Below are 269,225 nucleotides of genomic sequence, written 5' to 3' on the forward strand. Positions count from 1 at the left end.
TTGTGATTGGTAGATTATTTCTTTGTTGTAACAATGCTTCTTGGCAATAAATCTTATACCGTTGGAAAGCTTGTTTATTTCCCTTTTAAATGGTGCCACATTTGTAAGGAACATGCATTTGTGGGATGAGCAGCAGAGCTGAGTATGTGGGTTGCGCCCATGAAAAATCTGCCAAATCTTCTCTGCCAATGCCAAACAGCTTATTCTGCCATTAACTCTTGTTCGGTGTTGTTTGGTGGATTGGATGATTGAAGTCTGAAGAAACAAGACATATTGGCAATTTAACAATTTATTCATTTAATAAACAGGAGCCTCAGTAGCGTGTGGAAGAACCATACACAGCCACAACAGCCTGGCACCTCCTCCTCATGCCGGTCACCAGCCTGGTCACACACTGTTGTGGGATGGCATCCTATTCTTCAACCAGCATTTGTCGCAAGTCAGCCAACGTGGTTGTGTTGGTCACTCTGGCACGAACAGCACGCCCAAGCTGATCCCACACGTGTTCAATGGGGTTGAGGTCAGGACTGCTGGCAGGCCATTCCATCCTCTCCACTCCCAAATTCTGGAGGTAGTCTCTGAGAAACTCTGCTCTGTGGGGGCGAGCAATGTCACCAGCTTGAAGTTGCCCAATCGCATGGGCCCTATCCAGATCAGTCAAACGTGGCATGCCGATTCTTGGAGCAGACACCTACTGACCACTGTAGCAGGGCCCATGCTCACAGATGCTGCCAATCAGGTGCCAATCAGGCACCTGATTGTCAGCACCTGGGGGTACCAGAAGCTCAAAACAAGAGTCAATAGCAACAGCAGAATAAGCTGTTTGGCATTGGCAGAGAACATTTGGCAGATTTTTCATGGGCGTAACCCATATACTCAGCTCTGCTGCTCATCCCACAAATGCATGTTCCTTACAAATGTGGCACCATTTAAAAGGGAAATAAACAGGCTTTCCAACGGTATAAGATTTATTGCCAAGAAGCATTGTTACAACAAAGAAATAATCTACCAAACACAAATTTCCTTACTTTTTGTGCTATGTTTATATACATATACATATATATATATATACTATATATATACATAGTTACTCCAGCATTGTGTGAATAAAAAGAATTTCATTCTGTTTCGGGACAAATGACAATAATAACTCTTGACAAAATCTAACTATATATATATATAGTTAGATTTTGTCAAGAGTTATTATTATCATTTGTCCCGAAACAGAACAATGAAATTCTTTTTATTCACAAAATGCTGGAGTAACTCAGCAGGTCAGGCAGCATCTCAGGAGAGAAGGAATGGGTGACGTTTTGGGTCGAGACCCTTCTTCAGACTGATGTCAGGGGGGCGGGACAAAGGAAGGATATAGGTGGAGATAGGAAGATAGAGGGAGATCTGGGAAGGTGGAGGGGAAGGGAGGGACAGAGGAACTATCTAAAGTTGGAGAAGTCGATGTTCATACCGCTGGGCTACAAGCTGCCCAAGCGAAATATGAGGTGCTGTTCCTCCAATTTCCGGTGGGCCTCACTATGGCACTGGAAGAGGCCCATGACAGAAAGGTCAGACAGGGAATGGGAGGGGGAGTTGAAGTGCTCAGCCACCGGGAGATCAGGTTGGTGAAGGCGGACTGAGCGCAGGTGTTGAGCGAAGCGATCGCCGAGCCTGCGTTTGGTTTTGCCGATGTAAATAAGTTGACATCTGGAGCAGCGGATGCAATAGATGAGGTTGGAGGAGGTGCAGGTGAACCTCTGTCTCACCTGGAAAGACTGTTTGGGTCCTTGGATGGAGTTGAGGGGGGAGGTAAAGGGACAGGTGTTGCATCTCGTGCGGTTGCAGGGGAAAGTGCCCGGGGATGGGGTGGTTTGGGTAGGAAGGGACGAGTGGACCAGGGAGTTACGGAGGGAACGGTCTCTGCGGAACGCAGAGAGGGGAGGGGATGGGAAGATGTGGCCAGTGGGGGGGTCCCGCTGGCTGGCTGACTTCTCCAACTTTAGATAGTTCCTCTGTCCCTCTCTTCCCCTCCCCCTTTCCCAGATCTCCCTCTATCTTCCTGTCTCCACCTATATCCTTCCTTTGTCCCGCCCCCCTGACATCAGTCTGAAGAAGGGTCTCGACCCGAAACGTCACCCATTCCTTCTCTCCTGAGATGCTGCCTGACCTGCTGAGTTACTCCAGCACTTTGTGAATAAATACCTTCGCATTCTGAAGAAGGGTCTCCACCCGAAGGGTCTCCACCTATTCCTTTTCTCCATAGATGCTGTCTGACCAGCTGAGTTACTCCAGCTTTTTGTGTTAGCAGGTCAGGGAGTGTATGGGGGAAAATAAACAGGTAACATTTCAAACTGAAGACTCATCAGAACCCTTGACAATCTCCTTATTCACAAAATGCTGGAGTAACTCAGCAGGTCAGGCAGCATCTCGGGAGAGAAGGAAAGGGTGATGTTTCGGGTCGAGACCCTTCTTCAGACTGACAATCGCCTTGACAATCTCCACCCTTCTACTCACACAAAGTTTTCCACTGTGCCTCGATACAAGTGATAATAAACTAAACCATTCTGTCACACCCTCTACAACTTAAACATTTTGGATTTTTTAAATTTTTTGTCAGTTCAGATGAAAGGTCAGCACTTTTTAAAGTGCTGGAATAACTCAGCAGCTCTGAAGGGTCCGGACCCAAAGTGTCATCTATACATGTTCTCCTGGAATGCTGCTTGACTTGCTGAGTTACTCCAGCACTTTGTGTCCTTAAAACAAAATATTGAATCCTCCTTGGCTAGCCTTAATAATAATATATTCCTTTATTCGTCCCACACCGGGGAAATTTAGTGTTACAGCAGCAAAGTGGATCATTCGTTATAAATAAAAGTAAAGACAAGGATAAATTGTCGTTGGTTTTCTGTGTGTTCTTAGCTGTTATTGTTGATTCGTCTGCTGGGAGCAGTGCTGGTTGTGCAGTCTCACAGCAGCGGGAAGGAAGGACCTCCTATATCTCTCCTTCACGCACTTGGGGTGGAGGAGTTTGTCACTGAAGGAGCTACTCAGTGCAGTGACAGTGAGTTGAACACAGCAACTCCTGTGGCATGCTTCCCCTGACTTCGGCTAGGCCATCAGTAAACCAGTAGGTGTCATCTCATCCCTCCCTGAGCACATCTGGATATTTAGTTCAGTTTAGTATATTGTACAGTGAAAACCTTTTGTTGCGTTCTATCCAGTCAGCAGAAAGACAATACATGATTCCAAATGGTCCATTTACAGTGTATAGATACATAAGAGTGATACAGTGTGGAAACAGGCCCTTCGGCCCAACTGACCCACACCGGCCAACATGTCCCAGCTGCACTAGTCCCACCTGCCTGCGCTTGGTCTAAATCCCTCCAAACCTGTCCTATCCCTCCAAACCTGTACCTGTGTTTCTTAAAAATTGGGATAGTCCCAGCTTCAACTACCTCCTCTGGCAACTTGTTCCATACACCCACCCCACCACCCTATGTATGAAAAAGTTACCCCTCAGATTCCTATTAAATCTTTTCCTCTTCACCTTGAACCTATGTCCTCTGGTCCTCGATTTCCCTTCGATAAGACTCGATAAGGGAATAACTTTTAGCGCAAGGTAACGGCAGCAAAGTCCGATCAAGGATAGTCCGAGGGTCACCAATGAGGTAGATAGTTCAGCACTGCTCTCTGGTTGTGGTGGGATGATTCAGTTGCCTGATAATGGCTGGGAAGAAACTGTCCCTGAATCTGGAGATTGTGCGTTTTCACACTTCTGTCCCTTTTGCCTGGTGGTAGAGGGTAGTGGGAGAGACCAGGGTGAGACTGGTCCTTGATTATGCTGGTGGCCTTGTGCAGGCAGCATGTGTAAGTAGTCAAGGGAAGGGAAGTTCGTTTGTGTGATGGTCTGGGCTGCATCCACAATTCTCTGCAATTTCTTAAGGTCTTGGTTGGAGGTGTTCCCAAACCAAAGCTTTCTATGGGGCATCTGTAGAAGTTGGTGAGAGTTGTTGGGAACATGCCAAACTTCCTAAGCCTTCTCAGGAAGTAGAGGTGTTGGTGTGCTTTCTTGGCCATTGCTTTGATATGGGTGGTCCAGAAAAGACACTCTTCCAGAGCCAATGCCACACAAAACCTCTGACAATTGGCTCAGACAGACTGCTCAACAGTTGGTGCCTGGACCTATGAATGGCATCTTGGCCAGGCCCAGAAGACTGAGGAGATGAACACATGATTGATTCACCCCCATCCACACTAGGTGCCCAAAGGCTAGGAGAGGCTGAACTGCAAGCACCAGCTGAAAGTCCCCCTTCAAATATCCAAGGGCTGCAACCCCACACACAGATAAACACCGTACTGCATCTCCCCCAGGCCACGGAAATAGTCTAAAGGTCTTGACCCAAAACGTCATCTACAACAGACTGACCGCGGGAGAAGACGGCAGGGGAAGAGAAAAGACATTCTGGCCTTCCATCACAGTGAGGAGGTGACTGGAGGAGACTCACTGTGATGGATCTTTCTCTTTTTTGTTTTGTGTTGGTTTGTGATTGTGTGTGTATTGCTTATTTTTTATTGCTCTTGGACTGTGGGTGTCTGAATTTCGTCCAATAGACTTGTTTTTTTGGATGACAATAAAGGCTATTCTGATTCTGATTCGTGTTCTCCAAAGACACCGCCTGACCTGTTGAGTTACTCCAGCAATTTGTCCTATTGTGTACTAACCAGCGTCTGCAGTTCTTTATTTCTATCAGAAATAGCAGCTGGCCTGCAGAGTCCACCAAGCCAGTTTTTAAATTATTTTATTTTTAGATTTAGAGATACAGCGTGGAAACAGGCCCTTCGGCCCATCGAGTCCGCGCCGCCCAGCGATCCCCGCACATTAACACTATCCTACACACACTAGGGACAATTTTTACATTTTACCCAGTCAATTAACCTACAAACCTGTACGCCCGTAGTCAGGATCGAACCTGAGTCTCCGGCGCTGCATTCGCTGTAAGGCAGCAACTCTACCGCTGCGCCACCGTGCCTTGAGGGTGTGTGAAGGGATGGTGCATACAAACGTTTTAACATAATACTGAAAGAACCACACACCACTGAAGGATGACGAGAATTGGTTTTAATTTCAGTTTATTACATCCATCCCGAGAACATTAGCAGAAGCATCTCAAAAGCTTTGACCGTAGACATTCTTGTTTAATACAAAGTGCTTGCTGAGGCAGCAACTCCCAATGGCTTCAGCACTCAATATCATCCACCCAAGGTTTCCACAGCTGATACCCAACATGTCTGTTGCTACTCCCTCCAGATCAGATTCCCACTATCTCAATCAGGGCATGCACTTCCCAGAATAAGGTAGTTCAATCACAGACCTGCTAGCATGCCAACCAAGTCCTGTTCCCAGCCGTGATCAGCGTCAGAATGTCCATCCGCCCAGGTGCAAGTTGTCCTCCATCGTGCAGATAGAGGTACAGCGCAGAAACAGGCCCTTCGGCCCACCGAGTCCGCGCCGACCAGCGATCACCCGGTACACTAGCACTATCCTACACACGAGGGACAATTTACAACCGAAGCCAATTGGCCGACAAACCTGCACGTCTTTGGAGTGTGGGAGGAAACCGGAGCACCCGGGGAAAACCCACGCAGTCACGGGGAGAGCGTACAAACTCGGTACAGACAGCACCCGTGGTCAGGATCAAACCCGGGTCTCTGCCGCTGTAAGGCAGCAACTTACCGTCGCGCCACCGTGCGGAGTTTCACACAATGCAGAGAACGGCCCGCTCGGGCGAGGGATCAGAAGCAACCGACAGTCACAGGGTGCGGTCTCGTGCTGTGGGATGCTGACAGGCAGTGCTGTGGTTGTGTATGAGCGTGGCTCCTTGGGCAGAGCTCCCATCAGACGGTCGTGGAGCCAAGCCTCACCGCCAGAGGCGAAGCACCTCTTTCACAAACCCTAAATGCATGTCAGGCTTCCGGTTTGGGATTATCTAAGGGTTTATTAATCCTATAAAGAAAATTGCCATCCTGGTCATAAAACTCGTGGTCTCTCTGGACAACGATGATGTGATTTTCCTGCCCTCTGGCAGCGGGTTCCTCCAATTCCGGGTCCATTTTTCCAGCGGACGCAAGCTGCTCATCGCTGGACGTGCCAGCGAGTTCACTGCCCTGTCCCCTCCCTTTGCCAGTGGCTTCCTTCCTCCTGGCGCTGGCCTTCCCAACCCCACCCTGGTCGGCCAGCTCGACGCATATTCTCTGCTGGATTGGCTTGGACCTTCCCACCTCCTTCTCCCTGGCTCTGCTCTGAGGGAGAGCGGGAAGTGCGTCTGGCCCCTGAGATAGTCTGGCCAGAGGCACCTGATCCGCAACCAGTTTGGAGTCGGCTGGGGCAGAGCGGCGTGGTAAACCGGTGGCCGGTTGCTTCGCTCGGGGAGAGAGAGTCGGGCTCAGTGCTGCCGCCTTCGAATCTTGTTTCACCCTCCTCGCCGGCGAAGGGACGAACCGACTCCGCAGAACTTTCCGGATGACGTCCTCGCTCACCGAAAACCCCTCGGCCAGCTGTGACAGGCTCCACTCCTCCGGAGACTGTGCCTTCAAAAACCTGCAACACATCAGCAAGCCGTATCAGCACCGAACACGGGGAGAGAGGGAGCAGACCGTCGAACTAAATATCCTCGGATCACACCGGCACTTGGTATTTAGTGGGAAGGAGAAGATGGACAAATAAAGTAGCCCTCTAGCATGTAGGGAAAGTAGCAGGCCCGCCTGAACCTACCTGATCGCCGAGATGCTAAACACTTTCATTCCCCTTCCCATTCCCACACTGACCTTTCTGTCCCAGGTCTCATCCATTGTCACAGTGAGACGAAACACAAATTGGAGGAACACCCCCTCATAGTTTGCTTGGACAGCTTAGCTTACAACCGAGTGGTATAAAGTGTAAGAAAATAACTGCAGATGCTGGTGCAAATCGAAGGTATTTATTCACAAAATGCTGGAGTAACTCAGCAGGTCAGGCAGCATCTCAGGAGAGAAGGAATGGGTGACGTTTCGGGTCGAGGACCTTCAAAAGGGGTGATGTTTCGGGTCAAGGCCCTTCTTCAGTCTGAAGAAGGGTCTCGACCCGAAACGTCACCTATTCCTTCTCTCCCGAGATGCTGCCTGACCTGCTGAGTTACTCCAGCATTTTGTGAATAAATACCGAGTGGTATGAATATTGATTTCTCTAACTTCAAGCAACCCCAGCATTCCCTCTCTCTCTATCCCTCCCCACTCCCACCCAAGTTGCACCAGCTTCTCATTTTCACCCAACAATGGCCTGTTTCCTTTAACATCGTTCCTTTTTTGCATATCTTTCATTCATTGTTCTTTATCTCTCTACATCATCTTCTGTATCTCTAGTTTCCCTTTCCTGTGACTTTCAGTCTGAAGATGGGTCTCGACCCGAAACCTCACCCATTCCTTCTCTCCACAGATGCTGCCTGACCCGCTGTGTTACGACAGAATTTTGTGTCTATCTTCGGTCCAAACACCCGGGATCGATCCTGACTCAGGCACTGTCTGTGTGGAGTTTGCACGTTCGTCATGTGACCACATGGGTCTCCCTGAGTGCTCTGGTTTCCAGCACCCCCTTCCTTCCCCACCCCACCCCACTGACTCCATTTACATTTCACACATGATATGTTAGTCAACTCAAGTTAAGTCAATTTTATTTGTATAGCACATTTAAACCCAACCCACGTTGACCAAAGTGCTGTACATCAGTGCAGGTACTAAAAAAGAACATACAATAGCACACAAACCTAACAGCACATACATAAACAGTTCACAGCGCCCCCTCAGAGGGCCTCAAACGCTAGGGAATAGAAGTAGGTTTTGAGCCTGGACTTAAAGGAGTCGAGGGAGGGGGCAGTTCTGATGGGGAGAGGGATGGGGAAAGGAACGATGGGGAGAGGGATGTGCAAAAGCGCGGTCACCCCTGAGCTTAAGCCTAGACCGCGGGATAGTCAGTAGCCCCAAGTCGGCCGACCTGAGGGGCCTGGTGTTTGAGTGGTGGGTTAGAAGATTTTTGATATAGAGGGGGACATATGTTGCATCCCGATAGGACTCCAATCCCGATCAGATGCTTTCTGCGGTGCGTCTGTGTGACGTTTACCTGATTTGCTGCAGGGCCTCTGTAGTTAGAGTTCTCGGAGGAGCTCCGCCACTCTCAAACTCCGCCTGAATTTTTCGGTATTTAATGGCTCTCCACTTTCTCTTCTCAGCCCTGCAGGTTGAGGGGAGATACTGAGCATGATCCTTCCAAAATTCCACTTGTCAAAAAAACATATTTTACATGTGGTACAAACTAATCATGTATCATTGCAAACATTGTTTAAACTTTTTTTTCATCTGAGTGACGCTTCAGAGCAGACTATTTGGTTCGGTTAATAGAGTCATAGAGTGATACTGTGTGGAAACAGGCCCTTCGGCCCAACTTGCCCACGCCGGCCAACATGTCCCAGCTATACTAGTCACACCTGCCCGCGTTTGGCCTATATCCCTCCAAACCTATGCTATCCGTGTACCTGTCTGCTTCTTAAATGTTGGGATAGTCCCTGCCACAACTACCTCCTCTGGCAGCTTGTTCAATACACCCACCACCCTTTGTGTGAGAAAGTTACTCCTCAGATTACTCTTAAATTGTTTCCCCTTCACCTTAAACCTATGTCCTCTAGTCCTCGATTCCCCTACTCTGGGCAAGAGACTGTGCATCTTCCCGATCTATTCCCCTCGTGATTTTATACACCTCTACACAATCACCCATCATCCTCTTGTGCTACAAGGAATAGAATCCCAGCCTACTCAACCTCTCCCTACACTTCTCACACCCTCAAGACCTGGCAACATCCTCGTAAATCTTCTCTGTGCCTTTGTCTGAAGAAGGGCCTTGACATGAAACGTCACCCATTCCTGTATAGAGAATTTTGATTTCTCTAATTTCAAGTAACCTTTGCATTTCCTCTCCCTCCATCCCTTCCCCACCCTGCTAGTTTCACTGTTTATATCCCTTTGTTATCATCTCCTCCACAGCCAACAATGGACCATTGTGGGCTCCGTGACCATCACTCTGATTAGTTCTGCACCTTTTCATACCTCTAGTTTCCCTCTCCCCCGATTCTCGGTCTGAAGAAGGGTCTCGACCTGAAGCATCTACAGTTCTTTGTTTCTACACAATTAAAATTGTAAGACGTATCCCTTTTCACCAGAGATACTGCCTGACCCGCTGAGTTACTCTGGCCTTTTGTGTCATGAACTAACTATCTGGTTCACTCTTGTCCTGAAAGGTTGAGGGGGGGGGGGGGGGGGTGTAAATCAGCAACTATTAATCAATGTCCCCATCTGACTCCAGCCCATCAGCAGCGTAGCTGAATCTTAATTGTGTAGAAACAATGAACTGTAGATGCTAGTTTACGCAAAAGGACGTAATGTGCTGGAGAAACTCAGCGTGGTCACGCAGCATCTCTGGAGAACATGGATCGGTGACATTTCAGGGACCCTTCTTCAGACTGATTTTAGAGGGGAGAGAGCAGAGGCAGGACAAAGTGTGGCAGGTAAATATGCCTTCAGTTCAGGGACATTTAAGGAAGGCCAATAAATGCGAACAACATCCACATGGATAAAAAAGGTCTCAGATCCCAACAAACTATCTAGAACAGATAGTTAAATAATTCAATAATTATTTAAATAATTCAACTTATTGCTGGTTTCCTGCAGAATTGACATCAAAACATAACTGGAAGTATTTCCCTGTAAGCACATGTTGGGAGTTTTAACAGCATCAAAACATTCGGACCCAGTTTATTTGGCCATAAGGGGTTTAAGAATAAGGGGTAGGCCATTTAGAACGGAGATGAGAAAAAACCTTTTCAATCAGAGAGTTGTGAATCTGTGGAATTCTCTGCCTCAGAGGGCAGTGGAGGCCAATTCTCTGAACGCTTTCAAGAGAGAGCTGGATAGAGCTCTTAAGGATAGCGGAGTCAGGGGGATTTATTCACAAAATGCTGGAGTAACTCAGCAGGTCAGGCAGCATCTCGGGAGAGAAGGAATGGGTGACGTTTCGGGTCGAGACCCTTCTTCAGAAGTCAGGGGGTATGGGGAGAAGGCAGGAACGGGGTACTGATTGAGAATGATCAGCCATGATCACATTGAATGGCGTGCTGGCTTGAAGGGCCGAATGGCCTCCTCCTGCACCTGTTGTCAATTGTCATCTGGGTCAGCATGGACGAGACGGGCCGAAGGGCCTGTTTCAAATCTGTAGGGCACTGAAACACCAGGATTAATAACTTAGCATCGTTTTGGTTAATTATACAGGTTAGTTAGTTGATGCACAATTTAGTGAGTCACTAAGTGTAGGCACTGCGGATGCTGGTTTACACGGGAGACACACAATGCTGGAGAAACTCAGCGGGACGGGCAGCATCTCTGGAGAGACGGAGTGGGTGAGAAGGGAGCTGTTCTGAGCTGTGCTTGGCTGTGCTGAGCCTGGCTGGACTGGGCTGAGCTGTGCTGGGCTGGGCCGAGCCGGGCTGGGCTGAGCCTGGCTGGGCTGAACCGGGCTGAGTTGAACCTGGCTGGGCTGAGCTGTCTGGGCTGAACCGGGCTGAGCTGTCTGGGCTGAACCTGGCTGAGCTGAGCTGAACCGGGCTGAGCTGAGCTGAACCGGGCTGGGCTGAACCGGGCTGAGCTGTCTGGGCTGAACCGGGCTGAGCTGAGCTGAGCTGTCTGGGCTGAACCGGGCTGAGCTGAGCTGAACCGGGCTGAGCTGAGCTGAGCTGTCTGGGCTGAACCGGGCTGAGCTGAGCTGAACCGGGCTGGGCTGAGCTGAACCGGGCTGAGCTGAGCTGAACCGGGCTGGGCTGAGCTGAACCGGGCTGAGCTGAGCTGAACCGGGCTGAGCTGAGCTGAACCGGGCTGAGCTGTGCTGGGCTGAACCGGGCTGGGCTGTGCTACTCTACTCCAGTCCAGCATCGTGTGTGCGGGTCTCCGGTGTGAACCAGCGACTGCAGGCAGGTCCTCCCCGCACACCTGATTAACTCCTCCAGTTGCTGCCGCTCGCCGGGCTCGGCCGCTTCTTCCCCGTCGTTGAACGCCCTGCTCGGCGGGGAGCCCCACCACCACCGGCCGGGGTCGGGGATGCCCTGGGCCCGGGGTCTCGGAGCGGCGGCGGCCGCCCCCAGGCCTCGGTGCACGGCAGCCCGCACCCACATCAGTCCCCCGGTCCCCCGGTCCCAAACCCGCCGCCGCCCCCACTGCAGCCAAGCCCAGCACAATGGTTCCGCTCTTCAACTGGTCCCCGTCTCTCGCTGCCTGAGCTCCCTTAGTTCATGCACAAAATGCTGGAGTAACTCAGCAGGTCAGGAGAGAAGGAATGGGTGACGTTTCGGGTCGAGACCCTTCTTCAGACTGATGTCAGGGGGGGCGGGACAAAGGAAGGATATAGGTGGAGACAGGAAGCTTCATGTGAACATGTACCCTGGGAAGAGGAAGAGGAAGAGGAAGAGGAAGAGAAGGAGGAAGAGGAAGAGGAAGAGGAAGAGAAGGAGGAAGAGGAAGAGGAAGAGGAAGAGGAAGAGAAGGAGGAAGAGGAAGAGGAAGAGGAAGGAGGAAGAGGAAGAGAAGGAGGAAGAGGAGGAGGAAGAGGAAGAGGAAGAGAAGGAGGAAGAGGAAGAGGAAGAGAAGGAGGAAGAGGAAGAGGAAGAGGAAGAGAGGGACAGAGGAACTATCTAAAGTTGGAGAAGTCAATGTTCATACCACTGGGCTGCAAACTGCCCAGGCGAAATATGAGGTGCTGTTCCTCCAATTTGCGGTGGGCCTCACTATGGCACTGGAGGAGGCCCATGACAGAAAGGTCTGACTGGGAGTGGGAGGGGGAGTTGAAGTGCTCAGCCACCGGGAGATCAGGTTTTTCACAAAATGCTGGAGTAACTCAGCAGGTCAGGCAGCATGAACCTTAGTTCATGTGTAGGCGGGACCTGCACACGCTGGTTTACACCGAAGTTAGGCACAAAATGCTGGAGTAACTCAGCGGGACGGGCAGCATCTATGGAGAGAAGGAATGGGGCGAGATCCTTCTTCAGATTAGTCAGATGAAACGAAAGGAAAACGAGAGATCTAGACGGTGATGTAGAGAGATCATTCATTGTTCTTTGTCTCTCTACATCTATATACTAAAACTCTCGTTTGTTATCTTGTTTGTGACTGAACTTCAGCCAAAACGGTGCACGATAGCGTGACAGTTTTAGGCCCACCTTACTCACCATTGTCACTTTAGTGATAATGCAAGTACTTTTATTGAAATCGGTCTTATATTTTTAAAGTTATTCACATTTTAAAGTTTAAAAGGAGGGGTGGGGGAAGGGGGGAGGGGGAGGGGGGGTTGAGGAGAGAGGGGGAGGACAGGGTGCTGCACCAATGCAGGAGAGGTTTGGGCCTAACTTTGTCTAGTCATCATCTATATTTCTTGTTTCCCTTTCCCCTGACTTGTCTGAAGAAGGGTCTCGACCCGAAACGTCACCCATCCCTTCTCTCCAGAGATGCTGCCTGACCTGCTGAGTTACTCCAGCATTTTGTGCCTAACTTGAGCTTGTTCATTGCTGCTCCTTTATCCCGTCTGGGCTGTTACCTCCACCTTTCCTTGGTCATCGGTGCCAGCTCTGATTTGTTCTGTACCTTTTCATACCTCGAGTTTCTCTCTTCCCCTGACTCTCAGCCTGAAGAAGGGTCTCGACCAAAAACATCACCTATTCACCTCACCTATTCCTTTTCTCCAGAGATACTGTCTTTATTTCACTTGGGCAGCTTGCAACCCAGTGATATGAATATTGATTTCTCTAACTTCAAGTAACCCGTGCAACCTTCTCTCTCCATCCCCTCCCCCACTCGTAATAGCTTCAGTTGTTTTGTTGAGTCTCATTGTCTGTAACTCATTCTCACCTAGCACACAGCTAACAAGAGCCTGTCTCATTTATCATCGTTACTTTTCTTCCACATCTTTCATTCATTTGTTCTATATATCTCTGTATCACCATTTATATTTCTTGTTTCCCATCCCCTGACTCTCGGTCTGAAGAAGGGTCTCAACCCAAAATGTCACCTATTCCTTTTCTCCATAGATGAATGAATGAATGAATGAATAAGTTTATTGGCCAAGTATGCATATACAAGGAATGTTGACTGACCCGCTGAGTTACTCCAGCCTTTTATGTCTGTCTATGCTGTCTGACCTGCAGTTCCTCTAGTTTTTTGTGTCCATCTTCAGTTTAAACCAACATCTGCAGTTCATGCCGACACATCGCCTATCCATGTTCTCCAGAGATGTTGCCTGTCCCGCTGAGTTCTTCCAGCACTTTGTGTTTTGCTCAATTCCTCCTTCTGCAGTTTCTTGTACCTTCAGACCAGTTCATTATCATATACATCAGGGTGCAACAAAACTCCTTGTTCACATGAAGCTCATCAAGTAAATATATAATGCATAAGAAGGGTCTGAAGAAGGGTCTCGACCCGAAACGTCACCCATTCCTTCTCTCCCGAGATGCTGCCTGACCTGCTGAGTTACTCCAGCATTTTGTGAATAAATATATAATGTATGTAGGAATGATTCATACCATAACAAGTGCAAAACAGAATGCTGCAATGGAGTGGGGCAGCGGTAAAGCTGCTGCCTCACAGCGCCGGAGACCCAAGTTCGATTCTGACTACGGGTGCTGTCTGTGCATAGTTTGCACGTTCTCCCTGTTACTGCGTGGGTTTCCTCCGGGTGTTCCGGTTTCCTCCCACATTCCAAAGACGTGCAGTGGTTAATTTGGCTCTGTAAATTTCCCCTTGTGTGTAGGATGTGAATGCTTGGATAACATGGAACTAGTATGAATAGGTGATCAATGGTCAGCTTAGGCTTTAAGTGGGCCGAAGGGCCTTTTTCGCCGCTGTATCTTTATACTATGGCACAATCTGAAAAAGAAAATGCAATAGTGAAATAATTGAATGTAGATTAAAAGTATTTGCCATCTTCTCCAGGAAGCAGGTGTGCAGGAGGTGATTAGTTCAGGGATCTGATAGCCACAGGCAGGCTTTTTCTGTGATGGTACATGCCAGTACTGGCACCTCCGGAAAGTTAAATGTTTTCAAATACACAGGACGTGATGTTAAAATCCAAAGTGCCAATTCTTAACTTGCTCCCGGTGGTGATGGAAGGCCTAAGCATTCACCTATGCTTTTTATGCAATGTGATATTCGGGCACCAGCAGTGGAGGCCATCAACAAAATCGCCTGGCCAGGCCAATCCCAGAACAACAGGCCTTTATGGCCAAAATAAAACTAACATTTGAACAATTCTGAACGCGAGGGGTACAAGATGGTGCCAGGAACATGGCAACTCTTGAGTACTACCTCAAAGTAATCTATTATCATATATATACAGCCGGAAACAGGCCTTTTCAGCCCTCCAAGTCCGTGCCGCCCAGTGATCCCCGCACATTAACATTATCCTACACCCACTAGGGACAATTTTTACATTTACCCAGCCAATTAACCTACATACCTGTACGTCTTTGGAGTGTGGGAGGAAACCGAAGATCTCGGAGAAAACTCACGCAGGTCACGGGGAGAACGTACAAACTCCTTACAGTGCAGCACCCGTAGTCAGGATCGAACCTGAGTCTCCGGCGCTGCATTCGCTGTAAAGCAGCAACTCTACCGCTGCGCTACCGTGCCGCCCTTACACTTTTGCTCTTAAGTACAAATGTGCCTATGTATTGCAAGATTTGTACTGAAATTTATGCACAACAGTAATGTCACTGGTACATGTGACAATATAGTACCATTGAAAACTGGTCATGGGAGTCAAGTCAATGTCTTGAGGAATAAAAGAGGAATGTAGGAATACATTTATGAGGGAAATCAGAAGGCCAAAAAGGGGACGAGAGATAGCTTTGTCAGGGAAGGTAAAGAAAAATCCAAAGAGTAGCCACACATATATTCAGGTCAAAAGACTAAACAGGGAGAGAATAGGGCCCGTTAGGGCTCGATGAGATCACCAATGCGTGCAGCCACAGAACATGGGAAAGCTGTTAAAGGAATATTTCTCATCTGTATTTATTGTGGAGAAAGACATTGATGCTAAGGAACCTGGACAAGAGAGTTCACAGCACAGAAGAGGAGGTACTGAAGGTCTTATACTAATTGACCAAGTAGATATCAAGGTACATAAGCCTAATGAAGGGTCTCAACCGCAGCTATTTACAATGTACATCAATGACTTGGATGAAGGGATTAAAAGTACCATTAGCAAATTTGCAGATGATACAAAGCTGGGTGGTAGTGTGAACTGTGAGGAAGACCGCTGCGCTGGTCAAGAAGGCACAGCAACGACTGTTCTACCTAAGAACACTGAAGAAGTCTGGTCTACCCCAACAGCTGCTGACGACATTCTACCGCTGCACTATAGAGAGCATCCTAACACATGGCATCCCTGTGTGGTACCTCAGCTGCACGGAAGCAGAGAGGAGAGCTCTTCAGCGGGTAGTCCATGGAGCTCAGAGGACCATCGGAACACAGCTACCAGCCTTGGAGGGCATCTACAACACACGTTGCCTCAGAAAAGCCACCAGCATCCACAAAGCCAATAGACAATAGACAATAGGTGCAGGAGTAGGCCATTCAGCCCTTCGAGCCAGCACCGCCATTCAATGCGATCATGGCTGATCACTCTCAATCAGTACCCCGTTCCTGCCTTCTCCCCATACCCCCTCACTCCGCTATCCTCAAGAGCTCTATCCAGCTCTCTCTTGAAAGCATCCAACGAACTGGCCTCCACTGCCTTCTGAGGCAGAGAATTCCACACCTTCACCACTCTCTGACTGAAAAAGTTCTTCCTCATCTCCGTTCTAAATGGCCTACCCCTTATTCTTAAACTGTGGCCCCTTGTTCTGGACTCTTCACACCCCTGCAACAGTCTGTTCGAACTTCTACCATCGGGCAGACGATACAAGGCCTTCTACGCCCGCACCTCCAGACTCAGGAACAGCTTCATCCCCAGGGCCTTAGCTGCTCTGAAACGGTCCTGCAGAGCTGGATGGTCACATCGCACAGAGAACCGGCACAGACCTACTTGCACTTTATTCTGTTTTAAAACTGTTCAAATTTGTTTCATTGGGTTGTTTAAATTAATACTGACTAGCTAATTAAATTATTGCATCGTATGAGAGGCGCATTCCCAATCTCGTTGTACCCCTGTACAATGACAATAAAGATATATTGTATTGTATTGTATGAGGTTGCAGGGTGACTTGGACAGGTTGTGTGAGTGGGCGGATGCATGGCAGATGCAGTTTAATGTGGATAAGTGTGAGGTTATCCACTTTGGTGGTAAGAATAAGAAGGCAGATTATTATCTGAATGGTGTCAAGTTAGGAAAAGGGGAAGTACAACGAGATCTGGGTGCATCAGTCACTGAAAGGAAGCATGCAGGTACAGCAGGCAGTGAAGAAAGCCAATGGAATGTTGGCCTTCATAACAAGAGTTGAGTATAGGAGCAAAGAGGTCCTTCTGCAGTTGTACAGGGCCCTAGTGAGACCGTACCTGGAGTACTGTGTGCAGTTTTGGTCTCCAAATTTGAGGAAGGATATTCTTGCTATTGAGGGTGTGCAGCATAGGTTTACTAGGTTAATTCCTGGAATGGCGGGACTGTCATATGTTGAAAGACTGGAGCGGCTAGGCTTGTATACACTGGAATTTAGAAGGATGAGAGGGGATCTTATCGAAACATACAAGATTATTAAGGGGTTGGACACGTTAGAGGCAGGAAACATGTTCCCAATGTTGGGGGAGTCCAGAACCAGGGGCCACAGTTTAAGAATAAGGGGTAGGCCATTTAGAACGGAGATGAGGTCAAATGTTTTCAGTCAGAGAGTTGTGAATCTGTGGAATTCTCTGCCTCAGAAGGCAGTGGAGGGCAATTCTCTGAATGCATTCAAGAGAGAGCTAGATAGAGCACTTAAGGATAGTGGAGTCGGGGGGTATGGGGAGAAGGCAGGAACGGGGTACTGATTGAGAATGATCAGCCATGATCACATTGAATGGCGGTGCTGGCTCGAAGGGCTGAATGGCCTACTCCTGCACCTATTGTCTATTGTCTAACCCGAAACGTCACCCATTCCTTTTCTCCAGAGATGCTGCCTGGCCCACTGAGCTATTGCAGCTTTGTGTGTCTATCTTCAAGGTAAATAAATCCAGAGCAGTCCTGAACGACCATCAGACTATCTTGGATCGGATTTTACTGGCTTTACCTGGCACTAAACGTTATTCCCTTATCATGTATCTGTGACACTGCAAACGGCTCAATTGTAATCATGTATTGTCTTTCCACTGGCTGGTCAGCATGCAACAAAAGCTTTTCACTGTACCTCGATGCACGTGACAATAAACTAAACAAAATTGCGGGGCTGTTGGCAGAGATGTTTGTATCATCGACACCCATGGTAGTGTAAGGGCTAACATTACGAATGCAGCTATGTGGGTTTTATTGCAGGAGTGTAAAAGCTCCAGCTCGGATTATTCCTGGGGCATCCTGTTGTCAGCATGGAAGCGCGGTTTATGGCTAATCCATCTTCTGATATCAGCAACCGGCCTCAAAGCTTTGAAGTGTTAAGAAGAACATCTTGCCATATGGACTGCCCTTTGCTCCCAAGAAAGAAGAAGTCACGATGGACACGACGGAGACGGAGGTCCCGAAAGACACATAAAGATTTATAGGACATTGTAAACTTGCCATATAAGGCTGTGATGGAAAAATACTGGCACATGTATTTAGGGTATAAAAGGTGTGTAAATGTAAGCTTTCAGAGAGAGAGACTACACTAGCTTCCTGAGCGTTTCTGAACGCTCCGGTATCTAGGCTCTCTCCCACCTGGGTGTGTAGAATAAAGAGGTTAAACGATTTTGGTTGTCTGACTATTCTGTTAATAGGTCACGAACTACAACAGTAGAGGTGCTGGATGACAAGAGCAGGGCTGATGTTGTGCCTCTATTTAAGAAAGGCTGCAATGAGTACTCCTGCACTTCTACTCCAAAGTCTGCAGATGGGATACATTGATGTGCATTGGAGGAAGACCAGAGCTGTTCAACTAATCAGACAGAAACAATATGGATAATTATTCAAAGCTGTGAGAATTCTCATCACTGAGTAGGTGCGTCATCATTTGACATTATCTCATTATATTTTTGAGACCTGCAATGACTCAGTGATGAGAATTCTTCCAGCTTTAAATAATTATCCATATTGGAATACCAGTTTTTAACAGTGTCCCTTGCCTGTTACGTCCTCCTCCAAAGGCCAAAAAATACACCAAATGAATTTGATATATTTCTGTGTTGATGCGTCATCGTTTGACATTATCTCATTTTATTTTTGAGATCCGCAATGACTCAGTGACGAGAATTGCAGGTGCTGGTTTAATCAGTAGACGGACACAAAATGCTGGAGTAACTCAGCGGGCCAGGCAGCATCTCTGGAGTGAAGGGATGGGTGACGTTTCGGGTCGGGACACTTCTTCAGACTGAAGGTCACGGGAAAGGGAAACGAGAGATATAGACGATGATGAGGAGAGAAGCAGAACAAATGAATGAAAGATGTGCAAAAACAGGCCATTGTTAGCTGTGTGCTAGGTGAGAACGAGAAGCTGGTGTGACTTGGGTGGGGGAGGGATGGAGAGAGAGGGAATGCAAGTTAGATCAATCAATATTCAACCCCTGGGTTGTAAGCTACCCAAGCGAAATATGAGATACTGTTCCTCCAATTACTCCAAAAACTGGTCTATTTGTAACATAGGAAATGTGGCCAGCAATTTGCACACAAGCCTCACAAACACCAATGCGATAAAGTTGGGATTTCGACTGTTATATTAGTCCCAGGACACCAAGAGTTTATTTTCTTTCAACAGCACAATGTTTCTGAGCCGATGGGTTCATCTAAAGCCTCATCTGAAGGATAGTCCCACCATCGATGTGACCTTCCCTCAGCAGCCTAGTGATCCAGGCTCACTCTCTGCTCATCTTTAAGGTGGGACTTGAACTCGCTGGATCAGAGACGAGAATTCCACCCACCGACTCATGGCTGATGCTGTGATGGATCTTTCAATAACTTGCTTTAATTATCCATGAGAAAATCAATTACAACATCCCCTGGTTGATAAAAAATTAAGGTTACAGCGCTGTAATCATAAGGTCATAAGGAATACGAGTAGAATTAGGCCATTCGGCCCATCCAGTCGACTCCGCCATTCAAACATGGCCGACCTGTCTCTCCCTCCTAACCCCATTCTCCTGCCTTGTCCCCATAACCTCTGACACCTGTACTAATCAAGAAATACAATGATGGACAGGACACACAAGGGGTGTGGGCTACTTCAGTGAGTGGACTAATTAGCCTCTCAAGACTTTTTGCTGTTTAATTCAAATATGATAGTATGCATTTGAACACCATTTATAAACACAAAATGCTGGAGTAACTCAATGGGTCAGGCATCATTTCTGACCTGACCCGCTGAATTGCTCCAGCATTTAAAATCTATCTTCGGTATAAAACACCATCTGCAGTTCCTTCCGAAATATTTAAAAGGCCATTTAACTGCCTTGATTCCATAACTTTGCAAACCTTGTTTTTATCTCTTGTTTAAGATATTGTTTACAGTGCACTATGTCGACATATTCTGTTGTGCTGCTGCAAGTAAGAATTTAATTGTTCTATCCGGGTCATATGACAATACAATACTTTTGATCTCTGCCTGTATTGATGGATGGGTAGCCTAAATCAGAATGTCAAACTTTGTCAATTTTAACACTTGCCTTGAAGCATGTAGCTTCAGGCTACATTCAATCAACTGCCCGTCTACTCACACACACCTCGATCCGTGACCATATCACCCCCGTCCTTTATAAACTCCACTGGCTCCCCATCCCCCAGAGAATCCAGTACAAAATCCTCCTCATAACCTACAAAGCCCTCCATAACCTGGCCCCATCCTACCTGACCGACCTCCTCCACAGGCACACTCCCACCTGCACCCTCCGCTCTGCCGCTGCCAATCTCCTATCCCCCCACATCCGGACTAAACTCAGATCCTGGGGGGACAGGGCTTTCTCCATCGCTGCTCCCACCCTATGGAACTCACTACCCCAAACCGTTAGAGACTCCTCCACACTCACCACATTCAAAACATCGCTGAAGTCTCACCTGTTCAGTACTGCCTTCAACCACTGAAGGTCACCTCACCTTCTGTCTCCTTTCTCTGTTCATTTATTTATTTACTTATTTATCTATTTATTCACTTCCCTATGTTCTCAAAATCTCTGTAAAGCGTCTTTGAGTATATGAAAAGCGCTATATAAATAAAATGTATTATTATTATTATTATTAAACACAAGCGAGATTTAAACTGCAATCTTCTGCCGTTTGAATGATTTTTCTATATTGATCACAGCATGGCCTGAGGGGCAGATAGATGGACATCGTGACCACTCACTGCGGTCCTCAGTGTTTCTGTCACCAGGCATCTTAATAGGCATGCCAATTTTGCCAGGGGATCAGCCAACAGCAAAAAGATCTCTCTCATGACCTCACACTTTTTGTCTTTTCATCTCTGGCTTTTATCCAACCATCTGCCTATCATACCAGCCCCCCACCTGCATCCACCTATCACTCACCAGGTATTGTCCTGCCCCCACCTCTCATCCAGTTTTTTCCTCTCCCACCGTGATCAGTCTGAAGAAGGGTCCTGACCGGAAACGTCACCTGTCCATGTTCTCCAGAGATGCTGCCTGACCCGGTTAGTTACTCTGGTGTTTAGTTTAGTTTAGAGATACAGCGCGGAAACAGGCCCTTCGGCCCACCGGGTCCGCGCCGACCAGCGATCCCCGCACATTAACACTATCCTAAACCCACTAGGGACAATTTTTACATTTACACCAAGCCAATTAACCTACAAACCTGCACGTCTTTGGAGTGTGGGAGGAAACCGAAGATCTCGGATAAAACCCACGCAGGTCACAGGGAGAACGTACAAACTCGTACAGACAGCACCTGTAGTCGGGATGGAACCCGGGCCTCCGGCGCTGCATTCGCTGTGGGGCTGCAACTCTACCGCTGCGCCACCGTGTTGTTACTGGGTTACTGGTGAGTCTGTGGAATTCTCTGCCACAGAAGGTAGTTACGGCCAGTTCATTGGCTATATTTAAGAGGGAGTTGGATGTGGCCCTTGTGGCTAAAGGGATCAGGGGGTATGGAGAGAAGGCAGGTACTGGATACTGAGTTGGATGATCAGCCATGATCATATTGAATGGCGGTGCAGGCTCGAATGGCCTCCTCCTGCACCTATTTTCTATGTTTCCAGTTACTCTTCTGTTGTTTTAATTTGGCAAAATGAAAGTACTTTATTTAGACTCCAATTAAAAAACATACCATTTTTTATTGATTTGGCTTACTCTGTTAAACATTTAGAAAAGCATTTATAGATTTTGTTCAGCAAATAGACAAACTGTGCACCCTCCCCACCCGCCCCGCGCTGTTGAGTGCCCTCCCAGTCAGACCCTCCAACAGCTTCCAACAGGACATCTTGTCTGTTCTCTTCTCTGTCCGTGCTCAGATCCCAGGGCACTTTTTCTCACCCCACCCTGAAGAGTAGGAACTTTAAATGGCAAAAACTTCATCAGGCAACGAAACCGTTCTCAGAGTTGCAGTGGAAAGGAAATCCAGCAGCGATCTTTGCCTCGGGATCAATTCAGTCGTCTGACAGGGAAGAATGGGTGAAAGTTGTTACAATCTCAAAAAGTCATTCGTTTTTAGATTTTAGATTTAGATTTTTAGATACAGCGCAGAAACAGGCCCTTCGGCCCACCGGGTCCGAGCCGCCCAGCGATCCCCACACATTAACACTATCCTACACCTACTAGGGACAATTATTTTTTTACATTTGCCCAGCCAATTAACGTACAAACCTGTACGTCTTTGGAGTGTGGGAGGAAACCGAAGATCTCGGAGAAAACCCACGCAGGTCACGGGGAGAACGTACAAACTCCGTACAGTACAGCACCCGTAGTCAGGATCGAACCTGAGTCTCCGGCGCTGCATTCACTGTAAGGCAGCAACTCTACCGCTGCGCCACGGTGACCGCCCTCCAAACAGTTATACTTTGCTACCCTCCTCCCCTACAAACAATTTACAGAAACCAATTAACCTACAAACCTGCACGTCTTTGGAATTTGGGAAGAAACAGGAACACCCGGAGAAAACCCACGTGGTCACAGGGAGAACATACAAACTTCGTTTAGATAGCACCTGTGCTCAGGATCGAACTCGGGTGCGATCCGGTATATATTGATTGAGAAAAGTTTCCTGTAATCACTTAACGAATTCCACCCTAATGAAGCCCATTGCATTACGGCAGTCCCAGTCAAAGGTAAAACCCCCATTATGAACAACATATTCTTGCACTTCAACTCCCCCTCCCATTCCCAGTCTGACCTTTCTGTCATGGGCCTCCTCCAGTGCCATAGTGAGGCCCACCGGAAATTGGAGGAACAGCACCTCATATTTCGCTTGGGCAGCTTGCAGCCCAGCGGTATGAACATTGACTTCTCCAACTTTAGATAGTTCCTCTGTTCCTCTCTTCCCCTCCCCCTTCCCAGTTCTCCCTCTATCTTCCTGTCTCCACCTATATCCTTCCTTTGTCCCGCCCCCCTGACATCAGTCTGAAGAAGGGTCTCGACCCGAGTCGTCACCCATTCCTTCTCTCCCGAGATGCTGCCTGACCTGCTGAGTTACTCCAGCATTTTGTGAATAAATACCTTCGATTTGTACCAGCATCTGCAGTTATTTTCTTACACCATAAATATCAGAGTTGGAAGACTAAACCTTTCCACGTGCAGCACTCTCGCTGAAAGTGCTTTAAGATTTACCTGCTGATGTCAGACTGGAACAAGCTCAGGAAGTTTGTGCGTCTCGTTAAGTGTGCCCGCTGGTTCATGGGGGCTCGGGCTGAGATCACCGTGAGTCCGTGGCTTGAAGGGTTGATGGTGTTGATCTTCATGTTCCACACATTGGTACTGTTGCTTGTGCCATTCATGCGCATCCCACTGCCCTGGCTCGTTCCCCGCTGGTCTTTTGATTGCAGAAACGAGGTTTCTGTACAGAAGCACACTGTAATCATGGACTCCTCTCACCCCACAACCCCATTGCCTCCATCTTGGACTCTGTACTTCCCAGGATCTGGCTGCACTCCAGTCTCAGGATATTAGTACATTTTATATTACTTATATACTTATCACAAAAACAGGCAGTACTTTGTTTAGTTTAGAGATATAGCATGGAAACAGGCCTTTCAGCCCACCTAGTCCATGCCGACCATCAATGTTATCCCACTTACAAATTCCCGACACACTAGGGACAATTTACAGAGGCCAATCAACCTACAAACCCGCACGTCTCTGGGGTGTTGGAGGAAACCCATACAGTCACAGGGACAACATGCAAACTCCGCACAGGCACAAAGTGCTGGAGTAACTCATCGGGTCAGGCAGCATCTCTGGAGAACATGGATAGGTGACGTTTAGGGTCAGGCTTGAGAATCAGTCTGAAGAAGGCTCCCGAACTGAAACATCACCCATCCATGTTCTCCAGGGATGTTGCCTCACCCGCGGAGTTACTCCAGAACTTTGTCTCTTTTTTTGTAAATGAGCATCTGCAATTCCTTGTGTCTTGGATCTTATCGAAACGTATACGATTATTAAGGGGTTGAACATGTTAGAGGCAGGAAACATGTTCCCAATGTTGGGGGAGTCCAGAACTAAAAAAGTTTTTCCTCATCTCTGTTCTAAATGGCCTACCCCTTATTCTTAAACTGTGGCCCCTGGGCCACAGTTTAAGAATAAGGGGTAGGCCATTTAGAACAGAGATGAGGAAAAACTTTTTTAGTCAGAGAGTTGTGAATCTGTGGAATTCTCTGCCTCAGAGGGCAGTGGAGGCCAATTCTCTGAATACATTCAAGAGAGAGCTGGATAGAGCTCTTAAGGATAGCGGAGTCAGGGGGTATGGGGAGAAGGCAGGAACGGGGTACTGATTGAGAATGATCAGCCATGATCACATTGAATGGCGGTGCGTACAGGCTCGAAGGGCCGAATGGCCTCCTCCTGCACCTATTGTCTAATGTGTCTACTTCTTTGGAGGAGGCAGTTGGAACTGTGTAGCTCCAGAAACATGCTTTTTCACCTCAATAATGCTGATAATGAGGGATGCATTTCAGACCAGAGATACTGCATTATTTGTGTTCAAAGTTATTAATAATGAAACCCAGATTTTTAAAGTACTGGATCATTATCACACTTCATCTATCAGATATAATTACTGCATTTAAGAGAGATTTAGACAGATACTTACATAGGCATGGCAGAGAGGGCTACAGCCAAACAGGATTAGTGTAGATGGGTAAAAAGTTTGGCGCAGGTGTGGTTGGCGGAAGGACCCATTTCTAAGCTGCACGATGCTGTGACTATCACTCTGGAGATTGCTGCATTATAAGCTTCCGAGAACATGGGGCAAAGGTTGGTTGCAATAAAACTGTGGCTTGGGGGAAGTAGGGTACAGAAAGTCACACGGGCTCTTTCCAGTTTGGTAATTTCTTCAAATAAATGAATAAGTTCTAAAATGTCAGATGGCATCATAACAAGATACAGGACGGTAGAAAAGTTGGGCAGGCGAGGGGGGGGGGGGGGGGGGGGAGTAAGATTCACAATTAGAGTGGTTAGTCCTTCCAACTCAATAATTGAGGTGAAGAGTGGGACCAACTAGCACAAGGGTGAACTTTGGAGCATGGGATGGTGTTAGTGGACAGTGGAAGAGAGGAGGTAAAAGGACAGGAGTTGCACATCCTGCAGTTTAGTTTAGTTTAGAGATACAGCGCGGAAACAGGCCCTTCGGCCCACCGAGTCCGTGCCGACCAGCGATCCATAAGTTCATAAGTGATAGGAGTAGAATTAGGCCATTCAGCCCATCAAGTCTACTCCGCCATTCAATCATGGCTGATCTATCTCTCCCTCCTAACCCTATTCTCCTGCTTTTTCCCCATAACCCCTTTGCAGCTGCCCTGACAAGGGGTACCCAGCTGCAATGCAGGGTTCCCAACAGCATAGGCAGTCAAAGAGGACTTTCTTGCTCTTCCTGACCTCTCCCTAGTTTTCCCCCTGCATTGGTACACTTTACAGGGAAGGTTTCTGCGTTATCCTCCCATTCCAAGATCATTCCTTGTCAACACTTGCCAGGAGCTGGAACAATGATGTTCATAGATACAAAATGCTGGAGTAACTCAGCGGGGGCAGGCAGCATCTCTGGATAGAAGGAATGGGTGACGTTTCGGGTCGAGACCCTTCTTCAGTCTGACCCTTCAGTCTGAAGAAGGGTCTCAACCCGAAAAGTCACCCATCCCCTCCATCCAGAGAAGCTGCCCGTCCCGCTGAGTTACTCCAGCATTTTGTGTCTATCTTCGGTTTAAACAGCGTCTGCAGTTCCTTCCGACACAATGATGGTTGTATTGTGTGGTGAGCTCCCTTAAGGGCCACTTGAAGTCAGAGCTGAGAGGAAGGGAACAACTGAGGTGGGAAATTGAACCCAAACACCCACTGTCCATTAACAAAAAAATTAACATTACACAAAGGAGCCTGTTAGTGTTTCCTTGGAACTGCAGCTGTGGGTTTTGCAATTTTAATGTTTTTAAAACAACATTTGAAAAACCATGCAGATGAGTTGTGGGACTTTGAATCCTGTCATTTTTACCTACGTTTGGATTGCAAATAACTTTTGAAGGTGCACAGCAAGGTAGGAAGGCTGTTGAGAAAATATAAAGGATCCTTTGTGGAAAAAAATAGGCAACACAAAAATAAAGGGTAATGCGAAACGTGGGCACAGTGGCACGGCAGTGGAGTTGCTGACTCACAGCACCAGAATCCCTGGTTTAATCCCGACTACGGGGTGCTGTTTGTACGTTCTCCCTGTGACCGCGTGGGTTTTCATTGGGGCGTTCCGGTTTCCTCTCACATCCCAATAGGTTTGAAGAAGGGCCTCGACTTGAAACGTCACCAATTCCTTCGCTCCAGAGATGCTGTCTGTCCCACTGAGTTACTCCAGCTTTATGTGTCTATCTCCCAATAAGTGCAGGTTTGTAGGTTAGTTGGCTTCTGTAAATTGCCCCTAGTGTGTCGGGTGCGAAAGTGGGATAGCATGGAACTGGTGTGCGATGATCCCTGTACACTATCCTACACACTAGGGACCATTTACAATTTTACCAAGTCAATTAGCCTGCAAACCTGTACGTCTTTAGAATGTGGGAGGAAACCAGAGATCTCGGAGGAAACCCACGCGATCACGGAGAGAACGTACAAACTCTGTGTAGACAGCGCCCGTAATCAGGATCGAACCCGGGTCTGTGGCGAAGCCAGGAAGGTGGCAGGAACCGCAAACAAGGATCCATTGAATGTGGAGGTCGGTGGGGGGGAAGCCAGCACCAGGGAAACTCCATCCTTGCATTGTCCAAGAAAAGAGGGCGATGGGTAGATCAGATGCGGTCAAGGGCTCTGTTAACAATGGGGACTGGAAACCAGGAATTGGGAGGGTGGAAGAGTCATTGAAATAGGCATGGTGGGACAAAGTCCAATGATGGAAGGCATGATAGTCCACAGACCTGTACTGGATTTGCTAAGGTCCTGTCCGACTATTGATTGATTTTTATTTGAGCTAACTAAACGGGTTAACAAGGCTGGGGGTTTAATGTAGTCTAAATGGATTTTAGTGAGGCTTTTGACGAGTCTCCAAATGGCAGGCAAGTCGAGAAGGTAATTGCTAATGGGTTCGAGGGGGGTGGGGGGCTGTGGCAAATGGATGCGAATCTGGCTCAGTGACAATGATAATGGCTGATGGTTGTGGATGAAAGCCTCTTGTCAGAGGCGTTCCTCAGTACTTGGACCCTCCACTTATAACATCTATTAAAAGTAGGGTCCATCTGAGGAAGGGTCTCGATCTGAAACGCCACCCATCCTTTTTCTCCAGAGATGCTGCCTTACCCGCTGAGTTTCTCCAGCAATTTGTGTCCATCTAAGGTCATTGTAATCCAGTTTGGAACTCGCTGCCTGACAAGTGAGAGAGGCAGAAACCTTTACCACACTTGGGTATGTATACGTGCGGGGACCAGACCCAGGGTTACTGACCAAGCACTGGGACGTAACTGTCAAAAATATATTGCAAAGCTTCAAGAAGACTGGAGCGACTAGGCTTGTATACACTCGAATTTAGAAGGATGAGAGGAGATCTTATCGAAACGTATAGGATTATTAAGGGGTTGGACACGTTAGAGGCAGGAAACATGTTCCCAATGTCGGGGGAGTCCAGAACAAGGGGCCACAGTTTAAGAATAAGGGGTAGGCCATTTAGAACTGAGATGAGGAAAAACTTTTTCAGTCAGAGAGTTGTGAATCTGTGGAATTCTCTGCCTCAGAAGGCAGTGGAGGCCAATTCTCTGAATGCATTCAAGAGAGAGCGAGATAGAGCTCTTTAGGATAGCGGAGTCAGGGGGTATGGGGAGAAGGCAGGAACGGGGTACTGATTGAGAATGATCAGCCATGATCACATTGAATGGTGGTGCTGGCTCGAGGGGCTGAATGGCCTCCTCCTGCACCTATTGTCTATTGTCTAAGACTGAAAGGGATAGGGATGGGTAGAGTGCTTAAAATGTTTAAAGTCCTCTTCATGTGTTATAATAATTCTGTGCTTTAAAGAGAGTTGAAACTATACACATGTACCTGACGCTTATCGCACGCAGTCTGATTCTGTTCTCTGTTGTAAAAGGACAAATGGCAATCGTAAAACAATAAAATAAGGTCGAAAGGGTGACGGGACATTTGCTTATCTGTAATGAGGTGGATTTTGGCTGTGTTTACTTTTCTGTGTTTTCTGGAGGCGCATGGTCTATAAGTGATATAAGACATTTGGAAGAAAAAAAAGTCCTAAAGTGCTTGCTACAGTAAACCACACATCAAAGGGAAATTCTGCATATAAGGAGTAGATAAATCTTTGATCGTTGAACAATCTGCTAGATTGTTCTCAGTGAACACTGTATTTGATGCCCTTAATAAAGTCTGGATTGCTTTGCCCGAGCTTGTGTGCTTAAAGTTTTCTTTAACAGTGACAATAGGCTGAGGAGCTCTCTTCTGGCTAGTATGGAGATGATGGGCTGAATGGACTGTGGTAAATTTCCTATGCAGCAATCTGACATGAAAACGGGTCAAGGGCACCACTTTCTCACCGGGAATGAGCTTGGCACTCACTGAGCGAGGATAGGCTGAAACCGCGTTGAGCCGTAACTCCGAGGAGCCAGCAGTCCCCATTGTGAGGGTGTCTAATGATGCTGGCAATTGATTCCCGCCCATCCACGACAGGCTCCTGCGGGCGGGGAAGCGGCTGTGGCAGCGGTTGAGCGGCACTCCGTGTCCAGGGTTGGAGTTGGCCTTCTGGCCGAGGTTGCCGGAAGCCTGGCTGCCGGGTGCGAGCAGCGTCGACCAGTTCAGGGACGAGCTGTTGAGGCCTCCCAGCTCCGTGGTGCTGTTCCTCCCCATTGAGGCGTAGGAGCCAAAGTACGCCAACTCGTCCAACACCTGCTTGTGCCGGTACGTGTTGGGGTAAATCAAAGACTGAAATATGAAAGAAGCACGCAGGATGAGCAACGGCAGCAAACACACAGCTTGCTTACAAACTCAATCAAATCAGATCAAAACGATCTGTGTGCCATTTACAACCTCTTCCATGCTTTGCTTTGATTTAGGGTTGTACAGCACGGAAACAGGCCCTTTGGTCCAACTCCTCCATGCAAGCAAGATGCTCCATCTAAACTAGTCCCACTTACTTGCGTTTAGCCCATATCCCATTAACCTTTACTATCCATGTACCTGTCATGGGCCTCCTCCAGTGCCATAGTGAGTCCCACCGGAAATTGGAGGAACAGCACCTCATATTTCGCCTGGGCAGTATGCAGCCCAGCGGTATGAACATCGACTTCTCCAACTTTAGATAGTTCCTCTGTCCCTCTCTTCCCCTCCTCCTTCCCAGATCTCACTCTATCTTCCTGTCTCCAACTATATCCTTCCTTTGTCCCGCCCCCCTGACATCAGTCTGAAGAAGGGTCCCGACCCGAAACGTCACCCATTCCTTCTCTCCCGAGATGCTGCCTGACCTGCTGAGTTACTCCAGCATTTTGTGAATAAATACCTTCGATTTGTACCAGCATCTGCAGTTATTTTCTTATATTCTTCCATCCATTTATATTTTTCTCATTGTGAGGGTGCCGATTCAATTTGGTCAATAGTTTCCAGCCTCTGGTACCCACCTATTGTTGCGCTAACATCAACCAACTTTAGAAAGTGCAGGTAAGGCTTTACTAAACAGGCAATTAGAATCAACCTGAAGTGCTTCACTTGTTAACTAAACCAAGTTCAGGATAGCAGTTTTTCTTCCCTGAAGGAAGCAAATACATTGGCTTCAATGTCACTAAATTAGTTAATTACTCAAAATTAAATTACCTAGCCTTAATTCATATTGATGCCTCCAATCCTTAGGCCTGACCTCTGGTTACTACTACAGTAATGCCGCCATTTTACCACTGTGCTTATCGCTGCACAGAGTCCAGCAGTAGATTAAACACCTAGCTCTGCACAATATATTGTACCTTGAAAAAAACACAAGATTGCCGACCGGAAAAGTCACAGTTTATTACTTTTTCACCGTGATTAATCAACGTTCAAAATAAAAAAGGACAGCAATCTTCATGTATTTCGATTCAGCTCACTGTGTCAAGCAAGTAGCAGCAAGAAGAATGGGAACAGCAACTGGACAGATACTACCAGTGCCGGTATCTGCCACCCTACTGCAGGTCAGACCCAACTAAAGGCAGAAGGAACTACAGATGCTGGTTTAAACCGAAGACAGACACAAAAAGCTGGAGTAAATCAGTGGGTCAGGCAGCATCTCTGGAGAGAAGGAATGGGTGACTTTTCGGGTCATAGAGTCATGGATTGATACAGTGTGGAAACAGGCCCTTCAGCCCAACTTGCCCACACCGGCCAACATGTCCCAGCTACACTATTCCCACCTGCCTGCGTTCGGTCCATATCCCTCCAAACTTATCCTGTCCATGTACCTGTCTAACTGTTTCTTAAACGTTGGGATAGTCCCAACCTCAACTACCTCCTCTGGCAGCTTATTCCATACACCCACCACCCTTTGTGTGAAAAAGTTACCCCTCAAATTCCTATTAAATCTTTTTCCCTTCACCTTGAACCTATGTCCTCTGGTCCTCGATTCCCCTACTCTGGGCAAGAGATTCTATGCATCTACTCAATTTATGCCTCTCATGATCTTATACACCTCTATAAGATCACCCCTCATCCTCCTGCGCTCCAAGGAACAGAGACCCAGCCTGCTCAACCTCTCCCTATAGATTCTTCAGGCTGAAGAAGGGTCTCGACCCGAAAAGTCACCCATTCATTCTCTCCAGAGATGCTGCCTGACCCGCTCAGTTACTCCACCATTCACGCCGATCATCGATCAGCCTTCCACACTAGTTCTATATTATCCCACTTTCGCATCCACTTCCCGACACACTGAGGCCAATTTACAGAGGCCAACTAATCTATACATCTGGCACATCTTTGGGATGTGAGAAGAAACCAGAGTACCTGGAGGAAACCCACACGGTCAAGACAAGTCAAGTTTATTTGTATAGCACATTTATAAACAACCCACATTGACCAAAGTGCTGTACATCAGTTCAGGTACTAAGAAACGAACATACAATGGCACACAAACATAACAGCACATACATAAACAGTTCACAGCGCACCCTCAGGGGGCCTCAAATGCTAGGGAGTAGAAATAGGTTTTGAGCCTGGACTTAAAGGAGTCGATGGAGGGGGCAGTTCTGATGGGGAGAGGGATGCTGTTCCACAGTCTCGGAGCTGCAACCGCAAAAGCGCGGTCACCCCTGAGCTTAAGCCTAGACCGCGGGATAGTCAGTAGCCCCAAGTCGGCCGACCTGAGGGACCTGGAGATAGAGTGGTGGGTTAGAAGATTTTTGATATGGGGGGGGTGGGGGCAAGCCCGTTTAGGGCTTTGTATGTGAATAGGGGAGAACGTGTCATGGGGAGAACGTGTAAACTCCACACAGACAGCACCCGAAGTCAGGATCGAACTCTGGCACTGTGAGGCAGCAGCTCAACCGCTGCACCACTGTGCTGCCCAGCAGCTCTACCAGCTGTGCCACTGTTCATTACCCATTGATCTGTTGAACCTGTTACTGTCACACCTCTGGCATTTCTTTGTCATAAGATTCTGTAGATTACTCGGCAAAGACTTAGATTGAACAAATTGTGTAGAAAATGTGGATTTTGAGGAAGATAGGGTTTGGATTTATCCATCCTGGAAATTGACTCTCTTAACAAGGTCGGTATAATACAATGCAGCTCACAGTCATCACAGACCCAGGTTACGTATCAGCTTCAGCTATCTACACTGTTTATGCACTAATGTTGGCAATCAAACTCAGAGCCTGGTGTGAGGGATCCGAGTTAAATGCCCCGTGGAGTTTGGAATTAAAACTCAGTGAAGGGAGGACTTTAAACGAGCATCAAACCCGTGTTATTTTTGATCAGCTGCTAACACTAGAATGCTATCTGTACATAGTTGTATCTGTGCACTGCCGATGGCTCGATTGTAATCATGTATAGTCCTTCTGCTGAGTGCTTAGCACGCAACAAAAGCTTTTCACTGTACCTCGGTAGACGGGCAGATATGATGGTGTCATTGAAGAGACTTCTGGATAGGCATATGGATATGCAGGGAATGGATTGTGTGCAGGTGGATAAGAGATGGCCTTGACATTACATTCGGCACAGGCATGGTGGGCCGAAGGGCCTGTTCCTCTGCTGTGCTGTTCTAAGTTCTACATAGACAAGTCAAGTTCAATCTAGGCACCAATGGTGAATACAAGCACTTAAAAGAAACATAGAAACATAGAAAATAGGTGCAGGAGTAGGCTATTCGGCCCTTCGAGCCTGCACCGCCATTCAATATGATCATGGCTGATCATCCAACTCAGTATCCTGTACCTGCCTTCTCTCCATACCCCCTGATCCCTTTAGCCACATCTAACTCCCTCTTAAATATAGCCAATGAACTGGCCTCAACTACCTTCTGTGGCAGAGAAAAGAGAAATATGCACGCCTTCAATCCCAAAACGGATGGGACCACACACTAGTTCGGCCGGGTGGGAATTTGCAAGGACAGGAAGGCAGCGCAACATTAAAAAATTACCCGCTAACTCTGCCGCCTGGTGTAACTCACTTTGTTCTGGTTAGGAGCAGTTTGAACACCGCCGCTCACGCCCGGAGTGTTTTGCAACACACGATAAACTTGCTCAATGACACCCAGAGCCCGGAGGAGGTTCTCCCGCTGCAGGAGGCCGCTGAGGCGCTGCAACTCCTCCTCGTCAATAATGTCCAGTGGCTTCATGATGTCCGCTCCCTCCTGCAAGAAAACATGCAAGGACAAAAGAGAACATTTTTGATTACCAAAAAGGTGCAGCAATCCGCCAGGTTCGTGAATTCATTCAGAGAGAAGGGCATCACTGACCTGCGTACTTACCACAGCTCATGAATGGATCAAGAGATACCAGCACAAGTGGGCCCAGTCAGTCCCTCAAGCCTGCTCTGCCATTCAACAAGATCACGGGTCGTCTTCTACCCTCAGTGCCATTTTCCTGTCCCTCGCTTCTTCCAATATCCATGACCTATCGTCCTCAGTTCTGAATGCAACCAGTCACCAAGTCTCCACAGAGAATTCAAAAGATTCACCACCTTCCACATGAAGACATTACTGCACCCCTTTCCTTATCAGGCAACTGAACCATCCTACCAACAACAGGAGGGGAATCATGAGCCACTATCCACCTCATTGGAGACCCTCGGACCATCTTTGTCCGAACTTTACTGGTTTTATCTTGCACAAAACGTTATTCACATTATTCCCTTTATCATGTATCTGTATACTGTGGATGGCTCGACTGTAATCATGTAGTATCTTTCCGCAGACTGGTTAGCACGCTACAAAAGTTTTTCACTGAACGTGACAATAGACTAAACGCAACTCAACATATTTTCAGACTCTGACTTCTCTACCAGGGGAAACAAACTCCTCACATTGATCACAGGAACTCTCGGGCAACCGCCAAGCCACTGGTATGAACGTCGATTTCTACTCATTTCAATTAACCCCTGCATTCCCTCTGGTCCCTCCTCCCTCGCCCTAATCGTGCGACTAGTTCCATTGTTTGCATCCTTGTAACCCTTCGTTGTCACCTCTTTCCCAGCCAACAACAGACCATTGTGGGCTCCACCCTTACTTGGTCATCTGTTGCCGGCCCTTTGCTTTGTTCTGGCCTTTTCTTCCCTCCAGTTTCTTTGCCTCTACTGTCAGTCTGAAGAAAGGTCCCAACCCAAAAACATCACCCATCTTTTTTCTCCAGAGATGCTGCCTGACTCGCTGAGTTACTCCAGCACTTTGCAAGGAATTTTAAACATGAGGCAGGAATTGTTTTAAGCGACAGAGAGCACAGAGCTCTTAAAGAGGTGTACAAAATCATGAGCGGAATAGATCGGGTAGACGCACAGAGTCTCTTGCCCAGAGTAGGGGAATGGAGGACCAGAGGACATAGGTTCAAGGAGAAGGGGAAAAGATTTAATAGGAATCTGAGGGGTAACCTTTTCACACAAAGGGTGGTGCTTGTATGGAACAAGCTGCCAGAGGAGGTGGTTGAGGCTGGGACTATCCCAACGTTTAAGAAACAGTTAGACAGGTACATGGATAGGACAGGTTTGGAAGGATATGGACCAAATGCCGGCAGGTGGGACTAATGCAGCTGGGACTTGTTGGCCGGTGTGGGCAAGTTGGGCCGAAGGGCCTGTTTCCACACTGTATGACTAGGACTCTAAAGGTTGGGGACAATGGGTAAGTGGAAGCTACTGTGAACAGAATGTGGGAATAAGAAGCTGAGGTTTGACAAATCAAGGGAGGCAGAGTGGTAGTGCTATTGCCTTACAGCACCAGGGACCCGGGTTCAATCCTGACCAAGGATGTTGTCTGTACAAATTTTGCACTTTCTCCCCATGACTGCATGGGTTTTCTCTGGGTGTTCTGGTTTCCTCCCACATTCCAAATATGTGAAGGTTTGCAGGTTAATTGGCTTCTGTAAATTGGCCCTAGTGTGTAGGATAGAAGTAGTGTATGGGCGATCATTGGTCAGTGCGGGCTAAGTGGGCCGAAGGGCCTGTTGCCACACTGTATTTCTAAAACTAAACTAAACACCAACAAGAGAAGGGCAAAATGGTGACACATCTAATGGTGACACATCTAATGGTGACACAAAATGGTGACACATCTAATGGTGACACAAAATGGTGACACATCTAATGGTGACACAAAATGGTGACACATCTAATGGTGACACAAAATGGTGACACATCTAATCAGGACAAGATCCAGTGACCGCAATCACCTCCTGACAAACTTAGAGAAGGGTCCCGATCTGAAATGTCCTGTTCATTGTCTCCACAGATGCTGCCTCACACCCACTGAGTTCCTCCAACACTTTGTGTTTGCTGTGGAAGGCTAACCCTCCCTCACTAAAAAAAACAGGTTCATAGATCAGAATAATAGACGATTATTAAAATTGACTAGTGAAGCTGAAAGGCCGGTTACAATGAGCAACAGATACAAGTTATAAAGGTAGGGATTACTTACTGTGGCTAATCTTCCTCTTTCCCCTGAGGGTGTTAAATCATGGTAACCCTTTAATATATCTTCCCCTCTGTATCTTCCCCTTTGCTCTATCTACTGAACTTGAATTTCACTTCATTGCATTCATGTGTTATATTATCTGATCTGTTTGGGTAAGATGCAAAACAAACTTTTTTCACTGTTCTTTGGTACACATGACAAAAGTAAACATCAACCTGTCATTAAGCAGTGTTACAAAAAAGCTGGAGTAACTCAGCCGGACTGGCAGCATCTCTGGAGAGAAGGAATGGGTGATGTTTCGGGTCGAGACCCTTCTTCAGACTGGTCACCCCACAGAGATGTTGCCTGTCCTGCTGAGTTACTCCAGCTTTTGGTGTCTATCTCGGGGTTTAAACCAGCATTTGCAGCCCCTTCCTGCACATTAAGTCGTGTCAATTCTACAACCTGCCATCTTAGAATTATAATCTTTCCTATCCAGACAAGGAACAAACTGACTTTGCCCTCCTTAGCCAAGGGATATCAAACTGCTTTTTTCTCTGTCACTATCACACAGATTGCAATCAATTCAGACATGAAACACGACTGACAACACCAACATGTCTGTTCAGTGTGTCAAACTTCGCTTATAGAATGAAGTTTACCCTCCAAGTTGACTGTGATCACCATCTCTGTAAGAAATTCATTCCATTTTACACATTTTCATCCACAAATTGTTACAGCAACTCAAAGTATCCCAGTCAAGGCAGGGCTTGTCACTCTGATGGCCTCCCATCTTTTATTTCCACATTCACCATCAGTTTAGATCATTCTTGTGCTGAAAATAACAAGAGCTTGTGCTGAAAAATACAATAGCAACTTAGGAAAATTCGGAAGGGCACAAAGTCCTGGAGTAACTCAGCGAGTCCGACAGCATCTCTGGAGAAGATAGATAGGCAACGTTTTCGGGTCGGGACCCTTCTTCAGACTGATTGTAGCGAGGGAAGAAAGCTAGGAGAGCGAGGACTGGAGTCTGAAGAAGGGTCCTCACCCAAAACCTCACCTATCCATGTTCTCCAGAGGTGCTGCCAGACCCACTGAGTTACTCCAGCACTCTGTGAAACCTCACCTATCCATGTTCTCCAGAGGTGCTGCCTGACCCACTGAGTTACTTTGTGTTCCTTTGTGCAGAGAACCAGAATCTGTAGTTCCTTGTTTCTACAGATGAAAATTTGAAACGAGAGATATTTCACTCTGAGGAAGATGTTGCTCAGAGATCATAAAATCTCCATTCGTTATTAACCGGCCTTTTGCTGAGGTGTATTTCTGCACATCATAAATGTCTCAATAACAAATTGGCAGCAAAATGTAAACTCTCTGCATCCTCACTTGTTAAGGTGCAGCACGTGAAAGTTGTGATCAGTGTCGTACAAAGCATCAGGCCAGTGTTGGCATCAAAATCAGACCATGACCATGGAACATCACTGGCCATGCGATCTGAAGAGAAATGCCTTAGCTTAATACTGTACGCCTTCTGCTGAGACCGACTTCTGACCCATATTGACTGACCTGCTCAGAGTTGTTCTGCTTTTAATCCTAATATCCAGGTGCTTTGTACAGGAAACAGAACATAGTACCAACGATAGGCACAAAAAGTTGGAGTAACTCAGCAGGACAGGCAGCATCTATGGATGGTACGTAGGTTAATTGGCTGGGTAAATGTAAAAATTGTCCCTAGTGGGTGTAGGATAGTGTTAATGTACGGGGATCACTGGGCGGCACGGACTTGGTGGGCCGAAAAGGCCTGTTTCCGGCTGTATATATATGATATGATATGATAGAAGGAATGGGTGAACTTTCGGGTCGACACCCTTCTCAAATGTCACCCATTCCATCTCTCCAGAGATGCTGCCTGTCCCGCTGAGTTACTCCAGTTTTTTGTGTCTATCTGCAGTTCCTTCTTACACAGTACCAACGAAGCTAGTCTCCTAATTATTATTGAACAAAAGTGCTTAAATGACAATCAACTAGGACACAAAGTGCTGGAGTAACTCAGCGGGTCAGGCAGCATCTCTGGAGAACATGGATAGCTGACCTCACAGGTCGGGGCACTTCCTCAGACCCTTCTTGATCTAGGGTATCCTGACAAGGCACCACAATATCAAAGTGTTGCTGATGTTTTGGTCAATGTGATACAAATTACAAGAACTAATAACTCATTGTATTCGTTTGCGAACGTCTTTATTACGAAGGGCGTGGAGCAGATGCATCTAAATTAATCAGACTTGAGAGAGATCTTGAAAGGTCAGTCGGCAGAGGTGAATGGGATGAGAACGTATTGGCAATTGTTCTGTGACCTACAACAAAATTAAAAAGGTGTCATTTAACATCTTTCACTGGAGAAATCGATTTTCCTGATGTTTCTTTTAAGGAGTCTTTCAGCGGTTATTTTACTCAAAATGAGAGAGATCAATGAACAAGAGATTCCCATTCCAAGCACATTTGACCGCCACAATGTCAAGCGTACAGTTAGGCATTGAACCAGATTTTATCATTTATCCCTTCTGGCGTCAGCAGGTAAATTGTCCCAACTCCAGCCATGTAATACAGTCCAATTCAGGACCAAATCAGAACTTGCCTTGACAATGCTCGTCCGTTTAATGCAAGATCCTTCCTAATTATGGAGAAGATAATCTTGGCTGGATTTGAAAAGCAGTTGGAACTGAATATCTCAAGCACAAGGCACTGCAAGTCATTACTGGTGTAATTAAAAGACTACATATTGATCAAGGTCATCAATATCATCTTTGCTTAATCCTTTGTACAATCCATTGGCCAGTTTCATCCTTATTTACTTTCAAACATAATGGTGAAACATTATTAGATCATAAGACATAGGAGCAGAATTAAACCATTCAACCCATTGAATCTGTTCCACTATTCAATCATGGCTGATCTATTTTTCCCTCTCAACCTCTTTCTCCCCGTAACCTTTGATACTCTTACTAATCAAGTCCTTACTAAATGTCGTTGGTAGGCCTTCCAATTCCAAGAGCAGCAGCTTGTGAGAGGAAAGCAGCTTTCCTTCCACGGCTGTGCTCAGCTTGAACACTTGTATGCACTGAGTCCTCACTCAGTCCTCCCTGCATTGGCTCTGCCCCCTGCTTCCTTCTGCTGTGTCTTGTATCTACAGACTAACCTCTCTGGCTGGTTGTTTCAGCCAGGCAGAGTAACAGGGGCAAAGTTAATGCTAGGAATCGCAGAGTGGGTGCTGCAAGTTCGTACAGGATCTGCGTGCCAAGTAGGGTTTATAGGAACAAGGGCCAAGAGGCTGGCATCAGCAGATGGCAGCGTTGACAACATAGCTTGAAGTTGTGAAGAATATTGCAAGTGGCTGTAAGCATCATGTATAAACTCTGCAGGTCTTTGTTGACCCTTGTACCTTTCCTGGCCACTAACTTGCAGGACCTTGTCGTCCACTTGGGGATGTTTCCACAAGGGGAACTCCTGTAATTTTGGGCATTTCCTCAGAGCTAATGCGCTGCTTTCTTCTGCAAAAGTTAGAGGATGGTTGTTGAGAAGAGAAGCAGAGATATGCAAGATATGCATCGAGTGGATGGAATGAGAAATGGAGCAGGGAGGAAGAAGGATGTATGTTGAGCCGTGTGTAAGTGTGAAAGAATTCTGAAGCCATAAAATGAAACCAGCTCAAGAGTTTGGTGTATAAAAAGACCGACTAATGTGGCTTCTGACGTTGGGAATCCAAAGATAAGGAACTCTTGAGAGACAGAGATGCAGCAGTCAGAAGCATTAAACCTTTGTTTTATCAGTAGGGGTGAAATAATTCACGGTATTATTTGAAGTAAAATCCAATTGTCCAGAAAATCTGTTAATTCAGAACCACCAAATTCCCAAGACTGTTGGATTGCCAGAATTTTACAATATCCCAGAATGCATATCCTTTATCACAAGTTTCAGAATAGAAAATATTAAAAATGTCAGGTTAATTAGTTAAAAGCAGAAATATAATACTACTCCTTAACGGTAAATGAAACGAGTTCCAGACATTAATGACAGTCGGATTCTGGGAACACCTTCAACCATTCACAAGTTTGTGGACTTGACTACTTGCTCTAACCTCAGCAAGAATAGAAACCTCAGAAGCTCTGGCGTGTGCATGTTTCATGCATTCCACTAATACCTGCGAATGAATATAGTTGTAACACTATAATTAACAGTATTGAGTTACCTTCCTCAATAATATTAGCTTATTTTGTGCATTGTAGTCACCAATGAGAAGCATGGCATTTCCCCTTCCCATGATACAAACGGTTGTCTCCTGATGCTGATCTACCTTAACAAAATGCCGGAGTAACTCAGCAGGTCAGGCAGCATCTCAGGAGAGAAGGAATGGGCAACGTTTCGGGTCGAGACCCTTCTTCAGACCCGAAACGTCTCCCATTCCTTCTCTCCTGAGATGCTGCCTGGCCTGCTGAGTTACTCCAGCATTTTGTGAATAAATACCTTCGATTTATACCAGCATCTGCAGTTATTTTCTTATACTACCTTATTTCTTACCTCTGTTAATAGCTGCTTAATGACTCATCTTCACTGTTTTATCCTGCGCTAGCAAGCCCATTACTCAATGAATTTAAAATGGCAGATTAATATAGACCCTTCAAGATGGCGGCGGGCATTGGAAAGGAGCGATGGCAGTGAGCAGTTGGGGGCTCACCTCCTGCTGCAGGAGGTGCCCCAGGGCATGGAGGCTGATCAATAGCCCGGAAACAATAGCCCTTTGGCCCATTCAGTCCGCGCTGACCAGCGATCCCCGCACACTAACACTATCTGACATACCAAGGACAATTTACAATTTTACCAAGCCATTTAGCCTACAAATCTGTACGTCTATGGAGTGTGAGAGAAAACCGGAGCACCCGGGGGAAACCCACGCAGGTCACGGGGAGAACGCACAAACTCCACACAGACAGCACCCCCGTAGTCAGGATAAAGCCCGCGTCTCTGGCCTTGTAAGACAGCAACTCTACCGCTGCGCCACCGTGCCACTGAAGGTGAAGGACCAACACGTTCACAGGCCGATGGCGAAGCATCGTAGAGGTCGATTTGGCGGAATGGGCCGCTGGCCCCGAAGCAGCTTGGAGCTCCATTAGATCCGGCGCTGCTCCAAGTGGATAAGCACTCGGAATGAACAGAGCAGCGGAAGAGCACATCAACACATCGTCTGGCCAAGCCAACCCCTGCAACTCCAGCGCAGTGCCGCCCACAGGATAAAGGGCCTATGCGGCCAAGTTAAGACTCTAACATTTTTTTAAAAATTTCAGATTGAAGGGTAAATAGTGCCTAAATCACGGTGACTCATGTGTACTGACTCAGTGCGGTCTACTGTCTTACACTCTCTACCTAGTATGATTGTGCCTAATGTATGGTAGGATTGGCACTGAACTGTGAGCAAAAAAGAATTTCACTGTACTTTGGTACACGTGGCAACAAAGTACAATTGCAAAGATATATATCTCAAAGCCTCTGTAGAGCTATTCGTACAGTTTTGGTCTCCTAATCATCGCGTACAGTTTTGGTCTCCTAATCTGAGGAAAGACATTCTTGCCATAGAGGGTGTACAGAGAAGGTTCACCAGATTGATTCCTGGGATGGCAGGACTTTCATATGAAGAAAGACTGGGTAGACTCGGCTTGTACTCGCTGGAATTTAGAAGATTGAGGGGGGATCTTATAGAAACTTACAAAATTCTTAAGGGGTTGGACAGGCTAGATGCAGGAAGATTGTTCCCGATGTTGGGGAAGTCCAGAACAAGGGGTCACAGTTTAAGGATAAGGGGGAAGTCTTTTAGGGCCGAGATGAGAATGTTTTTTTTCACACAGAGAGTGGTGAATCTGTGGAATTCTCTGCCACAGAAGGTAGTTGAGGCCAGTTCATTGGCTATATTTAAGAGGGGGTTAGATGTGGCCCTTGTGGCTAAAGGGATCAGGGGGTATGGAGAGAAGGCAGGTACGGGATACTGAGTTGGATGATCAGCCATGATCGTATTGAATGGCGGTGCGTACAGGCTCGAAGGGCCGAATGGCCTACTCCTGCACCTGTTTTCTATGTTTCTATGTTTCTATTCCATTCGTAACCCTGTATATTCATTCTGGCGCGATCAACAAATATATTCCTGCTTGAGGCCAAGTTCTAGGAATAAAAATGGCAATGGCTCTTCACCCATTGCTGAAGGACCATGGCCCAGGGTCTAGTCTTGTGGAACAACAGCTTTCTCTCTGCCTCGACTTGATCCAGAGACGTATCAGAAATGCCAGAGGACTTCTTTTTCAAGGTTTGGTGGGTTGCTTTATTATGGGGACCTGGGAGTTACTGATTCAGGGTCAGAGTCATACTCCAGAGACACAGGCCATTGGGCCCACTGTGTCCATCCTGATTAGGAACAGCACCTCATATTTCGCTTGGGCAGCTTAAAACCCAGCGGTATGAAGATTGACATCTCTAATTTCAAGTAATCCTTGCATTCCCTCTCGCTCACCCATCCTAGACATCCTGCTAGTTTTACTGTTCGTATCCCCTCGTTATCACCTCTTCCACAATGGACCAATGTGGGCTCTTTGATCATCGGTGCTGGCTCTGATCCCTTTTCATATCTCTAGTTTCCCGATCCCCTGACTCTCAGTCTGAAGAAGGGTCTCGACCTGAAACATCACCTGTTCCTTTTCTCCAGAGATGCTGCCCGACCCGCTGAGCTACTCCAGATTTTTGTGTCTCTCTTTATTGTACATATCTATACTAGTCCCTGCACATAGTCCATGCCAAGGTGTCTATATGACCCACCATCCTCATCTTTGGACACCCTGTGCGTAGGGGAGAGGGTAGGGCCGAAGATGTCCTTGTTGGGTTGCTCCTGGGCCTGGCCAAGCTGGCCATCCGCGACTCACGGCGCCAGGCGGAAGAGGGCTCTGCCCGAGCCAGCTGCCTGCCCCTTTTCCGGGGTTACGTCCGCGTCCGTGCCCGAGCCAGCTGCCTGCCCCTTTTCCGGGGTTACGTCCGCGCCCGGGTGGTGTTGGAGAGGGACTACGGGCACCCTGGGGGATTTCCGGGACCGCTGGGCACCGCGGGGGATTGGATGTATCCTGGATGGGGATTGTAATATAATTGTATAATAGTTTCAATTGGTATATTTGTTTGTATAATATTCTGGTGGTGGGTTCTGTTTTGGTTTTATTGTATTGTATATATTATTTTAATATTTGAATAAATATTTTTGATTTTTTTAAAAAGGTGCCTAAAAGGTGCCTAAACCTAAAAGCTGCAGAAACCCTCATCCACACCTTCATCACCTCCCGTCTGGACTACTGCAACAGCCTCCTCTATGGCGCACCCTCAAAAATCATCAATAAACTTCAATACATTCAAAACTCCGCTGCCCGTCTACTCACACACACCTCGATCCGTGACCATATCACCCCCGTCCTTTATAAACTCCACTGGCTCCCCATCCCCCAGAGAATCCAGTACAAAATCCTCCTCATAACCTACAAAGCCCTCCATAACCTGGCCCCATCCTACCTGACCGACCTCCTCCACAGGCACACTCCCACCTGCACCCTCCGCTCTGCCGCTGCCAATCTCCTATCCCCCCACATCCGGACCAAACTCAGATCCTGGGGGGACAGGGCTTTCTCCATCGCTGCTCCCACCCTATGGAACTCACTACCCCAAACCGTTAGAGACTCCTCCACACTCACCACATTCAAAACATCGCTGAAGTCTCACCTGTTCAGTACTGCCTTCAACCACTGAAGGTCACCTCACCTTCTGTCTCCTTTCTCTGTTCATTTATTTATTTACTTATTTATCTATTTATTCATTTCCCTATGTTCTCAAAATCTCTGTAAAGCGTCTTTGAGTATATGAAAAGCGCTATATAAATAAAATGCATTATTATTATTATTATTATTATATGCATGCTTCACCATTTATCTACCTGTGCTGCCAATTTCAGGGATCTATGGATTGGACATTCCTTGGCAATTCAATTTATTGTCTAGATGCTTCTTAAATGTTTGAGTCTCTTTCTCCACTACTTCCTCCAGCAGCACGCTCCAGATTCCAGCTGCTCTTTAACAACGTTTCCCCTCAGATTCCCTCTAAACCTCCTATCTACCACTTGATACCCATGACCTCTTGTTTTAAGCATCCCCAACAAAGGAAAAAGATTCTTATCGAAGATAGGTACAAAGTGCTGGGGTAACTCAACTGGGTTAGGCATCATTATCTGGTGAAAAAGGATGGGTAATGTTTCGGGTCGAGACCCTTCTTCAGACGTACGATTCTTATCGTTAGATCTGCCTATCCTTCTTATAATTTTGTATAACTCCCTCTGGTCACCCCTCAGCCTCCATTCCAGGGAACACAAACTCAGCCCATCTAATCTTTTCTTGTCACGGAAATGCTCCAATCCAAGCAACATACCACATCCTACCTACAAGGTGGCAGCCTAAACAGCACGTGATACTTCAAGTGCGGCTAAACGATATCTCAATGGTTTATGAAATTGTAACATGATGTCCCCGCTCTCATATTCTATGCTATGATGACTCTATGGCTATCCAATCCACCTCACGATCACAATCATAATCATACTTTATTAGCTAAGAATGTTTTGCAACATACGAGGAACTCCATTTGCCATACAGTCATAACAATAAAAAGCAACAGGACAAACAAGATACATGAACATCCACCACAGTGACTCCTCCACATTCCTCACTGTGATGGAGGGCGAAAAAAAGTTCAATCTCTCCCTTCTTTGTCCTCCAGCGGTCGGGGGCCTCGAGCCTTCCTTTGACGGGACGATCTTGACTCCCGTAGCCGGCGGTGGGCCTTCCTCGTCGGGGCGATCAAGCTCCTGCATCTCAGCCCCCCACCCCCCCGTGCCGGGCGATCTACCCCGGGTCAGGGCTTGTCGAACCTCGTGCAGCTTGGAGCTCCCGACCGGTCTCAACCCGAGACTGCGAGCTCCTTGATGTTAAAGCCCGCAGGCCGCGGTTGGAGTGTCGATCCCAGGCAAGGAATCGCACGCTCAGATGGTAAGCCCATGCCCCGCGGGGGCTCAAAGTCAGTTCCAGTCAAGGCCTCCAGCAAGCTCCATGATGTTAGGCCGCAGTGACCTATCTGCCCTTTCAGGGATCTATGGACTTAAACCCTAGGCCCCTCTGCTCATCAACACTCACTAGGGTAGCACCATTTACCATGTACATCCCACCCTTATTTGACCTTCCAAAATGCATCATTTCATAATTGTCAGGGTTAAATTCCATCTGCCATTGCTCAACTTTCAAACTGACCAATATCTTGCCGGATCTCAGGACAATCCTCTTCCCCATCTGCAACGTCACAAATTTCCGTGTCATCTGCAAACCTGCTCATCATACTGCCTCCTACATTCATATCCAAGTCGTCAATGTGCAATCGCATACATCAAGGGTTTCATCTCCGGAGAACATTTCTGAGAATGGTCCACGATTCCTGCTTGGTCTCAGTCATTCCCCATGGCAAGTATGTTCAGAAGGTACATTTTTGATTTCCAAACTCCATTAATTTCTACATTTCACAGATGGCACATTTAATAAAGCGGTTCACCCAGAAAGAAATATCCAAGGTTAATGCACAGAACTCATCCACACCAAGAGATTAAATCAATACTTAAAACACTATCAGATCAGTTCACCTGTTGGATGCACAGCTATGGGGCAATGAAGAATCAGCAGTAATTTCTGGGAATAGTACCTCTTTCTTTAGGGCGAAACAGTTGTACTTCTTGTAGACTCGTTCCAGTGCAGAGGGCTCGGCCCCTGACTCCCCATGCAGGTGGGCATCCTTCGGTTCCTTCACCTTTTTCCCCTTTACCAGCTCCTTCGGTTCATTCTTCTGTCGAATCTCCTCCAGTTGGTGCCTGATCAGAAAGAACCCACATAGGAGATTAGCGGGCAAAATTAGGGCACATGGTATTGGGGGTAGGGTACTGACATGGATAGAAAATTGGTTGACAGACAGAAAGCAAAGAGTGGGGATAAATGGGCCCCTTTCGGAATGGCAGGCAGTGACCAGTGGGGTACCGCAAGGTTCGGTGCTGGGACCCCAGCTATTTACGATATACATTAATGACTTAGACGAAGGGATTAAAAGTACCATTAGCAAATTTGCAGATGATACTAAGTTGGGGGGTAGTGTGAATTGTGAGGAAGATGCAATAAGGCTGCAGGGTGACTTGGACAGGTTGTGTGAGTGGGCGGATACATGGCAGATGCAGTTTAATGTAGATAAGTGTGAGGTTATTCACTTTGGAAGTAAGAATAGAAAGGCAGATTATTATCTGAATGGTGTCAAGTTAGGAGGAGGGGGAGTTCAACGAGATCTGGGTGTCCTAGTGCATCAGTCAATGAAAGGAAGCATGCAGGTTCAGCAGGCAGTGAAGAAAGCCAATGGAATGTTGGCCTTCGTAACAAGAGGAGTTGAGTATAGGAGCAAAGAGGTCCTTCTACAGTTGTACCGGGCCCTGGTGAGACCGCACCTGGAGTACTGTGTGCAGTTTTGGTCTCCAAATTTGAGGAAGGATGTTCTTGCTATGGAGGGCGTGCAGCGTAGGTTCACTAGGTTAATTCCCGGAATGGCGGGACTGTCGTATGTTGAAAGGCTGGAGCGATTGGGCTTGTATACACTGGAATTTAGAAGGATGAGGGGGGATCTTATTGAAACATATAAGATAATTAGGGGATTGGACACATTAGAGGCAGATAACATGTTCCCAATGTTGGGGGAGTCCAGAACAAGGGGCCACAGTTTGAGAATAAGGGGTAGGCCATTTAGAACGGAGATGAGGAAGAACTTTTTCAGTCAGAGGGTGGTGAAGGTGTGGAATTCTCTGCCTCAGAAGGCAGTGGAGGCCAGTTCGTTGGATGCTTTCAAGAGAGAGCTGGATAGAGCTCTTAAGGATAGCGGAGTGAGGGGGTATGGGGAGAAGGCAGGAACGGGGTACTGATTGAGAGTGATCAGCCATGATCGCATTGAATGGCGGTGCTGGCTCGAAGGGCTGAATGGCCTACTCCTGCACCTATTGTCTATTGTCTATTGTCTAACCCGATAACTAGTCAATCAACGTGCACCCAACACACTCTGCTGAAGAAGGGCCTCGACCCGAAACGTCTTAGGGGGATTCCAGAACCAGGGTTCACAGTTTAAGGATAACGGGTCGGCCATTTAGGACTGAGATGAGAAAAAACTTCTTCACCCAGAGTTGTGAATCTGTGGAATTCTCTGCCACAGAAGACAGCAGATGTTTTCAAGAGAGAGTTAGATTTAGCTCTTAGTGCTAAAGGAATCAAGAGATATGGGGAAAAAGCAGGAACGGGGTACTGATTTTAGATGATCAGATATGATGACATTGAATGGCAGTGCTGGCTCGAAGGGCCGAATGGCCTACTCCTGCACCTATTTTCTATGTTTCTATGTTTCTAAGTGTAATTACAGTTTTAGGTTGTACTTCAACAATAGTTGAATACAAATGAAAAATACTGTTATCTCCAAACAAGGACTTGGACCTCACAACTTCCAGCTCGATCAACATGTAAAAAAAATATGCCACCTACTCCCAAACCTACTCGCTGGAGTTTGGAAAGATGAGGGGGGGAACTCATTGAAACTTACCGAACAGTGAAAGGCCTGGATAGAGTGGATGTGGGAGAGGATGATTCCACTAGTGGGAGAGTCTAGGACTAGCAGGTACAGCCTCAAAATAAAAGAACATACCTTTAGAATGGAGATAAGGAGGAATTTCTTTAGTCAGAGGGTGGTGAATCTGTGGAAGTTATTGCCAAAGACGGCAGTGGAGGCCAAGTCATTGGGTATTTTCAAACCGAAAATTGAGAGGAGATCTTATCGAAATGTATAAGATTGTTAAGGGGTTGGACACGTTAGAGGCAGGAAACATGTTCCCAAGGTTGGGGGAGTCCAGAACAAGGGGCCACAGTTTAAGAATAAGGGGTAGGCCATTTAGAACTGAGATGAGGAAAAACTCTCAGTCAGAGAATTGAATATCTGTGGAATTCTCTGCCTTAGAAGGCAGTGGAGGCCAATTCTCTGAATGTATTCAAGAGAGAGCTAGATAGAGCTCTTAAGGATAACAGAGTCAGGGGGTATGGGGAGAAGGCAGGAACGGGGTACTGATTGAGAATGATCAGCCATGATCACATTGAATGGCGGTGCTGGCTCGAAGGGCCGAATGGCCTCCTCCTGCACCTATTGTCTATTGTCTATTGACAGATACTTGATTAGTAAGGGTATCAAGGGTTATGGGGAGAAGGCAGGAGAATGGGATTGAGAGGGAAAGATAGATCAAGCATGATTGAATGGCGGCTTAGACTTGATGGGCTGAAAGGACTACTTCTGCTCCTATGACTTATGAACTTATGAAATGGTTTTCCTGCCGACAGTTCATACCTGGCACATTCTTCTCTCGCTCTGGAAGCGACCGTCTCCTGAAAAAGCGATCCGCTTTGTTTAAAGAAGTTATCGTATTTCTCGGAGTCAGGCCATGGGTAAATCAAGTGGAAGCCTCCAAGGTGTTCCTTCTCGTACTTCTCCACCTGCTGGAGCCAAGCCGACTGGTAGTTCTCGTACTGCTCCCGTCTGTGGGGGTAACGGAAGCCAAATCAGGAGCTGGGACAAAACACCTCACTCACTCACTTCCTCAAGAATTAGAGTCATAGCATCACAGAGTGATACAGTGTGGAAACAGTATTTATTCACAAAATGCTGGAGTAACTCAGCAGGTCAGGCAGCATCTCAGGAGAGAAGGAATGGGTAACGTTTCAGGTCGAGACCCTTCTTCAGTCTGAAGAAGGGTCTCGACCCGAAACGTCACCCATTCCTTCTCTCTTGAGATGCTGCCTGACCTGCTGAGTTACTCCAACATTTTGTGAATAAATACCTTCGATTTGTACCAGCATCTCCAGTTATTTTCTTATACACAGTGTGGAAACAGGACCTTCATGCCCAACTTGCCCACACCGGCCAACAATGTCCCTGCTACACTAGTCCCACCTGCCTTCGCTTGGTCCATACCCCTCCAAACTTGTCCTATACACGTACCTGTCTGTTTCTTAAACAGTGAGTCTGAAGAAGGGTTTCGACACCAATTCCTTCTCTGCAGAGATGATGCCTGTCCCGCTGAGCCACTCCAGCTCTTTGTGTCTATTAACTGTTCCGTAAACGCTGGGATAGTCCCAGCCTCAACTACCTCATCTGGCATTTTGTTCCGTATACCCACCACCCTCTGTGTGAGATATTCTGAGATATTTCTACAGTTGTACAGTGTCACAGCTCAGAAATGGGCCTTTCGGCTCACCATATCCATGCCGACCTTCGTGGCCATCTATTTGTCCTCATTAAAACCTACCCCCCCCCCCCCCCCCCCCCTCACGTTGAAGATCTTCATAGATGCAACAGTTTAAAACAACTTTAGAGATGCAGCACAAAAATAGGGCCTTCGCCCCACTGAGTCAGCGCCGACCAGCGTTCACCCAGTACACTAGCACGATCCTACACATTAGGGACAACTTCCAGAAGCCAATTACCAGAAGCCTGTACGTCTTTGGAGTGTTGGGAAAACCGGAACACTCGCAGAAAACCCACGTGGTCACAGGGAGAACGTACAAACTCCGTACAGACAGCACGCGATGGTCGGGATCGAACCGGCTCCCTGACATTGAAAGGCAGCAACTCTACCGCTGTGCCACCAACTGATAACATTGCCCACATGGACAGGTCACAGGATAAGCAGTTGCACAAAGTAAAGTTAATTAACAGCAGAATCGAATACTTCCTCGACCGTGATGACTAGAATTACACACAAGTGTGGCCTAAACACTGCTTTGTGAAGTTTCAACATAGCATCCTGAGTTTTATGTTCTGTGCCCTGCCCTATGAAGGCAAGCATGCCAACCGCCTTCACTGCCCTATCCGTTCGAGGTACCACTTTCAGCAAACTAGGGACTTGGAAACTCGGGTCTCTCAACCATTGGCTTTAACCCGAGGCCTTGAAGGGAGCTGGGAATGAGCAAGAGTGCGGACTTTTATATCGCGTGCCACGGGACTACAATATCTCTACCTGAATTCACGGGTCGTGTGACGCTGCCACAGACGTTCCTGCACCCTGCGCCTCTCCTCCTCATTCACCTTTTGCTTGTCACTTGCTCCAAGGTTTATCAGACAAATGGTATCGTACAGTAGATTGTCCTTCACCTCTCTGTCCAGCCTGGAGTCTGTGGTGAAGCTGGGGGAATGGTTCACCTGGAGGGCAGAATGCAGGCATGGCATTGGTACCAAATTAAAGGGAAACTCCAATTGCCCTCAAAGCTTGCGTGCTAAGATGCAAGTATCTCACGGCTTCTAATCACTATCTTTTGGACAACTCAAAAATTCCACCCACGGCTTTTTTGGCACTTCTATGCTGACCCTCCACCATTGCTTCCCAACGTTTTGCCGATAAGATGTCGGACAGCCAGAGATATCATCTCCCTCTTAAAACCTGTTCTCAGGGCTCAATCCCTCCCATTGGTCCCTAAACTATAGGGGCCTTGAGAGTAAGCGTAAGGAACTGTAGATGCTGGAACCTTGAGCAAAAAATATAGCATGCTGGAGTAAATCTGAAGGTCACGACCCAAAACATTGCCTATCCACATTCTCCAGAGCAGTCTGAAGAAGGGTCTCGACCTGAAACTTTGCCTGTCCACGTTCTCCAAAGCAGTCTGAAGAAGGGTCCCAACCCAAAGCTTTGTCTATCCAGGGTCTCCAGAGCAGTCTGAAGAAGGGTCCCAACCCCAAGCTTTGTCTATGCATGTTCTCCAAGGATCCTCAGTGTCAGCTAGACTCAGTGGGAAGCTGAAGTCTCCCACCTGAGAGGCAGAAGGCTGTGGGGTGAGGTATTCCTTCAGAAACAGATGCACTTGATCCAGACGGTCCCTGCAGTACAGAGGTATTACTATCCCGTTGACAGTCAGGGGCGTTTCAGCAAGGTGGTTTGTGCACACATTGGCACAGTTCCACTGTTACTGCAAGCCAATGGAATCTCACCCAGATTCCTGAGCCAACACAGGTGTTGCAGCGGTAGAGTTGCTGCCTTACAGCCCTTGCAGCGCCGAAGCGCGGGGTACTGATTGAGAATGATCAGCCATGATCACATTGAATGTCGGTGCTGGCTCGAAGGGCCGAATGGCCTCCTCCTGCACCTATTGTCTATTGTCTACGGGTGCTGTTTGTACGGAGTTTGTACGTTCTCCCCGTGACCGCCTGGGTTTTCTCCGAGATCTTCGGTTTCCTCCCACAATCCAAAGATGTACAGGTATGTAAGTAAATTGGCTTGGTATAAGTGTAAATTGTCCCTAGTGTGTATAGGGTAGTGTTAATGTGCGGGGATCGCTGGTCGGTGTGGACTCGGTGGGCCGAAGAGCCTGTTTCCGCGCTGTATCCCTAAACTAAACTAAACTAAGATAATGTCAAAACAGATACAATGGTCATGCACATCATTACCACCGCTCCCTGTGGACTCTGGTGTCAAAGACTTTCCTTGTCGTTTAACCCACCTCCAAGAGCCATGGTTTCAAATTACGATCCATCAGAATATCGAATCCTAGTATCTCAAAGCAGGCACAGCCACAGAGATGGTTGGAGAAACAAGTCCTGTAATTGTGCTTCAAGATCGGGTAGGCAGAGATTAGCGTTTTAACAATGACGTCCTCGATGTCCGTCCACACTTTTGGCACGTCGTGTCCGTGTTCTGCCAACCATTTGTTCAGTGAGGACAGTTTTCTGCACGATACAGAACACAGCATGGGTGAACTAATACAAGGATGGATCAAGAGTGCATTAATTTTAACTTGGAGACTCAAGGAATTGCAGATTCTGGTTTACCAAAAAACACAGCGGGTCAGGCAGCATCTTGGGACAACATGGATGGACGATGTTTGGGGTTGGGAGCCTCTTTCAGACTGGAAAAGAGCTGGGTGTGAGACAAAGCTTGGTGAGTGAAAGCTTTGTCCTTCCTTCACCTATTTTCCAGCTTTCTTTCACCTACGACAATCAGTCTGAAGAAGGGTCCCGACTCGAAATGTCACCTACTGTATCCATGTCCTTCAGAGATGCTGCCTGAACTGCTGAGTTACTCCAGCACTTTGTGTTTTTCCTTCATTTTATCTTGTGCATCACGGATCCATGGGTATACTTTTGATATAGTTGGAAAATAGATTGGAAAGACTGGGCTTGTATTCATTGGAGTTTAGAAGGATGAGAGGGGATCTTATAGAGACGTATAAATTTATAAAAAAGGACTAGACAAGCTAGATGCAGGAAAAATGTTCCCAATGTTGGGGGAGTCCAGAACCAGGGGACACAGTCTAATGAATAAAGGGGAGGTCATTTAAACCTGAGGTGAGAAAAAAACCTTTTCACCCAGAGAGTTGTGAATTTGTGGAATTCTCTGCCACAGAGGGCAGTGGAGGCCAATTCACTGGATGAATTTAAAAGAGAGTTGGATAGAGCTCTAGGGGCTAGTGGAATCAAGGGATATGGGGAGAAGGCAGGCACGGGTTACTGATTGTAGATGATCAGCCATGATCACAATGAATGGCAGTGCTGGCTCGAAGGGCCAAATGGCCTCCTCCTGCACCTATTTTCTATGTTTCTATGTTTACATGTGTGACGAGAAGTGTGAATTCAGTTGAAAGTAGTGAAATTTCAATTCTACCCTGATTTAATCGGCTGAAAGACTACAAAGTCTGTTCTCGTTGCAAAATACTTTCAAAATCTTATAATTGCTCAATGAGACGCTCCCAGTTGAAAATGAGGAGGCTTCATTATTGAAATAATGTTACTCCTATTAAAACAATAATACATGGTATTCTGCACCATCAGCACAATTGGCTTCATGCCTTGAAGATGCCAGCTGAAAATGGGACAATATCATCAGGTTTAAACCAAAACTGCAAGCTCCTTTCACATTACTAGAGCGTTGTGCTGTGGTGCTGAAGAGTTCGGGTCAAATAGCTCCCCTTGCAGAGCTACCCAATGCCACATATATCCCACAACAACTTGTCCAGCTACTGTAACCAGTCATTGACACATCTTTGCGTAGGAAGGAATTGCAAATGCGGGTTTAAACTGAAGTTTGACAGAAAAAGCTGGAGTAACTCAGTGGGTCAGACAGCATCTCTGGAGAAAAGGAATAGGTGACATTTCGGGTCAAGATCCTTCTTCAGACGTAGAGTCAGGGGAAAGTGGAACGAGAGATATCGACAGCACATGGAACAAATGAATGAAAGATATGCAAAAAGCAACAATATTCAAGGAAAGGTAGAGCCCACAATGGTCCATTGTTGGCTGTGGGGTAGGTGATAACGTTATACTGACAGTGAAACGCAACAGGACGACAATGAAACTAGTACAATGACTAGGGTGGGAAACGGGGAGGGGGGGGGATCCGGGAGAGAGGGGAGATGCAAACATCTTCTCTATGGTGACAGAGAGGCACAAGAGACTACAGATGCTGGAATCATTGGCAAAACACAAAGTGCTGGAGGAACTCAGCGGGTCAGGTGGAGTGAATGGACAGACGACGATTCGGGTTGGAGCCTTTCTTCAGACTCCTTTCTGATGTTGCATACTGATTAGTTTAGTTTAGTTTAGAGATACAGCGCGGAAACAAGGCCCTTCGGCCCACCGAGTCCGCGCCGACCAGCGATCCCCGCATATTACTATCCTTCACGCAATAGGGACAATTTACATTTACCAAGCCAATTTACCTACAAACCTGCACGTCTTTGGAGTGTGGGAGAAACCAAAGATCTTGGAGAAAACCCACGCAGGTCATGGGGAGAAGGTACAAACTCTGTACAGACAGCACCCGTAGTCAGGATCAAACCCGGGTCTCTGGCGCTGCAAGCACTGGATGGCAGCAACTCTACCGCTGCACTACCGTGCCGTCCCCGGTTGGACAATGGATTTCAGTATTTCCCTTCCCAGCCCATTTAGCTACCTTTTGCTGCTGCTGTCTCCGTCTCTGACGAAGTTCTTGCTGTGCTTGTTGATGGCATAGTTTGTCAAGTGCATGCAGATGTCATCCTGTCAGCAACAAATAAAAATGCATCATTGATTCGGGAGAACGGCGTCACGAGCTCCCTCATTGCATTCATCCCTCACTCACTTTGTAACCCCCGCCTGACCATTAACCCTTCATGATCTCCGCAAACCCCAAGTTCCAGTCACCATCACATCCCACATCTTTGCCATTGGCGACTTTAGAGATAAAGTGGAAACAGGCCCTTTGGCCCACTGGGTTCATGCCGACCAGCGATCCTTTTGTAAACTAACACTATCCTACACACCAGGACAATTTACAGAAGCTAATTAACCTGTTGTAAGTCTTTGGGTGTTGGAGGAAACCAGAGCGCCTGGAGAAACCCATGGGGGTCACAGGGATAATGTACAACCCCAAACAGATAGCCCCCGGAGTCCGGATTGAACCCGAGTCTCTGGCGCTGTAAGGCAGCAACTCTACCTCTGTGCCACTGTACCGCCCCTGGGTCTCCAATTATATTGGTCCCAAACACGTTATGACCAATTTTGGGCAAGAACTTAAGCTTTGATGTAATACAATATTGTACAAGCAGAAATCAAAAGTTACCAAATTGCTGTTGGAGGGCTCATTGTACTTGCTTGTTGCAAACCTTGCCAGACCTTCATTGTAAATATAAATCCGAAAGGGGTCACAGGATGTCACCAAGACGTAGACTCGGAGATCAAATTTGAAACCATCTATGAGGAAAGGCTGTGAAAGGAACAATGATTACTTTGTCAAACAGGTTTTTTAGATTTTTTTAGATTTAGAGATACAGCGCGGAAACAGGCCCTTCGGCCCACCTAGTCCGCGCCGCCCAGCGATCTAATGGAGAGTATCAAATATCAATCACCTTCACAGCAAATAACTTGCTCAGTTTATAGACAATAGACAATAGACAATAGGTGCAGGAGTAGGCCATTCAGCCCTTCGAGCCAGCACCGCCATTCAATGCGATCATGGCTGATCACTATCAATCAGTACCCCGTTCCTGCTTTCTCCCCATACCCCCTCACTCCGCTATCCTTAAGAGCTCTATCCAGCTCTCTCTTGAAAGCATCCAACGAACTGGCCTCCACTGCCTTCTGAGGCAGAGAATTCCACACCTTCACCACCCTCTGACTGAAAAAGTTCTTCCTCATCTCCGTTCTAAATGGCCTACCCCTTATTCTCAAACTGTGGCCCCTTGTTCTGGACTCCCCCAACATTGGGAACATGTTATCTGCCTCTAATGTGTCCAATCCCCTAATTATCTTATATGTTTCAATAAGATCCCCCCTCATCCTTCTAAATTCCAGTGTATACAAGCCCAATCGCTCCAGCCTTTCAACATACGACAGTCCCGCCATTCCGGGAATTAATCTAGTGAACCTACGCTGCACGCCCTCCATAGCAAGAATATCCTTCCTCAAATTTGGAGACCAAAACTGCACACAGTACTCCAGGTGCGGTCTCACCAGGGCCCGGTACAACTGTAGAAGGACCTCTTTGCTCCTATACTCAACTCCTCTTGTTACGAAGGCCAACATTCCATTGGCTTTCTTCACTGCCTGCTGAACCTGCATGCTTCCTTTCATTGACTGATGCACTAGGACACCCAGATCTCGTTGAACTCCCCCTCCTCCTAACTTGACACCATTCAGATAATAATCTGCCTTTCTATTCTTACTTCCAAAGTGAATAACCTCACACTTATCTACATTAAACTGCATCTGCCATGTATCCGCCCACTCACACAACCTGTCCAGGTCACCCTGCAGCCTTATTGCATCTTCCTCACAATTCACACTCCCCCCCAACTTAGTATCATCTGCAAATTTGCTAATGGTACTTTTAATCCCTTCGTCTAAGTCATTAATGTATATCGTAAATAGCTGGGGTCCCAGCACCGAACCTTGCGGTACCCCACTGGTCACTGCCTGCCATTCCGAAAGGGACCCATTTATCCCCACTCTTTGCTTTCTGTCTGTTAACCAATTTTCTATCCATGTCAGTACCCTACCCCCAATACCATGTGCCCTAATTTTGCCCACTAATCTCCTATGTGGGACCTTGTCGAAGGCTTTCTGAAAGTCGAGGTACACCACATCCACTGACTCTCCCTTGTCAATTTTCCTAGTTACATCCTCAAAAAATTCCAGTAGATTTGTCAAGCATGATTTCCCCTTCGTAAATCCATGCTGACTCGGAACGATCCCGTTACTGCTATCCAAATGCTCAGCAATTTCGTCTTTTATAATTGACTCCAGCATTTTCCCCACCACTGATGTCAGACTAACTGGTCTATAATTACCCGTTTTCTCTCTCCCTCCTTTCTTAAAAAGTGGGATAACATTTGCTATTCTCCAATCCACAGGAACTGATCCTGAATCTATAGAACATTGAAAAATGATCTCCAATGCTTCCACTATTTCTAGAGCCACCTCCTTAAGTACTCTGGGATGCAGACCATTAGAGATATAGCATGCCCTTCGGCCCACCGGGTCCATGCTGACCATTCATCGCCCATTCACACTAGTTCTATGTTATCCCACTTTCTCATCCACTTCCTGCCTTAACCATATTTCCTGCCTTCTAACTGTACAAAGGTTCAGTAGCGGTGGCCTTTCATTGTCATGTTTAGATAACCCAGTGACTAAGCACTGATAGAGGAGAGTTGAGAACACTCAAACTTAAATCATAGACCAGGGAGTTAAGGTCAAAATGTCAGACTGTTGCCTCACCAGTATATGTGACAACTCCCCCAGTTTAGACACCCGATGTTCATGAGGGGAACTTTACAAAATCAATTGGGAGAAACTTTACCTTCATTCCCTCTCTAATTGAACATTGCAGTAATGGTGCAACTGAGTAGCTTGCAAAGAGCATGTGGAGTCAACACATGGGATGTACCTGGAATCACACACAAGGTGGCCAGGAAAAAGAGGGCAGACTGCCTCCTCTGAAGGACATTAATGAACAACATGTGTTTTAATGGCAATAGCTTTCATGGTCATCTTTATTAAGAGTGGTTAATATTGTCCCACTCCAAAGTCCAGGTTATTAGCTGAATTTAAACCCCACATCTGTAATGGTGGGATCTGAACTCTGGATTACTACTCTGGTCATTCAACCATAATCGCCTAATGAAGTTACTAAGTATAAAAAACAGGAGGGGTCATGACTTGGAATCAACCCTGGCAGATGACATATGGATCCATATTGCTTATCTCTAGTTTCCCTCTCCACTGACTCTGTCAGAAGAAGGGTCTCGACCCGAAATGTCACCTATTCCTATTCTCCAGAGATGCTGCCTGTCCCGCTGAGTTACTCCAGCATTTTGTCTCTATCTTTGCTATGGATCCCTGCAGCCGCAGTGCAGATTTAGCTAAACATGGCCATAAAGGCACCTCAGTGCTGGTGGAAAGCACGAGAGTGGTCAAAGTTTAGCTTAGTTTTAGTTTAGAGATACAGGGTGGAAACAGGCCCTTCGGCTCACCGAGTCCGCACCGACCAGTGATCCCCGCACATTAACACCATCCTACACACACCGGGGACAATTTACACGTACACCAAACCAATTAACCTACATTCCTGTACGTCTTTGGAGTGTGGGAGGAAACCGAAGATCTCGCAGAAAACCCACGCAGGTCACGGGGAGAACGTACAAACTCTATACAGACAGCACCTGTAATCGGGATCGAACCTGGGTCTCCGGCGCTGCAAGCACAGTAAGGCAGTAACTCTACCACTGCGCCACTGTGGCTGCCCGTGAGATTGGACAGAATTAGGTTTGGATGTGATGACTATCAGAGAAGAATTGCCTCCCTGGTCCAGGCCTACACTGAACGACTAGTGACCGGTTCAGGCACTGAGAGTGCTGCCATCACCCTCAAGGGGAGGAAAGTGGAAGGAATTGGTGAGACCACACCTGGAGTATTGCGTACAGTTTTGGTCTCCTAATCTGAGGAAAGATATTCTTGCCATAGAGGGAGTACAGAGAAGGTTCACCAGATTGATTCCTGGGATGGCAGGACTTTCATATGAAGAAAGACTGGATAGACTCGGCTTGTACTCGCTGGAATTTAGAAGATTGAGGGGGATCTTATAGAAACTTACAAAATTCTTAAGGGGTTGGACAGGCTAGATGCAGGAAGATTGTTCCCGATGTTGGGGAAGTCCAGAACAAGGGGGTCACAGTTTAAGGATAAGGGGGAAGTCTTTTAGGACCGAGATGAGAACGTTTTTTTTCACTCCTGCACCTATTTTCTATGTTTCCATGAATATGACTGCCCTTTCTTTTTTCTGTGCTGCCCCTCTGCTACCACTGCTACGTAATACCTTGGCGATGTACTGTTGGCAGATCAGTCGGTCCCCGTGTTTAATCTCCTTTAGATTTCTGGTGATGAAGATCCCTCGACCCTGACACCCACAGTCTGGTTTACAGATGTACGTCTTTGGCTTCTTCATCCTGCTGTAGGCTTGAAAGTCACCAAAGCTGCGCAGAATACAATAGAATATTGAGGTCACAAGATGAATGTCAAAATATAAATGAGAATTAGGTCTCAATTAAATGTAAAGAACCCTCTAACCAAAATTCTTGCTGTTGAGGGCGTGCAGCGTAGGTTTACTAGGTTAATTCCCGGAATGGCGGGACTGTCATATGTTGAAAGACTAGAGCGACTAGGCTTGTATACACTGGAATTTAGAAGGATGAGAGGAGATCTTATCGAAACGTATAAGATTATTAAGGGGTTGGACACGTTAGAGGCAGGAAACATGTTCCCAATGTTGGGTGAGTCTAGAACAAGGGGCCACATTTTAAGAATAAGGGGTAGGCCATTTAGAACAGAGATGAGGAAAAACTTTTTCAGTCAGAGAGTTGTGAATCTGTGGAATTCTCTGCCTCAGAAGGCAGTGGAGGCCAATTCTCTGAATGCATTCAAGAGAGAGCTAGATAGAGCTCTTAAGGATAGCAGAGTCAGGGGGTATGGGGAGAAGGCAGGAACGGGGTACTGATTGAGAATGATCAACCATGATCACATTGAATGGCGGTGCTGGCTCGAGGGGCCGAATGGCCTCCTCCTGCACCTATTGTCTATTGTCTACTGTCTAAGATACAAGCATCAATTCAATCAGACCTAGCCTTTCAAACGGCGACCAAATCTCACAAAGCTAATTATGCACAAACACCTATATTTCCACCCAGTTGCCAGAAACCCTAACAACACTGGATACAAAGTGCTGGAGTAACTCAGCAGGCCAGGCAGCATCTCTGGAGGACATGGATAGGTGACATTTCGGGGCAGGACCCTTTTTTAGACAGTCTGAAGAAGGGTCCCTATTCGCAAAGTCACTATCCATGTTCTCCAGAGATGCTGCCAGACCCGCTGAGTTACTCCTGCACTTTGCATCCTATTATGTAAACCAGCGTCTGCAGTTCCTTGTTTCCAGAAGGAACTGCTCAAGTAGGAGGTCAATATTCCTCAAATATTGAAGTCGGCACGGTGGCGCAGCGGTAGAGTTGCTGCCTTACAGCGAATGCAGCGCCGGAGACTCAGGTTCGATCCTGACTACGGGTGCTGTTAACCTCCAACTAATTAAGGCGCTCTAGACATTCCTTACCCTTGACACGTGTCTGTAACATAACACTCCTTTGCTTTAGCCTTTACCTTTGCTTTAGCCTAGACGATAAGGGTGGCAGAATGTGAAGAGATGCAGACATTCATCAATGAGTAGGATTTAATGGTGGCAAGAGAAGAGATAAGGAAAGACATAGGCCTTGGGGTGATGGATGGATGGATGTGAGGGATGGACTAGCAGGAAATAGGGGAGGCGAAGTATGAAGGGATGTGAGCATTGAGATAAGGATATATTACTAAATGAGATTTAATGGTGGCGGGACAGACGGGTGACTACAAAGAAATGAATGACTGAAGAAAGGAGTGTGGGTATGAGGTAATGTAAAGAAGATAAGGTTTGGAATAATCCTATAAACATAGACTGCCCGGTGTACTAAGTGGGCAGTCAGATGGTTGACATCCTGATTGTTCCGGCCTTTGCAAATAAAGGCTTTTAACTTCTTGAAGAATTCTCCGTGTTATCTGCTTCATTTTGAACACCGGTAACCGCGACACTGTACTGTACGGAGTTTGTACGATCTCCCCGTGACCTACGTGGGTTTTCTCCGAGATCTTCGGTTTCCTCCCACACTCCAAAGACGTGCAGGTTTGTAGGTTAATTGGCTGGGCAAATGTAAAAATTGTCCCCAGTGGGTGTGTAACATTAGTGTTAGTGTGCGGGGATCGTTGGGCGGCGCGGACCCGGTGTGCCGAAGGGCCTGTTTCTGCGCTGTATCTCTAAATCTAAAAAAATAATAATTAATACCAATGAACTATAGTTTAAGTGGTCACTGCCTGTGGGACCTTACAGAGCGCTCACCCAAATAACAAAGGTGAATATTCGGTTCTTCGGTTTCCTCCCACACTCCAAAGACGTACAGGTTTGTAGGTTAATTGGCTGGGTAAATGTAAAAAATTGTCCCTAGTGGGTGTAGGATAGTGTTAATGTACGGGGATCGCTGGGCGGCGCGGACTTGGTGGGCCGAAAAGGCCTGTTTCCGCGCTGTATATATATGATATGATATGATATGATGAATATGCCTCCAATGCACTGTTGCCTGTGAGGTGCTGTAGGATTCCAGAGAAATGTGATGAGACTCCAAGTAAAAATACAAGCCCTTTTTTTAATGAAACAACCACAGAGCATTATCTTTTTGCACTGTACCTACACTTAATTTTAAGAGCACTCACTCGGCAGGTAAACACCATGTGCGGGGGAAGATGTTATATTCCTTGGGGAAGAGTTTCAACATCCTGTTCAAATTCCGGGCCAATAGATCCTTCCTGCAAATCTCACTCATTCCTGGAAAATGATTAATTTTCTGCAGAGATGAAAACATTAGAAAGAAAACTATCAAAGGCTGCACCCACCACGTAACACGGAATGAAAACATAAAGGAAATTCAGAGCTGGAAAGACTGGGAAGAAATCAGCTACGATCTGAGCTAAGTGGCATGGTGGCGCAGTGGTAGAGTTGTTGCCTGACAGCGCTGGAGACCCAGGTTCGATCCCGACTACAGGTGCTGTCTGTACGGAGTTTGTACATTCTCCCTGTGACTGCATGTGATTTCTCCAAGATCTTCAGCTTCCTCCCACACTCCAAAGACGTGCAGGTTTGTATGTTAATTGGCTTGGGTATAAATGTAAAATTGTCCCTAGAGTGTGTAGGATAGTGTTAATGTGTGAGGATCGCTGGTCGGTGCCGACTTGGTGGGCCGAAGGGCCTGTTTTCACGCTGTATCTCTAAACTATCTGAGCCCAGACCATGGTCTAGTTTTAATTCTCTGAGCAAAGATCAAAGGGAAGGTGGAGAGACAGACTTAAGGGCACGAGGCTTCCGTTCTGTAGTGTGTTTACACCACTTTAGACTTTAGAGATACAGGGTGGAAAAAGGCCCTTTGGCCCACTGACCAACAATCACCCTGTATACTAGCACTGCCGTAGGGACAATTGCCAATTAACAAACCTCCAAAGACGTACAGGCATGTAGGTTAATTGGCTGGGCAAATGTAAAAATTGTCCCTAGTGGGTGTAGGATAGTGTTAGTGTGCGGGGATTGCTGGGCGGCACGGACCCGGTGGGCCGAAGGGCCTGTATCTCTAAATCTAAAAATCTAAACCTGTTAATCTTTTGACTGTGGGAGGAAACCGGAGCACCCAGATGAAACCCACGAGGTCACGGGGAGAACGTACAAACTCCGTACAGTCAGCACCCGGAATCAGGATTGAACCGGGGTCCCTGGCACTGCAAAGCAGCAGCTCTACCGCTGTGCCACTATGCCTCCCACTCATCTTAAGATTATTATTTCAGCCCTGACCTGAAAACGCTTCATTTCCATGACCTTTTCATGAGACACGGACGTGTCCGTCCAGTACAATATCCACTCCTCGTCCTCGCCAACCTCCTTCAGTCCATATCGGCGAGTTGCACGGCGGACTAGAACACAGGGTAGAGACATTGACTATCGTCATAAGGTAGAGACAGGGAGGCAGTGGCAACTGTGAAAAGACACAAAGTTGGAAAGAGAGGATTAGGAAAAGACAAGGTGCAATTAAAGACAAAGGATAAATAAAATATTTAGAAGAGTAAAGTATAAAGAAAAGGAGTTAAGGAGACAAAATATTCTTGAAACTAACTATAAGTTAGCTTAATAATTCTGCATTGTAAGCAATGTAAATGCATGTCATTATTACATTTGCTAAGTAGATTAAATTATCAAAACAGAGCACGGATCAAATCTTGGATAGTTAGAAATTGGACAAGTCTGCATTGAAGATGCAACTAAATGCTGGAGTAACTCAGTAGGTCAGGCAGCATCTCTGGCGAAAAGGAGTAGGAGACGTTTCAGGTCAGAACAGTTCTTCAGACACCCCTACCCCCGAAAAATCACCTAGTCCTTTTGTCCAGAGATGCTGCCTGACCTGCTGAGTTACTCCAGCACTTTGTGCCTTTGTTTGTAAAGCAGGAATCTGCATTTCCTTGTTTCTATTAGGGGACACGAGTTGTATGTTTCTTTATCTGATCGTCATCTGTGGGTTAATGAGGGAATTGGGAATTAATGAGAGTTGATCATTTTCTGCCAGACCGTCTCTGTGTCCCGACATCAGCAACACACAATGGGCAGGAATCACAAAATGGCCCAAAGTTGAAAAGCATAAGCAACACGCGGCGCCATCAACGCTCATGTACAGTTACACAAGACACAAGAGAAGGGCTTGATGCCAGAGGAATCCCACCCTAAATACCACCTAGGGGGAGTGAATAAAACTGGAGGGGAAAGATCATGCCTGAGTGAGTCTTCCCTACTCACTGATTCCTTAATTACATTAGAACTTACCACTTTCATACTTGCAGTTGATCAGATTGACTCCAATACACCTGCAAAATGAGAAGGAATAATGATTTCAATAATATTAACCCCACAACCCTGAGATACACTGCAATGGAGTGGCCACAAGGTAGACACGTCGGTGTAATGTTTAGTTTTAGTTTACATAAACATAGCACAAAAAGTAAGGAAATTTGTGTTTGGTAGATTATTTCTTTGTTGTAACAATGGCATCCCATTCTTGTCAGCACCTGGGGGTACCAGAAGCTCAAAACAAGAGTCAATAGCAACAGCAGAATAAGCTGTTTGGCATTGGCAGAGAAGATTTGGCAAATTTTTCATGGGCGCAACCCATATACTCAGCTCTGCTGCTCATCCCACAAATGCATGTTCCTTACAAATGTGGCACCATTTAAAAGGGAAATAAACAGGCTTTCCAACGGTATAAGATTTATTGCCAAGAAGCATTGTTACAACAAAGAAATAATCTACCAAACACAAATTTCCTTACTTTTTGTGCTATGTTTATATATACGGCATGGAAACAGGCCCTTTGGCTCACAGAGCTCACACCATTGCTCACCCTTTCACACTAATTCCATGGACCTTTCACCATCCAGGTCGCAGGATTTTCTCCGCCCGGCGGGGGCTTCAATGTCGGGAGCCCCGACCGCCCCGACGTGGCAACTTCAACAGCCTGACCGCGGGAGAAGACGGCAGGGGAAGAGAAAAGACATTCTGGCCTTCCATCACAGTGAGGAGGTGACTGGAGGAGACTCACTGTGATGGATGTTTTTTTGTTTTGTGTTGGTTTGTGACTGTGTGTGTTATTGCTTATTTTTATTGCTCTTATTGTTGGACTGTGGGTAACGGAATTTTGTCCAAAAGACTTGTTTTTTTGGATGACAATAACGGTTATTCTGATTCTGATTCTGATTATCCCACTTTCCCACCCGCAACACACATGGGACAATTCGCAGAGGTCGATTAACCTACAAACCCGCACGTCTTTGGGATGTGGGAGGAGACCGGAGCACCCCGGTGAAAACCCACGAGGTCACAGGGAGAATGTGTAAACTCCACACAGACAGCATCCGATCCAGGTCAGGATCGGACCCGGGTCTCCGGCGCTGTGAGGCAGCGGCTCTACCCGCTGCGCCACTGAAGAATCGTTCCGGGATTCATTATCCCTGGGATACAACGCCAGCTGAGTTTCAATGGTTGCTGCGAGGGAGGACCACTGAGAAATAGTGATCCATGTGAGGAGTCCTTCACTGGTCAGTGTGTGTGAGAGAGACCCTGTGTTGTACTGGTCAGTGTGTGTATATAGGCTCTGCGATGTACTGGTCAGTATGTGCAAGAAAGACCCTGTGCTGTACTGGTCAGTGTGTGTATATAGGCTCTGTAATGTACTGGTCAGTGTGTGTATATAGGCTCTGTGATGTACTGGTCAGTCGCCCGGCTCGGCCGCGAGACGTTTCAGCGCCCGGTGCGACTCGGCCGCGGGGACTTCCATCTCCTTGCGGGGACTGTGCGGGTCGGTCGGGGACGAGCTGTCTGTCCGTGGGCGTGGGGAAGAGAGTGGAAGTTTTGTTGCCTCCATCACAGTGAGGGGGTGTTTGGAGTCACTGTGATGGACGTTTGTGTTGGGGTTATGTGTCTTGTGTTCTTTTTTGTGTGACTGCTATGTAGTTTCGTTCGGTACCTTGGTACCGAATGACAAATAAAGCTCTGTTGAACTGTTGAACTGTTGAAAGACTCTGTGTTGTACTGGTCAGTGTGCGTATATAGGCTCTGTGATGTACTGGTCCGTGTGTGTGTATAAAGACTCTGTGTTGTACTGGTCAGTGTGTGTATATAGGCTCTGTGATGTACTGGTCCGTGTGTGTATAAAGACTCTGTGTTGTACTGGTCAGTGTGTGTATATAGGCTCTGTGATGTACTGATCCGTGTGTGTGTATAAAGACTCTGTGTTGTACTGGTCAGTGTGTGTATATAGGCTCTGTGATGTACTGGTCCGTGTGTGTGTATAAAGACTCTGTGTTGTACTGGTCAGTGTGTGTATATAGGCTCTGTGATGTACTCAGGTGTGCAGTGTTGCCGGAGCCTGTCACTGGTGCCACTCTGGCACCTCTGTAAATAAAAGCCAAGATAAACAGCGGGCAATTTTAATCAGCGGGGAATTTAACAGCGGCCGCTCTGGCACCAGTGACAGCTCCGGCACCTAAAAAATGACCACAGCAACACTGGATGTACTGGTCAGTGTATGCAAGAGAGACCCTGTGATGTGCTGGTCAGTAAGGGAACACACACAAATGTAATTATTCATTCAAGGTGAATGAATTGTCAATGTGTAGGATCAGTGTGGCAAATGATTTGCAGACCACATTGGGAAAAATATACGGTGAATGTATCACACACGTCAGTCCTGCCTCTACCTTCTCCTCCGCCTCTTTTTCTTCTTGGTTGGCTCCTCTTTAATGACGGACTCTTTGCTTCTCTGTCTGAGTGCTTGGAGTTGCTGTTTGTAAAGTACCTCTTGCTCCTCCAGCTCCTTCTGCGACTTGACGCAGGGCGGCAACTCTCGGCTTGTCAGGTTTCTGCTCACCACGTTCTCTTTGTTTGGAATTGATTCAGGTTCATCCTCCGTATCCTCACTTGGGCTCTCTTCTTCATTCTCTGCTTCCTCCTCAGCCGAGTCCCCCTCAGATTCACTCCTGCCTCGGGGTGCATTCATCCCTTAAGATGCAGTGACTTTATATAAGAGAAAAAGTATTACAGAAAAGAAATGGCAAAGGGGTTAAGTGCTGGAGGAGCTCAGCAGGTGAGGCAGCATCTGTGGAAAGAACAGACAGAAGACGTTTCAGGTCGGGACTTTTCTTCAGTCAGGGAAAGAGAGAATACCAGTCAGAATAATGCAGAAAAATATATTTTGCCATACAGGCAGCATCTGTGGAGGGAAAGGATAGATTACATTTTGAGTTAGGTCCCTTCTTGAGACTGGGTATACTCTACTCGAGCAAACTTAAGAAGGGTCCCACCCCAAAATGACATCCTGTTAATCCCTCCACAGATGCTTCCCGACCTGCTGAGTTCCTCCAGCACTGTGTGTTATGCTCAAGGCTCCAGAGTCCCTAGTTTCTTGTGTCTCCTGTTTACGCAAGCATTCCCAGACTCAAGTTGCTCTGCGTGGATTAACCGGGTAGGGTTCACACCGTTTGAAGTGTCAGTCCTGTAACTTCAGCTCTCATTCAGTAATCCCATGCCATCATTCACCATCAGGCCCCACATACAGAGGTTTTTCACTCGGGTAAGCCATCAAATAGTCCAATTAGTCCGAAAGTCCAAATAATAACATGGAAATGTAGGCACCGAATGATCACGATTAATGGTGGCCTTCTTAGATGTTCATTCATTTACTCTAGTGACAGCTTGTAGTACAGTATACTACAAGGCAGTAGAAATACATACTAACAGATCTACTCAACCCTGCTCTTGTAATTGCCAAGGGGTTAGATGCCTTTTGCAGTTCTGTTAAAGCATTTTCTTCTTGCATCTGAAACATTAATCTGTCCCTTCCATTTCCAGACATTTGGTAAAGATTCAGAACATTGTTTTAAGATTTCTAACATTTGTAATTAAAAAAAAAAAATTTTACGTTGCATTTTGAGCAACAGGCCTCCAAATACCTGTGCAACTCTCTGGTCTAAATAATGACAACTTCTGCTTCTAAACACACTCCTAACGCAATGTGTAGGAAAGAACTGCAGATGCTGGTTGAAATCGAAGATAGATACAAAATGCTGGAGTAACGCAGTGGGGCAGGCAGTATCTCTTGAGAGAAGGATTGGATGACGTTTCAGGTCGAGACCCTTCTTCAGACTGATCACACTTCTAACACACCTCCCTGATAAGCTGGAGGCATTTCATAACCCTGCTACTTTAGACTTCAGTGATACAGCGTGGAAATAAACCAGCCTAACAAGTCCGCAACGACCAGCAATCTGTCCCGTACACACGCACTATCCTAACCCTAGAGACAATTTTACAACTTACTGAAGCCAATTAACCTACAAACCTGTGAAAGGCAAATCATGTCTGACGAATCTTATAGAATTTTTCGAGGATGTAACTAGTAGAGTATATAAGGGAGAACCAGTCGATGTGTTATATCTGGACTTTCAGAAGGCCTTCGACAAGGTCCCACATAGGAGATTGGTGTACAAACTTAAAGCACACGGTATTGGGGGTTCAGTATTGATGTGGATAGAGAATTGGTTGGCGGACAGGAAGCAAAGAGTAGGAATAAACGGGTCCTTTTCGGAATGGGAGGCAGTGACTAGTGGGATACCGCAAGGCTCAGTGCTGGGACCCCAGTTATTTACAATATATATTAATGATTTGGACGAGGGAATTGAATGCAACATCTCTAAGTTTGCGGATGACACGAAGCTGGGTGGCAGTGTTAGCTGCGAGGAGGATGCTAGGAGGCTGCAGAGTGACTTGGATAGATTAGGCGAGTGGGCAAATGCTTGCAGATGCAATATAATGTGGATAAATGTGAGGTTATCCACTTTGGCGGCAAGAACAGGAAAGCAGAGTATTATCTGAATGGTGGCCAATTAGGAAAAGGGGAGATGCAACGTGACCTGGGTGTCATGGTGCACCAGTCATTGAAAGCAAGCGTGCAGGTGCAGCAGGCAGTGAAGAAAGCAAATGGTATGTTAGCATTCATAGCAAGAGGATTTGAGTATAGGAGCAGGGAGGTTCTGCTGCAGTTGTACAGGGCCCTAGTGAGACCGCACCTGGAGTATTGTGTACAGTTTTGGTCTCCTAATCTGAGGAAAGACATTCTAGCCTTAGAGGGAGTACAGAGAAGGTTCACCAGATTGATCCCTGGGATGGCAGGACTTTCATATGAAGAAAGACTGGATATACTCGCTGGAATTTAGAAGACTGAGGGGGGATCTTATAGAAACATATAAAATTCTTAAGGGGTTGGAGAGGCTAGATGCGGGAAGATTGTTCCCGATGTTGGGGAAGTCCAGAACCAGGGGTCACAGCTTAAGGATAAGGGGGAAGTCTTTCAGGACTGAGATGAGAAAACATTTCTTCACACAGAGAGTGGTGAGTCTGTGGAATTCTCTGCCACAGAAGGTAGTTGAGGCCAGTTCATTGGCTATATTTAAGAGGGAGTTAGATGTGGCCCTTGTGGCTAAAGGGATCAGGGGGTATGGAGAGAAGGCAGGTACAGGTTACTGAGCTGGATGATCAGCCATGATCATATTGAATGGCGGTGCAGGCTCGAAGGGCCGAATGGTCTACTCCTGCACCTATTTTCTATGTTTCTATGTCTTTGGAGTGTGGGAGGAAACCGGGGCACCCGAAAAAAAACCTCGCAGTCACAAGGAGAACGTACAAACTCTGCGCAGCCAACACCCGTAGTCAGGATCGAACCGGGTCTCTGGTGCTCCAAGGCTACAACTCTACCACAGTAACACACCAAGGCTACTCTTAGGCTAATCGACCCATTTCCTATTCAGCCATCAGTACTACGAATGCACTGGTTTCTATGTACATAATGTCCCTGCCTTAAAATTCTAACTCACATAATTTTTCAAATCCCTTCATGTTCCAAGCCCTCTCCTCAATATCTAAAAAGTTCTCGACTACTCTACACGCCACCGATTTTGATTGCTTTCTCATCACTGAATCAAAGTAATCCACCACTGATAGTCATGCCTTCAACTGCCTGGGTCCCAGACTCTGAAACTGAGTGGAAGCATCAGCTAGCTATCTTCAGTTAACAGGCTGAAGATGTGAAACGTCACATGTCCATGTTCCCCAGCGATGCTGCCTGACCAACTGAGTTACTCCAACACTTTGTGTCCTTTTGTGTAAACCAGCATTTGCAGTTCCTTGTTTTTAAACTCAGTCCACAAATACCGTCTGACCTGCTGGGTATGCCCAATATTTTCCGTTTAAAAAAAAAAAGTGTATACTTTTGAGTAGCCCAGCATCACTGGAGAAAAGGAATAGGTGACATTTCAGTCTGAATATGTGTGAAGAAGGGTCTCGACCCAAAACGTCACCCATTCCTTCTCTCCTGAGATGCTGCCTGACCTGCTGAGTTACTGCAGCATTTTGTGAATAAATAACTTCGATTTGTACCAGCATCTGCAGTTATTTTCTTACCTGCTAGGTTACTCCAGCATTTTGTGAAATAAATACTTTCAGTCTGAATATGTCTGAAGAAGGGTCTCGACCCAAACATTACCTACTCCTTTTCTCCAGAGATGCTGTCTGACCCTCTGAGTTCCTCCAGCATTTTGTATCTATCTTTGTTGTAAACCAACATCTGCAGTTCCTTGGTAGACACAAAATGCTGGAGTAACTCAGCGGGTCAGGCAGCATCTCTGGAGAGAAGGAACGGGTGACGTTTCGGGTCGAGACCCTTCTTCAGTTCCATGCTTTGAGTACGTGTATGATTAAAATGTTAAATTTATTGTTTTATCATTTGCATACTACTACCCAGTGTTAAGAATGCATTTTATGGTCATTACCTTAAATAATTTGATATTTCTGCATGCTCCCTCTTTGCTCTTCTACCCAATCTAGATGTATTTTCCAAAAAGCAGCGACCACCCTGGTGAAATACATGGGGATAACGAGTATTAAACCCAGACCAAAGCCTGGGTATAGGGGGATTGCACGTAAGGTCGTAAAGTCAAAGTGCTTGACGCACGGAGTTGCTCAAGCCGTCTGGAGGACATGGCAGCTTCCGGCATACACTGGTAACACAAGCAACAGGCACATTCTCACCTTGAATAAAAACGGCCAAAGGCCAATTTTTGTGCTGTAAAAAATGAGGAAGAAGCTGGAAGTTCTGGCGGAGAAAGAGGAACCGGGAGAAGGGCTGCCAAACCCACGGACGCAAGATGCAGCTGGGAAGACGTCTGGCCAGCCGGCGGGAGAAGGGAGGCAGGAGAGCAAGGCCGAGAGTCAGAGGGCCGCCGACCGGTTGCCGGGGGCGAAGAAGAGGAGGAGGAGGAGGGGGGGGGGGGGGGGGAAAGGACGGGGTTGAGCGAGCTGGGAGAGGAGCAGCGGGAAGAACCCGAGCCGAGGGGCCTGGAGATCTGCAGGGGCAGAAGCAGTGAGTGCTGGAGGTCAGCGACCCGCCTGAGGACGAAGGGCCCAGGGAGGAAAGACTCGAGGAGGCCTTGCTTGGAGGAGGTGGCAGTGGAAGAGCAGGAGGAGCGGAGTGTTGAGTCCGAAGAGGAGGAGGAAGAGGAGCCGGGCAGAGGCCGATCGGCAGCGGAGGCCAAGCAGCAGCGAGAGCCGGGCTGGGCGTTGGGAGCTGAGGCGGAGGACCAGGCCACGGCTCTGCTCGGTGGCCCCAGCCTCGAGGTGTTGAGCCCCGGCCAAGTGGAAGAGGACACCGGCTGACGGAGATGGCGAGCGGGGAGAAGGGGCTGGAGGGCCAGCAGGAGGGGCCGAAGAGCCGCAGGAAGTGAGGCGCGGAGCAGGGGCGCCGAGCCTGGAGGGGCGAGGAGCAGCAGGAACGGGGAGAGGTGTCGGGACGCTCGGAGCGCCGGGAGGGAGCCGGACACTCGCTGATGGGAGAAGCCGGGGGAAGCCGAGCTGCAGCAAAGAAAGTGCAGCCGCAGCATTCAAGTGCAACACCCTCTTCTTCTTCTTCGGTCGTATGTCTTTGAGACCTGCAGCTCCGTTGAGGCGAGCCAGGTCAGTCAGACCTCGTTCACCATTCGGTGGCCGGTATTTGGGGCAACTGGTGACTATGTGCTCCACCCTCTCATTGGGACTGACAATGTTGTTCCACAACAGAAGTAGTTCCAAAGATAAAATAGAAGAAGAAGACTAAGCAAAGAGTATTTACTCACAAAATGCTGCATGGTCAGGCAGCATCTCAGGAGAGAAGGAATGGGTGACGTTTCGGGTCGAGACCCGTCTTCAGGAATGGGTGACGTTTCGGGTCGAGCCCCTTCGGGTCTCGACCCGAAACGTCACCCATTCCTTCTCTCTTGAGATGCTGCCTGACCTGATGAGTTACTCCAGCATTTTGTGAATAAATACCTTCGATTTGTACCAGCGCCTGCAGTTATTTTCTTACACTGCTAGAGGAAGCAGGTGAGGAAGGTACTAGAATAGCAGTTAAAAAACATCGGGCAGGTGAATGGATAGTGTAGGAAGGAACTTCTTCAGTCTGAAGAAGGGTCTCGACCCGAAACGTCACCCATTCCTTCTCTCCTGAGATGCTGCCTGACCCGCTGAGTTACTCCAGCATTTTGTGAAATAAATACCTTCGATTTGTACCAGCATCTGCAGTTATTTTCTTACACTACCTTAAGCAAAGACTAAGTGTAAGAGTCAGTGATGGCCTGCAGTGCACGGCGTGCCCTCCAGGCGGCGTTGCGTGGCAACAGTCAGTGGTGTGAGCTCGCCTGCTGCCCGTGCACTCCCTGCCCGCCCTATGTATTGTGCATGCGAAAGGGGGCTAGCAGGGAGAGTGGAGTAAAGGGCCGCTGCTGACTTTGCACCATACGCTGCAGGCTTGGACCGGGACAGTCAGTCAGTGACCGGTTGCTAGGCAGGAGTCCCCCGGGCCGCGTTGCTATGGGGGGCCGGGGCGCGACACGACGCAACGCAACGCAACGCAACGCAACGCGACGCCCTGAGGGGCCGAAGGGCCTCCTGCCCGCCGCTGAGGAGGGGGATCCCGGCCGCACTCACCCCCCCCCCCCCTCCCCCCACTCGTTACCGGGCCCCGAGACCCCCCGCCCGCCTTCACTCACTCACCTGACGCCCGGCCCTCCCGCCCGCACCCGCGCCCGCAGCCCCCGGCGCCCGCCGCGTCACCATGGCAACCGGACGCCCGCCCTGATTGGTCCAACCGTCCGACCCGCCATTGGCGGAGCTCCGGCCGCGGCGCTGATTGGCCGCCCGGTCACACTGACCATGCTGCCATTGGTCGTCACGCCGGAAGCAGCTCCCCATTGGTCGAGGCCTCCTCCTCTCAGCCGTTTTAATTGGTCTGCATGGGTTGGGATTGGAAATGAATGTCTGAAGCAAAGAAGACACCAGAGCATCTCTGGTCTGAAGCAAAGAAGACACCAGAGCATCTCTGGTCTGAAGCAAAGAAGACACCAGAGCATCTCTGGTCTGAAGCAAAGAAGACACCAGAGCATCTCTGGTCTGAAGCAAAGAAGACACCAGAGCATCTCTGGTCTGAAGCAAAGACACCAGAGCATCTCTGGTCTGAAGCAAAGACACCAGAGCATCTCTGGTCTGAAGCAAAGACACCAGAGCATCTCTGGTCTGAAGCAAAGAAGACACCAGAGCATCTCTGGTCTGAAGCAAAGAAGACACCAGAGCATCTCTGGTCTGAAGCAAAGAAGACACCAGAGCATCTCTGGTCTGAAGCAAAGAAGACACCAGAGCATCTCTGGTCTGAAGCAAAGAAGACACCAGAGCATCTCTGGTCTGAAGCAAAGAAGACACCAGAGCATCTCTGGTCTGAAGCAAAGAAGACACCAGAGCATCTCTGGTCTGAAGCAAAGAAGACACCAGAACATCTCTGGTCTGAAGCAAAGACACCAGAGCATCTCTGGTCTGAAGCAAAGACACCAGAGCATCTCTGGTCTGAAGCAAAGAAGACACCAGAGCATCTCTGGTCTGAAGCAAAGACACCAGAGCATCTCTGGTCTGAAGCAAAGACACCAGAACATCTCGGGTCTGAAGCAAAGAAGACACCAGAGCATCTCTGGTCTGAAGCAAAGACACCAGAGCATCTCTGGTCTGAAGCAAAGACACCAGAGCATCTCTGGTCTGAAGCAAAGAAGACACCAGAGCATCTCTGGTCTGAAGCAAAGAAGACACCAGAGCATCTCTGGTCTGAAGCAAAGAAGACACCAGAGCATCTCTGGTCTGAAGCAAAGAAGACACCAGAGCATCTCTGGTCTGAAGCAAAGACACCAGAGCATCTCTGGTCTGAAGCAAAGACACCAGAGCATCTCTGGTCTGAAGCAAAGAAGACACCAGAGCATCTCTGGTCTGAAGCAAAGACACCAGAGCATCTCTGGTCTGAAGCAAAGACACCAGAACATCTCGGGTCTGAAGCAAAGAAGACACCAGAGCTGATCTACGGACTGTTCCCAGGGACACATTCAGAGACTGACATCGAGTGCCGCTGGAAGGTCATCAACTCGGTGAAAGACGCTCTTTGGTCTGCCCGAGCTTTGTTGACCTCCCAGCGGAACGAGCTGTCCGTCGGAGAATGGCCCGCTGCAGACTAGGAGTATGTGCTGAGGGACGCACTGAAGCTTGGTGCAGCCAACGCCAAGGCTCTGTGGGGGAAGGACCACAGTCTAGGGTCATTCCGCTGCTGGACATGGGGGACAGGGTGTGGTGGAGAAACGCCCCTCCAAATAAGGGAAGGGATTCTGTGTAAATTTCTGTGTAAATTTGGAAATGAATATTTGCATTGAATGTGTAACCTCCAGAAATGTCGGATGGGGTTTTTTGAAAAGAAGTTGTTTTGTAAATATTTATTATTTGAATAAAGTATTTTTTGATATATATATATTTTTTAAAATCTCTGGTCTGAAGCAAAGAAGGAAGGGGAAGAGAGGGACGTGGGGCGTGGGGCGTGGGACGTGGGACGTGGGGTGTGGGACGTGAGGCGTGGGACGTGGGACGTGGGACGTGGGGCGTGGGGCGTGGGGCGAGGGACGTGGGACGTGGGACGTGCGGCGTGGGGCGTGGGACGTGGGGCGTGGGGCGTGAGGCGTGGGACGTGAGGCGTGGGACGTGGGACGTGAGGCGTGAGGCGTGGGGCGTCGGACGTGCGACGTGGGGCGTGGGGCGTGGGACGTGGGGCGTGGGACGTGGGGCGTGGGGCGTGGGACGTGGGGCGTGCGACGTGGGGCGTGGGGCGTGGGGCGTCGGACGTGCGGCGTGGGACGTGCGACGTGGCCAAGATGGCGGCGCCCATGGAGCGCGGTTCGGGGTCGGCGGGCGGCGGCGTTCGCACCGGGGAGGACGAGCAGGAAAGCCCGAGGCCCGAGCCGGCCTTCGTGTACACGGAGCGGGACTTCATCCGGAGCGGGGTGGGCTGGTCGGGGTCGGGGTCGGGGTCGGGGTCGGGGTCGGGGTCGGGGTCGCGCCTAGACCGGGCGCTGCTGTCGGCCTGGGCCCGGCGCTTGGCCGCCGGCTGTTTCCGATACCCGCTGCGGGGGCCCGAGCTGCCGAGCCGGGAGCTGCCAGGGCCCCGCCACCTGCTGGCGCAGCTCAACGCCCGGCGGGCCAGCGAGCGCCGCCCGCCACAGACCATCCTCGACCTCCGGCAGCCCCTCGACCCGCAGCGCTTCAACTTCAGCCAAGTCCCCGCCCGGGAGATCCTCTTCCCGCTGCGCCGGGGCGGGGGGACCGAGGCCCGGGTCGGTGGCCAGCCCGGTCCCGAGGCCCCAGCTCGGCCCGAGGCCCAGGTCCAACCTAATCCCGGGGGTCTGTCCGACCGCAGGCCCCTGCCTGAGGCCCAGGACCAAACCCATGCCGGGGCCCGAACTAATCCCGGGGCCCTGCCTGAGACCCAGACACAAGCCGGGGGTCAGTCTGATCCAGGGGCCCCGGACCAAGCCCATGCCGGGGCCCAAACTGATCCCGAGGGCCAGTCCCAGGCCAGTGCTCAGCTGGAGGCCCTAGACCATTCCTGGGCCCAACCTGATCCCGAGGGCCAAGCCGGGCCTCTGTCTGAGGCGGAGCCGGACGCCCTGCTGATCATCAACGTCAGCCCACTGGAGCAGGGTCACGTCCTGCTGCTGCCGGAGCCGGAGAAGCTGCTGCCGCAGACCCTGACGCGGGCAGCAGTGCTGCGGGCCCTGGAGCTGGTCTTACTGAGCTCCGACCCAGCCTTCCGGGTGGGATTCAACAGTCTGGGGGCCTTCGCCTCCGTCAACCACCTGCACCTGCACGGCTTCTACCTGCGGCACCGGCTGGAGGTGGAGTGGATCCCCACTGAGCCGCTGGGCGTGACCAGGGCAGGGGCCCGGGTCCACCGGCTGTGCGGACACTACACCCAGGCCCTGGTGCTGTACTCGGATGGCGGGGACTTGGAGGAGGTCGCTGACACGCTGCTCGCCATCACCCACCTGCTGCTGGATCGCTCGGTGGCCCACAACCTGCTCCTGACCCGGGGCTGTGGGCTGGGGCCACGACCCCCGGACCCCGACTGCCGAGACGGGGTGCGGCTCATCCTGTGGCCCCGCCGCTCCTGCTTCGGCGCCAAGGATAGCTCGGCCTTTAACGTGGCGTTTTGCGAGCTGGCCGGCTTCCTGCCTGTGAAAACGGCCCCGGACTTTGAGACTCTGACCGAGGAGTCGGCTCTGCGGATAATCGGGGAGCAACTGCTGCCGGCCGAGGAGTTCCAGCAGCTAGGCGCTGAAATAGCGGGACTCGCGCTGCACTGAAGCCCCGGCTTCATTCAATGAGAGACACAGCATGGAAACAGGCCCATCGAGTCCAAGCCGCCCATTGAGCGCCCATTTACACAAGTTCTATGTTATTCCCGCACTCACATCAACTTGGGGCAATTTACAGAAGCCAATTAACCTACAAACCAGAGATATAAACAACTGCACATGCCGATGTACAAAAAAATCCACAAAGTACTGGAATGACTCTGTGTCTTGGTCAGCATGGATGTGAACGACCTGTTTCCGTGCTGCCTGACTCTCTGATTCTAACTAACTGACTACCTCCTTCCTTCGCCCAAATACCTGGGTCAGTGTGGGCAGGTTGGGCCGAAGAACTGGAAACCACTCAATGAGATAGCAAGAGTTTCACATGAAGAGTTTCGACGTTGAGGGATTGCTACTTTCAACGCTTGACTAGAAACACTTGAACAATATGGAAAAGGGGAAGGAGAGTTGGAGGAAACTCTCCCCATGGCACTTTCACTCGGCATTTGATTGTTTGAAACAAAAATAGAAAATACTGGAAACTCAGCTAGTTAGGAGGACTTGAGTGGGGGGGTGGGGGGGAGTGAAGCAGTCAACATTTCAGGTCAAAGACGCTTCTCTGTTTCTGGGCGGCACAGTGGCTGGTAGAACTGCTGGCTCACACCGCCAAAGACCCGGGTTTGATTCAAATCTCCGGTGCTGTCTGTGAGGAGTTTGCACGTTCTCCCTGTGACCACGTGGGTTTCCTCCCACGACCCAAAGACGTGCGGGTTTGTAGGTTAATTGGCCCTCTGTAAATTGCCCCCAGTGGGTACGGAGTGCATGAGAAAGTGGAATAACATAGAATTAGTGTGAATGAGTGATTGATGATCAGCATGGACTTGAAAGGCTAAAGGACCTGTTTCCATGCTGCGTCTCTGAAAATATGTGGCTTGACCATCTGAATATTCACAGAATTTTCTAGCTTTCTTCAGCATCTGCAGTTTTTATTAAAATTTCACTCACTCGTTTGAAGTTGGTGTCGACTGAGGAACATGGTATCTTCAAAGGAAAACTTTATAATAAACTGTACCAGGATTGGATTTGAAAACTGCAGATGCTGAAAATCTGCACAAAATTGGAGAATGCTGATGGTTCTGAGCGGGTCAGGTAGCATCTGTGGAGAAGCACACATTTTGTATCAATGACCCTACAAAAGATTAAAACGGCATTGATTGCTGAGTTTCTAAATTTATGAAGCCTCCTCTGAACCCACCATTTTAAACTCTTTCAGCAATCTGTCTGAACCATTGCAATTCAATAAATTACTGATTTATTTTTTGAGATGGTTGTCAACAGCAAAAATTATGGGAGGTCATAAGGAATAGGAGTAGAATTAGGTCATTCGGCCCATCAAGTCTACTCCGCCATTCAATCATGGCTAGTCTATGTCTCCCTCCTAACCCCATTCTCCTGCCTTCTCCCCACAACTCCTGACACCTTCCCTGCACAGTCAGATTCATAGTAGTTTATTGCCATGTCCTGTCTTGTGCAATTAAACTTTTTGTTCCCATGAAGCTCACAGAGAAACCAGTACACACACACACACACACACACACACACACATACACACACACACACACACACACACAGAGTAATGATTTAAAAAAAACAATAAATACATTGATGAGTGCAAAACAACAGAATGGTGCAGAGATGTGAGAGGAAACCGGAACACCCGGAGAAAACCCACACAGTCACAGGGAGAACGTACAAACTCCGTACAGACAGCACCCACAGTCAAGATCTAACCTGGTTCACTGGCACTGTAAGGCAGCAACTCTAACACAGCGCCACTGTGCTAAGTCTCAGACTAAGGTCTGAAGAAGTGTCTTGATCCAAAACGTGTCTTGATCCACATTCTTCAGAGATGCTGCCTGAGCTGCTCAGCAACTCCAGGCACTTTGTGCCCTTTTGTCAGGATTGATGTTTGCTGGTTGTAATCATGTGATATTTACATCGACTGGCAGTACAGCCTTGGCTGATTATCCAGTTGGCCAAATGTAACTGGGGATTTACTGTATATTTATTTGTTTTGTTGCGTTTAATGTGCCTGTTAAGCTGCAGTGAGAATTTCATCGTATTGGATCTAGTGCATGAGCTAATTAAACACCCTTGAATCGTGACTCAAGTCTTATCGAACACCAAAAATGAATACTTACTATTTGAGAATATTCTAGAAAGGAACTTGGGACCAAAAAAAAAAGAATTGATTGGACTAAAGGGCTCAAAGTGTACAATTTTATTTCCTAAAGAGACCGTTGGATAAAACCTATGCTGTCTGACTTGTATAAATGAACCTACATTTTAAAAACTGACTGGGTCTAACTGATATTTGTTGTTACTGGGGTATTAAGCCAATCGTGCTGTTTCACCCATGGTTGAAGATGCTGTTTGTCAGTCACTGAGTGCTGTCTATCCCACTGCACAGGTTTTCTCAAGGCGTTGTGTGTGCATTTCTATAGCGCCTTTTGCAACTCAGATGTTTCTCAGCACTTCACAATTTAAATACAAGACCACTCTGCTGCAGTTCCACGTCCTGACTGACAGATGGCGCAATGCCTCAGTCATATGAAGACGTTGGGAACTGCAGATGCTGGATTCTTGAGCAAAACACAAAGTGCTGGAGGAACTCAGTGGGTAAAGCAGCAACTGTCAATAGTCCTTCATTTGTCATATATGCAACTGCACAGTGAAATTCTTTTTGCATATATTACACGTACAGGCACTGCCATTTTTGGTACCATTATTCAAAGTCCGGTCGATGTGTAGGAGCAGTTACCACAAACCGATGTCCCTCTCCAATCCTTGCCTGGCCATCTTTGTGGCCCATGGGTGCCTCCTGCATCCTACTGGTCCTTGATCCTGGTACAGGATCAGCAGGCAGTGAGGAAAGCAAATGGTAGTGTAACCGTTTCCTCCGTAACTCCCTGGTCCACTCGTCCCTTCCCACCCAAACCATCCCATTCCCGGGCACTTTCCCCTGCAACCGCAGGAGATGCAACACCTGTCCCTTTACCTCCCCCTCAACTCCATCCAAGGACCCAAACAGTCTTTCCAGGTGAGACAGAGGTTCACCTACACCTCCTCCAACCTCATCTATTGTATCCGCTGCTCTAGATGTCAACTTCTTTGCATCGGCGAAACCAAACACAGGCTCGGCGATCGTTTCGCTCAACACCTTCGCTCAGTCTGCCTTAACCAACCTGATCTCCCGGTGGCTGAGCACTTCAACTCCCACTCCCAGTCTGATCTTTCTGTCATGGGCCTCCTCCAGTGCCATAGTGAGGCCCACCGGAAATTGGAGGAACCACCTCATATTTCGCTTGGGCAGCTTGCAGCCCAGCGATATGAACATTGACTTCTCCAACTTTAGATAGTTCCTCTGTCCCTCTCTTCCCTCCCCAGTTCTCCCACTAACTTCCTGTCTCTACCTATATCCTTCCTTTGTCCCGCCCCCCCTGACATCAGTCTGAAGAAGGGTCTCGACCCGAAACGTCACCCATTCCTTCTCTCCTGAGATGCTGCCTGACCTGCTGAGTTACTCCAGCATTTTGTGAATAAAAAGCAAATGGTATGTTAGCCTTTATTGCGAGAAGATTTGAGTTTAGGAGCAAGGAGGTCCTACTGCAGTTGTACAGGGTCCTGGTGAGACCACACCTGGAGTATTGTGTGCAGTTTTGGTCTCCTAATTTGAGGAAGGACATTCTTGCTATGGAAGGCGTGCAGCGTAGGTTCACCAAGATGGCGGGACTGACATATGATGAAAGAATGGATCGACTGTGGTTCACTGGAATTTAGAAGGATGAGAGGGGATCTTATAGAAACATATAAAATTCTTAAGGAATTGGACAGACTAGATGCAGGACAAATGTTCCCGATGTTGGGGAAGTCCAGAACCAAGGGATCACAGTTTAAGAATAAGGGGTAGGGCATTTAGGACTGAGATGAGGAAAAACTTCTTCACCCAGAGAGTAGAATTCTCTGCCACAGAAGGCAGTGGAGGCCAATTCACTGGATGTGTTCAATTCACTGGATTTAGCCTTTAAGGGCTAACAGAATCAAGGGATATGGGGAGATCGCAGGAACGGGGTGCTGATTTTGGATGATCAGCCATGATCATATTGATTGGTGGTGCTGGCTCGAAGGGCCGAATGGCCTACTCCTGCACCTATTTTCTACGTTTCCCTTGAGGAGATTTTGCAGTGGAGCAGTCAAAATGTAGAAGGAAGGAACTGCAGAAACTCATTTACAAAAGAGGACACATGGTTTTGGAATAACTCAGTGGGTCAGGCAGCATCTCTGGAGAACGTGAAAAGGTGACTTTTACTGTCCATTTATTTGTTTGTTTATTTTATATATTGAACTTTTTCTTGTTTATTATGTGTTTTTATGAGTATGGTGTTTACATATCTATTGTGCTGCTGCAAGGAAGAATTTTATTGTATTGTTTTACGACATATTGACAATAAAACACTTGACTTGAAGTTTCAGGTTGGGACTTTTCTTTAGACTTACACAGAACCTGTACCTCACTGTATCTTTGCACAATGACAATAAACTGAACTTAAGATAGACACAAAATGCTGGAGTAACTCAACGGGTCAGGAATGGATGATGTTTCAGTCGTGACCCTTCCTCAGTCTCCAGTCCTGCCTCTGCTCTCTCCCAGCTTTCTTCCCGCACTACAATCAGGCTGAAGAAGGGTCTCGACCCGAAACATCACCCATTCCTTCTCTCCAGAGATGTTGCCTGTCCCGCTGAGTTACTCCAGCATTTTGTGTCTATCTTCGGTGTAAACATATAGGATTATTAAGGGGTTGGACACACGTTAGAGGCAGGAAACATGTTCCCAATGTTGGGGGAGTCCAGAACCAGGGGCCACAGTTTAAGAATAAGGGGTAGGCCATTTAGAACGTAGATGAGGAAAAACTTTTTCAGTCAGAGAATTGTAAATCTGTGGAATTCTCTGCCTCAGAAGGCAGTGGGGGACAATTCTCTGAATGCATTCAAGAGAGAGTTAGATAGAGCTCTTAAGGATAGCGGAGTCAGGGGGTATGGGGAGAAGGCAGGAACGGGGTACTGATTGAGAATGATCAGCCATGATCACATTGACAATAGACAATAGGTGCAGGAGGAGGCCATTTGGCCCTTCGAGCCAGCACCGCCATCCCCTCTCATCCTTCTAAAATCCAGTGTATACAAGCCTGGTCGCTCCAGTTTTTCAACATATGACAGTCCCGCCATTCCGGGAATTAACCTAGTAAACCTGCCCTCAATAGCAAGAATATCCTTCCTCAAATTTGGAGACCAAAACTGCACACAGTACTCCAGGTGCGGTCTCACTAGGCCCCTGAATGGCGGTGCTGGCTCGAAGGGCCGAATGGCCTACACCTGTATTGTCTATTGTCTAAACCAGCATCTGCAGTTCCTTCCTGCACATGAACTGGATTTTCACTCGATTCACCATAGAAACGTGTCTGCCAAATGGCCTACAAGGGTTTGATACAGCTGAGTGTTGGATGGGCTGGCATGAGGACGATGGGCCGAAGGGTCTGTCGGATCCTGGGCAGCGGCCAGGAGCTGCAGTTGCGGCCGAGGCCAGCAGGCGGCACCGCGGAGCCACTGTCTGCAGCAGCAGCAGCGCCACCGCCGCCTTCCGGGTAAGTTGCGCCCCAACTCCAACTTTCCCAAAAGTTTCCCAGGAACTTTATTCCTTCCCTCCCTCGTCTTCATCCATCCCGGCCGCCTCCACACTCCCCACTGTACGGCAACGGTGCGGGACCCGCGGAGACAACGCGTCTGAGGGTGGGGAGTGGAGAGGGAGAGGGGTGGGGAGTGGAGAGGGAGAGGGAGAGGGGAGGGAGAGGGAGAGGGAGAGGGGTGGGAGAGGGGTGGGGAGGGAGAGGGAGAGGGAGAGGGGGAGGGGGAGGGAGAGGGAGAGGGGTGGGAGAGGGGTGGGGAGGGAGGGAGAGGGAGAGGGAGAGGGGGAGGGGGAGGGAGAGGGGTGGGGAGGGAGAGGGAGAGGGAGAGGGAGAGGGAGAGGGAGAGGGAGAGGGGTGGGGAGGGAGAGGGAGAGGGGTGGGGAGGGAGAGGGAGAGGGAGAGGGGAGGGAGAGGGAGAGGGAGAGGGGTGGGAGAGGGGTGGGGAGGGAGAGGGAGAGGGAGAGGGGGAGGGGGAGGGAGAGGGGTGGGGAGGGAGAGGGAGAGGGAGAGGGAGAGGGAGAGGGAGAGGGAGAGGGAGAGGGAGAGGGAGAGGGAGAGGGAGAGGGAGAGGGAGAGGGAGAGGGGTGGGGAGGGAGAGGGAGAGGGGTGGGGAGGGAGAGGGAGAGGGAGAGGGAGAGGGAGAGGGGTGGGGAGGGAGAGGGAGAGGGAGAGGGAGAGGGAGAGGGGTGGGGAGGGAGAGGGAGAGGGGTGGGGAGGGAGAGGGGTGGGGAGGGAGAGGGAGAGGGAGAGGGAGAGGGAGAGGGGTGGGGAGGGAGAGGGAGAGGGAGAGGGGTGGGGAGGGAGAGGGAGAGGGAGAGGGAGAGGGAGAGGGAGAGGGGTGGGGAGGGAGAGGGAGAGGGAGAGGGGTGGGGAGGGAGAGGGGTGGGGAGGGAGAGGGAGAGGGAGAGGGAGAGGGAGAGGGGTGGGGAGGGAGAGGGAGAGGGGTGGGGAGGGAGAGGGAGAGGGAGAGGGAGAGGGGTGGGGAGGGAGAGGGAGAGGGGTGGGGAGGGAGAGGGGTGGGGAGGGAGAGGGAGAGGGAGAGGGAGAGGGAGAGGGAGAGGGGTGGGGAGGGAGAGGGAGAGGGAGAGGGGTGGGGAGGGAGAGGGAGAGGGGTGGGGAGGGAGAGGGAGAGGGGTGGGGAGGGAGAGGGAGAGGGAGAGGGAGAGGGAGAGGGGAGGGAGAGGGAGAGGGGGAGGGGAGGGAGAGGGAGAGGGGTGGGGAGGGAGAGGGAGAGGGGTGGGAGAGGGGTGGGGAGGGAGAGGGGTGGGGAGGGAGAGGGAGAGGGGTGGGGAGTGTAGGGAGAGGGGTGGGGAGGGAGAGGGGTGGGGAGGGAGTGGGGTGGGGAGGGAGAGGGAGAGGGGTGGGGAGGGAGAGGGGTGGGGAGGGAGAGGGAGAGGGGTGGGGAGTGTAGGGAGAGGGGTGGGGAGTGTAGGGAGAGGGGTGGGGAGTGTAGGGAGAGGGGTGGGGAGGGAGAGGGAGTGGGGTGGGGAGGGAGAGGGAGAGGGGTGGGGAGGGAGAGGGGAGGGAGAGGGGTGGGGAGGGAGAGGGGTGGGGAGGGAGAGGGAGAGGGGTGGGGAGTGTAGGGAGAGGGGTGGGGAGTGGAGGAGAGGGGTGGGGAGGGAGAGGGGAGGGAGAGGGGTGGGTGGGGAGGGAGAGGGGTGGGGAGGGAGAGGAGAGGGGAGGGAGAAGGGTGGGGAGTGGAGGGGGGAGAGGGGAGGGAGAGGGGTGGGGGGGGGAGAGGGAGAGGAGAGGGGTGGGGAGGGAGAGGGGTGGGGAGGGAGAGGGAGAGGGGTGGGGAGTGTAGGGAGAGGGGTGGGGAGGGAGAGGGAGGGGGTGGGGAGGGAGAGGGGTGGGGAGGGAGAGGGGTGGGGAGTGTAGGGAGTGGGGTGGGGAGTGTAGGGAGAGGGGTGGGGAGGGAGAGGGGAGGGAGAGGGGTGGGGAGGGAGAGGGGTGGGGAGGGAGAGGGGAGGGAGAGGGGTGGGGCGTGGAGGGAGAGGGGTGGGGAGGGAGAGGGGTGGGGAGGGAGAGGGAGTGGGGAGGGGAGAGGGGTGGGGAGGGAGAGGGGTGGGGAGGGAGAGGGGTGGGGAGTGTAGGGAGAGGGGTGGGGAGGGAGAGGGGTGGGGAGGGAGAGGGGTGGGGAGGGAGAGGGGTGGGGAGGGAGAGGGGTGGGAAGTGTAGGGAGAGGGGTGGGGAGGGAGAGGGGTGGGGAGGGAGAGGGGTGGGGCGTGGAGGGGTGGGGAGTAGAGGGAGAGGGGTGGGGAGTAGAGGGAGAGGGGTGGGGAGGGAGAGGGGTGGGGAGGGGAGAGGGAAGGGGAGGGGGGGAGAGGGGAGTGGGGAGGGAGAGGGGTGGGGAGGGAGAGGGAGAGGGGTGGGGAGTGTAGGGAGAGGGGTGGGGAGGGAGAGGGGTGGGGAGGGAGAGGGAGAGGGGTGGGGAGTGGAGGGAGAGGGGTGGGGAGGGAGAGGGAGTGGGGTGGGGAGGGAGAGGGAGTGGGTGGGGAGGGAGAGGGGAGGGAGAGGGGTGGGGAGGGAGAGGGGAGGGAGAGGGGTGGGGGGGGAGAGGGGAGGGAGAGGGGTGGGGCGTGGAGGGGTGGGGAGAGGAGTGAGGGATTGGGGGGAGAGGAGAGGGGTGGAAGGGAGAGGGGAGAGGGAAGGGAGAAGGGTAGGGAGTGGAGGGGGTAGAGGGGAGGGAGAGGGGTGGGGGAGAGGGGTCGGGTGGGGTGGGGAGTGGAGAATACAGAATACAGAGCTTTATTTGTCATTCGGTACCAAGGACCGGGAGGAGGAGGAGGAGGAGAGCAGGAGGGGAGAGTGGAGAAAAGGGGCCGGGTGTGGGAAGGACAGAGTGGGAGGCAGTGGAGGGAGGAGGAGGAGGAGAGGGGGGGGAGAGGAGAGGGAGTGAGGAGGCAGAGGGGGGGAGAGGGGGGGGAGAGGAGAGGGGTGGGGAGGGGAGTGGAGGACCGGGAGGGGGGGGGGGGGGAAGGGAGAGAGAAGGAGGGGAGAGTGGAGTGGAGAAAAGGGACCGGGAGTGGGAAGGGTGGAGGGAGGAGAGGGAGAGGGGAGGGGGAGGGGGAGGGTAGAGGGGAGGGAGTGCTGGGGAGAGGAGAGGGAGTGGGGGGGAGAGGAGAGAGTGGGGTGGGGCGTGGAGGAGAGGGGAGTGGAGGGAGAGGGGTCGGGTGGGGAGGGGAGGACCGGGAGGAGGAGGAAGGGAGAGAGAAGGAGGGGAGTGTGGAGAAAAGGGGCCGGGTGATGGAACGACGGAGTGGAGGGAGTAGGAGGAGGGGGGGGGGAGAGGAGAGGGAGTGGGGGGGCAGAGGGGAGGGTGGGAGAGGGTTGAGGGGAGAGGACGGGACTGGGGGAGAGGGAGTGGGGGGTAGAGAGGGTGGGAGTGGGGGGGAGGGAGGGAGGGAGAGGGTTGCGGGGAGGGAAAGAAGGGGAGGGGGAGAGAGTGGTGGGGGAGGGGAGGGGATTGGAGTGAGGGAGAGGAGAGGGGGTGAAGAGGGAATGGGGAGGAGAGAGAGGGAGGGGGAGTGGCTGGTTCTGGTTGGGGGGGAGAGAAGGTTCATGGGCAAGGAGTGGGGGAAAGGGACATGGTTGTGGGGGGGTAGTGACGGGGCATGAAGCAGCTGGGACCAGGGGAGAGGAGGGGGGGGGGACACACATAACTGGGAGGGTTTGGTGATTCAGAAGTGGGGCCAATAGGGTCGGTTAGAACAACGTGTAGGGGGGTGGGGGGCAAAGGGAGCTGTAGTTTGTGTATCGGGGGCCTTGGGGAAGAGGAACGTGGCAAGCCTTGAGTTTAACTCCCAGCAAGGTCCAGGTTTGGAAGGAGAACGATCCATAATTTGTATTTTAATCATTTATTTATGGGATCTGGGCATCAGAAGTTGAGCTGGTGTTTAATGGACCATTAAAGGACCCAAAGTGCTGGAGTAACTCGACAGGTTAGTCATGGATAGATGACCCTTCAGTCTGAAGGAGGGTCTCGACCCGAAACGTCACCCATTCCTTCTCTCCAGAGATGCTGCCTGACCCGCTGAGTTACTCCAGCATATTGCGCCTATCTTCGATTTATACAAGCACCTGCAGTTCCTTCCTACACATGGATAGATGAACCTTCTACAGACTGTGGTCATTGGGTGACACCTGGAAGCAAGGCGGGGGAGGGGTGCAAGTGATAGGTAGTTACAGGTGAGGGGGGTTGATAGGCAGATAGTTAGACAGAGGCCAGAGATGTGTAGACAAAAAGTTTGAAGTTAGGAGAGTATTTCTGTACACTTTCCAGCTCAACAACACTGTTCCCACAGTAGGTGTAGGAAAAAAACTGCAGTTGCCGGTTTCAATCGAAGGTAGACACAAAATGCCGGAGGTTGTTTTCGAAACTATTGATACAGTTTTAATTATAGACAATAGACAATAGGTGCAGGAGGAGGCCATTCGGCCCTTCGAGCCAGCACCGCCATTCAATGTGATCATGGCTGATCATTCTCAATCAGTACCCCGTTCCTGCCTTCTCCCCATACCCCCTCAGTTAGAGTTTAGTAAAATGTTTTATTGTCACGTTCCCAGTGGTGTAAACTCTTCAGTCGGCGAGGAGAGTGTAGACACAAAGTACTGGAGTAACTCTGGGTCAGGCAGCATCTCTGGAGAGAAGGAATGGGTGACGTTTTGGGAGGGGACCCTTCTTCAGACTGAGAGTGAGGGGAGGAGGAGTCTAGAGATATAGACGGGGTCCAGTGTTAAAATAACAGATCGAAGCAGACCATGATAAATTAAATTTACCCGGTGTGGGACAAATAAAGAAATATATATATATATATATATAAGGAAAAGTGGAATGGTTCATTGTAGAATGGAACAGCAGATGCAGGGTATTACAAGAAAAGTCACAGAGTGCTGGAGTAACTCAGACAGAGTAATATGAAGATATTCTGAAGAAGGTTCAATAGACAATAGGTGCAGGAGGAGGCCATTCAGCCCTTCGAGCCAGCACCGCCATTCAATGCGATCATGGCTGATCATTCTCGATCAGTACCCCGTTCCTGCCTTCTCCCCATACCCCCTGACTCCGCTATCCTTAAGAGCTCTATCTAGCTCTCTCTTGAATGCATTCAGAGAATTGGCCTCCACTGCCTTCTGAGGCAGAGAATTCCACAGATTCACAACTCTCTGACTGAAAACGTTTTTCCTCATCTCCGTTCTAAATGGCCTACCCCTTATTCTTAAACTGTGGCCCCTGGTTCTGGACTCCCCCAACATTGGGAACATGGTTCCTGCCTCTAACGTGTCCAACCCATTAATAATCTTATACGTTTCGATAAGATCTCCTCTCATCCTTCTAAATTCCAGTGTATACAAGCTTAGTCGCTCCAGTCTTTCAACATATGACAGTCCCGCCATTCCGGGAATTAACCTAGTAAACCTACGCTGCACGCCCTCAATAGCAAGAATATCCTTCCTCATAATTTGGAGACCAAAACTGCACGCAGTACTGTGCAATCCCAAGGTTCCTGCATTAGCAGGGCCCTGGGGAGAGAGCTGGGAAATGGGAGAAATCTGGAGATCCATAGTGTGCCAGCATGGGCCCGATGGGCTGAATGGCCTTGCTATGGCTGTAAATCTCCACTCCTTCTGTCAAAGTCGATGGACGGTTGATCCTGTGGGATGCAGGGACGGGGTCACGGGTGAAGCAGATTCTGTCCGGGAATTGTGGCTGATTTCCCCTCCGTCCTGGTCTCCAGACTCTGAGGGGCAGAAGCTCGGCTGAGAACGGCCGGTGCCAGGGTCCGGTTACTGTCTCGGGAGGACGTGGCAGTGGAAACATTCCCATTATGTTGCTTTCTATGTAACAAGATGCCAAACTATCATTGATCGGATTAATAATACAGGAGGATGTGTGTAGCGGAATCAGTAGTCGTCTTACCCCGACTCCAGCCCACAGCTTCCAGATTATGTTCTCATATCAACCGGCAGGATTTTGGGTGTGTGTTGGTCTGTCTGTCTAAGGGGGTGGTGTGGGTGTGTCTTTGCCTATGAGTGTTGTGTGTGTACAGCAGGCAGTGAAGAAAGCCAATGGAATGTTGGCCTTCGTAACAAGAGGAGTTGAGTATAGGAGCAAAGAGGTCCTTCTACAGTTGTACCGGGCCCTGGTGAGACCGCACCTGGAGTACTGTGTGCAGTTTTGGTCTCCAAATTTGAGGAAGGATATTCTTGCTATGGAGGGCGTGCAGCGTAGGTTCACTAGGTTAATTCCAGGAATGGCGGGACTGTCGTATGTTGAAAGGCTGGAGCGATTGGGCTTGTATACACTGGAATTTAGAAGGATGAGGGGGGATCTTATTGAAACATATAAGATAATTAGGGGATTGGACACATTAGAGGCAGGAAACATGTTCCCAATGTTGGGGGAGTCCAGAACAAGGGGCCACAGTTTAAGAATAAGGGGTAGGCCATTTAGAACGGAGATGAGGAAGAACTTTTTCAGTCAGAGAGTGGTGAAGGTGTGGAATTCTCTGCCTCAGAAGGCAGTGGAGGCCAGTTCGTTGGATGCTTTCAAGAGAGAGCTGGATAGAGCTCTTAAGGATAGCGGAGTGAGGGGGTATGGGGAGAAGGCAGGAACGGGGTACTGATTGAGAGTGATCAGCCATGATCACATTGAATGGCGGTGCTGGCTCGAAGGGCTGAATGGCCTACTCCTGCACCTATTGTCTATTGTCTAATGTACCTTTGGAGGGGGAGTGCCAGTGTGGAGAGGTGTGTGCGTGCGTGTCTGTGTTTGGGAGGGTGTGTGTGTTGGTCTGTCTGTCTGTCTGTCTGTCTGTCTAAGGGGGGTGTGGGTGTAGGTGTGACTGCCTGTGAGGTTTGTGTGTCTTTGGAGGGGGAGTGTGTGTGGGGAGGGGTGTGTGTACATGCGTGTCTGTTTGGAAGGGTGTGTGTGGAGGTGTTTGGAGGGAAATGTGTGTGTGTTTTTCGACAGAAGTGTGTGTGAAGGCGTGTGTGGAGGTGTGTATCTATCTGTGTGTGTGGAGGTATGTGTGTGTGAAGGCGTGTTTGTGTGTGTGTGTGGTGTGTATCTATCTGTGTGTGTGTGTGGTGTCTGTATCTATCTGTGTGTGTGTGTGGTGTGTCTATTTGTGTGTGTGGAGGCGTGTGACTATATCTCTGTGTGTGACAATAGACAATAGGTGCAGGAGGAGGCCATTCGGCCTTCGAGCCAGCACCACCATTCAATGTGATCATGGCTGATCATTCTCAATCAGTACCCCGTTCCTGCCTTCTCCCCATGTGTGTGGTGTATGTCTATATCTATCTGTGTGTGTGTGTGGAGGCGTGTGTCTGTATATCTGTGTGTGTGTAGGTGTGTGTGTGTGTGTGGAGGTGTGTGTGTGTGTGTGGAGGTGTGTGTGTGTGTGGAGGTGTGTGTGTGTGGAGGTGTGTGTGGAGGTGTGTGTGGAGGTGTGTGTGTGTGTGGAGGTGTGTGTGTGTGTGGAGGTGTGTGTGGAGGTGTGTGTGTGTGGAGGTGTGTGTGTGTGTGTGGAGGTGTGTGTGTGTGTGGAGGTGTGTGTGTGTGTGGAGGTGTGTGTGTGTGGAGGTGTGTGTGGAGGTGTGTGTGGAGGTGTGTGTGTGTGTGGAGGTGTGTGTGTGTGGAGGTGTGTGTGTGGAGGTGTGTGTGTGTGGAGGTGTGTGTGTGTGGAGGTGTGTGTGTGTGGAGGTGTGTGTGTGTGGAGGTGTGTGTGTGTGGAGGTGTGTGTGTGTGGAGGTGTGTGTGTGTGGAGGTGTGTGTGTGTGTGGAGGTGTGTGTGTGGAGGTGTGTGTGTGTGGAGGTGTGTGTGTGTGGAGGTGTGTGTGTGTGGAGGTGTGTGTGTGTGGAGGTGTGTGTGTGTGGAGGTGTGTGTGTGTGGAGGCGTGTGGAGGCGTGTGTGTGTGTGGAGGTGTGTGTGTGTGTGGAGGTGTGTGTGTGTGGAGGTGTGTGTGTGTGTGGAGGTGTGTGTGTGTGTGGAGGTGTGTGTGTGTGGAGGTGTGTGTGTGTGGAGGCGTGTGGAGGTGTGTGTGTGTGTGGAGGCGTGTGGAGGTGTCTCCATGTTGGAGATGAACAAACCATGACCTTTTTTTCCAAGACTTCTTAATTTTCAATGTGCCCATGCACAACAGGGGGCGTGTGCGTCATGTGTGTAGCCTCATCCGTGTGAACCATGTGTGTGTAGCCGCATCCGTGTGCATGCAGCCTAGTGCGTGTGCACTGTGTGAAGGGGGGGGGGGATCAGATACAGGGAGTACGTACTGGACCAGCCGTGACTCTGAGTGAGGAGACAACTGGTGTACATGTCCTCCCTACTGTTCCTGCACTGTAGGATTCACTGAGTGCCTCTCCCCTTGTCTCAGGTGTAACTGGAACCTCCTCTCAGCTCTTCACCTGTCCTCAGTTGTAGACGCACCTAGTGTGTGCTCTTACATGAGTTTCCAGAGTCCCCACTAATTCCTTGTAGTGCAGGAGGCTGAGGGGTGATCTTGTAGAGGTGTATAAAATCATGAGGCGAGTAGAAAGAGTCTTTGTCCCAGGGTAGGGGTATCAAGAACTAGAGGACATAGAATTAATGTTGAAGGGGAAAGATTTAATAGTTAACATGAGGGGCGGCTTTTTCACTCAGAGGGTGGTGGATGGATGGAACGAGCTGCCAGAGGAGGTCGTTGAGGCTGGTACAATTGGCAGGCACGGTGGCTCAGCGGTAGAGTTGCTGCCTTACAGCACTGGAGACCCGGGTTCGATCCCGACTACGGGTGCCGTCTGTACGGAGTTTGTACGTTCTCCCCGTTCTCTCCTCTGCGTGGGATTTTTCCGAGATCTTTGGTTTCCTCCCACACTCCAAAGACGTACAGGTAAGTAGGTTAATTGGTTTGGTAAATATAAAAATTGTCCTTCGTGAGTGTAGGATAGTGTTAATGTGCGGGGCTCGCTGGTCGGCGTGGACCCGGTGGGCCTGTTTCCGCGCTGCATCTCTAAACTAAAGGTACATGGATAGGACAGGTTAAGAGGGATTTTGGGCCAAAGCCGGGCAGGTGGGAGTAGCGTAGATGGGGTATCTTGGTTAGCATGGGCAAGTTGGGCCGAAGGGCCTGTTTGCGTGCTGTACGACTCTTTGACTGTGGGTATACCTACTTCATTCACACTGAGCTGTTTTCCTTCCAGCTCCTGGTTCCAGTTGACGAGGCGTGAGGGGGTTGGAGATTGGAGATTGGACTGTGGCCGGGGGGACATGGGGGCATCAGCAAGTCATTTCTCCAAGGAGCAGCTCTCTGAGTATCAGGTAGGGGACGTGGCACTCAGCTCCCGAAAACCTTGACTCAGATGGAACTTTTTAGTTTAGTTAAGAGATACAGCGTGGAGACAGGCCCTTCAGCCCACCGACTCCATGCTGACCCTCTCTCGCTGCTCCCCCCTCTGTGAGTTGTCTGCTCTTTGATCTGTCCTTTTCACACCTTACATGCTCTTTGTACCCTTCCATATCTCCCTCTCCCCGTGACCTGCGTGGGTTTTTCCTGCATGTTCCGGTTTCCTCCCACATTCCAAAGATGTACAGGTTTGTAGGTTAATTGGCTTTGATAGAATTGTAAATTGTCCCTAGTGTGTGCAGGATAGTGTTAGTGTTGTGGGATCACTGGTCGGCACAGAGTCGATGGGCCAAAGGGGCTGTTTCCGCACTGTATCTCTAAACTAAAATCTAAACAGCTGGGAAGAAACTGTCCCTGAATCTGGAGGTGTGCGTTAGGAGAGGGGAGAAGAGGGAGTGGCCAGGGTGCGACTCGTCCTTGATTCCCGGAATGGCGGGACTGTCATATGTTGAAAGACTGGAGCGACTAGGCTTGTATACACTGGAATGTATACAAGGATGTATATAGGATGAGAGGGGATCTTATCGAAACGTATAAGATTATTAAGGGGTTGGACACGTTAGAGGCAGGAAACATGTTCCCAATGTTGGGGGAGTCCAGAACCAGGGGCCACAGTTTAAGAATAAGGGGTAGGCCATTTAGAACTGAGATGAGGAAAAACTTTTTCAGTCAGAGAGTTGTGAATCTGTGGAATTCTCTGCCTCAGAAGGCAGTGGAGGCCAATTCTCTGAATGCATTCAAGAGAGAGCTAGATAGAGTTCTTTAAGGATAGCGGAGTCAGGGGGTATGGGGAGAAGGCAGGAACGGGGTACTGATTGAGAATGATCAGCCATGATCGCATTGAGTGGCGGTGCTGGCTCGAAGGGCCGAATGGCCTACTCCTGCACCTATTGTCTATTGTCTATTGATTATGCTGATGGCCTTGCCGAGGCAGCGTGGGGTGTAAATGTTAACATCATCTAAAGGTCGGCAGCTCCTGGTGATGCCACATTAGTCTCACACTCCCTGCACGAGTCCACCCTGGCTCCAGATGTAACTATATCCCAGCCGAGCCGCACTAATTGACCAAACTCTGGTGCTGGGAATCAGGGTGAGTGCACTTCATCCTCCCCTGGGGAAATATACAGTAACCCCTTGCAAGAACGGGCCTCTGTGACGGGGGTCTCAGCTATAATGAGCCAAGACTCCTGTTGCACCCTCACATCCTCCAGTTACCCAACGAGCTGGCGCCACGAGGCGGGGGTTTCCAGTAGTGGGAGCGGAGAGAGCGTGCGGGGATGAGAGGGAATCTTATCGAAACATATTAAGGGGTTGGACACGTTAGAGGCAGGAAACATGTTCCCAATGTTGGGGGAGTCCAGAACCAACCAGGGGCCACAGTTTAAGAATAAGTGGTAGGCCATTTAGAACGGAGATGAGGAAAAACGTTTTCACTCAGAGAGTTGTGAATCTGTGGAATTCTCTGCCTCAGAACGCAGTGGAGGCCAATTCTCGGAATGCATTCAAGAGAGAGCTAGATAGAGTTCTCGAAGGATAGCGGAGTCAGGGGATATGGGGAGAAGGCAGGAACGGGGTACTGATTGAGAATGATCAGCCATGATCACATTGAATGGCGGTGCTAGCTCGAAGGGTCGAAGGGCCGAATGGCCTCCTCCTGCACCTATTGTCTATTGAGCAGCATGAAGGCGGTGTGAGTACCAGGCCTGTCCCCAGTGTGTGGGGCCGGGATCTCTGCCGCTCGCCGGCCTGTGAATTCCCCCCTCGTTTAACCCTCCCTTGACGCCATGTTTCGTTCCTCCCGGCCTTGGGTTAAACTTTAGCCCCCCCCCCCTCGCTCGGTTCTAGCGGGCAACAAGCAATAAGGACACCATTCCCCACCCACCTCCACACCCCGTGGTCCACTTACTGTATGTAAACCTCTCCCCTGCATATAAAATTATGAGAGGCAGATAGGGTAGACAGTCAGAATCTTTTACCCAGAGTGGAAATGTCCCACATTAGCGGATATAGTCATGGAGTGATAGAAACATAGAAAATAGGTGCAGGAGGAGGCCATTTGGCCCTTCGAGCCAGCACCACCATTCATTGTGATCATCCACAATCAGTAACCCGTGTCTGCCTTCTCCCCATATCCCTTGATTCCACTAGCCCCTAGAGCTCTATCTAACTCTTTTAAATTCATCCAGTGATTTGGCCTCCACTGCCCTCTGTGGCAGAGAATTTCACAAATTCACAACTCTCTGGGTGAAAAAGTTTCTTCTCACCTCAGTTTTAAATGGCCTCCCCTTTATTCTTAGACTGTGTGGCCCCTGGTTCTGGACTCCCCCAACATTGGGAACATTTTTCCTGCCTCTAGCTTGTCCAGTCCTTTTATAATTTTATACGTCTCTATAAGATCCCCTTTCATCCTTCTAAACTCCAGTGAATACAAGCCTGGTCTTTCCAATCTTTCCTCATATGACAGTCCCTCCATCCCAGGGATTAACCTCGTGAACCTACGCTGCACTGCCTCAATAACAAGGACGTCCTTCCTCAAATTAGGAGACCAAAACTGCACACAATACTCCAGATGTGGTCTCACCAGGGCCCTATACAACTGCAGAAGGGGTTCTTTGCTCCTGTCATCAGCGGCCTTAACGACTACCGTCCGGTAGCTCTCACACCGGTCATCACAAAGTGCTTCGAGAGGCTGGTCCTGCAGCACATCAAAGCCAACCTCCCACCCACCTTCGACCCACACCAGTTTGCCTACAGAGCAAATAGGTCTACAGGGGATGCCATCGCCACTGCTCTTCACACTGCACTGACCCACCTTGAATACCAGGGGAGCTATGTGAGGATGCTTTTCCTAGACTTCAGCTCTGCCTTTAACACAGTCATCCCGAGCAGACTGGTCACCAAACTTTCTGACCTTGGATTTTCCCAAACCATCTGCCAATGGATCAAGGACTTCCTGACCAACCGCCCCCAGACCGTCAAAATAGGCCCTCACCTCTCCTCCACCATTACACTGAGCACCGGCTCACCACAGGGCTGTGTGTTGAGCCCCATCCTTTACTCCCTCTACACTCACGACTGCGCCCCCACCCATCCCACCAACACCATCATCAAGTTCGCGGATGACACGACTGTGGTTGGACTCGTCTCAGGAGGAGATGAGACAGCCTACAGGGATGAAATCCAAAGGTTGGCAGCATGGTGTTCAGTGAACAATCTTGTCCTGAACTCCTCCAAAACAAAGGAACTTATAATAGACTACAGGAAAACCAGTGCAGAACACGACCCACTCTACATCAATGGGGTCTGTGTTGAAAGGGTACCCGCTTTCAGGTTCCTGGGTACGCACATCGCAGAGGATCTTACCTGGTCTACCAACACCATCACCACAGTAAAGAAGGCACAGCAGAGACTCCACTTCCTGAGGATCCTCAGGAAGACCAACCTGCAGGAGAAGCTCATGATGTCCTTCTATCGCTGCTCCATTGAGAGTGTGCTGGCATACTGTATAACCACATGGTATGCCAGCTGCTCAGAAAAGGACAGGAAGGCCCTTCAGAGGGTCATCACGATGGCCCAGAAGATCATCGGCTGCTCACTGCCCTCCCTGGAGCACCTGTTCAGCCTGTGCTGCCTCAGTAGAGCAGGCAAAATAATAAAAGACCCATCCCACCCCGGCCACCGTCTGTTTGTTCTTCTGCCCTCTGGTCGACGTTTCAGGTCGATCAAATCCCGAACAGACTTAAGAACAGTTTTTACCCCAGGGCCATACGAGAACTGAACACTACTTTCTGCACTAGGTCACACTGTTAAAACTTTTGTATTTAATATATTTGTGTTTATTTGTTTTGCATTTATTGCATATATGTTTTTACGCACCGTCAGGATTGCTATTTTTAATTTCGTTGTACTCGTTGCAACGACAATAAATGAATATTATTATATTATTATTATATACTCAAATCCTCTTGTTATGAAGGCCAACATGTCATTAGCTTTCCTCACTGCCTGCTGTGGAAACAGGTCCTTCGGCCCAACTTGCCCACACCGGACAACATGTTCCAGCTACACTAGTCCCACCTGCCTGCATTTGGTCCATATCCCTCCAAACCTGTCCTATCCATGTACCTGTCTGTTTCTTAAGCAGTTTATAGTTATATAAGGCGAGAGGGGAATTTTAATGAAGATGTGAGGGGCAAGTTTTTTTGGGGCCTTGGAACGCATTGCCAGAGGTGGTGGTGGTGGCAGATACGATGGTGGTGAGTATGTGACTCTGGATAGGCACGTGGAAAGTGCAGGGAATAGAGGGATAGGGATCATTTATGGGCAGATGTTATCAGTTTAACATGGTGTCTTGTTCAGCACTGACCTTGTGGGCCAAAGGGCCTGTGCTCTGAGCTCAGAGCTCTCCTGAGATTTTACTAACTCCTGAGTAAAAGTTACTCCAGCCATTTGTGTATGTCTTCGGTTTAAACCAGCGTCTGCAGTTCCTTCCTCTACACACACACACACACAGCATCCATCTTTGGTCAATGGTTGGGTCACATAAGAGTCTGACTTGTCACAGTGCCTTTGTTTCAGTCACAGTCCCTCGTGTCAGTCTAACGTTTGTCCTTTTGTTTCAGGAGCTGACGTTTTTAACAAAGCAAGATATTCTGCAGTAAGTTGGGATTTTTATCTTTGAAGCAGGGTGGGGTTTGACACAGCCAGCAGCAGCTGCTGATGTGACGGACTGTGCTGCTGTGTCTATGGTACAGGGTGGTGATCACTCCACCCACAGCACCAGTGATCTAACCCCTCAGCCACGATGACTGAGGAGGAAGGTTGACACAAAATGCTGGAGTAACCCAGCGGGACAGGCAGCATCTCAGGAGAGAAGGAATGGGTCGAGACCCTTCTTCAGACTGAGTGAGGTGAATGCAGGAGGGTGTCAACGATGCACTGCGTTACTCTCATGGCATGCAGGCTAAAAATCACCCTGGCCTCTTGGCCAGTTTAGTGTAAGGTGAGGGAGAAAAGATGTGATAGGAATTTGAGGGGTAACGTTTTCACACAAAGGGTGGTGGGTGTATGGAACGAGCTGCCAGAGGAGGTAGTTGAGGCAGGGACCATCCCAACATTTAAGAAACAGTTAGACAGGTACATGGATAGAACAGATTTGGAGGGATATGGACCAAACGCAGGCAGGTGGGACTAGTGTAGCTGGGACATGTTGGCCGTTGGGCCTGTTTCCACGCTGTATCACTCTATGACTCTCTAGTTTATTGTCACGTGTACAATGAAAAACCTTTTTGTTGCGAGCCAGCCAGTCAGTGGAAACTATACATGATTACAATGGACACATCCACCGTACAGGATGAAGAGAATAATATTTAGTGCAAGATTAAGTCTGATTAAAGATAGTCTGAGGGTCTCCAACGAGGTAGATGGTAGCTCAGGACCACTCTCTAGTTGTTAATAAGATGGTACAGTTGCCTGATAACAGCTACTTACACAGAGAACATGATATCTTCATAGTGAGAGACATGTCAGATGTCAAATCAAGTTTAATGTCACAAGCACTGATGTGGAGGTTGAGTGGAAATCCTGCCTTCATTTTGCTCGTGGCAGCAGCATCGCAAGTGCATAGACTCAACACCCACAGAAGATCAATCTTACGTAAATTATGCATAAATCATACGCAAAATGTTGCAAGACAGCAAATGGAAAAAGATTGTTATTGTGCAAAAAGACACGATTACACGGCAGACTGCGTTATGGGAGTTGTGGAGCAGCAGCATTGATGAGAGGGGAGGGAGGGAGGGGGATTTCTGTTCAAGTCAATGACAGGATATTGAATCTATTCATTGGATGGGGAGGAACTACTTGTGTAAAAAATGTATCTCATCAATTAGTGAATTTAGAATAAACTAGAAATATGCATAGCTTCGTACGATGTTCCGAAGATATTTAAAATATTAATATCCATCAATTCCTTTTATCCAAAGTGCTTACCGACTCTTCAAACAGATGCTGTCCAATGATCTGGCTGATGTTCAACACACAAGAGTTCCAAAGAGGACTATCTGTGAGCTGCCGGAGTTAAAGGTACGAGATTGCTTGGGTGGAGGTGACGGATTGCAGCCACGTTCAAAGGTCGGGCTGTGAGTTATTCTTGCTCAATTAGTAGTGGGTAGAACTTTGAGAGAGTTATGGGGTGGCACGGTGGCGCAGCAGTAGAGTTGCTGCTTTACAGCGCCAGACACCCGGGTTCGATCCTGACTATGGGCGCTTGTCTGTCTGCCCTCCCTGTTACTGCATGGATTTTCTCCAGGAGCTGTTTTTCTCCCCGCTCCATAGACTTACAGGTTTGTAGGCTAATCGGCTTTGGTAAGTTGTAAAATTGTGTGTGTAGGATAGTTCTTGTGTGTGGGAGACACTTGGTGGGCCGAAGGGCCTGTTTCCGTGCTGTTTCTCTATAGTAGCAGTGTTATGAAAGGTTTGTTGCTTAATAGGCTTGGTATAAATGTAAATTGTGTGGGGATCGCTGGTCAGCACGGACTCGTTTAGATTTAGCTCTTAAGAGCATCAAGGGATATGGGGAAAAAGCCGAACGGGGTACTGATTTTGGATGATCGGCCATGATGATATTGAATGGCTGGCTCGAAGGGCCTATTCCTGCACCTGTTTTCTACGTTTCCACGCTGTATTTCTAAACTAAACTCTTCAGCATCAAGCTGGCTCAATGCTGTAAAACGAACCTTTGACCAGAGGAACCTGTAAGTGTGAGATACTGCTGGGGACTTTTGCTACTTGTGCTCTGTGAGGCTTGCTTGGTGGGTGAGAGCAGTTTGTGATCATCAACCAGGTGAAGCTCGTCTCCAGTGGTACTTTGCCGTGAACATAGTTTGTGAGTTTATTGATGCTTACAATTCAGTAACATCTTATTATACATAAGCAACAATCATACCCAAGTCCAAGAGTGTAAGAATGGTAGATTACTCTGTGGCAGTACATAAGGGTCACCATCTTTCCCTGCCATCTTGTAGTCTGCAAAGCCCGTTGTCCTGGCGGCAGAGTGGGAGGGGTTGGCCGGGCCTGGCGATGATGATGATGTTGGTGTCCTCCACTGCCGAATGTTTGGAGAGTGGGCTCACACAGAGATGATGATATCTGACAAGATTGTCCCTGGCTGTCAAGCCTTGCAGAAGCATCAACAATTGCCACTCTTTGTTGAGATTACCACGTGAATCGTAGAGTCGTACAGCATGGAAACAGGCCATTCAGCCCACTACATCCGTGCTGGCCAATGGGCACCCACCATATTCATCCCATCTTGGGCCATAGACTTCTATGTCTAGACGGTTCAAACGCTCGACCTGACACGTCTAATAATGGTCTGTATGGTAAGGAGGAACAAAGAAAGGTTTTAAGTTGTAGATGCTGGTTTACAAAAGAAAGACACAGTGCTGGAGTAACTCAATGGGTCAGGCTGCCCCACCAGCCTGTATAAACACTGCTGTAATTTCTACATGATAAAACCAAAATGTATAAAAATACCCTTTATTAAATCTGACAATGTGCTCTTTAACCACTAGTGATTTTTTTTAATTACAAATCTCAAATTGTGGAGTACAGAGACAAATAAATAAATGATGGGTCTTTGTCCCAAACATTATGGAGGGCACTGTAGATAGGTGATGTTTCGGGTCGGGCCCCTCTTTAGACCTGATTTGTTTCTAAATAATGTTCTCTGATTCTAGGCTAATCCTTTCCGGGAGAGAATCTGCCTTGTGTTTTCCACAGCGTTTGACAGGGATGGCAGCTGGTCCTTTGAGGACTTCTTGGACATGCTCAGTGCGTTTAGTGAATCTGCAACTCCCGAGATCAAGTCTCACTATGCTTTTCGGATCTTTGGTGAGTTTGATTTTCTCCCGGGTCCCCTGCAATCGATACCATTGCCAGTATTCAACTAAATGGTTCTTGGAGCTCAGGCAGATGTGTGTTAGTGTGTGTCTCTGGGGCACTGCAAACAGACCTTGCTGTCCCACCAGCCTGCGGTTCAGCGTTGCTCCCACCCAGAAAAGAACATTTCAAATTCCTTAATCTTGTACGTAGAGACCAGTGGAATGTATGAAGTAGTTGACCTCAACGGGAAAAGCAATGAGCCCACTTAGGATGGAGATGTGGAGTAATGTCTTCTCCTTTCCCCTCCCCCCCCAAGAGAACGGTGGAGGCAGAATCCCCAGCGTGGATAAAACACGGTGAACTACGAGGGTGGGGAGGTGGTGCTGATGCTGTGATCTCTTTGAAGGACAGAGTGGCTTCATGTTCCTAATGTGCAGTAAATATCTGTACTGTTCTAAAGCATTTCTGCTTTCATGGTGACAGATTTTGATGATGACGGGACGTTGGACAGAGAGGATCTGAAGAAGCTGGTGAACTGTCTGACGGGGGAGACAGCCGACACCCAGCTGAGTGAGGCGGAGATGCACCAGCTGATCAACAACGTATGGCCCACTGGGCGCCGGCATGTTCAGCCTCGCCATCGTGCTGCCCACAACATAACTGTCACTGGTCTCGTTGCAACGCCCCTGTCATGCCTTCATTTCCCCCAGACTCCACCATTGTGGGTAGGGCTGTAGATGCCCTGGTTGGGTTGCTCCTGGCCAAGCTGGCCATCTGCGAGTCATGGCGCCAGGCGGAAGAGGGCTGTGCCCGTGCCGGCTGCCTGCCCCTGGGTGGTTTTAGAGGGGGGCCACAGGCAGCCGGGGGGGTTTCCAGGCCGCTGGGTATGGAATGCATCCTTCATGAGGATGGCGTTCTAGTTGTTTAAGTGTATTTGACATGGAAGAATGTTTCGATAATTGGGTGGTATTGTATATATTAGAATTATACAAAAAAGACAATAGGTGCAGGAGGCCATTCGGCCCTTCGAGCCAGCACCGCCATTCAATGTGATCATGGCTGATCATTCTCAATCAGTACCCCGTTCCTGCCTTCTCCCCATACCCCCTGACTCCGCTATCCTTAAGAGCTCTATCCAGCTCTCTCTTGAATGCATTCAGAGAATTGGCCTCCACTGCCTTCTGAGGCAGAGAATTCCACAGATTCACAACTCTGACTGAAAAAGTTTTTCCTCATCTCAGTTCTAAATGGCCTACACCTTATTCTTAAACTGTGGCCCCTTGTTCTGGACTCCCTCAACATTGGGAACATGTTTCCTGCCTCTAACGTGTCCAACCCCTTAATAATCTTATACGTTTCGATAAGATCTCCTCTCATCCTTCCAAAAGACTCCAGCATTACAAGCTGAGGCTGAGCCTGGATGTAACCTGCAGGCGTGGTGTCCAGTCCCACCCCTGTGCTCCCACCCTTTCAGTATCCCTACAGGCGCGTGGCATTTCTAGATCTCTGAGCTGTGGTTCAGGTTGTGTCAAGGGAATTGAAGGCGTTGCGAGTGTGTGTATAACTTGACTTTTGTGTCACATTTTTCCCCCAGATACTGGAAGAGTCTGACATCGACAAAGATGGGACGGTGAACCTCTCAGAGTTCCAACACGTCATCTCCAGGTCCCCAGACTTTGTGAGGTGAGAAACGAGCCCCCTTCACTCACCGGGAGGGTGGAGAAGTGAGGGGATTGTCCTTCCCTCTCTCTCCCTAACCTGCTGTTTGTTTACCTTTCAGCTCTTTCAAGATTGTCCTGTGATGTGTGTGCCGGCACGTGGCAACACAAGATCCCCTCAGCGTTCTTCTGTGAACATTTTACTGAGCGGAGAAGCACAAGGCTTTTCTACATTTTTTTCCCCCACTCGCAATCCTTGATGTTTTCACAGTGCAATAAAGGTCCTTGCATTCTCACCACCCATGCTTTGCTGGCAAGAACAGTACTTTCAGCGCGCAGTGTTGGCGGTAGCCTCGTTTTAACAGGTTTCCAATCCTGAAGCAAACCTACACCTCCAGTCACTGCAATCCATGGAGCTGATTTTCCACTTGATTTTAAACACGCACGGGACACACTACATTGCATCTTTCATATTCCTCCTTGTGCAAAGACAAACGTGTTCCAGGGCCCACAGACAACGTCCATCACACTGAGACGGTTTTTCGTGAAGTACTCCACAAGCCTTGGAATGTCGGAGCTGTCGGGCTGGCCGTGGCCTAGCTGGCCATAGTTCCCTGGAAAATACAAACAATTCACTGCAAAACACGGCTGCATTCATTTGACAGCATACAGCAGGGGAAAAACACAAGGTGCAGGAGTAACTCAGCAGGTCAGGCAGCATCTCTGGAGAACATGGATAGGTGACGTTTCACAGAGTGCTGGAGAAACTCAGCGGGTCAGGCAGCATCTCTGGAGAACATGGATAGGTGACGTTTTACACCAGAACTCGTCTTTAGATTAATAGTGGCGGGGGCAGGACAAAGTCGGGGGGGGGGGGTGATAGGCAGATGGTTGGACAAAGACTAGTGATTAAAGGACAAAACATGAGACAGAAGGATGGAAGGATGAAAATAGTTGTAGGTTAGTTATCTAACATTGATATGTCAACTTACAGCCAGAAAAAGACAAAAATGAAGGCAACATAAGGTTGGCTTATGAACAGGAAGTGCACATTCGACACAAAATTTAACAACTTCACTGTCAGCACTGGTTTTAGGAAAGAACCTAGTATCCGATTATTAGAACTAGCTCTCAGGAGAATTCACAGACATCTTTAAACACTCTATTCCACTCTGACGTTCTCACCCGCTCATTGCCAAAGAAAAAGCCACAAAGTGCTGGAGTAACTCAGAGGGTCATCTTTGGGGAACATGGATAGGTGACGTTTCAGGTCGGATGCTTCAGAGTGATTGTGGGGGGGGGGGGGGGACAGGACAAAAACCAGCACCTGCAGTTCCTTGTGTCTAGTTGTGTTACACAGGGGCTGGAATGACAGAAAGCAAGGCTGCCATTCCACAAGAACATTCCACTTACATGACACCAGACCACTTGACTTGGTGATGGTGTATTATCACTCTTGGCCTCAGCTCAGCACACAAACTGCCCACACCTTACACCGACTGCACACAGCATCTTTAAACCAGCAGACAGAAGCTTAGCTGAAAATGCCACCTGCTTGCAAAATTCATAAGCACACAAACGGCTGGGCCAGGTCTCACATCTTTCAATTCCACAGAAGACCGCAAACTCAACTCAATCACTAATGCGACAGAATAATGCCTGGTACTTACCCCATCCCCATGTGAACAGTTTACCACATTCTAGAAATCAAAAAGAAATTATGTCCTTTAATGGTTAATTACTGGAACAATGTCAAGAACTTGCATTGAGAAGTTCTATGATCATAAACTAATAGACATGCTCTTACAAATCCATCAATTAATAAACAATTGATGAAATGACATCAATGTCCTAAATCTCAACATTATTGTCCTACACATTTACTTTAAGAATCAACCTAAATGAGATTTTTTTTTTTACACATTGTATTCAGCATCACAAAAATCACTGCCACAGTTCACTATTAAAAATAGGAATATGTGCCAAAATACACAACATGAAAGGTTAATATTTCAGAGATTTACTAAATGTGTATTTACACCACAGGCAGACACAAAGTGCTGGAGTCACTCAGCAGAACAGGTAGAATCTCTGGAGAGAAGGAATGGGCGCCGTTTTGGAGACTGAAGAAGGATCTTGACCTGAAACGTCACCCATTCCTTCTCTCCAGAGATGCTGCCTGTCCCACTGAGTTACTCCAGCATTTTGTGTCTATCTTCAGTGTAAACCAGCGTCTGCAGTTCCTTCTGACACATGTATTTACATCACCTTGTATTTCAACTGTTATCTCGGTGGTTTGTGGAAAGGATTTTCTGCTGCCTGTAGTCTGTCCACACATTAACGTTGTGGATTATTACCAACAGGGTGGCAGTGTAAGAAACTAACTGCAGATGCTGGTACAAATCGAAGGTATTTATTCACAAAATGCTGGAGTAACTCAGCAGGGCAGGCAGCATCTCAGGAGAGAAGGAATGGGTGACGTTTCGGGTCGAGACCCCTCCTCAGACTGATGGCAGTAATAATCTAGTGTGGGCCGAATCAAATGAAACCTGTAGTCCTGGTGTCAGGGATCGCTTGTATAACCTGAGTAACATCCACATCTCAACAGCTTGAGAGTGAATGCTTCCATTCTTGTGTTAAAATACAGAACATCCAAAACATTAAAACATCAGCTCCAGTATTTGTGACTATCATCACCTTTTTCCACCAACCGACTCATTTGCCATCTACCACTTGCCACTTCTTGCTCCACCACTTGCCACTTCTTGCTCCACCCCTTGCCACTTCTTGCTCCACCCCTTGCCACTTCTTGCTCCACCCCTTGCCACTTCTTGCTCCACCCCTTGCCACTTCTTGCTCCACCCCTTGCCACTTCTTGCTCCACCCCTTGCCACTTCTTGCTCCACCACTTGCCACTTCTTGCTCCACCCCTTGCCACTTCTTGCTCCACCCCTTCCCCTCGCCTCTCTCGACCAGCTAACTCCCCTTTACCCAGTCAGACTGAAGGAGGGACCCGACCCGTCCTGTCATCTGTCCGTTCCCTCCACAGACACTGTTCCTTCAGCAGTTTGTGTTTTTGCTCAAGATTTCAGTTTTAGTTTAGAGATACTGCGTGGAATCAGGCCCATCATCCCACCGGGTCCGTGCCGACCAGTGATCCCAGCACATTAACACTATCCTACACACACGAGGGACAATTTTTACCAAGCCAATTAGCCTACAAACCTGTACGTCTTTGGAGTGCGGGGGAAAGCTGGAGTTCCCGGGGAAAACCTACGCAGGTCACGGGGAGAACATGGGGCTCTGGTGCTGTAGGGCAGCAACTCTACCGCTGCACAACCGTGTCTCCATTAAATGATTAATTTCCCAACTGAAGTCAATATTTATACCACAGACGTGGCTTCCATTGTGTGCAGAAAAGCATTTCCCAGTGCCGGTCGGTACGTACTGGTGATAGCCGCCGTATGTCGTGACCCACAGCTGACTTTACACATCTCCAACTCGCCTGGGAAGTCCAACAGTGCTGGAAACGCTTGAATTGAGATGAACACATTAACATTTCTGATAATCCCGTCACCTGCATCCTTCAGGGCCGGTGTGCCTGCAAGTCAATATTTGAATTGTTTAAGCCAAAGGCATTCGTGCAAACACTAATCAATACCTACAACATCTGAATGCAAGACATTCTGTGCATGTGATGTTATTGTATGCATCAAACGTAAGCAACTTTGATGATTTGGGAACAATCACACTGCAAAGATCATGGCTGTGCATTTTCCCAAAATAACGCTCCAAGCTCAACAATAACCACTTGTTGAATTGAAGAGCAGCAAAAGACATAACACCATGAGTCAGTTTTTGCTGCTGCAGAATTGGAGTTACAAACTCAGTGGCGCAGCGGTAGAGTTGCTGCCTCACAGCACCAGCAACCCGGGTTTGATCCTGACTACGGGTGCTGTCTGGACGGAGTTTGCACGTTCTCTGTTTGACCACGTGGGTTTTCTCCGGGTGCTCCGGTTTCTTCCCATACTCCAAAGTAGTACAGGTTTGTAGGTTAATTGGTATCAGTAAAATTGCAAATGGCCCCTAGTGTGTGTAGGATAGTGTTAGTGTACGGGGTGATCGCTAGTCTGCGGGGACACAGTGGGCCGAAGGGCCCGTTTCCGTGCCATTTCTCTAAAATCAATTAAAAGGGGCATTTAGAGTGTTGCAAGACCAAATCCAGACTTGGAAAACTTTAGATATTAACGCTATTTGCAAATACCGATCCCCTCACCTTCTCCAGACAGCCCTGTCTGTAGTGAGAGATTTTGATGTCCCTCCTCTGATTGCAGTTTTGTTGGCAGACCCAACTGTCCGGACTCGTTCCAACCCCACACGTACACGTCACCTGAAGCTGATACGTTTCAAAATAAAAATAAAAGCATACAATTTGTAATTAAACAAGACGAGAAACATGCCATCTCTTGCAGCAGAGTAGTGCTGTATATTTCTCAGTAAGAAAGCCCCAAGTTTATTTCTCAGATAGTTCCAATACCTTCCGTCTTAGATTTAGGAAAATTACTTTTAAAAGTGTTGGATAAAACGTGTGATTGCAGAGGAGGAAGTCCAATGACTGATTCTGGCCAACTAGAGAGCGGTCCTACCATCTACCACATTGGAGACCCTCGTATTATCATTAATTGGATTTTACCTTGCACTAAGCGTTATTCCCTTGCTCAAATATCTGTACTCTGTGGACAGCCCAATTGTAATCATCTTTATTCACAAAATGCTGGAGTAACTCAGCAGGTCGGGCAGCATCTCGGGAGAGAAGGAATGGGTGACGTTTCGGGTCGAGACCCTTCTTCAGACTGATGTCAGGGGGGCGGGACAAAGGAAGGATATAGGTGGAGACAGGAAGATAGAGGGAGATCTGGGAAGGAGGAGGGGAAGGGAGGGACAGAGGCACTATCTAAAGTTGGAGAAGTCGATGTTCATACCGCTGGGCTGCAAACTGCCCAGGCGAAATATGAGGTGCTGTTCCTCCAATTTCCGGTGGGCCTCACTATGGCACTGGAGGAGGCCCATGACAGAAAGGTCAGACTGGGAATGGGAGGGGGAGTTAAAGTGCTCGGCCACCGGGAGATCAGTTTTGTTAATGCGGACCGAGCGCAGGTGTTCAGCGAAGCGATCGCCGAGCCTGCGCTTGGTTTCGCCGATGTAAATGAGTTGACATCTAGAGCAGCGGATGCAATAGATGAGGTTGGAGGAGGTGCAGGTGAACCTTTGTCTCACCTGGAAAGACTGTTTGGGTCCTTGGATAGAGTTGAGGGGGGAGGTAAAGGGACAGGTGTTGCATCTCGTGCGGTTGCAGGGGAAAGTGCCCGGGGTTGGGGTGGTTTGGGTAGGAAGGGACGAGTGGACCAGGGAGTTACGGAGGGAACGGTCTCTGCAGAACGCAGAGAGGGGAGGGGATGGGAAGATATGGCCAGTGGTGGGGTCCCGTTGTAGGTGACAGAAATGTTGGTGGATGATATGTTGGATCCGCTGGCTGGTGGGATGGAAGGTGAGAACGAGGGGGATTCTGTCCTTGTTGCGAGTGGGGGGAGGGGGAGCAAGAGTGGAGCTGCGGGATGTAGAAGAGACCCTAGTGAGAGCCTCATCTATAATGGAGGAGGGGAAGCCCCGTTTTCTGAAGAACGAGGACATCTCGGAAGCCCTAGTGTGAAACACCTCATCCTGGGCGCAGATGCGGCATAGACGGAGGAATTGGGAGTAGGGGATAGACTTTTTGCAGGGGATCGCGTGGGAAGAAGTGTAGTCCAGATAGCTGTGCGAGTTAGTGGGTTTGTAGTAAATGTCCGTCACTAGTCTGTCTCCTGTGATGGAGATGGTGAGGTCCAGAAATGGGAGGGAGATGTCAGAGATAGTCCAGGTATATTTATGGGCAGGATGGAAATTGGAGGTGAAGTGTATGAAGTCAGTGAGTTCTGCATGGGTACAAGAGGTAGCACCAATGCAGTCGTCGATGTAGCGGAGGTAGAGTAATCATCATTAGTCTTTCCGCTGACTGCTTTGCCCGCAACAAAAGCTTTTCACTGTATCTCGGCACACATGACAGTAAACTAAATTAAACTAAACTGAGAATGGCACACTGATGATGAGTAAAGGGAAAAACTATTTTATCACAGGCCATTAGAACATAGAAAGTGGAGTTTGCACGTGCTCCCAGTGACCACGTGGGTTTCCTCCATGTTCTCAGGCTTCCTCCTACATCTCATCTCAGGTTGATGGGTTCAATGGTTGCTGTAAATTGCCCCTAGTGTTTAGATTAGTGATGGAATCTGGGAACGGCTGATTAGTGTAGGATTAATATAAAAATAGGTGCTTGTTGGTCAGCATGGACTCCATGGACTGAATTGCCTGCTTCTGTAGTGCAAGATATATTACTCTATAGCTCCCTTGCTATCAGAGCCTAAAGATGTCCCACAATGGACATTTATAGAGGCTCTGAAGTTAGTTTTCAATCTTGGAGATAAACTCAATAGCCTTTGCCTTTTGAGCCTCTGGAGGCACCAACATTGCACAGGACGGCACGGTGGCGCAGCGGTAGAGTTGCTGCCTTATAGAGCTTAAAGCGCCAGAGACCCGGGTTCAATCCTGGCTACGGGTGCTGTCTTTACGGAGTTTGCACGTTCTCCCCGTGACCGCATGGGATTTCTCCGGAGATCTTCGGTTTCCTCCCACACTCCAAAGACGTACACGTTTGCAGATGAATTGGCTTGTTATAAATGTAAATTGTCCCTGGTGTGTGTAGGATAGTGTTAGTGTGCAGGGATCACTGGTCGGTGCAGACTCAGTGGGCCGAAGGGCCTGTTTATGCGCTGTATCTCTAAACTAAACTAAATTACATATGTATCAGGGATTTGCAATTAGTAAGCAGGTACAAGCCAGGCACAATGTCAAACCTTACCATTGGTACATACAGAGTGCCAGGTCCCAGCTGCTATCTCAGCCATCGCCAGTCCGTGTAACGCCTCCACAACCCGCGGCTCGGCTTCATCCTCAACACTGCCATGTCCCAACTGACCATGTCTGCAAACAGGAATAGCATGCTGCTAAAACACAACCAGGGAATCACACCTGTCCAACAACCGCATATCCACACACATGCAAATACAGATGCTGGAAATGCAGAGCTGGAGGAACTCAGCAGGCGAGGCAGCATCTGCACTGAGAATGGACGTACACACGACCTTTCGGATCGGGACCCGTCTGATCTGCCTGAAGTGGAACGTTAGTCAATCAGCAGAATGAAGAAAGTTTAGAGGTACGAGAATGCTTTTAAAAATGAAAGCATACTTCAGTTTACGTAGAAATATCCTCAATGCAGGGAAGCTCTAGAGGAAAACCAGGATGAAATGGAATAATAGTTTGGAATAAAGATGAAGTGATTTAATAATTCAGTCAGAGTTAATTACGTGGGATTTAGTCAGTGATCCCGGGTTCCCCATTACCACCCACAAACTACATGATCTCCCCTCGCCAACACAATGCACACACTAACATCAAAGTTCGAATATGATCAGAAGTTGTCATAATGCACAATATTACTAGTTTCCTCTCTTCTGTCCAACCCCTGGACTGCAGTGCATCATCCAGAAGGCTGAAACTCTGGGAAGAGAGACGAGAGAAATCTCCGGAAGACATTCACATGGCAATCGATCCCTCTGAGAAACTCCCACCAGGTTCCGACCAACCGTGGATAACCTGGCGCAGTCTCAGACTGGGGACGGGCATGGGGAGGAGCAAATCGAACATGCTGAAGTGGGGAAATACTGAAGATGCGGCAGACTGCGAGTGCAGACGGGGCCTCCAGACTACGGAACATCTCCTGAGCTGTGACATGCTGCATGACACGTGCACTGTAAAGGATCTTACAGAGGCCAGCAACGTGGCACTAACATTTTCTTGCATTGGCAAACAGTTGTGTGATGACACGAATAACCTTGTATTTATAAATCACCTTTAACATGGTAAAATGTTGTAAAATACTTCATCTGAATTCCAACAAACAAACCATGTTACATCAGATGTTAGCACCGGTGGCTAAAAAGAAGGGTCCCAACCCCCAAAAAACCCATCCTTTTCCCCCAGAGATGCTGCCTGACCCGCTGAGTTACGCCAACAATAGACAATAGGTGCAGGAGGAGGCCATTCGGTCCTTCGAGCCAGCACCGCCATTCAATGTGATCATGGCTGATCATTCTCAATCAGTACCCCGTTCCTGCCTCCTCCCCATACCCCCCGACTCCGCTATCCTTAAGAGCTCTATCTAGCTCTCTCTTGAATGCATTCAGAGAATTGCCCTCCACTGCCTTCTGAGGCAGAGAATTCCACAGATTCACAACTCTCTGACTGAAAAAGTTTTTCTTCACCTCCGTTCTAAATGGCCTACCCCTTATTCTTAAACTGTGGCCCCTGGTTCTGGACTTCCCCAACATTGGGAACATGTTTCCTGCCTCAAACGTGTCCAACCCCTTAATAATCTTATATGTTTCGACACTTTGTATCAACCTTTGGATCCCATAACATACAATTTGTGTTCATATTTCAGAACAGGGTTCAGCTACAAAGGAAGATATCCCGTAATTAAATTTTAAAAGTAGGCGTTACCTTCCAGAGCCCCAGGAATACAGTGTCCAGTCAAAGGCCAGCAAGAGAGCATGTTCACCGCCCAGGGCCAGCTTCCTCGCCTGAAGCCGTGGTGACAAAGGCTTGTAAAATGGAGGAGTCGTGGTAATGTAGCCGCCGGGGATTAATGGAAATGCTGCAGAGGGAAAGAGAGGGGGAATATAATAAAGACAAGAAATCCTGAAGATGCTCATCAGATGAGGAAGGATGTGTGAGCAGAGAAACATTCTGCACACTTTAGGGCCAATGTTCAGTCCGCCTCGGCCTACCTGATCTCCCGGTTACCAAACACTTTAATTCCCCTTCCCATTCCCACACTGACATTTCTGTCCTGGGCCTCCCTCATTGTCAGAGTGAGGCCAAACGCAAATTGCAGGAAAAACAACTCATATTCCACATGGGCAGCTTACAACCCAACAGTATGAATCTTGATTTCTCTATCTTCAAGTAACCCTTGCATCTCCTCTCTCTCCGTCCCACTCCCACCCTAGTCGTCTTACGTTTCACTGTTTGCATAACTCGTTATCATCTACCCCAAGCCAACAGTGGACCATTGTGGGCTCCACCTTCCCTTGGTCATCGTTGCTTTTTGCGTATCTTTCATTCATTCGTTCTATGTGTCGTCTGTCTCTCTCGTTCCCCTTTCCCACGACTCTCAGTCCGAAGAAGGGTCTCAACCTGAAACGCTACTTGTTCCTTCTCTCCAGAGATGCTGCCTGTCCCGCTGTGGTTACTCCAGCTTTTTGTGCGTATCTCAGCTCTGAAATACACACTTCTGAATCTGAACAGAATTAGAAATAAATCACGGAAGCCCACTGTCACCAGTGAGGATTGGTAGATGGGGAGCGATGAAATAAATCTGAAATACCTGGAAAGAGAGAAATAAAAACTGAGCGTTGCAAATGGGAACGTCTAGAATGAGTGAAAACTTCCAGTTAATTTCTGTGTCCAGGGGCCGTGATGTTCCTGTTCTACAGCTAATCTTGAGCTGCAGAGAACTATGTAGAAGGCCCATGAGTTATGTGAAGTGCAGCCTCAACTCTGCCCACAGGTTTTTGCAAAGATTATGCCGCGGATGCCAATGGAGAAGGAAGGGTGTATCAGAGGGGAACAGTGCCTTTGAAATGCTGAAAGGGAAGGGAAGAAAAGCTGTGTGGAATGGTGGCTTTGGGCTGGAACCATCAGTTGACAGAGGATAATGCATCGAACGTGAAGGCTGGTGGATGGAAGGCGAGGACTAGCTGAACCCAGTTTTTTTTTATCTGGCTGGGAGAAGAATGGGCAAGTGGAGGATTACAGGAGATGGAATGAAAGCAGGTGATAGCTATTTAGACTTTAGCGATACAGCACGGGAACAGGCCCTTCAGCCCATCGAGTTCACGCCATTCGAGTTGTAACTCTACCGCTGCGCCGCCCCAAACTGCAATCCAACCATAAGCTCTGTCAACCATACTGGAAGGGAGACCACAGGCATCTCATTGTGGAAGGCAATGTTATCAGAACAAATGCAACACAGGAAAAGAAAATGCAACGGAGTTCTGACAAGAGCAAAGACCGGTTTCAACTGGTGTACCTGCATTTGGATTCTCCTCCTCCTGTAGATGTTTAGTCCAAATCACAGAAGGCATGGTGTCTCCAGTACGGCAGAGGCTTGGGACATCCCAGCACTCCACTCTGTCCTGCCACAGCGTTAGCAGGTATTTCTCCGAGGTCACAATGTCTTTGCATCTTTGTTGATCCTGGTTGTTAATGTACATCTGGTGGCAAGGACCACCAGCAACAAAGCCCCAGAAATAAATAGATCCATCACCTGGGACCAAACAGAAACAACATTAATGGGATGGAACTAACTCTGTGGGCTTACAGTGTCGTGTAAGAAGACTGAATGGGCCATAAAATGACCTGTAAACACATATTTCTTCTCCTTTCCTGAAAATCACATCCGCAGGATTACATTACTGCAGGGTGACAGTGGAAACACTGATGCAAATACTCAGCAGCTCTGGCAGCACTGTTAGACAGAAGAAAAGAGTTTACTTATAATGAGCAAAACATTATCTTCGATTATAAGAAAATAACTGCAGATGCTGGTACAAATCGATTTATTCACAAAATGCTGGAGTAACTCAGCAGGTCAGGCAGCATCTCGGGAGAGAAGGAATGGGTGACGTTTCGGGTCGAGACCCTTCTTCAGACTGATGCCGGGGGTGGGACAAATGAAGGATATAGGTGGAGACAGGAAGATAGAGGGAGATCTGGGAGGGAGGAGGGGAAGGGAGGGACAGAGGAGCTATCTGAAGTTGGAGAAGTCGACGTTCATACCACCGGGCTGCAAACTGCCCAGGCGAAATATGAGATGCTGCTCCTCCAATTTCCGGCCTCAAGCTATCTTCGATTAGCTCTCCACAGAGACTGTCTAATCTGCTGAATATTTCCAGCACTATAGTTGTTTTACTTTTCAATGGAAACATTGCTCTGCTCAACATAATTGCATTGTTAAATTTAGAGATACAGCCCTTCGTCACTCGTTCTTCATACACTTTCCTCACCATTCCCTGATGCAACAAGGCGTTGCAGCCTCCAGGGGAAATCAGCGAGCTAACAGGAGCTGGCGTGGTCTTCCGACCAAAAGCAAGACCCGGCATACCGTGGCCTGCAGGGGGTGGCCACTGAGCCGGCCTGTGCGCTGAGGACTTGGCGGATCGTGGCCTGCACGTCTTTGGGATGAGGGAGGAAACCGGAGCACCCAGAGAAAACCCACGTGGTCACAGGGAGAACGTACAAACTCCGCACAGACAGCACCCGTAGTCAGGATGGAACCTGGGTCTCTGGCGCTGTAAGGCAGCAACTCTCCTGCTGCGCCACCGTGCCGCCCATCTTTGTAACTGGAGGGGGAGAACAAAGGCGGACGTGGCGCGGATACTGTGCGTACTTTGTAAGCGCCCTTCTGTGGCGACTATTTGCATACCTTGGGCATGCAAGCAAAGAATTTCACTGTGACTTGTCACATGTGACAATAAAGTATTCATCCATTCATGAAGTATTCATTCATGTTTGTAAGTGGACTGTCTACATGGACTGTTGGTGGGAACAGAATTGCTCTCTGAACATTCAATAGACAATAGACAATAGGTGCAGGAGTAGGCCATTCAGCCCTTCGAGCCAGCACCGCCATTCAATGCGATCATGGCTGATCACTCTCAATCAGTACCCCGTTCCTGCCTTCTCCCCATACCCCCTCACACCGCTATCCTTAAGAGCTCTATCCAGCTCTCTCTTGAAAGCATCCAACGAACTGGCCTCCACTGCCTTCTGAGGCAGAGAATTCCACACCTTCACCACTCTCTGACTGAAAAAGCTCTTCCTCATCTCCGTTCTAAATTCGCTCGGTTTACACCAAAGACAGACACAAAATGCTGGAGTAACTCAGCGGGACAGGCAGCATCAATGGAGAGAAGGAATGGGTGACGTCTCGGGTCGAGACCCTTTTTCAGACTGGTTAGGGATAAGGGAAACGAGAGATGATGTGGAGAGATGAAGAAGAATGAATGAAAGGTACGCAAAAAGGTAACGATGATAAGGGAAACAGGTCGTTGTTAGCTGTTTGTTGGGTGAGAACGAGAAGCTGGTGCCACTTGGGTGGGGGAGGGATGGGGAGAGAGGGAAAGCTGGTGCCACTTGGGTGGGGGAGGGATGGGGAGAGAGGGAAAGCTGGTGCCACTTGGGTGGGCGAGGGATTTTTGTTTGTGTTCGTCCTTCGGGTTCGAAGATGACCATGACTTCACTGTTGAAGTCATGACTTGCGCTTGACTTGGATTTAAGTGAACGGGAGTGTCGCAGATCATCGGCCTCACTCTCTCGTCCTGGCCTATCGGGTTCCAGCAGCAAGACGTAGTCAGGACGGCTGGGGACAGGTCAGGATGCAGTGGGTGGTCAGAAGTGTCCTACGTATCTCGCTCTGCCCTGTTTGCGCTCCACGACGCTTCGCTGGGATCGTTTTTCTGCCGGTTGAACCTTCTGGTGGTTTCCTCCGCGCAATCCACCGAACCCAGGCTTCACATGTTGGGTGGACAACCCTAAAGCCGCTGGAACCAACGACTTGCCGACTGTACGTGTGGCATGCACACAAGACAGTGGAGACATCGTGGGGGGCGGGGTCGACCAACTCCCGTGAGGAGGGATGGAGAGAGAGGGAAAGGGATGGAGAGAGAGGGAAAGGGATGGAGAGAGAGGGAAAGGGATGGAGAGAGAGGGAGAGGGATGGAGAGAGAGGGATGGAGAGAGGGAAAAGGATGGAGAGAGAGGGAATGGGATGGAGAGAGAGGGATGGAGAGAGGGAAAAGGATGGAGAGAGGGAAAAGGATGGAGAGAGAGGGAAAGGGATGGAAAGGGATGGAGAGAGAGGGAAAGGGATGGAGAGAGAGGGAGAGGGATGGAGAGAGAGGGAAAGGGATGGAGAGAGAGGGAGAGGGATGGAGAGAGAGGGAGAGGGATGGAGAGAGAGGGAGAGGGATGGAGAGAGGTGGAGAGAGAGGGAGAGCTGATGCCACTTGGCTTGGGTGGGTGAGACCGCCGCCATGTTGAGAAGGACTGCCCTCACCCCCATCAGCCACCGCGCCGTGACCGCTCTGTCAACTATTGCACTGCACCCCTGCACCCCCCCGCCCCCGCCCCCGCACGGTCCACGGACTCGCCTCTCCAGCCGGCCGAGTGACTCCAGGCGGGGCAGACCTTGCAGGCCGGGAGCGGCTGGCCTTCGGGTCGTGGCCCCGTCCCCGAGCCGCAGCAGGCCGCCAGCTGGCGGGGCTCCAGCACCCTGTCAGCCGCCACGCCGGGAACTGTCTGCCCGAAGCGGTTGAAGCCGAAGCCAAACCAGCGGGTGGAGGTGGACGGAGCCGTTGCCGCCATCTGCAGAGCAACGGACAACCGACAGCCGTTTACGTTCAAACCGCCGGGCGCGCCGCCATGTTGAGAAGGACCGCCCTCACCCCCAGCAGCCATTGCGGGCAATGGAGAATTCCTAAGTTATCAACAACTTTCATTAAACACTACCATTCTTTGGGTGGTTTTCACAAAGCCATTGGCTTATTGGTTCCATAGGAATGGTAAGCTTTCAAGCATCTTTGATCATTATGCATGGTTGTGTAATCTAGGTGCTGTAATCAGATGTAGACACAAAGTACTGGAGTAACTCAGCGGGTCAGGCAGCATTTCTGGAGAAAAAGGGATGGGTGATGTTTCGGGTCAGCACCCTTCTTCAGTAATCAGATGTTTGTGTGTTTCTACCCCAGTTTCTAACATGATTTAAGATCCCCTGATTGTTGTTTCTTTAGAATATGCAAAATTACATTCATGCAGATTATAAACAAGTAAACATTCGGTATTAAACCAATATGATTTAAACTATGCTAGACTAGATTGGATTAGATGGTTCTTTTCCCAGAGATAATCTCTGGATCACATTGCCCGATGGTGTGCTGACAACCCATCCTTGAAAGGAACCTGGATACTAGAGGAGCACGATGGACCACTCGACCCTACAAACCGTAGTACGCCACGGCGCCATTTTAGTAGGCAGAAACTTGCAGAAACACTTAAAAAGAAAAATAACAACAATCTGTGAGATATATTCTGCATTTTTATGGTATCATCACACATACTGTTCCCCCACAAAACTGATTACACTGCGAGAAGCATCGCGAACGGCGGGTTTTGCTTACTAAAATGGCGGACGTTACGCTCCTTTGCGGACTGCACTTCAGTATAGGCGATTTCAACGGAGTGGTCCATCTTGCTCCTCTAGTATCTTTGGTAGCCACCGCGCACAGGGCGGACGAGGATGCCGCCATGTTGAGAAGGACCGCCCTCACCCCCCGCAGCTCCCACGCAGAGGGCGGGTGAAGACCGCCGCCATGTTGAGAAGGACTGCCCTCACCCCCATTAGCCACCGCGCCGTGACCGCTCTCTCAACTATTGCACTGCACTTGTATTCTCCTAATTCATCCAAACATAATAACAAATCCAAGTGGCTTTATTGGTGGGTATTCACTTAAGTGGGGCAGCTCGTTGGCTAGTGGAATGATTACATAAGAAAATAACAGTTTTTACAACTGAAAAACAACACAAAGTAAGAAAAGGCAATGTGAAACAAACATATGTGAACAGCAGATGCCAGAATGTTGAGTAAAACACAAAGTGCTGGAGGAACTCAGCAGCTCGGGCAGCATTGAGAGACAAATGGACTATTGACATTTCATGTCCACGTACATTTAGGACAGGCAAGGCTAGATTTATGAACCACGATGTAAGACTCCATGTGACTACGTGTTTTAAAAATGAATTCCTGTATTTCCATGGTCACCATCACCTGAATTTCAATTCCACAACTAATTCAAACTCGCATCCCTTACGGTTCACAAACCTGGCTGCTCATCCATTCAGTTGTGCATTTTATCATGTCAGCTATTTGGACCAGGTTCAAGAACACATACAAAAGAACTGCTCATACACTGATTAAATAGTCCTGATGTCCTAAATGCACTCTGCCTCAGGAGAATATGTGCCTAGTCTTGAAGGGCAATGAGTTATAGAGACAATGTATCAAGAAAAAATATTGACCATGTTAAATTATTTCATTTCACTGTTTCAAGTGGCCAATACATTGTTGGGTTGTTCTGCAAATGCTCGTCCCAACCCCATCACATCTCTTTTCATTTCTATCTCCTGCAGCTTGACCATCCTAACCCATAAACTCTGCCCACTCTCTTTCTCTGAAGCAGATTGTTCAACCCCGAACATCCAAATTTACTCCACGCTAAATTTTCCGACACAAATGTCTCTGCATCCAATTATCATTACACGTACAATTTTAAAATTCAATTAACATTAATGCAAGGGAACTAAATGCCATTTTTAATCCTCTGATTTTATTGGGGTATAATAATGTCTTCTAGATCTGGAAATTCAATTAATAATTAGAACATTTTGAGGACAATGGAGAATTCCTAAGTTATCAGCAACATGCTCCTTTCATTAAACACTGCCATTTTTTGGGTGGTTTTCTCAAAGCCATTGGGTTATTGGTTCCATAGGAATGGTAAGCTTTCAAGCATCTTTGATCATTATGCATGGTTGTGTAATCTAGGTGCTGTAAACAGATGTAGACACAAAGTACTGGAGTAACTCAGCGGGTCAGGCAGCATTTCTGGAGAAAAAGGATGGGTGATGTTTCGGGTCAGCACCCTTCTTCAGTAATCAGATGTTTGTGTGTTTCTACCCCAGTTTCTAACATGATTTAAGATCCCCTAATTATTGTTTCTTTAGAATATGCAAAATTACATTCATGTAGATTATAAACAAGTAAACATTCGGTATTAAACCAATATGATTTAAATTGTGCTAGACTAGATTGGATTAGATGGTTCTTTTCCCAGAGAGAATCTCTGGCCCACATTGCCCGTTGGTGTGCTGACAACCTATCCTTGAAAGGAATCTGGGGATTTCAGGCTGGGAGATCTCCGAGATTGGTTTTAATTGCCCGAGATGACTTTTTCCTCATTTGCCCGATGGAGCAAGTGTCCTCATCATCTGAGAATCACTCTCAGCTGCGGTGATTGGCTGAATCTGCAGATGTTGTGATCGTCTGGGCGTAGCAGGATGCCCAGAAACTGGTGTAGAAAGACTCAACTATTGTGTTGTACCACTGGAGAGAGCAGATCAGACTTTGGTAAAGTGACAGCACAGAGAAGTCCTGCAACTCCTCGCGTAAATCAATTATACCATGCCTTAAGACTGAGCAACCGTGCAGGGTTCAATGCTACAACAGCAAAGGGCTGCCATTACAATATTCAGTACTCTGTTATCAATAGACATAATGTGGGGCAGATTATTCATCCAGAAGTCACTGGTTTGTAGTGAAGAGTGTTTCTGAGCTGCAAGATGGCCACGTCCCTGGTATGTCCTGCCCTTGGTCCCACTAGGGGCTGCTCCCATCCTCGCTGGGTTTAATGAGGCCGTACTCCACCGCCCGCTCCAGGCAGTCCTTAGCAGTAGCCGACACTTTGGACTTCTTCTCGTCGCCGTCCTTGGCCAGAGCGGACATGATCTCCATCATCTCCGAGTCCATGAGCAGAGCCGCCAGCTCCCGGTCGGCGCTCATCAGGTTGAGGGTGATGGTGACACCGCGATGCTGCAGGTCCACGTTGGGGCTCAGTACCAGAGCCTGCAGGATCTCCAGCCAGTGGCTGGTCTGCCGGGGGAACGAGAGGCAAAGCGTGATTTACAACTGCATCGAGAAGAGGAGATGTGATGTGATAACAAACAGAACGCTGCAAGGTACATCTCGCAGAGTCCAGGTGGACATCTTTAGACTTAGAGATGCAGCGCAGAAACAGGCCCTTCAGCCCACCGAGTCCGTGCCGACCTGCGACCATCCCGTACACTAGCACTATCCTACACGATAGGGACAATGTATAGAAGCCAATTGATTTACGTCTTTGGAGTGTGGGAGAAAACCCACGCAGTCACAGGGGGAATGTTCCAACATCACCAGCAGTCAGGATCGAACCAGGGTCTCTGGCGCTGTAAGGCATAGGGTTGCCAACTGTCCCGTATTAGCCGGGACATCCCGTATTTTGGCCTAAATTGTTTTGTCCCGTACGGGACCGACCTTGTCCCGAATTAGGCCCGGGGGGGCGCTACAGGCCCGGAAGCTTGAGGCCCCAACACTGTAGGCCCCGACGCTGTGGGCCCCGATGTTGTGGGTCCCGACAGTTTAGGTCCCGACACTCTAGGTTTCCGACATTTTTAACTCCGGACGGCGTGGGCCCGGGGCGCCGCCGAATGGAGGTTGTGTAGCAACCCGCCTCCCGGCCCGGGCGGCCACCATTGGTGGAGCGGGAGCACGTGGCCGCTAGCTGGGTTAGGTCACGTGGGGCGCGGGGCGGTGACGTCACCTTGTCCCGTATTTGGGAGTGAGGAAGTTGGCAACCCTAAGGCAGCAACTCTACCGCTGTGCCGATTGTCTGATCGCCAATGGATTGCCCATAATGCCAGCTGGCACAAGAACTTGGCAAGAGTGCAGAGAAGCTTTATGAGGCTGTTAAAAATAAAAGATACAAAGGGCTGGAGTAACTCAGCGACGTAGGCAGGATGTTTCCAGGATGTGAGGGCCTGAGTTATTGGGAGAGGTTGGGCAGGCTGGGACTCTATTCCCTTGGAGTGCAGGAGGCTGAGGGGTGATCTTATAGAGGTGGATAAAATCGTGAGAGGAATAGGGGAAATGCAACTGCAGTTCCTTGTTTTTACATGGATAGAAGATCTGTGAATTAAGCTCTGACAATCAGGAATGTTATGATTTATGTTAAGCTTTCCTATCCTATTCTAAGCCTGCATAAGTTGGCAACTTCACACTGCCTTCTGTAGTGAGAGGTCACCCCAGGTCTCGGCCCCTCACAGGGTGCTCCACCTAGTGGCCTCTTAGAGAAAAGTAGGCACTTTACAACTCCACACCACAAACACACAGAGGCTGTGTTTAGTTCTCACCAGCGGTTCACATGTACCAGGTGGATGATAAATAGAGCTGTACAACACAGATACAGCCCGAGAATGGTCACGGAGTGCTGGAAGTAACTCAGCGGGCCAGGCAGCATCTCTGGAGAAAAAGGGTGGATGATGTTTCGGGTCGGGGCCCCTTCTTCAGACTGGAGTTTAGTTTATCTTCTGGGGCTGGGAGAGGTGGAGTTGAGGCTGGCATGCAGCACAATGAGCTGGGGTGGTTTGCTGAGGTAGTGAGACTGATGTGCAACACAGTGAGCAGCCGGGGTATGCTGAGGTACAGGGAATTGGCGTGCAGCAGATGAGTGGGTTGGGGGGGGGGGGGGGGGTAGGGTTGCCAACTTTCTCACTCCCAAATAAGGGACAAAAGGTGACGTCACTGCCCCTCGACCCACGTGACTTCACCCAGCCAACGGCCAAGTGCTCCCGCTCCACTAATGGCAGCTGGGAGGCGGGTTGCTATGCAACCTCTGTTTGGCGGCACCCGGGCCTCCGGGCCTTCACTGCCCGGGCCTACACTGTCTGGGCCTACAGTGTCCGGGCCTACACTGTCCGGGCCTACAGCGCCCCCCGGGCCTACACTGCCCGGGCCTACACCGCCCACTGGACCTAATACGGGACAAGGGCGGTCCCGTACGGGACAAACTAATTTAGCCCAATATACGGGATGTTGCGGCTAATAGGGAACAGTTGGCAACCCTAGGGGGGAGGGTATGCTGAGATCTAGTGGGCTGGTGTGCCGCGCAGTGAGGAGGGACGGTACGCTGAGGTTCAGAGAGTTGGTGTGCAGCAGATGAGCAGTGGCGGGGGGGGGGGTTGTGGGAGGGTATGCTGAGATCTAGTGGGCTGGTGTGCCACAATGTGAGCAGGGACGGTACGCTGAGGTTCAGGGGAGAGTACTGGAGCTACTCACCACCTGTGTCAGCTTGGTGCAGAGCTTTGGCTGCAGCGACGTCAGGAAGGCCACGGCTCCCGCGGCAGCACACCGCAGCTTCTCCTCCTCCTCGCCGCTGTACAGCACCAGGAGCTTCATCCGATCCGAGCCCTCCGCCAGGAACATCTCCTGCACCTGAGACCACACACAGAGGGAGCAACAAAGTAGTCGGGCAGCAGCAAAGAAATATTCCCTTCACGACTAAACAAACAAAACCAAGGAGCAAGCGGATTAACATAGAATTTGTGTGAGCGGGTGATCGATGATCAGCGTAGACTCAGTGGGCCGTCTACTTTTGCAACATCCATACCCTTGCACCTGCACAGGGACACTGGACTGAGCCAGGCACAGTGACTGTGTAGGTCTGGCTCTTCCAGTTAACCCTTCCTGCATGAGTTCAGCCAAGTCAGTGGGGACATGGAAACATAGAAAATAGGTGCAGGAGTAGGCCATTTGGCCCTTCGAGCCAGCACCACCATTCAATACGATCACGACTGATCATCCAAAATCCGTACCCAGTTCCTACTTTCTCCCCATATCAGTACCAGGCGGTACCAGGGGAACTGGTTGGTCTGGAAGATCATTCCAAAGTCAACCACGTCAACAAGAAACCGCAGACGCAGGAATCTTGAACAAAACACAAAGTGCTGGAGGAACTCAGGGGTCAGACTGCATCTGTGGAGGGAATGGACGGATGATGTTTTGGGTCATGACCCTTCTTCAGACTGAGTATCTGTATCTGGGACCTCCCATGTCACTGTGGTCCGTAGCGTGACGGGCCATTTACCTGCAGAAAGGGTTGACAGAGCCATCGATCCCACTGTTACGATACCACGACAACACGTGAGAGATAACGGAGACATCTCACCTTTTCACTCAGGACCATGTTACACATGCACTCCGTCGCTGCCAGTCGGATCATCTCATGGTCTTCAAACATGTAGCTCTCAATCATTGGTACTGCTTTTTCCTTAATTATCTTCTGCCTAAAAAATAAGTCAAAAGATTAATCAGCCTTCTTGACTAATCAAAGAACCCTCACCTACATCAGAACATAGTGGGTTCAGAAACCATTCCAGTTAGGGTTGCCAACTGTCCCGTATTAGCCGGGACACCCCGTATTTTGGGCTAAATAGGGTTGACTTGTACGGGAACGCCCTAGTCCCAAATTAGGCCCAGACGGCGCTGTAGGCCCGGACACTGTAGGCCCTGACACTGTAGGCCCGGACACTGTAGGCCCGGACACTGTAGGCCCGGACACTGTAACCCGGGGGGCGCTGTTGTCCCGGACAGTGTAGGCCTGGGCGTCGCCTTACGAAGGTTGCATAGCAACCCACGTCCCATCCTGGGCGGCCGCCATTGGTGGAGCGGGAGCACGTGGCCGTTGGTTGGGTGAGGTCACGTGGGGCGGTGATGTCACCGTGTCCCTTATTTGGGAGTGAGGAAGTTGGCACCCCTAATTCCAGTATCCAAGTAGAGGTTCTCAGAAGACACCAGCGTGTTTCTGAGGGAGGAGACCCAGATACCCTTTTGGGGGAACACTGTGTGAGCTGTGTGGCTTCAACAGCTTCCACTTACACCTTCGTTGTGATCATGTATAGTCTCTGACTGAACAGCACACAACAAATACCCCATTGTGGTTCCAACATCCTGAGATACTTCCCAGCTCAAAAAAACACCCTTTGTTACCAAGACTTTGTTAGAAGGAGATGTTAGGGCAGATGACTAAAAACTTTGTCGGAGGTGGCTTTTGAGCTACTTGGAGCAAAAGTGAAGAACTTTAAGGTGAAAAATGGAGATGAGATTGCACCCGAGCCAGGCGACTCTGCATGCTAGTCCCAGAAGTGGATCTGCAAACAGCCCACGCTGTTACATTCTCTACTCCAACAGCAGCCCTTTATTCTGTATCTGTACACTGTGCAATCATGTATAGTCTTTCCGCTAACTAGATAGCACGCAACAAAAAAGCTTTTCATTGTTCTTCAGTGGACGGAATGGTAAATTAAACTAAACTAAAATGGAGGTCACGGTGGCGCAGCGGTAGAGTTGCTGCCTTACAGCGAATGCAGCGCCGGAGACCCGGGTTCTATCTCGGCTAAGGGGGCTGTCTGTACGGAGTTTGTACTTTCTCCCCGTGACCTGCGTGGGTTTTCTCCGAGATTTTAGATTTTATTTTTAGATTTTAGATTTAGAGATACAGTGCAGAAACAGGCCCTTTGCTGGCTTGGTAAATGTAAAAAATGTCCCTAGTGGGTGTAGGATAGTGTTAATATGTGGGTATCGCTGGGCGGCGCGGACCCAGTGGGCCGAAAGGGCCTGTTTCCGTGCCGTATCTCTAAACTAAACTAAACTAAAAGTTTAATGAGTTGATTAGATTCAGAGATAATCCTGAGGCTAGTAAGGGAGGAGAGAAGTAATGACGGAGTTACAGTGTGTGGAGAAGAATGCAGTCAGAGCAAAAGAAAGAATCATCTATTTATTTGCAAACCGCATAAGAATATTAAAACAAAGGGGCTGCCTGTGCAGCCCAGCAAACACTGTAGTGACGGGTGGAAGGGAATCTGTGTCACTTAAAACATGGGCAATAGATTTATGAGAACAAAGGCGACCAGCAGTTGTTGCAATCAGTTCAGTTTAGGTTATTGTGTCGGAAAAAATTGCAGATACTGGTTAACATCGAAGGTAGACACAAAATGCTGGAGTAACTCAGCTGGTCAGGCAGCATCTCGGGAGAGAAGCTGCCTGACCCGCTGAGTTACTCCAGCATTTTGTGTCTACCTTCAGTTTAGGTTATTATTGTCACGTGTACCGATGTACAGTGAAAGGCTTTTTCAGTTGCGTTCTATCCAGTCAAAGAAAAGACTATGCATGATTACAATCGAGCCATCTATAATGCACAGTTAGAAGATAAAGGGTACGACATGTAGTGCAAGATAAAGTCCGATTAAAGAAAATTCAAAGGTCTCTAATGAGGTACATGGGAGGTCAGAACCGCACTCTAGCTGATGAGAGACGGTTCAGTTGCCTGATAGCAGCTGGGAAGGAACTGTCCCTGAATCTGGAGGTGTGTGTTTTCACACTTCTGTACCTCTTGCCCATGGGAAAAGATTTCCACTCCCCATCATCGAGTCTGGACCCTAACAAATAGAGTAGGAAGGAACTGCAGATGCTGGTTTAAGCCAAAGATAGACACAAAAAGCTAGAGTAACTCAGCAGGACAGGCAGCAATTCTGGAGAGAAGGAATGGGTGACGTTTCGGGTCGAGACCCTTCTTCGTCTGAAGAAGGATCTCGACCCGAAATGTCACCCATTCCTTCTCTCCAGAGATGCTGCCTGACCCGCTGAGTCATTCCAGCTTTTTGTGTCTATCTTCTAATGAATGGAGGATGGTTTACTACAGCAGGTGAGTGGCGACAGGGATGCAGTCAGATGATGTTATTGAGGTTCAAGTGGCAGTGAGTGATAGCACTATTACAACCTGAAACTCCACGTTGGTCAAATGAGACACCAGTCTGAACTAAGATGGATTCAGGTTTCAAATGGTTCTATTACAATACAATACAATACAATACAATACAATATATCTTTATTGTCATTGTACCCAGGGGTACAACGAGATTGGGAATGCGCCTCCCATACGATGCACTAATTTAGGTAATTTAGACAGCAGCAACCCAACGAAACGAACAGTTGTAACAGTTTTGGACAGGGTAAAGTGCAAGTTGATCTATGCGTTGTGGCCATCCGGCTCAGCAGGACCGGTTCATAGCAGCTATGGCCCTGGGGATGAAGCTGTTCCTGAGTCTGGAGGTGCGGGCATAGAAGGCCTTGTATCGTCTGCCCGATGGAAGGAGTTCGAACATTTACAAGACATTTGGGCAGGTACACAGATAGGAAGGGTTTGGAAGGATATGGGCCAAACGTGGGCAGGGGGGACTCACATATAAGGGCGGCACGGTGATAGTTCTACTCAATAACTAAAGTCTGTAGTCCCTTTTTTGCTCTGGTTTATTTTCACCCACATGTTTAGACCGTAATGTTGTATCCTTATTGTTTTGATGTGTTTCAGCTTTTTTCTTAATTGTTAACTATATGTTTGTGTTGTCATTTGTGAGCGGAGCACCAAGGCACATTCCTTGTATATGCACATACTTGGCCAATAAACTTATTCATTCATTCATACATACAGCGCTGGAGACCAAGGTTCGATCCAGACTACAGGTGCTTGTCTGTATGGAGTTTATACATTCTCCCCATGACCTGCGTAGGTTTTCTCTGGGGAGCTCCTGTTTCCTTCAACACTCCAAAGAAGTACAGGTTTCTAGGCTAATTGGCTTGGTGTATGTGTAAATTGTCCCTCGAGTGTGTAGGATAGTGTTAATGTGCGGGGATCGCTGGTCGGCACGGACTCGTTGGGCTGAGGGGCCTGTTTCCGCGCTGTATCTCTAAACTAAACTAAGATGGGGCATGTTGGTCAGCATGGACAAGTTAGGCCAAAGGGCCTGTTTCCGTGCTCTATGACTCTAAGTTACTTCAGTTGGCATCTGGCAGCTGCAGCAGCTAAAGACTTGCATCTTTCATGACCTCAGGCATTCCAAAGTGTCCTTTGCAAATGAAGTGCATTTGAAACATGGTAAGTGAAACACAGGAAGGATATTAATGCCATAGGCAGACACACAGTTGAAGTGGGGGCCGAGATAATCACAAAATACAGTGGGACTATTGACTGTTAAAATGGTCAATATAGGGATTCAAAAAATACATACAGGCAACTGGGAAGAAACATTTTAACCGAAGAGTAACAATTATGGGAACTGCTATGAGATGACAATTAAGGTTGTCCAGATGTTTTCCCGTATGAGGAGATGTGCTCTGCCACTGGACTGCTGGAGAAGCCTCACCACCGCTCCTCCTGCCCAGCCCAGACACTCACCTCAACCTCTCACTGATTCCAGCCAAATTGGTCAACGCCATCAGCGACTCAAAGTTCTGCAGCCCCGTGCGTTCAAGGTGCAAGAGGCCGACGAGAGGTCGGATGACCTCGTAAACCTGGGAATGCAGGGGCCAAAAGGCGGTAGTTTAGTCTGTGACCATTTCCAATGCCTCAGCCGCCAACCTCGGTACTGTACCTTCCACTGCATCAGTGTGACCTCCTTGACACTACCTTATGACATGCATGCGATACGGGCAGTCAGAACACTTTATACGCTATTAGAGCCATAGATTCATACAGCACGGGGACAGCCCACCTTGCCCATGCCAACCAAGGTGCCCCATCTACATGAGTCTCACTTGCCTGCGTTTAGAGCCCACCTTGCCCATGCCAACCAAGGTGCCCCATCTACATGAGTCTCACTTGCCTGCGTTTAGCCCATTTTCTTCTAAGCCATTTCGAGCTATGTATGTTCAAGTGTCTTTTAAATGTTGTTATAATATCTGCCTAAAATACCTCTGCTGACAGCTCATTCCATCTGCCCATCACCCTCTGAGTGATAAAGATGCCCCTCAAGTTACTATTAAATCTTACTCCTCTCGCCTTAAATCTATGCCCTCTGGTTCTTGATTCCCTTTCTCTGGGTAAAAAAACTGTGCATTCATCCTGTCTCTTCCCTGCATAATCTTACACACCACTGCAAGATCACCCCTCAGCCTTCTGCACTCCAGGGAATAAAGTCCTAGCCTGCCCAACCTCCCCCTATAGCTCAGGCCTTCGCGTCCTGGCCAGATCCCTGCAGCCCACCAGCATCTTCCCCTTACCAGGGCGACCAAATCTGAGCACAACACTCCAAGTTGTCTCACGTTCGACATACCTCGATAACGGACAGATCATTTCTATGCACACAGGATGTTTCCACTAGTGGGAGAGTCTAGAACCAGAGGGCGTAGCCTCAGAATAAAGGGACCTACCTTTAGAAAGGGGATGAGGTGGGATTTCTTTGGTCATAGGGTGGTGAAACTGTGGAATTCATTGCCACAGACTGCCATGGGGGCCAAGCCAATGGGTATTCTTAAGGCGGAGATGGTCAGGTGCTTGATTGGTAGGGGTGGCATGGGTTATGGGGAGAAGGCAGGGGAATGGGGTTGAGAGGGAACAATAGATCAGCCATGATTGAATGGCGGAGTAAGCTCAATGGCCTGAATGGCCCACTTCTGCTCCTATGAATTATGAATTTATGACTTGGGTGTGCGCCAACAGACTTTGGCAGGGATAGTCCAGATGCACATCCATGAAACATGGAATTACATTTTATGCTGAATATTTGAAGTTGAGAAAAGTGCAATTCATTGTTAAAACTGTAAATCCAACGTAAAACAAGAGATAAACCCCTCTGGAAGTAAACCCTCTGCACTTACTCTTTCTCCAGGAAAAGCAATCTCTGGATTTGAAGTGATTGTGATCTTTGCCAGTGCCTGGGCAGCCTTGGTCTTGCCAGCCTCAGTGCCCTCTGATGCCAGAGGGAGCAATGCCTGTGGAAAGACCACCTGGTTAATTGTATCAAAACCAACGACACACTTACGGCGACTCACAGCCACAGGGGTGGTGCTACAATAAGCCACTGATCTCTGGCACTTGCCTGGGGGCCATTCCACCAATGTTTCCACTTAGGAAGAGTCCAAAACCAGGGGCAAGCAAGTACAATCAGTCTCATTCGATGAGTGCACTCGCAGTGAGCTTTGAGAGGAATGAATTTGATTTACTTTAGACTGTAGAGATACATCGCGGAAACAGGCCCTTCGGCCCACCGAGCCCCTGCCGACCAGCGATCACCCTGTACACAAACACTGTCCTACAACACTGGGGACAATTTATAATTTTTACCAAAGCCAATTAACCCACAAACCTTTACCCACGGGGTCACAGGGAGAAAGTACAAACTCTGTACAGACAGCACCCGAGGGAACAACTCTACCGCTGTGCCACTGTGCTACCCTTGATTTATGTAAATTCATAGAGTGATACTGTGTGGAAACAGGCCCTTCAGCCCAACTCGCCCACACCGGCCAACAATGTCCCAGCTACCCTAGTCCCACTTGCCTGCACTTGGTCCACATCCCTCCAAACCTGTCCTATCCATGTACCTGTCCAACTGTTTCTTAAACAATGGGATAGTCCCAGCCTCAACGACCTCCTCTGTCAGCTTGTTCCATACACCCACCACCCTCTGTGTGAAAAAGTTACCCCTCGGATTCCTATTAAATACTTTCCCCTTCACCTATGTCCTCTGGTCTTTGATTCCCCTACTCTGGGATCTACCCGATCTATTCCTCTCATGATTTTGTCTACCTCTATAAGATCTCCCCTTACCCTCCTCCGCTCCATGGAATAGAGATGTGAAAGCAGAATAAAGGTGTGCAGGAGAAATCAATGGAATATATATTTTAAACCTGGGATAGGGAGATGCGAAGATACCATTGTGCAGCTTAACCCTGACATGGACCAAATGGAATGAGGTTCATTTCAATGCTGGAATTTCTATCTCATTGTCAATTAAAGACTTATCAAGACTACTGTGGGCAGTAGATTCCAGTCGCATTGGAATAGCCTTCACTAACAGGGGACTTGTCCGCACTTCGTTGGGATGTATGGGCAGTTGTCTGATATTCCAGGACTGTGGCTCCTTGTGGCCTTGCTTCCCAACTCCAGAGGGCGCATTCGGAAGTGAAAATCAACTGTTGTATTCCCACCATCACCTTCACCGTCCACAGAATAAAAGCGGGAGTGTTTGGAGCTCACTCACCTTCCCCCCTCCCTGAGCGACCACAACTCCACGGTCCTCTGGGGCCTCCACCAGAGCCAGGAACACCCTGAAATACAGAGAGGGTTGGAACCATCAGTCATGCTGGGCTGTGTGTTCTGCTGTTTCCACATGTGGGGATGGACACAAAGTGCTGGAGTAACTCAGCGGGTCAGGCAGCATCTGTCACCCACCCTTTAACTCCAGAGATCCTGCCTGACCAGTTGAGTTACTCCAGCACTTTGTGTCTATCTTCGGTATATACCAGCATCTGCAGTTCCTTTCCCCACATGTGGGGACTCAATGCTATTTTACACAGTAAAAGTGAGGCTGGTAGCCTCCAGAAGAGAAAACACTGCCATATTTTTTATTGTACCCGGACATGATTAAAGAGAAGATAAATTTATAACTAACATTTTATGTGCTGAGAAACTTCGATAGTGTTCTAGCCCTTTTATAATTAACTCTACTCCTTTCCCAAAGGTCCTTGGCAGATGTTGCAACAGTAATGACTGGAACCCCCAGCGAGGAACTGTTGTGAGGGGTGGGTGGGGAGGGGGGAAGAACAAATGAGGACCCGGCGTGGGAGAACCGCCATGACGGTGGGGGGGGGGGGGGAAGAGAAACAAAGGAGGACCTGTTGAGGAATACTTTGTAACTTTATGACGCCCTTTATGTGGCGACTCTGCATACCTTGGGAGTGCAAAACAAAGAATTTCACTGTGACTCGTCATATGTAAGAATTAATCATTCGTTCATTCATTCATTCATTCGTTCGTTCATTAATTAATTAATCAATCAATTAATTAATTAATTCTAAGTATGGCAGAGATACTGCTGGGGTTTGGTTATCACGTCAACGTCCAGCTCCTTGTCCACTCAGGACCACTCTTCCTGCCCCAGGCAAGATGGCTCCAGACCATGGCGACTCTGTGTGCTGTTCCCAGAGTAAGTCAAGTCAAGTCAATTTATTTGTATAGCACATTTAAAAACAACCCACGTTGACCAAAGTGCTGCACATCTGACTAGGAAAAAAAAGAAACATACAGTGGCAGGCAGCCAAACACAACGGCGCGGCCATCTTGAACAAAATGTTAATTCAATCACCCACAGTCCAACAATAGAAGCACTAAACAGGCACCCAAATTACCCAACCCCAAAACCCCCCCAAAACACAGTCCAACAATAGAAGCATTAAATAGGCATTCAAATCACACACCCTAAAACCCCCAAAAACACAGTCCAACAATAAAAACATCAAACAGGCACTCAAACCACCCAACCCCAAAAAAGAGTAGGATCTACTATCATCCAATACAAGCACCCTACTCTTCTAAATCTCTTTTAATCCCTGTCATTTTAGCACCAATCCCTTTATTTTATCTTAGTTTAGTTTAGTTTAATTTAGAGATACAGCGCGGAAACAGGCCCTTCGGCCCACCGGGTCTCCGCCGACCAGCGAACCCCGCACATTAATACTATCCTACACCCACTAGGGACAATTTTTATATGTACCAAACCAATTAACCTACAAACCTGTACGTCTTTGGAGTGTGGGAAGAAACCGAAGATCTCGGAGAAAACCCACGCAGGTCACGGGGAGAACGTACAAATTCTATACAGACAGCACCCGTAGTCGGGATGGAACCCGGGTCTCCGGCGCTGCATTCGCTGTAAGGCAGTAACTCTACCGCTGCGCCACCGTGACCGCCCTATCTATTTACAAGTTTGGCTTAATTGTATTTCTGTATAGTATTATCTGATTTGATTGGCAAGCATGCTCAGCAAAGGTAGATACAAAAAGCTGGAGTAACTCAGCGGGACAGGCAGCATCTCTGGAGAGAAGGAATGGGTGATGTTTCGGGTCGAGACCCTTCTTCTTCAGAAAAGCAAAGCTTTTCACTTTACCTTAGTACACGTGACAATAATAAACTTAAACCTGTTTGCATAGTAATCTCAGGCAAGTTATCACATCCTAGCTTCGGTGTATTTTATCTTCGTTTAGTTTAGAGATACATCGCGGAAACAGGCCCTTCGGCCCACCGAGTCCGCGCCGACCAGCGATCCCCGTACATTAACACTATCCTACACACACACACACACACTAGGGACAATTTACAATTTTCTTGGTATCTTGGTCAAGTTTGGCCTCAAATAACTCGTAGGATTCAATGAGCCAAATGCCAATTATCTGGGCATGAAACAGCAATCAATACTCTGTCACAGTATGGAACAACTGCTGATCATACTCACCGAGCAATCATCTCCTTGCACGAGTCAGTCAGAGCTGGGCTGTCCCTCTTCGCCATGCACACCAGTGCTGACACCACGCCCGTCTTCAACAGCTTCCCAATCCGTTTCCCCACGTGCTTGGGTTTATCCTACATTCCAGAAAATGTCACAGCATTGTTGAGTCTGCTTTCAATTTTCTTAGCAACCACAGTTTTAAAGAAAAATAATCCTAACACTATTTTACACGGTGAGTCGGATGTTGGATTTTACAATGTACAAATTATGGTTTAGTTTAGGTATCACAAAATGCTGGAGTAACTCAGCAGGTCAGGCAGCATCTAGGAGAGAAGGAATGGGTGACGTTTCCGGTCGAGACCCTTCTTCAGTCTGAAGAAGGGTCTCGACCCGAAATGTCACCCATTCCTTCTCTCCTAGATACTGCCTGACCTGCTGAGTTACTCCAGCATTTTGTGATACCTTCGATTTGTACTAGCATCTGCAGTTATTTTCCTACATGGTTTAGTTTAGTTTAGAGATACAGCGCGTCGAACTGGCCCTTCGACCAACCGAGTCTGCACCGACCAGCAATCCCCGCACACTTACACTATACTACATACACTAGAGACAAGACTGTATTTAGCCTGTATTTCCTATAACTACCCATATCAAATAACTCAGAATACACTTGCTACAATTCTTTCATTTCAGCAAATATTCATTCATAATTTAACTAATGGAATATATATATTGTATCTAATCATTACCATCTACACTAGCCCCACCTGCCTGCGTTTGGTCCAAATCCCTCTAAACCTGTCCTATCCATGTACCTGGCCAAATGTTTCTTAAACATTGCGATAGTATCTGCCTCAACTATCTGCTCATTCCATACACCCACTACCCTTTGTGTGAAAAGGTTACTCCTCAGGTTCCCATTAAATCTTTCCCCCCTCACCTTAAACCCATGTCAAATTTCATTCCCATTGAGGTTCCTATTCAAACCTATGTCGAATTTCAGAGCATTTCAAAATCTATCCAGTGTGTATTCAAAGCATTGCACATGATTTAATGGGAACCTGAGGGGTAACTTTTTCACACAAAGGGTGGTGGGTGTATGGAATGTATCGCATGTGTGACCAAAAATGTGAAAAATTGTGGAATACATCTCTTCTACTTCTGAAAGCATTATTGTTTTGTACTGTATATATGACTTATATATGTCAAAGTTTATCAAGTGAAATTTTTATACGTCATGCTGACAGTTTTTGTTTCGGGTCAGAGGTCAAGTATGACTGGTCACGCGTGTGGCCTCACATGTGCTTCCCATGTCGGAAGGATTGTTTGCACGGTTCCTGTATTGTACGTATTCTTTTACTTTGAATAAAGTTTATTTTGATTAAAAAAAAAAAAAGATTGAGCACTACCTTGGGGTGCTGCTCCGGAACATGCTGCTTGGCGTACTTAGCTAGTTCCAGCATCTGTGGGTCGGGGGTTTCCTTGTCGTAACTGTTGGTGCAGTTCACGAGGGTGGACGCCACTGCAAAGAGGGCGGTTTTATCTTCCGACTGGAGAGGGAGAAAGGCGAGAGATCATTATACCGACGTGCGCCCAGCTCCAACGGCACTCAGAAGCAGGTAGTTGTAGAGCCCCCGTGAGCCACACACATCATGAAACAAGACCTCTGCTCATGCTGGCCAAGATACTCAAGTCAAGTCAAGTCAATTTTATTTGTATAGCACATTTAAAAACAACCCACGTTGACCAAAGTGCTGTACATCAGTTCAGGTACTAAGAAACGAACATACAATGGCACACAAACATAACAGCACATACATAAACAGTTCACAGCGCCCCCTCAGAGGGCCTCAAACGCTAGGGAGTAGAAATAGGTTTTGAGCCTGGACTTAAAGGAGTCGATGGAGGGGGCAGTTCTGATGGGGAGAGGGATGCTGTTCCACAGTCTAGGAGCTGCAACCGCAAAAGCGCGGTCACCCCTGAGCTTAAGCCTAGACCGCGGGATAGTCAGTAGCCCCAAGTCGGCCGACCTGAGGGACCTGGAGATAGAGTGGTGGGTTAGAAGGTTATACTCCATCTAAGCCAGTTCCACGCCCACTTTTGTCCCAGTCCCACGCCCATCCATCTCAGCCTTTCCTATCCATGTACCAGTCCAAATGTTTGTAAAATGTTGTTATAGTACCAGCCGCAACGATCGCCTCTGCCAGCACGTTCCTTGTACTCACCACCCTCGAGGTCCAATGTACAGGTACTCCCCAGGTTACGATGGTTCGACTTGCGATGGTGCACACGGCAGGGCCCCGTGGCGAGCCGCCGCTCGCTTCCGAACACGTGATCGCGCGTTTTCAATGCATTTCGACTTACGATACTTTCGGTTTCCGATGGGTTTCCCTGAAGGGAACCCCATCGGAAGCTGAGGAGAACCTGCGCAGTTAAATACTAAATGTCTCCACACACCAATGAGACCGACAAAGACAATCAGGAGTGGGGACGGTTGTTGACCTTTCTCCTCCAAACCCGAGGGTCCACTGGACCAAATGGACCCCACGTCTCAGGCCTGGCTGGGCAGCACCCTGGCACTAACGAACACCGAGAATAGTCAACTGCTTGGATAGAGTGGATGTGGAGAGGATGTGGAGAGTCTGGAACCAGAGGCCAGAGCCTCAGAATAAAAGGACGTACCTTCAGAAAGGAGATGAGCAGGAATTTCTTTGGTCAGAGGGTCTGTGGAATTCATTGCCAAAGATGGCTGTGGAGGCTAAGTTAATGGATACTTTTAAGGCAACGATTGACAGATTCTTGATGAGGAAGGGAGTCAGGGGTTATGGGGAGAAGGCAGGAGAATGGTGTTGAGAGGGAGAGATAGATCAGCCATGATTGAATGGCGGAGTAGACTTGATGGGCCGAATGGCCTAATTCCGCTCTTATCACTTATGAACCTACCTGCAAACATTTGGCTGGAGGTGACTACAAACTACACCCCTGCTCTGCCTGCCCAGAGAGACACAAACATATCAAGCACTTCAGTTTAATATTCACCACGTCACAATCCACTCAAACAATCCAAAGGGGATAATGGCAGACAGGGACACGGCTCATGAACCACACGTACACACTGGGTCTCCCTGTGTCCATCGCTCCACTGGAGACGTACCTTTGCCAGCTCAAACATCGCGTGCATTGCAGGCTGATCAGCCACAAATTCCTCCTTCACGTCAGCATCGAAGGTCAGATAGGCCAGTCCCTCTGTGGCCCAGCGTCGCGTGCTGGACTGAATCGAATCATTGCACAGCCACCTGGGCAAGGCAAACATTAATGACTTGGATGAAGGGATTAAAAGTAACATTAGCAAATTTGCAGATGACACAAAGCTGGGTGGCAGTGTGAACTGTGAGGAAGAGGCTACGAGGTTGCAGGGTGACTTGGACAGGTTGTGTGAGTGGGCGGATGCATGGCAGATGCAGTTTAATGTGGATAAGTGTGAGGTTTTCCACTTTGGTGGTAAGAATAGGAAGGCAGAGTATTATCTGAATGGTGTCAAGTTAGGAAAAGGGGACGTACAACGAGATCAGCCTCAGAAGAAAAGGACGCACATTCAGAAAGGAGATGAGGAGGAACTTCTTTAGTCAGAGGGTGGTGAATCTGTGGAATTCATTGCCACAGATGGCGGTGGAGGCCAAGTCATTGGGTATTTTTAGAGCGGAGATTGATAGGTTCTTGATGAGTAAGGGCGTCAAAGGTTACGTGGAGAAGGCAGGAGAATGGGGAGAAGGAAAAATAGATCAGCCAGGAACGAATGGCAGAGTAGACACGATGGGCCTCATTCTGCTCCCGTGTCTGATGATCTTATGAACTGCCTTTCCGAGCGTGGGCAGCCAACTCACCTGCGGCACTGCTTGGCCAGCTTGCAGGTTGAGCCTTCGGCAAACTGCTTCATGCTGCAGTCCGTCCCCCCAGCCGAGCCCACCTTGCACAGACCCTGAGAACAGGAGACATATGGTGATCCGCACGCCCAACTGAGAGCATGTCAGCTGCAGTGTCCAGTCTACGGAAAGTGGCATCGCCAAACCACCCGGACTCTGGCAACCTGCCATTCGCTTCCCAGACACACTTTATTTACTGTGTAGAAAATGAACTGCAGATGCGGGTTTACACCATAGATAGACACAAAATGCTGGAGTAACTCAGCGGGCCAGGCAGCGTCTCTGGAGAAAAGGAATGGGTCGAGACACTTCTTCAGACTGAATAAGGGTCTCGACCCGAAAGGTCACCCATTCTTTCTCTCCAGAGACAATAGACAATAGGTGCAGGAGGAGGCCATTCGGCCCTTCGAGCTAGCACCGCCATTCAATGTGATCATGGCTGATCATTCACAATCAGTACCCCGTTCCTGCCTTCTCCCCATACCCCCTGACTCCGCTATCCTTAAGAGCTCTATCTAGCTCTCTCTTGAATGCATTCAGAGAATTGGCCTCCGCGGCCTTCTGAAGCAGAGAATTCCACAGATTTACAACTCTCTGACTAAAAAGGTTTTTCCTCATCTCCGTTCTAAATGGCCTACCCCTTATTCTTAAACTGTGGCCCCTAGTTCTGGAGTCCCCCAACATTGGGAACATGTTTCCTGCCTCTAACGTGTCCAACCCCTTAATAATCTTATATGTTGCCTGTCCCATTGAGTTACTCCAGCATTTTGTGTCTCTCTTCAGTGTGACACTTTAGTTACTTGTGCAGAAGAGGAGTGGCACAGTCCAGTTACTGCTCAGTGCAAATTCTGCTCAGAAGTGTCAACTTTTATACAGATTTTGATCAATTCAAATCTTGTGGCATTCTCCAATTCCTTATTACCAATCACAGTACATTCTTATAAAACACTCATATTTTAGTTTCGAGATACAGCACGGAAACAGGCCCTTTCGGTCCACCGGGTCCGCGCCGACCAGCGATCCCCGCACACGAACACTATCCTATACCCACTAGGGACAATTTTTACATTTTACTAAGCCAATTAATCTACAAACCTGTACGTGTTTGGAGTGTGGGAGGAAACCGAAGATCTCGGAGAAAACCCACGCGGTCACGGGGAGAACGTACAAACCCCGTACAGACAGCACCCGTAGTCGGGATGGAACCCGGGTCTCCGGCGCTGCATTCGCTGTAAGGCAGCAACTCTACCGCTGCGCCACCGTGGCCGCCCACATCATGATATTTAATCAAAACTACAGGCTATTCAATCCTCGTATTTGCATATAATCTTTGTAAAGATTGCCCTCAAGGACCATGTGCTGTACAGTTATAGCTGGCTGCACGCCAAGGTCACCGATCAACAATCTTGCATTGCACGTCAAAGATGCCTATCTTAGCTGAGGCTTTATAAGGCACTGGTCAGACCACGTTTGCAGTATTGTGAGCAGTTGTGGGTCCCATATCCGAGGGGGAATCTGCTGGCGCTGGAGAGGGTTCAGTGGGTACGATAATGATCCCAGGAATGATTGAGTTAACATATGATGAACGTTTAATGGCACTGGGCCTGTACTTGCTGGAGTTTAGAAGGATGAGGGGCGATGGGTATGGGAGTCAGGGGGTATGGGGAGAAGGCAGGAACGGGGTACTGATTGAGAATGATCAGCCATGATCACATTAAATGGCGGTGCTGGCTCGAAGGGCCAAATGGCCTCCTCCTGCACCTATTGTCTATTGACCTTCATTGAAACTTACAGAATAGTGACTGGCCTGGATCGAGTGACCTTTCTCCTCCAAACCCGAGGGTCCACTGGACCAAATGGACCCCACATCTCTGGCCTGGTTGGGCAGCACCCTGGCACTAAACGAACACCTAGAATAGTCAACGGCTTGGATAGAGTGGATGTGGAAAGGATGTTTCCACTAGTGGGAGTGTCCAGGATTAGAGGTCACAGCCTCAGAATAAAAGGACGTACCTTTAGAAAGGGGATGAGGAGGAATTTCTTTAGTCAGAGGGTGGTGAATCTGTGGGAGTCAATAGATATTTTTGAGGGGGAGATTGACAGATCCATGATTAGAAAGGTAGTCAGGGGTTAAGGGGAGAAGGCAGGAGAATGGGGTTGAGAGGGAAAGATAGATCAGCCATGAACTAATTCTGCGCCTAGAACTTATGAAGAGCCTTGTGCTGCACGACAAAGGATGTCCAAAGTTCTTGTGCTGTACATTGAGCAATCTTAATGTTTATCATACTGCAGCTTCCACAAAGGCAAGGGCAAGCATTGTAAGGTCCTCCGTGTACGAACGTTTAGACATGCACAGAATGGCCCTTAATAATCAGGGCCAAGATCTAACAACTGGGCGTTAGGGCGGCACGGTGGCGCAGCGGTAGAGTTACTGCCTGGCAGCGAATGCAGCGCCGGAGACCCGAGTTCGATCCCGACTACGGGTGCTGTCTGTACGGAATTTGTACGTTCTCCCCGTGACCTGTGTGGGTTTTCTCCGAGATCTTCAGTTTCCTCCCACATTCCAAAGTCGTGCAGGATTGTAGGTTAATTGGCTTGGTAAATGTAAATTGTTCCTAGTGAGTGTGGGATAGTGTTAATATGCGGGGATCGCTGGTCGGCGCGGACCCGGTGGGCCGAAGGGCCTGTTTCCGTGCTGTATCTCTAAACTAATCTAGACTGACCCCCTTTGTTCAACATAAATGCAATTTCCCATCGCGATTCCTGAGTTTCCCCCCCCCCCCTGGACCAGGCCGCAACCTACCACCAGCGCCCGGATCTTGATCTGATCGCTCTCGTTCTTCTTGTAGATGTCCTTCAGTAGGGTCACCCCGTTGGCCGTGATGAAGGAAGCCCTCTTGGACTTGCCCGCGGCGTGGATCAGCGCCTCCACGGCCACCAGCTGGTCGACCTCCCTCTCCGAGCTGCACAGGGCGATCATGCACTCCAGCACGCCGCTCATCTCCAGCACGCGGTTGCCAACCTCCGAGGGGCCCTGCAGCAGCGTGGAGACCGTCTGGACGGCCTGCAGCTTGCCGTCCATTCCCGCTGACTCAAAGTGGCCCCTGCGCAGAGGGAATAACCAAGTTACAAATAAACGTGACTGCACCATGTTCAGCAACCACACACTGTCTTTCCACTGACTGGTAACCACGCAACAAAAACTTCTCACTGTACATCGTGGCAATAAACTGAACCCAACTCAAGATTGTCCCTCAGTTTCATATTAAATGCTTCTCCTCTCACCATAAACCTTAATAATAATTTTTTTAAAAATTAAAATTTGGCAAAGGGTCAACAGTACAATGAAATGTATTTGACAAGACAACGGGTCACACTCAGCAGTAATATTCCAAGGATAAATGAGATTTTTTAAATGACATTAGTAAGGTAAAAAGACAATATTAAAAATAGGTAAAAAGACAATATTAAAAATAATCGACATATATGATGTGAAATGTGTTTATGAGTTCATAATATGTGAGGTTATTCACTTTGGAAGTAAGAATAGAAAGAATAGAAAGGCAGATTATTATCTGAATGGTGTCAAGTTAGGAGGAGGAGGGGGAGTTCAACGAGATCTGGGTGTCCTAGTGCATCAGTCAATGAAAGGAAGCATGCAGGTACAGCAGGCAGTGAAGAAAGCCAATGGAATGTTGGCCTTCGTAACAAGAGGAGTTGAGTATAGGAGCAAAGAGGTCCTTCTACAGTTGTACCGGGCCCTGGTGAGACCGCACCTGGAGTACTGTGTGCAGTTTTGGTCTCCAAATTTGAGGAAGGATATTCTTGCTATGGAGGGCGTGCAGCGTAGGTTCACTAGGTTAATTCCCGGAATGGCGGGACTGTCGTATGTTGAAAGGCTGGAGCGATTGGGCTTGTATACACTGGAATTTAGAAGGATGAGGGGGGATCTTATTGAAACATATAAGATAATTAGGGGATTGGACACATTAGAGGCAGGAAACATGTTCCCAATGTTGGGGGAGTCCAGAACAAGGGGCCACAGTTTAAGAATAAGGGGTAGGCCATTTAGAATGGAGATGAGGAAGAACTTTTTCAGTCAGAGAGTGGTGAAGGTGTGGAATTCTCTGCCTCAGAAGGCAGTGGAGGCCAGTTCGTTGGATGCTTTCAAGAGAGAGCTGGATAGAGCTCTTAAGGATAGCGGAGTGAGGGGGTATGGGGAGAAGGCAGGAACGGGGTACTGATTGAGAGTGATCAGCCATGATCGCATTGAATGGCGGTGCTGGCTCGAAGGGCTGAATGGCCTACTCCTGCACCTATTGTCTATTGTCTATTGAAGCCTGATGGCCTGATGGTAGAAACTGTTCTTAAGTCTGGTGGTACGCGCAGCCATACTCCTGTATCGTCTGCCTGACGGTAACAAGGAGAACAGCCTGCATGCTGGGTGGCTGTGGTCCTTGATGATGCTGCGTGCCTTCCGCAGGCACCGCCGGTAGAGAATGTCCTGAATGGCCGAGAGACAGTTGCCAGTGATGTGCTGTGCCGTCTTCACCACTCTCTGTGGTGATTTGTGGCTGTGGGCAGAACAGTTCCCGTACCAGACTGTAATGCAGCCCGTCAGCAGGCTCTCGATTGTGCATCTGTAGAAGTTTGTGAGGATGCTGGCGTTCATGCCAAGCTTCCTCGGTCTTCTCAGGGAAAAGAGCCGCTGGTGGGCCTTCTTTGTTATTGTGTCCGTGTGCAGTGTCCGGGAAAGGTCCTCAGTGATGTGCACACCGAGGAACTTAAAGCAGCTGACCCTTTCAACCTCAGCATCACCGATGTGGATGGGGAGGTGTCCACTCCCCTGCTGTCTCCTGTGACCTCTGGTCCTTGATTCCCGTACCCTGGGAAAAATACTCTGTGGATTCACTCTACCTACCCTCAGCATGGTTTCACACAGTGCTTAGTTTAGTTTAGTTTAGTTTACAGATACAGCGCGGAAACAGGCCCTTTCGGCCCACCGGGCCCACGCCGACCAGCGATCCTCGCACATTAACACTATCCTACACACACTAGGGACAATTTTTACATTTACCAAGACAATTAACCTACACACCCGTGCGTCTTTGGAGTGTGGGAGGAAACCGAAGATCTCAGAGAAAACCCACGCAGGTCACGGGGAGAACGTACAAACTCCGTACAGACAGCACCCGTAGTCAGGATCGAACCCGGGTCTCCGGCGCTGCGTTCGCTGCAAGGCAGCAACTCTACCGCTGCGCCACCGTGCCCCACCTGCTTCTGCAAGCTTTCAAAGAATGGCCTGGATGCTCTCAATACATCCCGAATGCTCCATCTGCACTTTGAGAGGTCACGGCCCAAAGTCTCACAGGAGTCAGTGAGACTCTTCTTCAAGGAGACTTTGACAACACCCTTGAATCTTTTTCTCTGTCCGCCTCATAATCTCTTTCGACGAAAGAGACCGTGGAACGGAGCATCTATTTTGGGAAGGAAAAAAAACTGCAGATGCTGGTTTAAATCGAAGGGAGACACAAAATGCTGGAGTAACTTAGAGGCAGCATCTCTGGAGAGAAGAAATGGGTGATGTTTCGGGTCGAGACCCTTCTTCAGACTGAGGCATGTGGTGTAAGAGAATGTGGGGAATGTTTTGCCTTGCATTACAGTGGAACAACTTCTGTATAATTCACTGGCGGAGTTCAGCCCAGCAGGTCAGTGCTCATATTAATGCAGCACACAATCCTGCTTCGCCCTCGCCTCTGCTCCTCCCGATGTATTCTCTCCGGGAGAATTCCTTCTCTCCCGAGATGCTGCCTGTCCCGCTGAGTTACTCCAGCATTTTGTGTCGACCATCTATTTTGGGAGTCTAGTCTCGGGCAAATAAACTCAGCAGCTTCTTGCAATCATTTTTTTTATTTACTCCCTCTCCTTAAGCTGCTGCCTTTTATTATTGATCAGTTAAGCTCCAGTTAATCACCCACAGGATTGTAGTTTATATAAAGTCTTAGAGATGTCCAGAAAACAGGCCCTTCGTCCCTCCTTGTCCATGCCAACCAATGGCACATTGGGTTAGCCCCATTTGCCTGCGTTTGGCCCAAATCCCTCCAATTTTTTCTTACACATCTATATGTCCAAATGCTTTTTAAATGTTGTTATTGTGTCTGCCTCAACTATTGGGGGTAGGGTACTGACATGGATAGAAAATTGGTTGACAGACAGAAAGCAAAGAGTGGGGATAAATGGGTTCCTTTCGGAATGGCAGGCAGTGACCAGTGGGGTACCGCAAGGTTCGGTGCTGGGACCCCAGCTATTTACGATATACATTAATGACTTAGACGAAGGGATTAAAAGTACCATTAGCAAATTTGCAGATGATACTAAGTTGGGGGGTAGTGTGAATTGTGAGGAAGATGCAATAAGGCTGCAGGGTGACTTGGACAGGTTGTGTGAGTGGGCGGATACATGGCAGATGCAGTTTAATGTAGATAAGTGTGAGGTTATTCACTTTGGAAGTAAGAATAGAAAGGCAGATTATTATCTGAATGGTGTCAAGTTAGGAGGAGGGGGAGTTCAACGAGATCTGGGTGTCCTAGTGCATCAGTCAATGAAAGGAAGCATGCAGGTACAGCAGGCAGTGAAGAAAGCCAATGGAATGTTGGCCTTTATAACAAGAGGAGTTGAGTATAGGAGCAAAGAGGTCCTTCTACAGTTGTACAGGGCCCTAGTGAGACCGCACCTGGAGTACTGTGTGCAGTTTTGGTCTCCAAATTTGAGGAAGGATATTCTTGCTATGGAGGGCGTGCAGCGTAGGTTCACTAGGTTAATTCCCGGAATGGCGGGACTGTCGTATGTTGAAAGGCTGGAGCGATTGGGCTTGTATACACTGGAATTTAGAAGGATGAGGGGGGATCTTATTGAAACATATAAGATAATTAGGGGATTGGACACATTAGAGGCAGATAACATGTTCCCAATGTTGGGGGAGTCCAGAACAAGGGGCCACAGTTTATGAATAAGGGGTAGGCCATTTAGAACGGAGATGAGGAAGAACTTTTTCAGTCAGAGGGTGGTGAAGGTGTGGAATTCTCTGCCTCAGAAGGCAGTGGAGACCAGTTCGTTGGATGCTTTCAAGAGAGAGCTGGATAGAGCTCTTAAGGATAGCGGAGTGAGGGGGTATGGGGAGAAGGCAGGAACGGGGTACTGATTGAGAGTGATCAGCCATGATCGCATTGAATGGCGGTGCTGGCTCGAAGGGCTGAATGGCCTACTCCTGCACCTATTGTCTATTGTCTATTGTCTATTGTCTATTGTCCTCTGGCAGCTTATCACCTCTCACCTCCCCTCTCACCTTAAACCGATTCCCTCCAGTTCTTGATTCCCCTACTCTGGGTAAAAGATTCTTGCATTCACCTTCTCTCTGCCCTCGTGATTTTGGAAGGATGAGAGGGGATCTTATCAAAATGTATAAGATTATTAAGGGGTTGGACACATGTTCCCAATGTTGGGGGAGTCCAGAACCAGGGGCCACAGTTTAAGAATAAAGGGTAGGCCGTTTAGAGCTGAGATGAGGAAGGGCTTTTTCAGTCAGAGAGTTGTGAATCTGTGGAATTCTCTGCCTCAGAGGGCAGTGGAGGCCAATTCTCTGAATACATTCAAGAGAGAGCTAGATAGAGCTCTTAAGGATAGCGGGGTCAGGGGGTATGGGGAGAAAGCAGGAACGGGGTACTGATTGAGAATGATCAGCCATGATCACATCGAATGGCGGTGCTGGATCGAAGGGCCGAATAGCCTACTCCTGCACCTATTGTCTATTGTCTATTTTATACACCCGTAAGATCACCCCACAGCCTCCTGCTCTACAAGGAATAAAGTCCCAGTCTGACCAACATCTCCATATTGATAAGGAGCTTCAGTCCTGGCAGCATCTTTATAAATTGTTCTTATTGTGTAGGATAGAACTAGTCTATGGGTGATCGCTGGCTGGCACGGACTTAGTGGGCCGAAGGACCTGTTTCCACGCTGTATCACTAAACTAAACTAAAGGAATCATTGAGCAGGAAGTGGGATTCGTAGCTGAATATATACCTTCCATGTACCAGAACGCTAATCGCGATTGCAGTGTACACAAGAGAAAAAGATTCAAGGGTGTTGTCAAAATCTCCTTGAAGAAGAGTCTCACTGACTCCTGTGAGGCTTTGGGCCAAAATCATGAGGGAAGAGAAATAGGTTTACCTCAGCAAAGAGCTGGGGCTGGAAAGCTGGACTTGCTAGTCCCTATGACATGCATTGGCCACCCTTACCTGACATAGTCCTCACAGAGCTTGTTGAAGGCTTCACGCTCTGCATCGCACTTGAGATCATCGTAGAGTTTGTTCAGCAAAACCGACACGCTCATCCGACCACTGTCCGTGACTGGAAGGCTGTCAGGAATCTCAGACACCGTCCCAGCCACTTCCAGAATCTTCTTCATTCCTAATCAGTGCAGACGGAGGAGGGCTATTAGATGCATCGGGAGGAGCAGAGGCAAGGGCGAAGCAGGATTGTGTGATGCATGAATATTAGCACTGAGCTGCTGGGCTGAACTCTAGGCCAAACATTCCCCACATTCTCTTACGCCACATGCCTCAAGCTGATCTGAGAGCAACACCACTCTATCTAGCTCTCATGGAAGACCCAATGTTTCTGCCTGCTCCTGCCCCACTGAAATCATTTCCATGTACCTCGACTCCATCCCATCTCCCCCGGCCCAATCCCTCCCGCCATATGTCCTAGACACCTCACGTGGCCTTCGTCTCTTCCAGTCTGAAGAAGGGACTCGACCCGAAACGTCACCTATTCCTTTTCTCCAGTGATGCTGCCTGACCCGCTGAGTTACTCCAGCTTTCTGTGTCCACCGCTCTACATTCAGGTGAGGTAACATTTCAGTGAGTAAGTGGCTGAACAACCACCCTTGGTTTGTCGTGGGGGTGGAGCCTGACAAGCCCCATCCTTGTGGGGAGCTTCCCAATGCACTCACAGTCTTTGAAGGCTGGTTGCTGCCCAACTAGAGTATAGAAGGATGAGAGGGGATCTTATAGAAACGTATAAAATTATAAAAGGACTGGGCAAGCTAGATGCAGGAAAAATGTTCCCAATGTCGGGGGAGTCCAGAACCAGGGGCCTCACAGTCTCAGAATAAAGGGGAGGCCATTTAAAACTGAGGTGAGAAAAAACTTTTTCACCCAGAGAGTTGTGAATTTGTGGAATTATCTGCCACAGAGGGCAGTGGAGGCCAATTCACTGGATGAATTTAAAAGAGAGTTAGATAGAGCTCTAGGGGCTAGCGGAATCAAGGGATATGGGGAGAAGGCAGGCACAGGTTACTGATTGTGGATGATCAGCCATGATCACAATGATCGGCGGTGCTGGCTCGAAGGGCCGAATGGCCTCCTCCTGCACCTATTGTCCATGTTTCTATGTAACTCACACACCTTACTCTGTAGTCAGAACCACAATGTTTACAAGGTTCTTTCCTGGCATTCGGTGTTAAACTGCATCCTCAACTGTTCTTTCAACCTCGTTCTTCTAACAAACCATTCTCGGACAGGGCAGCGGTTTCTAAATCTTTCCTATTCATTTACCTGGGTCTGAAGAAGAGTCTCGACCCGAAAACTCACCTATTCTCCAGGGATGCTGCCTGACCCGCTGAGTTACTCCAGCATTTTGCATCTATCTTTGGTGTAAACCTGCATCTGCAGTTCCTTCCTACACCATCCATTCACCTGCCCAATGTCTTTTAACTGCAATTCTAGTACCTGCCTCACCTGCTTCCTCTAGCAGTGTAAGAAAATAACTGCAGATGCTGGTACAAATCGAAGGTATTTGTTTCACAAAGTGCTGGAGTAACTCAGCAGGTCAGGCAGCATCTCAGGAGAGAAGGAATGGGTGACGTTTCGGGTCGAGACCCTTCTTCAGACTGAAGAACTTCTTCAGACTGAAGAAGGGTCTCGACCCGAAACGTCACCCATTCCTTCTCTCCTGAGATGCTGCCTGACCTGCTGAGTTACTCCAGCATTTTGTGAAATAAACTGCTTCCTCTAGCAACTCATTCCATACACCCACCACCCTCTGTGTGAAGAAGTTGCCCCTCAGGTTCCCATTAAATCTTTCCCCTCTCACCTTAAACCGATGGTCTCTACTTTTTGATTCCACTACCCTGTGATTAAGGCTGTGCATTCACCCTGTCTATTCCCCTCATGACTTTAAACACCTCTATCCTTCTGCGCTCCAAGCAATAAACTACTAGCCTGCACATCCTTGCAGGCCCTTGAGTACTGACAACATCCTCATAAATCTTCTCTGCGCTCTTTCCAGTTTAATGGCTTCTTTCCTATGTGAGAGAAAAATAATAGGAGACAGGGGTAGAGGGGAAAAAAAGCCATTCAATTGTTGTGTCCACAGTTTGCTAACCTGAAAAGTTAACTCTTTTTCACTTCCCCAGATACTGACTGATCAGCTAATTGCTCCCAAAACTATTTGTTTCTCTTTTAAATCTCTGCTGATTTTTCACTGACTGTTTAATCTCTACAGAGTTGTGGGACTGGAAAGGACCTGAGCTTAACATTGTTGGTGTGTCATAATAAATCTTGAAGGAGAACACCAGTGACATAGAGCTGGAACTTGGCAGAGCCACACTTTGAAACCACGTTCAGTTTAGTTTTGAGATACAGAGTGGAAACCGGCTCTCAGCCCATAGAGTGGCACGGTGGTGCAGCGGTAGAGTTGCTGCCTTACAGTGCTTGCAGTGCCAGAGACCCGGGTTCCATCCCGACTGTGGGTGCTTGTGTGTACTGGGTTTGTATGTTCTCCCCGTAACCGCGTGGGTTTTCCCCGGGTGTTCCGGTTTCCTCCCACGCTCCAAAGATGTACAGGTTTGCGGGTTAATTGGCTTGGTATAGGTGTAAATTGTCCCTGGTGTGTGTAGGATCGTGTTAATGTGCGGGGATCGCTGGCCGGTGCGGTCTCGGTGAGCCGAAGAGACTGACTCCGCGCTGTATCTCTGAAACTAAAACTAAAAAAAACTAAAAAAGACGAGCAATCTCCGCACACTAACACTGCAAGAGTCAATTTACAATTTACAAACCTGCACGTCTTTGGAGTGTGTGAGGAAACTGGAGCTCCCGAAGAAAACCCACGCAGGTCATGGGGAGAACGTACAAACTCCGTACAAACAGCGCGCAAAGTCAGGATCGAACCCGGTTCTCTGAGGCAGCAACTACCGCTGTGCCACCGTGCCCACGCTTCTAGGCCAGAGAATTACATCTTTTACAGTTGAATGATTTGTGCCTTTGGCTCTGACTTACCTTGATCAATGACAGACACAAAAAGCCGGAGTAACTCAGCGGGACAGGCAGCATCTCTGGAGAAAAGGAATGGGTGACGTTTCGGGTCGACACCCTTCTTCAGGCTATAAGGGTCTCGACCCAGAACGTCACCCATTCCTTCTCTTCAGAGATGCTGCCTGACCCGCTGAGTTGCTCCGGCTTTTTAGTGTCTATCTTCGGTTGAAACCAGCATCTGCAGTTCCTTCCTGCGCGCTTACCTTGGTCAATGACCCAAATGGTCATGGAGTTGTTTGGGTCCCGTAAGGATTTACGTGGGACGTTTTTAATCAGGAGGTTTATGGAGTTTTCCCGCCCGTGCGCAGAAACAGCGTGCTGGATCAACATCTCTATGAGCTGGCACACAATCATCTTCAGCTCCTTGATGGGATCTAAAAATCAAAGGGTATTTGACAATTAATAGACACATATGTGAATGCACATATTGAAGTGCATATTCCCCGCATACAGTTCATTCAAAGTTCATTCAAAGGCGGCACGGTGGCGCAGCGGTAGAGTTGCTGCCTTACTAGAGCTAAATCTAACTCTCTCAGAACAAGAAAAAAGAAGCCCAGTCTCAGTCCAGCTACGCCTCCACCTTAAGGTTCTCAACCGTATATCCTTCATCACCAGGCCTGCAGTCCTGACTGACCACGAAGCTTTTCCAATTCTTCGGTGTCAACTGATCCACAAATGGTGATTGTAACTGAACAGTCAAAGCCAGAAGCTCGGGAGTTCTCTTCACAAACCTCGCCGATTCTTTTTTCTTCTTTTAAAACCTACTTCTTGAACCAAGCTTTTTAGTCTCATTTCTTTGCATTTCACCTGGGTGAATGTACAATTATAATTCAAGCTCCTTGTGATACGTCACCACTTTACGGGGGCTTTATAACCTGTAACAGTATCCGCAATAATGGCCGAGATTTTAGTATCTGGAATAATGACCTAGATTTGGAATGCCACCAACAATTTCCAGATTTGCTTGGCGATGTAGTGAACTGTAAAGAGGATAAATCCACATCACAGCAGGATATAAACTTGCAGGTAACATAGGCAGGTAGATGACCAGTAAAGTTTAATACGGAGAAGTGAGAGAGGATGCATATAAGTGGGAAGAATAAGTAGAGGTAGTATGGAAAAAGGTACATTGCTTCAAAAAGAGCGGCACGGTGGCGCAGCGGTAGAGTTGCTGCCTTACAGCGAATGCAGCGCCGGAGACCTGGGTTCATTCACAACTACGGGTGCCGTCTGTACGGAGTTTGTACGTTCTCCCCGTGATCTGTGTGGGTTTTCTCCAAGATCTTCGGTTTCCTCCCACACTCCAAAGACGTACAGGTGTGTAGGTTAATTGGCTTGGTAAATGTAAAAATTGTCCCTAGTGTGTGTAGGATGGTGTTAGTGCGCGGGGATCGCTGGTCGGCGCGGACCCAGTGGGCTGAAGGGCCTGTTTCCGCGCTGTATCTCTAAACTAAACTAAAACTAAAAGGGGTGAAGGAGAAGAGGGATATATTGCACAGAACGGCAGGGCAAAGGTTGAGAACATGGCATACACAGTAGATAGACACAAAAAGTTGGAATAACTCAGCGGGACAGGCAGCATCTCTTGCAGGCTTGAAAAATAAAAGCAGGCAACTCCAGCCATTTGGTTTTTACTCAAGACTCCATCGTCTGGTCTTGTGCATCCTAGATTCAGGGGAGGATGCTTCTGATGGCTGGAGGGGGCTGAACCAGGGGTCACAGCCTCAGAATGCAGGGCTCGCCATTTAGAAACGAGGGCTGGTTATATGTCTTCACCCAGAGGATGGTGGATCTGTGGAATTCTCCACCACAGAAGGCAGCGGAGGTATGGAATATATTCAGAAAGAACGCAGATATATCTCTAATGGTGAAGGGATCGCAAGATAAGGGGAGCAGGCAGGATCGGGGTGAGTAATTGCATGATCAGACATTGAATGGTGGCGCAGGTCTAAGGTGGAATTCATTGCCACAGAGGGCTGTGGAGCCAAGTCAATGGATATTTTAAAGGCGGAAATTGACAGATTCTTGATTCGTACTGGTGTCAGGGGCTATGGGGAGAAGGGAGGAGAATAGGGTTGAGAGGGAAAGGTAGATCAGGCATGATTGAATGGCGGGGTAGACTTGATGGACCAAATGGCCTAACTTAGCTCCTAGAACTTCTGAACTTAAAAGGCCTAACCTTCTGCTCCAACATTCTATGTTTCTGTGCTACAATAATTCTATAATAAATACTCATACTGTTAAAGTTCGGTTCTTAAAACAGACAACAACATAAACAGTTAAAGGTAAACCAAGCAAAGCTTTAATTATCGTCAGACGGGAGTGGGGGGACCAGTGCTAAGGGTGTATGACCATACTCAGCAATCCCCTTGCTTCCACTCAAAGACACAGCATTTTCGCAGTATTTTTATACAGAATTTGGAGCAAGAATGTTTAACACAACATTTCCTTCAAATCAATCACAAATTGTATCGAACACAATATACTTGACATCCTTCAGTCATAAAATATTCCACACAATAAGTTTTTAGTCGAAGGTAAGGACCCTTACCATACCACAGAAGGTCTTGTTTACACACTCCCACAAGTAGTCAACAGTTAACCACATCCTAACCTTAGCGAGAGCATTGTCCATTGTCTTTCCCAGACATTCTTCCCAGGCAAAACAGGATATACCGTCGAACAAGTTTTAGGAATCACATAGTTATATCGTGCCTGGTGCAATTTTGCAAACATCAGCTATTCAGGACCCAAAGTTCAGGCTCATCCTGTTCATTCATTCTACCATTTTATTATTTCTATGGTTTCCAGGGATTGTAAGTTTCAGCCACCAGACACATCCTTATGCGCAATTAACATTCCTCCACTTTCAACAATATACAAGCCCCACAAGCATACAAACAGGTTTGCAGACAATGGCCAAGCATGGCCAATGGCAAAGTTAATAGCCATTAACTCTTTCAATACTCCAGGCATCTATCTGAGCTCTGCACCCTTTGAATCTACGTGGCGAGTTACTTACGAAAGTAATGCACTCTCACAATTTGAATGCCAATAAATTTAAAAAAACATTTGCAGAGGGCCCAAACGCCGCCGGCTACGGGAGCCAAGATCGCCCTGACAACGGAAGGCTCGAGGCCCCCAAGAACAAAGAAGGGAAGAGATTGAACATTTTTTCTCCTTCCATCACAGTGAGGAATGTGGAGGAGTCACTGTGGTGGATGTTCATGTTAAAATGTATTTTGTGTGTTCTGTTGTTTTTAATTGGTACGACTGTACGGCAAAACAAATTCCTCGTATGTTGCAAAACATACTTGGCCAATAAAGTATGACTGTGATTGTGATTATGAAGTTGCAGTAGGAAGGAACTGGAAATCATTCCTGCACAAAGGCTTGTTATATTTATCACTTACCAAGAACCACCGCCTCCTCTTTCCCTCGAACCACACTCTTTATTCCCCCTTTCAATGAATCAAAGATAGCCTGTAGGACATTGCACGCTGCCAGGGAAACCTGCTCGTGGTCGTGGCCCATCAAGGAACAGAGCATGTCCATTCCCACCGTGTGCAAAATCATTGTTGCCTGCAAACAGATATCAAATCATTCATCCTTTCAGGTGAGGAGTCAGATGCTATATAAATGCACCTTTCATATATAGTCACACGGCGTGGAAACAGGCCCTTCGGCCCAACTTGCCCACAACGACTCAACATGTCCCATCTACACCAGTCCCACCTGCCCGCGTTTGGCCCATATCCCTCTAAACCTGTCCTATCCCCGAAACGTCACCCATTCCTTCTCTCCCAAGATGCTGCCTGACTTGCTGAGTTACTCCAGCATTTTGTGAATATGTCCTATCCATGTACCTGTCTAAATGTTTCTTCAACGTTGCGATAGTATGAAATAGTATAGAATGTTTCTATACCATAATTTCAAAGATTGAAAAGACGAGGCTTGTATTCACTGAAGATTAGAAGGATGAGAGGGGATCTTATAGAAACATATAAAATTATAAAAGGTCTGGACAAGCAAGATGTAGGAAAAATGTTCCCAATGTTGGGCGAGTCCAAAACCAGGGGCCACAGTCTTAGAATAAGGGGGAGGCCATTTAAAACTGAGGTGAGAAGGAACTTTTTCACCCAGAGAGTTGTGAATTTGTGGAATTCACTGCCACAGAGGGCAGTGGAGGCCAAATCACTGGATGGATTTGAGAGTTGGATAGAGCTCCATGGGGCTAGTGGAATCAAGGGATATGGGGAGACGACAGGCTCGGGTTATTGATTGTGGACGATCAGCCATGATCACAATGAATGGCAGTGCCGGATGAAGGGCCGAATGGCCTCCTCCTGCAACTATTTTCTATGTTTCTATAATCCGGAGATTGCCTGAAATTGGATGCCAACTAGATGTTTGACAAGTAGACTTGGGAAGACGGTACAGAGTAGTCTTGATGGGCCGAATGGCGTAATTCTGCTCCAATCACTTATGAAGTGCCAGACTTTCAGCAGCCATTGCTGCTGGAAGATGGGCAGCAAACTACACATTCAGCAACTGCAGTGATAAAACAATTCGAAACGTATAAGATTATTAAGGGGTTGGACACGTTAGAGGCAGGAAACATGTTCCCAATGTTGGGGGAGTCCAGAACCAGGGGGCCACAGTTTAAGAATAAGGGGTAGGCCATTTAGAACTGAGATGAGGAAAAACTTTTTCAGTCAGAGTTGTGAATCTGTGGAATTCTCTGCCTCAGAAGGAAGTGGAGGCCAATTCTCTGAATGCATTCAAGAGAGAGCTGGATAGAGCTCTTAAGGATAGCGGAGTCAGGGGGTATGGGGAGAAGGCAGGAACGGGGTACTGATTGAGAATGATCAGACATGATCATATTGAATGGCGGTGCTGGCTCGAAGGGCCGAATGGCCTCCTCCTGCACCTACTGTCTATTCTATTGTCTATTCTATTCTAATGGTATCGTCATTCTCAATTCTGAGGGTTCCTACATTGAGAAATTGAGGGGCTACATTGAGGGGCTCATACAATGAATCAATATGTTGCACACCGTGGTCTTGCACAGATTTGATAACATACCACCTTGGAAACCTTGGAAACAACCAGCACAGTGGCGCAGTGGGTAGATTGCTGCCTCACAGCACCAGAGACCCAGGTTCGATCCTGACCTTGGGTGCTGTCTTGTGGAGTCCAATTCTCTGAATGCATTCAAGAGAGAGCTGGATAGAGCTCTTAAGGATAGCGGAGTCAGGGGGTATGGGGAGAAGGCAGGAACGGTGTACTGATTGAGAATGATCAGCCATGATCACATTGAATGGCAGTGCTGGCTCGAAGAGCCGAATGGCCTCCTCCTGCACCTATTGTCTATTGTGGAGTTTGCACATTCTTCCTGTGACCGTATGGGTTTCAACCGGGTGCTCCGGTTTCCTCCCACATCCCAAAGACGTGCGGGTTTGTAGGTTAAATGGCTTCTGTAAACTGCCCCTGGTGTGTAGGCAGTGGATGTGAAAGTGGGATAACGTAGAACTATGTGTGAACGGGCGATCGAATGTCAGCACGCACTCAGTGGACAGAAGGGTCTATTTCCATGCTGTATCTCTAAACGAACTAAACCATGAGCATAACCTGACTGTGATCAATTGACTGGTATAATAGGAGACACACTCTATTGTTGAAAGACTGGAGCGACTAGGCTTGTATACACTGGAATTTAGAAGGATGAGAGGGGATCTTATCGAAACGTATAAGATTATTAAGGGGTTGGACATGTTAGAGGCAGGAAACATGTTCCCAATGTTGGGGGAGTCTAGAACAAGGGGCCACAGTGTAAGAATAAGGGGTAGGCCATTTAGAACGGAGATGAGGAAAAACGTTTTCAGTCAGAGAGTTGTAAATCTGTGGAATTCACTGCCTCAGAAGGCAGTGGAGGACAATTCTCTGAATGCATTCAAGAGAGAGCTAGATAGAGCTCTTAAGGATAGCGGAGTCAGGGGGTATGGGGAGAAGGCAGAAACTGGGTACTGATTGAGAATGATCAGCCATGATCACATTGAATGGCGATGCTGGCTCGAAGGGCTGAATAGCCTCCTCCTGCACCTATTGTCTATTGTCTTTTGTCTGTTGTTTAAAATAATATGTTGGCATCTTAATCTTTATTCCATGCTGCATCTCTAAAACTAAAACATACATAACTCAGAGTCACTAGAGTTTTGCAGCACAGAAAGTCAGCCCTTTGGCACAACTTGCCCGCGTCGACCAAGGTGTTTTCCTAAGCCAGACATAAACCACTGGAGTGTCTCAGTGGTCAGGCAGTACCTGCGGAGGGAAAGGACAGTCGACGTTTTAGGACGGGAAGTCCACTGGAAAGGTCCCGTCTCAAAACATCGGCCGTCCATTCCCTCCACAGATGCTGCCTGACCCGCTGCGTTCTTCCAGCAGTTTGTTTTTGTTCCATAATCTAGCATCTGTGGTCTTTTGTACCTCTGTCTGGACAAGAACTAGGACCTGAGCTAGTCTCATTTGCCTGCATTTTGCCCATATCCTTCTATATCCTTTCCTATCCTTTTCCAGGGCGGTCACGGTGGCACAGCGGTAGAGTTGCTGCCTTACAGCACTTGCAGCGCCAGAGACCCGGGTTCCATCCCGACTACGGGTGCTGTCTGACCGGAGTTTGTACGTTCTCCCCGTGACCTGCGTGGGTTTTCTCCGAGATCTTCAGTTTCCTCCCACACTCCAAAGACATACAGGTTTGTAGGTTAATTGGCGTGGGTTTGTATATTTGGTATAAGTGTAAACTGTCCCTAGTGTGTGTAGGCTTGTGTTAATGTGTGGGGATCGCTGGTCGGTGTGGACTCGGTGGGCCGAAGGGCCTGTTTCCGCGCTGTATCTCTAAACTAAATTAAACTAATCCATGTACTTGTCCAAATGTCTTTTAGACGTGTAACGGCAGTTACTTCTATCACCTGGTCTGGCAGTGTCTTCCATATACGTATTCTGCATGAAAACATTTGACCCTCAGGCCCCTTTTATTCTTTCCCCTCTCACTTTAAACCTATGCCCTCTAGTTTTGGACTCCCGACCCCAAAGAGAAACTGTGACGATATTCCACGCAAGATTCCAACATCGAGGAAATTAATGTATATATCCGAAGAATCAAGGAGAACCCATTTGCCCCGTGACTGACCCGAGATTGGTGGCCCGAGCACAGTCCCACCAGGGTGCGCAGTGAAGCCAGCATCATGTCCACAATCCCCGTCTCCAGCATTTTCTGAAGGAGACGTGCTCCGTCGCTGCGGAATATCCTCTCCGCCCCGGCGTCCTCGCGAGCAAGAACGATCAGATTCTGGATAGCCTGTGCAGGAAAGAAACCATCAGAGTAGAAACAAGGAGCTGGCAGATGGACACAAAGTGCTGAAGTAACTCAACCAAAGCGGTTTGGAGGGATATGGACCAAACGCGGGCAGGTGAGACTAGTGTGGCTGGGACATGTTGGCCGGTGTGGGCAAGTTTCCACATTGTATCACTCTTTAACTCTATGATGAGTGAAGGGAGGTGCCCACTTGATAACCACAATGATATATTTGCATCTACATATATAGTGTAAGAAAATAACTGCAGATGCTGGTACAAATCGAAGGTATTTATTCACAAAATGCTGGAGTAACTCAGCAGGTCAGGCAGCATCTCAGGAGAGAAGGAATGGGTGACGTTTCGGGTCGAGACCTTTCTTCAGTCTGAAGAAGGGTCTCGACCCGAAACGTCACCCATTCCTTCTCTCCCGAGATGCTGCCTGACCTGCTGAGTTACTCCAGCATTTTGCATCTACATGATCAGTTTTTATGTGCTTTTTAACATGTTGGTAGCTTATTATTGCATATGGAGTTAGTTATTGTCCTGAGCATAAGTTTGGCCCCATAGCAGAAGGTCCACGTCGGGGGGCTGGAACCTGGAAGTGTCCTGAGCTAATTCTGCTACCACCATCGTCTACTGTACAAGTGATGGCTCCCACTGATTGTCGCCGGAAGCTTGCGCTCTCTTCAGGACGGACGAAGACAGCGATGTCAACATTTGAAACATGGATGATGGACACAAAAGAAGAAGAAGCATAAGTTTGTATAATCTGTTTAGACAGTACTTCAAGATTTCAAGATCAAGATCAATGTATTGTCACATGCATCGATTAAGGAACAGTGAGGTTTGGCTTTGGGCTTGGTTTTCATGGATGAGTGCTTATCCTGCCGTGAAAGCACAAGTGCTTTGTGTTTTAATTGTAATTCAGCGGGTCAGGCAGCATCTCTGGGGAAAAAGGACGGGCGACTTTTCGGGTCAGAACCAGTCTTCATAGAAACATAGAAAATAGGGGTGCAGGAGTAGGCCATTCGGCCCTTTGAGCCATTCAATATGATCATGGCTGATCATCCAACTCAGTATCCCGTACCTGCCTTCTCTCCATACCCCCTGATCCCTTTAGCCACAAGGGCCACATCTAACTCCCTCTTAAATATAGCCAATGGACTGGCCTCAACTACCTTCTGTGGCAGAGAATTCCACAGATTCACCACTCTCTGTGTGAAAAAAAAAGTTCTCATCTCGGTCCTAAAAGACTTCCCCCTTATCCTTAAACTGTGACCCCTTGTTCTGGACTTCCCCAACATCGGGAACAATCTTCCTGCATCTAGCCTGTCCAACCCCATAAGAATTTTGTACGTTTCTATAAGATCCCCCCTCAATCTTCTAAATTCCAGCGAGTACAAGCCGAGTCTATCCAGTCTTTCTTCATATGAAAGTCCTGCCATCCCAGGAATCAATCTGGTGAACCTTCTCTGTACTCCCTCTATGGCAACAATGTCTTTCCTCAGATTAGGAGACCAAAACTGTACACAATACTCCAGGTGTGGTCTCCCGAATGCCCTGTACAACTGGAGCAGAACCTCCCTGCTCCTATACTCAAATCCCCTCACTATGAATGCCAACATACCATTCGCTTTCTTCACTGCCTGCTGCCTCCTTTCAATGACTGGTGTACCACGACACCCAGGTCTCGTTGCATCTCCCCTTTTCCTAATCGGCCACCATTCAGATAATAAGACTAGGACACGGAACTGCAGACGCTGATTTAAACGCAAAGTGCTGGAGTAACTCAGGAAATCAGGCAACTTCTCTGGAGAATATGGATAGGTGACGTTTTGGGTCAGCAAGGAGGGTCCGACCCGAATCATCTCCTACCTAATAAAAAGGATTGGATTTAGGTTTGTTATTGTCACGTGTAATGAGGTACAGTGTAAAGCTTTGTTAATAGGTCAAGAGGGAAGGGAAAGGAACAGAGTGCAGAATATCGTTTCAGCATCATAGCACATCAGTTCCAAAGACCGACTTTTGCAAGTGTGGAAACCTCTTTCTCAGCTAAGCAGTTTCAATTTTTTTTCATCGTTTAGATTCCAGTGACAGCAGTGACAGTTGGAGTCAGATAGTGGGAAGACTCAGTGAGAAGAGCAACAAGGAGCAAAGGGCAGCTTGGAATAGTGAGCGGCTTGGATAGAGTGGATGTGGAGAGGATGTTTCCACTAGTGGGAGAGTCTAGGACTAGAGGGCACAGCCTCAGAATTAAAGGACGTTCTTTTAGGAAGCAGATGAGGAGAAATTTCTTTCGTCAGAGGGTGGTGAATCTGTGGAATTCTTTGCCACAGAAGGCTGTGGAGGCCAAGCTAGTGGATATTTTTAAGGCAGAGATAGACAGATTCTTGATTAGTGCGGGTGTCAGGGGTCATGGGGAGAAGGCAGGAGAATGGGGTTAGGAGGGAGAGATAGATCAGCCATGATTGAATGGCGGAGTAGACTTGATGGGCCGTTTGGCCTAATCCTACCCCTATTCCTTATGACCTGAAGGACCTTTCTTGAAACATTTAAGGCACAAAATATCTCACATCAGAAAAAAGCAGAGTTTTCCAAAACAATAAAAAGCACCAAAGTGGCACAAAGGCAGAGGCACTTCCTCACAGCTACAGGGCCCCTGGATCAATGTTGCCCTCAAGGTGCTGTCTGTGTGGAGTTTGCACACTCTCTCTGTGACTGGTTTCCTCTGGGTGCTCCGGTTTCGTCCCACAACCCCAAAGATTGATAGATTTGGCCGCTGTAAATTGCCCCTGCTTTAGTTTAGCTTAGTTTAGAGATACAGCGCAGAAACAGGCCCCGTGGGCCACCGCGTCCGTACCAACCTGCGATCCCAGTACATCAACACTATCCAACACGCTAGGGGACAATTTACAATTTACCAAAGCCAAATTAAACTACAAACCTACACGTCGTTGGAGTGTGGGAGGAAACCGGGGCACCTGGGGAAAACCCATGCAGCCACAGGGAGAAGGTACAAAGCATAGACAGCACCTGTAGTCAGGATCTAACCTGGATCTCTAGCGATGTAAGGCAGCAACTCTACCGCTGCACCACTGTGCCGCCCTAATAAATTGATATTAATATTTTAAAAGCTGTTATATCCTATCACCAGTGTAACATGACAAGACAGTGACAGAATCAATAACTCTACGACTTGCTGATGAAGATCGAATGCCATCTAAAAGTATGAGTCAGTTTTACACTCCACCACAAAGCCATAAGCTGCTGTCACAGGCTGAGCACTCACCTATCTACAGCGCACCTTACTACATCTAGTGAGGCCCACCGGAAATTGGAGGAACAGCACCTCATATTTCGCTTGGGCAGCTTGCAGCCCAGCGGTACGAACATTGACTTCTCCAACTTTAGATAGTTCCCCTGTCCCTCTCTTCCCCTCCCCCTTCCCAGTTCTCCCTCTATCTTCCTGTCTCCACCTATATCCTTCCTTTGTCCCGCCCCCGACATAAGTCTGAAGAAGGGTCTCAACCCGAAACGTCACCCATTCCTTCTCTCCTGAGATGCTGCTTGACCCGCTGAGTTACTCCAGCATTTTGTGAATAAATACCTTCCACCTATCTACAGCACTACCTTCAGATCAGAACATGATCGTAAGAGGAATAGATCGGGTGGACGCACAGTCTTTCCCCCAAGGTAGGAGAATCAAGAACTAGAAGACATAGGTTTAAGGTGAGAGGGGAAAGATTTAAGAGGAATCTGAGGGGCACATTTCTCCTCACAGTAATGGAACGAGCTACCAGAGAAAGTAGCTGAGGCAGGTATAATAACAACATTTAAAAGACATTAGGACAGGTATACGGATAGGAAATGTTCAGAGGCAGGTATAATGATAACATTTGAAAGACAAGTGAGAAAGATAAGTAGGAATTTCATTGTTCTATCTGGGACATATGACAATAAAACAGTCTTGACTCGACAATTGGACAGGTTTATAGATAGGCAAGGTTTAGAGGGACGAGCATAGATGGGGCATCTTGGACAACATGGGTAAGTTGGACCGAAGGGCCTGTTCCATGCTGTTAGGCTCGATGATCAAAGAATATTCTCCAGAAAACACAGACCTTTTGTTTTTTGTCGGCATCTTTCTCCCCAGGATCCAGAAGGATGTTGAACATTTGTTCCACTCGAGAATCAGTAGAGGACTGCTCTTGGACCTGGGAACAACGAGACGGGAACATGGCAGATGAGGATTATTACAAAGCTCTTACCAGAGTTCAGCAACAATGATGCCAGCACAGCACGAAAGTACATCAAAAGCACAGCTTGAAGTGTGCGGCCTTCTGAGAAAAAGGACCTTTCTTAGAAACTTCACACTCTGAGCAAAGTGCTCCTAAATACTTTCTCCAGCAAAGCCTGGGTTGGGAAGGGCTGATGGCCAGAAGTCCAACATTCATCACAGTTTCACACATCCTGCAACTCCCTCCCCCAACAGCAGAGGGAGCGTCTTCTCCAGAAAGGCTGCAGCGTCTCGAGCAGACTGATCGCTTCCACCGTCCCAATAGACAATAAGTGCAGGAGGAGACCATTCGGCCCTTCGAGCCTGTACGCACCGCCATTCAATGTGATCATGGCTGATCATTCTCAATCAGTACCCCGTTCCTGCCTTCTCCCCGTACCCCCTGACTCCGCTATCCTTAAGCGCTCTATCCAGCTCTCTCTTGAATGCATTCAGAGAATTGGCCTCCACTGCCTTCTGAGGCAGAGAATTCCACAGACATTCCACAGTCCCAAGGGAGATGAGGGGAGGGGGGAAGTAGTGACTGCTGGCTTTGCTAATTAAGCTGGGGTCCCAATGGAGAAAATTAAGACAAGGTGCTTGGGTGGGAAAAGAGAGTGCAGCTAATCTAATTTGGGCAGCACAATGGCGCAGTGGATAAAGCTGTTACCTCACAGCGCCAGACGTTCAATCCTGACCTTTTAGACAATAGGTGCAGGAGGAGGCCATTCGGCCCTTCGAGCCAGCACCGCCATTCACCGTGATCATGGCTGATCATCCACAATCAGCACTCCGTACCTGCCTTCTCCCCATATCCCTTGACTCAGCTATCATTAAGAGCTCTATCTAGCTCTCTCTGGAAAGCATCCAGGGAATTGGCCTCCACTGCCTTCTGAGGCAGAGAGTTCCACGGCTTCACAACTCTCTGAGTGAAAAGGTTTTTCCTCATCTCCGTTCTAAATGGCCTACCCCTTATTCCTAAACTGTGGCCCCTGGTTCGGGACTCCCCCAACATCGGCCTGTGTGGAGTTTGCATGTTCTCCCTGTGACTCTGTGGGCTTCCACCCACAAAGATGTGCAGGTTTGCAAATAGGGAGTGGATGAGTAGAAATACTGTGAACGGGTGATCAATGGTTGGCGTGGATTCAGTGGGCCGAAGGGCCTGTTTCCATGCTGTATCGCGAAGCTAAACTTAATGTGGCAGCTTTCTGACACTAGGTGATGGCACAGAATGAATGCCCGGGTACACTATCCTCTCATGACCGAGCAACCCGTACAATTCAGACAAGCTGAACTCGATCTTCATTATCAACCAAACTGACAATGTGCAAAATTCAAAGTCAAGTCATCAATAACAAAGGCAATCCCAGGCACCATGCGTGTCTTTGGCCTGCCAACACGCACCAACATTTCCCTCAGCATTTCTGATTTTCCATCACTACAGCACGGTGGCGCAGTGGTAGTTACATCGAATGCAGCGCCAGAGACCCGGGTTCCATCCCGACTATGGGCGCTGTCTGTGCGGAGTTTGTACGTTCTCCCCGTGACCTGCGTGGGTTTTCTCCAAGATCTTCGGTTTCCTCCCATACCCCAAAGACGTGCAGATTTGTAGGTTAATTGGCTTGGTACATGTAAAAATTGTCCCTAGTGGGTGTAGGATAGAGTTAGTGTGCGGGGATCGCTGGTCGGCACGGACCCGGTGGGCCGAAGGGCCTGTTTCCGCGCTGTATCGCTGAACTAAAACTAAACTCACCTTCTCCTGGACCTTTGCTGCAATTTGCCGCAGTGATTCCTGGAAGACTTTGTTCTTGGGTTCCAGGACAGCACACCTCTGGATATCGGCAAAGGCCTGATCCAGTCTACCCAGCTCCTGCAGGGCCTGACTCCTGCGGAACAGAGCCTTCACGTCCTTGCCATCCGCCTCAATGACTGGGAGGAGAAGGACAACATTTACTGCTGAGGACATCCCCTGGAAAGTTAATACAGATCTACACACAGGAACTTAATGACCTTAAAGACACTTGGATAGGTGCATGAATGGAGAAGGTTTACAGGGATGGGGACGGTTTAGAGGGATATGGACCCTAGGCAGATGTGGGACTAACACAGATGGGACATCTTGGTCGATGTGGATGAGTTGGGCCGAAGGGCCTGTTTCTGTGTAGAAAGGAACTGCAGATGCTGGTTTGCTCCGAAGATTGACACAAAGTGCTGGAGTAACCCAGCGGGTCAGGCAGCATCTCTGGATAAAAAGGACGGGTGACATTTCGGTTCAGGCTTTCATTCTGAAGAAGGGTCCCAACCCGAAACGCCACCCATCCTTTTTCTCTGGAGATGCTGCCTGACCCGCTGAGTTGCTCCAGCACTTTGTGTCTATCTTTGGCCTGTTTCAATAGACAATATTTGCAGGAGGAGGCCATTCGGCTCTTCAAGCCAGCACCGCCATTCAATGTGATCATGGCTGATCATTCACAATCAATACCCCGTTCCTGCCTTCTCCCCATACCCCCTGACTCCGCTGTCCTTAAGAGCTCTATCTAGCTCTCTCTTGAATGCATTCAGAGAATTGGCCTCCACTGCCTTCTAAGGCAGAGAATTCCACAGATTCACAACTCTCTGACTGAAAAAGTTTTTCCTCATCTCAGTTCTAAATGGCCTACCCCTTATTCTTAAACTGCGGCCCCTTGTTCTGGACTCCCCCAAAATTGGGAACATGTTTCCTGCCTCTAAAGTGTCCAACCCCTTAATAATCTTATACGTTTCGATAAGATCTCCTCTCATCCTTCTAAATTCCAGTGTATACAAGCCTAGTCGCTCCAATCTTTCAACATATGATAGTCCCGCCATTCCGGGAATTAACCTAGTAAACCTACGCTGCACGCCTCTAGGACTATCAAACAAGAAGTGATTGAATAGTCTAAGAAGTGTAAGAAAATAACTGCAGATGCTGGTACAAATCGAAGGTATTTATTTCACAAAATGCTGGAGTAACTCAGCAGGTCAGGCAGCATCTCTGGAGAGAAGAAATGGGTGACGTTTCGGGTCGAGACCCTTCGGGGCTCGACCCGAAACGTCACCCATTCCTTCTCTGTAGAGATGCTACCTGACCCTCTGAGTTACCCCAGCATTTTGTGTCTACCATCAATTTGCACCAGCATCTGCAGCTTTTCTTCCTTAAAAATATCAATTGACGGCCTCCACAGCCTTCTGAGGCAAGGAATTCCACGGATTCACCACCCTCTGACTAAAGAATAAAAGAATGTGAAATACATCATAAGCTAAGGCAAGTGTGGATTGATCTGAACAGACGGATAGTTTTTGGACAGATTAGATTCACTCAGGATTTGTTTTCTGGTCCAGCAGTTTAGCAAATTTGTGCAATTGGTGTAATATCGTCAGTATCTCAACCCGGACAAACACGTCTGTAGGTTAAATGGCCTCTGTAAATTGCCCCAAGCGTAGGAAGTGGATGAGAGAGTGGGTATTTATTCACAAAATGCTGGAGTAACTCAGCAGGTCAGGCAGCATCTCGGGAGAGAAGGAATGGGTGACGTTTCAGGTCGAGACCCTTCTTCAGACTGATGAGAGAGTGGGATAATATAGAACAAGTGTGAACAAGTGATTGAAGGTCAGCATGACTCGATGGGCCAAAGTCCCTACTTCCATGCTGTAACTCTAAACTAAACTAAAACATGCAAGAATTCAATATTTCCCAGATCAGATCAAAGAATAAGGGATAAGCCATTTAGAATGGAGATGAGGAAAAACTTTTTCAGTCAGAGAGATGTAAATCTGTGGAACTCTCTGCCTCAGAAGGCAGTGGAGGCCAATTCTCTGAATGCATTCAAGAGAGAGCTAGATGGAGCTCTTAAGGATAGCGGAGTCAGGGGGTATGGGGAGAAGGCAGGATCGGGGTACTGATTGAGAATGATCAGCCATGCTCACAGTGAATGGTGGTACTGGCTCGAAGGGCCGAATGGCCTCCTCCTGCACCTATTGTCTATTGAAGGAACTGCAGATGCTGGTTTAAGAGTCAAGAGAGTTTTATTGTCATATGTCCCAGGTAGAACAATGAAATTCCTACTTGCTGCAGCACAACAGAATATGTAAACATAGTGCACTGTAAATAATAATAATAATAATAACAAGACCAAGTGGGGCCCAAACCTCTCCTGCATTGGTGCAGCACCCTCTCCTCCCTCCCTCCCCTCTCCCCCCTCCCTCCCCTCCCCTCCCCATCCCCTCCATCCCCCTCAACCCCCCTTATCCTCCCTCCTCCCCCCCCCCCGAGGAGATCGATTTAAACTTTAAAATGTGAATAACTTTAAAAATATAACACCGATTTCAATGAAACTTCTTCCATTGGCACCGAAGGGATGACGGTGAGTAAGGTGGGCCTAAAATTGTAGCGCTATCGTGTACCGATTTGGCTGTAGTTCAGGAACAAACAAACAATAGTTTTTGTATATAGATAATAATAATAGTCTATTGTAGTTCAGAGCTTATGAGGTGTTAGTGTTTAATAGCCTGAAGAAGGGTCTCCACCCGAAGCATCACCCATTCCTTCTATCCAGAGATGCTGCCTGTCCCGCTGAGTTACTCCAGCATTTTGTGTCTATCTTCGAAGAAAAAGACTAATTGAATAGTACTTTCCAAATTTCATCTCTGTGAAATACCCTTGTGTAGACTTGAACCACAGAATTCAGGACATGATAAGGACTGTAGAATTTGTTTTGGCAACTCTGGTTGGTCAGGACCCTGAGAAAAACATCCCTGTTCTCTGCTTTGACAACGTGGTGGGATTTTTACATTCTCCCGATCGGGCAGAACATTCCGTCTGACAACAGACAACTTCTCATTCCGGCAGAGGAACGAGCAGGCAAACGCCGCCACGCTGAGCGTTTCTACACACAGAATACCCTCTCCTCACTTACCTTTCGAAGCATCAGCCTCTGCCTTTGAGTACTGCTCCTGAGAACCAGTGGGAGAGGAAAAAAAAAATCATTCATGATGTCCGCAAAGCCAATTAAACATTTATTCCAGCCAAAATTAAGGTAACACGTCTACTTCAAGTCTACACAATGCTTTACACTTCAGAGATACGGCGCTGAAACAAGAGGAGTTGAGTATAGGAGCAAAGAGGTCCTTCTGCAGATGTACAGGGCCCTAGTGAGACCGCACCTGGAGTACTGTGTGCAGTTTTGGTCTCCAAATTTGAGGAAGGATATTCTTGCTATTGAGGGCGTGCAGCGTAGGTTTACTAGGTTAATTCCCGAAATGGCGGGACTGTCAAATGTTGAAAGACTGGAGACACTAGGTTTGTATACACTGGAATTTAGAAGGATGAGAGGAGATCTTATCGAAACGTATAACATTATTAAGGAGTTGGACACGTTAGAGGCAGGAAACATGTTCCCAATGTTGGGGGAGTCCAGAACAAGGGGCCACAGTTTAAGAATAAGGGGTAGGCCATTTAGAACTGAGATGAGGAAAAACTTTTTCAGTCAGAGAGTTGTGCATCTGTGGAATTCTCTGCCTCAGAAGGCAGTGGAGGCCAATTCTCTGAATGCATTCAAGAGAGAGCTAGATAGAGCTCTTAAGGATAGCGGAGTCAGGGGGTATGGGGAGAAGGCAGGAACGGGGTACTGATTGAGAATGATCAGCCATGATCACATTGAATGGCGGTGCTGGCTCGAAGGGCCGAATGGCTCCTCCTGCACCTATTGTCTATTGTCTATTGAAACAGGCCCTTTGGTCCACAGAGTCCACGCCGACCATACACGAGCACTATCCCGCACACTAGGAACAATTTATAATTTTTTACCGAAGCCAATTAACCTACAAACCTGTGTGTCTTTGGGGTTTTCGTTTTAGACAATAGACAATAGGTGCAGGAGGAGGCCATTCGGCCCTTCGAGCCACCACCGCAATTCACCGTGATCATGGCTGATCATCCACAATCAGTACCCCGTTCCTGCCTTCTCCCCATATCCCTTGGCTCCGCTATCCTTAAGAGCTCTATCTAACTCTGTCTTGAAAGCATCCAGAGAATTTGAGAGGTACAGTGCAGAAACAGGCCCTTCGGCCCACCGAGTCCGCGCCGACCAGCGATCCCCACGCACTAAAACTATCCTACACACACCAGGGACAACTTACATTTTTTATCAAGCCAATTAGCCTACAAACCTGTACGTCTTTAGAGTGCGGGAGGAAACCGGAGCACATGGGGAAAACCGATGCGGTCACGGGGAGAACGTAGGAACTCCGTACAGACGGCACCCGTGGTCAGGATCGAACCCGGGTCTCTGGCGCTGTGAGGCAACAACTCTACCGCTGCGCCACCATGCCACTCCTGTGCGCCGGGATGCTTTGATATTTTACTCACCAGCTTGAGGTAGCAGGCCGCTCTGTTGCGCCTCAGGACTGTGAGCTCGGTCAGCTCTGGGGAAAGCACAATCGCTTGCGTGTAGCAGGACAGGGCTCCCTCATAGTCACCCGCTTTAAAATGTGCATTCCCATCCTCCCGCAGCAGTGCCACGCTGGCCTGTAACAAGAAACGCAGGGAAAAATCAGTTCCAGTCCAGCTCCTGAACCACCCCTTTCATGCTGCCTCACCAAGGCCACCAGCATAGTCAGGGATTTATTCACAAGATGCTGGAGTAACTCAGCGGGTCGGGCAGCATCTCAGGAGAGAAGGAATGGGTGACGTTTTGGGTCGAGTCCCGAAGGGGCTCGACCCGAAACGTCACCCATTCCTGAAGACGGGTCTCGACCCAAAACGTCACCCATTCCTGAAGACGGGTCTCGACCCGAAACGTCACCCATTCCTTCGCTCCTGAGATGCTGCCTGACCCGCTGAGTTACTCCAGCATTTTGTGAATAAATACCTTCGATTTGTACCAGCATCTGCAGTTATTTTCTTACAGCATAGTCAGGGATAGACACAAAACGATGTAGAAACTCAGCGGGTCAGGCAGCATGTCTGGAGAAAAGGAATAGGTGACGTTTTGGGTCGAGACCCTTCTTCAGACCTCAGTGTAAACCAGCATCTGCAGTTCCTTCCTACACAGCATCGTCACGGACCAGTCTCACCCCAGTCATTCCCTCTTCTCCTCTCCCATCAGGAAAGAGGTACAGAAGTTCGAAAAGACATACCTCCGGTTGCTAAACACATTAACTCCCCTTCTCATTACCACACTGACCTTCCTGTCCTGGGCCTCCTCCACTGTCAGAGTGAGGCCCAGCGCAAATTAGAGGAACAGCACATTATATTTTGTTTGGGCAGCTTACACCCCAGCGGTATGAACATTGAAGATAGACACAAAAAGCTGGAGTAACTCAGCAGGACAGGCAGCATCTCTGGAGAGAAGGAATGGGTGACGTTTCGGGTCGAGACCCTTCTTCAGACTGGTTCAGAATATTGACTTCTCTAACTTCAAGTAACCCTTGCTTTCCCTCTCTCTCCATCTCTGCTCCTTCCTACTTCTCAGACCAGTCAGACTGTCCCCCTGATTAAATTGTATCTCTGTTTGCTTCTTTGTCACCTTCCACTAGCCAACAATGATCTATTCTACATCTTCTTTGATCTGTGCATCCCCTTTGATGTCACGTTTTCACACCTTACACTTCCTTATCTCTGTCTCCCTCTCCCCTGACTCTCGGTCTGAAGAAGGGTCTCGGCCCGAAACGTCTCCCATTCCTTCTCTCCGGAGATGCTGCCTGTCCTGCTGAGTTCCTCCAGCATTTTGTGTTTCTCTTTGGTGCAAACCAGCATCTGCAGTTCTTTCCCACACACTTCCCCAGGTCCACCAGTCACTCGCATCAGAACCAGACTGTCTGACTCAACCCAGACCCACCCTCCCCTCCCCATCCCTTCCTCCATCCCTCTTTCTCCCCTCTCTCCCTTTCCCCCTCCCTCCCTCTTCCCCCTCCATCCCTCCCTTTCCCCCTCCATCCCTCCCTTTCCCCCTCCATCCCTCCCTCCTCCATCCCTCCCTTTCCCCCTCCATCCCTCCCTTTCCCCCTCCATCCCTCCCTTTCCCCCTCCATCCCTCCCTTTCCCCCTCCATCCCTCCCTTTCCCCCTCCATCCCTCCCTTTCCCCCTCCATCCCTCCCTTTCCCCCTCCATCCCTCCCTCCCCCATCCCTCCCTTTCCCCCTCCATCCCTCCCTTTCCCCCTCCATCCCTCCCTTTCCCCCTCCATCCCTCCCTTTCCCCCTCCATCCCTCCCTTTCCCCCTCCATCCCTCCCTTTCCCCCTCCATCCCTCCCTTTCCCCCTCCATCCCTCCCTTTCCCCCTCCATCCCTCCCTTTCCCCCTCCATCCCTCCCTTTCCCCCTCCATCCCTCCCTTTCCCCCTCCATCCCTCCCTTTCCCCCTCCATCCCTCCCTTTCCCCCTCCATCCCTCCCTTTCCCCCTCCATCCCTCCCTTTCCCCCTCCCCCCTCCCTCTTTCCCCCTCCCCCCTCCCTCTCTCCCCCTCCCTCCCCTCCTCTTTCCCCCCCTCTCTCCCCCCAGGGCCTCACCCTGTCCGCCATGCCCGTCCCGGTTGCCGTGGCGACGGCCAGATCTCCCGGTCCGTCGCGGGGTGATGACGTCAGGATCCCCCTTGCCGGTTCCATGACCATATAAGGAGATGGCTGCCCCAGGGCGGGGGCTCCCTCCAGGGAGCGGCCTGTGCAGCGCGGATGCATAGGGGGGGGGGGGGCAACCCAGAGATAGCCCAGCGTTGCAGATGCATGGGGGCGACCCTGCATTGCAGCGGCAGGAGGGAAATGTAAAGCAACCCAGCAATGCAAATGCAGGAATGCACCCCAGCATTGCAGGTTCAGAGGGAAACTCAGAGACACCCCCATCAATGCAGATGCTGGAATGCACCCCAGCATTGCAGGTTCAGAGGGAAACTCAGAGACACCCCCATCAATGCAGATGCTGGAATGCACCCCAGCATTGCAGGTTCAGAGGGAAACTCAGAGACACCCCCATCAATGCAGATGCTGGAAAGCACCCCAGCATTGCAGGTTCAGAGGGAAACTCAGAGACACCCCCATCAATGCAGATGCTGGAATGCACCCCAGCATTGCAGGTTCAGAGGGAAACTCAGAGACACCCCCATCAATGCAGATGCTGGAATGCACCCCAGCATTGCAGGTTCAGAGGGAAACTCAGAGACACCCCCATCAATGCAGATGCTGGAATGCACCCCAGCATTGCAGGTTCAGAGGGGAACTCAAGAGACATCCCCAGCAATGCAGCTGCAGGGGAAAGCCCGGAGACAACCAGCAATGCAGCTACAGGGAATTGTAAAGGGAACCCAGCATTGTAGTTGCAGAGGGGACCCCAGAGGCAGCCCTGCATTGGAGCTGCTGGAGGGAAACTCAGAGACAACCCAGCAATGCAGCTTCAGCAGGATGCCCAGGGACAACATTGAGTGGAATAGATCGGGTCGATGCACAGAGTCTCTTGCCCAGACTTGGGCAATCAAGAACTAGAGGATATTGGTTTAAGGTCAGGGGGGGAAAGATTTAATAGGAACCTGAGAGGTAACTTTTTGTCACAAAGGGTGGTGCGTGTATGGAACGACCTGCGGAGGAGGTAGTTGAGGCAGGGACTATCCCAACATTTAAGAAACATTTAGACAGGTACATGGAGAGGACAGGTTTTGAGAGATATGGGCCAGAAGCAGGCATGTGGGACTAGTGTAGATGGGACATGTTGGCCGGTGTGGGCAAGTTGGGCCGAAGGGCCGGTTTCCACGTTGTATGATTCTATGACTGGAATCCGTGCCACTTCTGAGGGAACTTCAGTACGGGGTGGGGGAGCTTCATACGTAATGGTGCAAACTGGAAAATGAAGACTATAAGCAGTGATAAGAGAAGTTGGGGAAGGGGGTTGGGGAAGGGGGGGGGGGGGGTGGTTAGGTGGTGGTTGTGCAGTGTCAGTCCGCTGATAATTTGCACAACATCTTCACTTGCTTCATTACCACCACCAGATCCTGGAACTACACATCTAACAGCGGTGAGGGAGTGGCACAGCCGGAAGAGTTGCTCCACCAGAACTCCATAAACAGGTTTTAGAGATACAGTGCGGAAACAGGCACTTTGGCCCACTGAGTCAGCACCAACCAGCGGTCCCCACACATTAGCACCACCCTACACACACTCGGGACAATTTACACTTATACGAAGCCAATTAACCTACAAACCTCTACGTCTTTGGAGTGTGGGAGGAAACCGAAGATCTCGGAGAAAACCCACGACGGTCACGGGGAGAACGTACAAACTCCGTGCAGTCAGCACCCGTGGTCAGGATCGAACCTGGGTCTCTGGCGCTGTGAGGGATGTAAGGCAGCATCTCGACTGCTGCGCAACCATGCCGCCATGGTTGTGCGTAGAGAATGCATTGTTGAGAACTCAAGGCTTTCCTCTCACATCTGGACAATTGTCCCAAGTTTGTGCTTTTGTGTGTGAGTGGTGGGATCTGGGAGTTAAAGGGAATTCAGGGACAATACAGTGCGATGTAAATGGACAAATAGACACAAAATGCTGGAGTTACTCAGCAGGACAGGCAGCATCTCTGGAGAGAAGGAATGGATGACATCTCAGGTCGAGACCCTTCTTCAGGCTGATCAACCACTGGAGAGTGGTCCTAAGGTACTATCTACCCCACTGAAGACCATCGAACTATCTTTAATCGGACTTTACTGGACTTTTATCTTGCATTATACGTTATTTCTGTTATCATGTATCTATACACTGGATGGCTCGATTGTAATCATGTCATCTCACCTCTGACTGGTCAGCACCCAAAACCTTTTCACTGTACACGTGACGATAAACTAAACTCAACTCTAACTATGGTCCATCACATGTCCTGAACTCCCAACCACTGAAGGATTTACAGGAGATGCTGGGAAGGCAGCCAGCATCATGTGGTTGCCAAGTGTAGGCACCAGCAGAGAGAAATATCCATAAACTGCTTTCTCCACAGATCTGACCTCTCAATCAACTTCAGATTTGCATCATCCACAGTAGACAATAGGTGCAGGAGTAGGCCATTCAGCCCTTCGAGACAGCACCACCATTCAATGTGATCATGGCTGATCATTCTCAATCAGTACCCCGTTCCTGCCTTTTCCCCATACCCCCTGACTCCGCTATCCTTAAGAGCTCTATCTAGCTCTCTCTTGAATACGTTCAGAGAATTGGTCTCCACTGCCTTCTGAGGCAGAGAATTCCACAGATATACAACTCTCTGACTGAAAACGTTTTCCCTCATCTCCGTTCTAAATGGCCTACCCCTTATTCTTAAACTGTGGCCCCTGGTTCTGGACTCCCCCAACATTGGGAACATGTTTCCTGCCTCTAACGTGTCCAATCCCTTAATAATCTTATATGTTTCAATAAGATCCCCTCTCATCCTTCTAAATTCCAGTGTATACAAGCCTAGTCGCTCCAGTCTTTCAACATACGACAGTCCCGCTATTCCGGAATGAACCTAGTAAACCTACGCTGCACGCCCTCAATAGCAAGAATATCCTTCCTCAAATTTGAAAACCAAAACTGCACACAGTACTCCAGGTGCGGTCTCACTAGGGCCCTGTACAACTGCAGAAGGACCTCTTTGCTCCTATACTCAACTCCTCTTGTTATGAAGGCCAACATTCCATTGGCTTTCTTCACTGCCTGCTGTACCTGCATGCTTCCTTTCAGTGACTGATGCACTGATGCACGACATTGAAAAAAATCATTCACGCATTCGTTTCCTCCCGCCTAGACTACTGCAACTCCCTATACACTGGGATCAGCCAATCATCCCTGTCCCGCCTGCAATTGGTCTAAAACTCCGCAGCGAGACTCCTGACGGATACCCGTAAAAGGGACCACATCACCCTGATTCTGGCCTCTCTCCACTGGCTCCCAGTACAGTAATCAACTTCAAGCTCCTCCTATTCACATACAAAGCCCTAAACAGGCTTGCCCCCCCCCCACCCCCCCACATCAAAAATCTTCTAACCCACCTCTCTAACTCCAGGTCCCTCAGGTCGGCCGACTTGGGGCTACTGACTATCCCGCGGTCTAGGCTTAAGCTCAGGGGTGACCGCGCTTTTGCGGTTGCAGCTCCTAGACTGTGGAACAGCATCCCTCTCCCCATCAGAACTGCCCCCTCCATCGATTCCTTTAAGTCCGGACTCAAAACCTATTTATACTCCCTAGTGTTTTGAGGCCCTCTGAGGGGGCGATGTGAACTGTTTATGTATGTGCTGTTATGTTTGTGTGCCATTGTATGTTCATTTCTTAGTACCTGAACTGATGTACAGCACTTTGGTCAACGTGGGTTGTTTTAAAATGTGCTATACAAATAAAATTGACTTGACTTGACTAGTTTGTGTAGACACACACCTCAGCGAATATGATCTTTAATAGACTGTGTCTTTGGTTGCTCGATGGGCCTTGGTTTTTGCACTATTATGGTTACCAAGTTATTAATTGATTATTATATATTTATCTGTGTGTTGTCGCGTTTATGGGCCTGTTATGCTGCAGCAGGTAAGAATTCCATGGCTCCGATGTTGGTACATATCACAATCAAACACTCTTTAAACACTTGATGGGTGGTGCACTGGCAGAGTTGCTGCCTTACAGCGACAGAGGCCAGGGTTCGATCCTGACCACTGGTGCTGTCTGTACAGAGCTTGTACGTTCTCCCTGTGACTGCGTGGGTTTTCTCCGGGTGCTCCAAAGACGTGCAAGTTTGTAGCTTGGTTAAATTGTAAACTACCCCTAGTCTGGAGGGTATTGCCAGTTCACTGGTCAGCACAGACTCGGTGTTTCCATGCTGTATCTCTAACGTCTCTTGAACTGACTCTCTAAGGGTCTCGACCCGAAACGTCACCCATTCCTTCTCTGTAGAGATGCTGCCTGATCCGCTGAGTTACTCCAGCATCTTGTGTCTACCTTATCTTTCCTTTAAGTTCTCCAAATACTCCATTACAAGTTATAACGGAACACTTCGTTGTTCCCTGCTCCAACTTGTTCCAGTCTGTGTGGCGAAAATCAGAAATGTATATAAACGGACATAAAGCTCTGGAGCAACACAGCGGGTCAGGCAGCATCTGTGGAGAACATGGATAGGTGACGTTTCACAGGGTGCTGGAGTAACTCAGTGGGTCAGGCAGCATCTGTGGAGAACATGGATAGGTGACGTTTCAGAGTGCTGGAGCAACACAGCGGGTCAGGCAGCATCTCTGGAGAACATGGATAGGTGACGTTTCACAGAGTGCTGGAGCAACACAGCGGGTCAGGCAGCATCTGTGGAGAACATGGATAGGTGACGTTTCACAGAGTGCTGGAGTAACTCAGCGGGTCAGGCAGCATCTCTGGAGAACATGGATGGGTGACGTTTCGGGCCGGAGCCCTTCAGACTGATTGTGGAGCGGGAACGTGGACGAGGGGCAGGACAAAGCGTGGCAGGTGATAGGTTGAATATGCAGGAAACAACTGCAGACGCTTGTTTAAATCGAAGATAGACACAAAATGCTGGAGTAACTCAGTGGCTGGACAGCATCTGGAGAGAAGGAATGGGTGACGTTTTGGGTCGAGACCCTTCTTCAGTCTGAGACCCTTCTTGACCCGAAACATCACCCATTCCTTCTCTCCAGAAATGCTGCCTGTCCCGCTGAGTTACTCCAGCATTTTGTGTCTTTCTACACCTGATAGGTTGATACAGGTTTGGTGGAGGTGGGGGGCTGATAGGCAGATGTTTGGACAAAGGCCAGAGATAGAAAGACAGAAGGTGTGAGACAAAAGGATTGCAGAGTTGAAGGGAGCGGCACGGTGGCACAGCGGTAGAGTTGCTGCCTTACAGCGCCAGAGACCCGGGTTCGATACTGACTGCGGATGGTGTCTGTATGGAGTTTGTGCGTTGTCCCCGTGACCTGTGTGGGTTTTCTCCGGGTGCTCCAGTTTCCTCCCACACTCAAGTCCTACCGGTTTGTAGGTTAATTACTTGGGTAAAAATTGTAAATTGTCCTCGTGAGCAGGTAAATGTAAAATTTGTCCCTGAAATTGTCAGTCGGAAGGGTCTCGACCCGAAACGTCGCCCATTCCTTCTCTTCTGAGATGCTGCATGACCCACTGAGTTACTCCAGCATTGTGTGTCCACCGAAAAATTGTCCCATGTGGGTGTAGGATAGTGTTAATGTGCAGGGATCGCTGATCGGTGAGGACATGGTGGGCCGAAAGGCCCTGGTTCCGCGCTGTATCTCTAAACTAAAGATGTTCTTTCAGTCTAATTCAGGTTTGAAGCATCCACGGTGTGTTGTACTTCCTCTGCCAGCTCTCGCATGCTGTGTCTCCCGCCACGCATTGTCTTTCCGCTGACTGTTTAGCAGGCGGAAAAAGCTTTACACTGTGCCTCGGTACACGTGACAATAAACTAAACCGACGCCGGTCGGTGCACAAAGACAAGCTTCACAATCCACAACGTTTCTCTTGATGTTTTATTGAGCATTTTCAACCGTGTTTTGAGCCGACGAAAGTGCGACTGTGATGATGGGAAATGGAATATCCTCCACGTTCAAGCAATACATTTGGCAGCAGGGATTGCAGCGGTCCAATCCCGTCGGGAATGACCGCGGGGGCTGTCGCCAACACTGAGAAGGACGGAGTCTGATGAATACGAGGGGGGGGCACGGCTGCACCCTGGAATCCAATTCAAGGCGATCCTAGGATTTCATAAAGTAGCCCCCCCCCCCGATTGAGAGAAGTCACAACAGGAACATTTGACAACGAACACAGTGCGACCCTTGTACAAATAGCCTGCACGATGGTAATAAACGCCCACTGGTACACCTCAATCTGTCCTCTCACAATCAACTAGTCTGAGGCTCTGCATCTAGCGTTATATTATTATTAAGCTCAAAATCATTTCCCCAAACATTCCACATTTGAAAGGTCAGAGACTGTCCAGGTGGATGTGAAGACACTAAATTACCAGTCCCGTTTCGGGAAGTCTGGTCCCAATCAATGCAATAAAAATTCCCTCCAAAAATCTATCACTTAGATTAATTTCAATAACTTATCTAACACTTGGACGTCTTTTAATTTTCTTCACATGACTTTTTTTTTGTTAAAGAATACCTTGAACTACTATCACAGCTGCTTTAACGTAAGACTTCATTTTTCCTGACGTTTCTACTCTGCATTTTTCCTCGTTTAAACCGAGGAATTCATAATTTTTCAATTGCTGGTTATCTAAATATTCCTTATTGCCTCAAACATATTCTTATTTAAAACGTGATTATTTCCAAGAGCAGCAAGTTAACTTTATAAAATAAACTTTCAGAAGTATTTACTCCTGTCAGTTTGCAATCGATCACAGAGCTCACACTGTGTGAATCTGATCACATTCAATGATCAGACCGCTCAATGAATCTGATCAGATTGTGTGAATCTGATCACACTCAATGCTCACAGTTCACACTGTGAATCTGATCACATCTGATGATGAGACCACTCACATTGTGTTAATCAGATCACATCTAAAGAATGCTGAAGAATCAGACACAGAATCGCTGAAAATGCACAGCTCATACTTCCCAATCCTAGAGTGTGTTTTAGCCCGGGAGCCTGGCTGGAGGTGGCTCAGACAGGCCGAACCATTCTGCTGTGTGTGTTCTGCACACTTTCACTGCTGATCTGGACACTTCAGGCCTTGTGCTGGGCTGTAAATGTGGTGGCAACCCCCCCACCCAGCCAGCAGCTTCAGGTGGAGCTGGCAGCAAAACCACAGGCCCACTCTACAGACACCCTGGAGATGCTGACGGACAAAGCCAAGGGCTTGAAAGGTTCCGGCGCCGGTCTGGACAAGTCCTGAACGATGTGGTAGTGGAAGGTCAACTGGCCTGTGATGCAGCACACCAGTTCACACCATTCTCCAATCATTCCGTGCCCAATTCTTCTGCAACAGGAGAAGCACTTCTGAAGAACTGCTCCCATCCCGGCTTTGAACTACAGAGGCCTCGGGAGGAACGCATTGCACAAGTCAGATCACAACACCTCCCAGCTAGGTTTACAGATTTGTACACCGGGCAATGTGCGTGCACACGACTGGCTCGTTCACACTCGCCTGCTCTGTTCCTCCACTCGTGCTTTTTGCACTACTGAGGCGGAAGTAAGCTGACCATTTTCAGATTCCCCGGAGCCTTGATTTTGAAGTTATGAATTTACAATCACGCCAGTCTTGCCCATTAAAGTGATGAAGTGACGTATACTGTAGTGGTAAATGCATAAACTGCCTGTAGTTTCCACATAAAGTGCATTGGTTAGGGTGCTTCTGCTCGGCTTTTCAACACACAAGCAACTTGAAATCCACAATTTGATTCAAACTGAGGAGGTTTGTTCCAGCTCCACGTCTTGCAGTTCCGTCTGCCCCACACACAGCCCCCTCCCCTGCAGCTCCTCGGGGTGTATGGATCCAAGAGCCATGGTTTCTACTGCTAATTTGGCTGCTCTCCTGCGGCTGCCAGCTCCGGGCGAGGAAGTTATGTCGTTGAACCCCCTCAGACCATGCGGATACGGAAGGTGGCAATCTCCATCGGTCTCAGGAAGACGAGGCTGCTGTTGATGGGCTTGGCTGTGTACAGGAGGGACAGGGATGTTGGCTGCACATTAACTACATCCAGGCCCTGAAACAGGGACCCCACGGATAACTGCAAGGGAAAGGAGAGAGACGGGTTAGTCTGGAATCAAGGAGGAACAAGGAACAGCAGTTTACAAAAGAACAGACAGAAAGTGCTGGAGTAACTCAGCAGGTCAGGCAGCTGAGGGCGTGCAGCGTAGGTTTACTAGGTTAATTCCCGGAATGGCGGGACTATCATATGTTGAAAGACTGGAGCGACTAGGCTTGTACACACTGGAATTTAGAAGGATGAGAGGAGATCTTATCGAAACGTATAAGATTATTAAGGGGTTGGACACGTTAGAGGCAGGAAACATGTTCCCAATGTTGGGGGAGTCCAGAACAAGGGGCCACAGTTTAAGAATAAGGGGTAGGCCATTTAGAACTGAGATGAGGAAAAACTTTTTCAGTCAGAGAGTTGTGAATCTGTGGAATTCTCTGCCTCAGAAGGCAGTGGAGGCCAATTCTCTGAATGCATTCAAGAGAGAGCTGGATAGAGCTCTTAAGGATAGCGGAGTCAGGGGGTATGGGGAGAAGGCAGGAACGGGGTACTGATTGTGAATGATCAGCCATGATCACATTGAATGGCAGTGCTGGCTCGAAGGGCCGGATGGCCTCCTCCTGCACCTATTGTCTATTGTCTATCTCCGGAGAACTTGGATAGGTGATGTTAGACACAAAAATCTGGAGTAACTCAGCAGGACAGGCAGCATCTCTGTCACCCATTCCTTCTCTCCAGAGATGCTGCCTGTCCCGCTGAGTTACTCCAGCTTTTTGTGTCTGTCTTCAGTTTAAACCAGCATCTGCAGTTCCTTCCTGCACATGGATAGGTGATGTTTAGAGTCGAGACCCTTCTTCAATTACGGCTCAAAACATTGTCTGTCGATGTTCTGCTGAGGCAACAGCGTGACGTGTTGTATTTTGTATATTAGTTTGTTACATTGTAACTGCTGTAATCATTATTAGCCATTTAAATTTAACAGCGTGGACCTTCTTTATACTTTAGTACATTGCAACTGCTGTAATCAGTAACACATTAAGACATATTATAATTGCTTCCACATTCTTTGAACCATTTGCTTTATCTTACACTTTCTTATTCCTTGTTACATTGCTTAGGCATTCCTTACACTTTGTTACTTTGTAAAACTGTTTTGACATTCTTTAAACTTGTGTGTTGGATGAAAGATAATAGTGGCAGATAAAGAAAGACATAGGCCTTGGGGTGATGAATGGATGTGAGGGAAATAAGGGTGGCGAAGTATGAAGGGATGTGAGCATTGAGATAAGGATAAATTACTGAATGGGATTTAATGGTGGCGGGACAGACGGGTGACTACAAAGGAATGAATGACTGAAGAAAGGAGTGTGGGTATGAGGTAATGTAAAGAAGATAAGGTTTGGAATAATCCTATAAACATAGACTGCCCGATGTACTAAGTGGGCAGTCAGGTGGTTGGCTTCCTGATTGTTCCAGCCGTTGTTTGCAAATGAAGGCTTTTAACTTCTCGAAGAATTCTCCGTGTCGCCTGTCTTAATTTCAAAGCTAAAGAAAACCACGACAGACATAGAAACATAGAAAATAGGTGCAGGAGTAGGCCATTCGGCCCTTCGAGCCTGCACCGCCATTCAATATGATCATGGCTGATCATCCAGGAGAAGGGTCCTGACCTGCAACGTCACCTATCCGTGTCCTCCTGAGATGCTGCCTGACCAGCTGAGTTATAGACCCATAGCCACACAGCGTGAAAACAGGCCCTCCGGCCCAACTACTAGTCCTACCTGCCTGCCTGTCTAAATGTTTCTTGAATATTGCGATGGTCCCTGCCTGAGTTACTCCAGCACTTTGTGCCTTTATTTAGGCTGCGATTCTTGCTGTACTTCCAAGCATCCACATGGACTTGTTCCCAGATTTACACGAGCCTGAAATCTTTGATGAGGTTTGACGAGCTGTTCCACTTTCTTATCCTCTCCCTATTACAAGCGATTTAAATAGAAATGAAGCAATTATCTTCCACTCCCTTGAGAGCACAGCTCAGCGGGCAATTTTCTATTCATTAGCTGAGCAAGAACAAGTGGGAAAGACTGGAAATGAAACGTAAGGCACATTCAGCAGCGTCTTTGAAGTGGAAAAAAGTAAGCGGGTTCTGACGAAAGGTTGTCATTTTGCAACACCAGCTGTTTTTCTCTCCACAGACACTGCCAAACTCAGCACATAGAACAGCACAGCACAACACAGGAGCAGGCCTTTCAGCCCAGTATGTCCGTGCCAAACATGACTCCAGTTTAAACTAATTTCCTCTGCCTGCACGTGATCCATATCCCTCCATATCCATGTGCCTAAGATAGTCACTAAGTGCTGGAGTAACTCAGCGGGTCAATGGACAACAGGTGCAGGAGGAGGCCATTCGGCCCTTCGAGCCAGCACCACCATTCAATGTGATCATGGCTGATCATTCTCAATCAGTACCCCGTTCCTGCCTTCTCCCCATACCCCCTGACTCCGCTATCCTTAAGAGCTCTATCTAGCTCTCTTTTGAATGCATTCAGAGAATTGGCCTCCACTGCCTTCTGAGGCAGAGAATTCCACAGATTCACAACTCTCTGACTGAAAAAGTTTTTCCTCATCTCAGTTCTAAATGGCCTACCCCTTATTCTTAAACTGTGGCCCCTTGTTCTGGACTCCCCCAACATTGGGAACATGTTTCCTGCAGGTCAGGCAGCTTCTCTGGAGGGAAAGGATGGGTGAGGTTTCGGGTCGGGACCCTTCTTCCATGTGCCTGTTAAAATGTCCCCGTGGCATCTTTGTACTTCCAACTGGATGCTTTTACCGTAGATTTCCAGCACCTGCAGCGTTTTGATCACAGAGCAGATATAAAAGACAACACTTGTCGCTGATGTGGTGTAATGTAGGGCAGTGGGCAAGTCCTAAATGGGACTTGTACAGGAGTTGGACGACCCCGCCCCCCCACGATGTCTCCACTAATGTAGGATTACATAAGGCCCAGGACTTGCCCACAGCTGAAATCTACACACAGGCATTGGAGGTCATTGACCAACACGGCAGACAAGAGGCCACTACTCAACCTTTCTCCCCCTCCAGTCCCCCACCCTGGACACCATTACAAGGACGGGGACAGGGGAGATTTTGGGAATAAACCTAGACCCCCCCCCCACCGGCCTGTTAGCAATAGATCCACAACAGGCCACCTGGCACTGGAGGAAGTCAGTGAGCAGAGGCAGTTCACATAACCATCCATCTTTAAATAGAACCAAGATTAACCAAGGTGCAGCGGTAGAGTTGCTGCCTCATAGCACCAGAGACCCGGGTTCCATCCTGACTATGGGTGCTGTCTGTATGGAGTTTGTACGCTTTTCCCGTGACCTGGGAGGGTTTTCTCCGGGATCTCCAGTTTTCTCCCACACTCCAAAGACGTGCAGGTTTGTAGGTTAATTGGCTGGTCGCACTGATTTGATAGGCCGAAGGGCCTGTTTCACGCTGTATCTCTAAACTAAACTAAATTAAATCACTTGTACAAAGCGGCTACTACCTCCTTTAGACGTTTTGGAATTCGCAGCAAACATGGGGAGTTGCTGGAGAACCACTCTGCTTGGGTTGTGTGCATCACATTACATCCCCATGTTTAGGTGGGGCACGGCTCACTGTGGTGACTGAAGCTGCCTTTCATAGCCTTAAGCCCAGTGAGACTGTGTGGGTCTACACAGCCCAGTAACCGCTCCCATACCTTGCCCTGCGTGGTCGTGCAGTTGAAGCCCAGGCTCCTGGCCTCCAGCCCGCAGTCAAACCCTTTCCGGTGCAGGATCAGAGCAGCTTCCAACCCTGGCGCTGAAACCACCTGCAGCAAAATACAAGCGTGTGGAGGGAGAGGGTGTGAGTAAGCTGGGAAACGGGGTGAGGGAGAGACGGGGTGGGGGTGGAAGTGGAACAGCAGATCAATGAGGCCGGGTGGGGGGGGGGGGAAGACAAGAGAGTGACACACACAGGTGTGAGACACACAGACACACAACACACACGGTGAGAGGCACAACAAATAGTGTCACACACACATGTGGGAGACACACATTGTGTGAGACTTAGACACACCACAGTGTGAGCGAGGCACAACAGTTTTCACATACACACACAGTGAGAGACACAACAAATAGTGTCACACACACACACACAGTGCGAGACACACAGACACACCAGTGTGAGAGACACCACAAATAGTGTCTCACACACACACACAGGTGTGAGACACAGACACCCCACACACACAGTGTGAGACACAACAAATAGTGTCACACACACATGTGGGAGACACACATTGTGTGAGACTTAGACACACCACAGTGTGAGCGAGGCACAACAAATAGTTTTCACACATACACAGTGAGAGACACAACAAAAAGTGTCACACACACACAGTGCGAGACACACAGACACACCAGTGTGAGAGACACCACAAATAGTGTCTCACACACACACACACACACAGGTGTGAGACACATAGACACACCACACACACAGTGTGAGACACAACAAATAGTGTCACACACACGTACAGGTGTGAGACACACACACACACCAGTGTGAGAGACACAACAAATAGTGTCACACACATGCACAGGTGTGAGACACACACACACACCACACACACAGTGTGAGAGACACAACAAATAGTGTCACACACACAGGTGGGAGACGTACAGACACACAACAGTGTAAGAGAGACAAGGCAAATAGTGTAAGACACACACACACACACACAGGTGAGAGAGAGGTAACACACACATAGGATGTGAGACAGGATTTGTGAGAGAGAGGGGTGAGGGGGGAGGGGGAAGGGAGAGAGGTGAAATGGAGAGAGGGAGGGGAGAGAGAGGGAGAGAGAATTGGTGCGTATGGGAGAGAAAGACGGTGGCGAGTGATATCACTGTGGGTATTTTGCCCACCATACGTCAGTGCATTTTGGATAACGACATGCTTCTTTACATCATGTCCAGTTACACACCATGTCTGAGAAATCAGCAGCAGCAGCATCCACCTTCAACTAACACTGTGAGCGATCATGCCTGACCTGTTGAACACTGCTCCATCCCAAAGCCAACACATCATGTTTGTGGGATTGGTGCTTTGCCAGTAAAGCCAGCGATTATTTAAGGTGGAGATGAGACAGCTTTCCACAACTACTGCTGTTGCGTAGGGCAAGGACTCTCTCAGTGCTGCTTCAGACCCAACTCTCCGCTGTGGAGTTGAAACTTTGCCGAGCGTCATTTGGTTTGAACCGAAGACAGATACAAAAAGCTGGAGTAACTCAGTGGGTCAGGCAGCATCTCTAGAGAAAAGGAATAGGTGACGTTTCGGGTCGAGACCTTTCTTGGGACGGGAAGGATCTCGACCCGAAAAGTTCCAGTTCCTCCCTACACACTTCATGTGGTTTGAGATGGTTTCAGGATGGAAAGTGGGAAGAGCGTGGTGAAGCCAGGGCGGCACGGTGGCGCAGCGGTAGAGTTGCTGCCTTACAGCGAATGCAGCGCCGGAGACTCAGGTTCGATCCTGACTACGGGTGCTGTCTACGGTGTTTGTACGTTCTCCCCGTGACCTGCGTGGGTTTTCTCCGAGATCTTCGGTTTCCTCCCACACTCCAAAGACGTACAGGTATGTAGGTTAATTGGCTGGGCAGAATGTAAAAATTGTCCCTAGTGTGTGTAGGATAGTGTTAATGTGCGGGGATCGCTGGGCGGCGCGGACTCGGTGGGCCGAAGGGCCTGCTTTCGCGCTGTATCTCTAAATCTAAAAAATCAGTGGGAGGTTTGGTGAATCGGGTGAATGTTGGGCAGCCAGTGGAGGGGCGGTTGGTGGGGGGTGGGGGAGGACAGGGTGGTGCGGATGCAGTAAGTGTTCTGCACTGACCCAGCGGAGATTGGCCGGACCCATCGCACTGCTCACCTCAGATTGCAGGGTTCTGATGTTGAGCAGGTGGAAGTCGCACGGTACGGTGGCCGAGAGCAGGCGCCAGGATCGGATGGGCGGAGCGCTCTGCTGCTGGGGCGTCACCAGCATCACCAGCGCCTCGTGGTTCAGCAGCATCGACGTCATGTGGCTGAGCAGAGAGGGGAAGCTCACCGGCCTGCTGTCCTGTACCTGTAGGAGCAGAGATCACCGACAGGTGAGGGACCGGCAGCCTGCAGCCGACCCAGTGGCAAGGAGAAAAAACCCGAGGAACTTAACTCTGCCTGGTCCACCAATCCCCAAATTCCACCCTTGTTTTCCGCAAAGCCTGGCGGCTTAGTCTATCAATGCCCACGGCCGCCAATGCTGCACAAGCTTCGCCTCTGAGCGGAAAGGGTGGTGTTTCCCTGGGGCATCCAAGCACAATCCTCACTCCCGACAGAATCAAGTCCCTGGGACTCCCGGTATCAGGGGTTATGGGGAGAGGGCAGGAGAATGCGGTTGACAGCGAAAGATAGATCAGCCATGATTGAATGGTGGAGTAGACTCGATGGGCCGAATGGCTTAATTCTGCTGCTGTGACTTACTACTTACGAACCTGTCCAATCCCACATCTGCAAGTTGTACGAATGTTTCCAGAGGGGCTGGAGCTTGTGTTTCTGATTTATCTGGTGGTAAGAGACCAGCACCCAGAACCAAAGATACTAGAGGAACAAGATGAACCACTCTGTTGAAATCGCCTATACTGAAGTGTAGTAAGCAAAGGAGCGTAATGTCCACCATTTTAGTAAGCAAAACCCGCCGTCCGCTCTGCCTCTCGCAGTGTAATCAGTGTTGTGGGGGAACAGTATGTGTGATGATACCATTAAAATGCAGAATATATCTCATCTATCAATTCACAGATTGTTGTTATTTTTCTTTTAAAATGTTTCTGCAAGTTTCTGCCTACTAAAATGGCGTCATGACGTACTACGGCTTTTAGGGTCGAGTGGTCTATCTTGCTCCTCTAGTATCTTTGTTCAAAACTGTGCTCTCTAAAACCATCAGATTCAACCAGCGTCCACCAGCAGAGAGACGGAGACAAAGGAAGGGATCGCCTGGACTTTGGGAAATAGCAGGACAAGGCCATTCAGCTGCACTACTCATTGTGATGACGGTTGATTCTCTATCTCATCACGGCTGCCCTGATCCCCAGCCTAGCTCTGAATACGCCCACGCGCACATCCTTTGAGAAGTCCTGAGGCTGCCAGAAAGCTCCAGATGGACCAAGCACGCACATGGACACCACGGTTATCGAGGTGCGTCGATGGATGATGAGTGTGGCCAGGCGTGGCTCTGGCTTCATCCAACATTCACACACAGCTCAAGGAAAGAGACAAGGAGACGATATGTTCCTGCCCTCGCTCTAACCAAATGTGGGCACTGACCAACTCACTGAGAAGATCTAACCGGAGATTGTCCAGACTGCACTGGTGGCTTCAACCATTAGGGAGAGCTCTCGCGTCACCTTCGGAGCTGGGAAAACCAAACAAATTCATGGAGTCCAAGTCACTGGGTATTTTTAAAGCAGAGATTGTCTCCACCAATTAATTCAACAGATTCACCATCCTCTGGCTAAAGAAATTCCTCACTATCTCCATTCTAAAGGTGGTGTTAGCAAATCACTCCCAAGGATCGCAGTCATCCCACACTCCCTCCCTCCCCAAAATTTTACAAGCACCCAAGAGTCAGTGTACAGCAGGGCGGCAATGGGAGGGAGGGGCACTGGGGCGGAGGGCAGGGAGGCAGAGGAGCACAGGGAGGCAGAAGGGCACTGGGGCGGAGGGGGGCAGGGAGGCAGAGGGGGGCATGGAGTCAGAGGGGCGCAGGGAGGCAGAGGGGGGCATGGAGACAGAGGGGCGCAGGGAGGCAGAGGGGCGCAGGGAGGCAGAGGGGGGCATGGAGACAGAGGGGCGCAGGGAGGCAGAAGGGCACTGGGGCGGAGGGGGGCAGGGAGACAGAGGGGGGCAGGGAGACAGGGGGGCGCAGGGAGGCAGAAGGGCACTGGGGCGGAGGGGGGCAGGGAGACAGAGGGGGCAGGGAGACAGGGGGGCGCAGGGAGGCAGAAGGGCACTGGGGCGGAGGGGGGCAGGGAGGCAGAGGGGGGCAGGGAGGCAGAGGGGGGCAGGGAGGCACGGAAGCAGAGGGGCACAGGGAGGCAGTAGGGCACTGGGGCAGAGGGGCGCAGGGAGGCAGAGGGGGGCAGGGAGACTGGGAGGCAGAGGAGGGCAGGGAGACAGGGAGGCAGAGGAGGGCAGGGAGGCAAATGGGGGCAGGGAGGCAGAGGGGGGCAGGGAGGAAGAGGAGGGCAGGGAGGCAGAGGGGCGCAGGGAGGCAGAGGGGCGCAGGGAGGCAGAGGAGGGCAGGGAGACAGGGAGGAAGAGGAGGGCAGGGAGGCAGAGGGGCGCAGAGGGGCGCAGGGAGGCAGAGGAGACAGGGAGGCAGAGGAGGGCAGGGAGGCAGAGGAGGGCAGGGAGACAGGGAGGCAGAGGGGTGCAGGGAGGAAGAGGAGGGCAGGGAGACAGAGGAGGGCAGGGAGACAGAGGAGGGCAGGGAGACAGAGGAGGGCAGGGAGACAGAGGGGGGTAGGGAGGCAGAGAGGCAGAGGGGCGCAGGGTGGCAGAGGGACGCAGGGAGACAGGGAGGCAGCGGGGTGCAGGGAGGAAGAGGAGGGCAGGGAGACAGAGGGGGCAGGGAGGCAGAGGGGGACAGGGAGGCAGAGGGGTGCAGGGAGGAAGAGGAGGGCAGGGAGAGAGAGGGTGGCAGGGAGGCAGAGGAGGGCAGGGATACAGAGGAGGGTAGGGAGGCAGAGGGGGGCAGGGAGGCAGATGGGGCACTGGGAGGCAGAGGGGCAGGGAGGCAGAGATACAGAGGGGGGTAGGGAGGCAGAGGGGGGCAGGGAGGCAGATGGGGCACTGGGAGGCAGAGGGGCAGGGAGGCAGAGGGGCACTGGGGCGGAGGAGGGCAGGGAGGCAGAGGGGGGCAGGGAGGCAGTTTGGCTGACGGGAAGTGAGGCAGTGGAAATGCTGACTGGTGTCACCCGCTAAGACAGCGGCAAAGGGGAACTGCTAATCAGTGACTGGGGTAGGTACACAGACAGGCAGCTACTGGCTACTGTTCATAGGCAGCTATTGTGAGGAGGTCAAAGTGAATTAACAAGCTATACTTTGACCTAGCCTGCACGCTACAAGGTTACCTCGTGGGTGGTGTTCCGGGAAAAGATGGAGGCTGTGAGCGCCTGTAACATGGAGTACAGCCTTGACAGTAAGCCAGTGGGCTAAGGGGGAGCAATGGGAATGAAGAAAATGGTGAACATATCGGAAAGCAGTACAGCAAACGGGCACCTGCCTGGCACACTGCAGACACACAGTACTAACGATACAATGTGAAACACACACACACACACACTCTACAGCCTGTCCTGTGACCCACATAACTTCCTCATAAGCTCCCCATCCGCACACACACACACACACACACACACTGACAATGGAAACAAGGCTGCACATGCTGGTTTACAAATAAAGACACAATATGCTGGATCAGTCTCTGGGAAACATGAGGAGAATTCTGCAGAACACGAGGGTCCCAACAATAGACAATAGGTGCAGGAGTAGGACATTCGGCCCTTCGAGCCAGCACCGCCAATCAATGTGATCATGGCTGATCATTCTCAATCAGTACCCCGATCCTGCCTTCTCCCCATACCCCCTGACTCCGCTATCCTTAAGAGCTCTATCTAGCTCTCTTGAATGCATTCAGAGAATTGGCCTCCACTGCCTTCTGAGGCAGAGAATTCCACAGATTCACAACTCTCAGGCCGAAAAAGTTTTTCCTCATCTCAGTTCTAAATGGCATACCCCTTATTCTTAAACTGTGGCCCCTTGTTCTGGACTCCCCCAAGGAACATGTTTCCTGCCTCTAACGTGTCCAACCCCTTAATAATCTTATACGTTTCAATAAGATCCCCTCTCATCCTTCTAAATTCCAGTGTATACAAGCCTAGTCGCTCCAGTCTTTCAAAATATGACAGACCCGCCATTCCGGGAATTAACCTAGTGAACCTACGCTGCACGCCCTCAATAGCAATAACCTAAGATGTCACCTGGCCATGTTCTCCAGAGATGCTGCCTAACCCACTGAGTTACTGCAGCACATTGTGTCTTAAAAAAAAAAAATAGCATCTGCAGTTCCTTGTTCCAGTGTGTGGATGACTCGAAATGTCACCTGGCCATGTTCTCCAGAAATGCTGCCTGACCTGCTGACTTACTCCAACACTTTGTGTCTTCTTTGGAGTAGAGGAAATTCCCGCAAACTCCACTTGTTTTCAGGTCATTTCAGTTGCAGGCTTTGCAATTCCAGCTAGTTGTTCCCTAACACGGCAGAACTCCCCAATGCTGTCAGCAGTCTGCTCTGCCTCCAGCCATGGGTTCGACAGCCCCAAACCATTGTTTCTGCATTCACACAACCTGCCCTGAACCCTCTGGTGCACTGCAGTAGGGGCAGGAAACATAATATGAGGGATATGGGGAGAAAGCAGGAACGGGGTACTGATTTTGGATGACCAAAATGGCGGTTCCTGCTCGAAGTGCCAAATGGCCTACTCCTGCACCTGTTTTCTATGTTTTCTAATTCGCTCCTCGACAGTGGCAGGGCCACAAAGGGGAGAAAAGCAGAGCTTTATCTTGCAGTCTATTTCATCCGAGACTCCCACTGAAGCCTAAGGGCTTTCTTACAATGAAGCTTTTCTGCTGAGGCAGTAAAGGACGACTGCTTCTATTTCTATTTCAGGGTGGTGCAGCGGTAGAGTTGCTGCCTTACAGCGAATGCAGTGCCAGAGATCCGGGTTCGATCCCAACTACGGGTGCTGTCTGTACAGAGTTTGTACGTTCTCCCCGTGACCTGCGTGGGTTTTCTGAGATCTTCGGTTTCCTCCCGCGCTCCAAAGACATACAGGTATGTAGGTTGATTGGCTTGGTACATGTAAAAATTATCCCTAGTGGGTGTAGGATAGTGTTAATGTGCGGGGATCGCTGGTCGGCGCGGACCCGGTGGACCGAAGGGCCTGTTTCCGCGCTGTATCTCTAAACTAAACCTAAAACTAAAGCAGTCTGAGCGCTCCAGGGTAGCTGAAGAGTCCTAATGCAGCCTCTGCCACAGGTGAGGGAGGGGGAGCTGGATGGGGCAGGCGGGAGGGGAAGGGTGTTTGGGGTGCGCTGTGCTCCTTCCACACTGCATTCATGTGTCTCTCAAAGCGGCCAGCATCTCCCCAGACACTCCTTCCCTGCACGTGCATGCTGATGGTACACCTCGGCCCATTTCCAATCTCCCTACTGCTCGATCGTCAGGCCATCAACTGACTCAATACAGACCAGGCGGAGTTGCTACCTTACAGCTCCGGAGTCCCGGGTTCGATCCTGACTACAGGTACTGTCTGTAAGGAAGCTCTCCCTGTGATCGCATAGGTTTTCTCCGGGTGCTCCGGTTTCCTCCCAAACTCCAAAGACGTACAGTTTTGTAGGTTAATTAGCTTGGGTGAATATTGTCCCGAGGGAGTGGGCTAGCGTCAGCATCTTGGGTGAATGCTGCTCAGCGTGGACTGTGAGCCGAGGGGCCTGTTTCTGTATCTCTAGTCTAGAGTAATGTAAACACAGTATGTGTGGGGAAGAACTACAGGTGCTGGTTTAAATCGAAGATAGACACAAAATGCTGGAGTAACTCAGCGGGACAGGCAGTACCTCTGGAGAGAAGGAATGGGTGACGTTTCGGGTCGAGACCCTTCACAGACCAGGCGTGGAAGTGGGCATCTACTCATACTACGGTCAAATGGATCTTTAACCCTACTGGAACTGAAACCGATGCTTTAATTTAACTTCAGGCCCGTCTGCCTCCACACAGAAGCAATGGATGATTTGCTGCAGCGAGTTTGTAAAGGAGTGAGTACTTTGTTTGCGGCCGTCCTCTTCTCCAGCAGGATGCGGAATCTGTTGCAGGTCAGTTTGTTGTCCTTCAGGCCTTGGCCCAGCCCGCGGTTATCATCCTGCATCAACCGCCGATCCAGGATAATCTCCAACTGACCTACAAACGAAAGGGGATCAACGTCAGCTCAGATTTTAGCAGCAAAGCATCAAGGTTGTCTGGTCCACTTTCTGTCACACTCCTTTTCTTTCCCTTACGGTGCGGGGCTTGTTAGAGATTTTCTCTTTGCTGTAGAATGTTGGACCTTATTTCTGTACACGAGGGTTGTCCTTCACTGAGGCCACCCTACCCCTCGATAAAACCATCAGGGATTTTCCAGCACCGTTGCTACCAGATCCTTGCCGTCTTATCCATTTTGCCCAACCAACGGCTTTGGGACGTGAGGGGCAGGGAAATAGCAGTCGGCTGCGAAGGTGGCTCTGGGAATGGATCTGCCACCACCTTTCCCAAGGGAACATAACCTGTCCTAGAGTGAATCTAACATTTGTTCTTTTCAAAGTTCAGCAGTGCAAACTTAAATACAGGTCTCCAAAAACAAAATGCACTGCAGGCCCTACACCATCTAGACGTTCAGCAAAGGGCCGCCCGCATTTGGTTACCAGCAATCTCTCCTGCCCTGGGGGACCCACGCATTTCTGCAGGTCATGCTGAGAGGGAAGACCCATGAATGCCAACGCTCAACACCACCACCGAGGGTCGGGTCAGAGGTACCTTCTTCACACTCCTGTGGCATCTGGGAGTGCTAGGGGCGGCACGGTGGTGCAGCGATAGAGTTGCTGCCTCACAGCGCCAGGGACCCGAGTTCACGGGTGCTGTCTGTACGGAGTTTGTACATTCCCTGTGTCCCGCGTGGGTTTTTTCCCGGATGAGAGGGGATCTTATCGAAACATATAAGATTATTAAGGGGTTGGACACGTTAGAGGCAGGAAACATGTTCCCAATGTTGGGGGAGTCCAGAACCAGGGGCCACAGTTTAAGAATAAGGGGTAGGCCATTAGAACGGAGATGAGGAAAAACTTTTTCACTCAGAGAATTGTAAATCTGTGGAATTCTCTGCCTCAGAAGGCAGTGGAGGCCAATTCTCTGAATGCATTCAAGAGAAAGCTAGGTAGAGCTCTTAAGGATAGCGGAGTCAGGGGGTATGGGGAGAAGGCAGGAACGGGGTACTGATTGTGGATGATCAGCCATGATCACATTGAATGGCGGTGCTGGCTCGAAGGACCGAATGGCCTACTCCTGCACCTATTGTCTATTGCTCCGGGTTCCTCCCACACTCCAAAGACGTGCAGGTTTGTAGGTTAATTGGCTCTGGTAAAATTGTAAATTGTAAATGGTATGTGTAGGATAGTGCTAGGGTACGGGATGATTGCTGGTCAGCGTGGACTCGGTGGGCCGAAGGGCCTGTTTCCGCGTTGTGTCTCTAAAGTCTATAAGACTTACCACTGTGTAGGCTGGACACCCCCAGAGACTGAGCGGTGTGCACCGTAAGACGTGAGCGATTGTCCTGAACGTAGGCCATGGCTGGCATGGGGTAGAAGTTGGCCTGAAGTGGCAATTTCTGTAAGAATTTCCGAGTTTGAATCTAGTTCAAAATAGAGAAAAAATATGATGGGTCCATCTACAGTGGAAAATCGTCCTTATTTGAAACTACAACATAATTTGGGAATTTAAGTTCCATTTAGTAAAAACATTCTGGAAATGAGAATGCCAATGTGGCGATCAGCAAACAGCAGATTGTTGTAACACTCTGAATGATTCACTGTAACTTAAGTTTCAGTGTAGTTTATTGTCACGTGTATCGAGGTACTGTGGAAAGCTTTTGTTGCGTGCCAACCAGTCAGCACAAAGACAATACATGTTTACAATCGTGTCATTAACAGTGTAGGGAAGACGTTTGATGTTCTGATGTGACTCCAGACCGGCATCTTGGTTGCCTCTTCGCTGCCTCTGAGTAGCTCTGGAAAGCCACTCAATTCAAGGACTTTTCAAGATAGGTAATAGATGTCAGCATGGGTGACGTTTCGGGCCTATGTAGAGAAGTTGTATTCGCTGTTCTTTTGTATCCGCTGTTCCAGATGTCAACTTCTCTACATCGGCAAGACCAAGCGCAGGCTCGGCGATCGTTTCGCTCAACACCTCCGCTCAGTGCGCCTTAACCAGCCTGATCTCCCGGAGGCTCAGTACTTCAACTCCCCCTCCCATTCCCAATCTGACCTTTCTGTCCTGGGCCTCCTCCATTGTCAAGAGTGAGGCCCAGCGCAAATTGGAGGACCTCATATTTCGCTTGGGTAGTTTACACCCCAGCGGTATGAACATTGACTTCTCTAATTTCAGGTAGTCCCTGCTTTCCCTCTCTATCCCCTCCGCCTTCCCAGTTCTCCCACTAGTCTTCCTGTCTCCCACTACATCCTATGTTTGTCCCGCCCCCTCCCCTGACATTAGTCTGTAGAAGGGTTTCGACCCGAAATGTCACCCATTCCTTCTCTCCTGAGATGCTGCCTGACCCGCTGAGTTACTCCAGCATTTTGTGTCTACCTTCGATTTATACCAGCATCTGCAGTTTGTTTTCCTACACTTCTATTAAAACTAGCTCTGCATTTATAACGCGGGCTGCCCATGGACAGCTGCTAAATTGGAATTATCCGGACTTCACTTCACACCAGATAAGGGTGTAAATAAAGGGCAGTAAGTTCACGTCACCAGTTTCCACCGTGTATATCGAATGAAGGGATGATACGGAAAGAAATTAGACCATAATACCACAATTTATAATAGGAAAACAGTCACAAAAAGCTGGAGTAACTCAGCGGGACAGACGGCATCGAAGCGTCACCCATTCCTTCTCTCCAGAGATGCTGCCTGTCCTGCTGAATTACTCCAGCTTTTTGTGTCTATCTTCGGTTTAAAGCAGCATCTGCAGTTCCTTCCTACACAATTTATAATAGGAACTGAGTATATCTGGTCGTGGTCCAATTGCCCCCATCATCCAATACCTGTTAACATGCTGCTCAGACCGTGAAAGGCTCACTGGTTTAAAAATAAAGACCATCACTGCATTGGTTTGGCACCTGGCAACGTCGAGATATCTTGGAGTGCTTCACGCAATGAATTATGATTGAAGGTCAGACGAGAGGATCATGCTACATCATTAATGGCCTTAAACGGGGACAGCATGAGTAAGCCGCTAATCTGTCTTTGATATCCGTTGCTGCCACAGAGAAACCATCTGCTCTTCAAATAATGTGACAACACTGTTCACATCCACCTGAATAACAGTGAGATGCACATGGGGTCAGTTTTACACACTCGCTGTCAAAGACGAATTCCGAAGAGTTTTTTTTTTTGTGATTAAAAACGCTTCCTATTTAATTTCCCTTTGTCCACCACATTCAACTTTCCAGAACAGTGGACAATACCACACTGTGTACGAAGTTTAGATGGATTTACCTGAAACCCATTCAGATCAGTGAAGAACATGTCTCCGCTTTCAATCCCAGTCGACAATCGCATTGCCAGCTCCTTGTTGACCTGGTCATGAATGTCAACGACAATGGAAACATCCAGCGAAAGCCCTTCAACTCCTGTGGGTACAAAGGACTGTGTCAGGTTATTAATGTGTGGCTTTTAATGGAGCACATTATAAGCAATTATAGGCACATTATAAGCAACTCCTGTTGGTATAATGAACTGTGTCAGGTTATCAATGTGTGGCTTTTAATGGAGCACATTATAAGCAATTATAGGCACATTATCAGCAACTCCTGTTGGTACAATGGACTATATCAGGTTATCAATGTGAGGCTTTTAACGGTGCAAAGCATAAGCTACTGACTGAACCCATTCCATTCAATCTATCTGCGCCAGATGATATCAGTAAACTCATCAATGTCCATCATTAGCAATTGCTGTCATCACTAATGCACTAGTACCTCTCCTGGATCTGTTACTGTTTAGTCACAAAATGCTGGAGTAACTCAGCAGGTCAGTCAGCATCTCGGGAGAGAAGGAATGAGAAACGTCACCCATTCCTTCTCTCCCGGGATGCTGCCTGACCTGCTGAGTTACTCCAGCATTTTGTGAATAAATACCTTCCATTTGTACCAGCATCTGCAGTTATCTTCTTATGTTACTGTTTAGTGCTTCCTGCAAAAAATGCATGTTAAGTGAGGACAGATCCTAAAGATTTAGACTTTAGAGATACAGCGTGGAAACATGCTCACAGGCCCACCAATTCCGATCATCCTGCACACTAGCACTATCCTACACACTCAGGACACATTACAACGCTAGAAGTCAATTAGCCTTCTGCAAGTCTTTGGAATGTGGGAGGAAATTGGATCACCCAGAGGGAGAGCGGTCACAAGGAGAGCGTACAAACTCCATACACACACACTACCCGAGATCATTGAGCCCGGGTCTCTAGCGCTGTGAGGCAGTAACTCTACCGCTGCACCACCTTAAATGTCAGGTGTTAAGTTTCAATTAGATCATCGCTCAAATGTGGATTTACTGCACGTCGGACATAAATCTAATTTTCTGGCTGCGCACAGATCAGGAAGTACCCGTGAATCCCGACAATCAGCTTTGTCAATCTCTGCGACTGTCCCTGCAAGGCCAGGGCAATTCTGCATCGGGAGAAAGTGATGCTGACAAAGAAAACTGCTATTACCTGGCAAGTTGTAAAGACAAATTCTCTGGTGGAAACTCCGATAGAAGGTGATAACCTCCGAGAACAAAGGGCCTTCTGTAACCCGAGTGATGGGAGTCTGTTTGGAAATATAGGCCTGAAACCAGACAAAATCACACGGCCTTGAGTGAATGCAAAGGAAACAGAATACAAAAGAACTATAGCGTGCATTAGCTTTGCAATCAGTCTTCTATAATTTATTCTCAAAATAGGATTTAGTACAGGGATGATGTTTTTATGCCGTTCCTCATAAAATGATTGCTCCTTCATTATGCCTTTCACTGCTTCAGCAGTGATTTATAGACATTTAAACACTCTAAGTGCATTAAATGAAGTAATATAGGGGAATCATAGAAACATCGAAAATAGGTGCAGGAGTAGGCCATTCGAGCCAGCACCGCCATTCAATATGATCATGGCTGATCATCCAAAATCAGTACCCCATTCCTGCTTTTTCCCCATATTCCTTGAGTCCGTTAGCCCTAAGAGCTAAATCTAACTCTCTCTTGAAAACATCCAGTGAATTGGCCTCCAATGCCTTCTGTGCCAGAGAATTCCACAGATTCACAACTCTCTGGGTAAAAAGTTTTTCCTCATCTCAGTCCTAAATGGCCCATCCCTTATTCTTAAACTGTGTCCCCTGGTTTTGGACTTCCCCGACACGGGGAACATTTTTCCTGCATCTAGCCTGTCCAATCCCTTAAGAATTTTATGTGTTTCCATAAGATCCCCTCTCATCCTTCCAAATTCCAGTGAATACAAGCTAGGGGTATAAAGATAATGTCCACATTTAGCCACCTCTTGAAGACAGCAGTATGGTGGCGAATCACCCAGCAGGTGAAATTTAATGTTGAAAATTCTGAGGTGTTACATTTTTGGAAGAATGAGAAAAAAATATATAGACTGGAGGGTATAATTCTCCGAAACAAGAACAGAGAGATCTGGGAATTTACCTGCTGTTCCCAGATGTGCACGGTGATGTTAGGCTTTAGGCTTTTAGAGATACAGTGCGGAACCAACGATCACCCTGCACACATGCACTATCCAACACACTAGGGACAATTTACAATTTTACCGAAGCCAATTAACCTACAAACCTTTCGATTTTTAATTTTAGTTTTAGAGATACTAAACCCTTTGAGCCATCGAGACCGCGCCGACTAGCAATCCCCGCACACTAACGCTATCCTACACACACCAGGAACAATTTACAAATGCCAATTAACCAATGTCTTTGAAGTGTGGGAGGAACCAGAGCACCCAGAGAAAACCCACCCGGTCACAGGGAGAACGTACAAACTCCAGTCTGAAGAAGGGTCTCGACCCGAAACGTCACCCATTCCTTCTCTCCTGAGATGCTGCCAGACCTGCTAAGTTACTCCAGCATTTTGTGAAATACCTTCGATTTGTACCAGCATCTGCAGTTATTTTCTTACAACTCCATCCTGACAACACCCGGGTCTCTAGCGCTGTAAGGCAGCAACTCTACTGCTGCACACCTTGAGCAAAGAAAGATTGCTGGAGGAATTCAGTTTCATCATCTGTCCTTTTCCCTTCGCAGATGCTGCCTAACCCACAAGAGTTCCTCCAGCAGTCTGTTTTTGAATCACTGGCTAGGATTGCCACTGGATTATTGCATCCAGTTCTGGGTAACCTCAAGGCTTTGGAGAGAGAGCAGGAGAGATTGACAAAATTGTCGTGGGATGAGGGACTTTAGTTGACAGGACGGACCTAAGAAACTGGGCCAGGGGAGGCTGTGAGGAGATGCAAGAAATACTTAAAATATCCATGAGTTTGGGTAAAATGAAGATAGAAATACTGCTCCCAATGGTGGAACAATTGGCTGAAATCCGAGGGACCATTGAAGGAAGGAGACTGATAAAGACAAAAGTGACGGGAGGAAATACTGTTTTATGCAGGGAACTGATGGGGCATTGTATGCATGGCCAGGAAATTTAATTATTGCGCCAAAAGGTGAGCTGGATAAGTTATCTAAAAGAATAAAGTTGAGAGATAGAACTGGTTGAGGCTTCACAGACCAAGTGCCGTGATTATTCTGTGATGTTGTGTGCAGTTTTGGTCTCCTAATTTGAGGAAGGACGTCCTTGATATTGAGGCAGTGCAGCATAGGTTCACGAGGTTAATCCCTGGGATGGAGGGACTGTCATATGAGGAAAGATTGGAAAGACTAGGAGTTTAGAAGGATGAGAGGAGATCTTATAGAGACGTATAAAATTATAAAAGGACTAGACAAGCTAGATGCAGGAAAAATGTTCCCAATGTTGGGGGAGTCCAGAGCCAGGGAATACAGTCTAAGAATAACGGGGAGGCCATTTAAAACTGAGGTGAGAAGAAACTTTTTCACCCAGAGTTGTGAATTTGTGGAATTCTCTGCCACAGAAGGCAGGAGGCCAATTCACTGGGTGAATTTAAAAGAGAGTTAGATAGAGCTCTAGGGGCTAGTGGAATCAAGGGATATGGGGAGAAGGCAGGCACAGGTTACTGATTGTAGATGATCAGCCATGATCACAATGAATGGCGGTGCTGGTTCGAAGGGCCAAATGGCCTCCTCCTGCACCTATTTTCTATGTTTCTGTGATGCATCAGTGAACGTAGATAGCAAAGCTCAGAGGCTGGCAGGCAGCGAGGGGCACTTCACCAGTGTATAATTGCCACTGAGACGTTAAGCAGAAGGAAATCACTGACGTCTAACCCAAACCAATGCTGTTCAGAATACATTGTGGGCACACAATATGACAATTTACATGGTTTATAAATGTGGTTTTGGAATCTATAAGCAGTTCATCCTGTGTCATAATACTCACCCATAGTTCCTTCTAAATAACCTGTTAACTGAGAAAAACATTAGACAAATCTGGAGCGTATAGATTAAATAGAATATAAAATGAAATCCTGTGGAATGTCCAAGACAACAGGCCTTAAAAATGGATGGATTTATTTTTACAAGTGTACTCATTGTTCCACGTTTAATCCTCCAGAAATCGGATTTACAGAACTTTGGGAGTAGTTAACAGATAAGTTCAGGGTATCTAGGCAGTCACAAACTTTCTATCTGTTGGATATCATCTTTCTCTGGTCGTTCAGACGAGCACTTTTATTTTAACTAAACGCTCTGATGGATTGCTTTCAGCATTTGAGTATTGGAGACCATTGCTCACGTTAGGTCAGGGCTTCCACAACACACAGAAAGACAGACGCGCGCACGCACACGCACACACACACTGAATCGCACAATCACTGCAGCTTCTCCACTCTCATCTGACTGAAGAGTAAGCCCAATCTTCCAACCTACCTCACTGTGGACATTGGATTTTTTCTCTGGAACTGCAATGCTACATTACTATAAAACTATATTCGGCACTCTGGCATTTTTCTCTTTGCACTACATGCTGTACCCACGTAGAGCTTGATTGTACTCATGTGTGGTATGATTTGATTTAACTGGATAGCACGTAAACAAAAGCTTTTCCTTGTTTAGTTTAGTATAGAGATACAGCGCGGAAACAGGCCCTTCGGCCCACCGGGTCCGCGCCGACCAGCGATCCCCGCACATTAACACTATGTGATGCTAGGCGACCAGCGATCCCCTAGCTCATTAACGCACGAGGGACAATTTTTACATTTACCAAGCCAATTAACCTACAAACCTGCAGGTCTTTGGAGTGTGGGAGGAAACCGAAGATCTCGGAGAAAACCCACGCAGGTCACGGGGAGAACGTACAAACTCTGTACAGACAGCACCCGTAGTTGGGGTCGAACCCCGGTGTCCGGCACTGCATTCGCTGTAAGGCTGCAACTCTACCGCTGTGCCACCGTGACCGCCCTCTGTATCTCAGTTCACGTGATGATAATAAACCAAAACCAGTTTGACTGCTATTACAAAGCTACATACCCTGGCTTCACCATCAGGTAGGAAGAGGTATGCACCACTCTTATCTTTAAAGTTCCGTGTTCCGTACCACATAAACTCCATCCGCACCTTTTGCTCCTGCTGGTCATCTTTCCTTTTGATGTTCTAGAAAGTAAATAGCACAGTTAGAGAACATATAGGTAAGCCATCAGGATGGTCATATTCTGCCTGAACTAAAATGCGCCAACATAGTTGATTGTAAAAATGTATTGTTAATTGTAAGTTCCAAACTGCAAAGCTCTATACCTGTCTAAGCTCGTGCAAACCTATTCTTTTATCTTGCAATTCTAGCTTTTCAACTAAAGCTGATTTCCATAAACACCAGAATGTTAGAAATGGGAAATAACAATTAACAATAGCACAAATCTCCAGCGTCTCCCAATTCAGGTAAAATGCCTCAATCTTGACCAGTTCTTCTATAGATAATTTGATGGCACAATCAGGAATTGTGTACAACTGTGTAGGAAGGAACTGCAGATGCTGGTTTACATCAAAGATAGACACAAAATGCTGGAGTAACTCAGTGGGACAGGCAGCATCTCTGGAGAGGAGGAATGGGTGACGTTTCAGGTCAAGATCCTTCTTCAGTCTTGACCCGAAATGTCACCCATCCCTTCTCTCCAGAGTTGCTGCCTGTCCCGCTGAGTTACTCCAGCATTTTATGTCTAATCGTGTACAACATATCTCTGAGCTATTCTACAGCAATTCATAACAGTGTTCTTTATTTCCAGACCGAGTCCTACCTCCATCAGTCCAGTTACTCCGTTAAACCACACTTGCATTTGCTGGTTTTCGATGAAGAAATCATCAGTCGAGGACTCCAGGATCTTCACGCTGAACGGTTCCTTCTTGCTCACAGTCACATCTCGGTTGCGCAAGTAGATGGCTGTGTTGGAACTCACGGGCGTGTTAACCGATTCAGATAGGTGGAACACTGCAAGCCCCAGAGTAGGGAGACGAGCAACAAAGGAAACCTGGAGTGAAAGAGATCATGACTTTTTTAGCGGGGATTGTTTGAACAAATCATCTTGTACTCAATAAAGGGGTTCATAAGGTCATAAGTGATAGGAGCATAAGTAATTCGGCCCATCAAGTCCACTCCGCCATTCTAACTCTCCTCCTCAACCCCATTCTCCTGCCTTCTCCCCAAACCCGTGACACCAGTGCTCTCACCAGCAGTTTAGTTTAGTTGAGAGATACAGCGCGGAAACAGGCCTTTCAGCCCACCGAGTCTGCACCAACTAGCGGTCTTCACACAGGAACACTATCCTACACACACAAGGGACAATCTTTACATTATACCAAGCCAATTAACCTACAAACCTGTACATCTTTGGAGTGTGGGAGGAAATGGAAGATCTCGGAGAAAACCCACGCGGTCCTGGGGAGAACGTACAAACTCCGTACAGACAACACCCGTAGTCAGGATCGAACCTGGGTTCTGACAAAGAATCTGCGAAGTGCCAAGTTAACTCTGTTTCTCTACTCACTGATGTGGCCTGACCCTGCTGAGTATTTCCAGCATTTTTAGTTTTTACTTTAGATTTCCATCTGCATTTTTTCTTCATTTTCTCTCACTATCTTTGCTTGATTTGCCCTCACCGAGGATTGACAATTCTTGATTAGTACGGGTGTCAGGAATTATGGGAAGAAGGCAGGAGATTGGGGTTGAGAGGGAAAGGCAGATCAGCCATGACTGAATAGCGAAGTAGACTTGATGGGCCGAATGGACTAATTCTGTACCTAGAACTTATGAATCAATCTGTCAGCAGTAGAGCAAGGCTTTTTATTTCATTATTCTGCAAGTGCCTTCAGGGGGGAAAATCAGAAGTGATAGGGTTGAATTTAAATGGATGATGGTCAGATTGCCTTTAAGTGAGGTTTTACCCCATACTTACATGGCAGGGGAGAGACCGTGATCAAAAAGGCGGTTCTCCCAGGACGAGGCTATCCCATTGCACTTCGGGTGTGTTGACGCCTGCGATGCCCCCAAATGCGGGATACTCGACTGCAAAATTTGTGGTAGTGGGGGACTGCGTTCGCGTTGGCCAGTTCATTGGCTATAGTTAAGAGGGAGTTAGATGTGGCCCTTGTGGCTAAAGGGATCAGGGGGTATGGAGAGACGGCAGGTACAGGATACTGAGTTGGATGATCAGCCATGATCATATTGAATGGCGGTGCAGGCTCGAAGGGCCGAATGGCCTACTCCTGCACCTATTTTCTATGTTTCTATGTTTACTTTTATAAACCTAGAACTTATGAACCTTCACAGTCTGAATAACCAGTGGCATCGCTGGTTTATTTATTAGCCTGGTGCCATTTATGGGGAGTGGAAGAGAGATTATAGAACATAGAACAGCTAGTTCTAAATTGGTAATATATTTATCAATGGGATGTGTACATCACTGTTTATGGCATTGAGCATTGCTGAAATTCATCAACTCAGCAGTTAAAAGCCAACCACACTGGACCAGAGACACTAATAGTTCACTGATTCACAAAATGCTGGAGTAACTCAGCAGGGTCAGGCAGCATCTCAGGAGAGAAGGAATGGGTGACGTTTCGGGTCGAGACCCTTCTTCAGACTGATGTTCACTGATTTTCTTTTGTTGAAACAGATGCTCACTGCTCTGGATACTAACTTTTGGTTGGAATTCCAGATTTATTAAATTAATTTAGGTTAATTCCCGAAATGCCACGTGAATGAATGTACATTTTACAGTCAGACAGCGTCCGTTACCTGGTATGTATCTGCTGCCATATCAGTTGCCGCTTTCCACACCGCACTGATCTGTATGGGCAGAGTGCTGCCATCGAGGAGTGTAACCTTGACCCGCGGTGAGGTGGTGAGAACGGAAATAACACACACACGCTCTTGCTCAACAGGATTGAACACAACCAAGTGCCTGGGTAAACATATAGATAGATTAAACACTCATGTATGACTAAAGACCGAAAGGCATCTTTATAATCTTTGGGGCTTCTGAATGTCAAAAGACCTAAAGACCTTATGCAATAAGTTTGAAGACACAAGCGACAGCAGATACTGGTTTACAAGTGAAGACTAAATGTGCTGGAGTAACCCAGCAAGTCAGGCAGCATCATCCGGATATGCCGCATGACACAGTAAGTTTGAAGTTTAGTCACTGTCGTTCTGGCTCAGGAAGGCATCTCATTTTCAGTATGGGAGGCGTTGATGGGCTTTCTTTATGATTGCATCAAAGTGCAGGGTCCAGGACAGATCTTCAGAGATGTGCACGCCCAGGAATGGCCTACCCCTTATTCTTAAACTGTGGCCCTTGGTTCTGGACTCCACCAACATCGGGAACATATTTCCTGCATCTAGCGTGTCCAATCCCTTAATCATTTTATATGTTTCTATAAGATCCTGTGATCTACATCTCTTTTGATGTCTTGTTTTCACACTTTACCACTCATTTTCTCTGTCTCTCTCTCCCCTGACTCTCAGTCAGAAGAAGGGTGTCGACCTGAAACGCCACCCATTCCTTCTCTCCAGAGATGCTGCCTGTCCTGCTGAGTCACTCCACCATTTTGTGTCTGTCTTCGGTGTAAACCAGCATCTGCAGTTCCTTCCTGCACAAATATTAACATGGGCTCTCATCAGCTACTGGCTTGATATTGATCCCTCAGCCTAATGCCAAATGGATCATCTGATCATATCACTGTTTTGAGAGCCTGCCATGGTACACACATTCACTGGTACATTTTCTAGATATCAATGGTGACTGCATCTCAAAATTGCTTTCTGATGTTCACTGAAAACATGCTGCATGCAAAATATGCAAAGAATTAGTCCCTTAACTCCTGTAAATTTATACCTGGGAAGACTTTCGAATTTTATCACCGTTTTCTCTGGTAGTTTATCATGATTTTGGCGTTTGTCATCCTGAAAAAAAAAGAAAAAAAAGGCATTATAATTCCGAGATAGAAACAAAGGTAATAAAACCTCCATTGCAAATAAACACAATGGTAGGATCCAGATTGAATTTGGGAGAGTGAAGAACATGCATCTCTTCCTCCTGAAATGGCTGACCCCAATGGGTGTAAAGTTGGGAAGTCAAGCTGTCCAAAACATTGGTTAGGCCACAAGACATTCTTGCCATAGAGGGAGTACAGAGAAGGTTCACCAGATTGATTCCTGGGATGGCAGGACTTTCATATGAAGAAAGACTGGATAGACTCGGCTTGTACTCGCTGGAATTTAGAAGATTGAGGGGGGATCTTATAGAAACTTACAAAATTCTTAAGGGGTTGGACAGGCTAGATGCCGGAAGATTGTTCCCGATGTTGGGGAAGTCCAGAACAAGGGGTCACAGTTTAAGGATAAGGGGGAAGTCTTTTAGGACCGAGATGAGAACGTTTTTTTTCACACAGAGTGGTGAATCTGTGGAATTCTCTGCCACAGAAGGTAGTTGAGGCCAGTTCATTGGCTATATTTAAGAGGGAGTTAGATGTGGCCCTTGTGGCTAAAGGGATCAGGGGGTATGGAGAGAAGGCAGGTACAGGTTACTGAGTTGGATGATCAGCCATGATCATATTGAATGGCGGTGCAGGCTCGAAGGGCCGAATGGCCTACTCCTGCACCTATTTTCTATGTTTCTATTTGAAGTATTGTATGCAGTTCTAATCACCACGATTAGTGAAGGCTTTGGAAAGGGTGCAGAAGAAGTTCACCAGGACGTTGTAGAAACAAGGAAGTGCAGATGTTCGTTTACACAAAGGACACCAAGTGCTGGAGTAGTCAGTAGGTTTGGCAGCATCACTGGAGAACATGGATAGGTGACGTTTTGAGTCAGGACCTTTCTTCTGACCTACCTAAGTTCTCCTGAGATGCTGCCTGACTTGCTGAGTTATCCCAGCATTTTTGTGCCCTTTCACCAGGACACTGCCTGGATTGGAACATATTAGATATAAGGAGAGTTTGGACAAATTTGGAATGTTTTCTCTGGAGCATCGGAGGCAGACAGAAGACTTGGTGGAAGTTTGTAACATTATGAGAGGCATAGATAGGGTAGACTGTCAGAGTGTTTCTTCCACGATGCAAACGTCAAATATGAGGTTTAAGGCGAGACAAGGAAAGGTTTACAGGAGATGGCAAGGGATAGATTCCAAATATCACAGGTTTCATTTACCATCTGTAGGAAAAGGGAAGATTCATCGTATTTGTAGTCGTTTTTGTTCTGTAGTACCAAGAGGTGAGCTGCATTAATTATCACCCGTTTCAAATTCATCAACGAGTGGAAGAGCCTGAAAAGCAATTAACACTGATGTTTAGACAACATTCGATCACATCTCGACAAAAAGCCTTGCAGTTATGCAGCAGAACAGCATCTCATCAAATATCCAGTAGCTCTTCAAATGTTTGTAAATCCCATGTTTATATACTGCCACAGCACCCTCAAGTGTTCTCTGAAAAACGTGAGTTCGGCATTAAGAGTGGGAACTTTATATAACATCATCAGTCTGAAGAAGGGTCTCATCCAGAAACATCACCCATTCCTTCTCTCCAGAGATGCTGCCTGTCCTGCTGAGTTACTCTAGCATTTTGTGTCTATCTTTATCTAACATCCCTCTGAATTTACTTTAGTTTTAGAGATACAGCGTGGAAACAGGCCCTTCGGCCCACTGGGTCCGGAGCCGACCAGCGATCCCTGTACATTAACACCATCTTACACCCACGAGGGACAATTTTTACATTTGCCCAGCCAATTAACGTACAAACCTGTACATCTTTAGAGCGTGGGTGGAAACTGAAGATCTCGGAGAAAACCCACGCAGGTCACAGGGAGAACGTACAAACTCCGTACAGACAGCATCCGTAGTTGGGATCGAACCCGGGTCTCCGGCACTGCAAGGCAGCAACTCTACCGCTGCGCCACTGAGAACTTGTGCTAACTCAGAGTAAACTACGACAATAAGATTTTATTGGTCTTTATAAACCAGGCCACCTGCTGTCCGGATCAACAATAGGACCATTGGTAACACTTTGGTTTTACTTCTATAACTGCACACCATGTCCCTTATCTGGGACTGTGAATAGAAATGTCTGTAAATTCGGCTCCGGACCTGGTGGGCCGAAGGGCCTGTTTCCACGCTGTATCTCTAAACCAGGGGCCACAGTTTAAGAATAAGGGGTAGGCCATTTAGAACGGAGATGAGGAAAAACATTTTCAGTCAGAGAGTTATAAATCTGTGGAATTCTCTGCCTCAGAAGGCAGTGGAGGCCAATTCTCTGAATGCATTCAAGAGAGAGCTAGATAGAGCTGTTAAGGATAGCGGAGTCAGGGGGTATGGGGAGAAGGCAGGAACGGGGTACTGATTGAGAATGATCAGCCATGATCACATTGAATGGTGGTGCTGGCTCGAAAGGCCGAATGTCCTCCTCCTGCACCTATTGTCTAAATGAAAGCAACCTGGGAGGATTATCATATCATATCATATCATATATATACAGCCGGAAACAGGCCTTTTCGGCCCACCAAGTCCATGCCGCCCAGTGATCCCCGTATATTAACACTATCCTACACCCACTAGGGACAATTTTTACAGCCAATTAACCTACATACCTGTACGTCTTTGGAGTGTGGGAGGAAACCGAAGATCTCGGAGAAAACCCACGCAGGTCACGGGGAGAACGTACAAACTCCTTACAGTGCAACACCCGTAGTCAGGATCGAACCTGAGTCTCCGGCGCTGCATTCGCTGTAAAGCAGCAACTCTACCGCTGCGCTACCGTGCCTAATGGTGTCGTGTTCGTATTCAGTTTCAGAGACACCAAACCTGACCGCTCGTGCTTCGTGCCAGGCTGATAGGAACAATGTGCGTTCGCGGTGGTGTGACTTTCTTCCAAACTAGTATTATCTGATATTGCACTACAGGTCCACCACCGATTTTGCGACACCCTTGGTTCCAGAGCCTTGCTGTATGATCTGTTTTGCCCGACCAACAGAGATCACGGCCTTGGGGGGGGGGGGGGGGCCGAGATACCGGCCCGCAAAGTCAGCCGTGGTAGTTGGCTGTGGTAGTCGGGAGTTTCATAGCCCCGGCCACAGGGGACAGATTTGACTCGCTGATAGGCTGCAGAAGTTCCGATGAGCTTGAGATCGGCCGCCTCATGCGGCCTAAGCGCCACATTTTTGGGGGTAAAGATGCTCCTCGACTTACGATGCGGTTATGTTCCGATAAACCCATCGTAAATCGAAAATACCGTAAGTCGAAAATGCATTTCACACACCTTACCTACTGAACATCATAGCCACCCCTAACCTACCCAACATCATAGCCTATCCTAGCCTAACTTAAACGTGCTCAAAACACTTACATTAGCCTACACTGTATCCAAACTGGCAACACGGTACACTGTAGTGTTTCGGTTGTTTACACGCGTGATGGCACGGCTGACTGGGAGCTGCGGCTCGCTGCCGTTGCCCGGCATCACGAGAGAGCATCGTGCCGCGTATCGCTAGCCCGTGAAACGATCAACATTCCAAATTTGAAGCACGGTTTCCACTGAATGTGGATCGCTTTCGCACCATCGTAAAGCCGAAATATCGTAAGTCGAAGCATCGTAAGTCAAGGAGCACATGTACTTCTGGCAGGGATTTCAAGAGCTCTCTGGTAAATTTGTCCCATTTAAAGGAGGTGCCAATAGACAATAGGTGCAGGATTAGGCAATTCGGCCCTTCGAGCCAGCACAGCCATTCAATGTGATCATGACTGATCATTCTCAATCAGTACCCCATTCCTGCCTTCTCCCCATACCCCCTGACTCCGCTATACTTAAGAGCTCTATCTAGCTCTCTCTTGAATGCATTCAGAGAATTGGCCTCCACTGCCTACTGAGGCAGAGAATTCCACAGATTTACAACTCTCTGACTGAAAAAGTTTTTCCTCATCTCCGTTCTAAATGGTCTACCCCTTATTCTTAAACTATGGCCCCTGGTTCTGGACTCCCCCAACATTGGGAACATGTTTCCTGACTCTAACGTGTCCAACCCCTTAATAATCTTATATGTTTCTTCTAAATTCCAGTGTATACAAGCCTATTCGCTCCAGTTTTTCAACGTACGCAGTCCCGCCATTCCGGGAATTAACGTAGTGCCGGACCACTAGTTGCTGGAAAATCGACGGTGGACGTGTATTTGGAAATTTTAGTCTGGTTAAGAGCAGCTCCCAGCAGCATGTACCTGAGTCCGTAGTCAACAACCACTACTTCTTTTGAGGTGCCGGTAATGGCGTCGTGATGTTGGAACAAGCCGACGTTCCTCCGAGCTTCTGTTAAAAAGTGATAATCGGAAACTGGGTACTTAACGTCCACACCAAAGCGTCGGGCATGAGTCAGGGCGAGGCTGTACAGGATCTCAGCTGCTCTGCAATAAAACAACAGGGTTTACAGAAGGCTGACACAGCTGTTTATCAATAATACTAATACACACCCCACTACTGGTTATCAAACATTTACAGGTGGAAATCATTCAGTTCAACACTTATGCCTACAGTCCTGTGCTGTTGCTCATTAAAAGTAGAGTTTGACTTTCCACTCTCTGTATCTCTCACTGTTGCTCATCTTTCCTGTCTATTTGTTTTATTTTTCTTACTCTGTAACATCTTTAAAGTGGGGTGGCACAGTGGCGCAGCAGTAGAGTTGCTGCCTTACATAGAAACACAGAAAATAGGGGCAGGAGTAGGCCTTTCGAGCCAGCACCACCATTCAATCTGATCATGGCTGATCATCCTAAATCAGTACGCTGTCCCTGCATTCTCCCCATGTCCCTTGATTCCTTTAGCCCGAAGAGCTATGTCTAGAAAACATCCAGTGAATTGGACTCCACTGGCTTCTGTGGCAGAGTATTCCGCAGATTCACAACTCTCTTACAGTGCCGGAGATCCGGGTTCGATCCTGACTACGGGTGCGATCCTGACTACAGGTGCTGTCTGTACAGAGTTTGTACGTTCTCCCCGTGACCTGTGTGGGTGTTCTCCAGGATCTCCGGTTTCCTCCCACACTCCAAAGATGTACAGGTTTGTTGGTTAATTGGTTTAGTAAAATTGTAAATTGTTCCTGGTGTGTATAGGATAGTGCTAGTGTGTGGGGATTGCTGGTAGGCATGGATTCAGTGTGACAAAGGGCCTGTTTCTGCACTGTATTGCGAAACTAAACGAATCTATTTCTACTTTGGTGGTAATTGTTTTTTGGGGCACTGATTTAGGATGATCAGCCATGATCAGATTGAATGGCGGTGTTGGCTCTCAGGGCCTCCTCCCGCACCTATTGTCTATGTTTCTATGTTAACTTTCTCATTCCTTCTCAGCAGGCAACAGGAAAGCTCCAAGCGGGCGAGTGCTTGCAGATGCCAAGTGGATGCTCCTTACCTGAGGTGTGACTCCAGCACACGGTCCAGGTTCTTGTAGAAAGGTCTCGAGGTAAAATACCCACTCCAATAATGGTCCTCGCGATCGGCATAGGTGAAGAAGTCACCGCTGAGGACAGGGTAGGATGGAGGTTTGCTGCCAGGGCTGACGCCATTCATCGTGTAAACCGCATCAAAGTATTCGGACAGGGTCCCAAATTGTATCTGGAAATAAACAACATTCAAGGCATGGTTCCTCCCAAAAACGTTCCTTCATAGTTTTCCCCAATCTCTAAATTAGATTTCCAACCTCAAGCTATATATTTTTTTGAGGCGGCACAATAGCTCAGCGATAACGTTGCTGCCTTACAGCGCCAGGGATCACGGGTTCCATCCTGACCACAGAGTTTGTACGTTCTCCCTGTGACTATGTGGGTTTTCTCCGGGTGCTCCAGTTTCCTCCCACACTCCAAAGACGTTCAGGTTTGAAGGTTAATTGGCACCTGTAAATTCTAAATTCGATAGTGCGATGGCGTGATCGCTTGTCGGTACGGACTCAACGGACTCAATGGGGCAAAAGGCCTGTTCCCACACTGTATGTCTGAAGTCCATTGGGGCTGTCTTGTGCTTTTCCCAGAGACCATAATACATCACGAGCACTGTAGACTTACAACAGCGCAGGCCATCATGGCTGAGTTCAATTTGACCTCATCTAGTGCCAAATGCTCCCAGGTGTCTCCTCCACTAGCAACCGGCAGACCGAAGACTGGACCCAGAGACACACTGTTGCCCCAGCCTCTACCCTGGCCAATGTAGAAACAAGGAACCGCAGATGCTGGTTCACAAAAAGAAAACGGCACAAAGTGCTGGAGTAACTTGGCAGGTCAGACAGCATCTCTGGAGAACATGGACAGGTGACGTTCGGGGTCGGGACCCTTCTTCAGATTGACCAATCAGTCTGAAAAAAGGTGTTGACCTGAGACGTCACCTATCCATGCTCTCCAGAGCATGGAACTGACCCTGGTTACTCCAGCGCTCTGGAGTCTTCTCTACCTGGCCAATTAGCTTAGTGCAAGATAGTGGTTTAGAAATCTTGCTGCTTGATATGGCTGAGAACTGGATACTTTGGAACTGGAGACTGGAACCAATGGAGTATGCAAACCCGCCATCCACATGGGACACTTACTTGCACATGGAGCTCTGGGTGGGAGTTCATGTAGTTGAAAAGCTTCTCATAATTCTGGAACTGCTGGTCCCACTCCAGCGCTTTGTCGTAACGGAAGTCATCGCCAAGAGGAATCAGAACAACTTTGCTTTTGTACAGTTTGGACTTTTTCCGGTATTGGTCCAAAAGTAAATTTGCCCTGAAAGAGGAGAAACAGATGCATGGAAACAGAATCAAACAGGTGTGTGGAGGGGGGGGGGGGGGGGGGGGGGAGGAGGAGAAGGCATGAACAGCCCTAGTATCACCAGAGATAAATAAATCGGTTTAGATCAGTCATTCACCTCAATATTCATAGAGAAATGGAAATTAGACATCTGATTAAGACCAGACATTAATAAAAGTGGGGATATCAAATCTTTCCAAATAAATCAATGAAGTCAATTACATTGCACACATTTCCTGTCAACTTTTCACAGTATAAATTCCTGTCTAGGTTTATAATGGAAACAACTCATGTAAACACGCCAAGCTATAATTAAACTTCTGCTAGCAGAAGTGTCCTAATCAAACCAATGGTCAGGAAAACAAGGTGAACACATTTAGATTGGCAGTTCCTAATGTGAATGTGAATATAAAATTTATTAATGTAAATATAAATATATAAAGGCAAAACTGCATGCCAACACTTTGTTCCATGATCTGCCAAGAGCCAGCTCCTGATTTTGAAACATCCCCACTTGATATTTTTTTGTGCCGTGCAGTATCCTCACCAATCTAAGTTGCATCTTCTCAAAAGCTACAACTTCCTATACTACAAAGCCAAGTGTGAGACCAACAACACAACACCAAAGATAGACACAAAATGCTGGAGTAACCAGGGGCCACAGTTTAAGAATAAGGGGTAGGCCATTTAGAACGGAGATACGTAAAAACTTTTTCACTCAGTGAGTTGAAATCTGTGGAATTCTCTGCCTCAGAAGGCAGTGGAGGCCGATTCTCTGGATGCTTTCAAGAGAGAGTTAGATAGAATCTAGTGATAGCGGAGACAGGGGGTATGGGGAGAGGGCAGGAATGGGGTACTGATTGTGGATGATCAGTCATGATCACATTGAATGGCGGTGCTGGCTCGAAGGGCCGAATGGCCTACTCCTGCACCTATTGTCTATTGTCCAACGCAGCAGGACAGGCAGCATCTCTGGAGAGAAGAAATGGATGACATTTCGGGTCGAGAACATTCTTCAGACTTAAGGGTCTGGAAAAGGGTCTCGACCCGAAATGTCGCCCGTTCCTTCTCTCCAGAGATGCTGCCTGTCAAGCTGAGTTACTCCAGCATTTTGTGTCAATCTTTGGTCGAAACCAGCATCTGCAGCTCCTTCAAACACACCACCATTCTAGATTCCTTGCATGCAGACTTGGGAGATGGACGTACATCGTATGAAACACAACATTAAAACAAAATTATTAACACAACAGATAGACCTATACATCATCGCATCGGTCCCAGCTCATCTGTGTGAAGTTAATCAATTTTGACTTGGAAGGCAGAGCTTTAGCCTGGGATTCAATGCTTCAGGGCAGTGTTAAATGGATAAAAAGGTCAGATGTCTGCTTGGATTCTCGAAGTAAAACCTCACCTAAATGCAATCTGACCACCATCAATTTAAATCCAATTCCATCACTTCCGATTTTCCCCCACTGAATGCACGTGCGGAATAATTGAATAAAAATATTTGCTATGCTGCTGACATATTGATTCATTGGCTCATAAGTTCTTGGGGCAGAATTAGGCCATTCAACCTATAAAGTCTATTCCGCCATTCAATCATGGCTGATCTAGCTTTCCCTCTCAACCCGATTCTCCGGCCATCACCCCGTAACCCCTGACACCCGTACTAATATTGACATAGATCAAGGGGACATGTGGAGCAATACTAAGCAGGTCATCCTGACCAGGTCACCATGGTACTGGCCTGATGTTCAATAAATACGTGACATGAAATCAACACAAACAGTCGGGTCTCATCGGGAGGAGGTCAGACAATCAAGCTCAATCTCGGTTGGCACGGTGGCGCAGCGGTAGAGTTGCTGCATTACAGCGCTGGGATGCTGTCTGCACGGAGTTTGTACGCTCTCCCCGTGACCTGCGTGGGCTTTCTCTGAGATTTTCGGTTTCCTCCCACTCTCCAAAGACACACAGGTTTGTAGGTTAATTGGCTTGGTAACCGTGAAACAATTATCCCGAGTGTGTGTAGGGGATCGCTGGTCGGTGAGGACCCGGTGGGCTGAAGGGCGCTGCATCTCTAAACTAAACTCTGGTCAACGTTCGCCAATGATCACGGCTGGAAACTGTGAAAGGTCAGCACAAGATGAACTTGCGCACTCAATTAGGAATTCATTATCACTCCTTCATGACATCCAACCAGACCGTGAAAAATTGCCAGGACTTTTCCTACCATTCGCCCTGCCGCCAAGAACTGATGCTAGCAGCCATGATGGATTGAAAACACAACCATTAGAAAGGGGTTTGTGTCTATCTTCGATTTAAACCAGCATCTAAAGTTCCTTCATACACATTAAAAAGGGTTAGTTTAGTTTAGTTTAGAGATACAGCGCAGATACAGGCCCTTCGGCCCACCGGGTCCGCGCCAACCTGCGATCCCCGCGTATTAACACTATCCTATGCACTGTATGTCTGAAGTCCAATTTTACATTTACCAATTAACCTACGTACCTGTACGTCTTTGGAATGCGGTAGGAAACTGAAGATCTCGGAGAAAACCCACGCAGGTCACGGGGAGAACGTACAAACTCCCTACAGACAGCACCCGTAGTCGGGATTGAACTCGGGTCTCCGGTGCTGCATTCGCTGTAAGGCAGCAACTCTACCGCTGCGCCAGGCAGGTTGGCTGGCGAAGGTTTAAATTAAGAGTATCGTTTACTCAGCCAAATTCCAACTTTATTTCATGAGCCGAGAGAGAGAGAGAGAGAGAGAGAGGGGGAGAGAGAGAGAGAGAGAGAGAAAGAGAGAACCTAATAAGAGTAAACCGGAACCCAAAGCAGTCCCTGAGATCAGCTCCTACCTCTCTGCCACACTGGCATCATTTATCACTTTCGGTGGGATTTTCCAAGGACAGCTGATACGTCCTCCGGGGAGGCGACGGAAGTCAAACTGGCAGCAGATCTTGGGGTCAGGCCCACAGGTATGAGGAACGTCGTAACTGTAGAAGGGCATCAGTTGACAGAAAATGTCCGTGCTTGAGTCAGTGTCTAGAAAAAAATGAGAGCGGGGGGAGGAAGCACAATTTTCACTCAGAGAGTTGTAAATCGATGGAATTCTCTGCCTCAGAAGGCAGTGGAGGCCAATTCTCTGAATGCTTTCAAGAGAGAGTTAGATAGAGCTCTTAAAGATAGCGGAGTCAAGAGATATGGGGAGAAGGAAGGAACGGGGTACTGATTGTGGATGATCAGCCATGATCACAGTGAATGGCGGTGCTGGCTCGAAGGGCCGAATGGCCTACTCCTGCACCTATTGTCTATTGTATTGAGTTTGGAAGATCATGTTGCAGTTATATAAGACGTTGGTGAGGCCGCATTTAGGGTATTGTGTTCAGTTTTGAGCACCATGTTATAGGAAAGATGTTGTCAGGCTAGAAAGCGTGCAAAGAAGATTTACATGGAAGCTACCAGGACTCGAGGGCATGAGCTAAAGGGAGAGGTTGAGCAGGCCAGATCTCTATTCCTTGGGAGTGCAGGAAGATGAGGGGTGATCTTATGGAGGTGAACAGAATCATGAGATTAATAGATCGGGTAAATGTACAGAGTCTCTTGCTCAGAGTAGGGGAATTGAGAACCAGAGGACATAGGTTAAAGGTGAGAGGGGGGGGGGGGAGATTTAATAGGAACCGGAGGGGTAATATTTTTATACAAAGGATGTATGGAATGAGCTGCTGGAGGAGGTAGTTGAAGCAGGTACTATCGCAACGTTTAAAAAGCACTTAGACAGGCACATGGATAGGATAGGATAGGTTTAATAGGATATGGGCCAAACGCAGACAGGTGGGACATGTGTATCAGCGTGGGCAAGTTGGGCCGAAGGGCCTGTTTCCAATGCGGTATGACTCTAATACCTCATCATCAATATCAAATTCTTCAACTTTAGGTAACTCCCTTCTTTTTCTGTCCGTACTGCCATTTACACCTGTCATCGTTTTGGATTTGTTTCCCTCTTTTTTACTAGAATGGTTAACAAAGCATTGCACAGAGAAGCATAATGTACCTCTCGATTTATTCACAAAATGCTGGAGTAACTCAGCAGGTCAGGCAGCATCTCGGGAGAGAAGGAATGGGTGACGTTTCGGGTCGAGACCCTTCTTCAGACTGATGTCAGGGGGGCGGGACAAAGGAAGGATATAGGTGGAGACAGGAAGATAGAGGGAGATCTGGGAAGGGAAGGGAGGGACAGAGGGACTATCTAAAGTTGGAGAAGTCGACGTTCATACCACTGGGCTGCAAACGAGAAAGCTTAATGTACCTCTAACTGCTACGTTAAGGCTCAACCTCTCCCTTTAGTTATTCTCGTTGTTCTACTTATCGCTCCCCCACGTTACCTACCGAATACTAACGGCAAAGTCGCCACTGGAAAGTACTGGAACCAGGGGACGAAGGGCCTCAGTCCCGATGCATTAACTGTTTCTCGTTTCACAGATGCTGCCTGACCTGCTGAGTTTTTAATCACCATTTTCTGTTGTTATTTCAACATTAGTGCATTTATTTCCGGCGTTTCAAATTCACAGGATTGAATTACAGAGTTGCTCCCACCTACCCCAGGTCTGCCTCCACATGAACTCCAGACTTTTGGTGGCTGCAAAGTGTTTTTTGATGGAGTAGTGTACTCGTTGGATGAGCATGCTGGTCAAGTTGGAGCGTTTAAGCAGATAGGACATGGTTGAGCTGTGTCCAAAAGGATCGATCGCCCATCCTGATCGCGGGATCACTCCTGCCAATCCAACATATAGGAACTCACGATATGTATACACATCAAATCAACGACAGTGTTAAATAATACAGGACTTAGTAAGAGTAATTCATTCCATGCTCTATGCACACGAAAAGGATAAAATACCTCTAACAACATTTTAACACTCCCAAATAGAAAGAGTTTAAGGTAAAAATCCAGCTTCAATCGATGGGAATTTAGTTTGGATTTCCAGAAGTACTTTAAGAAGTTTTGTTGCCTTCCATCACAGTGAGGGGGTGTTTGGAGTCACTGTGATGGATGTTTGTGTTGGGGTCGTGTGTCCTGTGTTCTTTTCTTTTTTGTTGTGTTCTGTGACTGCTGTAATTTCGTTCGGTACCTCGGTACCGAATGACAATAAAGTTCTGTAAATTCTGTAAAAGAATCAGACAACTCCTCTCCTTCCAGTCTAACCACCACAAAATGAATGAACTCCTCTGCTCTAGGGCTCACTACGGTTCTAATAATTCAATTTACATTTGCTCACATGAATCGTAGAAATGAAAGGGCAGGCACGGTGGCACAGCGGTAGAGTTGCTGCCTTAGAGTGAATGCAGCGCCGGAGACCCGGGTTCGATCCCGACTACGGGTGCTGTCTGTACGGAGTTTTTAGGTTCTCCCCGTGTCCTGCGTGGGTTTTCTCTGAGATCTTCGGTTTCCTCCCACACTCCAAAGACGTACAGGTATGTAGGTTAATTGGCTTGGTAAATATATATTTTTAATTGTCCCTAGTGGGTGTAGGATAGTGTTAATGCGCGGGGATCGCTGGTCGACGCGGACCTGGTGGGCCGAAATGGCCTGTTTCCGCGCTGTATCTCTAAACTAAACTGAGTGAAATTGGGCATTTTTTTACTGTGCACGCTCAGAAGCATAGTTAAAATTTTATAATGAAAAATTCATTTACAGCATCATGTACACTTTCTGAGCATGCTGAAAACCATGACAGCCACTGTAATAGCTTTCAAGCAGCTGTGGGTCGCACAACAGCCATTTTGTGTGCTACAAGCTCCCACAGACTGTAGCTGGAAAATGACCAGCTAATCAGCTTGCGAGATGTAATTGAGAGATAAGTGTCGTCCAGTAGAAAAAAGATATGTCTCTGGCTCTTGTTCAGAATTGTGTAATGGGACCCCTTTGCGACGAGATCCAATTCACGGTCTCAGTTTAACATTCATCCGAAAGGCAACACCTCCAACAGTGCAGCACTCTCTCACTGAGTGGAAGAATGGGTTGGATGGATCTGCTCAAGTCCAGGCACCTGATCTCACAACATCCTCCTCACAGCAACTGTGCCTAGACTGGCACTTCAAGGGAATCTTGGGGGTCCAGGACTCTTGGGTCGGAAAGGTTTTAATCTCTGCAGTGCTGTAATACTCCAGTCAGTTTTACTTTGGATGGTCTTAAGCTTCTTCGGAGTGATGTCAACTGCAGTTATCCAGTCCGCAGAGTAATGTTTCATCATCCGAAGATATGAGGAGCATGTGGGAATTATGCAAGGTGATCGCACTTTGTGTGATCCCACAGTTTCCAACCCTTGTGCATCATTCCCAGGAATGTTTGATGGAACAGCACGTAAGGAGATTTACCCCGCATCAATAGAAACAAGGAGCTGCAGGTGCTGGTTTATACTGAAGACTGACACAAAGTGTTAGAGTAACTTCGTGGGCCAGGCAGCATCTCTGGAGAAAAAGGATGGGTGACGTTTCAGGTCGGGACCCTTTTCCAGTCTGAAGAAGAGTCCTGACCTGAAATGTCACCCATGCTTTTTCTCTAGAGACCTGCTGAGTTACTCCGGCACTTTGGGTCTATCGTTACTCTGCATCAATCCCACGCTGACTTGCCTTGGAAGTGTTTGATGCAACAGTGTAGAGGAAGCTCTACAGTGTAAAGAGTTGGTCTGCTGAGTTCCTCCATCAATTTGCTTTTGGCTCAAGAATTGCAGCCCAGGTCTCAGCTACACTCTGTATCAGACGTGCTCTGGCAGTATCTGTGGGTTGTATCATGACAGGATTTGATAGGACACTGTGGAGGAAGCGTTACTCTATGTGAATGGAAAACATCTTCTCATAAGTAGATATGAGGGGGGGGTCACGGTGGAGCAGCAGTAGAGTTGCTGCCTTACAGCGAATGCAGCGCCGGAGACCCAGGTTCCATCCCGACTACGGGTGCTGTCTGTATGTTCTCCTGTGTGCTTGGGTTTTCTCCGAGATCTTCGGTTTCCTCCCATACTCCAAAGACGTACAGGTTTGTAGGCTAATTGGCTTGGTAAATGTAAAAATTGTCCCTTGTGGGTATAGGATAGTGTTAATGTGTGGGGATCACTGGCCGGCGCGAACCCGGTGGGCCTGTTTCCGCGCTGTAACTCTAAACTAAACTAAAGTAGTTTGTAATTGACAGTGGTAACACCTATTTCAGGATTCAGATTCTGCAGGTTTGACAAGAAATAAAAATCCGCATCTCAATACAATTCCTCAGATCCTGAGAAGCATTTGTGCATCAAATTCATGGTTGGCCAATGTAGATAGTCACCAATATTTTTCTCCAGCCATTGATGTCCTTCGATCAGCTGATCAACCATTGCAAAGTAGTGAGAGTTAGCTTCATCTGTCATGACCCAGCCTCCAGTCACAAACTCCAACTGACCATCAGCTGCCAGCCTGGCGACCCAAACAAACAGAGGAAATGGCAATAAATCAAAAGCTGCACAAAGTCAACTGAAGGACAGACGCACAGAACAAGTGAAGTGAACTCATGCTTCCCGACACGGAAATTAATTCTCTGGATAAAGCAGCATCGACATCCAATAATTAATTAATTTTTGCTACAATTGGTTTCTGGCACAGGGCCAAATAACAAGAGTCATAGTGTTGTACAGCTTGGAAACAGGCCCATCGGCCCAACTTTCCACATCGACCACCATGTCTCATCTACACTAGTCCCATCTGCCTGTGTTTGGCCCATATCCCTCCAAACCTATCCTATCCACGTACCTGCCTAATTGTTTCTTAAACGTTGCAATATTACCTGCCTCAACTACCTCCTCCTGCAGCTCGTTCCATGTACCCACCACCCTTTGTGTAAAAAAGTTACCCCTCGGGTTCCCATTAACTCTTTCCCCCCTCACCGTAAAACGATGTCCTCTGGTTCTCGATTCCACAGAGTCCTCGATTCTGCTGTGAGGTGAGGCTATGCGGAATGATCTGATCAGTCTTAGCCACTTCTCCCAGAATGGTCACAAAGACAATGAGAAGTCAGAGAGGCTAACCCATCCCGTCTCTGCCGACAAACAGCCTAACTTGGTCGGATGACTGACTACAGTGCGAGAGGGTGACTGGGACCTGTGCCCAACACAAGGCCACACATTCAACAGGGAAAAGCTCCTGCTCCTACAGGGCGGCACGGTGGCGCAGCGGTAGAGTTGCTGCTTTACAGCGAATGCAGCGCCGGAGACTCAGGTTCGATCCTGACTACGGGTGCTGCACTGTAAGGAGTTTGTACGTTCTCCCCGTGACCTGCGTGGGTTTTCTCCGAGATCTTCGGTTTCCTCCCACACTCCAAAGACGTACAGGTATGTAGGTTAATTGGCTGGGTAAATGTAAAAATTGTCCCTAGTAGGTGTAGGATAGTGTTAATGTACGGGGATCGCTGGGCGGCACGGACTTGGAGGGCTGAAAAGGCCTGTTTCCGGCTGTATATATATGATATGATATGATATGATACATACCGACGGACAGCTGCCCTTTTCTGAGCATCAATGTTGTCCCACCACTTGGAGAAAAAGGAGATCTCTGCCCAAATGAAGCGTCGCTTTGGGTCCTCCTGGAGCTTCATCAGCATGTTGTTCAGGATATGCTGCGTCTGGTCAAAGTAGTATTTGTCAAATGTCTTAATCCATCCTGTGGAAGAGAATCAGATCACAACTTTCAGGGCACCAATGTGTAGCTGTAGCATGTTATTTTTAAATATCTCTCAGAAACGATTAGTAGTAAATTACATGCAGAAATGAAACTGTGTAGGTGGGTGAGGGTGGCAACCCATGGCCTGATCATGCAACGGGCAATCAGATGGACAATATTCTCGCCACTCACAGGTCAGCTCCCTGGGGGTAGGAGGGAAGCCAATGTTGTTTCTTTGTTTATGAATGGAAATAGGGATGATCCTGGAAATGAGTCACACATCAGTAGAAGGGAAGCTACTGGAGAGGAACCATAGGGATGGGATTCACTCGCTTTTGGAAGAGAATAGACTAATTAGGGACAGTTCGTGTGGTTTTTGTCCAGGGAAGATGATGTTTTACAATAGATATTTATTTCACAAAATGCTGGAGTAACTCAGCAGGTCAGGCAGCATCTCAGGAGAGAAGGAATGGGTGACGTTTCGGGTCAGACTGAAGAAGTGCCTCGACCCGAAACGTCACCCATTCCTTCTCTCCTGAGATGCTGCCTGACCTGCTGAGTTACTCCAGCATTTTGTGAAATAAATACCTTCGATTTGTACCAGCATCTGCAGTTATTTTCTTACACTCTTTTTACAATAGACACAAAAAGCTGGAAACTCAGCGGGTCAGACAGCATCTCTAGAGAAAAGGAATAGGTAACATTTCGGGTTGAGACCCTTCAATCTTGATTGAGTTTACTGAGGAGGTGACCAATGTGATCCATGAGGGTAGGGTGTGGATGTTGCCTACGTGGTCTTTAGTGTGGCATTTGACAAGATCCCTCAGGTAGGCTAATCTAGAAGTTTAAGATGCATGGGGTCAAAGGTGACTTGGCAGTTTGGATTCAGGATTGGTGTACCCATGGGATACAGAGGGTAATAGGGCAAGGATGTCATCGTGGTTGGAGGTCTGTGACCAGTGGTATTTCGCAGGGATCTGTACTGGAACTTCTGATGTTTGTGATATACACCGATGAGCCAAAACATTATGACGTGATGAGCCAAAACATTATGACCACCTGCCTAATATGCTGTTGGTCCTCCGTGTGCAGCCCCATAAGCAGCAGGGTACGATGCACTGTGTATTGTGACACATTCCTCCCGTGACCACCATTAACATTTTCTGTGACTTGCGCCACAGTCGACCTTCTGTCGGTTCGGACCAGATGGGATAGCCTTCGTTGCCCTCGCGCATCGATGAGCCTTGGGCACCCAACACCCTGTCGCCGGTTTGTCCCTCCTCGGACCACTGTCGGTAGGTACTCACCACTGCTGACCGGGAGCACCCCACAAGCCTTGCCATTTCAGAGATGCTCTGACCCAGTCGTCTGTCCATAACAATTTGGCCCTTGTCAAAGTCGCTCAGGTCTTTACTCCTGCCCATTTCTCCTGCATCCAACATGTCAACTTCAAGAACTGAGTGTTCACTTGCTGCCTAATATATCCCACCCCTTGACAGGTGCCATTGTAACAAGATAATCAATGTTATTCACTTCACCTGTCAGTGGTCATAATGTTTTGGCTCATCGGTGTAAATCAGCAACATGGATGAAAATGTCAATGAGTCAGTTAATAAGTTTGTGCATGGTGTGGTTGCAAAAAGTGAACGAGGCTGTCGGAGGATACAAGATTAAATCTATCAGTTATAGATACCTGGGACAAACGACAATTTGTACAAACAGCCGGCATTAGCATTTAAAAAAATAGATAGTAACACAAACAAATATCACCATTGTTATTTCATCACAAAATACATTTGAGACAACTCTCGAAGCTTCTCTCTCACCTGGGTCATTGTGGGAATGGGGCACCACAAACACCTGTAATGGTTCTTTGTCCCACTCGTGCTGATCATAGGAGATCTCAAAGCCCTGCTTCCAAGCCCCGCCATCCAGGTTATCAAACTTCAGGACTGAATAAACATCCAGCATCTGCAGAGTGAGAGAAGCAGACAAGTACCGAGACTGCACCGAGCCTGAAATGACTAAATCGACAGTGAGCAACTGCTCAGTGACCCAGGGCACGTAGTCAGACAGCGTTCAAACAGGCCCTTCGACCCAACCTGCCCACACTGACCAACAGGTCCCATCCACACGTCCCACCTGTCTGCTTTTGGCCCATATCCCTCGAAACCTATCCTATCCACATACCTGTGCTAATGTTTCTTAAACGTTGCAATAGTACCTGCCCCAACGATCTCCTCTGGTAGCTCGTTCCATACACCTACCACCCTTTGTGTAAAGAGGTTACCCCTCAGTTTCCGATTAAATCTCCCCCCCCCCTCACCTTAAACCTATGTCCTCTGGTTCTCAATGTGTAGGAAAGAACTGCTGATGCTGGTTTAAATCAAAGGTGGACACAAAATGCTGGAGTAACTCATGCATGAGGAGATTTTGTGTCATCTACTGCTTCTCAATTCCACCACTCTGGGGTAAGAGGTGCGTTTACCCAATCTATTCCACATGATTTTGTACATTTCAAAAAGATCACCCCTCATCCTCCTGCGTTCCAAGGAATAGAGTTCCTGCCTGCTCAACGTCTCCCAATAGCTCAGGCCCTCGAGTCCTGGCAACATTCTAGTTAATCTTCTCTTTCGGAAATTCTAACATGGGAGAGGGAGCATGAGGAAGCCAAAAATGCAGACAAAACCCAGGCGACCACATGTTCCTGTATCTTTTCATCTGCTCATGCCCCAAACAAGTTGCAGGATCAGGTAACCGATTGAAGGTGCCAGAGGTTATGGGGAGAAGGCAGGAGAATGGGGTTAGGAGGGAGAGATAGATCAGCCATGATTGAATGGCGGAGTAGACTTGATTGGCCGAATGGCCTAATTCTAGTCCTATTCCTTATGACTTATTCCTTATGACTTAATTTAATTTTAAGTATTCCCCCATGAGACAATTTGATTCGGAACACAAACAGCATCCAGAAGGAAATGCGATGAGCAATTTAAAATGAAAGCTTCAAGTTCTGAAATGTCTGCTTCCCAAAGGATATATTCACTGTAGACTGAGCATTACATTAATAATAATATATTCCTTTATTCGTCCCACACCAGGGAAATTGACAGTGTTACAGCAGCAAAGTGGATAACAAGAGAGCAAGAGATCATTCATTATAAATAAAAGTAAAGACAAAGATAAATTGTCATCAGTTTACTGTGTGTTCTTAGCTGTTATTGTTGACTCGTCTGCTGGGAGCAGTGCTGGTTGTGCAGCCTCACAGCAGTGGGAAGGAAGGACCTCCTATATCTCTCCTTCACACACTTGGGGTGAAGGAGTCTGTCACTGAAGGAGCTACTCAGTGCAGTGACAGTGTCCTGCATGGGGTGGGAGTCGTTGTCCAGCTGCGATGTTAGCTTTGCCATCATTCTCCTCTCTCCCACCACCTGCACTGAGTCGAGGGGGCAACCCAGGACAGAGCTGGCCTTCCTGACCAGCTTGTCGAGTCTCTTCCCTTCCGCCGCTGAGATGCTGCTGCTCCAGCAGACCACTCCATAGAAGATGGCTGATGCAACCACCGTGTTGTAGAAGGTCCTTAGGAGTGCCCCCTGCACTCCAAAGGACCCGAGTCTCTTTAGCAGATAAAGTCTGCTCTGGCCCTTTCTGTACAGCGCATTGGTGTTTTAATCTCAAGTTTGCCTTATCTCGTACATCACACATGCTCAAAGCCACAAGAAAATGGTAGACGTAAAAAGAACCTTCAGCATGGGAACCATGTCAGATGCAGACCCCATCAAGGGTGGTTCAGAAACTTCAGCGTTGTCACGACACTGGAGACTATATTTCAACTCATCAAGTCAAATCAATCAGAGCCATTCCTCAGCCTTTTCCTCAAAGCCGCTGCAAATTTAGAAGCCCATTATACCTAGTAAACGTGTAGTATTGATTGCAATTATTTCAGATGCTCTTGTTTTAACCTACTTGATAAACACAATGAGCAAAGCTGTCGAGTAAATCTAGATGAGTTCCAATGTCCAGAATTTCATGCACAGAAATTCAATCTCACAAAACCTGTACCCCTGGAAAAAACAGAACAAATTCACCCACCAGATTGTCGCAAGTGGAGCAAGTCGTAGAGTAGGAGGGCAGGAGAAATCACAGGGGAGCCTCTGAAGAAGGGTCTGGACCCGAAACGTCACCCATTCCTTCTCTCCCGAGATGCTGCCTGACCTGCTGAGTTACTCCAGCATTTTGTGAATAAATACCCAAGATTGTCGCAAGTGATCTACAAGCGCTAAAGAACATGGAGGGGGGTTGGGGGGGATTTGTCCATCGACTTTAATGATCTTTGACCTTCATTTTCATGCTCCATTGCATACCCCCTGATTTTTTTTAATATCTAGAAATGTATTGGTTCTGCTCAAAATGCAAGCAATGATTAAACCACCACAGCCTCCTAATATTTACCACCCTTTGAGTAAAGAATTTTCTCCTCACTACAATCCTAAACAATACAATACAATATATCTTTATTGTCATTGTACAGGGGTACAACGAGATTGGGAATGCGCCTCCCATACGATGCAATAAATTAATTAGCTAGTCAGTATTAATTTAAACAACCCAATGAAACAAATTAGAACAGTTTTAAAACAGAATAAAGTGCCGGTTCGCTGTGCGATGTGACCATCCGGCTCAGCAGGACCGGTTCATAGCAGCTGTGGCCCTGGGGATGAAGCTGTTCCTGAGTCTGGAGGTGCGGGCGTAGAAGGCCTTGTATCGTCTGCCCGATGGTAGAAGTTCGAACAGACTGTTGCATGGGTGTAAAGAGTCTTTGAGGATGCTGGTGGCTTTTCTGAGGCGTCGTGTGTTGTAGATGCCCTCCAAGGCTGGTAGCTGTGTTCCGATGGTCCTCTGAGCCAGCCGAACTCTTATTTTGTGATCTGAATCCAAACTCCAGGCACCTCAGCCAGAGAAACATCCCGCTAAATATACTCCGTCAAGCCCTGGAAGGGCCTCGTTTATTTCCAGCGAGTTTCTTTATTCTTCCAAACTTCAGGGAAAAGGGTCAACCCTGCTCAATCCCTCCTCGTGTGACAGAACAGCCAGCATGGGAACCAACCAGACACATTTTGTACAGTATTGAATTGATTAAATTTTATTAGCCAAATATGTATACATACAAGGCATTTGCCTTGGTGCTTTGCTCGCAAGTAACAACACGATATACAGTAGACAATTAAAAATAAAACATTATAATTTAAACATGTGAAGAATGAAATAAAATACCAGAGCACAAGGAGGCTACAGATTTTTGGCTGTTGAGTAGAGCTGCTGCTCGTGAAAAAAAGCTGTTTTTATGTCTGGCTGTGGCTGCTTTGACAGTCCGGAGTCATCTTCCCGAGGGAAGTGCTTCAAAGAGTTTGTGGCCAGGGTGAGAGGGGTCAGAGATGATCTTGCCCACTCGCTTCCTGACCCTTGCAGTGTACAGTTCGTCAATGGGGGGAAGGTTGCAGCCAACAATCTTCTCGGCTGATTGAACGATGCGCTGCAGCCTCCGGATGTCGTGCTTGGTGGCTGAGCCAAACCAGACCAGAGAAGGTGAGGACTGGCTCTATGATGGCAGTATAAAATTGGACCATGATTGCCTGTGGCAGATTGTGTTTTCTCAGCTGCCGCAGGAAGTTCATCCTCTGTTGGGCCATTTTGACTGTGGAGTCGATGGTGGCCCCCCATTTAAGGTCACTGGAGACGATGGTTCCAAGGAACTTAAATGACTCCTTAGATGGGACTGTGGTGTTGTTGATGGTGAGTGGGGGGAGGGGAGGGGGAGCTCTCCTAAAGTCGACAACCAATTCCACCGTCTTAAGAGCATTGAGCTCCAGGTTGTTGCGATGGCACCAGGACACCAGATATGTCACTTCCCATCTGTAGGTAGATTCTTCCCCATCCTGGATCAGTCCAATCAGGGGTGTGTTGTCCGCCAACTTGAGAAACATAGAAAATATAGAGAATAGGTGCAGGAGGAGGCCATTTGGCCCTTCGAGCCAGCACCGAAGCTTGACAGAGGAGTCTGTGGAGGTGCAGTCGTTGGTGTAGAGAGAGTAAAGGAGAGGGGAGAGTACGCAGCCTTGCGGTGCTCCTATGCTGAGGGTCTGCGGGTCCGAGATGTGCTTTCCCAGCCTCACATGCTGCTTCCTGTCTGTCAGGAAGTTGATGATCCACTGACAGAGGAGTTCAGGCACAGTCAGCTGGGAGAGTTTGGAGTGTAGTAGCTCTGGCATAATGGTGCTGAACGCAGAGCTAAAATCCACAAACAAAATCCTTGCATAGGTCCACTGGCAGTCTAGGTGCTGGAGGATGAAATGCAGGCCTCGGTTGACTGCGTCACCCACTGATCTATTTGCCCCGTATGCAAACTTCAGGGGGTCCAGCAAGGGGTTTGTGATATTTTTCTGGTGGGCCAGCACAAGTCTTTCAAGGGTCTTCATGATTACAGAAGTCAGTGCGACAGGCCCGTAGTCAATATGACCAGTAATCCTTGGCTTTTTGGGTAAGGGAACAATAGTGGAGACTTTGAAGCAGGCAGGGACAGTGCAGGTTTGCAGGGGTCGATTGAAAATGTCTGTGTCGACTGGTGCCAGTTGTTCGGCACAGAGCTTGAGGGTAGAGTATTCCCTCGGTTGCAAGAATACCCCACTTTGGAAAGAAGACCAAAACTGTTGACAATACTCTGAGTATTATGTCACCTAAACCCGATATAACTGCAGTTAACTTAACTTCACTTGTGAACTCCTATTTACTTCTAATAAAGGCTTACTGTTTGCTTCCTACCTGTCTGCGGCACCTGTGCATGAAAATGCTTGGGTCTCCAGGGACATAGAGGCATAAAGTCTTACAAGTTAGAAGCAGGCCCTTCAGCCCAACTTGTCCACACCGGCCAACATGTCCCATCTACACTAGTCCCACCTGCCTGCATTTGGCCCATATCCCTGTCCCATCCATAAACCTGCCTAAATGTTTCTTAAATGTTGCGATAGTCCCTGCCTCAACTACCTTCTCCGGCAGCTGGTTCCAAACCCTTTGTGTGAAAAAACATCAGCATTTCTCATCTCCTAGTACAAGTCCACCATCCATTTTCAGGAACCCTTTCCGGACTATCCATTTTACAGGACTAACAGAGGTTATGGCATCTCAGAGGAGTCTAACGCCACCAGAACAGTCCGTCTAGGGTCCAAGATACCGGCACGTAAAATCGGCCTCTGAAGTCGGCTATGGAAATGGATCTGTTGGCTCCAGCCGGGCCGGAGTTCCACAGCCCTGGCCGCAGGGTGCAAATTCGACCCGCCGATCAGAAGTCAACATCGGCCTCCTCATCATCACCATCTCCATCTAAAGCAGCACGATGCATGACCTTGGATTGCAGGGAAGGGGGTGGGGAGGGTAGAGAGTGTCATGTTCTCATGAAATCACTGTTGCTGTACCTCTGAGTGATAGAGGTGGCAGGGTAGATCATGGTGTTATTGATCCCATGGCTTTTTCTTGCATTAGCAAATTTGCAGGTCAACCCACACTCTGATCAATAGTTGAGGAACATCAGCCTGAATTGATTCTTTGCTGATTTAAACAATGCATGATGCGATTTGAATTTGCATCTAGAATTTACCTTTTTTCTTACTTTTACCGCCACAGATCTCTGGCGTGAAAACAACCCTTTAACACCATCCTCTGTCTCAAACATTTCAACCCAATTTTGCATCCATTCGGGTGGTTCACCCTGGGCCCCGTGGGATCTAACCTTCCATGTTGGCTTACTACACCGTGCCTTGTCAAAACCTTGCTAAAGTCCACACAGCCACTGTCCAACGCACCGTTCTCAATGTTGTTGGGTATCTCTTCATATACTAATTCAATCCTTGGCAAGTATGCGTGTCGGAAGGAACTGCAGATACCAGTTTAAACCGTAGACACAAAACGTTCATGTTAATAAGTCACAGAACCAGAATTAGACAATAGACAATGGGTGCAGGAGTAGGCCATTCGGCCCTTCGAGCCAGCACCACCATTCAATGTGATCATGGCCATTCGCCTCATCGAGTCAACTCCACCTACTTCAATCATGGCTGATCTATCTTTCCCTCTCAACCCAATTCTCCTGCCCTCTACCTGCAACCTTTGACGCCCTTATTAATCAAGAACCTATCAATCCCCACTTTAAAAATACCCAATGACGACCTCCATAGCCGTCTGTGGCAATGAATTCCAGATTCACCACCCTATGTGTGCTGCTGGAGTAACTCAGCGGGTCAGGCAGCATCTCTGGAGAAAAGGAATAGGTGACGTTTCGGGTCGAGACCCTTCTTCAGACTGAGAGTCAGGGGAAGGGGAAACAAAGCGATAAGCGGCCTGACCTGCTGAGATACTCCAGCTTTTTGTGTCTACTTTTGAAACTAGGAATCAGCCTGGCTCTCTACCGGGCTGCTTCCAATGGTGGAGTAGTGTAGCTTAGGCACAAGGCCTGCTGTTCAATGGGGAGTTTTGATTTCTGGACAAACGTCGCAGCGCTGAGCTGTGCAGTAGGCCCACTGAGAAAAGGAAAACTATCAGAGATGGACGGCAGGACAACATTTAAAATGCATGACCTTTTTTCTACTATTGGCTTTCAAAGGTAATGGGAGATCTTTTACACCTAATGAGAACAAATTTACATTTATGTAGCAGCTCTTTATCATCAAAGTGCTTGTAACTAATGCACTTAAATAGACAAATACAACAGCACGCAGGGAATGGAGGGATGTGGATTATGTGCCGGCAGATAAGAGTTGGTCTTGGCTTTATGTTCGGCACAAGCATTGTGGGCCTGAGAGCTTGTTCTTGTGCTTTATCGTTCAATGTAACATCAAAGGCTCACAAGTTGTACTAATAATCTGTTTTGGTGAGGAATAAATATTGGCCAGGAAAATATTCAAATTATGCCATAAGGTTTTTATATGTTTTAAGAGACAGGGAGGATTATTTTGCCCCATTTGCAAGGTGGCAACCTTCTCAGATTACATCGCCAAATCCTCAAGTAAAATGGCAGCAGTGGTGCTGTGGAATCCAAAAATATTACAAAAGCTGGATAAAAAATTGTAATCACATTAACGTTGTTTGTTTTATATTAATCCGGTCTTCTCTACTGTTCAAATAAGAGTCTTACAATCTCATGAACAAAGCTTTGGTCGAAGGAGCGAGTGTGTCACTGATCCATACAGATTAAAAACAGATTTAACGCAACCACAATATGTCAGACTAGTGTTCCATACTTCCCTACCTGCAGGTCTGGTTTTTGTTCCTTATTCCCAGGGGCAACCTGGCAATCCTGGGGAAAGACCGAGAGGAAGGTTTGGTGATTGTCAGTCGGTACAAGCCAGGAGCCGTTTGCTTGGAAGGTGAGCAGACCCGGGTGGGTGTCTGCATTCTCAGTGAGTTCCAGCACAGAGTCCTTGATGTGGCTGATTATTTGGTGATTTTCCTCCAAAAGCTGCTCCAACTGCTCGATGCGGTTCTGCAGCACAGAGATCTGATTCTACATTGGAGAAACAGAGGAACAAGTGAGGGCCAATAGACAATAGGTGCAGGAGGAGGCCATTCAGCCCTTCGGTACGCGGTTGGCATTGATGGCACTGCCCTGAGCTGGTTCGCTTCGTACCTCAAAGATAGGAGTTTCGCCATCAACATAGGCAGTTATTCCTCTGCTCCAGCTAGCCTCTCCTGCGGAGTTCCACAAGGCTCAATCCTAGGCCCCATTCTCTTTTCTCTATACATGCTCCCCCTTGGCCAAATCATTCAAAGGCACGGCATTTCTTTCCACTGCTATGCCGATGACACTCAGCTTTACCTCCCCCTGAAACCCAACAACCAGTCAAATTTAAACAGCCTCTCACACTGCCTTGAGGACATAAAATGTTGGATGGCACAGAACTTCCTCCAATTAAATGAGAGCAAGTCTGAGGTCATCCTATTCGGCCCCCCCGACTCCATCAAATTGATAACAGGCAGTCTTGGAAGCCTATCCTGCCTAGTCAAACCGCATGTCAAAAACCTCGGCATGATATTTGACTCTGCATTAAAATTTGATAAGCAAGTCAACGCTGTGGTAAAAGCCAGCTTCTTCCAACTTCGAACCATAGCTAAAATCAAACCTTTCCTCAAATTCGACGACACAGAAAAAATCATTCACGCTTTCATTTCCTCCCGCCTAGACTACTGCAACTCCCTATACACTGGGATCAGCCAATCTTCCCTGTCCCGCCTGCAACTGGTCCAAAACGCCGCAGCGAGACTCCTGACGGGTACCCGTAAAAGGGACCACATCACCCCGATTCTGGCCTCTCTCCACTGGCTCCCTGTACGGTACAGAATCAACTTCAAGCTCCTCCTATTCACGTATAAAGCCCTAAATGGACACTCCCCCCCCTACATCAAAAATCTTCTAACCCCCCTCTCTAACTCCAGGTCCCTCAGATCGGCCGACTTGGGGCTATTCACTATCCCACGGTCTAGGCTTAAACTCAGGGGTGACCGCGCTTTTGCGGTTGCAGCTCCTAGACTGTGGAACAGCATCCCTCTCCCGATCAGAACTGCCCCCTCCATCGACTCCTTTAAGTCCAGGCTCAAAACATATTTCTACTCCCTAGCGTTTGAGGCTCATTGAGGAGGCGCTGTGAACTGTTTGCGTGCTACTGTATGTTTTCATTTTTTGTTTTCTATTGGAACCTAATTCAAATGTACAGCACTTTGGTCAACGTGGGTTGTTTTTAAATGTGCTATACAAATAAAATTGACTTGACTTGACTTGACTTCGAGCCAGCACCGCCATTCAATGCGATCATGGCTGATCACTCTCAATCAGTACCCCGTTCCTGCCTTCTCCCCATACCCCCTCACTCCGCTATCCTTAAGAGCTCTATCCAGCTCTCTCTTGAAAGCATCCAACGAACTGGCCTCCACTACCTTCTGAGGCAGAGAATTCCACACCTTCACCACTCTCTGACTGAAAAAGTTCTTCCTCATCTCTGTTCTAAATGGCCTACCCCTTATTCTTAAACTGTGGCCCCTTGTTCTGGACTCCCCCAACATTGGGAACATGTTTCCTGCCTCTAATGTGTCCAATCCCCTAATTATCTTATATGTTTCAATAAGATCCCCCCTCATCCTTCTAAATTCCAGTGTATACAAGCCTAATTGCTCCAGCCTTTCAACATACGACAGTCCCGCCATTCCGGGAATTAACCTAGTGAACCTACGCTGCACGCCCTCAATAGCAATAATATCCTTCCTCAAATTTGGAGACCAAAACTGCACACAGTATTCCAGGTGCGGTCTCACCAGGGCCCGGTACAACTGTAGAAGGACCTCTTTGCTCCTATACTCAACTCCTCTTGTTATGAAGGCCAACATTCCATTGGCTTTCTTCACTGCCTGCTGTACCTGCATGCTTCCTTTCAGTGACTGATGCACTAGGACACCCAGATCTCGTTGAACATCCCCTCTTCCTAACTTGACACCATTCAGATAATAATCTGCCTTTCTATTCTTACTTCCAAAGTGAATAACCTCGCACTTATCTACATTAAACTGCATCTGCCATGTATCCGCCCACTCACACAACCTGTCCAAGTCACCCTGCAACCTCATAGCATCTTCCTCACAGTTCACACTACCCCCCAGCTTAGTAACGAGGCGTTAACCTCAAGGATCCGGAGCTCAGCAGACTTCACCACGCTATCATTCAGAATTGATGAACACAATGTATAAGAAGAAACTGCAGATGCTGGTTCAAATCGAAGATAGACACAAAAAGCTGGAGTAACTCAGCGGGACAGGCAGCATCTCTGGAGAGAAGGAATGGATGATGTGTCGGAAAGGTCTCAACCCAAAACGTCACCCATTCCTCCTCTCCAGAGATGCTGCCTGTCCCGCTGAGTTACTCCAGCTTTTTGTGTCTATCTTTGATCCACATGTTCACTTGCCCACGTTCTGCTTCTCTCTGTTCACTTGCCCACATTCCCCTGACAGCCATAGGGACGGCACGGTGACACAGCGATAGAGCTGCTACCTTACAGCGCCAGAGACCCAGGTTACATCCTGACTATGCGTGCTGTCTGTATGGAGTTTGTATGTTCTCCCTGTGATCATGTGAGTTTTCTCCGGGTGTTCTGGTTTTCTCCCACCACTCCAAAGACGTACAGGTTTGGAGGTTAATTGGCTTCAGTAAAATTGTTCCCAGTGTGCGTTGTGTAAGGGGTTAAACATTCGACATTTCGCCATATGGGTTTTATTGCAGGGGTGTAAAAAAGGTGTAAAAGCTCCAGCTCGATTATGTTGCCAGGACATCCTGTTGCTCAGCATGGAGGCACGGTTTATGGTTGACCATCCTTTGATATGGGCACCTGGCTTTAAGGCTTTGATGCTTAACCATCCTTTGATGGTTAAGGGGAACATTTGGTCATATCGACTGTTCTTTGGTCCTGGGAATACCGAGGACATGTAGGTCACACAGGACACGGAGGACATAGGGGTCCTGAAGGGCACATAAAGATTTATAGGACATTGTAAAACTTGCCATATAAGGTAGCAACAGGAAATGTACTGGCACATGTATTTTGGGTATAAATATGTGTAATTGTTAGCATTCGGGGAGAGAGACTACACTAGCTTCCTGAGTGTTTCTAAACGCTCCGGTTTCTAGACTCTCTCCCACCTGGGTGAGTAGAATAAAGAGGTTATACGAATCCGGTTGTCTGACTATTCTGTTCATAGGGCACGAACTATAACATTTGGCGTAGTCGGCAGGATCTCTTTGGCACTGTCAACCACGAACGACTAAGAGGCAGCGGTGACTGAAACACGTCCGAAGAGGACAGAGTGCACTTCTCGACCGTTGTTCGAGACCCCGGACGTTGACGTTTTTCAGACACTGAAGTCCCTCGTTTGGGGTTGATTTTGTGTTCAACTGAGATTCACAGACGAACCGATAAGGAAAAGGGCAAGGATAAGGATGATATTGAGGTAAGAGTCTTTATCGCATGAGTCTGTGGTCTGGGTAAATTTAAGAATAATTTCATAACGTGATATAGTGATTGGTTGTCAGGCCAGGAATGGGACAGGCTATGGATATAAGAGAAATTGATCGTTTGGTAATTGGATGTCAGACATGTGAGACGGACTTTGGATAAGAGTGATGGCGGTGCCCCGGTATTTTAACGTAAAGGGCGGTCACTCTTGTTGACATTGTCTTGGTCTGGGTAAATTGATCGTTTGGTAATTGGATGTCAGACATGTGAGACGGACTTTGGATAAGGTGATGCCGGTGCCCCGGTATTATAACGTAAAGGGCGGTCACTCTTGTTGACATTGTCTTGGTCTGGGTAAATTGATCGTTTGGTAACAATTAATGTGGGAGCGAGAAGCAGTGAAGAAATGGAAAAAGAGGATTACAAAAATGGAAAGAGGAGGAAGCACCATCAGGAGTCAAGGGAGCGAAGTTGGAGGGAAAATGCAAGTAGTAGAGGGATATCAGTGTGTGATAGGTTGGGAATACCGAAAACATGCGATATTTTGCAAGCGGAATGTAAGGTGTATGATCTAAGACTTGACCGTGCTACCCGAGCTCGAGGTGAATTTAAAACCGGTACCAAAGGGATATATCTCGCCCAACAACAACAAAAGTCAGAATCCGAACCACTGGAGTCTATAGCGGCTTTATTAGGTAATCAGGAGTCCGAGGGTGACGAGGAACCCTGGACACGTCCGATCCCCACAGCCCCACAGGCAGAGCCACCGGCTGCGGTGGTGCCAGTCCCGGTTCTACCCTCCCCGCCAGAATATTGGGGACTACCCCCCGATAATGAGACAGCATCAGGGAATATGGATAGGTCCCAGACAAAGGGTTAAGTTGCACCACGAGCAAGAATCCGCACGATCGGCGCTAGAGATTGAGGATACTGCCTACCCTCGCCTTTTTTCGTATACCTCATGCTACCCAGCAGGCTGAATTATTTGCCCTCACGCGTTGACCAATGTGCTAATATTTACACCGACTCATGATATGCCTTTGGGGTTGCACATGATTTTGGTAACCTGTGGCAGCACAGGGGCTTTTTGACTGCAGCAGGCACTCCTATTAAAAATGCCCTGTTTGTCCGAAGTCTACTAGCGAGTTTAACACTCCCGAAAACCTTGGCTATCATTAAATGTAATTCGCGTACATCTGTCAAGGATCCCATTTCTTTCAGGAATGCATTGGCTGACACATTGGTACGCACAGAGGCCCTGACCCCTACCATTTTAGTTTCTTCAGGTGAACAACAGCAGTTTTCTGCAAATACTGCTATGCCCAGTGTTTCGGAATTCTGCCAGCTTCAGGGGGACGCCCCCGAGGCTGAGAGACACCGGTGGAGCCAGGATGGGTGTTCCCCTCGCGAATCTGACTTGCTTTGGGTTACTGCCTCTGGCAAAGTTTGTGTCCCTAACGCGCTTTTACCTGTTTTGTTGCATTATGTGCACTCTCTTACCTATGCTGGTAAGAGGGGAATGTTGGATGTAATAAATGCTACATGGTATCACCCCAAAATACATTGGGGTTTACAAATTGATTTTATTGAATTGCCACGTGTACATAGTTATAAGTATTGCTTAGTTATTGTTGATGTGTTTAGCTGATGGATTGATTTTGCTATTGATGTTGCTATTTTGCTATTGTTACTCCTGTTATTAGGGGAAGTGCACTCAAGATCTATATGGGATTGTGGTTAATCTGTATTTACTCCATGACATTTATGTAAAGACGTTCAGATGATATGCAGAGGAGGCAATGGCACAATACCCTGGAAGGCAGAAAGAATAGGACCCTGCTCAGGATGGTTTAATAAAACCAGAGCTAAACAATTGAGAGACCAAGCCTATTGTGTTGTACCCTGTGGACATGCTTTGTGCCAGTTTAATTTCCAATGCGACAGATGAATTTAGTTTTTGTCTTTCAGTCCAGGTATTTTAAAATTCATGTTACAAGTTGACAAAGCTTTTAATCAGGCATAGCAACTTCATGGTGAACTATTTTATGGATAACACCTTTCCTTACTCCTATTCCGTGCATGCTTTACTATTGACTTATTTACTGCCTAGTATTGAGAGCGATAACCATTTGCTCGGAGGGTGAGCTGGTGTTTCAGAACACCAGGTCAGCATGTGACAGAGCTGATGTTGTCACCCAAGGATTATGAATGCCAGTTTTTGCAGGAACAAAAACGGTTGATAGCAGCTGTTCTACACACGTCCAGTATTCTGGCTGTTCCACGTGTTCAGGATGTGCATGCAATAATTCAGCATTTCTCATTGAGGTACCCCTTCATACAGGGATATAACAAAGAAGGAAATTTGAGCACAAGACTGCTGGACTAGTGTAGATGGTCTAAACGAACTGGGATCTGTATCTTTGGCTTCACATTTCAACATTTGGTTTTTTTAACTGGATGAATTGAATATTTGAGAATGAATTGAAGATTACAATTGTGCTGGAATTGTGGACCCTTCCCATTTTTGTACTAGCTTAGTTGATAAATTAGCCTTTGAAGCCTATTTACTTGGGTCAGTGGGTACATAAGATATTTAAAGGAAGTATATTGCTTTTCATTTATTCAATGCCTGAGGACCACATTTAGAAAACCTCTATGCGTATAACCCCACTCTACTACAGGATTAGCCCCAGCTGAGGTATTATACGGGAAACCACTCCGAACCCCGGGGGATGGAGGGAGAGGGGTGCATCAACCTCCATGAACTGTACGACCTGGATGAGCGTTTAATTGAATAAATGAAATTATTAACCCAATCTTTATCAGCCTAGCATTCTCAGGTCCGAGACGCCCAGAAACCACGGGACAACATGAGGCTGAGATGGGATTGTGGATTATATTGACCCTCGGTAGTCAGATAGAAGGACGAACCTCGGATCTCCGGCAAACCAATCGTTTCTTCAACCAATCGTTTGACCAACCAACCAAGCGAACCAATCGTTTATGTCAGACATATGCTTCACAGGTGGAACGGTCTGCCTGTTGGGTGTGCGCCCCAGGTTTCAACACATGGAAAAAGCATGATGCCTCTTTACCCGGTCCCCTTCACTCCGAGTGAAGTCAGGTCTGCCCGGTTCTTTTTGAATCACTCACAGAGCCCTGGCCCCAATAATTGGTGTACGGATTACGACAACCAATCAGATGACTGTGGATGTCAATGTTTTAATGGGTGGTTCTTGAGATCCTATCTTAATCAAACACAGGAGAATTGGCCCCGGATGCAAGTTAATTCTCCTCATGACTCTCCAGAAACACCAATAAATACAACCTGTTTCTGTAGAATGGGATTCAGCACATGCACCCATATCAGTACTACAGTTCCCCCAAGACCTCTCAATGGGACTTACTTAATATGTGGGAGCTGAGCATATGTCTGGTTACCAGGACTTTCGCCACGGTATGATCAGGGATCTTATGAGACCTGGACAGGGTGCTGTTATCTAGCTTTTGTAATCCCACATTTACGAATCATAAATCATCCTCTACAGCATCCAGAGTGGCGCTCTAAACGAGCTGTATCGGAGTTTGACAGGTTTTGGTGGATAATATTCCCGAGGTGGGGAACCGCTCGGGCGGGAACTGAAATTTGAAACTTAGCTAGTGCCCTGGAACAATTAGCAAATTGTACTGCTGATGGACTGTACGAGACTCAGGAACAAATAGGCCAGTTAACAACTGAAATGATGGTCCTGCGTCTTGTCGCTCTCCAGAATCGTATGGCTCTAGATTTCCTGCTAGCCGAGAAAGGGGATACCTGTGCTATGATAGGGCAAGAATGTTGTACATTTGTACCAGATGTATCCTCTAATATCACCAATATCGCGGGGCATGTGAAGGAGGTTATAGAAAGAGCATTTAGTGTTTGAGCCCTCTGAGGGGGCGCTGTGAACTGTTTATGTATATGCTGTTATGTTTGTGTGCCATTGTATGTATGTTCTTAGTACCTGAACTGATGTACAGCGCTTTGGTCAATGTGGGTTGTTTTTAAATGTGCTATGCAAATAAAATTGACTTGGCTTGACTAGGAAAATAGGGGCAGATTTAGCCCAAAATCAAATTAATGCTTCAGGATGGGATTGGTTTGGTTTAGGATATTTGTGGGGGCCGATTTTCCATTATGGCAGTATCTTTCTGTTAATTGTAGTGATTCTGTTAATTTGTTATTGTTTCGGTCCATGTATACGCCAACTACTTGTTAATCGGTCAATTTAAAAAGAAAAAGAAAACAACACAAACGGTGATTATAGTATAATCAAAGAGGGGAATGTAAGGGGTTAAACATTCGACATTTCGCCATATGGGTTTTATTGCAGGGGTGTAAAAAAGGTGTAAAAGCTCCAGCTCGATTATGTTGCCAGGACATCCTGTTGCTCAGCATGGAGGCACGGTTTATGGTTGACCATCCTTTGATATGGGCAACTGGCTTTAAGGCTTTGATGCTTAACCATCCTTTGATGGTTAAGGGGAACATTTGGTCATATCGACTATTCTTTGGTCCTGGGAATACCGAGGACATGTAGGTCACACAGGACACGGAGGACATAGGGGTCCTGAAGGGCACATAAAGATTTATAGGACATTGTAAAACTTGCCATATAAGGTAGCAACAGGAAATGTACTGGCACATGTATTTTGGGTATAAATATGTGTAATTGTTAGCATTCGGGGAGAGAGACTACACTAGCTTCCTGAGTGTTTCTAAACGCTCCGGTTTCTAGACTCTCTCCCACCTGGGTGAGTAGAATAAAGAGGTTATACGAATCCGGTTGTCTGACTATTCTGTTCATAGGGCACGAACTACAACAGTTGGATAGTGTTAGTGTACGGGGTGATCGCTGGTCGGCGCGGACTCGGTGGGCCGAAGGGCCCGTTTCCGCGCTGTGTGTCTAAAGCCTTCAACAATTATTTCCTCAAGGTGTTGAGGACCTGTTTAAAGTCATGTGACGATTAGAGTATACAGACATGCTTCCAGGTGCACTTCATGTTCTGGCAAGGAATACAGAACTTGATGCAAACCAATCCCTCCATGGCCAAATGATGAAACTTCAATGATCGATTATAAGATACAGCAGTTTATCATCATGAAAAACAATCAATTAAGTAAATCACTTACTCCCATATTTGATCTGGACCTGAATTTTACAAGGACAACAATTAAACTCCAACTTGAGACCAATTAGAGTATATCCTCTATGTGATACTGAAAAATTAAACTCCAACTTGAAACCAATTAGAGTATATCCTCGTAGTATAAGAAAATAACTGCAGATGCTGGTACAAATCGATTTATTCACAAAATGCTGGAGTAACTCAGCAGGCCAGGCAGCATCTCGGGAGAGAAGGAATGGGTGACGTTTCGGGTCGAGACCAGTCTGAAGAAGGGTCTCGACCCGAAACGTCACCCATTCCTTCTCTCCCGAGATGCTGCCTGACCTGCTGAGTTACTCCAGCATTTTGTGAATAAATCGATAGAGTATATCCTCTATGTGAATACTGAAAAATTCAAACTTATATACCCCCATTCATCACTAACACCAGTTCCAGCTAAATAAAAAGTGTTTGTCTTTTTTCTCTTGATAAACCTTTCTCCCATCTCCTCCCGTCTTGATTTCATGAATCGGGAATGGCTTTCAGATTTAGCTTTCCCATTCTTGTCAGGGCGGCACAGTGACACAGCGGTAGAGTTGTTGCCGTACAGCGCCAGAGACCCGGGTTCAATCCGACATGTGCTGTCTGTATGGAGTTTGTACATTCTACCTGTGACCACGTGGGTTTTCTCTGGGTGCTCCGGTTTTCTCCAGCACTCCAAAGAGGTACAGGTTTGTAGGTTAATTGGTCTCTGTAAAATTGTAATTTGTCCCTTGCGTGTAGGATAGTGTTAGTGTACGTGATGATCGCTGGTCGACACGGGCTCGGTGGGCCGAAGGCCCTGGTTCCATGCTGTATCCCTAAAGTCTAAATGGCTAGGGTTGTGTTCAATTCTAGGAAGGATGTTGGAAGAGAGGTCCAGAAGAGATTTACGAGAATGATTCTTTCCACAAATTAGGGACTTCAGTTACATGTGGACCGTGGGGGTGAGGGGAGGAGCTATCCTCAGAGCGAAAGAAATATTCAAAGTCTAGGAAAGATCTAGACAAGATAAATTAAGAAAATGACGACAATGGCAGAAAGAAGAATAGAGAACCGGAGGATTTGAATTTGAGATTGGCAAAGGAACCAAATAACAGGATTGAGAGAAAATATCTATAAAATTGAAGCAAGTTTTGATTTAGAGCTTCTTGCCTCAAGGTCGGTGGAAGCATTTTCAATAACAACTTTCACAAAGGTACTGGATGAATACCGCACGGCTTACTGCAAAGATCCAGAGTATAAGGCAAATTGTATTCGTTATACAAAAAAAACAAGGCCAATGAGACCAGGGGCCTTCCCCTCAGCTCTAAAAATGTGATAACACTATCAGGGGTCTCAGCTTATTTATCCTAGCTAAAGACATTTTGTTAGCTTTTCCAACATTTTGCCACACTAATGCAATAAGATTCCCCGAGGGTGCTACAACAGAGAGTGCTGCAGCCTCACAGCTTCAGCAACTTGGGTTCCATTCTGACTCAGCTGCCATCTGTGTGGAGCCTCCACATTCTCCCTGTGACCATTTGTCTTTGCTCTTGGTGCTCTGGTTTCTGCCCACATCCCAAAGACTTGCTTTTGTCTTTGAAGAGGCCACTGCAAATTGCCCTCGGCGAAGACAGGTGGGAAGAGAAGCGTAGACCAAACGTAGACCTGCTGACCATTTTGCTCAGGCCGCCTAGGCCTAAGGGATCTCCCGCTTGCCAATCATGTCCCATTCCCACACTGACCTTTCAGTCTTGGGCCTCCTCTGTTGCCGGGGTGAGGCCACGTGCAAATTGGAGAAACAGCACCTCATATTGTGCTTGGGTAGCTTACACCCCAGAGTATGAACACTGAATTCTCTAATTATAAGTAGAAACATAGAAAATAGGTGCAGGAGTAGGTCATTCGGGCCTTCGAGCCGGCACCGCCATTCAATATGACCCAGTCTAAAGAAGGGTCTCGACCCGAAACGTCATCCATTCCTTCTCTCCAGAGATGCTGCCTGACCCGCTGAGTTACTCCAACATTTTGTGATACCCATGGGAGAGTGGTGGGAGCACATGTATTGATGTCATGTGAAAAAGAATAGAGGATCTGGGATTAATGGGAATGTTCAGAGAGCCAGCAAGGACACAGTGGGCCGAAGAGCCTCCTACAATGTAAAGTGAAAATAAAGAAAATAAACACATTGCTTGTTGGAAGCAAGAAAAACCATGCTGGGCTGTAAATAAACGAGCCTGGGCAATAAACTGTTCTCCTTAAATTTAAGGGTCCCTTATGTGACCGAGGGTAATTTATTTAGCAGGCTCTAAAATGTAATTGATTTGCTGTTAACGAGTCGTGGAATTAGTCAACGTGGCAGCTCAACACAATTTAATCGCCTATCTATATAAACCGTTTCACCATCTTGACGTTGATCAACAATTTATTCCAAGGTCACACAAAAAAAGAGAGTGGTTGGGAGCCACTTGGCAACAAGAGTACAATCGCAGTGGGAAAGTTCAACGATCGCTTCTGGGACACGGAACAGCAGTCCCAAATGCAGAACGGAGACATGGAAGCTGCACTCTCAACCAGTGGACTGCACCTCACCTGTACACCGTGGAGAATGAAAGAATGGTATGGCACAGGAAGGTTTGGAGGGGCATGGGCCAAACGCAGGCAGGGGGAACTAGTGTAGATGGGACACGTTGGCCGCTATGGGCATGTTGGGCCGAAGGGCCTGTTTCCACACTGTATGACTCTACGGGGAAGGCATTCAGCCCTGTGATCAATGTACCCCATGCCTTAACCAGTCCTGTAAAGATCCCCATGTTTCCATCATACTTGACTGATTATTTACTGCTCTTGGTTCATTCTCTTTCTCTCTTGGTCATCTTACTGCTTCAACCTAAAAATAAAACTTGCTCTTCAAATCCACTTGGTCTGTTTTCTAGTACCAGATGTGTTCCTTTTGGAACTGCTGGTTTCTCAACCTGTTATGTCATTTTTTAACCTTCATCCGTCTCGAAGGAAGGTATCAAAACAGTGGGGAAAATGTTAGGGACAAGTGAGGTCTCAGCACTGATCACTGTGGAACACCACTGGTCACCTCGTCACACAGAAAGACACCCTTCCACCACTACCATCTATCTGTCTCCTATGAGGTAAGCCAGTTCTGAATCCAAGCTACCAAGTCAACATGGATCCCATGCTCCTTAATCTTCTGGATCAGTGTACCATGTGGGACCTTGTAAAATGCTTCACCAAAGTCCACGTAGACCACATCTACTGCCCTACACTAATCAATCACCTTTGCACCTCCTCAAAAAACTCAGACAGTGTTCTGTCAGAGTTTCAAACAGTGGTACACACAGCTGGTAGAGCCGCTGCCTCACAGCGTCAGATATCTGGGTTCGGTTCTGACCTCGGGTGCTGTCTGTGTGGAGTTTGTCCGTTATCTCTGTGACTGCGTGGGTTTCATCTGGTTTCCTCCCACATACCAATATCATGCGGGTTTGTATGTTAATTGGCCTCTGTAAATTGCCCCTTGTGTGTAGGGAGTGCATGAGAAAGTGGGATGACGTGGAACAAGTGTGAACAGGTTGATGGGTGGCGGGGACTCGGTGGGCTGAAGGGCCTGTTTCCATGCTGTATCTGTAAACTAAAGATCACATGCAGAGATGAGTTTCAGTCCAGTAATGTTCTGCTCCAAAACTGGCACTGGTCCACTCACTGGGCAGTGCAAGTGCAAGGAAACCCACTGATTTCGCAAGTTTTGCCATTTTAGAAAAATTACTTTTGTGATTGCACATAAACCCCCCCCCCCACTGAGTTTATTTTGTAATGAAAAGCCACTGTGAAAAGAGACCGCAAAGGCGGATGAAGTCCGCACAGGCAAACAAAATAAATCTACAACCAGAGCACAAAGACAATCGTGTGCTCAGGACTGAATATATTACAGCTAAATTACATGGCTTACAAAGGTCTGGATTCAGTGCTTGTTTTGAGATGCAGAAACTGGTGCAGTGTAACTAGCCTCAGCAATCCTATGCAGAGGGAAGGCAACAACAACTGGCAGCCTCCCCCACCAGTTTACCAATGCAAAATTGTCAGCTCAAGCTCATGGTCACTGAAGCCAGGTGTGAGAGAGCTGCCACTAATGTTGATTTTTCAGAAGAGGCGGGCTGATGTAATAGCTGCCTGGGAGGAGGTGAGCGTCAGAAAGCAGAGCCTAATTACCCATGATTACAGTGCAATCAATAGCAGTAGGCGTGTTAGACAGAGGGAAAATAACATATTTCGCAATGCATTTACAAATGGTTCAAAAAAACACAAGATTTAAATAGTCTGGTGCAGAAAGTTGATCTGTTAGTGATTGTGTTGCTGCCACAACAAAGAACAAAGACATTCGTCAGTACGAGAAACAAGGACGTGCAGATGCCGCTTCACAAAAGACACAGAGTGTAGGAGTAACTCAGCAGATCTGGCAGTATCCCCGGAGTGTATTATAAGAAAATAACTGCAGATGCTGGTACAAATCGAAGGTATTTATTCACAAAATGCTGGAGTAACTCAGCAGGTCAGGCAGCATCTCGGGAGAGAAGGAATGGGTGACGTTTCGGGTCGAGACCCTTCTTCAGACTGAGATGCTGCCTGACCTGCTGAGTTACTCCAGCATTTTGTGAATAGTCTGATGAAGGGACAGCGATAGATTTCCACGTCAGGATGGTATGTGCCTTGGAGGGGTAGCCGGTACCCGCTGCTGGTGTTGTTCCCATGTTCTCGCTGTCATTATGCTTCATGATGTGGAGGTCACAGGTTTGGGAGGTGTTGCCTGAGGTGCCTAGGCTACCTACATGGCACCCTACAGCTGCAATGAAGCAGTGGTAAACAGGGAGAAATGCAGCTTAGGGATGTTGAGTGAAGTCCCAATCCAAAAGGCTGCCCCATCCTGGATTGTACTGAGCTCCTCGAGTGTTGCTGTCAGAGGAAAGTATTCCACCACACTGCCGATTTGTGCCTTGCAGGCAGTGCCATGGGCTCAGGGTGTGAGGACGCTACAAGACCGTAAGAAGTAGAGCAGAATTCGGCCATTAAGCCCATCGAGTCAACACAGTCACTGCAGAACCAGCCCCATCCCCAATGCATGCAGGCAGCTGAATGGTCACGTTTCTAATTAATGATGACTTCAGCTCTCCAGGGTATTTATTCACAAAATGTTGGAGTAACTCAGCAGGTCAGGCAGCATCTCAGGAGAGAAGGAATGGGTGACGTTTCGGGTCGAGACCCTTCTTCAGTCTGAAGAAGGGTCTCGACCCGAAACATCACCCATTCCTTCTCTCCTGAGATGCTGCCTGACCTGCTGAGTTACTCCAGTATTTTGTGAATAAACACCTTCGATTTGTACCAGCATCTGCAGTTATTTTCTTACACTTCTTCAACTCTCCAGGGTGTTGATGCTGGGAAACTCTTCAATGACAGCGTCTCTGAATGTCAAGGGATATTTGTTACAATCTCTTGATGTTGAAGGTCATTTTACAGCATGAATAGTACTTGCCTTTTATCAATCTATCTCCTATTAGTGAAGACAGACACAAAATGCTGAGTAACTCAGCGGCTCAGGCAGCATCTCTGGAGAAAAGGAATAGGTTACGCTTCAGGTCGAGACAACTTCTTAAGAATGAGAGTCAGGGGAGAATTAACTAGAGGAATGAAAAAGTTAAAAACAAACACACACAAATCGGTGGAGCAGCACCTCATATTTCGCTTGGGCAGCTTACAACCCAGCAGTGTGAGTATTGATTTCCCTAATTTCAAGTAATCCTTACATTCCCTCTCTCCGATCCTCCCCCACCCTTCATTATCACCTCCTCCACAACCAACAATGCACCACTGTGGGCTCTACCATTCTTGAGTCATTGGTGCTGGCTCTGATTAGTTCTGTACGTTTTAATACCTGTAATTTCCCTTTCCCCTGACTCTCAGTCTGATGAAGGGTCTCGACCCGAAACGTCGCCTATTCCTTTTCTCCAGATATGCAGGGCGGCACGGTGGCGTAGCGGTAGAGTTGTTGCCTTACAGCGAATGCAGCGCCGGAGACTCAGGTTCGATCCTGACTACGGGTGCTGTACTGTACGGAGTTTGTACGTTCTCCCCGTGACCTGCGTGGGTTTTCTCCGAAATCTTCGGTTTCATCCCACACTCCAAAGACGTACAGGTTTGTAGGTTAATTGGCTGGGCAAATGTAAAAAATTGTCCCTAGTGGGTGTAGGATAGTGTTAATGTGCGGGGATCGCTGGGTGGCGCGGACTCGGTGGGCCGAAGGGCCTGTTTCTGCGCTGTATCTCTAAATCTAAAAAAATGCAGCCTGACTCGCTGTTACTCCAGCATTTTGTGTCTATATTCAATGTAAACCAGTATCTTCAATTCCTTCCTACACATATCTTCTGTTACTGTTTAGTTCTTGCTAGGAGGCATTCACTGCTTTACTTACTGAAGAGGTTACAGGTGGAATTGTACATTGTTCAACTGTCAACAATTATCCCCCCATCTGACCTTACAAGGATGGCTGTCTTTTGTTGTGTGATAATAAGCACACTTTACAGCTGATTCTCTTTGTGGATGCCAACAAGCAACAGACAAAATATTAACATTAATTTTCTAACAATGCATTAATGTTCTAATAATTTGCATTTCAAACACAGTACAAAATATTAATTCACATACTGAGCGTTTTAGAATATTATCAAAGATAATCAAACCTATCTTTCTTTTGTAGAGCACAAAGTGCAAACAGACACAAAGTGCTGGAGTAAGGTTCAGGCAGCATCTCTGGAGGACACGGATAGGTGATGGTTTGGGTCGAGTCCCTTCATCAGACCGAAACATCATCTATCCATGTTCTCCCAAGATGCTGCCTGACCCGCTGAATTACTCCAGCACTTTTGTCCTTTTGTATATCATATTCTTTGATTTGAAAGAGTTCTCCACAATTCACATCTGCTTAGCCTTGCCCCACCTCTGCAATGTCTTTCCTTTTAAGTTTTTAACCAATTCAATTTTGAAAGAGACTATTTGCATTGTCTTTTCAAGCAATGCTTCCAGCTCTTAACAACTCACTGAATCTTGTCAATGCGTTTTGTTTGCTGTTTAACAAGCAAGTTAAAAAGGTTTATTTTTCATTAAGATAACTGACAGTGTAGATAAAAGATTCAGGTGTCTGTTAGACTAAGGCTGAGTGTGACAGCCCAGACAATGAGAAGTAGATCTGGGTGCTAAAGGTCCAAATACTTAGTGTCAGGTTGTGGAAGGCATCAGATGGTGGAGGATGGCAGATGACAACCCAGTGACAGAGCACCAGCAGTAAGAGGGTGATGCTGGGCACCTGGGAGGTGTCAGAGGATGGAGGCTGAAACTGGAAACTTTGGTGCCAGGGTACAAGGATGCTGGGGTGATGTTAGAGGTTTGGGTGATAGGCTACCCGCAATGGTGGGTGCCTGGGTGCCAGGGCAGCAGTAGTGCTGGGGATATGGGCTAATTGTGGGAGCCAGGATGATATGTACCAGCAACACTAAGGGCCTGGGTGCTGGGGTGCAAAGTGTGGGTGACCAGGTGGGTGGCTGCAGCGCCAGGTGTGGGTACTGGGTGACCCTGTGTGTGCCAGCTGTGAATGCCGGGTGTGGGTCCCGGATGTACGTGTCTGGGGTGTACCCCGTGCCGGGTGCTGAGTGACCCGGTGTGGGTCCTGTGTCTGTGTGCTAGGGTTATGTGTGTGTGCTGGTGCTATGTGTGCCAGGGTTATGTGCGTGTGCCAGAGTTGTGCGTGGGGGGGGGGGGGGGGGGGGTGTGGGGGATGTGTGTGTGGGTGTGTGGGGTGTGGGTGGGTGGGTGTGTGGGGTGTGGGTGGGTGGGGGGGTGTGTGGGGTGTGTGTGGGTGGGGGGATGGGGGTGTGGGAGGATGGGGGGGTGTGTGGGTGTGTGTGCGTGGGTGGGTGGGGGTGTGGGGGGATGGGGTGTGCGTGGGTGTGGGGGGATGGGGGGTGTGTGGGGATGGGGGCGTGTGTGGGTGTGTGTGTGGGGTGAGTGTGGGTGTGTGCGTGTGAGTGCTTTGTGTGTGTGGGTGCTATGAGTGTGTGAGTGTGTGTGTGTGTGTGTGTGGGGGGGGGGGGGGAGGGGGAGGATGTGTGTGAGTCAGTGTGCCCCGGTGCCGCTGTCCTTACCCGCGGGAAGCTGAGGCCACCGTGCCGCCGGCCCGGCTCATGTTGGACGCGGTCGAGCATGAGGTAGAGCGAGAAGACGGCCACGCAGAAGATGGCGCCGCCGCACACCGTCACCTGCTTCTTCAACTTCATGCTGCTCCGTCCCGGGAGCCCGGCGCCCGGCCTAGACCCGCGGGCCCCGCCGCTCCCGCTGCCGTATCCCCGGCCTCCCGCTGCGCTCGCAGGCCGGGGCCCGCACCCCCAGCACCGTCTCCGCCACCCCGTCGCTGCCGCTGCTCAGGCCCGGGGGCGGCGGCCGGCGTAGGCACGCTCCCGCCTCACGTGCGCGCACTCTCCTCAGCGCGCTCCCGCCTCACGTGCGCGCACTCTCCTCAGCGCGCTCCCGCCTCACGGGCGCGTATTCACCTCACGGGCGCGCACTCTCCTCAGCGCGCTCCCGCCTCACGGGCGCGTATTCACCTCACGGGCGCGCTCCCGCCTCATAGGCGCGCACTCGCCTCACGGGCGCGCTCTCGCCTCACGGGCGCGCACTCGCCTCAGCGCGCTCCCGCCTCACGTGCACGCTCCCTCCTCACGGGCGCGCTCCCTCCTCACGGGCGCGCTCTCACCTCAGCGCGCTCCCGCCTCACGGGCGTTCACTCGCCTCAGCGCCCTCCCGCCTCACGGGCGCGCACTCGCCTCAGCGCGCTCCCGCCTCACGGGCGCGCACTCGCCTCAGCGCGCTCCCGCCTCACGGGCGCGCTCTCGCCTCAGCGCGCTCCCGCCGCCGCTCGTCCGGCGCCCCCTCATTCCCTGGGGAAAAGCCGCAGCACGACGCCCCTAGCCGTTGGAGGACCACACCTCCCACGGCACTTTCACCCCCACCTAGTGGCTGGAGGATCACACCTCCCACTGGCGCTTTCACCCCCACCTAGCGGCTGGATGACCGCACCTACCACTGGCGCTTTCACCCCCACCTAGCGGGTGGAGGACCACACCTCCCACGGCGCTTTCACCCCCACCTAGCGGCTGGAGGTCCACACCTGCCACTGCGCTTTCACCCCCACCTAGCGCCTGGAGGACCACACCTGCCACTGGCGCTTTCACCCCCACCTAGCGGCTGGAGGACCGCACCTCCCACTGGCGCTTTCACCCCCACCTAGCGGCTGGAGAACCACACCTGCCACTGCGCTTTCACCCCCACCTAGTGGCTGGCGGATCACGCCTCCCACTGGCGCTTTCACCCCCACCTAGCGGCTGGAGGACCGCACCTCCCACTGCGCTTTCACCCCCACCTAGCGGCTGGAGGACCACACCTCCCACTGCGCTTTCACCCCCACCTAGCGGCTGGAGGACCATTCACCTCCCCATCACCAACTTTGTCAAGTCAAGTCAAGTCAATTATATTTGTATAGCACATTTAAAAACAACCCTCGTTGACCAAAGTGCTGTACATCTGATTAGGTACTAAGGAAAAAAATGAAACATACAGTAGCACGCAAACAGTTCACAGCGCCTCCTCAATGAGCCTCAAATGCTAGGGAGTAGAAATAGGTTTTGAGCCTGGACTTAAAGGAGTCGATGGAGGGGGCAGTTCTGATGGGGAGAGGGATGCTGTTCCAGTCTAGGAGCTGCAACCGCAAAAGCGCGGTCACCCCTGAGCCCCAAGTCGGCCGACCTGAGGGACCTGGAGTTAGGGAGGGGGGTTAGAAGATTTTTGATGTGGGGGGGGGGGGGGGAATGTCCATTTAGGGCTTTATACGTGAATAGGAGGAGCTTGAAGTTGATTCTGTACCGTACAGGGAGCCAGTGGAGAGAGGCCAGAATCGGGGTGATGTGGTCCCTTTTACGGGTACCCGTCAGGAGTCTCGCTGCGGCGTTTTGGACCAGTTGCAGGCGGGACAGGGAAGATTGGCTGATCCCAGTGTATAGGGAGTTGCAGTTGCAGTAGTCTAGGCGGGAGGAAATGAAAGCGTGAATGATTTTTTCTGTGTCGCCGAATTGGAGGAAAGGTTTGATTTTAGCTATGGTTCGAAGTTGGAAGAAGCTGGCTTTTACCACAGCGTTGACTTGCTTATCAAATTTTAATGCAGAATCAAATATCATGCCGAGGTTTTTGACATGCGGTTTGACTAGGCAGGATAGACTTCCAAGACTGCCTGTTATCGATTTGATGGAGTCGGGGGGGGGGGGGGGGGCCGAATAGGATGACCTCAGACTTGCTCTCATTTAATTGGAGGAAGTTCTGTGCCATCCAACATTTTATGTCCTCAAGGCAGTGTAAGAGGCTGTTTAAATTTGACTGGTTGTTGGGTTTCAGGGGGAGGTAAAGCTGAGTGTCATCGGCATAGCAGTGGAAAGAAATGCCGTGCATTTGGCTGGGTAAAATGTAAAAATTGTCCCTAGTGGGTGTAGGATAGTGTTAATGTACGGGGATCGTTGGGCGGCACGGACTTGGTGGGCCGAAAAGGCCTGTTTCCGGCTGTATATATATGATATGATATGATAGGATATGATTTGGCCAAGGGGGAGCATGTATAGAGAGAAGAGAATGGGGCCTAGGATGGAGCCTTGTGGAACTCCGCAGGATAGGCTAGCTGGAGCAGAGGAATAACTGCCTATGTTGATGGCGAAACTCCTATCTTTGAGGTACGAAGCGAACCAGCTCAGGGCAGTGCCATCAATGCCAACCACGTACCGGAGACGGTCAATAAGGATGGTGTGGTCCACTGTATCGAACGCTGCGCTGAGGTCGAGAAGGAGCAGGATTGCACAGTCGCCGGTGTCGATGGCGAGAAGCAGGTCGTTGTGTACCTTCAACAAGGCAGACTCTGTGCTGTGGTGGGCTCTGAAACCTGACTGGAAACTTTCCAGGATGGTGTATTGGTGCAGGTAGGGCACTAATTGGTTTAGAATTGCCTTTTCAAGGACTTTTGACAGGAATGGCAGTTTGGAAATGGGTCTGTAGTTGCTAGGCAAGGTGGGGTCTAGGTTAGGTTTTTTCAGTAGGGGCTGGACCACCGCGAGCTTGAAACTGGTTTGAACAGTGCCAGTGGCTAGAGAACTGTTGATAATAGAGAGGATGCTGGGACCGGCTATTGCAATGACATCCTTCAGAAGGGCAGTGGGGGCAGGATCAAGGGGGCAGGTTGCAGGTTTCATAGCGGAGACAAGCTTTGCAAGGGAGGATAGAGTGACGGGTTGGAAGCAGTCCAATTTAGATGAACAGACTAGTGAGACAGCTAGGTCACGGGTGGGAGGGGAAATGTTCATTCTAATATTCTCAACTTTGTTGGTGAAAAATGTAGCGAATTCTTCGCACTTAGCAGGGGACCCAACTAAGCTGGTACTGGGGGCGGGACATATGACAGAGGTAATTGTTCTAAATAGGACCTTGGAGTTATGAGAGTTTTTGGAAATAAGGTCGGAGAAGTATTGTGCTCTAGCAGACTTTACTGCTTCCTGGTATTTGAGAAGATTGTTTCTCAGAATTTCGAAGGAAATTTGAAGCTTGTCACATTTCCACCTCCTTTCTGATTTTCTGCACTCCCTTCTTAGGGCTTTGGTGGTGTCATTGAGCCAAGGCCGACCTTTGGGCTTAGGCTTTGTCATTTTAAGGGGAGCGATAGAATCCAGGATGGAAGAGCAAGTGATATTAAATAAAGAGGTGAGATCCTCAGTGCTGAGATGGGGGGGAGAAGCCTCAATAGTGCAGATGTTGGGGGCAGCTGTGAGAGCCTCGGAGAATTTACTGGCAGTCAATGAATTTATGTCGCGGGAGTAGCGAACAGGGAGATGAGATTTTGCGGGAGATAAAGGCAGAGATGCTTCAAAAATGATAGCGCTGTGGTCCGATTGACAGGCTTCAGTAGTTTCAATGCTGTTGATTGGGAATCCGGACGATAACACTAGGTCGAGAGTATGGCCTAACTTGTGAGTGGGTCCCGTGGTGTGAAGAGTCAGATTGAAGGACTCAACCAGGTGCATAAATTCACTCACAAGAGGCTTAGTGGGACAGCAAACATGAATATTAAAGTCACCAAGAATCATGATCCGGTCAAATTTGGGCAAAATGCTAGAAATGGCGGCGCTGCCCTAGCAGCTGCGGCTTACCTGCAGTCCATTTGTCTTTGTGTTTTTGTTGTTTTTGTTGTCTTAATTGTAGTTGTGATGTGGTGTTTTTGTGTTTTTGTACTATGTGTGTATGTGGGGGGGAGGGGGGGAACTGTAACATTGTAAATATGTGTCCCTTCCGAACGGAGACCCGACCTTTGTGTTCTGGGCCGTGTCTCCGTTCCTGCTGCGGCCTACCATCGGCCCAACTCCTGGAGCTGGCGGCCTCCAGGGCTCTGGTTCGCAGAGCCCGCGGACCAGACTCACCATCAGCGGAGCCGGCCGTTCTCGGAGGCTGCGGGAGCGGCTGCGACTCGCCTTAGGCTCGGGCCGCGTGGATGCCGACATCGGGAGCTCCGGCAGCGGCAGCGTGTTCGCCCGCCCCGGATCGCGGGGCTTGGGTCGGCCCGCCGCGGATATTTCACCGTCCGGCGCGGCCTGAAACAGGCCACGGAATTTTCTCTGCTCGGCGGGGGCTTCAATGTCGGGAGCCCCGACCGCCCCGACTTGCAGCGGGGCTTGGGTCGGCCCGTTGCGGACATTTCACCGTCCGGCGCAGCCTGGAACATGGCAACGACAACAGCCTGACCGCAGGAGAAGACGGCAGGGGAAGAGAAAAAGACATTCTGGCCTTCCATCACAGTGAGGAGGGGACTGGAGGAGACTCACTGTGATGGATGTTTCTTTTTGGGGGGTTTTGTGTTGGTTGGGGTTGTGTAATTTGCTTATTTTATTGCTCTTATTGTTGGACTGTGGGTGACGAAATTTCGTCCAAAAAACTTGTTTTTTGGATGACAAATAAAGATATCTTGAATCTTGAAAAACATTGTGAAATCAGATCAGCAAATTGGGTGATGAAGTCCTTATGCATTTTTGGTGGGCGATACACAAGAACAATTAAGAGGGGATAGGCTAGGCCTACTTTAATTAGTTGCACCTCGAAACTGGAGAAATGATCAGCGTTCAGGAGGCGGCAGTTGAAATGTTTCTTAAACACAGTGGCTAAGCCCCCACCGCGTCCGGAGAACCTAGGCGAGGTGAAGAAGTTACAGTCATCAGGACAGAGTTCCACGAGTGGAGCAAGCTCACCAGGGTTAAGCCAGGATTCTGTGAGCAGTAAGAAGTCCAAGCCACGGGTGGTGAAGAAGTCGTTGAGGATGAAGGTCTTGTTCTGTAGGGATCTTGCGTTGATCAGGGCCACTTTAGCAGGGACAGCAGGTAAGCTTCGGTCTGGTAGCGGCTCCCACGCCAGCGGGCGGAGGTTCAGGGAGACCACGCCGCTGCGTTTCACAGATGGCCTTGCTGGGAGCCCACGGGCCGGCAGTCCAGGGACCGGGATGATCGGTCGAAGAGCGGCATACCTGAGCTCGAGGGAGCGCCGGTGGATGGAGCGGTAAGGTCGACCAGGTCCGACTTCGCAGCACTGGGCGAGGTAGGCCGCTGTTGGATGAGCGCGGGCGAGGTTTTTTAAATTTTCGAATGTTCCCGCGCGTTTACCCCGCCTCCTAGCGCGGTGCGCACGGCGGTGGATGTAAGGCTGGGCCCGCACATCTACCGGGAGTTGATCGAGGAGCGATCGCTGGAAGAAACTTTGTCCGGGACCTGGACTGAAGAAGTCGACGATGGAGGGTCGGATCAACAGGAGGGTTCGGCGGTCGTAAACCAAAGTGGCTCGAAGAACACTACGATCTCCAGGTGAGCGACGACAGGCAGCCAAACACAACGGCGCGGCCATCAGGGTGTGGGTGTTTGCTCTCCATTGTATTGGAGTGACAACTGTTCAGCCTCTTGATGGGCGCTTAGTTCAGAGACACAGGGTGGAAACAGGCCCTTCGGCCCACCGAGTCCGTGCCGACCGCACTGACACCACCCCGCAAACACTTGGGACAATTTTAACCTAAGCCAATTAACCTACAAACCTGCACGTCTTTGGTGTGAGAGGAAGCCGGAGCACCCGGAGAGAACCCACGAGGTCACGGGGAGAACGTACAAACTCCGTGCAGACAGCACCCGTAGTCGGGATCGAACCCGGGCCACCGGCGCTGTGAGGCAGCAACTCTACCCTCTGCGCCACCGCGCTCAATTCTAGATATCGCTGGTTTTGCATGACTATGGTACAGGCATTGTGATGGGGAGAGAAGGGAAAAGAAAGATTGAAAACACTAGTCAGCCACATATGCCTTTTTTCCTCCTGTCCGAGTTTGACTTAGGACTGATGAATGTGATGCAGAAGAGGTGGATAATTTATAAATCTGTGAAATTTCCATGGTGCTTTATTTATGACATACTAGACCAAGTGGAACATTTGGGCACAAACCTCTCCTGCATTGGTGCAACACCCTCTCCTCTCCCCATCCCCTCTCCTCCCCTCCCCTCCCCTCTCCTCTCCACCCCCCCTTCCCACCCCCCTCCCCTCCCCTCTCCTCTCCACCCCCCCCTTCCCACCCCCCCTCCCCTCCCCTCTCCTCTCCACCCCCCCTTCCCACCCCCCCTCCCCTCCCCTCTCCTCTCCACCCCCCCCTTCCCACCCCCTCCCCTCCCCCCGCTCCATCTTCCTCAACCCCCCCTTATCCTCCCTCCACCCTCCTCCATCCACCCCCCCCCCCTTCCCTCCACCCCTGGGAGAGAGATTTAAACTTTAAAATGTGAATAACTTTAAATATATAACACCGATTTCAATGAAACTAATTGCATTATCACTAAAGTGACAATGGCGAGTAAGGTGGGCCTAAAATTGTCGCGCTATCGTGCACCGTTTTGGCTGAACTTCAGTCACAAACAAGGTAACAAACGAGAGTTTTAGTATATAGACGGAACCGCACAGTGAAATTCTTTTTGCATATATTACACATGCACGCTCCTCCATGTTGTGGTGCAATTTTCAAAGTCCGATCGGCCCATGCACACGATGTTTTGGAGCAGCTCCCACCATCCGACGTGGCCGTCGTTGTGTCCCAGTGGCACCCCTTGCAGCCGACCTTGAAGATGCTGGAGGCATGACTATCCTTGATTGGACTTTGCTGGCTTTATCTTGCACTAAATTCCCGTTATTCCCGAATCTTGATTCCTTCAGCATGTAGCTGGAGTAACTCAGCGGGACAGGCAGCATCTCTGGAGAGAAGGACAATAGACAATAGACAATAGACAATAGGTGCAGGAGGAGGCCATTCAGCCCTTCGAGCCAGCACCGCCATTCAATGCGATCATGGTTGATCACTCTCAATCAGTACCCCGTTCCTGCCTTCTCCCCATACCCCCTCACTCCGCTATCCTTAAGAGCTCTATCCAGCTCTCTCTTGAAAGCATCCAACGAACTGGCCTCCACTGCCTTCTGAGGCAGAGAATTCCACACCTTCACCACCCTCTGACTGAAAAAGTTCTTCCTCATCTCCGTTCTAAATGGCCTACCCCTTATTCTCAAACTGTGGCCCCTTGTTCTGGACTCCCCCAACATTGGGAACATGTTATCTGCCTCTAATGTGTCCAATCCCCTAATTATCTTATATGTTTCAATAAGATCCCCCCTCATCCTTCTAAATTCCAGTGTATACAAGCCCAATCGCTCCAGCCTTTCAACATACGACAGTCCCGCCATTCCGGGAATCAACCTAGTGAACCTACGCTGCACGCCCTCCATAGCAAGAATATCCTTCCTCAAATTTGGAGACCAAAACTGCACACAGTACTCCAGGTGCGGTCTCACCAGGGCCCGGTACAACTGTAGAAGGACCTCTTTGCTCCTATACTCAACTCCTCTTGTTACGAAGGCCAACATTCCATTGGCTGAATGAGTGATTTTTCCGGTTTGACCCTTCTTCAAGAAGACTGAAGAAGGGTCTCGACCCGAAACGTCACCCATTCCTTCCCTCCAGAGATGCTGCTTGTCCCACTGAGTTTCTCCAGCATTTTGTGTCTATGTTCGATTTAAACCAGCACCTTGCGGGGGCTGTGCGTGTCGGTTGCCTCGGTAGGGGTCGAGCTGCCTGTCCATGGGTGCGGGGGGAAGAGAGGGGAAGTTTTGTTGCCTCCATCACAGTGAGGGGGTGTTTGGAGTCTCTGTGATGGATGTTTGTGTTGGGGTCCGGTGTCCTGTGTTCTTTTCTTTTTTGCTGTGTCTTGTGACTGCTGAAATTTCGAATGACAATAAAGTGTTGTTATGTTATGTTATGTTATCTGCAGTTCTTTCCTACACAATTTCCTGTAACATGAATCTGTGCACTGTAAATGCCTCGAGCAGTCCTGAACTATCACGGCCACGGAAGGCAGTGGAGGCCAATTCACTGGATGTTTTTAATAGAATGTTAGATTTAGCTCTTAGGAAGAGAAATCTTAGCTCTTAAACTAAAGGAATCAGGGGATAAAGGGGAGAGGCAGGAACAGGTTACTGATTTTAGATGATCAGCCATGATCATATTGAACGACGGTGCTGGCTCGAAGGGCTTACTCCTGCACCTATTTTTCTATGTTTCTACCCCATTGGTGACACTCGGCCAATGTTTGATCAGACTTTACTGGCTTTATCTCGTACTAAACGTTATTCCCATACAGTCGAGCCATTTACAATATACAGTTATCATGTATGTGCATATCGTGAATGGCTCGATTGTAATCATGTATCGTCTTTCCACTGACTGGAGAGCACTCAACAAAAGCTTTTCACTGTACCTCAGTGCACGTGACAATAAACTAAACTCAAGTAATGACCCTCCTACTGCCCACACTCCTCATGTCTGACGTCTCCCTCCAGCTGCCTCCCGGTTGTGCCAATCCGCCAAACCACAGGCAGGTTACCGGTTCCATCGACCGACGAGCCTTTGGGACTTCCGGACGGGCAACACGGCCGCGGCCCCCTCGGGAAAGCCTCGAAGTTCGCCATGGAAGACTGTCAATTCTGCCTCGTTTTTTTTTCTTTCAAATCTTAATTTTACAGGTGCTTCCTTCGAATTCACAGTTGTACAGAGAACAGGAATAATAACAGGAAGCGTTGGAAACTCTGTGGGACAGCCACACTCACTGCTTCTCACAATGCGGTCTCCAACATTGTCTTTCATTTGAGATTTCCAGCGAGCAGGGTATTATGCATTTGTACCTGTCGCTCAGCGAAGGCATTAGCTCTTGTTGAAACCAATCGCTATTTTTAAGTCGTGCAGCTTGCCTTTCTTAAAAAAAAAAAAACCAATTATAAAAGCTTGTTTCCTCATCTCTCAAGGTCACTTGTATCTCGCGTCACATCGTTCCACCTCCTGTTGACCGGACACGGCCTGCAGTTGCATTGATCGGCGGGGCACTTAACAACTGGGAACTGAAATTGGCACCAAATCTGGCGACTGTACACTGTGTCAGTGCACTACTGCTATACACTTCACTCAGTCCGCCTTAACCAACCTGATCTCCCGGTGGCTCAGCACTTCAACTCCCCCTCCCACTCCCAGTCTGACCTTCCTGTCATGGGCCTCCTCCAGTGCCATAGTGAGGCCCACCGGAAATTAGAGGAACAGTGCCTCATATTTCGCCTGGGCAGCTTGCAGCCCAGCGGTATGAACATTGACTTCTCCAACTTTAGATAGTTCCTCTGTCTCTCTCTTTTCCCTCCCTCTCCTCCCCCTTCCCAGTTCTCCCACTGTCTTCCTGTCTCCAACTATATCCTTTCTTTGTCCCGCCCCCCTGACATCGGTCTGAAGAAGGGTCTCGACCCGAAACGTCACCCATTCCCTCTCTCCTGAGATGCTGCCTGACCTGCTGAATTACTCCAGCATTTTGTGATAACTCCAGTACACTTGTATTGTATCTGCGATGCTTATCTAAGATGTATCCAAGTGCTTATGTACAGTGATACTTGCACCAAACGTTAGATAAAAATGAATTTCACTGTACCTCAGTACACGTGACAACACGTGCCTTTGAGCCAATGTGGGAAGGAACTGCAGGTGCTGGTTTAAATCGAAGGTAGACGCAAAATGCTGGAGTAACTCAGCGGGACGGGCAGCATCTCTGGAGAGAAGGAATGGGTGACGTTTCGGGTCGAGACCCTTCTTCAGACTGAAACGTCACCCATCCCTTCTATCCATGATGCTGCCTGTCCCGCTGAGTTACTCCAGCATTTTGTGAATAAAAGCCTTCGATTTGTACCAGCATCTGCAGTTATCTTCTTATAAAATAACTGCAGATGCTGGTACAAATCGAAGGTATCACAAAATGCTGGAGTAACTCAGCGGGTCGGGCAGCATCTTAGGAGAGAAGGAATGGGTGACGTTCACTAGAATCACGCGTGTGTTTCATTTTGCTGTTTAACACCAAGAACTATTCCAACGCCCGGGTGTACACAGTTTGAAGCACTCGACTTTAAGCTTTATTACTGGCTCCACTTCACTTGTGGACAGGCACAGGATTTATACATGAAGTAGTCGGACATACATGAAGTTGCTTGATGACTGGTCCCAGTGTTTTAGCCAACCTCCCCATTAATCTGGTGCTGAAACCATCAGACTTCCCCACTCTGATTCAATGTTGGCTAAACAACAAGGCAGCCACACATTTCAGTCTTCAACCAGTCACAGACAGTGTAAGCACAAATACCGAGATGCTGCCTGACCCGCTGAGTTACTCCAACCATTTTGTGTCTGCCTTCGATTTTTGCCAGCATCTGCAGTTCTTTCCTACACAATACGAAAGCGTCTTTCTTCAAAAGGGAATAGAGGGCATCTGGGGCAGAACGTGCCGGCGAGCAAGGTTCGGGGGTCCCTGATCTAGAGTGTCGAAACAGAAGGGGAATCAAAAGATGAGATTCCCAGAGAGGCGTGGGCTTTGAAGGTCTCTGCAACACAGGGGATGAGAAAGTGGGTTAACATGGAACTAGGCATTAACTAGTACGGGCAGGCAAGGCGGCCATCTAGGACACGGAGTAGGAAGGAGCTGCAGATGCTGATTTACACCGAAGACAGACTCAAAATGCTGGAGTAACTCAGCGGGTCAGGCAGCATCTCAGGGGAGAAGGAATGGGTTGAGACCCTTCTTCAGATGCAGACATTTTGGGTTGAGACCCTTCTTCAGATGCAGTATAGAATGAGGTATGTATACAGTTTAATGTGCAGTATGGTATAGCATAGAATATACAGGACAGAATTGAAGGTATAGAAAACTAATTTCACCGTACGTCAGTGCATGTGACAATAAAGACCCATCGACCATCTCTGAGAACATGGACAGGTGACGTTTTGACTTGGGAACCACTTCCTCGTTTCTACATTTTACGTTGCAGCTGTGTGTGGTCGAAAGAGGAAGCATTCTCCTCTTGTGACACAAAGCACGGAAGCGAAGTTCGAGGAGTTAGAGGCACAAGGAACTGCAGATGCTGGAATCTTGAGCAAAACGCAAAGTGCTGGAGGAATTCAGCGGGTCAGGCAGCGTCTGTGGAGGGAAAGGACAGTCGGCCTTTTGGGTCGGGACCCTTCTTCAGACTGAAGGGCATTGGGATTACGTTTGGGCAGTGGCAGCAACAAACAGGCTACTGCATGGGGCTTCACCATCCACGTTCCTCCACAGCCTGCCCCTGTGTAACTGGACACACACACACACACACACACACACACACACACACACCCTTACACACACTCTCACACATACAGTCACTCACGCACACACACCTGACACACACACCCTTACACACACACACACACCCTTACACTCACACATACACACACCCTTACACACACACACACCCTTACACACACACACACACCCTTACACACACACACACACTCTCACACATACACAGTCACACACGCACACACACCTGACACACACAACCTTACACTCTCCAACACACTCATGCACGCACACACCTGCCACTCACACAACCTGACACACACACCCTTACACTCACACATGCACACACACACCCTTACACACACACATCCCCTTACACACATACCCTTACACTCTCACACATGCACACACACACCCTTACACTCTCACACATACGCTCATGCACGCACGCACACTCACACACACAACCTTACACTCTCGCACACACTCATGCATGCACACTCACTCATGCACACACACACACCCTTACACATACAACCTGACACACACACACTCACACACATAACCTGGCGCACACACTCACACAACCTGACACACACACATACACGCACAGACACAACCTGACACACACACTCATACACACACAACCTGATACACACTCATACACGCACGCACACACACAACCTGACACACACTCATACACGCACGCAGACACACAGGAAGAGGGGGCAGCTGTTTGCATGTGGCCTTTCTCCGGGCTTCACTTCCACTTCTTCCTGATGGTGACCAGCTCCTGGTGGATGGCGCTGAATGTGGGCCGCTTCTTTGGGTCGTACTGCCAGCAGCGGCACATGACGCCATAGACCTCGTCTGGGCACGAATCCGGGCAGTTCATGCGGTAGCCTGGGCCAGGAGACAGTGACGGGCCAGTCAGCAACGGCGTCTCAATTCACCGAGTCTAATTTAGAGATATAGCACAGAAACAGGCCCTTCAGCCCACCGAGTCCGTGCCGACCAGCAACCACCCGTTCACACTGGTTCTATGTTATCCCACTTCCTGCACAGTACAGGCAATTTACAGAGGGCCAATTATACTGCAAAGTATTAACTGCACGTCTTTGGGATGTGGGAGGAACCTGGAGAAAACCCACGCAGTTCAGATTTTAGATTTAGATTTAGAGATACAGCGCGGAAACAGGCCCTTCGGCCCACCGGGTCCGCGCCGACCAGCGATCCCCGCACACTAACACTTTCCTACTCCCACTAGGGACAATTTTTTAAAAACATTTGCCCAGCCAATTAACCTACAAACCTGTACGTCTTTGGAGTGTGGGAGGAAACCGAAGATCTCGGAGAAAACCCACGCAGGTCACGGGAGAGAACGTACAAACTCCGTACAGACGGCGCCCGTAGTCAGGATCGAACCTGAGTCTCCGGCGCTGCATTCGCTGTAAGGCAGCAACTCTATCGCTGCGCCACCGTGCCGCCCTTTCACAGGGAGAACGTGCAAACTCCACACACAGACAGCGGGCCGAAGTCAGGATCGAGCCCGAGTCTCTGGAGGGGGGCGGGGGGGAGGGGAAGGTCCTGGGCCTAGCCAAGATGGCCGCCCGCGGGACCAGGCAGCGGGTAGTCGACGGCCGTACAGAGGTCCGTCTTCCGGGGTTACGTCCGTGCCCGCCTGTCCATGGAGATGGAACACGCGGTGGCCTGGAGCCCTTCTGTGAACGCCGGTCGCCGCAGAAGGTCGAATGTATTGTGGATAAAGTTTTATCCACAAGTTTGTGGATAAATATTTTAATCAGATAACTGATTATTGAAACATATAAGATAATTAGGGGATTGGACACATTAGAGGCAGGAAACATGTTCCCAATGTTGGGGGAGTCCAGAACAAGGGGCCACAGTTTAAGAATAAGGGGTAGGCCATTTAGAACGGAGATGAGGAAGAACTTTTTCAGTCAGAGGGTGGTGAAGGTGTGGAATTCTCTGCCTCAGAAGGCAGTGGAGGCCAGTTCGTTGGATGCTTTCAAGAGAGAGCTGGATAGAGCTCTTAAGGATAGCGGAGTGAGGGGGTATGGGGAGAAGGCAGGAACGGGGTACTGATTGAGAATGATCAGCCATGATCGCATTGAATGGCGGTGCTGGCTCCAAGGGCCGAATGGCCTCCTCCTGCACCTATTGTCTATTGCCATCCCCTCTGCACTGTGCTGTCAATGATGGAAACACACAAAGGCTTTCACACGTCACTGCACTGATGTTTAGTTTAGTTTAGAGATACAGCGCGGAAACGGGCCCTACGACCCACTGAGTCCACGCCGACCAGCGATCCCCGCACACTAACACTATCCTACACACACCAGGGACAATTTATACTTATACCAAGCCAATTAAACTACAAACCTGCACGTCTTTGGAGTGTTGGAGGACAATAGACAATAGGTGCAGGAGGAGGCCATTCGGCCCTTCGAGACAGCACCGCCATTCAATGTGATCATGGCTGATCATTCTCAATCAGTACCCCGTTCCTGCCTTCTCCCCATACACCCTGACTCCGCTATCCTTAAGAGCTCTATCTAGCTCTCTCTTGAATGCATTCAGAGAATTGGCCTCCACTGCCTTCTGAGGCGGAGAATTCCACAGATTCACAACTCTCCGACTGAAAACGTTTTTGCCTCATCTCAGTAAACCGAAGATCTCGGAGAAAACCCCACGCAGGTCACGGGGAGAACGTGCGGGCGGCACCCGTAGTCGGGACGGAACCCGGGACTCCGGCGCTGTAAGGCGGCAACTCTACCGCTGCGCCACCGTGACGTGATCACTCACCTTGCTCGACCTCCTCGCGTGTCTGCTGGTTGGTCATGTTGGGATACGGGGTGGAGCCCAGAGTGAAGGTCTCCCACAGCAGCACGCCGTAACTCCAGACATCGCTCTCCGTGGTGAAGCGGCCTGCGTAGGAGGCAACTCGGTAAACAGACAGGTAGAGGGCCAGAGAGCCGGTCCTCTGGTCAGTGTCCCATACCCTGCCACTAGTCCTGACCACCGTCCCATCAGGCACACACTCCCAGAACACAAACACCTCCCCCCCCACATCCTCCCCCACCTTCTCACCTCACGGTGCGTAAGACAGAGGAGCTGAATTAGGTGGAAACACAGAAGTGCAGACGCTGGTTGACGGAAAAGTGCTGGAGAATCTCAGCGGCTCAGGCAGCATCTCCGGAGAACGTAGACAGGCAACGTTTTGGGTCAAGACTTGATTGTGGAGGGGAAGAAAGATGGGAGAGAGGAGAAGGCCCGGACAAAGCGAGGCAGGTGATAGATGAACATAGGCAAGGGGGGGGGGGGGGGGAAGGAGGGGGGCTGAGAGGCCTCTGTTTGGAAGAAAGGCTGGAGATTAAAACAGGTGTGAGGATTGAAGAGTTGTGAATTGTGAAGCCGGAGGATGGAATGTGGATGATGGGGGGGGGGGGGGGGGAGAAATAGATGCGAGGGCAAGTGGGCATGGGAGGATGGAGGGGGGTGGGGTGAAAGGGAGGGGCAGAGAGAGGGAGAAAGGGGAGGATGGGGGGGGTTACAATGGGGGGGGTCGAGGGGCAGAAAGGTGGGGGCAGGAGGGAGAAAGGGGAGGGGGGTAGAGGGGTTGTTAGAAGTTACCTAACATTGGAGAGTTCAATTCTGCCATGAATCTTCCTCTCCCCCCTCCCCCCCATCAGCTGCAGGGGTGGTCTACCATTGACTGGGTGGTCTACCATTGACTGGGTGGTCTACCATTGACTGGGTGGTCCACCATTGGCCGGGTGGTCCACCATTGGCCGGGTGGTCCACCATTGTCCGGGTGGTCCACCATTGACTGGGTGGTCCACCATTGACTGAGTGGTCTACTATTGACTGGGTGGTCCACCACTGACTGGGTGGTCTACCATTGACTGGGTGGTCCACCATTGACTGGGTGGTCCACCATTGGCCGGGTGGTCCACCATTGGCCGGGTGGTCCACCATTGTCTGGGTGGTCCACCATTGACTGGGTGGTCCACCATTGACTGAGTGGTCTACCATTGACTGGGTGGTCCACCATTGACTGGGTGGTCTACCATTAATCGGGTGGTCCACCACTGACTGGGTGGTCCACCATTGGCTGGGTGGTCTACCACTGACTGGGTGGTCCACCATTGACTGGGTGGTCCACCATTGACTGGGTGGTCTACCATTGACTGGGTGGTCTACAATTGACTGGGTGGTCCACCATTGACTGGGTGGTCTACCATTGACTGGGTGGTCTACCATTGACTGGGTGGTCCACCATTGACTGGGTGGTCTACCATTGACTGGGTGGTCCACCATTGACTGGGTGGTCCACCATTGACTGGGTGGTCCACCATTGACTGGGTGGTCTACCATTGACTGGGTGGTCCACCATTGACTGGGTGGTCCACCATTGACTGGGTGGTCTACCATTGGCTGAGTGGTCTACCATTGACTGGAAGGTCTACCATTGACCGGGTGGCACACCACTGTCTGACCGCTCGCGTGTGTTGGCCGTGTGTGAGCGTGCGCTGGCCCCCGGCTGGGCTGAATGTCACCCACCGTAATTGAGGGCCTCGGGTGCGGTCCACTTGATGGGGATCTGCTTCATCCCTCCCGTGGAAGAGTAGACTCCATCCTCCTCCTCCCGCGACATCCCAAAGTCGCTGATCTTCAGCATGTTCTTCTCAGACACCAGGCAGTTCCTTGCGGCCAGATCTCTGGAATGAAACGGGCAGATGCACACACAGCAAGATCCCACACACACCTTGCAGCACGGAAACAGGCCCTTCGGCCCACCGGGTCCGCGCCGACCAGCGATCCCCGCACATTAACAACATGCTACACGCACTAGGGACAATTTTCACATTTAATAACAAGCCAATTAACCTACAAACCTGCACGTCTTTGGAGTGTGGGAGGAAACCGAAGATCTCAGAGAAAACCGAGGGGAACGTACAAACTCCGTACAGACGGCGCCTGTAGTCGGGATGGAACCCGGGTCTCCGGCGCTGCATTCGCTGTAAGGCGGCAACTCTACCGCCGCGCCATCGTGACCTTAGCAATCACCCGTTCACACTAGTTCTACGTTACCCCACTTTCGCATCCACTCCCCACACGCAAGGGGCAATTTACGGAATCCAATGAACCTACAAACCCGCACGTCTTTAAGGATGAGGGAGGAAACCGGAGTGCCCGGGGAAAACCCACGCGATCAAATGGAGATCTTATAAACTCCGCGGGGACAGCACCTGTAGCCAGGATGGAACCCGGGTCTCTGGCGCTGTGAGGCAGCAACTCGACCGATGCAATGCCATCAACCCTCGCAAATGGCAACACCTCACGTTCTGTATAGTTAGTAGAACACAGAATAGGGAACGGTACAGCACAAGAACAGGCCCTTCAGCCCACACCGGGGACTCTGGGCAAGATGTACATGGGGAAAGAGGGGGCTCCGGGCCAGATGTTCAGGGGCCAGGTGGGGACATCAGCAGGTGAGGACAGATACACTGGGCCAGATGTTCAGAGGGCAGGTGGGGACAGATACACTGGGCCAGATGTTCAGAGGGCAGGTGGGGACAGATACACTGGGCCAGATGTTCAAGGAGCAGGGAGCACTGGGCCGGTAGTTCTTGGATCAGATGGGGACACCAGGCCAGATGTTGATTGAGCAGGTGAGGACACTGGGCCAGATATTCGGCGGGCAGGTGGAGTGGCTGGGCCAGATGTTCAGGGAACAGATGGGGACATGAGGCCAGATGTTTATTGAACAGGTGGGACACCAGGCCAGATGTTTATTGAACAGGTGGGGATACCAGGCCAGATGTTTATTGAACGGTTGGGACACCAGGCCAGATGTTTATTGAACAGGCGGTGACACCAGGCCAGATGTTTACCGGGTGACATCATCAGATGAGGACAGATACACAGGGTACACAGATGTTTTAGAACAGATGGGAACACCAGGCTAGATGTTTAAGAGCAGGTGGGGACACCAGGCCAGATGTTCATGGAGCAGGTGGGGACACCAGGCCAGATGTTCATGGAGCAGGTGGGGACACCAGGCCAGATGTTTAAGAGCAGGTGCGGACACTGAGAGGAGCAGCACACCTGGACCGTATCCCCCCCCGCGTGGTCACCACCCACCTGTGGATGCAGTGCTTGCTCTCCAGGTAACCCATGCCGGCCGCCGCATGCTCCGCCATCTTGATCAGGTCCTTGGTGACCAGTCGGTTGTCCTCATTGCGTAAAAACGTCACAAAGTCCCCTCCTGTGCAGAGGGCGAGAGGCAGCGTGAAACGATGGGCGTGTGACCCCCCCCAACAACCACGGCGCGGTGGTACAGCGGTAGAGTTGCTGCCTCACGTGTACCGAGTTACAGTGAAAGGCTTTTGTTCCGTGCTAACCAGCCAGCGGAAAGACAACATACGATTACAGTCGAGCCATTTACAGTGTGTAGGTACACGATAAGGGAATAACGTTTAGTGCAAGATAAAGCCAGTAAAGTCCGATCAAGGATAGTCCGAGGGTCACCAATGAGATAGATAGTAGTTCAGGACTGTGCTCTGGTTGTGGTGAGATCATGTATGTTGTGTGAGTGGGCGGATACATGGCAGATGCAGTTTAATGTAGATAAGTGTGAGGTTATTCACTTTGGAAGTAAGAATAGAAAGGCAGATTATTATCTGAATGGTGTCAAGTTAGGAAGAGGGGATGTTCAACGAGATCTGGGTGTCCTAGTGCATCAGTCACTGAAAGGAAGCATGCAGGTACAGCAGGCAGTGAAGAAAGCCAATGGAATGTTGGCCTTCATAACAAGAGGAGTTGAGTATAGGAGCAAAGAGGTCCTTCTCCAGTTGTACCGGGCCTTGGTGAGACCGCACCTGGAGTATTGTGTGCAGTTTTGGTCTCCAAATTTGAGGAAGGATATTCTTGCTATGGAGGGCGTGCAGCGTAGGTTCACTAGGTTAATTCCCGGAATGGCGGGACTGTCATATGTTGAAAGACTGGAGCAATTAGGCTTGTATACACTGGAATTTAGAAGGATGATGGGGGATCTTATTGAAACATATAAGATAATTAGGGGATTGGACACATTAGAGGCAGGAAACATGTTCCCAATGTTGGGGGAGTCCAGAACAAAAGGGGCCACAGTTTAAGAATAAGGGGTAGGCCATTTAGAACGGAGATGAGGAAGAACATTTTCAGTCAGAGAGTGGTGAAGGTGTGGAATTCTCTGCCTCAGAAGGCAGTGGAGGCCAGTTCGTTGGATGCTTTCAAGAGAGAGCTGGATAGAGCTCTTAAGGATAGCGGAGTGAGGGGGTATGGGGAGAAGGCAGGAACGGGGTACTGATTGAGAGTGATCAGCCATGATCGCATTGAATGGCGGTGCTGGCTCGAAGGGCTGAATGGCCTCCTCCTGCACCTATTGTCTATTGTCTATTGTGTGTCTGTGTATGCATATATATGTGTTTGTGTGTGTATGTGTGCGCACGTGTATGTGTGTGTATATGCATATATACTTGTGTGTGTGTGTGTGTGTGTGTGTGTGCATGTGCAGATATATACAGTATATAGATGTTAGACACAAAATCGCTGGTCAGCATGGACTAGGTGGGCCGAAGGGCTGTATCTCTAAACTAACATAAACCTCAAGGTGTCACAAAATGCTGGAGTAACTCAGAGGGACAGGCAGCATCTCTGGAGAGAAGGAATGGGTGACGTTTCCGGTCGAGACCCTTCTTCAGATATACATATATATATACACACACACCCACATACACATATCTACATGTACATTATTTGTATATGCATGCATACACCTCCCCTTCCCATATGCCCACCCTCTCACCCTGCACCCCCCACCCGTCGCCCCCTGCCCCTTGGCCCTGTACCCCTGCCCTCTGCCCCACCCCCCCACCAGCGTGCTCACCCTGCACCAGCTCCATGATGATGTAGATGGGCTGTTTCTGGGTGCAGACACCGATCAGCCGCACAATGTTGGGGTGCTCGTAGTTCTTCAGGATCCTGCAACACACCCCGGCCCACCATCAGCCACCTCCCCCATGCCTCCCGCTCCCTCCCACCCCTCCCCCACATCCCCCCACCCGTCACACCCCCTCCCCCACCATCAGCCACCTCCCCATGCCTCCCGCTCCCTCCCACCCCCTCCCCCACCTCTCCCCATCCTCACCCCCAACCCCCCCATCTCTCCCCACCCCTCCTCCATATCTGTCTCCCCCCCACCTCATCCTACTCTCCCCCTCTCCACCCCATCTTTCCCCACCGCTCCCCGATATCTATCTCCCCCACCCCATCCAACTCTCCCCCCTCCCACCCCACTTCCTCTCCCACCCCTCCCCCCACCTCTCACCCCTCCTATCCCTTCTCGCACCCCCCCCCCACAGTTGCTTACCCACCCCCCCTGGTCACTGACCCACCCCCCCCCCCTCGCTCTCCCCCCACTGTGGAGGGTGCCAGGGTACTGAGCATCAGGCACCAGTGTTGACCGTTCACTGGACACCGGTGGTTGGTCAGTGTGCGGCCGGCCGCAGTGAGCAGTCAGTCCCGCGGTCAGCCCGGGTGCGTGTCCGGGCATCGGAGTGGCCGGTCAGCAGCTCCGGCCACGGCCTCCCCAGGCCCAGACCAACCCTGACCTCACCCATGAGTGACCCTGACCCTTGACCTCGACTTGTCCACGACACCCTCTGACCCCGCTCGGGCCGCGACCCCCGACCCTGCGCAGGCTGACCTCTGCCGACCCCCTCCCCCCCCCCCCCCCCCCCCCCATCCTGATCCCGGGCTGACCTGGCCTCCATCAGGAACTTGTTCTTCTGCTCTGAGGGCAGGTTCTCACGACACATCTTGATGGCCACTGGCGTGTTGTCCACACGCAGCCGGCCGCTGAATACCTGCCCAAAGTTACCCTGCAGGGCGAGGCACGACAGTGAGGACAGGACCCCCACACTCCCCGACACACACTCCCCACACACACTCCCCCCCAATACTCCCCAAACACACGCTCCCCACTCACACCCAACCCCACTCCCCGACACACTCTCCACACTCACACCCACCCACACACCCCCCCCACACTCCCCGACACACTCTCCCCACTCACACCCACCCACACACCCCCCCCACACTCCCCGACACACTCTCCCCTCAGACCCCCACACTCCTCACACACTCTCCCCACTCACACCCCCTCCCCACGCCCCCCAGTCACACCCCACACTCCCCGACACACTCTCCCCAGAGACCCCCCCACTCCCCCCCACACTCTCCCCACTCACACCCCACACTCCCCACTCCCACCCCAGTCACACTCTCCCCACTCACACTCAACCCACACACCCCCCCCACTCCCCACTCACACACTCCCCGACACACACCCACACTCCCCGACACACACCCACACTCCCTGACACACTCTCCCCACTCACACTCACCCACACTCCCCAACACACTCTCCCTACACTCCCCGACACACTCTCCCCACTCACACCCACCCATATTCCCCACTCACACGCTCCACACTCACACCACCACCACACTCCCTAGTCACACGCTCCCCACTCCCACCCACCCCCACACTCCCCGACACACTTTCCCCACCGACATTCCCCCCTCCCCTCCCCACACACGGGGAGGGAGAGCAGGGAGGGGGGGGGGGGAGTAAGGAGGGGAGGGGGGAGAGGGGGAGTGAGAGCGAGAGGGAGTTGGGAGAGGGAGTTGGGAGAGGGAGGGGGGAGACGCATGCAGTAACTCATCCGTTACACTGGGGAACAGGACCACGATGGTCCCATTGCCACTTGTAACCCACGTATCCAGTGGTCTCAGTGGTCTGGACACTGAGACCACAGGCGTCAGGAGCAAGGGGGGGGGGGGGGGTGGGAGGGGGTCCCGGCTGTTACCCCTGGACCTGCAGATGCTGATTTACACCCAAAGATAGACATAAAATGCTGGAGTAACTGAGCGGGATGGGCAGCATCTCTGGAGAGAAGGAGTGGGCCGGGACCTCTGTGTGTAGTTCTATACCTACCCCCCTATCGAGGGAAGGGAGGGGTGGGGGGGGGGGGGGGTACGGGGGAGGGGGGGAGTAAGCGGGACCCGACACACACCTCCCTCCACCCATGGGACGGAACGTACCTGGCCGATCTGGTCTCCAAATAGGACCTCCTCGTGGTCCAGAACCCACTTGTCCTGGAAAACAACAGCGAGAGTCGGCTGCAGAAACCACCCCCAGACCGCGGCCCTCACCCCCACCACTCCCCCTACTGGCAGCAAGAGGAAGGGTCCCCACCCAACACCAACACCACCCATCCATGATCTCCTGGTGTAAATAGGGTGAATGATGGACAGGGAGTAGTGCGGGAGGGATGGAAAGGAGGTAGAGGGGGTGAGGGGAATCACTGGCCAAGGGGGTTGGCAGTGGCGGTGGTGTTGGTGGTGGCAGTGGTGTTGACGTTGGTGTTGGCTATTGTGGTGGTGTTGGTGTTGGTTATTGTGGTGTTGGTATTGTTGTTATTGTTGGTGTTGGTTATGGTGTTGGTTATTGTGGTAGTGTTGGTGTTGTTGGTGTTGGTTATGTTGTTGCTTATGTTGTTGGTGTTGTTGTTGTTGTTGGTGTTGGTTATGGTGTTGGTTATGGTTATGTTGTTGGTTATGTTGTTAGTGTTGGTGTTGTTGTTGGTGTTGTTAGTGTTGTTGGTGTTGGTGTTGGTGTTGGTGTTGTTGTTGGTGTTGGTGTTGTTGTTGGTGTTGTTGTTGGTGTTGTTAGTGTTGTTGGTGTTGGTGTTGGTGTTGATGTTGTTGGTGTTGGTGTTGGTGTTGTTGGTGTTGTTGGTGTTGGTGTTGTTGGTGTTGTTGTTGGTGTTGTTGGTGTTGTTGGTGTTGTTGGTGGTGTTGTTGTAGTTGGTGTTGTTGTTGGTGTTGTTGGTGTTGTTGTTGGTGTTGTTGTTGGTGTTGTTGGTGTTGTTGGTATTGTTGTTGGTGTTGTTGGTGTTGTTGGTGTTGTTGGTGTTGTTGTTGGTGTTGGTGTTGTTGTTGGTGTTGATGTTGATGTTGTTGTTGGTGTCGGTTATGTTGTTAGTGTTGGTGTTGTTGTTGGTGTTGGTGTTGGTTATGTTGTTAGTGTTGGTGTTGTTGGTGGTGTTGGTGTTGTTGTTGGTGTTGGTTATGTTGTTAGTGTTGGTGTTGTTGTTGGTGTTGTTGTTGGTGTTGGTGTTGTTGTTGTTGTTGGTGTTGGTTATGTTGTTAGTGTTGGTGTTGTTGTTGGTGTTGGTGTTGTTGTTGGTGTTGTTGTTGGTGTTGGTTATGTTGTTAGTGTTGGTGTTGTTGTTGTTGTTGTTGTGTGTTGGTGTTGGTGTTGGTGTTGTTGTTGGTGTTGTTGTTGGTGTTGGTGGTGTTGGGGTGTGGTTGGTGTTGGTGTTGGTGTTGGTGTTGTTGTTGGTGTTGTTGGTGTTGTTGTGGGGTTGGGGTTGGTGTTGTTGTTGGTGTTGGTGTTGTTGTTGTTGTTGGTGTTGTGTGGTGTGGTGTTGGTGTGGTGTTGTGTGGTGTGGTGGTGGTGTGGTGTTGGTGTTGGTGTTGGTGTTGGTGTTGGTGTTGGGTGGTGGTGTTGGTGTTGTTGGTGTTGTGGTGTTGGTGTTGTGGTGGGTGTTGGTGTTGTTGGTGGTGTGTGGTGTTGTTGTTGTTGGTGTGTGGTGTGGTGTTGGTGTTGTTGGTGTTGTTGGTGGGTGTTGTGGTGTTGGTGTTGTTGGTGGTGTGTTGGTGTTGTTGTTGTTGGTGTTGTGGTGTTGGTGTTGGGTGTTGGGGTGTTGGTGGTGTGGTGTTGGTGTTGTTGGTGTTGTGGTGTTGGTGGTGTTGGTGTTGTTGGTGTTGTGGTGTGGTGGTGGTTGTTGTTGTTGGTGTTGTTGTTGTTGGTGTTGTGCGTGTTGGTGTTGTTGTTGGTGTTGTGTTGGTGTGGTGTTGTTGGTGTTGTTGGTGTTGTTGGTGTTGTGTTGTTGTTGTTGTGGTGTTGGTTATGGTGGTATTGGTGTTGGTGGAGTTGGGGTTGGTTTTGGTTATTGTGGTGTTGGTTATGGTGGTCTTGGTGTTGGCGGTACCTTCTCGATGGGTTTGACCAGGGTTGCGCCCGTCTTCCTGGTGATGTGATGGCCGGTCTTCAGCAGGTTGTCAATGAGCAGTGGGATGGTGAGGAAGCTGTCGCCATCAAACCGGTACTGTGACTGTGAGGAGACAGAGGTCAGACATCACTGTCTGCCTGGACCAGTACACGGCTGGGCCCCAACGCCAGGCTTGTCCACCCCCGGCCCCACGGAGGCAGTGGGCGAGGTGGTGGCAACGTCTGAGACAAACACACATACACTGTGGGGGAGGGGAGAGTGGGCAGGCGTGTGGGGTCCGTGAAGGAGGGGGGAGCAGGCGGGGAGGGGGTTGTCCGGGGTGGGGAGACGGTGGGTGGGGGTCCGGGATGGGGAGACAGTGGGTGGGTGAGGGTGCGGGGTGAGGAGACGGTGTGTGGGTGGGGGTGTGGGGAAGGGGGACGGTGAGTGGGTGGGTGGGGGTTCAGGTTGGGGGGGATGGTGGGTGGGTGGGTGGAGGTGCAGGTTGGGGGGGACGGTGAGTGGGTGGGTGGGTGGGGGTGTGGGGAGGGGGACGGTGAGTGGGTGGGTGGGGGTGTGGGGAGGGGGGACGGTGAGTGGGTGGGTGGGGGTGCGGGTTGGGGGGGACGGTGGATGGGTGGGTGGGGGTGCAAGTTGGGGGGGACGGTGGGTGGGTGAGTGGGGGTGCAGGTTGGGGGGACGGTGGGTGGGTGGGTGGGGGTGCAGGTTGGGGGGGACGGTGAGTGGGTGGGGTGTGGGGAGGGGGGACGGTGGGTGGGTGGGTGGGGGTGCGGGTTGGGGGGACGGTAGGTGGGTGGGTGGGGGTGCAGGTTGGGGAGGACGGTGGGTGGGTGGGTGGGTGGGTGGGGGTGCAGGTTGGGTGGGACGGCGGGTGGGTGGGTGGGGGGTGAGGGGACAGTGAGTGGGTGCGGGTTGGTGGGTGGGTGTGTGTGTGTGAGGGTGCAGGGTGAGTAGATGGTGGGTGTCCGGGTGGGGAGACGGTTGGGGGTCCAGGCAGAGGGGCGTTGGTTGGGTGGGTGTGTGGGGGTCCAGGCAGTGCCCACTCACGTCTGCCTGCTGGATGATGAAGTGCCGGCACTGCCCGCCCGACATGACCGACAGCACGTACTCCCCCCTTCTTCTGACTCTCCCGCACCAGGAAGTCGCCCTCGGTGACCAGCAGCTGGTGCGTCTCCAGGCGGGGGATGGCCCCGTGGTACCAGGTCTGCTGGCATAGCGGCTTCTGCACCGCGGGCACCAGGGGCAGCGCGGGGGGCAGCTGGGGGGGGGACGACGACACAGGGCGTCAGTACCACCGTCCCGTCCCACCCCCCCACCCCGTCCCCTCTCCCCTCGCCGTCCCGTCCCCTATGACCATCCCCCACCCACTCTCACCGTCCCGTCCCCTATAACCATCCCCCTCTCCTCTCACCGTACCGTCCCCTATAACCATCCCCCATCCACTCTCACCATCCCATCCCCTATAACCATCCCCCTCTCCTCTCGCCGTCCCGTCCCCCCTAACCATCCCCCACCCTCTCTCATCGTCCCGTCCCCTATAACCATCCCCCACCCTCTCTCACCGTCCCGTCCCCTATAACCATCCCCCACCCACTCTCACCGTCCCGTCCCCTATAACCATCCCCCACCCAGTCTCACCGTCCCGTCCCATCCCCTATAACCATACCCCTCTCCTCTCACCGTCCCGTCCCCTATAACCATCCCCCACCCACTCTCACCGTCCCGTCCCCTATAACCATCCCCCACCCAGTCTCACCGTCCCGTCCCGTCCCCTATAACCATCCCCCTCTCCTCTCGCCATTCCGTCCCCTCTAACCATCCCCCACCCACTCTCACCGTACCGTCCCCTATAACCATCCCCCACCCACTCTCACCGTACCGTCCTCTATAACCATCCCCCTCTCCTCTCGCCGTCCGGTCCCCTCTAACCATCCCCCTCTCCTCTCACCGTCCCGTCCCCTATAACCATCCCCCTCTCCTCTCACCGTCCCATCCCCTCTAACCATCCCCACCCACTCTCACCGTCCCGTCCCCTATAACCATCCCCCTCTCACCGTCCCGTCCCCTATAACCATCCCCCACCCAGTCTCGCCGTCCCGCCCCCTCTAACCATACCCCTCTCCTCTCACCGTCCCGTCCCTCTCACGACCCGACCCCACACCCAGACCACCCCCAGCCCCCTCTCACAACCCCCACCCGCAAGCCCTCCCCCCCCCCCCCCACAGCTGGGATAAGGCCATCAGAATACAGGGCGTCAGTCCCGTCCCGTCCCCCTCCATCTGTCCCTGGGATGGCGGGACTGTCATATGAGGAAAGATTGGAAAGACTAAGCTTGTATTCACTGGAGTTTAGAAGGATGAGAGGGGATCTTATAGAGATGTATACAATTATAAAACGACTGGACAAGCTAGATGCAGGAAAAATGTTCCCAATGTTGGGGGAAGTCCAGAACCAGGGGCCACACAGTCTAAGAATAAATGGGAGGCCATTTAAATCTGAGGTGAGAAAAAAAAATTTCAGTAGGATGGTTGTGAATTTGTGGAATTCTCTGCCACAGAAGGCAGTGGAGGCCAAATCACTGGATGGATTTAAGAGAGAGTTAGATAGAGCTCTAGGGGCTAGTGGAATCAAGGGATATGGGGAGAAGGCAGGCACGGGTTACTGATTGTGGATGATCAGCCATGATCACATTGAATGGCGGTGCTGGCTCGAAGGGCCAAATGGCCTCCTCCTGCACTATTTTCTATGTTTCTGTGTCCCTCACCCACTCTCACCACCCCCCCCACGCTCTCGTACCCCTGAGATCACCCCAGCCGGGACGAGATCGTCATAAAGCAGTCAGTACCGTCCCGGGGATTGTGGGTGCTGTCTGTGCGGAGTTTGCATGTTCACAGGGAGGGGGGACCACTTACGGTGAACTTGGGTTTGAAGAGTCCCGAGAAGTGGTTCTTCAGGGTCTCCAGGGTCATGGATCGCACCCCGTCCTTGCCCTGTGGAGGGGGGGAACAACACACACACACGCGCACACACACGCACACACACACGCACACGCGCACACGCACGCACACGCACACGCACACGCACACGCACACGCACGCACACACACACACACAGGGTCAGAGAACCGGGGGCTGAATGTCCACAGAGACGGTGGGTGGGGGCGGGGAGAGGGGAGGGGAGGAAGGGAGAGGGGAGGGGGGGGTGGGGAGAGGGAGGGGAGGAAGGGAGAGTGCTAGGGATTGAAGGAGAGAGGAAGAGGGAAAGGCAAAGGGGGAAGGGGAGAAGGAAACCAGCCCCCACCCCCATCCCCCCCCCCCCTCCCCACATCAGTCCCACACTCCCCCCACCTCCCTCCGGTCTCCTCCATCCATCCCTCACTCCGCACCCCGCCCCCCCCTCCATCCAGCCCCTTCCCCTCCCTCCCTGAAACACCCTCCCCAACCCCCGGAGGGGGTGGGTGGAGGGGGTGGGTGGGTTGGGTGGAGGGGGTGGGTGGAGGGGCTGGGTGGGTGGGGGATTGGGTGGGGGGGGTGAGTATGGGTGGTGGGTATGGTAGGCAGGTGGGTGGGTGGAGGGGGTGGGGTGGGTGGGTGGGGGGTGGGGGTGGTGGGTGGGTAGGTGGGTGGGTGGGTGGGTGGGTGGGTGGGTGGGGGGTGGGTGGGTGGGGGGTGGGTGGGGGGGGTGAGTATGGGTGGTGGGTATGGTAGGCAGGTGGGTGGGTGGGGGGGGTCTCACGGTAGAGGTGACGGAGTAGCGGTCATCTTCCAGTAGCAGAGCGGGGGGGGCTTCCCTGTCCCCCAGCCCCCCCAGCCCCTGCAACAGCACCTCCTGCTGGCCGCCCAGCCGTGCCCGCCCGCAGCTCAGTGCCCGCTCCTGCCGCCGGCTCTCCTCCAGCGCACAGCGGCGGCTCAGCACGTACACCCTGAGGGGGGAGAGAGGGAGAGGGGGGTCAGAGAGACATTCATCCCCCCTCCCCCAACCCACTCTCAGCACGTACACCCTGGGGCAGACACGGGGGGAGAGAGACGAGGGGGGGGGGGGGGGGGGGGAGATGGACTGACAGACCAATCTACTCCCCCACCCAGCAGTGGCTCAGCGCGTGCACCTGGGTGGTCAGAGAGTGACGTGTGGGCGAGGGGTACAGGAGGTTGATGGGACGCGTTAAATGGGGTTGGTGTAGGATAGATCATGGGTTAACCCACAGCAGTGTGGGTGGGTGGTGGGTAGGTGGGTGAGTGGGTGTGTGGGGTGGATGGGTCAGAGTGGGTGGATGGGTGTGGGTCGGTGTGGGTGGGTGGGGTGGGTCAGTGTGGGTGGGGTGGGTCAGTGTGGGTGGGGTGGGTCAGTGTGGGTGGGGTGGGACAGTGTGGGTGGAGTGGGTGGGGTTGGTGTGGGTGGGTGTGGGTGTGGATGGGTCAGTGTGCGTGGTGGGTGGGGTGGGGTGGGTGTGGGTGGGGTGGGTGTGGGTGGGATGGGTCAGTAGTGGGTGGGTGGGTGAGTGTGGGTGGGTGTGGGTGTGGGTGGGGTGGGTGAGTGTGGGTGGATGGGTCAGTGTGGGTGGGGTGGGTGAGTGTGGGGTGGGTCAGTGTGGGTGAGTGTGGGTGGATGGGTCAGTGTGGGTGGGGTGGGTGAGTGTGGGGTGGGTCAGTGTGGGGTGGGTGAGTGTGGGTGGATGGGTCAGTGTGGGTGGGTTTAGGTGGATGGGTCAGTGTGGGTGGGGTGGGTGAGTGTGGGGTGGGTCAGTGTGGGTGAGTGTGGGTGGATGGGTCAGTGTGGGTGGATGGGTCAGTGTGGGTGGGGTGGGTGAGTGTGGGGTGGGTCAGTGTGGGGTGGGTGAGTGTGGGTGGATGGGTCAGTGTGGGTGGGTTTGGGTGGATGGGTCAGTGTGGGTGGGGTGGGTGAGTGTGGGGTGGGTCAGTGTGGGTGAGTGTGGGTGGATGGGTCAGTGTGGGTGGGTTTGGGTGGATGGGTCAGTGTGAGTGGGTGGGGTGGGTGAGTGTGGGTGGGTCAGTGTGGGTGGAGTGGGATGGGTCAGTGTGGGTGGGTGGGGTGGGTGAGTGTGGATGGGTCAGTGTGGGTGGATGGGATGGGTCAGTGTGGGTGGGTGGGGTGGGTGAGTGTGGGTGGATGGGTCAGTGTGGGTGGGTTTGGGTGGATGGGTCAGTGTGGGTGGGTTTGGGTGGATGGGTCAGTGTGAGTGGGTGGGGTGGGTGAGTGTGGGTGGGTCAGTGTGGGTGGAGTGGGATGGGTCAGTGTGAGTGGGTGGGGTGGGTGAGTGTGGGTGGATGGGTCAGTGTGGGTGGGTTTGGGTGGATGGGTCAGTGTGGGTGGAGTGGGATGGGTCAGTGTGGGTGGGTCAGTGTGGGTGGAGTGGGATGGGTCAGTGTGGGTGGGTGGGGTGGGTGAGTGTGGATGGGTCAGTGTGGGTGGATGGGATGGGTCAGTGTGGGTGGGTTTGGGTGGATGGGTCAGTGTGGGTGTGGGTGGGATTGGTCGGTGTGCGTGGAGTGGGTGGGGTAGGTGTAGGGTGGGCCGGTAGGGGGTCTCTGGTCGGTGCTCACCGCGATCGGAAGCCGGCGGACTGCTCCTCGGTGGCGATCTCGGTGGAGATCTGCCGGCTGGTGGCTTGCCGACTGTCCAGAGTGACGGTCATGGCCTGAAGCTCCTCCTCGATGGACGTGAGACTGTGGGGAAACATCACGGAGCCAGAGAATCACACGGTGTGGCTCAGGCCCAACGTGTCCCAGATACACTCGTCCCACCCGCCCGCACTTGGCCCCATAATCGCCCCGTACCTGTCCTATCCATGTACCTGTCCAAATGTTTAAACAGTGATTAGTGGGGTGCCACAAGGCTCGGTGCTGGGGCCCCAGTTATTTACAATCTATGCACTAAAACTCTCGTTTGTTTGTTTGTTTGTTTGTTTGTTCCTGAACTACAGCCAAAACGGTACACGATAGCGCGACAATTTTAGGCCCACCTTACTCACCGTCGTCCCTTTGGTGCTAATGGAGGGGGGGGGAGGATGGGGGGGGGGGAGGATAGGGGAGAGGATGGGGGGGGGGGGGGAGGAGAGGGAGGAGGATGGGGGGGGGGGGGGGGGGGGGAGGAGAGGGTGCTGCACCAATGCAGGAGGGGTTTGGGTCCAACGTGTCCACTTGGTCCAGTATATACTAACGATTTAGACAAGTGAATTAAACGTGACATCTCCAAGTTTGCGGATGACACAAAGCTGGGCGGCAGTGTGAGCTGCGAGGAGGATGCTATCAGCCTGCAGGTCCACCGCCACCAGCGATCCCCGCACACTAACACTACCCATCACACACCAGGGACAATTTTCACATTGATACCAAACCAATTAACCTGCACGTCTTTGGAGTGTGGGAGGAAAACGAAGATTGCGGAGAAAACCCACGCAGGTCACGGGGAGAACGTACAAACGCCATACAGACAGCACCCTTCTGCAGATGTACAGGGCCCTAGTGAGAACGCACCTGGAGTACTGTCTGCAGTTTTGGTCTCCAAATTTGAGGAAGGATATTCTTGCTATCGAGGGCGTGCAGCATAGGTTTACTAGGTTAATGCCCGGAATGGCGGGACTGTCATATGTTAAAAGACTGGAGCAACTAGGCTTGTATCCACTGGAATTTAGAAGGATGAGAGGAGATCTTATCGAAACGTGTAAGATTATTAAGGGGTTGGACACCTTAGAGAAAGGAAACATGTTCCCAATGTTGGGGGAGTCCAGAACCAGGGGCCACAGTTTAAGAATAAGGGGTAGGCCATTTAGAACGGAGATGAGGATAAACTTTTTCAGTCAGAGAGTTGTGAATCTGTGGAATTCTCTGCCTCAGAAGGCAGCAGAGGCCAATTCTCTGAATACATTCAAGAGACAGCTAGATAGAGCTCTTAAGGATAGCGGAGTCAGGGGGTATGGGGAGAAGGCAGGAACGGGGTACTGATTGAGAATGATCAGCCATGATCACATTGAATGACGGTGCTGGCTCGAAGGGCCGAATGGCCTCCTCCTCCATCTATTGTCTATTGTCTATTATCACCCGTAGTCGGGATCGA

At 49.1% G+C, this 269,225-nt stretch overlaps 8 protein-coding genes and 1 non-coding gene across 16 annotated transcripts in view; 3 read left to right on the forward strand and 6 right to left on the reverse strand.

The window, feature by feature from the left end:
* Nucleotides 1–5,104: 5,104 nt before the first annotated feature.
* Nucleotides 5,105–11,273, reverse strand: ngrn (neugrin, neurite outgrowth associated). Its single transcript, XM_078429933.1, has 3 exons — nucleotides 11,059–11,273; nucleotides 8,147–8,257; nucleotides 5,105–6,592 (listed from the first exon to the last, which is right to left on the reverse strand). Exons 1-3 carry the CDS (start codon nucleotides 11,238–11,240, stop codon nucleotides 5,959–5,961), a joined length of 927 nt encoding a protein of 308 aa, XP_078286059.1. The 5' UTR covers nucleotides 11,241–11,273; the 3' UTR covers nucleotides 5,105–5,958.
* A 10,345-nt stretch (nucleotides 11,274–21,618) lies between these two features.
* On the reverse strand, nucleotides 21,619–68,658 carry LOC144610831 (tubulin polyglutamylase TTLL13-like). 3 transcript variants are annotated; one of them, XM_078429761.1, is made up of 16 exons: nucleotides 68,573–68,658; nucleotides 64,448–64,763; nucleotides 62,019–62,059; nucleotides 60,999–61,117; nucleotides 59,873–60,003; nucleotides 57,402–57,558; nucleotides 53,649–53,792; nucleotides 53,001–53,086; nucleotides 50,554–50,779; nucleotides 49,080–49,261; nucleotides 47,411–47,599; nucleotides 44,702–44,867; nucleotides 32,459–32,641; nucleotides 28,371–28,755; nucleotides 22,981–23,206; nucleotides 21,619–21,811 (listed from the first exon to the last, which is right to left on the reverse strand). In XM_078429761.1, the coding sequence occupies exons 2-16, from the start codon at nucleotides 64,744–64,746 to the stop codon at nucleotides 21,799–21,801; spliced, it is 2,547 nt and encodes an 848-aa protein (XP_078285887.1). In that variant the 5' UTR covers nucleotides 64,747–64,763; nucleotides 68,573–68,658; the 3' UTR covers nucleotides 21,619–21,798. The 3 variants fall into 3 exon arrangements, with proteins under 3 accessions (XP_078285887.1, XP_078285889.1, XP_078285888.1); XM_078429763.1 differs by lacking the exon at nucleotides 68,573–68,658 and having other exon boundaries at nucleotides 60,999–61,179; nucleotides 64,546–64,613; XM_078429762.1 differs by lacking the exon at nucleotides 68,573–68,658 and having other exon boundaries at nucleotides 60,999–61,179; nucleotides 64,448–64,539.
* A 4,348-nt stretch (nucleotides 68,659–73,006) lies between these two features.
* gdpgp1 (GDP-D-glucose phosphorylase 1) lies at nucleotides 73,007–75,050 on the forward strand. The gene has a single exon (XM_078429920.1). The coding sequence runs from the start codon at nucleotides 73,007–73,009 to the stop codon at nucleotides 74,492–74,494; it is 1,488 nt and encodes a 495-aa protein (XP_078286046.1). The 3' UTR covers nucleotides 74,495–75,050.
* A 5,094-nt stretch (nucleotides 75,051–80,144) lies between these two features.
* cib1 (calcium and integrin binding 1 (calmyrin)) lies at nucleotides 80,145–99,474 on the forward strand. 3 transcript variants are annotated; one of them, XM_078430025.1, is made up of 8 exons: nucleotides 80,145–80,187; nucleotides 89,414–89,531; nucleotides 94,239–94,273; nucleotides 95,601–95,700; nucleotides 97,356–97,509; nucleotides 97,984–98,102; nucleotides 99,095–99,183; nucleotides 99,281–99,474. In XM_078430025.1, the coding sequence occupies exons 2-8, from the start codon at nucleotides 89,481–89,483 to the stop codon at nucleotides 99,300–99,302; spliced, it is 570 nt and encodes a 189-aa protein (XP_078286151.1). In that variant the 5' UTR covers nucleotides 80,145–80,187; nucleotides 89,414–89,480; the 3' UTR covers nucleotides 99,303–99,474. The 3 variants fall into 3 exon arrangements, with proteins under 3 accessions (XP_078286151.1, XP_078286153.1, XP_078286152.1); XM_078430027.1 differs by lacking the exon at nucleotides 80,145–80,187 and adding an exon at nucleotides 80,268–80,289; XM_078430026.1 differs by lacking the exon at nucleotides 80,145–80,187 and adding an exon at nucleotides 80,312–80,332.
* Nucleotides 95,679–114,593, reverse strand: rccd1 (RCC1 domain containing 1). Of its 4 annotated transcripts, none has more exons than XM_078430023.1 (9): nucleotides 113,555–114,593; nucleotides 109,408–109,644; nucleotides 107,817–107,970; nucleotides 106,114–106,235; nucleotides 103,435–103,554; nucleotides 102,607–102,759; nucleotides 100,829–100,858; nucleotides 99,274–99,772; nucleotides 95,679–96,991 (listed from the first exon to the last, which is right to left on the reverse strand). In XM_078430023.1, the coding sequence occupies exons 1-8, from the start codon at nucleotides 113,622–113,624 to the stop codon at nucleotides 99,627–99,629; spliced, it is 1,032 nt and encodes a 343-aa protein (XP_078286149.1). In that variant the 5' UTR covers nucleotides 113,625–114,593; the 3' UTR covers nucleotides 95,679–96,991; nucleotides 99,274–99,626. The 4 variants fall into 4 exon arrangements, with proteins under 4 accessions (XP_078286149.1, XP_078286147.1, XP_078286150.1 ...); XM_078430021.1 differs by lacking the exon at nucleotides 113,555–114,593 and adding an exon at nucleotides 112,529–112,794; XM_078430024.1 differs by lacking the exons at nucleotides 102,607–102,759; nucleotides 113,555–114,593 and adding an exon at nucleotides 112,529–112,794.
* A 147-nt stretch (nucleotides 114,594–114,740) lies between these two features.
* LOC144610973 (protein unc-45 homolog A-like) lies at nucleotides 114,741–163,864 on the reverse strand. Its single transcript, XM_078430020.1, has 20 exons — nucleotides 163,763–163,864; nucleotides 161,622–161,780; nucleotides 160,171–160,207; nucleotides 156,990–157,165; nucleotides 155,082–155,174; nucleotides 150,794–150,961; nucleotides 147,018–147,186; nucleotides 143,808–143,978; nucleotides 140,527–140,698; nucleotides 135,033–135,333; nucleotides 132,191–132,285; nucleotides 131,461–131,602; nucleotides 129,716–129,856; nucleotides 128,313–128,440; nucleotides 126,063–126,129; nucleotides 124,678–124,791; nucleotides 123,257–123,372; nucleotides 119,192–119,309; nucleotides 118,303–118,458; nucleotides 114,741–116,082 (listed from the first exon to the last, which is right to left on the reverse strand). Exons 1-20 carry the CDS (start codon nucleotides 163,862–163,864, stop codon nucleotides 115,810–115,812), a joined length of 2,898 nt encoding a protein of 965 aa, XP_078286146.1. The 3' UTR covers nucleotides 114,741–115,809.
* A 5,863-nt stretch (nucleotides 163,865–169,727) lies between these two features.
* man2a2 (mannosidase, alpha, class 2A, member 2) lies at nucleotides 169,728–238,771 on the reverse strand. The gene is made up of 22 exons (XM_078430001.1): nucleotides 238,366–238,771; nucleotides 221,251–221,505; nucleotides 213,782–213,926; nucleotides 211,784–211,955; nucleotides 210,589–210,716; nucleotides 207,868–208,041; nucleotides 206,126–206,312; nucleotides 203,067–203,244; nucleotides 201,903–202,105; nucleotides 200,717–200,899; nucleotides 197,663–197,777; nucleotides 196,349–196,416; nucleotides 195,250–195,415; nucleotides 193,253–193,483; nucleotides 192,492–192,614; nucleotides 188,561–188,675; nucleotides 187,339–187,472; nucleotides 185,332–185,473; nucleotides 183,857–183,990; nucleotides 177,871–178,065; nucleotides 175,664–175,774; nucleotides 169,728–171,948 (listed from the first exon to the last, which is right to left on the reverse strand). Exons 1-22 carry the CDS (start codon nucleotides 238,495–238,497, stop codon nucleotides 171,799–171,801), a joined length of 3,441 nt encoding a protein of 1,146 aa, XP_078286127.1. The 5' UTR covers nucleotides 238,498–238,771; the 3' UTR covers nucleotides 169,728–171,798.
* On the forward strand, nucleotides 194,400–194,563 carry LOC144611007 (U1 spliceosomal RNA). The gene has a single exon (XR_013549468.1). It is a non-coding gene; the product is annotated as a U1 spliceosomal RNA (small nuclear RNA).
* Nucleotides 238,772–248,770: 9,999 nt separating the features above from the next.
* Nucleotides 248,771–269,225, reverse strand: part of LOC144610821 (tyrosine-protein kinase Fes/Fps-like) — a 23,718-nt gene continuing 3,263 nt past the window's right edge. The window contains 13 exon segments of the mRNA XM_078429746.1: nucleotides 248,771–250,905; nucleotides 252,829–252,951; nucleotides 254,587–254,744; nucleotides 256,171–256,294; nucleotides 257,957–258,051; nucleotides 258,832–258,950; nucleotides 260,176–260,229; nucleotides 262,131–262,253; nucleotides 263,199–263,265; nucleotides 263,267–263,409; nucleotides 265,064–265,141; nucleotides 265,887–266,073; nucleotides 267,713–267,835. Coding sequence (XP_078285872.1) covers nucleotides 250,763–250,905; nucleotides 252,829–252,951; nucleotides 254,587–254,744; nucleotides 256,171–256,294; nucleotides 257,957–258,051; nucleotides 258,832–258,950; nucleotides 260,176–260,229; nucleotides 262,131–262,253; nucleotides 263,199–263,265; nucleotides 263,267–263,409; nucleotides 265,064–265,141; nucleotides 265,887–266,073; nucleotides 267,713–267,835 — 1,537 coding nt within the window. The 3' untranslated portion in view covers nucleotides 248,771–250,762.

This window comes from Rhinoraja longicauda, chromosome 38 (assembly GCF_053455715.1).
Source record: "Rhinoraja longicauda isolate Sanriku21f chromosome 38, sRhiLon1.1, whole genome shotgun sequence".
Taxonomy (NCBI): domain Eukaryota; kingdom Metazoa; phylum Chordata; class Chondrichthyes; order Rajiformes; family Arhynchobatidae; genus Rhinoraja; species Rhinoraja longicauda.

Coding starts and splice junctions, on each gene's coding strand:
- cib1 (XM_078430025.1), top strand. CDS start 89,481: ATGGGGGCATCAGCAAGTCATTTCTCCAAGGAGCAGCTCTCTGAGTAT. Junction 97,510..97,983: donor CTATGCTTTTCGGATCTTTG/GTGAGTTTGATT, acceptor TCATGGTGACAG/ATTTTGATGATGACGGGACG. Junction 98,103..99,094: donor TGCACCAGCTGATCAACAAC/GTATGGCCCACT, acceptor TTTTTCCCCCAG/ATACTGGAAGAGTCTGACAT.
- rccd1 (XM_078430021.1), bottom strand. CDS start 112,742: ATGGCGGCAACGGCTCCGTCCACCTCCACCCGCTGGTTTGGCTTCGGC. Junction 109,645..112,528: donor TCACTCGGCCGGCTGGAGAG/GCGAGTCCGTGG, acceptor GTTTGGTCCCAG/GTGATGGATCTATTTATTTC. Junction 103,555..106,113: donor GCACTCTGTATGTACCAATG/GTAAGGTTTGAC, acceptor GAAACGTATCAG/CTTCAGGTGACGTGTACGTG.
- ngrn (XM_078429933.1), bottom strand. CDS start 11,240: ATGTGGGTGCGGGCTGCCGTGCACCGAGGCCTGGGGGCGGCCGCCGCC. Junction 8,258..11,058: donor CAACTGGAGGAGTTAATCAG/GTGTGCGGGGAG, acceptor CTCAACCTGCAG/GGCTGAGAAGAGAAAGTGGA. Junction 6,593..8,146: donor GAGGCCCTGCAGCAAATCAG/GTAAACGTCACA, acceptor GATGTGTTGCAG/GTTTTTGAAGGCACAGTCTC.
- LOC144610973 (XM_078430020.1), bottom strand. CDS start 163,864: ATGGTCATGGAACCGGCAAGGGGGATCCTGACGTCATCACCCCGCGAC. Junction 157,166..160,170: donor AGAGGCTGATGCTTCGAAAG/GTAAGTGAGGAG, acceptor TTCTCCTCCCAG/TCATTGAGGCGGATGGCAAG. Junction 116,083..118,302: donor GCACCAAGCTGACACAGGTG/GTGAGTAGCTCC, acceptor TTCCCCCGGCAG/ACCAGCCACTGGCTGGAGAT.
- LOC144610831 (XM_078429761.1), bottom strand. CDS start 64,746: ATGAATGCACCCCGAGGCAGGAGTGAATCTGAGGGGGACTCGGCTGAG. Junction 53,087..53,648: donor AGCCCTCCAACAGCAATTTG/GTAACTTTTGAT, acceptor TGTTGCTGACAG/GATGACATCTGCATGCACTT. Junction 23,207..28,370: donor GAGTGCCAAGCTCATTCCCG/GTGAGAAAGTGG, acceptor GCTTCTGTACAG/AAACCTCGTTTCTGCAATCA.
- man2a2 (XM_078430001.1), bottom strand. CDS start 238,497: ATGAAGTTGAAGAAGCAGGTGACGGTGTGCGGCGGCGCCATCTTCTGC. Junction 221,506..238,365: donor GTGGCCTCAGCTTCCCGCGG/GTAAGGACAGCG, acceptor TCTCCAATGTAG/AATCAGATCTCTGTGCTGCA. Junction 183,991..185,331: donor GGTGTCCAGCCTACACAGTG/GTAAGTCTTATA, acceptor TTTCGTTTGTAG/GTCAGTTGGAGATTATCCTG.
- gdpgp1 (XM_078429920.1), top strand. CDS start 73,007: ATGGCGGCGCCCATGGAGCGCGGTTCGGGGTCGGCGGGCGGCGGCGTT.